At 36.8% G+C, this 209,373-nt stretch overlaps 6 protein-coding genes and 1 long non-coding RNA gene across 12 annotated transcripts; 3 read left to right on the top strand and 4 right to left on the bottom strand.

Moving 5' to 3' along the window:
• Positions 1-8,007: 8,007 nt before the first annotated feature.
• LOC121330564 (alpha-N-acetylgalactosaminide alpha-2,6-sialyltransferase 3-like) lies at positions 8,008-64,859 on the bottom strand. Its single transcript, XM_041277172.1, has 5 exons — positions 64,664-64,859; positions 41,504-41,695; positions 33,042-33,451; positions 11,890-11,997; positions 8,008-8,584 (listed from the first exon to the last, which is right to left on the bottom strand). Exons 1-5 carry the CDS (start codon positions 64,679-64,681, stop codon positions 8,395-8,397), a joined length of 918 nt encoding a protein of 305 aa, XP_041133106.1. The 5' UTR covers positions 64,682-64,859; the 3' UTR covers positions 8,008-8,394.
• Positions 64,860-71,696: 6,837 nt separating this feature from the next.
• On the top strand, positions 71,697-73,345 carry LOC121330727 (ankyrin repeat and SOCS box protein 17-like). The gene is made up of 3 exons (XM_041277449.1): positions 71,697-72,094; positions 72,579-72,858; positions 73,096-73,345. Exons 1-3 carry the CDS (start codon positions 71,697-71,699, stop codon positions 73,300-73,302), a joined length of 885 nt encoding a protein of 294 aa, XP_041133383.1. The 3' UTR covers positions 73,303-73,345.
• Positions 73,346-75,536: 2,191 nt separating this feature from the next.
• On the bottom strand, positions 75,537-78,272 carry LOC121294122. The gene is made up of 3 exons (XR_005946696.1): positions 78,181-78,272; positions 77,674-77,823; positions 75,537-77,067 (listed from the first exon to the last, which is right to left on the bottom strand). It is a non-coding gene; the product is annotated as an uncharacterized LOC121294122 (long non-coding RNA).
• A 1,541-nt stretch (positions 78,273-79,813) lies between these two features.
• On the bottom strand, positions 79,814-85,045 carry LOC121330726 (medium-chain specific acyl-CoA dehydrogenase, mitochondrial-like; the record flags this gene model as incomplete). Its single annotated transcript, XM_041277448.1, has 10 exons — positions 79,814-79,834; positions 80,074-80,169; positions 80,359-80,499; positions 80,743-80,851; positions 81,002-81,132; positions 83,809-83,889; positions 83,982-84,082; positions 84,201-84,270; positions 84,647-84,744; positions 84,922-85,045. Coding segments are annotated over 10 exons (972 nt in total), but the record flags the coding sequence as incomplete, so codon positions are not given.
• Positions 85,046-88,931: 3,886 nt separating this feature from the next.
• LOC121331009 (choline transporter-like protein 5) lies at positions 88,932-157,933 on the top strand. 4 transcript variants are annotated; one of them, XM_041278098.1, is made up of 22 exons: positions 88,932-89,163; positions 123,151-123,199; positions 136,066-136,139; positions 139,047-139,131; positions 142,051-142,135; positions 142,528-142,656; positions 144,160-144,220; positions 144,734-144,857; positions 146,496-146,579; positions 146,986-147,098; positions 147,280-147,411; positions 148,680-148,779; positions 149,210-149,302; positions 149,563-149,650; positions 149,971-150,233; positions 150,508-150,602; positions 151,034-151,137; positions 151,548-151,621; positions 151,732-151,802; positions 152,080-152,165; positions 153,779-153,863; positions 157,052-157,933. In XM_041278098.1, the coding sequence occupies exons 1-22, from the start codon at positions 88,950-88,952 to the stop codon at positions 157,165-157,167; spliced, it is 2,325 nt and encodes a 774-aa protein (XP_041134032.1). In that variant the 5' UTR covers positions 88,932-88,949; the 3' UTR covers positions 157,168-157,933. The 4 variants fall into 4 exon arrangements, with proteins under 4 accessions (XP_041134032.1, XP_041134033.1, XP_041134035.1 ...); XM_041278099.1 differs by lacking the exon at positions 157,052-157,933 and adding an exon at positions 154,616-155,219; XM_041278100.1 differs by lacking the exon at positions 88,932-89,163 and adding an exon at positions 118,883-118,934.
• Positions 157,934-159,057: 1,124 nt separating this feature from the next.
• On the bottom strand, positions 159,058-166,835 carry LOC121331010 (LIM/homeobox protein Lhx8-like). 3 transcript variants are annotated; one of them, XM_041278102.1, is made up of 9 exons: positions 166,590-166,835; positions 165,311-165,394; positions 165,006-165,161; positions 163,456-163,577; positions 162,241-162,461; positions 161,641-161,744; positions 160,820-160,915; positions 160,160-160,343; positions 159,058-159,377 (listed from the first exon to the last, which is right to left on the bottom strand). In XM_041278102.1, exons 1-9 carry the CDS (start codon positions 166,671-166,673, stop codon positions 159,301-159,303), a joined length of 1,128 nt encoding a protein of 375 aa, XP_041134036.1. In that variant the 5' UTR covers positions 166,674-166,835; the 3' UTR covers positions 159,058-159,300. The 3 variants fall into 3 exon arrangements, with proteins under 3 accessions (XP_041134036.1, XP_041134038.1, XP_041134037.1); XM_041278104.1 differs by lacking the exon at positions 159,058-159,377 and adding an exon at positions 160,636-160,669 and having other exon boundaries at positions 160,232-160,343; XM_041278103.1 differs by lacking the exons at positions 159,058-159,377; positions 160,160-160,343 and having other exon boundaries at positions 160,826-161,163.
• A 36,727-nt stretch (positions 166,836-203,562) lies between these two features.
• LOC121331175 (quinone oxidoreductase-like) lies at positions 203,563-208,238 on the top strand. Its single transcript, XM_041278396.1, has 9 exons — positions 203,563-203,618; positions 204,828-204,943; positions 205,425-205,577; positions 206,114-206,277; positions 206,498-206,549; positions 206,665-206,814; positions 207,294-207,395; positions 207,490-207,585; positions 207,906-208,238. The coding sequence occupies exons 2-9, from the start codon at positions 204,836-204,838 to the stop codon at positions 208,065-208,067; spliced, it is 987 nt and encodes a 328-aa protein (XP_041134330.1). The 5' UTR covers positions 203,563-203,618; positions 204,828-204,835; the 3' UTR covers positions 208,068-208,238.
• Positions 208,239-209,373: the final 1,135 nt, after the last annotated feature.

Raw genomic sequence — 209,373 nt, 5'->3', positions numbered from 1 at the left:
GAGAAGGCACACATAATTATTACATCATGTCGACGAATATGTACCAGTCTTGATCATAGTTTTGTCAATAGCAATTTTTAATAGCTTTATTGATCTGGCAGTTTTTCAATCTGTCGCATCGCTTCTGTCGCTTCTGGTGTGTATGGTCATGTCGATGTGAAAGTATCTTGTCGCCCAATTAAAAGTTGCATTGTGTCTGGTTTGTGCCAGCCTTAAGTCTCCAGGGTTCAATACCTCTGCATTATAGGATGTTAAGGACACTGATGTACCTTACTGGCAGTTCATTTGAAATAATTTCATAGTGCCAGTATTACATGAAATAGATAAAACATAAGGTTTCACAGTGTGTAGGATCCATTCCTGAAAGCAATAATAATGTATAATACAATATAAAACTGAAAGTCAGTGAAGTGTGGCTTCATTTAATAATTTATGTACAAGTACTCATTCCATTCTTACATAATTGTTGGTATCCACAGTGCTTTATATCTAAGACCTTTAAACACGAATAGAAGCCAAGTACTGTACCTTGGCACACATTGTAAATGAATCCAGAATCCAAATACATCATTAAGATTATATAACCATTTCAAATATTTATGTTTTTTCTTCTTTAAACTCATTAAGCTTTAGGGATTTGAGAAGAAATGGCTGGACAGTCATGAAAGCATTTTGTTACATGTAAAACAGTCACAGGAATGAATCGCAAAGTAGCTGTCACAACCTGTGAATTAATACATTTACAAAGCTGGGACAGCTCACTGGTTGACAGTTCTGGATTGAAAACGTTCAAAATGGATAATGACTTCTGTACATTTGGGGCACAATCAAGGTTTGATTACTCAGGTAATGAATTCTAAGTGGATGTCAAGCGGAATGTGTCACTGGAAAAACCTGTTCTGGATTCTCATGGACCCCTGAAATTAATATTCTGCTTGGATGGACCAAGCTGAATCTTATGCTACATTTTCATTGGGCAGGTGACTGTCTAGTGAACATCACAAACCTCTAGATTTTTCTCCCTCTGAAATCTCAATGCATGCACAGCATCACTATGAATTTATGTCACCTTGTCCTTCACCAGAGTAACACATTTACCCCATAAGCACAGTTGGTGAATTGCGACAAGCTATAAATAGTATACTAACTGGGGATGATCCTGTGGTTATTATGGTGGACAGCACTAATGATAGTCTGCTGGATAGTTTCAATTGCAATGAATCAAACACATTCAGATAGCCTGCAGGTAGGTTAAACTGCAACAAACACAATGTATCAGTCACCTAGCCCCTGGAGGATTGCAAAACAAGGAATTCAATTAGTCCAGTGACTCTTTAGACTAGGAGCTGCACTAACGTGTTACTCATATGTCACTCACTGCCATTTCCCAGCACGATGAAGAAATGACCAGTAGGTCTATACTGGCTGATCCCAAACTTTATTCCTTAGATTTTTTGGTTGCAATTGGTACTAACATAGTACAGAGGTGGAGATGATGAGCAGATAATACTGTACTAGCTCATAATACTCAACTTAGTATAGAATCAAGGACTACATTCTCAAGTTTGTTGCAATTAACCAAGTAAAAACACCAGATTTGTTGGCATGGTGGTAATAACCCCAATCTTTTGTACCCCAGCCTTATGCTTAATAAAATTACTTTGTGACTAACCTGACTGTAATTTTCATTTGGGGTCTGTTGCAGTATTGCTTGAATTGTTAAAAAGAGTATACCACACCAGGCATAAACATGTACCAAACAAAACTGTGGAGTTTGACGGACTGGAAAAAAGTGGCCTATGAGTCAGTGTTTCATGTTTGAACTATGACATCAAAGCTTGTCAGGAAAGGAATTAATCTCTTTGACATCAGCCTGCTAGAAGTACATTTGGGGTCTGCATGAAGACAGCAGTGACATTCCTGTTTAGTTGCAGGCTAACGCAGAGATGTCAAAACTGCCGATGCAAAGAGGCACGATATATTTAGCCTAATGTGCTCACAGTGCTTTTGGATTATGATGCATGCCAGGAATTTCATCTTGTTTTCTTGAAGTTTACTCTTGTGCAGCTGCAGTAATAACAAGACATCGACATGATCCTGGCAGAGGGTTGTCTGTTAGAAAGGGAATCATATCCATAGCTGTCTGTTCTTGATTTCTGTTTGTGTATTCAGAGTAAGAAAAAAACAAACAAACAGAATAAATTTTCGCTCATTTTAGTCTGAGTAAGACTGTACATTTAGAAAAATCAGGCAGATGGGATTGCTTTCAAGAAACAACTAGTATGCACTGCCTCAGCTGAGTTGTGTCTAATATTATCTTCTAATCAATGATTAAAATAAGCAGCCAGTGGCTGAACAGAGAGTTTATCGTTCAATGTATTTTAGGCTCCGTCCTCTTTCCAGTCATGGGAAATGGAAATGGAAAATGAACGGCACAGTTAAGCCACCTGTCAAGCAGTGGTCAATTACTACTCGCATGACCCCAGGCTGCGCCCAGGCTGCCTCAACTGTGCACCTGTTCTGCTAGGGGTGGATGTACTATTTTTAACATTTGTTTCCAGTCAGCTTTAGTGATAAGGCAAGACTTTCATTAAGAAAGGTCCAAACATGATGCTGTAATACTTTCTGCAATTGCACCTCAAAATGTATTATTTAACTTGTATGCTATCCAGATTACCTAAATGAAACACACACGAAACTGCTGGATTGCAAAGCATTTTATTCACACTTATTTTTTCAAAGTGAGATAATTGTGTATTATTTAGGTAGCGTGAATATGGTCTCAAATAAACCCGGGTTAAGAAAGTGAAAGTGTAACTGTCCAGCCCTATTTTTCAAAGGCAGGCATCTCAAAGCTTAGCCTTCTTGGCTTCTGTGAGATAATGGTGTGTAGCGAATATCTGCTGCTGTTGTTAGTTCATAGTTTATCACTCCAGCAGCCAGCATAAATGTATATTTATTCAACGATACTGTTTCAGTGCACCAGAAATTTGCCATTCACACCTCAGCATGGTGCCAGTGCTTCTCTTGAAAAAAAACAAGCCTGCTTAAATGCCCGCCCTTCAAATGCATCTGTATTAGTGAAATGCATTGTCCAGTTACTTGTTACAGAATCCAGTGATATTACTAATTCTAATAACACAGGCTGAGGTGGATAAGTTCAAATTCAGTCATCTGTAGGTATCCCTGGCTTAGTAAAATATTTAAATGATGTGCTAGTGCCTTTATCCACAAGCAAAGCTGCATTTGTCAGTCCCAAAGTTTCAATGTTTTTAACCAGATGCTCTAAAATTGAGAAGAAGCCCCTTGAGATTTTAAATATCGGTCCCCACAAGACTAGATCATACAATCATGGATGAATTTGAAGTTGTTGCAGCCTACACAAACTCCAGCAATAGTAAAACATTAAAACACAGTAATGTCTGCTTACAAGAAAGAGGGATCATTCAGAGATTGTACTGTACATCGTTCAAAGACAAAGTCCTCATGAGATCAAATATGACCATTTCAGTTCCAAGGACTTTACCATTCAATTTACAAGCTCTTCCTGTTTCTTGCAGATTCTTGACTTTTTCCCAGTTCACAGAAGAAAAATAAATAGATAGAAAGGTTTAAGGAATTGCTAATGGCTGCATAATTGTAATGATTGTCTTTCTTTGAAAGGCTCCGCTTATTTATTGGAAATTTTAATTGTCTTGCATTTTAGTACCTCTTTCTACCTGGTTATTGAGGGTCTCAGGCTGCCACTAAATAACATGTAATAACAACTAACTGGAAATACTCAATCTGTATCACTCCTTGCTCTGTAATTCAAATAAATATGCAGTAATTGAAATGGTACTTTTGATTTAATGTGACGTTCACCAGGCATTTATTAAAATGTTATGAACATTAGGGATTGCAAGTTTAACTGAATAAATAATATACATTAAAGAAGCAAAAAAGCAAAACAAACACACTTTCTGTCAAGTTAATTTATTCTAGAAACAACATTTTGGCAGTGTTTAGAACTGAAAGTACAAAAAGCACGTACAAAGGTTAATGTCTAAAGGTGAAAAGGGAATGTTTTGTAGGCTGTGAGTACAATAAGAAGATACGATACAAAGTTTGCATGAGCAGAAAACTGAGAGAATGACAAACTCTGCAAAGTTCTGCAACTAGCTAAATTGCAAGCTGTACAAAGGACACTACGTGGGGCACAGTGAACACAATTCAGCAGCTTTACAGTGAGGCTCACAAGAATTGCAAAAATCTGCAAACAAATAGCATTTTCAAAAACTGTTTGAGAACAATAGTCAGCAGGAATAAGGAAAACCCCTTATGATATCCTTACAACGGTTGTTTTGCAGTTATCCAGTTCAAGTTAATCAGTTCAGTTTAACTTTGTAACTAATACTATATAGTTAATCACTGCTTCCAATTTACTGATGTTTAATTCAAGAAGGATAATTCATTAAACGCATTAGGAACTTGTCCAGTCCTTGAACTCCAGGCTGAATGGCAAGAGCATATCCCTTATCCACACAACTTAGGCTATAAGAGTTTAAACTGTAAAACAAAAATAAAATTGGCATTCTCCTGTTAAATTGGGATCTTGCATTGATTTTTACATTTAAAAAAAAAAGTGTAATCCTTTGTAGCATCCTGATGCATTGTTAACCACTATAATTGAATAACGTAGTAATTAAATATATATATATATGTATATATATATATATATATATATATATATATATATATATATATAGAGTAGAGAGAGAGAGAGAGAGAGAGAGAGAGAGAAATTACTCTTAATACTAAATCAAGTCATACTTTTCAATGAAAACGGCTCTGATAGCTTAATGGGTAAGTTAACGCTTACACAGACAGTTTAAACGTTTCCTTGATTCTATGTAGATTTACAACATTAATAATGCAAGACCAACACACACTAAAACCAAGTGATTCCAACTCACTTCATTCAATGTCTTCACTTTGAACATAAACATTAAAACAGGCTCTTGGGTTTTTAAGCTAGGGATGCAGTGTGAATAGTGCATGAGATGACCAGAGTCTGCAGCATTACTAAACCATTTCTCACAAGGCAAAAGGCAGTTTGTTGTGTCAGCTATTCAAATAAGTACTAAAGGTATTGAGTCTTGTCGCAAGGGACTGGCAACATGTAAAACAAACACAGACAATAATAACAACACCCTATAAATATGTCACCTACAGAGGCTGAATACTGAAGAGTTCTTATCAAAGTTAATTTTTAAATGACAAATAAGAATACACATAGGGGAAAACAGGCACTTTACAAAGCTGTTCTTTCTACTCACGGATTAATATTCATTAGCATTTTAATGAGTACCAAGTTCAATTTGCATAATGGCTATCCATCATGTCACTAATATTTTAAATACATATCAAATGTAAAGGAAAGAGATGTTCTTTGACTTTTGAACCATTTTCCAGGTGAATAAAACAAGGTAATCTGATAATCTGATAATGCATATGTGTAATTGCTGCTATACTTAACAGAAATTACAAAAGTGAGCTAATTACAATCCTACTGTTTGTAAACATCACATTCCCAAAAAACAGGTTTAAACCCAAAAAACCCTTGGATTTAGAGGATCTCACTGCAACCTTGAGTTTATAAGACCAAACAATGATTTTCCTTTTTCAAAAGTTGTCATTACAAAAACAACAAAACAGGTAAGTGTTTGATTTTTTCTCACTGTTTATCTATTGAGGATAACATTTATAAAAAGCAGTGTTCCTTTTTCTTTAAACTGTCGGTCCTTCACGGTACAAATCCATCCTACTGCTTTCTGCCTTAGCCTCGTACTGTGTGTATGCTGGGTTTTATTTGTATAATTAATAAATATTTTATTTCAGAAATTACAGTAACATAATGACTAGGACATCATGTGCTTTCTACTTTACACTCAGAGGTTATGCATTTGCAGTTTGCGAAATTGTTCATTAGCAATAAGAAACAGATTATGCAAAATTCCTAACGTTCTCTCAGAAGCTGTATTTTTTTATCGTTTATCCTCATACTATTATCATATGTTGATAACCCAACATTATTGACACCTAACTTGATTTGGCAGGAAATCCTTCTCCCATTTCATGGCAGGGAAAGTAAATATTAAACATAATTCACATGGTACACAGATTATTGTATTCCATTAGCAAACCTTTTTAACAAACACTAGGTAACAGAAGCCATAAAAAAGTACAGAAGAGTAATATTGTTGGGGAAAAAAAATCCATATAGCACATTATTAGAAAAAAAAGCAAAATATCTCTGACAAAACAGCAGTGAGGTAAAGTATAGGGTTTCTCATTTCTTTGCATAGCACTGCTTGGGAGGTAATACATTGACATTAGCAAAACTCTACAGCTTTAATTTATCAGTGGGGAATGTTATTGTTTTTAAGTGTATCTTACAGTAGTTTCTGTGGTTTCAAACTAACCAATAACACAAACCTCTTTAATACTGTATGTAGCAGCAAACAAATAAAATTAAAAAAAAGGTGCTGGCATTTTACAAGTTTTTGGCATGTTGTTTACTTTGCGTTTACACATATCAGGCCTTATTCATGAAGCTTTAATAATGTGTTTGAAAGTCTGCATTGGCGGATTACATTTTTCTTGTAAATTCAGGGCAGAGAATCCGCAATGTGAATTAATTGAATTGCAATTGAAGAGAGGACTTAATGACGATGATGAATTTGGGCGGAGATCTTGTCTCTGGGTGCTCGACAGATACCCGCAATGCTGGTCGGCTAGTGCATACACGAACAATATCATGTAGACTAGTGCCATAGACAGGAAGTGGCGTGTGGGCCACCTCCCCTCGAAAGACAAAGCCGCCAAACCAGGACCGGATATGGAATATAGTTACGCAAGCCCCACAGTAGCACACTGCCATCTACCTCCAATGACAAGAAAAGAATTAATGACTGGATAAAATGAAAATGATGAATGGTTAATGCAACAGCCTCAAAACTAACTGCTGAGACACAGGCCTGCCCCCCAGAGCATGAGTCCACTGAGGGAGAGCCCGGCCTATCCTGCCTGCCACACACCCTGCAGAAACTAAATACGAACCGCTCAGCACTCAGGTAAGGAAAAACACCCCCCTACTCACTGGTAGGAGGAAACCTTAGGGAATCCATGGTTGAGGGCTGTAAAGATGGCCATCTCCCTGTTTGGCCAACAAAAGAAACGTCATGAATGAAAGCCCCACAGAGCCTTTATGTGTTTGGAGATGACGTGTCCATTAGTGGGCGGATTCTCCTTCCAGAAATACAGCCGAGTTTCCCATCATTAAAATGTTCTAGATTGTTTTTTGTCTTCAACGAAAGTCAAGAACACAAATACAAAATGTAGTATATAAGATATATATATATATATATATATATATATATATATATATACACACACACACACACACACACACACACACACATACTGTATACATATATCTCACAGCAGCAGTTATAGACGCATCAATATGTTGGCAGCACACACTGAGCACTTTGTGAATTTTTCCATTGATGGCATTCAACCACAGGTATAGCACTCTGACGCAGTGGTTTGCATGGGCACCTATTACTGTTTTCACATGTTTTTAACCGTGTAATGCCCAAGAATTCCTCTCTGTGTGGAGAAGCTCCTGTGAAGTAACTACATATGTATGATCCTCATAGTATTACAACAGTGATATACCAACTGGCACTACAGGGTTCTGATAATGCCAGATAATAATTGTAAACGTCTGATAACATGTATTCGGTGATTCAGCGTGTACAGAGTCAAGAATACCAGTAAATATGCTACATTCAATCAATTAGGTTCACAGTTTCATAGACCGTTATCTGTACTTTTCAGATGTCAGTCGTACTGCATTTAATTGATCTGCAAAATACTCAGTTTCTATGGAAATGCAATTTTAAAAAAAAATCATTGCTTTAAAAAAAAGCTTAACCTACTTATTTTAAATTAGTTAAATTAACCAGCAGCAAAGTCACAACTGAAATAAATTCCATAATTTGAGTTGCCTACTTTGTATGCAGCATACTAATGAAGCTGTGTAACCTTGGAATTCCACAGGCAATATACAGAGAAAGTGCATCTGTTTTCTAAAGTGATAGTTTAAATATTTCTTTAATGGCTGTTTAATGATGATTGTCCTTGTTTGCTTTTGATCTTTCCTACATATTTCTTGACAAATTATTTCTTTTGATGTTTCCTACAAATTTCTTGACAAATTATAAAATGATCCCACCACTATTTGTCGTCCATTTACAAACAAGACTAATGGATACAGATTGGGCCACTCAGCACCATCCAAGCAACATTTCTGGAGTTTTATTTGTGTCTAAGTTAAAAAAAAAGGTGTCATGAAATTGCCCAGGCTGGGTGTGAGAATTGAATGGCATGTGATTTGGCCCATTTAGCAAAAACAGATTTCTCAGTAATGAAGCGATGTCCTCCGTACGGAGTGCTTTCGTGCAGGAAGTACTCTGTGCATTCGTCTCTGCTCCCAGCTTCATAGTAATGATAGGGGACTTTGCGATACCCATCGGTCCTGCAAGAAATACAGATACATCATTGCACATGTCAGCAGGTGTCAACATGACAGCATGCATGCATATATATATATATATATATATATATATATATATATATATATATATATATATATATATATATATATACACACACACACGTGTGTGTGTGTTGTGTGTGTTCATGAAGTATTTCTAGTGATTGTTCAAAAGAAGTCTAGGACTTTCTGTCAGATCCTGATTCTCCTTTAATGTAGGGCTGTTTGCTGTTTTTGAATTTGATCTCTCTCTATATATATTTAAAGTGATTGTAGCTAACAAAACAATGTCATACATTTTACCTGTGAGCACTCCTACTTGTTATGTAGGTTTCAAATGTCCAGTTTAGAAAGACACCTGTATTTGCATTGAGGGTATTTGGTATTTCACGTGGTTAAAGATATCTCTGCTTGCAAGCCCTCATTAAATTGAAGTTGCTTGGTCTTTTCACCTGTAGGTTGAAATTGCTCCTTTTCTGTCACCAACCTGCTGGTTCACTAGTAGGCTAACAGGCTTTCAGCCAGTACATGCTTTGACACAGAAGAACCTGTTGATTCACTGTTTAGCTAACAGGCTTTCAGCCAGTACATGCTTTGAACCAGGAATCCTGAATTATTTTACAGATATCCTGCAAATAAGACTTATAGACTGATACCTTTCAACAGTAACAGAAACCACCATTAAAAAGAAAATACATATTTACTATATAATGTCTTTCTTTCAAATGTGCACATGTAAGACCTGTGTAGGTACAAAACACTAAGACTGATGGAATTACAGTATAGTGTTAGCTACACGTACTTTAAGCTGGCCCTACACTTTGAATCTGACAAGATTAAAACAGTTTTTAACAGGTATACAGTTTTTTTTTTGTTTATGATGTTTAGACTGGGGTGGCAGCAGTAGTTTTGCATTGACCAAGGCTATATTTTTTTACCTTATAAGTGTGGAAAACCTTTGGTTTAATACACTGGTGGTTTCACTGGCTCCTGGATCAGCTTTAAAAGGTGCCTCTTCTCAATTACAAAGCTCTTCATAATCCAGGTCCTGAATATCTCTCTGATCTACCCCCCTCACCATGAATCAACTAAAATCCTTGGATGACAGCCTACTGGTGTTGGCAGCTGTTAAGCAGGCCGCTCTGGAAGTTGTCCTTGTAGCCACTGCACTCCTGCTCTTTGGAATGTCCTGCCCAAGGGCACCAGAGAGTATCGACCATGTTTTTTATTTACGTGGAAGCTCATGGCCTGCGTGTTCTCGATCACCAGTATTTAGATATTTCAGCTCTGAAATATGCTTTGATTTTAAATTTATTTTGTGGATCTCCTTGGGATGCCTCCACATGATAAGGTGCTATACTGTACAACTGGAAGTTGTTATTGCTGTTGTTGTATATTTATAAAGCATTACCATACTGGTAAACTAATTGCAGAGTAATGCATGTACTTTTGATCAATTAAGGCCATACAACAAACTGTTTTAAACACTGGCCTTTGTTTTGCTACGCCACCTCTTGTATGTTGTTGTTTGTTTAGTGAAGCCTCCCACACTCCAGGGACCCTTGTGGCAACACTAATACTATTTTCTTTTAATTTCAATTTGTGTTGAGGAGGAATTTAACATAAAATATTGATGGGCTTGTTAAAGCCAAAAAAACATCCAACAATCCAGGGATGTTTGTGTGTGCAGCAGGTTGCATTGACGTCCTGCACCCTGTCTTCCGCGTTTTACTGGCATGCTTTACTTATGCAAATATAATGAAAAAAAGAATCAAAACATTTACTGATTGCAGACTTTCACTCAGGTTCTGTTCTTGCAGGTCAGCATTTCTTTCCTTTGTTTTTTTTTTTTTTTTTTTTTGCCAGATCTCTGTTCTGGCTACAGGAGTTGAATGTATTTTTTATTTATTTATTTTTTTACATACTGCTTATTACTTTTTGCTTTACCTCTTCACAAATCTTGTTTTACAGATGGTTTCATTATAAAACAAGCAACACCACAATTGAGATGTAATGTATGAACACTGTTCAGGTAGTCGTACTCCAATGAGTGACATTTAAACATGGGTAAAACAAAGCTTGTTGTTCTAGTCACCATGCATTCATTTAAAAACGCCTGGCAGTCCTCAGACAGCCACAAGACTTCCCCCAAAAAATCAATTCCTGTGCTGGATACTTTCTGTGAAGCTGAATTATCCTTGCATTTCAATGTTTTACAGCCATGCTATACTGTAAAAAAACAAAAAAAGACTGTGTCAACAACAGCCCTATGGTAAAAAAATAAAAAAAAAACAGTAAAAGAGGTTTGAAGCCCTCTCATCTCAGTGCTTCTTCCACATCAAAAGATTCCACACAACAGATAAAATAACCTTGATCATGTAAAAATAATTTACTCCTTAAATCATCCTGGGTAATGTCCTCTTGGCAACAGTGATATAGAGGCAGCACCAGAAGATTAGTATTTCTGTACGTCTGTCTGTCAGTAAGTTACTCTTATATTTTTAACTATAACATTGTGAGGAACCTTGGTATAGACATTCCTGGACACAATTTCTTGAGGGTATGATAATGCAGTTCTTATTGACCTAATTATTGACATGTATGTATGCAAGATGCCCAATCTCAAAAGGGTCCATCCTTGTTAAAATCTTTATTCTATGTACGTGCATTACAGATTTTAGATGAGTGATTACTGAAAGCTATCAAATGTAACTGATGTCGTCTTTTTGTTACTTGACATTGCAACCTATTGTACTTGCAAAGTGAGCGTGTATCCTCCGCCAGTGATGGAGCCCTGGTCCAGTTCCAGGATGTGATATGGATGCTCTGGCGTGTCCTCAGCCAAGTTCATACAGTCACCTTCACAGCTGGCACCAACTGGCACCTTTGTTGGCATTCTGTTGGCTTCCTCACTGAACTACAAGCAAGTCCCTTGCAGCTACAAACTGCATAAACCTAGTTTTTTTTTGCCTGTATTGCAGTGTTGGAGGATATTTTCATCTAATGGAAATATGTCACAATGACAGCGAGCCAGCACAGCCAATACAGCACCCTCTGTGAATACAGGCAATACCTTTCTGAGTAAAACCATCTAGAATGTATCAAAAACTTAATTTCAATGCTTATCTCTGAATTCTGTACATGAGGGTATACAGTATACATACATTGAAGGTGTGTTAGCATACTGACAGTGCTCTGTGTAATACTATTGTCCCAGGGGATATTTCCAAATGAGATAACAGTAACATTTTCCTGTAAACACCCCTGCATATCTTGAATCCTCTTACCTGCAGTATGTTTCATTTATCATCCCATATATGTGAATATCACGGCATATGTCCATCGCGAGAACAAGAGTGAACCACCCAGTGCTGAGGTATGACCCTGACTGAATTCTGAAAGACATAAGACAGATTTTCAATTATTTGAAACAAATGTGAACACTTTATCAAAGAAATACAATATATTGCAAAGGGTATGTGGCATTAAAAGCTGACAAACTGTCAGAGACTCCCAGTTATTCTGAATTATTTATTAGAGATCTTAGACTCCTGCCAAACTTCAGCCTGAAGCGATGTGGAGCAGAAGAAAACACCATATGTTAACCAAAGTGGAGGAATGTCTGCCTTGCAAAGCAGAGAAACAGTTTAATTGCGCATTATAAATTAATCAATAAAATGCAGCACTGAAGTGAAAGAAAAAGAGTGGATCTGACTACACAGAAACACTGGAACTGTAAAGAAGAGCAGAACTGTACAGTGTGATGACTAACTTACCAGCTCCCACCACTGAAAATGAAAGAGTTGGCACTAAATACAGCTCTAAAGTATTTAACACACAGACTCCTTACAAGGGCATGGTTTGAAGGCACATAGTTCATCAAGAGTAAGTGGTCAGAAATAAACCCATTATAGTCATAGACCCACGGAAGAGCCCGAGACAATGTGAAGCTCCCACTGGAATTCTCAGCACAATGCCACATTTCCAGTTAAGGGAGATCACATTTAAGGTAAGTTGCAGTGTAAATGTAGAATTATTTAAAAAACAAAACAAAACTGAAACCTTAAATTTGTAAAATCAAGAATACTGGCAATTAAAAAAAAAAAAAATCTAGTAGCTTTAACAATGACTACAGATCCATAACACAAACCTTAGGCCATAATAAAAAATGTATTGTATATTTCATTACATTACCTGCAAACCTTTCTGTCACTGAATGCTGCTATCTTCTTACAAGCTCAATCTGTCTGCACTTCATTATAACCCACAGCGACTCCTCCAGTCTTTAGAGCTCGTTTCCATGTTTGTCATCTGCATTTAATAAAGCCTTTGTACTTGTATCTCTCACCTCTCGTTCTCAAATCCTTGCACAGTCCTTTATAACCTCCTCTGTCTCTCCTAGCAAACTTGTGCACTCTCTATACTGTAATTTAGCTTCCCCGATGACATTCTCTAAAATATTTCTGTCAGGTATATTGCATGATCACACAATTTTGGTGTAAACTTGATCCCTTTGAAAGTATACCTAAACCCAAAAAGTAGCTCCTTGACAACATTTGTTTATACTGTACCACTAGTGTAGGCTTCCTAACGATAACAACACAACTACAATTAAAGTATATTGTAATTACAAAATGTACTACCAAATTCCAATAACTTATTTTGCAATTGCACAAGTAATTAAAAACTACAACATAACTACCTCCACACATTTCACATTTAGAATTACAATATAGATGCTACTTAAATTTGTGTGGGCATGTGTTATTTTAAGCATGATGCATGCCTGTTTGAATGAACCAGATTGTTGCGCATGCATAGTGAGGCACAGCCGTCTGTTTGTGCCGTCCTTTTCCCTGCACTCCATGTCCAATATTTTTCAGGGCAAAGTGGATACGCTGTGACTTTGCTTTAGAAAACTGCCCAAAATAACTATTCCAGCGTTAGCAACATATTATTTATATACCTGGTGCTAGTTAAACTGTTGTGTATTGTATTCCCTGCTGTATATCGGATCATTGTGTATTAGATAGCTCAGAGAAGGATTTTAAGTAGACAAACTTATAAACAAAATAGCATGTTCACTCCTAATAGATATTCTGCAGTAGGCTTTGTTACAAGAATTGTATTATTTTATGTATCTAAAATTACCTGTGAGGTTTAAGAAGCATGATTCAAAGCACTGCATTATCTGCCTCAAGCACAGTGCTTTTTTTTTTTTTTGGATAAAAGGATACATTTCAAGGCATCTGTAAATGTGTTATTAAAAGAATTACCATTACACATAACCAGTTTATTACGGTAAGGTCTTAATGCCACTGCACTACCATTGGCATATTATGTATGCATATACAGACCTCCTTTTCATGCCAGCTACGCACTCCTCTCCCCTTGTGCTCCCATATATCTAACATAAGCTTCCTTGCCACATGTGTTGGTTGATTTATTATGCTTACAAGTGTCCTGAATCTTTACCACTGCCAAGTCTATGGAACATCACTTATTTACTCATTTATTAATGTTTACATTTCACATGAGTATGGAAACCTGATGTTCACATAATGGTAACATGCTTATATTGCTATATGTAGTTTCCAATCGACATTATCGAAATAGGAACAGACCAGCAATAATAAGGAAATAGCAATGAGAATGCTTGTGAGCTACATGTGTAGCGCTACAATCGGACTATAAGCATCACATCATTTGATATATTAGTCAAGTAAAAACCTTTCTATTAAAATGATATTCTCATACAGGTTTGACAAGTGACATTTTTTGAAAGACACACAATGATTTTCAGATGTGTAGTATAAGGCAATCAATTTTTATTATGCTGGAGTTCTTTCTTTCAACTTATTTGAAAATGAAGCAGAACAATCTGAAGAGCTTGAAATTATTTGAAGACAGCAAAGGAGAAAATGAAGGTGCTGAACAGGATCGGTTTTATAACATATTTTAGTCTGCTAATTCATGAGCACCTAGAACAAGATGAGTAGGCATGCAAATGGAAGCCAATTAATTAGTTAATGTGCGAAAAGTAAAAAAAAAAAACACAAGAAAATAAATACATGCTTTTCAGAGACTAAAATACTGTATAGGTACATCCGAAAGATTAAATGCCAATGAATATGAGGAGACATATAAAAATAAAGTAAAGCAATGTTATCAGTGCCTACTGTTTTGGTAGTTGCTTGATTTGTAATGAAAAAGAGGATTTCCCCTTTTCAGCAATGAAGAAAAACTTAGCTAACATTTTGAGGCTTGGGCCTGCAGTAGCTGAACCCTTTGGATGAAGCCATGAATGCAGCTCCCTGTGAGTGTTAACTTTTGCAATGCCAGCTCATCCATTTTACCTTTTTTTCAGTCTATGAATTATTAAAGACTGTGCTATAAAACATTTTTCTGAAAAAAAATACGGTTAATGCAATTTTAATCCATCCTTAAAAGATAAGTTAATTACAGAGGCAAATAAGAAGCTTTTAAATAAAAGGCCATCAGTTTCACGATATAAATGGTGGATCTTCATGAGAAAAAGAAATCAATGCCAAATTTGCCATGTCAGTTTAAATGTATAGCTCAGATGTCATCTAATGAGGTGCTAACATTGCTAACCACCAGACTGTGCACAGTATCTTATTCCTTTGAATACCTATTCTATTTACTTATTCTATCGATTCTTTAAGTAATGCATTCTATGCATTATTCTATCACTTTATTTAGGTGATAGTTTCTCTCAACAGCTTATCAAGTAATTTCAAACAGCTGTGCGTACTTTGACCCTTTCAAGTACAAGAGACATGTATGTCCTGCAAATAAAAATGATGCTAACTTTTTTTTATTTTTTGCAATGAGGTGCACGAAACAGGGTTTAAAATGTACTGACAGGTTGGATCTGGTCATCCAAATGGTGCCATTCCTTGTGATACTTGAGTCACTCTCCAATGATTTTAAGAAGAAAATGAACACTTGCTCAGGTCCTTAAGTACCTTAACAGGGTTAAAGTGGGGACTTGAGATAAGAGCCCCACAGCTGACCAATCCTAAGACCTTCAGCTCCTCGAGAAAAGAACCCATTCTACTAGCATAGATTGGAGGCTTGCCGTGATTCTAGGGGCAAAGAACTCATTCTACTAACATACACTGGAGGCTTGCCGTGATTCTAGGGGCGAAGAACTCATTCTACTAGCATACACTGGAGGCTTGCCGTGATTCTAGGGGCGAAGAACTCATTCTACTAACATACACTGGAGGCTTGCCGTGATTCTAGGGGCGAAGAACTCATTCTACTAACATACACTGGAGGCTTGCCGTGATTCTAGGGGCGAAGAACTCATTCTACTAACATACACTGGAGGCTTGCCGTGATTCTAGGGGCGAAGAACTCGTTCTACTAACATACACTGGAGGCTTGCTGTGATTCTAGGGGCGAGGCACTGCTCATATGCAATATACAACTGAATGGTAACTACTGATACTGCTGTGACAGCCACACATATAAAACATTAGAGATGGCTTATCAAATAATAATAAAACCATTATCTGATCCTAGGCAAAGGTGCCATTAATTAAAGCCCCAGAACCAGTGCTTCTCAGGATTCAAATCCCTGGTACTACAGAGTGGAGCGTCACAAAATCTTGAGTTCTGTTCACAAGTGCTGCAGTAACTGTGCTCTGTTAAGAGAATTTCTAAATATACTTCAGCACCACACAGATGAACCTCAAGGCTGATTTGTTTCAGTGCCTCGTTTGTCATTATCACATGACTTCCACATAGACTGCTTATTGACAGAAATGACATTAACATTCCCGACCAGATGGTATCTGTCTGAAAGCAAAAAGAAAGAAGGCTTTTAGATCTCTAGTCCTTATGGCACTTACTTTCGTCACAGAAGGCTTTGTGAACCACGTGGAAACATGTATTTCTTTGTTCACTGATCTTTGCTTACAAAGGCCTACATTGGGCTCTTTCTGTAATAAATTCTTCCTCCCACAGTTTTTCTTCATTTTTTGGATATTGCATTTCTAATCTAATAGAAAGTGTTTGCAGTTTTGCATTTATTTCACAAAGCACGATTCTGCTTTCTGCTGGAAATCACATATGGGCAAAGAATGATTTCAGTAATGTTGTCCATTCGCAGAAATGTGGACCATATCCAACTAGACGGGAAAGATGGGACATATATTAAAAGCAAAGATGTTGCATTGAAATAAAACAGATAACCCATTTCCAAGAAAATAATATTTTTTTCTCGCTGAAAACTGTCAGCTTGAATTCCATCCCATACCAAGCATTCTCACAGACTAATAAACCTGGTATTTAAAAAAAAATTAAAAAATCTATCTACATATAAGAGGGAACATTTGATAAAATCCAATTATACTTTGTCCTACAAAAGGACACTAACATTGAATTAATGCAGCTCTCAGCCCCAAGAAGTTGTAAAAGTGTCTAGTTATTTAATTACAACAATAATGCATTGTATTCAACTTCACAGTCCCAATCTCACTCTATTACTGTGTGCCAAACACTGCTAAATGTATTAAATAATAATGCAAAAAAAACTAGAAAGACTTTCCTTAATCTTTTATGTTTCTGCAGCCAAAATTGCCATGAGACATACATTTGTCCCACAGGACTGGACTGTGTTTTCTTCACTGAATCGATTTATTTAAGTAGCGTGGCTTTTATACATTTACATATTTCATACTAAAACAGGGGTACTGCATGCATCCCATGAAGTAGACCATGTACTGTAAATTTTCCAGCATTTATTGGAATCTGCTGCTAGCCTGAGCAACCGTCTTACCCCTTAAAAGTAAGACCAGTTGAATCAGCCAGACCTATTGTGAGTAACACTGACAGGGCAATGCCTGCTGGAAGACCAAAGCTCTCCAGCTCACGAAGAGCTCAGTCAAGCACCTTTGAAATACATCCATTCTCTTATACGACCAGTGTGCTCTCCAGTAGCATGGGAGCTGGTATTAGAAACCAAACGAAAGGCAGTAGTAGAAATCAACAAGTGTTAAAGCATAATCATTTTGCTGACCTTGCTGAAAGTCAAAACTGATTCATCCACCTTACTTAGCATTATTATTGCTATTTCTTTATTAGCAGACAGCCTTATCCAGGGTGACTTATAGTTGTTACAAAGTATCACATTACAAAATATCACGTTACAGATAATGGCAGTTATAAATACTATTAGAGCCACACTGCAATTTTCCAAAGCTTGCCAAAAATCAAAATAAATATTATAATAATATAATAAAAATAGGTTGAAATATCATACAGATCACCTTTTAGATAAGCATGGTAAATGAAAAGAAAAAGTATTACAATGCTATACCTCTTACTCAAAATCCAGGCTGTTCCTTGGGAAGCTTTGAAGGTGGATGCATGACTACAGCAGATACAAAAAATAAATTTAAAAAATGAAATTGTGGAAAGACAATTTTTCATCACAAGGGACTTAAAGATCTATCTTTGGATCTACAATCAGCAAGGCCAGACAAGCACTGAACAAGGTTTATTAAAAAGAGATGAAAACAAAACTGCCACTGCACCAGAGAATCCGAATTGTGTGGTGAAGTAGGGAGCAGCTGAGGTCAAGCTGACAAACAATAGAAACTGGAATTCTAAATCTGCTGCCGCCTGTTCTCAGCTAATCAATAACCCTTGGAACCAAGGTTTATGATTTATGCCTTTTGTATTTATTATTTGCACCAGATTAAGAAGAAATATCACAAAACATCATCATAGAAGCTTTACGGTTTTTCCACTTTGTGGTACCAAACTAGGAGAATCCTCTATTACTTTTGAGGAAAAACAATAAATCTGTCTTAAAGCAATTAGGAGGAGAAAATCTATTTGTCTGATGAAGTTTATCATTTTGTTAAAATTCAGCAGGTTTCTAACCGCACTCTGGTACACACTACATGATTTACAACAGCATCTCGCAGATCCTTTGAAAGCAGTTTTACATTTTATAAAAAGTAGCACATGCCCTTTGAGTTAATTGACTCCCCATTAGTGTTTTCCCACCCGCTCTGCTTGATAAACAAGAACTGGGAATATACCACTCGAGCAGAACCTCTAATGTTAGTGGTGGCAAAGAAGAGTAATGTCTTTAATCCAACTGACTCAGTGCTGTACATTATACCCTGAAGCAAATAATTATTCGGGCTGAAAATACATGGAACCCAGCAAAATAAATGAGATATCATGTGGTACATACTGAGAAATATTTTGTGTGCTTCAGCTCTGACGGTGCTAGCAAGAATCCCTGGGTTGATTCACATCCTATTTTTGTAGTTCTCTTGCTCACGGTTTCACTGAAGTACTGTGAGCAGAACGACTGCAAAGCTGACGTCAGGCCAGGGAAATGAAACCAAAACAAGGACGGGTGTGGCAAACTGAGAGGATAGGGCACTCAGGGTTTTATTAAATAACAAAAATAAATACTTATACAAAACAAAATGCTTTTAAAGCAAAAGGCACGCACCCAGCAACAAGCAGTACATAGCAATTGTTATCTTTTCAAATGCTCTTTTACCTCCTGTCTCCGCTCTCGTTCTCCACTTACAAACAATCTGTCCCTGTGCAGCCAAACTGCAGGTATTTTATTTTTGTGACCAAGGGACTAACCAGCTATCAATTACTGTATTATCCCTCAGTCTCATTCTGCACAGGTTTACTAAGTCTGTGTGGCTGGCAGCTAGTTAAACAATCAATAGCTGACAGTCACGAATCATCACAAGGGATCTTAAAATATAAATAACAAAACAATAACATGGCGGACAACACCTTGCTCATCCTGCCACACAATAATAATACAAATAATACATACTATTGGCTTTTCGCCATCATATATTTACACAAATCATAACACAGATAAATAAACTAATATATGTACAAAGGGGTGGGACACTCTGCCACTAGTACTAACATGTGAAACTGGATTTTTCTTTACTTTAGTTACTCATGTATGTGATGAATCATTTCCGGGCATGAATAGGGCTCACATTAAAATATGAATGACCTTAGCAACACAAAAAAATTATATGAATGAGACTATTGTTTAAAAAATACATATGTGCAGTGATGTAACTTGTTGTATGTAACCTTATATGTAAAATATTAATAATATATTTTTTTATTTACTTCATACTAAGCTTAGGAAATATTTTGAATTACAGTCCGGCTATTCTTACAACGACTTCCACAAATGAACATTAAAAAAAAAAAACCATAACAAAACAAATGAGTGTCATTTTATGCAGTGTTAGCAATAAACAACTTCACAGTTAATCATTAGTTTTTTCTATATTGGATGCCATTTCACTAATACAGTTTAACCCTTGGGTAAATTAACCAGTTCATTTTCCTTATTTTACTGCAGTTACTGTACGTTGGTGTCTGTGAAAAGCATTCTGTGCCTGTTTTGGAACACAATATATCAAGACAATACAGGAGCAGGGTTTATAACACTTTTTGAAGAAAGCAGAACTTTCTTCTCACAACAAAACAACAAATCTGAGCACATCTTGAGTACTTCAATTTTGGATAACATTACAAATGGCATGCCCTATCCCTTTGGCTTAGGGTTATGTTTTGTTTCACAATTAGGACTCATGAACATAAATCTTGATACCATGTTTTAGTGTTGCGCTATAATATGTATCCTGAGGCTGACGTAACCTGCTCCTCTGACTTCCAGGCAAACCAGGAATGTAATTATCTCTAACAGGTAGAAGCAGCGGTATCTTTCGTCAGCTGAGGGTTAGTCAGATACTTCCTCCCAATATGACCCTCACAGTACTAGACTTTAATAAAGACTAAGCATGTTACTGTCAAGAATCAAGATCTGTGAACTTCCTAAAATCATATTAGCTCGTATTATAATGAATGCGAATGCGGCTCCTGGACACAATGCACAGGGTATAAGAAAACGGCTATACAGTTCTTGATTTTCATCTTTCATTGATGTATCCAGGGGTAGAGATAACTCAGTGACTGATGAGGAGGTTCTGCCTGGAGACGCTGCAGTAAGTCTCTGCTGTATTGTGGACTGATTTTACACATTATTGGGATGATTCATCTATTATGTGATCCATTGTAGGAAAAACGATTGAATCAGTTACAAATCTAAAAGAATACAGGGTAACCTTCTATAAAGTTTCGTTTCTGGCTTTCATTATCTTTAGGGATGCGATCAATTAGGCATTCATAAAGATGTATTATTGACCTTGAAATATTTGTTTAAATTTAAAAAACATTGATTTTTTAGTATTACGTATATTATATATATATATATATATAGATATATATAATATATATAGAAATATATATATTATATATATATATATATAGTATCTCTATGCATTCAGAACTCAAATTAGGGGCATTAGGACCCTGGGGTTGAGGAATCTATACTCCATCTTGGTGAAGGAACTAGTGGAACCAGCAGCCATATTGCTAAAGGCCTTACAAAATGGGTTAATCGTTTTATTGATTGGGTAATGAAGGCCACCTGTGACATATAGATAAAACAAGCACAAGGAAGAACCATGGGGGAGGGGAGAACAAAGAGACTAAATGGTGAGGTACCAAAGGACTTTAAAACTAACTTTAAGACTTTAAAGCACAATTAGTTTGAAGGGAACAATTAGTGTTTAGTTTAGGACCCAAGAAAGGGTTTGGTTTGTTGGTTTGTTTGATTTTGTTTTCATATATAAATAAATCCACTGAGGTAACTATACTACTGTTGTCTTTGTTTGTTATTTAAACACTCCTGGTAGAGTGTGAAAGAATATACAATACAGTCATAGAGGGCAACCAGAAGCAAGAATTCTCTCTCTCCTTCTCTATCTATCTATCTATCTATCTATCTATATGATTGCATGTTTAAAAATAGTCTTTCCCTTAAAATTACAGTTCTCAGATCTGCTACAAATTACACATCATTTTAAAAAGTCCATATAACAAGGTTTACATGTGTTGTGAAAATGTGAATAGTGACCTCAGTAGCATGGCAGATACAGTAAATAGCTAAATGTTTACCTCCAAAGACAGAGTTGACAGTATATAAAATAGATATGTTAGTCATGTCGACTGACAGCTTTTAAAATTACCAGCAATGGCAGATTGTCTTTGTTCAGCTGACTTATGTATCTGAAGCTTCCAGTACAGTGATTTCTAATCTGTTCCACTGATCATTTGCACACCCACCACGAGAAGACAACAAATGAATGTTTTGTTTTTTAAAGACAGTTTAGTCTTCTGAAAGTAATATGGGGCTCTATTTTAATGATCTAAAATGTGGCGGATCCTAATTCCACTGCCCTCAAACTCATAGCCATATTTCCAATTTAAACAAGCCTTTCATTATGTAAGTGTGGTGATCTGGATTAATCTCCTGCATCACACACTTCAAATATATGGTACAACCTTTGAAAAAGCCCAAACCGGTTCATATTATAGCGAAACTGTCTGTTCCCTTTGATTGTGTGCTCAATATGTCTCTCTTAGGGCAAGAAGAACTGTCGCCTATTTGTCCACGTTAATGATCTTTCAATACTTTTAAATTTCTTGTTTTGTCAGAATACATAAACTACATTATAAATCAAAGTCACACTCATCAACAGCAGATGCTTTATCAAACCAGAGGAAAAACAATTTGTCGGCTATTTCTTGTTTCCCTCAAACCCCCCCCCCCCCAAAAAAAAGGCCAAAATAATCCACAAACTGGTACAGTAGAGAAGTCTGTAAAATTAAACAAGAATGAAATTCAATGAAGGCTTTGGAACACTATTCATTTTGTATTCCTTCAGCACAGTCTCTCACAGGCTTCCAGTAGGAATTTCTTTACATTTTAAAACAAGAATGAGAGGAATATTTCAAAGGCGATATTGTGCCGCCGAAAAAAAAAAGTTATGGCAAATAGCTAAAGGCTATCTCTACGTAGGTTGGCCAAATTGAAAAGTGGGTGTTAAGTATTTGAAAAAAATAAAATGAGGGTGAAAAAAAAAATTATAACCTGAAGGAAATACCTAATTAAAACACAGATTGCAAGCTGAGATGAAAGTCATACCCACTTGGCCAGCGCATAATATGTCAAAGATGGAGACAGTTAACAAGTGATGCCATAAAAACAAGAATACTCAACACCTAGCTGTGTGAAATGTTGCTTTTCTCGTAGTTAAATTTTATTTCTTAGTGCTACAGTTTCGTTCATTACAATTTTGAATGCCATGACCAATGGTCCCAATTAAACAGGCTCAAATGAAACGGACTGTAAAATGTTATTTCTCTTTCCCTATACTGAAGGACAGCAACGAGGCTGTTCCACAAGGTTTTACGGCTGAGTGTTGCAGATCTTGTGTTTAAAATACAGCCAGCAAAACCGCCCATACTTTTCCGCATAATTTCTTTTCTTTATTTCTATCTTTTTAAGAATTGGGACCAGAGCTTGAAATGACCTTTTTAATTCCATAGTTTAGTTTAATTAGGGTAAGTGAGCTACAGGAACCATAAAATATTGTGGATACAATTATACCTTAACTGTATAGTCCTGTTAGCGATTTAACACAATGAAACTAAGGAAACGAACGGTGCAAAATGTCTTTGGTCATTACGTCATTGGGAGGTTTACTGGAACATGGTGGCTTTCAGTGGACAGGGGTTAGCTAACTTTCAAAGATTTTAAATGCAACTGTTAAGCTTTGAAAGACAACAATGACTAAATAAAACGTAATAGTAGAATCATTCAGTATAACTACTGGTCTTGTTCAGTAAAAGGGATTTTAAAAATCCATAATGAAAGAATCTACTCAAACACAAGGTAAACGTTATTTTTGTATGTATTTATGCTGTCTGTTAAACACAAAGCCAGAGTAGTAATTACTACTTCCCTGCAGGAAAGCTGATATCTGTTACACACTGTAATTGGCATCTTGAGGTATAGAATCATTTATAAATGTTGTACTGTACAGAATGTGACTTGTGATAGCAGTTAATCCTTGTTAAAGCAAACCAAGTTACCAGAAAATGATTTAACTTTTAAACAAAACCAAAATAGTAATTTCTGCTTGAATGAATGCTCTTGAAAGATGAGGCCCCCAAATGCATTCTAATATAGGCATTTCCTGACACTGAATTCTCTCTCATATATATTATATACAACCACACATGGGCTAACGGAAAACTACATGTAAAGATGTCCTTGTGGTAATATTTAATAGGCCCTCTGTACTATACAAAATTATTTCAATGTCTTCTTTCCAGAAGAATAATCCAATCTTCTGATTGGAGCCTGGGGATTATTCCTGGCTCTATAGTACTACAGCTCAATGAGCCTCTGAGATGGGGTCCTGTTCTCATTAAAGCCAGACTTTGTAAGCTGTGCTTGATTTAAAAACCGCAGTCCGAAGTATCCACAGCTGTATTCTGCTCCAAAACAACATAGGGAGATGTGTGACGGGTGTACTGGCAACAGATTTGGGTAATCTGTGTTTTTTTAGAGGCAGTCGTAAACCCACATTATAGTAAGCTCCTACCAGTATGCATTAAATCATTCTGTCTGGAACAAGCTTTACTGTAGCGATTGACTTAATTTATTGCAGATGAATTTGTCATGCCTTAGCTGCCCCACAACTGAATTACAAAAGCATCCTGGTTCATTTGATAAGGGATACATTTAAATGCAGGGGACTGATTACAAATTAATCTTTTACCACCCTCATTAATGAAAGGCATCATCACAAAAACTGTACCCAAACAAGACATTTTAATTAGAATGATGTGACTTTGGACTGGGCGAAACACGGCATCCGAGACTAAAACTCAAATACGAAGTATAACTGTCTTGAAATATAGCTTATGTGTGATCCCCAACTAATTTTATTTAATTAAAAATACATTAGCCACTCTAAACAGGACTCGTACAAATATGGGAAAACAGGAGGAATCAATTGAATCAACAACATACAAGATTTTGTTGCAGGGAATCTCCGATTCCAATGAACTCTGATGCTTAGCTGACAGAAAAGCTCTAGACAGGACTATGTTCAAGCTGGAAAACATACGATTTTGCCTGGTTGAAGAAACCAATCGTCGTGTTTTACATTAAGCCAAACACCACAGATCTATAATACTACAGCTTTTAATCAGGAATATGACACTTGAAATAAAGAAATATTCACCGAGACTTGTCGGCGGCTATTCGATGAATTAGAAAGTGACAATTGGGCATATGTCCAAGGGCAGTCTGAGCTGTGTCAGAGCGAGGATCTTTTCCAAATCTCTCCCAGTGCCTACTAGAGGCCTCATTTCAACTCTTAACATTAGCTGTATTTAAGTAACACTATAAGGTGGTGTTTTAATTAGGTGATCTACTGTTTGTGATTAGTACCAGGTAAGTATGGTTAAATTGAATAGAGGTTGATTTGCAACTCTCTGTAGACTCTGCTACCTCCACACTCTTCTCCTTCCTCAATTCCCTGTCCCCTCATCTCCCGACCTGCCCGCCCCTCCCTCCCCAACCCTGGCTCTCCTCTGTGCTCCACTCAGCACACAACTGACCACAAAAACAACTCTCCCTTTCGGGGTGTTATAATGCTGAGTGTTAGTTTGTTAGATCCATAACTTAAAAAAAAGAAGAAAAAAAACCTCAATAACAGATTCAAAAGTAATACTTACAGTATAAGCTATGGGGTGTATATTACATCTAGATTTTATTAAGCACATTTTACAGCTGGGAGTCTTTCATTCTTTCTGTTGTTTTTTTGGGTTTACCCCTAAAATAGATGGTTGATGTAATCCTTGTTGCTGTGAAATGCTGAGGCAGCTTATCTAGACAGGGAATACAGTAGATTGATCAAACCAACCCCTAAGTCAAGCATACACATATTTTGGCAAGTTCCTTTACACTGATGAAGGCACAAGCCCAAACATTTCTCTACATGACCCAGGGGGTTAGTTTATCAATGTACTGCACATCCAATCAAAATAAGCTACATATGTCCTCATTGTGGCTTTATTTTGTGCTGCAACAAAATAAATTTATATACATATAATTTATATATATACTGCATAGAATGCAGTATTCTGTAGCATAATGTATATGTGCAGCCCTGCGATAAAAACTATGTACGAAATAAAAATAAGGTATTAAGGCAATGAAAATGTTATGTTGTAATGAAAAATGTCATGTTTAGGAATAATGGCTTGGTAAAGCCTACCACAACATGATCATTAGTAAGGAGTGTTTATGATCTAATCTATTTCCCTTCCAAGCTATGACCATGTCATTTACTGGTAATCTAGTCGTCTTCTAATTCTTCTTTGTTTGCAATGTATCGATGAATTCTCCCAATTGCCTTAATGTAGGTCCATTTCTGTGCCCATCTGTAAAAGAAATTCTCTTTTTCACAAAGGCCTCGTTAAACTATACAAGCTAAAAACTTGGTGATAACTTGCTCAAAAATCAACCTTTTATGTTCAGAATTTAGGTACATCTGTTATGTTTTGGGTCTTATTGACCCGATGCAATTTCAAACTAATTTAAACAGCCTTAAATTGATTACATGTTTTTATTTGCAAAGGTTTTACTCTTTAATGCTCTTTTAGTCCAGGAGATGTGATAAAACTTATGTGACTGCCAACCTGGGAGCTCCTCATTTTGGAATGTCTTTACCAGTGAGATGCTGTTGCAATGCTGACAGAGAAAATGAGGCTCTGCCTTGTAGGTATATATTGTTTGTTTTTTTTTGTTTATAAATCTCCAGACAGTTGCAGCCATTTCCAGAAATAATAATAATAATAATAATAATAATAATAATAATAATAATAATAATAATAATAATAATAATAATAATCATTAAAGAAGTTTGTTTTATTCCTGCACATAAATCTAAATAGGTAAGTGCCATGGGTCACACAGTGACCCGAAACATCTTATTTGTACATATAACGGTGTATAAGTTCATGACCCCAACTTAGGAAAAGTCATAAAATATTATACAGAAAATGAAAAGAAAAATAGCATTTAAGCTAATTGGAAACTAGAGTTGAGTCAAATAGACCTGAAACATAATAGCAGGGTTATGTACAAAAAAATCCTCTCCTAACTAAAACTCTAACCTTATCTTGAAGGGCTTTCTCATCTATAGATTGTTTTTCTGAAAAATCTTTTCAATTAGTTATAACTTACGTAACCGTTTGTAAAACTCTGACATTAATAATGCATCTAAATTATTTTACTAGTTAAATGAACCATATCCGAAGAGCGCCTCTAAACCAGCTATGCAGTCAAGTGCAATGACATCTATTACACTTTAATGGGTGTAAAAAACAAAATCCATGTGGGTGTGTGTCTGTGTGATTGAGTCGGGGTGCTGGATCACACCATAACACTAAAAAGACTAAGGGCTGTATTTAATTGTTTTAATAATTTTCTAAATGATCATGTTCTGCATAGAATGTGTGTGAAGAATATTAATTCACAGTGCAAGCCTTTCAACCAATTACCTTGCAGCAATTTGTCTCTTACCTGACGACAAGCACTCAAAGCCATACTGTTATTTCAAAACAACGGCACATACAAACATGGCAGGTAACCTAGGCCAAGAGTGTACATACTTACAAAACCAATGAGGAACTGCAGCAATTGCATAATTTTTTTTTTTTAAATAAAGATGTAGCAAATGCTTCTTACACTAAACCGAATACAAGTAATTCATCTTTTTACCTTGACATTAGAATAACTGGCTTATGTTACCCCCGTACAAAGCACCCTACAATAAGCTACAAGCTGTACAATGCAAGTTATGTACAGTGGGTACTCCCTTACAGAAATATAAATGATTTTGTTTTTCGAACGGAGACATTTGGACTGCGTGGGTGTAAAGGCTAAACATCATGCCGACACTTTGACCTGCATGGCATAGCAGATGCGGGCCATTACATTAGTCTCTCTTTACCGCAACATCCTTTCAACTCTCCTGCAACATTGCTTTGCCATTGCGCCCCTAACTGAATTACCAGCCTTATCATTGTCATTAGCCGAAATTCAGTTTCTGTTGCATTTCTGAAATCAGTTTAATCTGCTGCTTAACCATTCCAGCAGAAACTGGTGAAAAACAACCTTGGGTTTATTTGATATATTAGATTGTAACATGGATACATAAATGTAAAATTATCATTTTGATCAATATTTGCTTTCAGGCTCCTTGTACTGTAATTCACTCAGCAGATGACAAACAGTTTACAGGCGACTTTCACTAGATTTACTACAACTTAGCTAAAGAAGGGATCGTATAAATGCCGGGGATAGGAAATATTAGCCTTCCGCTCCACTGAGGAATATTTTCTATTATATTTATGCAAGCAACTGTTATGCATTTATTACCACATTTTTAAAACACAATCTTGTATATTAATCTCCTTTAGGGATACAGTGATTTAAATGCTCTTTTGTGCAAATTGACTTTCTAAAGTGCAGTAGTAGCGAGTGGAATACAGTTTCTTTTCTTTTTAAATTAAACTCAAAGATATCCACGGTTTTAAAATTGGACTGGGTAGCTCACTGTTCTCCCTTCTGATAGGGGCTCTGTCCTTAAAGGTTCTCCTATCCACTGCACACAGCTGCTCTAGAAAGGCATTTTCATCTCAAGGCTGTTTAGGGTTCTGAGATAATTAAGCTCTGTCCTTTGCTTATTTCCCAGCTGATGACTGTCCATATTGCAACACCACAGTTATCAGGACTAACTGGCACTCGATTCTGCCTTTTCAGCCAAAGGACAAAGTGTGAAAAAGGATGATGGTACAGAATTAGGGAAATAGGACATGGATACAGTAGGTGGAATCTGACCTCATTATCATTATATCGTATCCTAAGGACTGAGATAGTATCGGGAAAGAAATTTTGAACTAGCTTTAAACAACAGTCTCTGTTCTTGCAGTACATCCTTACAAGGCAGAACACAAACAGCACATCCTATTAACTGTACTGTAGCTCCAATTACAGTGAGCCATTACAAGTACACTTTCAAACAGTATTACTCTTTTGCTGCATTAGTAATTGTCCCTAAAACCTTAGTGAGCATAACATGCATAGGTCTTAGATCTACAATTCTTGAGGATAGTCATAATACTCGTGTGTGCTTAATATGGTGTAATATTTAAATAGATATGTTATATTTGCAGTAGAACTTATCCCTTTAGATTATTGGCATCTGTACAGCTGTGTCTGAATTCTGAGAGGGGCTGGAATCAGTCATTTAGTAAAAGATGCACATAATGAGTTGTGTGATGCAGACGGCCTCGGGAACAGACGAACAGCGAGTGGAGCAATAAGACATTCAAAAAGAAACAAAAAAGATAATCTTCTTAACCACACAATAATAATTTAATACAGATAATTATGAGACAATCACATTTCTAAGTGCACTCCATGCACATCAGGTAGACAATGCCATCACGCTCTTGATCTTTAATGAATCCAATTCTGTATTGCTGACTAATTAGAAAGCTACCTGGATAATTCATAATGACTCTGTGTACTATAATGTGTCGCTTGTAACTCTTTCACTCATTAGTTTAAATTTACTGATGCAATCACCTTTGTACTGCAATGAAACCCGAAGCCAAGGATCAGCAGCATCTCTCCAGCTAATAAAAAATAGTTACAAGAGTGCGTGATCGTGCCAGTTTGCACATATTAACTGCAACATCAGCAATAGTGTGTGTGTGCCAGTTCACCAATGGCCTCATCTAAATGTATGACTTCATATGGGTGTATTGAATCAAAAGCTACATGCAGTCTTTTACAATTTGTGTACACTTTTTGTATGTAATTTACAGTTATAATATTGAATCAATTTGATAATCAGTTCATGCAGCACTTTATCAGGCCATGTTACTGTCCAGTAAGCACATGTTTATGCTAGTACAGTTATTCATTTTTCTACTGCTTAATAAAGTACAGTGGCAAAGTGATTTGCAGTGCGCAGGTGTAGAGGTGATGCAATTCGTAAACAGATGACAAACAACAAAGTTCACTGTCCAAACAATTATTTTATTTGTTTTAAATTGTAATGTAGGTCATGTTGGTGACCGTAAATAATAATCCCAGGCAATACACAGCAATGTGTATTGTACAGTTCGAAAACCACAGGTTGCAGTCCCAAAATAACAAGCACAGAACAAAAACACACAGAACACAAACATGATCACAAGTCCTGAGTGAGTGCTAACGTGCAAGTGGTGAAATACAATTTATTAGTGAACAGTAGTGCAGTGCTGTCTTAAGTGACAGCTCCCGTTACGTGTTAGCCATCTAACAAGAACAAGCGAGTACATTTAAAAATGACAAAACAAACAAACACTAAATATTCATGGTTCTTTTATTACTCTCCTTCAGCGGTTCTCTCGCAACCGTAACAAAGGAGCAGTTTACTTGGCCACATCCCCTTTGGTAGGTTAGCCACGCCCCCTTGGTTAGTGACTGCAATCGCTTTTTCTCAAATCCGCGATTGCCACATTGCTTCCTGTCTGGGGCGATGACTTGGTGTACTGTGGTTCCGCCCCCTTTCAAGATGGTAGACTTCCACCTTTCTCTGGAATGAATTGTGGAATGTAAAGGGCACACTGTTCCCTTTACACAGCGCCCTCACAGGTCGGGAGGGAGATTTATAACCAAGATTCATTCTTTCTCTGTCACAAGTACCCAAGGCATAGCCCGCCTACCTGAAATATGGCAACATTGAAATGCATGTTCTTGTCACACATGGTGGTTTTATTAGTTTGCCTAGTAATTAAATTTAAAGCTTTGGAATTGCTGCCAACTGTTCAACCTACTTCATTCTTGTCCATAAAAAGCAAATTTATGTGTGGCCTTTAAACATGAGTATGGTCATTAGTTTTTGGAGTGGGTGGCCGAGTTTCTTGTTTTATATAACTTGTATTGTTTGGAACAGCTGTCTTCTCTAGTTGCATATCACTGGCAAGGCATGTCATGAAGCCCAACCACATGTATCAGTATTATTTTGTAAATCAAAATGTCATCACTACCCAAATGATGTACTGCAATGACAGAAATTAATTTGAAAAAAAGTGGATTAAGTCTGCCTCTTGATACTTACTTGCTTTTATTCTCTGTTTTACACAGAGCAGCTCAGAAAGCATGTATGTCTAAGGCAATGGCTGTTTGACCACTATTAAACCAGATATAATTACAGCAACCAAGCACATTATGTAGGGTTATTGTTATGTATGTTGTTTCAGTTTACCTTGCCTATATACTAGACACTCCAATATGCCATTAAGAATAGACTCAAAGCTACTGATTTTATTGAAATAACTCTGGATGCAACCCAAGGCTTGGACAATGCCAGATTGCTAAGCTGAGACTGGAAAGGTTTCAAGAACTTTCCAGGTGCCAATAAATATTTACTGTAGCAAGCAAATGGGGAGAGGAAGTGCAGACTCAGTAAAATTGAAGCTCTAAATGCTTCAAGCTTGAAATACATCGCAGTACTCCTGTCATGCTAAACTATCCGAGGGCATTTAGGACAATTGGCAGTGGCTTGGAACTACAGAGGCACTCCAGATAATTCACTCATGGGTTCAGTATTCTGTAGCTGTAGCATTCACTCGATTGCAGCAAAGCAAATCCATGCTTAACCCATCCTAAATAGCCAACGTTAATAAAATATAAAGTACACTGTATAACACATATAAGGAGAATTTCTGCATATGATATATGAGTTTCACATACTGTTCAAAGGATGCAATGTACTCAGATCACAGTGTTTCTTATATATTATGCAATGGTAATAGTACAGGGTAGAATACAAGAGCTGGATGCTATTTGTAACCCCGACTTCTCAGTTATGCACAATATTCACAGGGTGTGTAACATATATAAAAAAGATGGTGTGTTGGTTTCACTTTAGTCTAGGGCACACAAAAGTTTCAGAAACAACATCTTTTCTTCAGGGATGCATCAGTCTGTCAGGCACTGTCAGACTTACTGTTCAAAGTTAAATTATGGTTTGATTGCTGGTGTTCAAATCCTCAAGAGGAAAGCAGTCAACTTTGAAAGTAATCTTGAAAACATGAAAAAAAAATCTATCTAGCTTATCCTGAAATTTGGATGGTAACATATGAAACACATCTTTTAAAACACACACACACACACACACACACACACACACACACACACATATATATATATATATATATATATATATATACTATATATATAGTAATATATATATATATATATATCATTAAATTTGTTTTTATACTGCAAAACCTTGACGAGCACAGTTTAGTAATTCATTAATTCATTGATGGCAGGACTGGTTTGTAGAACACAGGCCCAGGAGCTTTACTGTAATTAGATTAAGATAAAATCTAATAGGTTTTGTGGCCTGGTTACATTCCAATTTAATTATCAGAGACAAAAGTAACTGGCATGCTAAACCCTATCAATTTCTGTGGTTTCTGTATCACCTATAATTAGGGATTCTGATTTTCGTTTTTAACCGATAAAAACCGATAAAACACCCCCGATACAAAGAAAATAAAATAACTAAACAAATTCCCAATGCAGTTGGGCAATGTCCTCCTACCTGACTTGTATCCCGCATTGATTCGTTCTGAATACTTTAAACCCACCCCAACTACTGAGCGGCAGCAAATTTCTACATTTCTATTGGAAGATTGGAACATGGAATTCTGGAATTTAAAACAGAATTGCAAATTGTGGTGAAATGTAAAAAAATGCTGAAACACACACAAAAAACCCATAAGAATACGTCCCTTGACCATAAGGGTTTTGTTGTGGAAGGACAGCAAAGGAAAGAAGATACAATTGAAGAGTGCAAGTGCTGTCGAGTTACTATGCATATTGTGAAAGCAAAAAAAAAAAAAAAACTAAAGTAACCGAAAACAATTATTTCATGCCCCAAAAAAAACTCAATTTAATTAATAAAAACAGAAGCCCTAACGATAATATTCCGTAATTCAAAATGCATAAAACATTTTGTTCCTACAGAGTCTGAAATATGGACATTTAAAATAATGCAATACATATTCACCCAGGGGCAGATGTTACCAAGCTTCAGTAAGCGTGAGCATTCTTACGGGAGAGTGTGAAGCCCCAGTGCTGTGATATAATGTCCAACTTCATGGAAGTCTTTTAAATTCCAAACAACGGTGTGTGTAGAAAAATAAAACACTGCTTCCACTCAAGGGTCAGGATTGAAAAGAGGGTTGAGCTTGGGGATAAGGTAGACAACTCTGAAGAGAGAATGAGATGCCTACAAATACTTGGGGGGGGGGGGGATTAGGAGTGGAGTTGAGTGCAACAGTCACCTTCATCCCCCTAAGAGAAATATATGTATATATAGTCATAATAATTTGTACGGCTCACCTGTCTTTTCCAGTTTCTTCTTTGAACACCTTGTCACAGTAGTTCATGCGCTCTTCGGTTGTCACAAAGATCTTGGCTTGAGGGTAGTTTTCTATGACTTGTCTCAGCATGTTGTACACAATCCCCTTGCCGTCCTGCCTCATGTTACGCAAGGGCCCCCAGATGATGTAGATGGTGTCATTGGCTTGTCCAAAGAAGTACTGCTGCTTCTGCAGCAGCAGAGGAACGCTGGTGTGGGACACCACTCTGACAGTCGTCTTTCTACCCACGTCTTTCTCAAAGCCCTTTGTGGGAGCGTTGTTCATTCTCAACACACAAGACGACTGGTCAATGGCTGATCCCGCTTCCCTGCCAAGCATCTGGCCCGAGCTGGAAACGATGCTGCAGAGATCGCAATACAGCTTAAGAGGCTGAAAGACAGGAGAAGTGACAATTAACAACAGCTGTAAATCATGAATGTTTTTATACAGAGTAAAGGAAAGTGGGTAGTTGGTTCTAACCAGGCAAAGAGTAAAGTGAACATCCTTAAAGTGCTATTGCTATGGGGTCAATTGTATCAGCAATGTGTTCTAGATTGACACTGAGTGGTGAAGGGTCTCAGTCACTAATAACGTCCATCACTGAGACGCAAGCAGTTGGTTTGTAAACAGGGATGTCAGAGCCAGGCTGGGAATAAAGTTCTCACAACGTGTGTTTCTTACAACAATAAATAAACACATAATCTTACAATAACACACCTAGCGAATGGCAGTGTGCTGCAGGTTCGATTAACAGCACATTTAGTGGCTTTTAACAAATAATACTGTAGATATAGTAGATAGCAAAATGTGTACATGAATAAGGCATGAGCTACTTCAGTTAAAACTTTATAAACCAAGAATTTCGAGTTTTAGGTGATAGATTTAAATAGCCCCCCAAGTCCAGACATTCAGTCTCTACTGGACTGTTGGCATATACACCAGCTCTTATAAATCCCCTGATGCAAACATTCTTCAAGTTCTAACGCATCACAGCCGCAGTATTGAAATCCTTTAATCATGGGTTTATGAGACATTCACTCAATTTTCCTGACTTCTACCGAAATTAACTTTCAGGCTCACAGCCTGTGTCTGAAAATGAAGAACAAACATTTGAGCATTCTGTGGAAGTTATTCGTATTCTATTGGTGCAGCTTGTCTATTCAATGCATGAAACAGAATTATTTTCTTTCAGAAAGCTTTACTGGTATACATTGATTTCACAGTACAGTATATTATGTTTGGCTATTATGTTTTCATGTTTCCAGCAGCTTAATTAATATGCAACAAAAACATAAACTTCCTAACATTTTATATACTTAAATACTCCAAACTAACCAAGCATAATAGCTGCAATCAAATCCACCTGCAGTTCATGTTTTGAATAGAGGACACACATTGTGGTGAAGGATTTTTTTTTTATTAAAGGTTCAGTATAAATCTATTGACTGCAGCAAAGTCTAAATGAATGACAGCTCTGCCTTGTATTTGTGTAATTCAAAATAATAACAAACCATTCAGAGTTCTCCGTTGAGAAGACTCCCTTTAATATGTTCAGTGTGTCATTTTTTCCTCATTCCAGTTGCTTTTTTTTTTTTTAAAAGAAGGAACATGTTTAATAAAGCCCAAAGAGAACTGGCTTTTTATTCCTTAGTCTATAAAATATGCACCAGCTACAATAGCATTCCTGATTGACTTGAGCTAACGATTCATTTACTCCAATATGCCAAGAAAAGAAACATATTTTCTCTAGTGGTGATTTGGTTTTAATTGTTGTTGCGTGGATATTAAAAAAAAAGGCTCAAGAGATAAAGAAAACATTTTTGTACAAATTGCAAAACATACTCAGATTTTTGCAAACAGTGGGCTTATCTCACTGAAGGTTCCAAATAGGTAATGTGCATTTCACACAAGAACAGCAGCAACAGTAGCTAGTTAATTACCTTGCCCACTGATAGACAGTCTGTAACTGAGCCTCTGGCTACAGCTGACATTTTATTTAACAGCTTACAGATGCCTTCAATAATGCTGTAAAAATAAATAAATAAATAAAATAAAATAAAAAAAAAATTAAAAAAAAATAATAATATATATATATATATAAATTAGCAGTGTATATGATAGGTCACAACAGGGTAAAAAGCATTGAAAAGTATATTAAAGCATGGTAAAATCATGACGAAAGTACATACAGGCATGGTAAAAGAATAATAAAGCCCATAGTAAACCATGCAAAAGTATATTCGAGTATAAGTGTAAAAAAAAAAAAAAACTATAACGTTTTATAAGTAACTTAAAATCTGCAACTTTTTTAGGAGCTGAAAACAAGTCAAAAGGTCTAATTAAGCAAATTCTTAATCTTAGTTCAATTAAGGGTCTAGTTAAGTAACTAAGAGCACAGTTGGAATAAAAACCAGAAGACAGGGGGTCCCCAGGACCAGGGTTGGGAACCACTGCTCTGGTGCATGTCAGAAACTGTTTGTACACTACAGTAAATAAGAGAAAGAGCTTGACAGAACTTAACAAGCCTGATGCTGTAAAGATTAATAACACAACCACAACAGCAACATGAACTATAGATTACTCCCCAGCTAGGTCTGCAGAAGGCCACTTACGCAGTCACAGCCACGGCTGAGCTTATCATAAACCCATATGTGAGAATTCTGTATAGCACAGAGAGATCTGAATCAGCATTTGGTAGATGGTTCTATCTAATAGGTATAAGACCAGTCTTACTTGAAAGCTTGAAAAAGGAAAGCATCTGTCCGCAAACTCAACCAAAGTAAACAGCAGAATGGTTTCCAGCCAACATAGATTATCAATATATATATTCATCCCCTCCAAACAGACAGTAAGCTATCTCATATTGAACAGTGGACTACTGTAAAGTTAAGGTTTGTATTTGCTGATCCAGTGCTTAGTTTGAAATAACATAGTAAAGCATCAAAGAATCATTCAATTTGACCATGGCAGCAATCTCCTATCAGGAAGTCTTTGAAAACAGTTTATTGAAACCACAATGTGTGAGACTGATAGAAAACATGATAGTGCACGATGCAGGGCCTGTGGCGTCCTCAGATGACATATTGACCTATTCCAATACCTACAGAAGGGTGACAAAATGCTGATTGGATCAAGGTAAAATCCCAGGGCGACTCAAGGTAGTGTCCCAAGCCCTTCTGATGATTGATTGCAAGAATTATCACTATAGACAGGAGGAAGGCAATTAAAAGATTACCCTACACAAAAAAAAAAAACGGTTTGAAGCAAAATAGTGGTAGAATATCAATCAGGTTTTGACTGAACACCAAGACAGCAAGATGCTGAGTCCCTGATTGAACATTAGGGTGGGCTAAACACCTGGCCGGCAAGACTAAAAACAAGTGTGGTAACGTAATACCCAAACTGAAAATCCAAAAAGGCACACCTGTAAAGCTTAAACCATGAAGAAGAGAAGAGAAGCAATCCATTTAACACTAGAACCACCGCGGCTATACTCATGCCTAAATTATGACAGATACATTTTAAACAACGTCAATGTTAAAATGAAAGACAAATGAACAATTTAAATTTTCTAACTTACCACATAAAAAGCACTACTTCAAAAAATGAAAAACTATAATAAAATAAACATTTCAAAAGAAACTAGTGTGTAAACAGGTGTAAACAGGTATATGTAGATACAAAACTGTAAAAACAAAATCCATTTTTAATTTAAAATGAAAGTAACATGTTTAAATTTAAATTTGAAAACCTCAAACTGTCAAAATGACTGCCGTGGCAGTTCTAGTGTTACAATGAGCTGCAGATATATGTAAGAGCCTAACATAGTGCTCGTGTTTTATTGATCCAAAAGCCTTCTACTCACTATGAATATAAAAATGCTCTCACACCTTTGATGGGTTCACTGCTGTTAGCTGCCAAAGATTTTTTATGGGTGAATGTCAGAAAAAAAAAAATAATAATAATTTCGTTCTGCTTTGTAGGCTGTCAGACATAATGAAATGCATAACTTCAAAACCTGGGGGTGTCAAAAAAAAATTCAGCTTGTTGAATCCAATGTATAGTGTAAAATATAAAACTGTATATAGACATGCAGATACAATTTCATTGGAATACAGTAGCTGTTATGTTATTGTGATAATCCATTTGAATTATTAATTTAAATTGGGATGACGCCCAGTTAAAACCTTCAGGGTTGTACAAGAGTTCATTCTTATAGGTTTGCAGCCACTATTCACGTGAATTTGATGTAAAAAAAAAAAGAAAACAAACTACTACCTCAATTTGCATATTTCGTTTATGGAATAAGCAGTCACATGCCGTACAAAACATTTTAAAAGAATGAATTTTGTTGCTTGGAACACTACCTAGCACCTAAATCAGCTGCTCTCGACTCTCACCTTGGAGCAGCACTTACAAAGAAACTTCAAGGCAGCGGAGGTGATGCCACTCATGAGCCTATTTTGTCTTCAGCACAACTCTCAATGCATATTGATTTCGAGTCACTTTGGTCTGGGCACGGTTACATGTTCGATGTCAGCTTGACACTTCATCATGACACCGCTGTGCTCTTCTTTTCTTTGCCTTTATGTTCTTTGAAGTTTGTATGTTTGCAGGGTGTCTCACACAGAAAGGCATTGAAAGCAACCTTTAGGTCTGACCCTGTCCCTTTTTTTTGCTTGCACTGTACTTTACTGGACAGATTCAAACTTAGTAAGCTTGACTGAAGAATCTTCCTCAGTTTTGTCATTAAAGAATGGTTATGCAGGTGTTATTTTTAAAGCTCTAATAGTTTATCATTCTGTTGAGAGATAGACTTCAAGAAAAAAAATGTATTTAGTAATGTCGTTGTATTGCTGTTTTTTTTTTTTAATAGTCTTTGTTTAGCTTTTGTAAAATGTTAACTTCCAAGCAGGGGCTACCAGTAAACATTGTTTGCTTGCTTGCTTAAAGTTCCCGTGAAGCTAGCAACAATAAGATGATTACTTCCAGTTTTCAAAATAGACTGCAACATCTCTCCTCTAAATAAAAAAAACCCAAAAAAACACGACAACTGAAGAGTTCATACGACATGTGAAATTTGCTTAATTTTTTTCTGTACTCAGATACTCTGTACTTGTTTGAAAATGAACGTCTCTGAAAGGTAAATGTATTAAATCCTCTTTGATAATGTATTTTTCTGAATTATTTAACCCTACATTCCCCAACATGCCTGTTAACTAAACATTTTTTCAACCTTAATGAAAACTGCAATACACTTTAAACCAACCTGCTTCAAAAACCCTAGCGATCTGATGGTATCACAACCAAAAAGAAAGCGTCAAGTGACAATGTAATTACTTGGCTAGTCATACCTTAAAATTTGAATGCTATGGATTATTGTTATTATTACTAATACATTAGTACTACTATTACTATTTAGTTCAACACACTACAAATGAGATGTTTTAAAATGAACATGCCACATAAATAAATGCATGTTACAAACAAATCATATAGTTTAACAGCAGCTCAGCATGAAATCACAAGCAGGGCTTTTAACCTAATTTAGATTAACGTCTCTACAGATTCAAGGGAAAGTGATTTATTATCCAAGCACATTTCCGGAGCTCTTTTGTCCCTCTGCAGAGCATCAGGGCATTGGAAATCAAAAACCAAGCATTCAATAACTTCCAAGACCCTGTTAGAAACCGTCTACAACAACTAGAATTCCTTAAGAAATCTGTAGATAACTTGATGTCACTTTACGGAGATTGTGTTTCATTGTTGTTGCTTGGTGGACAAACGACTATGCTAAATGCTTGGAGGTTTATGGGGCTAAAGACTGAGACTATCCTAGTAAAAAGTGTTACTCAGGCCTGCACTCAGCTTTTTTTAATCATGTTGAAAATATGTTAATGCATATCTAAAATATAACCTTGTTTTTTCATACTCCGTTCTGTTGCTTATAAGAAACGAGGTTTGTGGTCACATTATTTTTGTGAGTATTCATACTGGCTGCTTGTGGGAATGCAAATTGTGCCATGATATACTGTACATCTTATGTATGTGTGTGCATCTTTTTCCTCATTCATTATATCGAGTCACTAATTAGGATAAAAACGATGCAAGTTCTTGAGTTACCGTCACAGTTCAATAGCATTGAATGACAGTCCCTATCACAGAAATCCCCAAAGATATACTAATGCCTTCAATCAGGCAATCCATAGGGATAAGCTTAGGACAAGATCTCTGTGCATTTCTCTCGGGTATAACCCAATCATTTCTCTTCAAGTTTCAGCCAAGCCAATTTGTCACAACTTATTTCAAGATTATCTTTTGTTTTCCCTAACAGTTACTAGCAATTCTTTTAACCTGAATTCCATAGGATTAATTTGAAAAATGCATTGCGTTGCACAGCTCATAACTCACCTTCAATTGAATAGCATGAGAGCTTCAGTATTTCCCCAGATGATGGTTTATTCAGATTAATGCAGAAATCAGTGAAGCAAAAGTACCAGCAAATATAGAAATGGGTCCCGAGAGGCATTCCCACAGCTATGAACCATACATTTCAAATCTGAATCTTGGAAAGCATACTGTATATAAAACATAGTACTGGTACAAACCAGTGTGTGGGCCATTCCTCACCAAGACAGCCAATAAGTCTTTCTTTCTATTCAGATGCACCATGTATTTCAACCTAACCACTCCATAGCAGTCTTTGTATGAGCTCTTAATTCTTATTATCTGGTTTCAAAGAACATTAGGTAGGTTAAGTCTAAGATGATTGCTAATCAGGGACTGTAAAACTAGTACAATGTGTGTCAGTTAAGGCTTCTATCATGTTGAAACTATAATGGACATGACGGACAATACAAATATTTGAGGAGGGCTGCGGTTTAATGGATGTGGTGCTGAAGAAAATATAAAGACCAATAAAGTATGGGCCCTATTCACAGACTTGGTAACACATGAGTCATTTGAATACTGCAGAATTTTAATAAAGTATTTATAACGTGTGTATAAATGGGGATATATGTGCTTCTGTGTGAGCTGTTTCATCTTGATTTTGTCAGCCACCACTTACAGTATGTAGCTAGATTCAAACCCACAATACACAGGGTATTGCATTAGTTAAATAAATAAAACAGTGGATTAATAGCAGATCAACTAATGTCTGAAAATGGCTTTTCAGAATCTTCAAGATCCCTCAAGAACCTGAATACAGTCCCTCAGGTTGTGAAAGTAAATATTATAAAATAAGTGTATCTGTTAGTTCTTTTCTTCATCATTCGCCCTGGGTGGAAATTATTACCTACCCACGGTATGATTCAATCTTCGTCCATCAACAACTGTTAATGTACCTCTGGCATGGCCAATTGCACTTATCACAGTTGTGGCTCAATCTCATTAGCTCAGTTTGGTTTCTATTACTCTTGCTCTATAACATAACAACATCCCCATGGTGATTTCTCTGGGCAAGGTCACTTTAAGCTAAAACAGGATTTTAAGCCAATGAGTCATTTTTGTCTCCCTTGACTTGCCCTCACTGCTGTTTAATATTCAGCAGCAGTCAAAAATACAGGTTGTCACTCAAGGGAGGACTTATTTAAGCCTCCATAATATATGAATACATTTGGAATGGAAACAAATGATAATGCAAGAAATGTGCTAAACAGTGTTAAAGGTCAGGATGCTGTTTCTGGATTATTTACCTTGCATACTGAACATAAGAGGCAGACACGCTGTAACCCAATTACACTTGTGCCTGTGTCCATTATTGATACAGTCGACGTAAGACCTAGTTGTTTGACAGAGCCTACCTTTAGAAGTAATGGAGTCTCGTAAAGTCTACAAAACAACTTGAAATGCTTTCCTGTGTAAAAAATATGTAATTGAAGAAAAATATATATAATACAAAATGTTGTATTAGATATAGCTGAAAACAAAGACATGACTGATCACACAAACAAAATGAATGAATACTTGCCCCAGAATGCAAAGATAACACACATCACTGAAGAGGCAAAGTGACAGCAATGGAATTAAGAATGACATGCAGGGCAGAGAAGTGACAGTGGATGAACCAGAGGATGCAGGCAGGAGCTCCAGGGAACAGGGTACTGAAGTAGGACAAATATTAAGGTGAAGACGTAAGCTGTTGGAGAATTGAGAGGTCAATGTGGGCTGCATCAATAACCGCCTAAAAGAGATGAAAGGATGTGCAATAACATTTTACTGAATAGCCCTGTATAACATGATAAAACCTCACCAGGCAACGCACTATCCAGGAGACTTGCCCCAAGCTGAGAATTCAATGCAAAAATGAGGTATTAACAAAGTGCTTTCTAATCATGTCGATTTTCCTGTGAAGAAGGAAACCCCCATGTTTTAGCAAAGTCCAGTAAGGATGCAATTGCATTTTACTGTTCACAGGAGTTACCTCCTTTAGAGACTTACCTCCTGCTTTGGCACTCTGACATATCCACTGTGAGACTTAAACCTGTGCTGCAAGCGGGAAAAGACCCATCGGTTGCTGAAGGACTGTCCAAAATAAGGTTGAAGTAAAACGTAGGGCTTCTCAGTGTAGTGGACAGCAGCAACAAACACAGACACGGCCACGATCAAACTCATGACGATGACAGATTTTCTCTGAAAGACAGGATACAACCGTGGAAGCGGATCAGAACAGCTCATTAATGAAACTGAGATTCACAAAGGGCAAATGACAATACATGCTGGAAGCAATGACGCTGAATGTGACCCCACTCAGATACTAGTGTTGTAAAGGGATTCTTTAACCTTTCAGCACTGTCTTCAGATAAGTGAGCGCCGGTATCAAAACCAAAGTATCTTCCTTTTCTGGACAATTTAAATGAGTCAGTTTACAGCTGAAATGTGGCACTTAAATAATTTAACCACCAACATTTTTATTGACCCAAAATTGAGATTTCAAATGCATTAGACTACTTTCCATTGCTACACTATTTGCCTATAATAGTTTATAGCATATAGGCATCACATGCTCAAACTGTCTATCCCTTCAACAGAATTCATAGGGTAATTTAAAAAAATCTAATATTTGTCATTTATTATAATATATACTGTATAGTTACAGCAAATTAACAGGGCATTCTCAATTTTATATTAGTAGTAATGTCAGAAAGCATGTTCCTATGTACAGCTTACTAACAGGTCAACACAAGGACTAAGCTGCAGAGAGATACTGGTTATCAATTTGAACACATTACTTTATAGGTAAATGCTTCTCTGATGCAAAGAAGCTCTGGTGGAACGTGCAAAATGAGTGCAGCTCTGCCACATTAATCATGTTGAAAATCGTAACGTAATTACTTTCAATGTAATGAAGACTCTTGATATCTAATGCTATTATCACAGTCTGAGAGATATCAGTGTCTCTGGGTTCTTGTGAGAAGATAATTCCTGTTGCAGCAGTCGGTAATATTATCATACATTGTATCAATGATTACGCTATGTAACACAATTTTTGTTCCTGGGTAGTAAGTGTTATTTCCTAATTGCTTATGCCTCAAAAGTATAGAAAACGACTATTATTCCCCACACACTTTGCTTTTGTGACCAGGACAGTGATATTTCAAAATATCACTATTTCCAATGGGAAAACGGGCAAATGTGTGTCTTTTCGTTCACATAAAGTCAGAAAAAAACAACATATGAATCCAAATTAACATGTATTTATACTAAAGTAATATAAAAATGACTACAAAAGATTTAGAAGTGAGTAGTTTTTCGAGATTTACGATTATACTGTATTTACAGTATACTCGTAAATCTCGAAAAACTACTCACTTCTAAATCTTTTGTAGTCATTTTTGTCAATTTCTGTCAGCTTTTTGTTAAGTATATAGAAAACTACAAAGTGGTGTGTAATTCAACATGTTAAGGTAGCATTTCTAAGCAGGTTTCCTTCGACTTTACAAAGCAGAATTAATTCATTCTATAGGGTGATGTAAAACTTTTGGCCATGTAGCTGTACAGTCATGTGCTCATTTTGTACTACAGTACAGTATATTCCTCATCAGACATTAAAGACATTAAGGGCAACTTTATAAGGACACAAATCACTGTTAATGATGTGTCTTGTTTAGGTTCATTTTGAGCAGCCCCAGGGAGACATTAAATGACAATCCACCAGTTGAACAGGAAACATATCTCTGCTCGTCTTTCATACCAGTCTAATCATTGCAAATGCAGTGTAATTTAGAATTTCACTGATTATTAATCTGGGGTTTAAACTCGCAAACTAGTATAACGTAGCATAATTTCAAGGAATTGCATTTCAAGGAATAGAAGAATTATCAACTGATCATAAATCGTGTTTTGTGCAGTAAATCAGCTGCAACACAGACCATTAAATCTAAACTCCTTTTTAAATAAGTTTATATTGAAACATCACTGACTCAGAAACAGATGCGGGACCATCTATGAATCATCTTAAATGAGAAGATGCACTTCAATTTCAGAGCATCTGTCTTAGACATCAACCATATGCCTGGTTGAAGAATAGGCTTCTGCACACCATTATTGTTGTCTGTGCTAGCATACCACTGCTGTGCAAAAGTCTTAGACATGTTAGGCTTAGGCAATACTTGAAGATAATATCCTTAAGGAATAGAAAGAAGACAAACGTTGAATTGACAACAGAACTGATAGAAGGCACAGGTGTAGTTGTCAACAGTCCAAAGCACCTTTGACCATTGTTCCATAGTCCACTTTCTGTGTTCTTGTGCATTTTTTAGCCTTTTAGTCTTGTTCCCCTTTCTTAACAGGGGTATTCTTACTGCAACATATCCTTTAAGTCCTGATTTCAAGAGAGACCTTTGTACTGTTGATTTGATGGATAACGACACCAGCGGCTTCTGCCAGCGCTGTTGTCAATTAAATGTTTGTCTTCTTTCTATTCCTTAAGGATATTATCTTCAAGTATTGCTCATCCTTGTTAGACATTTTTTTGGGTCTCCCAGTCCTGTGCTTGTCAATTACAAATGATGCTTCTCTGTACTTGTTGATTATGCTCCTTGAAAATCGAGTGATGCAAGCTATTTCACTCAATGTTTTTCCTTGAAATTTAATATAAATGTGTATAAATGGCTGTTTTTTGTATTTAAAAATACAATATACAACACAACTCTTACAATAAGATTTCAGCAGAACAAAATGAGACTAGCCAGCTGCTGGAGCTTAGAGATCCGTGACTCAATGCCAGCAGCCGCCACACAATGTGAATGGGATGTTACCACCTGTAACAGGAAGACCAGTGACCAAGTGCTGCCAGCATTTATATAACCAGCTGATCGCCACCATGGGGTCCCAGTTCCCTTACAGTAGAGCGCCCAGTTGTGTTATAGGAGGCTGTGTGATGTGTCAGTGTGCTAGCTGAAATAGGGAAAAAGGGTATGATTTACCATACATATGTTTTGCCATGAATGTATTCTGCGATGCCCAGGTTTGAATGGGGTTAGGAAAGCATGTCTGTGTAAGTGTGAGCGTGTGTGTGTATGTATGTTTGCATCCACTCTTTATGTGTTGACTGAGCTATGACACAATACAGTGACCTACTCTAACCCATTGTCTTCATCTTTAAATGGCATATCTACAGAATGTTCTACTCCATCAGTTTCCTCATCATAACACTCCACCACTCCATCAACCATGTCTCTGCACTGCCAGCACTCAATGAATACTTTCCCCAGAAATCATTAATACAATGACTTTATTCTTAGAACTATTGCCTTTATCTACGCGCTCAAAACAGGGTTCACTGTCTCTGCTGTATTGTAAAATGTTAAAGCTAATGGCAGATACTCCAGCAGGAAATGTTGATATGATGGAAGATGCTTTAGGTCTGCCAAATATATAATTTAATCAGAAAGGAGGTTTTTTTTTGCTTCAAGACATTTTTTGCCATTGTGTATAATCTAACACAACCTACTACACTACAACACAAAATAATTTAAACCAACCTGCATTATAAACTTGTGGCAATGGCCCATAAAAATTATTTTCATAAATCTGTTGAACAACAGATGAAAGGAAATTGCATTTGCATTGCAAAAACATTACAATCATACAACCTTTCTGGCAAACCCATTTCTACCGCCATGGTCTGCTGCTCAACGAAAAAAAAAAATCTAATTTTAATTAACTAGGATTCAGAAATATTTACCAAATATCTCCTCTGCTGATCCTGCCTAATTTCATATCCACATTTACTCCCATGAGAAATGAGCACTTCTTCCACAAGACACAAAGAACTGCAAAGTTATCATCTATGATAGAGTGGATTACAGACTTTGTTTAATATGCTCTCAGCAAAATTAGAACTGCATTCCCACAAGAGACAACCATCCACAATGTTAGAAGCCTCTCTGTCATTGAGACTCTTTCATATTTGATGTGACTGAATATCATCAGGATATTGTTGAGCAATGAGAGAATTAGTATCTAAATTACAATAAACATTGAGCATCTTATAATATATACTCATGTATATTATTCTGCAATAAAGCACAGGGAATAAACACCAAACAAACCAAAAAAAACATTGAATAGCAGCTAAAATCTGCCTAAAACAAAGCTAATTGGATATAAAGGGCCATATAAAAGTTTGCCACATTAAACTCGCATCAGAAAAATCACAGCAACTACTGTCAAACAAATTGCCATTATTGCACAAAACTGGGTATCAGTGGGTAATAGTGTGGAAAATAAAGGGGTGAGGTGTTTCTGCTTTTGAAAAAATGCAAAAAATCAACAAAACAAAAGCTCTATGAATTGTAACCTTTCTATTTATGTCTCTCATTGCTCAGGTTATTTCTTACAATCAGTTTGTTTTCACCTCGACTGTTTTTCCACTCTTTCAGAATATATATGTTGAAAATTAAACAAAAATCCTATTAAGGCATAATTCCGACTGAATGGCACTGATTCCCTGTGGAGTAACCAGTAGGTGAAACGTGTGCACAAAGTATAAAGCTGGAATGGCAATTTTCCAATTCATTCATTGAAATTGCTTCCCACTGTCAGACTATGAAGGATGTCCTACTTGGAGCTCATATGGTTTAGAATTCTAATGACAATACCATAAGCATGCAGTCATATTCTTCTATAATTCCTTTAAAGAATACCAAAGACTTTTCCTAAAGTGGTTTCTGGTTTTGTAATAGAGCAATGTTCCCCACAATGTATTCTGATGAAACCAAGAAATAACGTAGGTGCAGGAAGGAGAAGTTTAAGGGATGCAAATATATTTTCTTCTGATGCATAACTCCGTTCATGTATTTCGATTTTATGGTTGAAAATATGTGTAAATAAATTACCATGCAAAACTATGATTTACAAGGAGTAATTAATAGCAGAAAAATGCAGTACTGTATATGCTTCAAAACATCCTTGAAATTATAGTATCCAGAAGGAAGTCATTAACAGAAACCAATTGTAATCACCTAGAGGGTTAACATTTGGAGTTCAGTCTATTTAAATGAGTCTGTCTCACAGCACCTGTACGGATTCATGTTAATTATTTGAGAGTATAATCTTTGGAGGTTTAAAAAAAAGGTTAATATAATTTATAGATTGCCTCACAAACACAACAGACAATTCCCAGGGCATTCTTGATAACAGGAGGTTGTTTTAATCACAAGAGGTTCACCTGAATAAACTATTTGAAATGAACAATTTAAATACTGTAATTATATAGCCCAACCAGTGCCTGAATTAAACAGAGTAGCAGAAGGTGGAGGGATTCCATGAATGGTGCTTTAAAGCATTGTGTCGGGGCAGTGGTTCTCAAGCCAAAGGTGGCAATACAAGTCTTGTGCAAGCAATGATTAACCAATAAGTGCCAAAACAAGCCAACATAGAAAAAACAGAGGCAGAGTCAGTGTCTTTATTAGATGTTAGGCCAGTTCAAAATAAGGTAACATAAAGGGAAGCAGAAATAAGAGAACATTAAAATGGGCTCAGAAAGATGGATGGCGGTTACCGTTAGCAACATGACCATTGGCCAGTGGCAGTCTGAGTATTGGTGCTATGAAGTGTTGGCAGATTGGAAAATATTTCTATTGGAGGCTCCAGCTTCCAAACAGTACATGCATTCAGCAGTGGTGTATGTTTTAAATTCAATGATTATTATTTTGAACTACTCAGCTTGGATGCCACTCACTCACTGACCAGGTCTGAAGATCAGCAGGCCACCTTTGTTCCCAGTGATCTTCTCAAAACCTACAAGTGAATCTAAGCACTTGTCACCACCTCAAAAAAAGCTGTACTTGAAATAAAATCAAAGTAAAACTGTAGACTTTAAATGTAACAACACTTTTCCACTAAATAAACGGATAACATAGGGTGCCACTGGTTATTAAAAACTTCAACTGGAATAATGTTTCTTTCATGATTCTGCCTTCAGATGTTGAATGACCTGAATGAATACAGCATCTTCAAATAAATTAAACAAGGTTGTTAGGGACTGTTTTGCTAATGAAATTAATGATTAAATTCAAATTTAAACTCATTAGACATTAAAGCACTAAACTTCTTCACAAGGCAAAATCAAATTCGCCAAAGCTGTTTTGTAGAGCCAGTATAAGCTGTGACTGCAACTGTGGGTGTATTGTCAGGCTGTCAAAAGTCAGAAATGTGAGAGCAGGGCTGTCTTGTGCATCTGTTCTACTTAAAAACAATACTACTCTGAAGTTTAAAAATAACATACCGTAATTATATAGTACACATTTTGTCCAGTAGGCCTATACAGTATACAGTATAGTAGTAAAATCAAATTCATAACTAGCACACTTACTCTAACCTGTAGGCTACCAGTAACACTAAATAAATCATGCTGCTGCATTGTACACATTGGTTCACTTTTTATTATTGCTATTTTTAACTTGGCCTACTTAGTAGCTTAGACAATTAGCACAAAATAAGTAATGGCGCCACATTGAAAAGTTATGATACTTACAGGAGGACAGTCAATTCTCATTAATACGAATTTCAAGGGACTAGCAACAAACGTTGCATTATACCACTAATTCGTATTAACATGAGTAGCCTATAAGCCAAATCTACACTGTCAGTTTCTATTTGTTAGTCAGGGGTGCAGTGCTAAATTGTGCACAATTACAAACCACCTGCACATTAAAAGACTAGGTGTGGTTCCTATTCCTGTACAGATGCTCAGAAAGAGCTGGAGGGGTTAGCGGCACATGTGTGTAGTCTACTGTTGCTCCCAGTAAGTTTGGAAAACCAGAAATGTCACAGAAATTTGTTTTCAAGGCTTGTAAGTACACCCTTAGTGAAAAATAGGTACTTGGGTTTTCGCCTCAAATATGTATTGGGCACAACTGGCAACACATGACAAAAAGTGGACTTGGAAATGGCTGCAACAACTATGACCGTTTAAAACGTGCTTTGAAAAGTTCATAACAAATTGATGCAATTGTAAGTGTCACAGTTGCTGGCAGCTTTACTGCATCTCATTGTAATATTTGAGAGGCCTCATTTTTACGAATGTATACAGGAATGCTCATAATTACATATTCATCTGAGGCTAAACAGCGAAGAAAAACTGCTGCCGCAAAGCATTCCCTAAAAAGTGTATAAAAGGTGATTATTTTTATTCTAGACTGAGGGCAGAATATTCAGAATACAGAATTTTCATAACTTTTTGCTGGTAATTGGAATAATTTGTTTTGCCTTTTTGTTCATTGTCAGTGTGTTGGGTTAGTCATTCTCTCTTTTGCATAATAGCATTAAAGTACTTGTAAAGTATATTAATGTCTTTGATCTTTTATAAAGGACCGAAGTTATGGCATTGCCGGGTCCCAATTAAGACTGCCTCATTATAAAGATGGAATAAACATTCATCTCGAGTTTGAAGGCCATTGCACATGGATTCTGTTCCCTTATCAGAGTTTACTGCAATGCACGTTAATTAAGCAAGCTTGTACATTTCCGATTGGGCCTCGGTCACACAAGAGTGATGCGTTGACATTTATTTATACGTGTATGATTAAATTAAGGTTAGTAGTATAGCAGGATTAGAGAACAGTATGGTAAATATCACAACTCAGGACTCAAAATAAAGTTAACCATGACTTGAATTCTAATATTCTCATGAATTTGTGCCTGGGAATGTCCACTCTAATTTCTGTAAAAGGCACCCCGTTATAATCCTAGACAATATGGACAAATTTGAAGACCATTTGTTTTTGCGGTTCCTTTGTAAAGACCGATGATAACTTAACTGATGGTTGGTAATACTGTTTTGAGTTGTACTGTATCATGCTAATTTGTCTAAGATAAAGAAGTAAAAGAAACATCAGGCAGTTGAAAACAAATCTACAATAGCTACATAACGGCAAGCTCATCAACATATTCAAAATGTGTAAAGCGCAGAAATCCGTTTTACTGAGTCATTGATTTGTATTCTGCTTTGGACCGAGGGCAGCATGAGATGCTTTGAATACATTTGTGGCTATGTCATCCATCATAAACACAATGGATCGACCCCGGGTTACTGGTTTCCTCATTGTGTAGGTTCATGTAGCTGGGGGATTTGAGATTTGCGTTGTTATAACAGGAGACAGCAACACTGATAACAAGGTGTATTCGTATAAAGGTCGCTAAAACACGCTGCCAGTCTTTCAAGGCCAGCAATGCCGAAAAATGCTTTCTGCCTTTCCAACTAGGCTAAGCGAGGGATTCTCAACTACAAAAAGAATACATTAGATAACATTGTATATTTCATGCCTACACCAAGTCCTTCACTTGAAAGTGATCTTTTAGCTTTACCGTGCTCATCTAGGCACACTTTACCTGGATTTTACCACGATACTTTCTCCACACATGTTTTTCAGAATCTACCACTAAAATATATATATTTTAATTTACACTGGCAAGAAGTCACAAACTAACTCAAACTCCAGTAGCATGGTAAAGTTAATAAAGAAAACAATAAAAACAATTCGAGTTGTATTGTTACATATGCTAAACTGTGAAAGAATTTCGACACCCTGCATTTCCATGAAGGTTTGATAACAAGTTAGAATTTGAACAATATACATCCAAGTGGATGATTGCTGTTGATGCGGTGTGGTAATGTCATTCATCAACACAGATCCATTATCTCTCAAAGCACTAATCAGTATAATTGCATGAGAAAACCGCAAGCTGTGTTATGAAGACCTGACAGAAAATGGCAGTACTGTATGAGAATTAACACAGTGTCAAGCCAGTGCCTTCTTTGTCTATTGTGGTTAACAAGGCCAGTGTTAAACACAATTTAGTTAAACACGCCATCTCTTAACCTCTAGGCCATTCCACATTGCATTGTCTAGAATAACATTTAACAGAACTGACCCAATTGCTTACAGGTTTGTAAAGGATGCTGAGTTTTAGTTTTTTTCAAATTAATTTATACAGGCTTCCACGATCTCTGAAATTGTTTTTATAATAACATTTACAGTACTGCACAATACTAATAACACAGCTTGAGTCTTTCACTTGTAATTTAAATTCCAGAAATTGTTGCAAGAACAGCCTCTGTAAATAATAAAGTATTATGAAATATCCTAATCAAGTACATTGGGCAGTGGTGCAGAGGCGCTGAGGCATCTGCCATTTAAAAATATTGTCTTCTAATCTTCTTTTCAAATTCCTATTGCATAATCTTGATTCTCTCAAGCAGAAATCAGCATACTTGGATTATGTAGCTATGGTGCTGTTCAGGGGTGAACTAATAGGGAGCTCTGTAGGCAGATATAACCATCTGTCCTCAGGAAGTTGACAAGGCAGGTTTGTCGAAAGCTGACAGACAATCAGTGGTTTGCTTACCAGATTTTAAACTGAATGAAAAATGGGATTTTTTTTATCTGGGATATTTCTTAACATGTATTGCAGTAGAAATAAAAAGTCGGGTTAATATGAAACAAAGAAAACAGAGCAAGGTTCTTTCTCAGAAGTCCCAGATAATATGATTCTGTTGCGTTCTAGGTAGATGACCCCAGACATGTTCAGCAAAGCAAACCCCTCTAGTGTCTCTCAAGCTGCAAAGCCAGGTCAGTTTTAGATTTCCCGGACAGCTTTTTGATGGGAAGAGCCCTTTTGAGCTCCTGCAGTTTTACGTATCTATGAAGGAGGGTATCATCCCAACTGTGCATTTACTTCTGACATCACAGTTACATATAGAGTGGCCAATTACCTTCTTCAGAGAGGTATCCCTGCCAGGTGTATGTACAGTATCAGAGTGAGAAGGGCTCAGTTCATTGGCTTGTGGCCCAAAGCCTTGGCCATTGACATTTCCTAAACAATTCTACGATGTAGGCTGCTAAAAAGCATTTCATAATGATACCGTTACTGTATAATGCAATTCATAATTCTGAAAGCCTATTAACACATATTAATTATGATGTATGGCAGCATTAAAAGTGTCTTACATAGTTTTTTTTCTGTAACTTTAATCTTAACATAATCAATTATTTTGGCAGGGGAACTATACTAGATACTAGTGGTGTGGGGTAGTGTAGTAAAACTGTCATGTCCATGTACTTTTATTACAAATGCCATCATTTCATTTCAACTGGTTTTACAACAGTGTCTTTCAAAATATTCATATACCTGAAGTAAATGAGAATCCATATACCTAAACCCGTTTACCCTTCCTCTCCAAAACCCTCGAGCAGGCAGTACACCGCCAGCTCTCTGTTTTCCTGCCTAACAACTCTCTGTTCGACCCTCTCCAATCTAGTTTCTGCTCTGCTCACCTCCCTCCTATCAACTCCTTCTCCCAGCTCTCTGTAGGGTCTGCTACCTCTGCCCTTTTCTCCTACTTCACCTCCTCCCTCGAGTCCCTCTGTCCCTCCATCTCCTCTGAATCTCTATCTACATTCATCTGGAATCCAACACACACCCTCCCTCCTCCTCAGCCAAGAACCTCAGAGTAACCCTGGACCCCTGCCTCTCCTACTCCCAGCACATCTCCAGTCTAGCACACACCTGCAGTTTCTTTCTGAGCAACATACAAAGAATCCGACCCTTCCTCACCAACTACTCCATGCAACTTCTCGTCCAGGCACCGGTACTCTCCCACCTAGACTACTGCAACTCCCTCCTAGCCGGCCTCCCTGCATCCACCATCCATCCACTCCAGCTCATCCAGAACTCCACTGCTCGTCTGGTGTTCTCTCTGCCTCGCTTCTCCCATGCTAGTTCACTGCTCCACTCACCTCACTCCCGATCATCGGTCGCATCCAGTTCAAGACTCTTGTACTCATCTACCAATGCCTTGACCAGACTGCATCCACTTACCTCCAGACCCTCATCTCTCCCTACACCCCCACCCGACCTCTCCGCTCCGCCTGCACTAGAAGACTGGCCGTACCTCCTCTAAGCTCCTCTGCCTCCACAGCCCACTCCTTCTCCACCCTCGCCCCGCAGTGGTGGAACGACCTTCCTATGGATGTCAGGACTGCCCAGTCCCTGACCACCTTCAGGCGTCTCCTCAAGACACACCTCTTCAGACAACACCTGTAAAACTCAACTCTTCCCTTCTGGATAATATGGGCAAATAAATAAATAAATAATAAAAAATCAATAGGAACGCTACCAAGGAAAAGCAGAAATACAGCTTACTGAACAATTAACCAGCAGTTAACAAATGTGAAGCAATCTTCGTCTGGATAAATTTCCACATACCCCGGGTAATACTGTTCAGAACAAGCCTGTCTTTGTTTGCGTGTACATCATCAGAACACTTTGCAATATTTTCTTTGATATGCAGGCACTGACATCTAGTGAACAAGCATGCATGTTCAAAGTAATGGCATCTCTACTGCAATTGTATGGTGACGATATGTCCAGATTGATGCTGGAGAAACACAAATACATGCCACTAGTTGTTTTTTACTGTCAGGTTTGCAATGTGTACTTCAATGTCTGTCAAAGGTAATAACAATGGAAAACTTGGCATGTTAACACATACAAGAGAAGAGGAGGAAACCACTCTCGGGTGGCTGTCAAAAAAGTTTAAGGCTGTGAAAGATGAATGCCTTTAATTGCTTTTGAAGATAACTTGGATTATGTTTTATTTATGTTCAGAAGTTGAAAACATTATACCCATCAATGCAGCTGGATTGCGGAGTGTATGTCAGTGATGTCATTTAGGAAATTAATCACACATGAAGTATGTCATATGAAGTACAGTTCATTTACAATAAACACATGTTTGGATCGACATGTATGAGAGTAAGGCTTTCCAGTCCAGGACGCAGCAAAAAAAGCAAGGTCCCACACTACTGTAGAACTGGAATTATCCACACCCAGAACTAACCATTCCAACCTTGAAGATGCACAAGAAGGTCAGAGTCATACATTTCCAAAGATATTGCTCATCTTTATAATGAAGTGAAAACAGGACTTAGTGTGCAGGTAATACTACCCTTTCTGACTTGTCATTGTAAGAGGTTAGGAGATTTATCTACTATTTTAAAGCTCAAAGAAAGCTAGAACCGAGATTTAAAACTTTTCTTTAGCACAGTAAAGACTTGGAAAACAATGACCGCTGGTACAGCATGGTTATAAAAAGTAAAAAAAAGAAGCACAATAAACACACTAACAAATGTCCTATTTCAATGCACTATAAAAACGTGCGGAATTGTAAAGCTATCGCGTGTGAAATCAAATTATTTTAATTAGTGGGGGTGGTCATTATATGTTGAAATGTGCAGGAAAGGCATTCATCTTTTTTCATTTGTTAATTATTAAGGATGCATGCAACTGGGAATGTCACGATTTCTAGTTTGTTTACTGTACTTTAGTTTCAGACTGACAAGTGAACCATTATGACAAAGCCACAGTGGCAGAGGGTGTAGAGATGATCATTGTGCATTTTAAACAGGGACACTTGGGAGCATATGACGAATTCCATGTGAAATATCCAGACAAAACAAAGCAAGTGTTCTCGCTATCAATCTGTTCTCTATCATTGTGTGAGTGACATCTTCCACCAACAGAATGCTGCTTAATATAAGCATCTTCTGGACTGAATGGACCAGTGTTCTTTTCTTCTATTACTTAAATGTGAGTTATACACTATACACTATTGAGGTATATGAGGAAATGTACAGTATTGCATATGTGTGTGTGTATCACAAATCTAAATGTTCAATTTCCGTAATTGAGATGTTTTGCCACTGTGATGGAAACGGCAGCAGAGCGTTCATATTCAAGGAGCTGCTGCTGGGACTAATCCCATCTCCGGCAGGAAAGTGGCTTGCCCTGGCCCCTCATTCTTTTTACAAATCAAACAGGATTATCTTGGGACCCTCAGGACAGAAGGCAAGCCTGCCCAAAAGCACTCATTTCACATTGGGATCTGACCTTAAATCAACCCTGCCTGGGAATTAAACCCAGCTTCTAATCCAGAGCAACCTGTGATAACAGAAAGTCATTTGCTTAGTTCTTATTCAGTATTAAAAATGTCACTTTGTAATGCTTCAATTACATGGTAGTCCGAGATGCTGACATAAGAAAAATTCATCCTCTTAACCTGCTCCGCTTCTGACTAAGTTTCCTGCAATGGTCCATGCATCAACTCATACACATACGGCACCATAATTTGCAAAGATAATTGGTGGTTTGTATCTGTCACAGTGTCTAGTACTGGAAGTATATCATTTCAGAGGTACAAGGCTATGTTTCTCTTCTTACTGCATTTGAATGTGTCTGACTTTGTATTCGTAGTCACGGTTTTATTCCACCATATTTAATGTTGCATTGTTTATTGTGCACTGAGCACACATGCACTTTATCCTGTACATGAGCCATCTGTTAATAAATGTGCAGCTTTTTGACCTGACTCTTAATCCATTAGTGTACCTGTCCATCCATACTCTTTCTACAATATTTTGTTGGGCTCCTGCATCTATTGAGATACGTTTGTTTTGCTTGGATTTCTAAAGAGCTCAGTCATTTTGTGGCATTGCAATCATAACAATACCACCTTAAATCACTTTAGCATTACCCATAAAGGCCAATGAAATGAGCCACCATGTAGGAATGGTAGATGGAAAATAAAACGCCAGTGCATAGCTTTCAACTGAGTGTTTTACAATGATGGATTAACCATTTGTTTTACAATACCATACACAACTCTGATTTACCACGCCTTCACACCGTTACACTTTACTATGCTCTTTTACAGCTTCTGAAGATCTGTACCAAACCTGAGACAACAGCTACAATATGAATAAAGACAGAGGACATGAGGTGACTCATGCTGTGGTCATGTTAACTCAATACTAAGTGGACTAATTCAAGCAATGCATTCATTGTAAATGTAGCCTTTCTGCCATTGTACAAAATAGGTGTGAGCTTTTACATGGAACTGATGACTAGGACTTACATTAAAGTAATGACTGTATGCTTCAACACATTTCTGATTAGTGCTCTCCAATGTCTAAAGAATGGTAAATCACACTGAAGGGTTAGGAAGAATGGCTACAGTGAATAATGCAGCTGCAGAACAAGACAAGCAAAGGGTCTGAAGTGAACATTGCTGATTTGCTTAGGGGGAAGTGAACAAAGTCACTTCCCCCTAAGGTGCTGTTATTGAACTCAGTGCTTGGTACCACCTAGATTTAACCACACAAAAGCTCTAATACACACTGCACAGTACATGATGCTAGTCACGTAAAGTTTGGATAGATTTTGTATGGTGCTATTAAGGAACTTTAAAAAAAAAAGTTCCTTAATACTCCCTAAAATATTTGTAATGGAAACCTTAGCCCCAGGACTTATGCAGATCTCATTTTTTATCGGTATTATAAAGAACATCAAAGACCTTAACAGACGTCTTTTTCAAACTTTCTAAATGGGATTCAAAGCAGCGTAAAAGCACTGGATATCGTAACACAGAGTAGGTATCAATGGAAGAGAAGTAATTTCCATGAAAACAAAGCTATTTTGAGAGAGGCATTGATAAGCAGGAGAGCTCGACAAAGGTACTGGTTATGTGCCAGGTGAAAGCCCAATGGAGGTGAGACGAGCCTCGCGTGAGAGAATTCCTGTTTAAAAGGGAGAAAACAGGACAGTAATTATTCTCAAGGAAAGGGAGATATGCGGTTTCTGTGAAAAGACGTTTGAAATTACATGACAAAAAAAGAATTAACTTACTCCAGCCAAAAAAAAAAAGGTCTTGTTGTGACATGCAAGCTGACTTTTTAGCAATGGCATGTAGGTTAACTCTCGGTTCCTAGAAACATGTTCTGGCTTTCCCCGTGGAAAACTGCGAATACACACAGCTAGTGACACTTACTCTTTAGGCCTGACTGCACTTGGCATCTTGGTTTTCTGTGATATTATTGGCCACAAGAAACTTATCAGAGTACGCTAGCACCATTTTTATGGTGTTTTTCTATTTTATGCTAGCCTATAAACCTATTATTTACTCAAAGCATCAATTTGCAGTCTGTTTCTTTGTTACAGTTCTTCTTTTTTATGAAATTGGGTGGAGAGGTTTGCTGCAATAAACTGGTAGGCTTATTGGTTTTCCTGGGGATTTCCTGTCTGTTCAGGGATTGTCCAGAGAAAATATTCTAAATGTGAGAATGCTGAGGTACCTACAGCTCTCCTGTATCTATGACAACCTTCAGCAGTCAGAACAGTGCATAGTATATTGTGAGTCCTTGTTGTCTCTGAGTAGTACAGCACTGAAAACCAATATGTCCCTGCTGGGCCATTCAACAGAGCTTTAAGTGGCATTTTAATTAAAAAGAATAAGAAAACACAAACTAAGGGACTGAGAACAACAGCACACAGATGTGTGCTAAAAACACTCTTTAATGCAAGGAAATAAACCCTGAGATACTGGAATACATCTTGATTTACTCCAAACACCTGTGGAAATGCACGAAAAGTATTATTTTCCCTGAAAGTGAAGTAAACACCTCCTCAAGCTTGAGTATGGTAAGTTAATCACACCATGTGCTGCAGTCAATTCAACACAGTGATAGATTTCAAGAACATTATATGAGTGCTATGGTACAGTATAGCTGAAATATTCCATGGTCTGGATTGCTTTTACTAATATTCTTGCTTTTATCTCAATTAGGCACTCATTATGAAACAGTAAACTAAAATGTATCTGTCCTACAGTTAAAACTACAGTTTAGCTTGGTAGCAAGGTACTTTGACTACACTTGCCACCCTACTTTAGCAAATCCAAAACAACAAAGAGCCATTTAAAAGCCAATACTATATATATATATATATATATATATATATATATATATATATATATATATATATATATATATATATATGAAATGGCATTTACCCAAAATGTACTTTAAACTGGATTCAACACCAGTCTTCCGGAGCTGTATCAAACCACTGTACCACCTGCCTTGCTTTCCTAGTCTTTAGTATTCTGCACAGTAAAGGAGTGAAAGCTATATCTTATCTTGCAGCTGTTTGCCCTTCTCGCCGCCTTTTGATTTAGGGTTCAGCTTCACTGCCTAAAACCACAGGATTTCTTAACCTATTTTCAAATCAATGGCTACATCTTCTTTACACAACCCTTTTCACTCAATTAAAATACAATTACACACAGCATTTGTTCAAGGAAGAAGCATTTGTGATAAAAGCTCAGAAACTCCAATCCTGTGTTGTGTAGGATTTATGTACATGGAAAGGTCACAAGGATCACCATTTTCATACACATATGCATACACACGCATATGTGTGTTTCACATTAATACACAGGATACAAATACAGTGAAAAGCAAGTTTCAAAATTTGTGGGTGGTGTTATTAAGAATTGTCACTCATTAAAAACGATTGCTAACCCTTAACCTTTATTCAGTACTTCATGTGTTAAACAGATACCCTTAAAAAAGGACTTGCTATGGAGTGATTTATACTCGTTATGTTTTTTAGTGAACTGTGTAGTGTCCTACACTTTAAACCCCTTAAGTTTTGCACTAGAGCACGTTTGAAAATACTAGCCTGCTTGCTGGTATGTTATTATAATCTTTGTTATAACAGGGTAAGCATTCTCGCTGTCAAATATTTTGTATTTTTATTATATTCAGTGAAAAAAGAAACAGCTTATAGTGTCAGTCAATTAAAGCACTAACAAATAATTTTCTTCAGGAGGATTTTAGAAACGGTTCTTCGGTGCTTTGTCTATTTTCTGAAAGTTTAAATGTGAATAATAAAGCTGATTTGAAATGCATGCTTTTGTTCATGTTGTCAGTCTTCTAGTCTGGTCAAAACCCTGCCTCTAGGGACAGCAAGCTGTCTGTGGTGGGATAGGCTTACACCTGGCATGATATGCTCTACATATTCCATTTGTCTTCAGCAAGACAGCATTTCATTGACAGCTGCCTCCAAGGAAGGTTTTCAAAAATGCCTCGTTAGCATTGCAGAGATAGCCCTGTTAGTCTAGAGTAGGCAGCGCAGCCTAGTGGTTAGCATCGAGTATAGCAGTCATTATTTTATGAAAGCTACCCTCTATGATAAAAAGGAGTTGAAATCGACACGGGTCTTAATGCTGATTAATGAGGATGAACAGTACAGTGCAGTGTGATTGTCATGTCAGGACATGCTTCAAGGCTATTAAATTTTGTCTCTGAGAAAGAGATTAATAGATGATATACTGTAATCTTTGTTCTGCAGCCACAGCAACCGATTAGTGCAGCTTAGCTCTGAAATAAAACTTTTGTTTAATTTAGAATAAAAGTGTTTTTGTTTGTTTGAACAGGACCCTCTATGTAAATCTCCTTCATAGGTTATAAATGGCAGTCAACATTTCTCCAGGATTTACGTAATACTGGAAATTTTGAGCTATGGCTAAAAGTTTGGCATCATCCTATAGAATTAAAACATTTTCCTTCATAAAGTCGAATGAAATCTGCTGAATAATCTTATGTTAACATATTGAATTAACGAAAAACAGACATTGAAACATGAAATACTGTACTACTGTTACGGTTTCCGGTAGACTTTCTTGGTGGTGCAGAACGTTTGTCCATAGCTTACAATTGGACAGTATAGATTTGCAACCCATCTCCCGCCTGAAGCATTTATTGTTTTATATAACAAGGTTGTCAACTGTATTGAAATGTCCTGCTGCCAAAAATAAACTGTAGACTGCTCAATAAACCCTTAAACAACAGAAGCAACTGCCTTACTTGCAATGTCATTTTGTAACACACAGCACAACAAACAAGAATGACATTTAGTTTCAATGAACAAGGCCAACCAGCATGTTGCGACCAGAGGGTTTGATCGTTTTTTTGTAGTCTCATCTCATGTGTACATTCACAAACTACAAAAAGACATGATCTACTTGACTTTCCTATATGCTTGACCTCATCTTGTGTTAGCATTGAAACATATAAGTAATAGGGGGTTTAATTTTACACAAAACACACAGACCTACTTATATTATTCTCAGTGCCCTCCCTAAATCGTAGTATAATGAGTTTAACTATGTGTGTGTGATTGGCCGTATGGAGTTCACTGCAACAGATGAACTTGAGAATGCCATAGGGTATCGCTGCATGCACGGAATAACACATGCTGTAGCACAGGTTAAATTGCACCACACTTCTTAAGTTATAAGAAGCTTGCATGCTGTAAGAGGCTTGCTACTGAAATACAGCACAGCTGACTTATATTCTCAAGACATAATCCTGGAAATATGATTACATTCTTCTTACAAATTCTTCTTAATATAATGAAAAAAAAAAAAAAAAAACTTCAGCAAACAAAAGTGACAACATTCCCAGCGTTTCTTGTAAACTATACGTCAATCAATCTACTTTCAACAAAATTACTTGCAAACTGGAAATTCCATTAGCTTCCCTATAGGAGCACTCAATCACTCAGGTGACACCTTCAATTTGCAATTTCACTGTCTTCTTCTGAAGCTCAGACCTGTAATTAACAAGGGGTCCTGCTGAGCTTTCAACCAAATCTCATTTTACAAAACCAATTCTGTATTCCGTGCAGTTTAATTGTTTTTGGAGAGCTCTGGATCCAATGACATCTAAGAGTTGGACTCACTGATTGATGATTCCAGACCTCACTTCATCTGTAATAAAATTCCACAGGTTTCAGTTTGTACCGGGGGCTTGGTTCAAGGGCAAACAAAATCTTCAATTCCAGGTTGCGTTGTATCAAATATGTATTTATAAAGATTATCAGAACATTTTGGGTAAATACCTGACTCTGTTAACCTTTTTCAGACAGTTTTGTTGTGATGTGTTATCTTAACAATAATGAGCTACTTGCATGCATGAATGAAGGGAGTGCTTATTTACCCTCCTCTTTATAACACATTAACATTCTGAAATGTCAGAGGTGTGTGTGTGTGTGTGTGTGTGTGTGTGTGTGTGTGTGTGTGTGTGTGTGTGTGTGTGTGTGTGTGTGTCTGTGTGTGTGTGTGTGTAAAATAAAACTTGGTATGACATGAAACCTGATCGAGCTTCAAAAACAACAACAAAAAAGCCACCAAATGCTAAAATGCAGAACTGAAATCTCCGAGACAACTCGCTTCGGAAAAATTCATAATTCACTTGAAAATTAAATATTTGAGGAGTTTTTTTTTAAAAATCTGAATAAATTAATAGGTCAAAATAACTAGAGCCCTCACAAGAAAAGCAAATAAAAGGTTATGGGCAGTTTTTAATTGTGTTGCTAATCGAGGCTCATTATCCCGTTTGATGCACCCCTGCAGCCGTTAATTATTTAAAAGTTTAATTTCCCTTGTGCTAATTTACAAGAAGAAACATTTGCAAATGATTTCATCAGATTTGTGAGAATGGCATGGAAAATGACCTTAATGAGCACTTAATTGCATGCATTTGGTCTGTTCGTTAGGTTGGAATATCCAAGAAAAATGCAAAAAATAAAAATAAAATCATTAGTGATAAACTGTCTCCTGCTGAGAAACCGCTGAGGATGCAAATCAAGTGGAAAACATTTTTCGGATCGACACTGAGACTCTTGCTCCTGACATCTGCATCTTGTAAAGTGCTTTGTGATGATGGTCCACTATGAAAGGCGTTATATAAAATAAAGATAGATTGATTGACTCATTAATTCATTGATTTATTCTGGTATATTTTTGTGCGCCAACAAAATGTTCCCTTTTTTTAACATGCAAGTTCATATACAAAAAAACATTTTGTAGACAAACGTTTCCTTTGTCAGAGAATTGTATAAGTTTCTGTTTCTGATTCTGAAATCTATTTTGTTAATACCTCCTAAAAACATTTACAACATGAACTTGTTCTGAAGATCTCCATGTTCTTTGCTTATGTAGCGGGAAGTGTTGTGTGATGCACTGCCGTTTCAGATTCTGTCCTGTTGGTGAGATGAGGTGAGGTTAAAAGCTCTACAACCACGAATGCAGATGAGCCTGGCTCTTTTCCATTGCAGTTAAGATGCTCGCTTGTGGTTTAGAAAGTTTAAAATCAGGTGCCACCAAACAGCACAGCACAAATGGCCAGTGGGTAGAAAAGGAGAATCTTCAAAAATTTGCCAGCACTGCCTGAGGCAGAGAATCTGTAATATACAGTCCTAGAGCTTTGCTGACTGCTAGTGTTCAGTAATTAGAAAGGTACTACAGATGCTTTATTAGTCATTGTGTTGGTAAACTACAGGCTTTTTTAATGACTGGTGCTTTTGTTTGCTTCTTTTAACCATTTACTTGTCCAGAACAAATAAACAGAATGTTATCAATCTGCCAAGCCTTCTGACAGCCTCCTGACTGGCAGATCAGGGACTGTATGCTTCAGAACCAGTGTTTTTTCTTGGACCCGTGTGCATAATTAAGAACTAACAAAGCAGGCAAAGAAATATAGAATGTTTCCTTTTTGTATTCCACATAAGACATGTGCATTGTTAATAAAATGTCATGCTATTAACTGGTTTATTTAGATGCTGTCATGGTGCTATGTGTACACAGCAGAGGGAGCTTGGGATTGTTTATATTTGGGTGCATAGATTCCTAGCATGCTGTAATAGTTTGGGCACCAGAAACTTCTACCTTGACCACAGCAGTATAGCAAACTTACCTTTCCCATGCATTCCACAATATCCTCACGAAAAAAACATGGGAATGCAAATACACATTGAGAAAGACAAACAATACATATATATTAAAGAATTCTAGATACTACATGAACTTTAATGGACTGTTGTGGTTAATTGCCGAATGGGTTGAATATGGGAATGTTCTTCCCTTTTATTATTTTTTTTCTTTCACTTTTCTTGGTCTGATAAAGTTTTTTTTGTTTTTGTTAGTTCACACTTGGTGACAGCACACTTTTGACTTCAGTGATCATTGGAAATGTTGTATTAATTACACAAAGAATCCATTGACTTGATAGATGAACACAGAAATATTATTGTTCTAATTTAAAGACTAGTTATTTGAACACCTCTCTATTTATCCAATATATGTGTAGTTTACCAGGCACCTACGTACTAGCCAATAGATGTCTAGCAAGCATAAAAACAGGGACGTTACCCTTGGAGAGCTGGTGCTGCAGGTTTTGAAGAGACTATATACATCAGGCAGCTGGTTGGACTGTTTTAAAACTGATTCAAGGGCACATTGTAGATACAGGAAACAAGCTCTTAAAATGTAAATGGGTTTTAATTTAATTAAATACCTTAGCCAGGGCTTTGACAGCAGTTTGTATTTGTGTTTATGCTAAACCAGGTACCCAATGAAATCTGTTAATTAAAAAAATGATGATGGCAAAGATGCAAACTGCCGAGCTTCCTCTCTGATGTCTGCTTGAGGCTTGCTGGCACAGCTCACTGAAAATCCATTGTGGATCTGGTCCGATTTGCTGGTAACAGGCCTTAAGGTTTTGGTCAGCATCCTCTACAAAACGTTGTAAACCCTCTCTCTCACACATTTGGTTTTCACAACATAGTCTTTACCCTAATCTATCAGTTACAACGTGGTTGTACAGCAACAAGACATAAAGGTGTAGCACCCAATAAAGTTCAGGGAAACCCTTTTACATTGTTATTGTGGTTCAAGCACCTTTATGGATGTAAACAAACCGGAGAGGTGGTGCTTTTATGGAGTACAGTGCACTGAAGGGCACCGTGTAGAGAGGGCGGGAAACAGTTCCACAGCATGGTATGAAAAGGGAAAGTATCTGGAACGCTGCAGTGAAATTACTACAGAGCCCCACTACTCCATATGAGAAGTCCACCACTGCTACAGCCACGTCGACAGCACTGTTCAGTTTTAAAGTTTAAGTGGATGGTTGTAAATTAATACAAGCACTGTTGCAGGATGACCTGGAAATCATGTGAGCTTATTTAAAGATACTCCCGTGTGGGGAGCACAGGAGCACACCACTCATCATCCATGATGACATAGGGTATAAAACTTTTACAGTTCCAGTAAAACTTCATCAATAAACGAATCTTCACATGCAACAAATGTTACCCATTAATTTGAGGTCATGTTTTGTACGTATTTAGAACCGGTACTGTACTGTTTGCTTCTCTATAGGTTTTAGTTACATATTTACAGTACATGGCAAATTAAATACAATGGCATCTGGATTCTGCACAACAAAACTAAAATGTATCCGATTCTGATAATCAGAATGTCTATTTTGTAACTACCACACGTGAAAATGCACATAGTAACAGTAAAATATAACCTCTAATTATAAAAACACCAGCGCAGGAGCAGAACACATGTGACGATGATAAAATTATGTAATCTGTGTGGTCCTTTTGGTCTTATTTAGATTGCTAATACAAATGGGCGTCTTTGAAACTCTATTAACGTAAACTTTAATAATAATAGTGGAAAATGTCATACTGCAAAATCGTCTTTTTTTTTTTGCGCGCGCGCGCGCACACACACACACACTATTTCTCTCTCTCTCTGTCACACACACACACACACACTATTTCTCTCTCTCTCTGTCACACACACACACACACACTATTTCTCTCTCTCTGTCACACACACACACACACTATTTCTCTCTCTCTCTCTGTCACACACACACACACACACACACTATTTCTCTCTCTCTGTCACACACACACACACACTATTTCTCTCTCTCTCTCTCACACACACACACACACTATTTCTCTCTCTCTCTCGCTCTCTCTCTCTCTCTCTCTCTCTCTCACACACACACACACACACACACACACACACACACACACACATTCCCTATGTAGCCTCTATGGAATTTAATCTAAACAAAGTAACCCCTTGTAAAGGGGCCCGTTCTCTCATTTGGTTTCCCGTTATATTCAGCGCACTGCCCTCCTCCACTCGCGCACAGCAGCTAGCAGTTTTTCACAATTATGAATGGAGTATCAGCAGCACAAAATAAAATTGCATGCAAAAGGTAACACGTCTGCACGCTAGACCCCCATCAGTCTGCTCACCCATCAGCTCCAAGTACTGTGGGTCTTTACAGACATTTTAGTTACATACATGAATAAAGCACGGTCTCTATACAGCATCCCCCCCGAGCATAGGTTTGAAAGCATTTTTAAAGGCACGATTTACTGTACCTTCCAAATCCAGGCCATTCTCAATTGTTCATCTGACAGCCACCCCCGTGGTAGAATGATCTGTGCTATTCACGCCACGGTTCCAGTTAGGGTTTATTTTATTTTCTTCAAACAAAATGCTTGTGCATGTTCGGCGCTATTACAAGGAGCATTCCCATAGGTGGAAATATTGATACAACAGTACGGTTCCGTTAGTCATATTAGGTTTTTTTTTTCATACAATCACAGGGTTTACTGCTACTGGATGCATGCCAGCCGAGCACCGCCTACTCCAGTCACATGGCTTGGATGCTTGATTCCTGGTTTAAACTGGTAATTTATGGAGGTATTTTCTGTTGTGGCTGTAGTTTGACCTTTTGCTTGCCACATGATGCAAATGTAAGTCTATCCTGGCAATAAAAATATAGAACCACACTCGCACACACACACACAAATGTGTCTGATAAAGTAATATTGTTAAATATATTATTATGTATATTTAATCTCTTCTTATTCTTCTTGAATTAACAAGTGCATTTAATAATGTGTTCTCTCATTTTATATCATGGTTTACATAAAACGTTATTTCTGCATCACATTGGTAAGTGTTTCTAAATACAAGGAGAATGTTCTGTAATTACTTGTTGGGGGTGCAATGGCACACTTGATGCCTCATATGCTTTAATTAGGTAGCTCCAAACAAAGGTGCCAGTTCTTCACTAAAGAATACCAGCCAACAGTGTATCTAAAACAATATGTACTGAATCCTGTGACACAATGCCATGATTCCCTACCTCACTTCAGCATTTAGGTGTCTTTTCAGAAGCAATGTTTTGCTGGAATAGTGATAAGCACAAACAATGATAGAAATTATACAGAGTTCACATAATATGATATACAAATATGAAGAGAAGTAGATAATATAGATTCAAAATGCTGTAGTTTGATCCAAGGCTATTTTCATCCTTCTCTATTGTTCATCCTGTTTTTAGGTGTTTTGCCAGATCATGTCATGCTCTCAAGCATAGTCTTTCATGCTGATTAGACAGTAGAGAACTTGTATTCAAGAAATCCCCTCCTTCCTCAAAGTCTGCTCGTGGAAAGAAAAAAGTATTTAACAAAAACTCAAAACCGTGTTTGTTTCCAAACTATAACCAGATAACCCTATATTAAACTCGATGAGTTTTGAAATTTGGTTCATTTACAAACTAACTCTCCACAGAACCACAGAAAAACTATATGAAAAAGCTCTGAATTTCTAATCTGTTGTGTTTTGTATTAATGTAACAGTGACTCGGAAAACGTTTTCCTCCAACAAAATCTTAAATGCTGAGCATACGTTAACGTAAAATTAAATTACCTGATAGTACATTAAAAACATATGTGGTTTCATAGAAACATCTGGAAATTAGCCTGAAGATAAAAGCATAAAACAGTAGTTGCTTTTGTAAATAATTTTGGAGTTTAATTATACTTGGTTTACCTTACCTTCGATTATCATGATTGAAAAATAGAAGTGTGATTTAGAAAAAAACAGAATAGAATAATCTGAGGATTTTTTATTATGCTACACAAAAGAGTCTTTATTGTTTAGCCTTTGCAAGGATTTTTAATTAAAAACAGATACGACTGTTACTGGCAGCAGTCCTACAGCAGAGCTGGGGCTTTTTGAATAGTGCATAAACAGATGCAACTCTAGCCTGTTTCCTACTGAAACATGGTGTCAGATGACAGTTAAAAGTGGATTGAGGTACAAACAGGGTTAATTGAAAAGCCTTTTGTATTACAATACCAGCAAACGTTTAACTTTTGAACAGTGAGGAGAGAATGTCAAATTCTGCAGGATCAGATTTGCAGAATACTGCCACATTGTTAACAGAAACATGTGACTTTTTGCCCAAAAGGGTCTTGATAAGATGAAGTTGCGACTGTTTCCTACCAGACATCCAGAGACACCTACCAAAACTGACCAACAAAATTAAAATGCATTAAGCCACATTTGGTGTATTATTTTTAATTTTTAATAAACATCTTTACAAAATCTAATACAAATGAGAAATACATACAATTAAATACAGTATAAGACTAGGTCTTATACTAAGTCTTTGATGATCTGATTCATTTTTTAAAAGTAAAGAATGACATTATGTACTGCAATTGTTATGTGGAGATACAGTACTATATTTGGGTAGATGCAAATCCGCTTAAAAAGTAACTTGAGATTGAAGGCATAGTCTAAGTATTAATCTTGTTCAGTCACATACATCCCCCACGACAGCTGTAAATTAAAGTGATCAGTATCATGAAAAAGTAAATCACCATGCATTACATCCACAGTATGCATATGCAAACATATACTAAGAGTGTCTTGCAGTACAGTGTGGACCTACACAAACATACAGACAGGCAGGCAGGCAGGCACTATTTACCCCAGACTCTGATACTCTCAAGAATTACCTTGGCAAGTTTCAGAGGTTCATCAGAATCCAACTGTTGGTCATCCAGCAAAAAAGGTTAAAGAAATAGTTAATGGCCATTAGGGATGTGCAGCTATAATTTCTGACCCCTCTGAAACTTTGATTTTGTATAGCGATTTCCCAGTTACAGTTCAAACACACATTTGTTGTTAATAGGGCAGAGATTATCGCTGCACACCCGTAGTGGTCATTTCAGATACATACCCAGTGGTTAAAAAGGGCATCAGTTAGTTATCCTGGTAAATTCTGATTTAAGCACACTCAGTCATAAGATGTGTAACAGTACGAAAATAAACTAGAAGTCTTTATTAATGTCTTTCATTGAATCACATATGTCATAATTTATACTAGTGGACTCTTAATGTGCAGAGTAGCATTACCATTTGGGTCCAGGCTCACCCAGACATTTAGGGCAGTTCAGGTTTTGTTTCATTCACTGCGCAGTGCATTCTGGTCTTTGTAGTACTACATCTGTTAATGAACAGAGACAGAGAAAAGAAGCCTGAATGCATTGTTTGTGTTAAAAAAAAAAACATAGCTGTCCCAAACCGTCTAGTGAACCAAGGACCACATGGTCACCCTAGGCATCCTGTTACCATTCATTTGTATCACTGGTTTGCACTTTACAAAATAATTCCAATAAGTCCTGTGGTTTTAAGCTTTAGATCACAAAAGCATGCTGTTAAACCGGCCTTGATCCCTGTGCTTTACAGTAGCTGTGGGACTTTTCCATAAAGACCCTGATTATCTTAATTAGCTGACAGGTAAAAAGAACAAAGCAAGTGTCTGTGCTGTGATAGTCTCCTTTCCTGCTTGTCAGCAAGACACAATAAACAATGGAATCTTGTCTCAATCTGTCCCAGGCTGCTGTGCTCCTGTTCGGTAGTGTCAGACTGACATACCCACCTGCTCCCCTGGCTGCAGTGCAGGGCGCTGGGGGAGGATGAGGAAGGATTCATTTTTTGCCAACAGAAGTTTGGTTTGTAACCGCCCGAGGTTCCTCTTTGGATACAGCACAGAGAATATTATTTCAGTCGTCCAGCTGGGGGACTGAATAGCAATTTTGAATTAAGATAAAGGTTTTGGGGTAAAATTTTGATTTCATCTCCTTTTCCTAATTTTAACCGTAAATGTTCGGCTTGTATATAACTTTGAAATCAAACAGTTTTATCACGATGCAAAAAGTTAAATGTTAATCCCCTCATAAATAAAATTTTAAAAAGTAACCACACAGTAATTACACATGTATATTGCAATGACACTGTAATTGGAACATGTTAATGGCGTTTAAAATTAAAGCTCAGAAATGAGACTGATACAATGTGATATGACTGCTTTCATCTTTTTGAATGTTACCATAGTTATCAAGGTTATTCCTGACGAAGTTTAAGCATCTGGCATTCTTTCACTCCTGCGCTTTTATCTTCAGACACATGGCTGTGCATTCCATTGCATCAGCAATCCTGTATCCGTCAGCCCTACTGGTTTAGGTTCACTGCTTACAGACTAGGCTATCTATAATATGATAGAGACCAGGCTGAACTGTTCATGTTTGAGTGCCCTCCAAAACTCCTGAAAGAGGTTCGTCGGTGCTTGAATACGAGTTTCCTCAAAAGGGAGAGGCTTTATTAGTATACTGTGGTAAAGCAGCAAGACACATCATCATATTTAAATGTGAACTATTAACAATGAATCATTATATTTCTGTACTGTATTAGCTTTCTATTAACTGCATCAGTTTTGTACAGCTACCCGAGCAATGTTTTGCTTTTTTCACTCTTGTTAGTCTACAAAACACCCCACAGATCAAGCCTCTGTCACTTTTGGAAGCAGTTTATTATTTGAATTATTATTTTTAAAGCACATGATTATTTTTGTCATTAATAATTATCATTACTGATTATTTAGATGAGAACCTGTTGGATCCACTGTTTTTCCTTGGGCATTCTGCTGTGATTTGTCCTGTAAGTCTGACAAAAACATATCTTATAATAAAATGTCTCTAGTAAAATATTTGTGTCTTGTGAGACATAAACTTGTGTAACTGATCACATGATTGCTGCTCAGCTTCTGCTTCCCAAATCTCATGAGATGTCTTTGCTAAAGTGGTAAACAATTATGTTTGTCTCTTAATAGTCTTTTTAAGAGACAAACCTTTACTGCTCAAAATACATTGGAGTATCAGGTATTTGAAGGTTGAGGAAAGTTAAAATAACAGATAACAGACAACAGAGCAAATACTTATTTAACAAATCACGAGTGATTAGAATGCGACATAAACTCTTCATTCCAGGGTCTTAAATAAGAACAAGAACAGGGAATGAATGATACTGGAGCTGTTTTCTTTGGACCCCACAAATGTATTATCCTGGCAATAATGTGCTTTAAATTGCTTATTGGAGAATGGAGTTTGGCCTATATGCACATTTTGACTTCAAATGTGATTTGCCATATCCGTTAAAGGATTTGCAACATGAACATCATATCCAGTACAAACAACGTTTGCGTCTGATGATCTTCTCAGTGTTATCCCTTTGATCCATGTTTACCCGCTGCCTCCCCTGCTAACCCAGACTTAATACACTGTTAGACCTTGAGTTGGTCATATGAAAAGTTGCCAGCTATGATTCCTTTCGACAAATAGCATCACTACGATGCTCTGAAACAGAAGCGGGTCAATTTTTCATGGTCTGCTGATCTGACTGTTTTTATGATGACATTAGCAGAGTGGCAGTATGACTCAATGATTCTTTTTTTAGGCTTCACACCAAGAAAAGATTTGTTTTACTTGAATGGAAGTTATATCATCATTTGATAGAGATTTTGTAAAGGAATGACTGTAAAACCTGAGAATGATGTCTACCATGGGTAAGTAATAACCTATAAGACATTTTTGTAATCTACTACTATATTGCCAACATTATGAATGTCACATTAAAAATAAACTAATATCCCGAATATTCTGTTACATTATTTTTTTGTGTCTTGTTTAACTTACTTATGACATCAAATGTATTTGCCAGTGAATTGTTTATTTAAAAATCAGTCCACCAATACAAATATAACTACCTAGTAGCCAGCCTACCTGTCTTTTGCAGTCGTGATGAAGGTCATCAGCCACCTATCAGAAAAGCAGGCATTTTTATCTCGTTCTCCGGACAGTTTCATGTTTGGAGCAAGCCCTGCTGGAATGGTGTGTAAGATGCACTATGAATGTCCTTTTCTCAATCCAATTACTTTTTCAGCTAGAGGGAAACACTGAGGGAAATTACAAGGCCATAACAGCCCAATGGCCTTATTTATCTGATTGTAATGGATGGTTCTGGTCAGCTAGCCATTCAATTTGTCTATCACTGTTGCCTCTATACCAATCAGTATTATATATTTTATATTGATTAGCATGCAAGCTGACCTGGAGTAAATGGCTACGCTCATAATTCAAAGAAACGTTTAAAAAAACAAAACAAACAAACAACAACAAAAAAAACACAACTACTGTAATTAGAAAGTTGTTACACAGATATACTGCAGCCTCTAGTATTGTTCAAGAACAGAGCACTTTTAAACATGATTCACTTTTTTTTACTGCCCTCTAGTGGAATAAGGTACATATACACAGATAAAACGAGAGCAAACCTGAATGTTTTTTGTTTGTTTGTTTGTTTGGAAATGGAAAAGTGTTTGCATCAGTCGCGGGCAAATCAAACAGCGATACACAAATTGTTAATTTTCCCAAATCAGACAAAACTGAAACAGAAGTCTCCCATCTTGAGAGATAAAAAAAAAAAACAAAACAAAACAAAAAAAAAAACGACCAGAGTCAGCAATTACTGTGCAGTTCAACGACGCATTAATAAGGACCGAGAATTAACGTTTGCCGGGTTTTCGAAGTCCCAAATTAAATACATCAGTCTGTCTGTCTGTCATCTCACTGTCTGACCCTGAGCAAGTCACTTAACCTCCTTGTGCTCCATCTATCGGGTGAAAGTGATTTGTTATGGTGGTCTACTTTGAAAGGCACTATATAAAAATAAAAGATTATAAAGATTATTACAACGATTACATACACTGAATATTATGAGGGGTCTGTTTTAGATGTTCATGGTACTTACAGCACCAAGAAACATTGGATGGTAAAGTGATAATTAGCATAGTTTTGGACTGGAAGCATTAACTAAAAAAAATAGGGAAACTGCTACAATGATAATGGAGAAATCTTTTGACGGACATCTTATGAAAATCACGCACCCTTTAAAGGCCACTCGGGCAGTTTTGCCTTGGTCTGGCTTTTAGCACTTCCCAGGATGTATGACTGATTACATTCTGATGAGAGTGTGATGTCTACATTCTGAAGACCCGCGGTGTGATGCAACGGTACTATAAACAACTTCGTCATAATTAAGCATTAGTATTTCAGATCTTACTTTTGAGTTTTTATTGGCGGAAAAAAATATTTCAAATATTTCATATTTCAGATATGGTAGGTCCTACATTAAAATCAGCATCAGCAGCACCAACAACATTTTTAAACAGTATTGTGATGTCACCTCCAAGGCACGGCTTTATTTTCAGCAGGGATGTCTGACAGTGCTGAGCCAACAGCTTCAAACTGCGGGAAAACAAACGTGTTTTGTGATTTGGTGCAGAAGATAGGGAGGAGACCACTATACCAGTTCCCAGGCCAATGGGGGTATCAGAGTTATGAACCCCGGATTTATAGGACCTTGGCCAAACTATTGAGAAATGCCGATTTGGAACAATTTGAGGCATTGATCTCAGACTACATCGGCTTTGCACAGGATGCTCGCCAGCGCCTTGATGTGCACTTCTATCTCGAGTTCACTGAAGTATGCATCAACACCATTCTTTACTGGGTATTTGCTCGGAGGGGAAACCCTTCCTTTGTGAAGAAGCTAATGGAGAAGACTTCAGGTTTTCTTCAGGACAAAACCAACAACCTGGCACTCATATGGAGGTAACAGCAGCATCAATCTAATAAAATGCAGTAGATAAGAAAAACAACAACAACAATAATAATAATAATAATAATAATAATAATAGCTTTACACAAATGAGAACATGCACAGCTATACTTAACATCATCAAGTTATACTTGCACATGTATTCCTGTATTTATCTACTAGATTGCCTGCTTCAGGTACAGCAAACAGAAAACGACACATGCTTGTCGGTTGCGCCACGGGCGGGGTTAAATTTAAAATAAATAAAGATATATATGATAATGCTTTAAATAACAATTCATGAATTCTGTCTAACAAATATCATGTTTCCATATATTTTATATGGAGTAAACTTTTATATTACAAACTTTCTTTCTCCATTAATTTATCTTGAACATGGACCTATTTTAACGTGTGATCAAATGAACAAGAACATTAAATACAGTAAGTGTTCTGGCCCTATTTGTACTAAAAGTTGTTTCCAACTCTTGTTTATAGACCCTTCACACCAGTTTACAGTCCAAGCCCTCTTAGTGGTGTAACACCTTTACATTATGTAGCCCAGACCAGGCAACATTACATATTGAAGATCCTTCTGCAATATGGGCTGCTGGAGAGGGAGAGAACCCCGAATTACATTGTGCTCACTGTACTCTTCTACCCACCAAGAGTAAGAATTCTGGATGACCTGGATTTCACTGATATCATTGAGGATGCTAGAGTCTGTATAACCTTGTGTGCCAGGGTGCTCACCCACATATCTATCACAGACATTGAGGTAGGCAGAATTCCCCTATACAGAATAGAAATGATTTATTCTGAAATTAGCTATAGTTTGCCAAACATGCAGAAGATTATAATAGGAAATTAAACCAAATAGGTATAAAAAAAAAAAAAAAAAAAGATTTAATTTTAATGAAATTCTGTTGCTCCAACATCAAAAACTATCCTACAGTGAACTATTTTACAATATGTTTAGATGGGATTTTAAAGAACTAATCTGTCAGCTTTGCAGACTCAGATTGGTTTTGGGCGTCATCCTCTCGTTGCTGACTGGAAAGACTGTATACCTCGAACCCGCTACAGAGAACCATGTGAGCTTGTACACCTGTGTAGAGTGACCATACGGGACTGCTTGTTAACCAACAACAAACTCCCAGATGGGATCTATGAACTACCTGTCCCAAGAGCTCTCCAGAGCTTCTTAAACCTGGACAACTGAAGAGGACTTCAATTAACTAAGCAGACAATGAGCCAACCCCAACTTTGAGGGAGTAAACCCAACAATAAAAAAATAAAAAACGAATTGCATTTACTTTGTCACACATTATTAATAGATGATGATTATTGTTATAATGCATGCATTGGTGGTCTAACAAAGCTTTTGATCTATATTTCATAGAAATGCATCAAAAGCACAAGCAAGCAATGAATGGGTTCTTAAATCTCATGCAGCACAGGCCTGTCTTTAAGCAACATCATTCTGCTCATGAGTGGGAAAAAAAAAAAACTCAGCTGGACTTTAAAAACCTTTCTTAAAGAATTTTACTTTGCATTTTTTTCCCATAGTTATTACAAACTTATTAAAAACTGATGATAGTACTAAAAGCTACAAAACTGCTACCATAAAATACATTACTTTTTTTCTGACACTATGGTAACCAATGTAAAAGGGGCAAGCTATTTATTCATATGTTTGATAATCACACATGCTATTGGAAGTCTGTTTGAGGCTGACCAAGGCATATTTTTGTTTTCCTTATTTAAAAATCCCCCTAATGATTTAGAAACAAGCCAAATCCCTTTATACAGTTGGTAAGTCACTTAACAGATCTTCAGTAGTGAAGTTTGTACTTGAAAACATTATTTTCAAACTAAAACTTGCAATATTAAAGAAGTCCACTTATCGGACAGGACTCGATATGTTGATGATACTACTAAAAACCTAGAAGCCAGTGTCCTTGATGTGTCAACATATTGTGAGGCCATGCAACCCTTTCAATGGTAAATCATTCACCATTCCTTCCAGTATTGCCTCTGCATCATTTTATAAAATAACCATCTCTTGTATTGTACTGTATTAATGTCCAACATCCTATTTGATTGTTGTTCTAAAAACAAATGTAATACAATAAAGTGCATTGACATTTACATTCCGCTCAAGAGACCAACCCAATGTAAACAACGAAGACTAGCTCTGGGGTAAAAGCACCAACAATACCCAGTGGGACTCTGCCGCAACCTAACAGCAATGGCTGTGTGTGTAGTTATTGATGAGCTATGAGGTTGTTAATGGTAATGCATGCTGGGCTGCAGTCACATGGGTTATCATTGCAGTTGATTATCACCAGCCGTGCAAAGACATATCAATTAGTTTATCAGAATTTAACTGAATTACAGACTGAACTGATGGATAATCACGGAAAAACGAACGATGAAATTGTTCCTTATTTAGCTTATTATATTATCTGAATAATGTTTGACACATGAGTTAAAACCATATTCACTTAATTCAGTGATCAGCATTGTTTAGATATTGTGAGGTGCATACGTTCCTTCTGCTGATGGCAAGCAGCACTCCAATTGTATCTCTTCAATTAAGCAGATGTAGCTGTATTAAAATATACACATTCCTTGTCAAGAGTAAAGATATCTGTTCCACAATGTCACACTCACACAATTGTGCTGACACTAAACAATAAGCTTAATTTGTAATTCAATATGCTTCCTCTCTCAATAAGGGTAACCCTCAGGCTTTTGTAGGTGTCAGAATATATCTCGAACAAACACAGTGTATCTGCTGCATACACAAACACAGGCTGTTGTTAGAAGTGCTAATACATTTGAAGCTTGCTAAAGTAAAAAGGTGTGCTTTAACATTGAATTTTAAAATTTTGAGACAAAAATCTCAAATATATATATATATATATATATATATATATATATATATATATATATATATATATATATATATATATACAACTTCAACAGGAACTTAGGAAAAGCATGTAAAGACAAAATGTTTTATTCTCTGTTAATGTTCGAAGTTCTATAAACTGGAAACCAGTACTTTTTAAGATGAAAAGTTTTGTAATCAGAAATGGATGCTATCATTTGGGTAGAGAAGTGATGCCCTCTGCTGTTCATTAAAAAAAAAATCTACTGTCATATTATAGAATACGGTATTGTGGTTAACTTCTGGAAATGTTACACTTCAGATTGACCAGGTACTGCCAAACAACCTACTGTGTAGGTTCTTTTGTAAAACAGGAATAGCACCGGTATTAGTGTAGACCTACCTTTAAAAGTTGGTCATGACGAGTGAGAAATTATATTAAAATAAGTTAAATAAATTAATTTAAAACTGATGATACCCGTCAAGGCACTCAACATGAGACATGTTCGGGGTGATAAGCAACATGTATTATGGAAAAACAATTGGTATATTTTCTGTCCACTGGAATGATATATATTTATTAATTAATCAGACATGTTACCAACAATCTGAAATCTGGCTAATCCACAACAAATTTTCAAAGCACTGGTGAAATGACTTACTGTAAATATTTTTTATCTATTGGTGAAAAACAAGCATTTATTATGATTATATGTATAGAATAATGCTTTATAACCCCTTTACAATCTCTAGCTACTTCAAGCAGTATACTGTATCAAGAAAGGAAGACACAAGTTTCCTTTATATAAAAACACTATCTGACTCCTAAGTGGTTATAGTTAATCAAACAGCAGTGCTGGAACTGATATTGAGCTACTGTAGCAAAATCAATCAGTGGTGTCTGCCAACTAGCCTGTGCCACTGTATTCCTCATAGCCTTGCTTTTAAAACATTTCCTAAATAACAATGTGTAGGTGGATTATTAGTATTCATTTACTCCACACATTAAACCAAGGTGTAGTGATAGTTTCTGGGGCACATAGTTGCAATTTACAACACAAAAAAGCAAAAAAGACACAATCAAGACAAAATGCAACAAAATGACACATTTCCACTAGGATCCTATAATGGTCAGATTCAAAGCTAATGAGTTGTGGGATAACCAAGGCTCAATTTTCTTAACTTTTATTCAAACATTGTTCCCTATTTTATTGTAAGAGATTATAAAACAGATTGCAAGGTTTGGCTATCACTCTTTTGAAGGCTGCTACAGTTTGAAATTCTTCAAAGATACAGAAGGGTTGTACTCATTTCATTGCTTGCATACACCTGACTCGTGAGCAAAGGAATCACACTGGGGTTTTCAAAACATACAACAAAAGAACCAGTTTTTCTATCATCCATAGAGTTCAATAACATACAGTGAAGACATGCCCTCATGATACAGTGCACACAGGGTGTGTTCAAGTTTCAGAATGCAAACATAGAGTGTATAATTAGAACTATGAAAACAGAACCTTGACCTTAAATCTGCTCCTTTTATTTTGATACATTGATCAATACAGCAAAACCATTTAAAAGCTATCTACTATTTTTACAGTTTTTATAGTGTCAGAATACCACAAATAAAGTGATTTGTTCACAGCAGTAAACGTTAACTCTTTCAGCACTAAGTATCTTTATAGAAAGGTGGCCTTAAGATGATCAATTAAGATTCCTACACTGAATAATAAATAGTGTATTAGATATGTTGACAGATCTGTGGTTTTGAGTGGCCCTGTATAGAGGTGTGCAATGTTGTTTGTTATTGGAAGGTCCAAAATTCAATTCATAACTCAATGGTAAATATGTTTTGCACTTTTCAGACTGACACAATTTGGGTAGCTGGAGTTTCTCATTCACAATATCCTTTTCGTTATGAAAGGTAACAGCAACAATCTGAGCACTGTCCTAGCATAAAATCTCATGATGCACATTGATTCTCTTGAGGACTTCTTCTGGCATACAAAACACTGGGTTCACTTCTTTTATCTGTTCCTCTCCCATCTGTAATAGCCCAGCAATTCCAAACAGGGTATGAAAATGATCCACCTGGCATGAACAAAAATAAATATACTGTAGTAATTTGTGCAGTACAGTGCATTCCGTAAACAGATAGCAAATGTTTGATTGTTTGAAGGGTACAGACTGTTTGGTAAAATAACTTGTATTTTGGTAGGGATATTTAGAAAATTATTATTCAGCTTTCCTTTTAGATCACTGCTGCAATCGCCAATACAAACTAAACAAAAATCTGCTAATACTGTTTTTTGAAGATCATTTATATTTAAAAAAAGTGAATGTGCATATAGAACTTAATTGATAATGCAGAGTGAATTAACTTCTTTGCAGTCACCACATCAGTCAAATAACTTTCATGTATCAATATTTTTTAGTATACCAATCCCATATGATCCAGAGTTGCAAATATCATTTCCCCTTTCTTGTATATACATACAGGAGAGAGGAACAGAAAAACTGATAGAGAAATAGCCAGTGCAGTTGGAATTCACCATGACCTGCACTGCAATTTACCAGGCCATCGCTGCTCCTCTTAAAGTAGTGCAATGGGTATTTTAGTATTCACAAAGTATACAGAACCTCACCTAAGCATGTTTGCTATTGGAGAGAACTCATTTATTACAGTAGAGTACTTACCATCTCTCCAGGCCTGTCAGCCAACGCCCCAGTCTCCTCATCCTGGCAGGCCAAGATAAATCTGCTTAGTTTGTTTTTGTCAATCCAGTGGATTCTTCCAATAATTTTCAATGAAGCAAGCACCCACCATGAATAACAAACATCTGGTAACTGCAATATTAAAATAATAACATGAAAACTTAGATTCCCTGTGGATAGGGCAGACATGATTTATGAAAATGCTAAACAGAATGTTTTCTGGAATTCCGCAGTACAGTACTTCAGCAATATAAACGATTATTCTTTTACAAAGTTAAACAGATTTTTAATTTTTTTAAAGTTTTAACAGATTTTAAAATTTTTGCAACTTTTATTGACGCACCGTTTTATATATAAAATGATAAAGACATTTTCTGTGCTCAATCAACGCCAGATTTGACGACCGCTTGCCAGATTTACAGAACTGATTTTGTATTAATGGGTCTTCAAACAGGCTTTTCTAAAATAGAATATTAATTATCTAGATACCTTCTCTGGCCGCCCATTCAGCCCTCCAAATGATAGCTGCCTTTCACACAGCCACTAGCCCAGCAAGTCTGCTTTTATTTGGTGCAGCTGGCCTGTTATAGATAAAGGTAGTGTGTTCGTGATCTGGGCTGACACATACCGCAAATACACTTGTACCGTATTTACAAAAAAATATAATCAGTTGGCCTTTTACTAATTCGCTTGGTGGATTTCGGTCAAATATCGTCATTGGTTTATTTTGTGATTTTAAAAGATGCCGATGACAAAAAATCGTTTTCCTTACAAATTATCCACTGAGTATTCCGATGTATGCCAACATAAACAAATAAACGCTGTTATACAATATTACCACCTAAAAGTAAGTGTTATTGTACCCTCTTTTTACTGCACATGCTACTGCCAACTTGTTTTTAGATGTAGTCATGTTTTCATTATTAGAAAAATTAAATTAAAACACACCCTACCGTTCTTGGATGATGCAAATTGTCGCCACAAGTCGCACTTTTTATACGTTAGAACAACAACAAAAAAGAATAAGAAAGAGACGCACCCGAAGCACAGGCCGAGCGAATCTGCCTCTCATGTTGAACTGCAGGATTTCTGTTTGAGTAGGGTCGATTGATTTCGAGAGTTACACATATATGGTTTACGTTGCAAGACATCGCGAACATGTTAAGTAGCCCGTAAACTAAATACAAGCTGTTGATGTTTAATACGTTTGTTCGCCATCTTGTCTTGGCTGCCCAAACTGACCATTGTGGAGCCGGAATGGCGTCAGCTTCATAACCGTCCCTTCTGTTAACAATTGAGTAGGCATTATAGCCAGTGTTAATACAATAATAAATACTGTAATAAAATGCCTAGCTGTGCAAGTAAACATGACCCAAACAGTAACACGACTGCCTGGATGAGTTGGTTAGTGTTCTCTACATTTATCATTATGTTTATTGAACTACCCTTGTCGATTACCAAGGAGTTGCTGGCCCTCGCTAAACTCTGGTTGATGTTTATAATTACAGTTAGCACTTCTCTCTTTACAAAGCTGTGCAGTACATCATCCCAATACATAACGTAAAAACTAAATTTTTTGATAAAATGCACAAGTGTAACACCGATGAAAATACCAGGTTAAGTCTTTGTCCAGTTGACTTCGCTTTGTACCTTTTAAAACATGCTTCACTTCAGTGTTCAAGGTTAGGGAGGTAGAATTTTAGTTTGCAGTAGTGATCATAGAAACATGACCAATCCCCAAAGAGATGCTTAATTCGACCATTACACAAGACACAAACAATGTTTATATTTATTTATTCCAATGCACAAATTATGTTTTGTTTTTCAGTTGCATCGCAGAACTGAAAACCGTAGGCAATACATTCTTTGAGTTGTTTTGTTTAAAAAAAAAAAAAAAATCCAAACAAACAAAAGCATTTAGATATTATATCAGCATTGATCAAAAATGGTTTCCTGATGTATTTGGTATGAATATAGGCAATGCATTTCCAATTGAATAAAATCAAATCTGTTTTTATGGAAGACCATAAACCCTTGAAAAGATATAGCAATTTTAAATTTTGATGGAAAGTCATTTAGTTTACATACATTACAAAAAAAACGGGAAGACAATGTTTGATGCTCAGGTACAGACTGCCTGGTGCTATTTCAGAGAGAATGACAAACAGAAGGTTATTAAATCTTACAGTTCTCTTTAAATGATCAATTAACACCATATCCAGCTTAAGCAAAGGAACCACAGTTAAAGTTGGGCTACAGAGGAGGCTAGTGGACAAATGCCTTTTGTCAATATTGTATTGTGAGCTGTTCAAAAGAGTATTATGTTTCTTTAGTGGATGTCATTTTATACACCAATATCGAGGACAACACAAAAATATTCACTTCTGCAATGAATTTTCCAAAAGTCTTCCTTTCCAAAGCATATTTTGTTGCTTCATCCAAAGCTCTCTGTGCCAGTCCTGTTGCACCAGCTGTGACCTGTAATTGAGTTAGTCTATTACTGCATAAAACAATCATTTTAAAAAGACGGACGAACGGAAAGCCTCATTTTAGTATGTCTGTCCTAAGATAACTGCCATGTACCTATATGAAATTCACAAATAGTTTCAATTACACCATCACTGTACCTTTCTATTTGTACAAATATTTTGAAATTGCTGTACTCACCGGAGGTCTGGTTTTATCAAAGGCTCCCATGGCAATTTTAAACCCAGCTCCTTCTCCTAGAAGTACGTTTTCCTTTGGTACTCTTACATCTTCAAATGTAATACCTCTTGTGTAAAAGCAGCGTTGGCCCATATTCATTTCCTAACAGTACACAAAACAGGAAGGTTAAATATCAGTTATCTATGCAGTATTTATTTATTTTTTAAAAAGGTGAAGACTGAATCAATGAAAAACTGATTCTCATCTGTTTTACATTCTCTAGTTTACCTATCAAGCATGTCTGCCTCACAAGTTTAAAAAGGTATCAACATTTCTCTCAGCATTTACCTCATTATATTCACTGTTTTTGTGTGGTGATTTATTATAATTATGCAGTATTTCTACCTTTCTTCCAACTTGGATTCCAGGGGTATCAGCATCCACAATGAAGCCAGTGAAAGCTTTGTTCGCTGAGGTTTTGGGATCCGAATCCGAACGAGCCAGCAGGAAATACCTGTATACATACAAAAGGAAAAAGTTTGTTTTCTTTCATTTGAATTTTTTGGTCCTGTTCTGTGTTGGCAAACATCAAGCTTCATAGTTAAAGAAGCACATGGATTACAGTAGGCTTCATACAGTACAAGCCCTTGCACACAGGACTTACCAGTTAGCTTTGCCACCATTTGTGATCCACATCTTCTGCCCATTAATGATATACTCGTCACCCTTTCTCTCTGCCCTGGTCTTAATCCCCGCAACATCTGAGCCAGCTCCTGGCTCTGTCACACAGTACGCCTTTGAGTTCAAACAACAGAGTTCAAAACACACAGACCATCAGTTTTCTGTTTTACTTTGTATTATTTATCTGCACTATTAAAAGCTTTTGCATTTGACACAAGATATACTACAGATTTATTCCTTTATTTATGTTCACATACAGTACCAATCAAAAGTTTGAGTACACTTGCTGGAAACTTAGGTTTTTTTCATAATCGTATACATTTCTGTAAATACTTGAAAATGAAAACACATGTTACAATATACAAAACAAAAGGAGTATCAAAGCAATGTTCAAGAAAATTGAAAATTGTCTCTAAATCTTGGATTCCTCAAAATAGCCACCCTGTGTCTTAATAACAGCCTTACAAACACAAGGCATTCGGTTAACAAGTTTCAGCAGGAAATCATCCGACATGTCTTCCCAGCTCTTCTGCAGCAATTCCTTCTAGGAGCATTTAGCTGAGCTTGTATTTCAGGGGTAGTTAATTGCCGGTTTTGCAGACTTGTGACTCGAATTAACTTGTTCTTTGATTCTGAGGTCACCCTTGGCCTGCCTGACCTTGTTCGGTCCTCATGAGTGCCAGTTTCTTCAAATTGTTTGATGGTCTTGGCCACAGCAGTTAAGAACATAAGAACATAAGAAAGTTTACAAACGAGAGGAGGCCATTCGGCCCATCTTGCTCGTTTGGTTGTTAGTAGCTTATTGATCCCAAAATCTCATCAAGCAGCTTCTTGAAGGATCCCAGGGTGTCAGCTTCAACAACATTACTGGGGAGTTGATTCCAGACCCTCACAATTCTCTGTGTAAAAAAGTGCCTCCTATTTTCTGTTCTGAATGCCCCTTTTTCTAATCTCCATTTTGACCCCTGGTCCTTGTTTCTTTTTTCAGGCTGAAAAAGTCCCTTGGGTTGTCAATACCTTTTAGAATTTTGAATGCTTGAATCAGGTCGCCACGTAGTCTTCTTTGTTCAAGACTGAACAGATTCAATTCTTTTAGCCTGTCTGCATATGACATATGAGGTCTTACTAGTGCATTGTACAGTTTTAACATTACTTCCCTTGATTTAAATTCAACACTTTTCACAATGTATCCGAGCATCTTGTTAGCCTTTTTTATAGACTAGATGAAGACATTTCTGAGTCAACAAAAACTTAGGTCTTTTTCATAGATTCCTTCTTCCCATATGATATTTATAATGTACATTTTTATTTCCTGCGTGCAGTACCTTACACTTTTCTCTATTAAATGTCATTTGCCATGTGTCTGCCCAGTTCTGAATCTTGTCTAGATCATTTTGAATGACCTTTGCTGCTGCAACAGTGTTTGCCACTCCTCCTACTTTTGTGTCGTCTGCAAATTTAACAAGTTTGCTTACTATACCAGAATCTAAATCATTAATGTAGATGAATAGCAGAGGACCTAATACTGATCCCTGTGGTACACCGCTGGTTACCACACTCCATTCTGAGGTTTTTCCTCTAATAAGTACTTTCTGTTTTCTACAAGTTAACCACTCCCTAATCCATGTACATGTGTTTCCTGTTCAGTTTGAGAATTAATCTTTTAACTTTGTCAAAAGCTTTCTGGAAATCTAAATAAACCATGTCATGACAATCCATTATCGATGTTATCCTCAAAAAAATCAAGCAAGTTAGTTAGGCAACACTTTCCTAAAACCATGTTGACTGTCTCCCAGTACCCTGTTACCATATAGGTAATTTTCCATTTTGGATCTTATTATAGTTTCCATAAGTTTGCATATAATAGAAGTCAGGCTTACTGGTCTGTAGTTACCTGGTTCAGTTTTGTTTCCCTTTTTGTGGATCGGTATTACGTTTGCATTTCAAGAGACTGCATGATCTTGGTTAGCTTTTGTAAATTACTTCTTTCATTTCTTTGAGTACTACTGGGAGGATCTCATCCGGCCCAGGGGATTTGTTTATTTTAAGAGCTCCTAGTCCCTTTAACACTTCTGCCTCAGTGCTAAAGTTATTTAAAACTGGATAGGAACTGGATGATGGGGCATGTTTCAGTATCTTCCTTTGTAAAAACTTGTGAAAAGTAATCATTGAAATTTGCTATTTTTTTTCTTCCTCTACGATTTTGCCATTTGTATCTCTTAAACATTTAAAAAATTGGAAAAACATTTTTTGAATGCAATTCATTTATAAGACTTATCAGTTTTAAAGATTGACCTTATATAAGTACACGTATCATATAACTTGAAATATATTAAAGACCCTGTTTAATGGTGACAAAAGGTTAATTAGGTAACATGCAGTTAAAATCTGCATAGATAATCATGAACACCGTGTTATACACATTTCAGACTGACTTATGCTTCAGACTGAAATCCCCTTGCTTTGGGTGACCATTTCATTGAAATTGACAAGATTTGCATTTTCATTTAAAAATTACACTTTTGAATGCAATTCACTTTTGATTATCAGCTTATATAAGTAAACCTGGTTATACAGTTAAATGCATAGATAATCATGAAAACCCTGGTTTCAAGCAGGTGTACTCAAAGTTTTGACTGGTACTGTATGTTGGCATGAGCAGTATGGAAATGTGTTCAATACTAAGTTTCAGTGTGTATCACAAACAATTGGGGATCCTAGCCCAAGCCCAACGGAACACCACATTAGAACACTGTCTACCACAATAATTTAAGATTCCAGAACGCTCACACACATGAGAGGTTCCTCCGTCATTCTTTCCAGGTACTTCTTTTGCTGCTGTTCACTGCCTGCAATGATGACTGACATTTGCTTAAAAAAAACACACTTATAATAAAATAAATACTAGTACAATGTATGTACCATTTCTTTTACAGATGTTTCTTTGGAAGAATGCAACTTACTCCCAAAGAACTGTTTTCAATAGCAGTTTGAACACCAGTACACCCGTATGCTATCTCCTCTGCTATGAGGCATGCATCAAATATGCCCAGTCCAATGCCACCTACAGAATGAGAAAAGAACATTTTAATTAAAAATACACATCTTCAGCTCCCAAGGATAGATTGTTGAATAATCACAAATCAAACTGAATTGACAATGAATAATTACATATACTGTACTGCATTTTTCTGGAATGTGAGAATTCATCAGACCCAACTCCCAGGCTGTCTTGATAAGAGGTACAGGATACTAAAAGAAAAATAAAATACAATGAACACTGCTTTACTGGCCTGTTAATTACAAAAAAGAGAAAAAAAAAGTTAAAAGGATTAAAATGTTCTGAATATTTACCACTTTCAAAAGACAAGACTGTTAGAATTCTTCAAATATTGTGTTTGTTCGCTTGCTCTAATGCTTCTGACAGTTATATACTATCCCTTCCTGGCAAATTATTCTGTCATAGGATTGACAGCAAAGTGAATATTTAAAATGTCAGCTGTAGAGTATGACACCAAAGAGGATTTAAAACACTGAGCAGCAGCCCCATGCATCTCTATTATTATGTGTTAGAGCAGAGGATTTCTGAGAAACAACTCTATATGGAATAGCAGAACACAGCACTTACCTCTCCAGTTCTGTCATAAGGGGACACAGCAGGGAGTACCTCCTCTCGAGCAAATTTTCCAGCAGTAGCTTTAAACTCTCTCTGCTGTTCAGTGAGCTCTGCAAAACATAATTGTTCAGGACATTAATTGTATTCTCATCATTAATAAAACCAAAATGTACAAATAAGACAGTTACATTGGTATGTATTCAAAATGCATAATGGTATCATTTACAAAATGTAAAGAAAAATACGAAGAGAAGTTGAACATCCACAATTGGAAAAGTTTTACATACCAAAATTAAAAACACTTTTAGACACTGTAGCTGTTTGAGCACAGGTATTCTGCAATCTCAACCCTGCCAGAGTGCTGGCTCTGATCAGCTGTAGCAAGAGAAGCACCAAGTATGCAGTGAGGTGTCAGATATTCATACTATCCTAATGCTGGTTAAACTGAAATAAAAAAAGGCTCTCCCATAAAACGTAGGATTATTTCTTTAGAACGCTTGTCTGGCAGTGGGACTCCAGAGAGTCTTTCAATGACTTACAATTTAATATCTACAGGTTCACAGTACAAGTTGATGTGATAATTTAGGTCATATAAAATTCCTAGTTTACAGCAGTAAGTTACACAACCAGTGGGTCACATTTACTAAACTTTAGCTCCAGTTTTAAATATAAATTCCATTCCAATTCCCATTTCGCAGCTAAAAGGAAACCAAATCACCAAGGCAGGACAGCTTGTGCAAGAAAGTTGCAACTAAGCCGTGGACAGAAACCAAACTTTCAAATCTTGCATTTAGGACTATAAATATTTCTATATGTTATATATATATAGATATATATATAGATATAATATATATATTAATATATATATATATCTATATATAGATTAATATATATATATAGATACATATATATTCATAAGATGAAATCTAATTCTACAGATAAAAAAAAAACTCTAGATATTCTGCTTATGAGAAAACTGACCTTTCTGTAAAATTCTAACAAGTTACCTAAAAGCTATTATTTGTTTTGTCATTTTTCGCCGTGTCGTTGTAATTGTTTTGCACTGCAAATTAAAGCAAACCCATTTTCTTCACCCAAATGACATCCATTAAGCAAAGAGGGATAAGTGCCATAAAACAACAATGGCTTATGCTGCCTCAGGAAAGAAACAAGCTTAACCTTTCTGTAGTTGGAAACAGAACCTAATTTTACTTGCTGGCTGCATCATTAACCAAATGAGAATTGTATGCAAATAGGCTTACTTAATCGTCAGTATTTCCCTTTTCAGGGACATGTTACGTTTCTTGACATATTAGTTTGCAATGTCATTTCATGTCATGTTCTCTGTGGGGTACAAATAGGAGTATGGGCCCGAAAGGCAGTGAGACATACTTATTAAGAAGTGGTGCTCAAATACATTTTCTATGTGTGTCACTGACTGAGAGGTGTCATGTTGCCCACCAGGACCACAGTAGCTTGCATGGCATTGAGTTTGAGAACACATAATATACTGCTGATCTTTGCAAAACACAATTTTTATCTAGTTTGTTGTTTACCTCACAGTATCAGGGGGTTTGGGAAGTATCACAAAGCACCGGAAAGCTTTATTTAACCTGTGGGGTACCTTCATGTGTGTGATAACACGTGATTCCTTTAAAACCCACATAAGAGCGATATAACACATGGAAGAGCATGGCTGGTAAAACATATTGAATGATTCAAACAGCTTTTAAATAAATATGACATCTGTTAACTCAGTGGATCAAATAAATATTAATTTTAATGCTTGCAGTTATACTAACCTTAGAAATGGATCTAGTCACAATTTTAAGTGTTGCTTCTGGTTTATACAGCATCTGAATAGAAATCTTTTTTTTTTCATTCCACATACTTCACACAACCAGAAGAGTGGCTGGTCAATAACGCACCACATTCTTAGATAATCTAATGAATTATGTGTGAGACAACGTAACTGATTTCCCTTTACACTGCATGCATTCATGGTGTTGCATGCATAGGGAAGTGTTCTAGGGCAATGATTAAAATATCTGTTATTTAAGAAATAACATCTTGATTACTGCAGGGGTAAAGCCTTTAATTATATTGAGAATATTCTTCTGCATTCTGTATTCAGTTATAAAATGATCTTTTCTTGCTGTGGTTTTTTTTTTTTTTTTTTTTTTTTTTTTTTTTTAATCGCAAGAATAATTGAAATCAAAGGCTGTTACCATTTGGTTTGAGCTACTATCTCCACATTGCTTCAACAACATATACAGTATATGTTGACCCTTTGCAACGGCCATCCAAAACTCGAGGGAAAGAGCGCTTATTTATATATTGCCACTAGGGGACGCCAAATATTTTTTTTTCACTAAAACTTGCCTTAAGTTTATTTTTCAATTTAAAATACATGTTCTTACCAAGCTTTAAAATACAGCCCCTTAAGGCAAAACTGGAAACTGTCTTTCATTGATCAATAATGCTCCATGATCTGTCTACAAAGTGCGTTCTAAACTACTGCTGCCTCTTGTTCTTGTAGTGAATGGGATACGAGCACGACGTGGATTGTACTGTAGACACGCTTCATTCTTTCGCACTGCAGAATAATCACCAGGAGTCTGTACATCATTGTATCTGTATTAGTATAAACACACCCGATGTTCACATGCTGTATACACACATGGAAAAAAAAAAATATTTATGAATGCTATTCTTCTTAAATATATGATAGTTTATTTTCCCAGTTTGATCGTTTTGTTCATGCATAAAGTTTGTATTATATCATTCAACCCTGTAAAGAGGTAATCATTAATCGTGACATAAAACTCGCTAAAACACGTGGACAAAAAATATGTTCAGTACTTTTTCCTTTTTATATTTGTGATACCCAGACAACGAACAAAAAATACATTAAAAACAAAACAAAAACTGCTTACTCAGTGTTGACGGCCTGTTTAGTCAAATGATTTTTTTTTAATCCTGTGTTGTTCAAAATATAAGAACACAATAGATCCATATAGAATCTAAGCACAACAATGGTTCAAGAGAAAACATATTATTAAATATACATGTAGAATACCCAGACACATTCTTTTCTATGTTTGCTGCGACACAAAATATACTGAATTGGATTGCTGGCTTCTACAATCTTTGAAGCTCTATACTTCCTGTGATGAATAAGCCTTATAAAAGTTCACCATAGTAAAAGCATAGCAAAGCGTAGTAAAGCATAGTGAAAGCATGGCAAAACATAGAAAGCAGCGTAAAGAACAGTGAGGTATGATAAAGATTATTAATAAACAAGGTAAACCAGGGTCTATTATGGTTAGCACATGGTATTACAATGGAAAAAGCAGGGTAAAACTGCAAGAATACAGTGCAGAAATACCATGGTAAATTTGTATAATGAACTCCACAAAAGCGATAAAAAATAAAATAAAATAAAACCAACCGTTTGAGATGGATAAATTCCTCGTGGCATTATTTGATAGGTGAATACAATTGATAGCATCACATCTGTAGACATCAATGCCACAGGTGACAGGTGGTTAAGTCTGTTTGCTCCAGATAAGGAAACTCATTCTGTATCCTCAGACAGGGACCGAGGTTTGCATCAATCCCGTCAGTGTGTCTGAATCATCACTTACGACAACGACACGCATTCTTGTTCAGCTTCGAAATATTTCCACCACAAACCTACAGTACTTTGAAAAAGAAGCTTTGTTTGAAGCCGAATTCATTGTATCCATCCAAAAATATCATACTGTATATCAAACCTTCCTGAACGAAAAGTGTAACCCATCAAGCTGGAATAGATATCAAGGTATTAAAGTATGTATGTGTTGTGTTATTTTTATTTTTTTTTAGTCATAACAAAATTGTATACAAAAAAACATGCTGTTTATATAGAAGCCCCGCAAATTCAGCAGACTGTGAACTTAACCCCTAAAACACTGCCATTTATTTAATCTAGAAATCGTGCTTCTCATATTTTGGAGTTAAACAATCACAAATAATCCTGAAAGACATTTAAAAACGACTTAACATTTTAATACTTAATGTGATGTTGTCTAGCTGTAGGCTACTGTAACGGTATTTCCCTATCCACGTCTCCCCAGTTCATTTAGTTTTATTTGTTGGGGGGGGGGGGGGCATTTGCTTAATTGTCACCAGGTCAAAATTACCAGTGTAGAAGAGTTGTAATTTCACTAATTGAAATCATAATCACAATACTGTAATTCCAAAAACGCCCGCTTCTCCTTTAAGCAGCCTATTTCGTTGTAGTCTGGGTCTCAGCTCCCACTCGCTACCCTAGATGACGCTTTGTACTGCTGTAAACTCTGCTGACGTGACTGAGCGGCTCAGAACGCAGAAAGAGGGGTCCTTGTTATATACCAGTTCGGAGACAACAAACAAGGCGCTCTTCACACACTGCCAGCATTACATGCCATCACAACAACAAGGAAACCAAATCTCAGCCGACCTCGGTGCAATGGGCAGAAGAAGTGAAATCCCACCCCCGTTCTATGGTGAGTGTTTCCGTCTTTCTTTGATGTTTTCTCACGATATCAAACACGTATGTAACTTGTTTAATAGCAGTGGGATTTCTTCAGAATTGTACTTTTACTACTGTGCTGTGCGAAAATGGTGTGACTGGCCTGTTTACATTCGTGCAGTGTTGAAAGTCCAACTGGGGGGCGGGGGGGTGACTGTATAGTACTGTTCAGTAACAATTTAGTACCTCGTTTCTAATTATTTCCGTTTTTCCCTTATGTGTATACAATCTGTCTTAAATTAAAAGCATGCATGGGTATAAGTCTGTGAATTTCGTTACTTTTAATATAATTTACCACGAACTTTACAATACTGTGTTTTCTATGTTTTGTATTATTTTTTTCTATAATATTGTTTTCGTTTGCGAACCCATATCTGCTTGTGCTGCACAGATTGTATTGAAGGTGAGGGAGCGGTAAACTTGTAGAAAGGTAACAAAGGAGGATGTTCGAACCCATATCACACGGCTATTGGTATTAAGTACAGTATTTACAAGGAAAATACTGTGAGAAAATACTGTCACGACTGTCAGAATAAAACGCCATCAATACCTGTCAACGTTGATCACACAGTATGTATTCTTGCATCGAAAGCAAATGCTGTCATATCCCTTCTGGGGAATAAAGAATATATCTGCTAACTGCAGGAGGAACGGTTCAGTAGAAAACTATTGTTTGCTTTATTGGACAGTGAAAATGTCTAAAATCTTCACGTGTAACCAAACAATAGCAGGTGAAACTAAAATACTGATAATAAAAACAATATTTAAGACGATTTGCATACAACTAACACCAGATTATTTGCATTGGTTTTAATGCATCGATCCTTTTGGGGTTACATAAAGAATGGCATGCTGAGGGGTTTGACTGATAACGCTTATTTAAAACAGAAAATAACCAATTCATTTAACTTTCCTATAACTTTGCATAATGTCAGCTATTATCCTCAGCTCAAATGTTGAAATGTAATCATACTGCCGTATATGACAGTTTCTGACAGAATTCACCAATAAGCGTTGAGTGTTAGCAGCTGCAGTTCAAGCCTATTAAGTATTCTATATAGATACAACAGGTAAACATTATGACTAAGGCTGCTGTGCTAGCAAAGAGCCAATGTAATGGTTATTGCTTAATAATAATAATGTCTCCATTTTTATTGTAACCTTTTAAAAGCCAATTGGATGCATTTTCAAGGGGGTCTGTGAGATAGTGACATCGCATAATGTGTCTTTTTGTGCAAGCTTGTAAATGCTCTCGCCATGCTACAGTTAACTTACACTGTATTTCTATTTAATTCAGTCTGAAGAACATCCTCATAACTATCCCTTTGTGTCACGAATCACACACTGTTTAGGAACAAGCCTCAGCTTCTCACATTTTACTATACAGTGTATGTCTTTCAAACCTTAAGTCATTAATTGCTGTAATGTACTCATTATTCCTGTACATAAACAGTGATAACTCAGACCATGACACACAGAATTCATTCACATTTAGAATGGTTGAGCATGATGTGCAAACAAATGAAGATATTTGAACAGTGTAAGCCTTAAAGACAGTTAAACTGGGTTTGGGAGGGGAGGGAGGTCTAGAGAGAGGTGATATTTCAGAGAGGAACATTTGTTTTCTTTGGATCACCACTGGTTATGTTATCCAGTGAGAATCTGCATTATAGCTCAGGACTTAACTGAACTTCATGCAGAGAGGTTTATTGGATTAATGTACCAGCTTGTGATTTTGAAATCTTCCACAGCCCTCTAGAAGTTTACATGGTTCCTGATATGATGAATCCATGATCTGTCAGGACCTGAACAATTCTATTCAGGATCACCTTACTAGTGTCGCTGGTAAAATAACAGATGAGCAATCAAAAGAAAGAGTAAGGGAGGTCTTGCAATGACACAGGCTGAATTTGAGGCTGCGTCGCTGGCCCTGTGTCGACATTTTGCATCGCCAACAGTGAACTTGTATAGATCCATCGTTGACATCTGTTGGCACATTAATTCTTTCCGGAGATCCGTTACGACTCTAGTGGGCTGTCCACGTCACCCACGATAGTTTTGCATATGATGTGCCCTATATTTGTGAAGTCCAAAGTAAACAAACCCTGTTTCAAGCTTAGAACATCACACTTCAATTTTGTAGCATAGCACAGGTTTTAATTGTATATATATTATATATATATATATATATATATATATATATATATATATATATATATAGATATATATAATGGTATTATTAATACACAATTAGTATTACTCTTGATAATTCTGGCTATGGCCATCAGAATATACATTTACATTTAGAATGGGTGAGCATGATTTGCAAACAAATCTCTGCTTAGCTTAAGATATCTGAACAGCATAAGCCTTAAAGCCAGTAAAACTGAGCTTGGGAAGGGAGTGAGGTCAAAGGAGCGGTGATATATTTCAGAGGAACATTCGGCCAGATTAATTGGCTTTGTCCTTATCCCCTTTTTTCACCACTAAAGCAGACTCTTTCTACATATCTCTCAGTGGCATCACCTGTAGCTTAGTGGCACAGTCACACAGGTCATTCTGAGGTGCTGTTGGTGAGAAGCTGTTCATCTTAACTCTTTAGCCAAGCCCAAACCAATCATTGTTCTGCCCATTGGCGACTGTGTTGTATCTAATGCTAGAGAGTATAAGAGCCTAGGGGATATATATCATTTGTCACTGTAATGAAACAGGGTGGTATATTCAGTACTTGCACGAGGGAACATTCACTGTGTGCTGCAGTGCATTTATTGAAATAAGTTTGAATAATAATACAACTCCAATATTGCTATGCATATTATAGATACTTGTCTAAAATTCCTCCACCATGCACATCTATTCAAATGTGCAGTTCTGAAAGATGCATGTTACAGCAAACATGTTTTCATTTCAAAACTTGACTGGAATGGTACTACACTAGGTTAAACAAGGATAATGGGAGTGGAAATGGCTAAGGTTTATGGAATTATTTTATTAATTACAGTTAGTTTAAGGTATATGTTCAGTCAATGCAGTGTTATTCCCTGTATATAATGTAACATGCATATTCTTCCAAGGGAAACATTATGTTTGGCACATGTTTTCTTTTCCTGGTGTTAGAGAATGCAAATTAATTAATGTAAATGAGATGTTCTTTTTAGCTCTTATTTAACAAGTGTACTAAAACTCTTAGATAAACATCAAATTTATAAAAGTGTCTGGGGGGGTGCTTAATTGTTGCTGTACTGGTCAGAGTAGTGTTACTTACAGTGGAGGTGGCAGTAGTAGAATTGTACGAGAAGAGCTCCCTTTATGAATGTTAATTTCTGACTTTTGGAGGAGAATTTTAATCTATTTTCTGTTCCAGCAAGACCTTTCAGGCAGCACAGGGCTTCTTTGTTAGTCATGCACTGTAAACACCAAAACATATAAACACTGTTATTGTCTCTGTGCATGTTTATCTTTCCAAAATAGCTTTAGTTTGGATACAGCTCCTTGGCTGAAGTGGCAGTGATTCCCAAACTAGGGACCACAAGACATACACAAATATTCTTTATCCAAATGAACCTGACAAAACAACGTTCCCCAGGCCGCGTAATCAATGTATTTACTTGAACACTGCTGTTCGGTTCTTGGGATTGTAACCCTACTCTGAAGTCAGGTATATTGTACATTTCTAATGTTCATTTCCAGTATCGTGCTAACACTATATACCATTATAGAACAAAAGGGGGTTTATGGGAAGGGTTAGGTTCTCAGTCAGGATTCCTATTATGAAGGAATGAAGAACATGAAGTCAATAAAGGAGGAATCCACTAGGATTTGTATTGCCAGAAGGTGATGAATTACCATTAGAAGGACCAATGGGAGTAATCTGGTTTTACAGAGAACTGAACTTTTATAGAGATTTTGCCCAAAATAGAAGTGGACTGACAGTGAGTTGTCTTAATTGTGAGCTGTTCTTTTTGTAGAGATGGTCACATGGTGAGAGTACATGGAGTAGAACTCAAATGCCCTCTAGATTGTCTCAACTGAATGCCTTGAGATTTGCTAAACTCTACTTAACTTTACTCTGCAAACAATTACACATGCAATACTGTGCATTCCATATATTTACACGTATGCCTTTGAAATTGTATCAGTAAAACCAGTGTTAATGAAGAAACTGTTGTAAAACACCAAAATGCAGTTCTGGTGTCAGCATCTCTGTAGGGTGTATGTAATGTAGGGTAAACATAAGGCACATGGTTGTCATGATTAAGAGGAACGGTTGATTGTATTCTCTTGTAGATTGATGGACAATACTGAAGGCTATCAGGGCAAGAGTCAATTAACAAAAGCTGATTTAATTGATTATTTAATTAATGTTAAGTTCAGCAAATCTCAAGACAACTAAAGTGTTACCTTGCCCTGATTTACTGATGGGCACCGATGTACTGTAATTCGAATGCTTATATTCATAGCCTGAATATTCAGTTGACATTTAAATTAAGGCAAAATATTACATTATTAATATGAATGTTTTAGTAATTTCAGCTTAATATGATATTGTTCAATCAACTCTTTAATATCCAGCTATTTTTGTATTTATTAATTTAGGGTGCCCAATTATTTTACCCCCTAATTTTTCCCCAGCTTAGAATGTCCATTCCATCACAGCTTCAATCCCCTGCAACAGCTCAGGAGAACTGAAGGTCAGTGGGCGTCCTCTGATCTCACAACCAACCCTTGCCTCGTCACACCCACAAGCAGGAGTCCTCTGCAGCTCATCAGGGTTTTGGACACTTTTTCCTCCATAGCCTGCTAATACAATGCTCCCCCTGGAATCCCCAGAGAAGACCATTTACTTCACATAGCCAGGAAGTGAATATGAGCTCCCCTGACTCTTAAGACTCGCCCTGCACACTACGCAGCCATGCTTTTACCAGATGAGCCTCTGACCAAATCCACTCAACAGCCTTCAGCATCGAGTTGTTATTACTTTCAGATGGCATTAGTTACAATTAGTTTTTAAGGAGACCAGGAGTAAGTATCCTTGGTCTTGATGCAGGGTGCGATGCTTAACTATTCCAAAAGAGTAGAGTAAACAGTCTTAGTGGTAAATAACATATTCAGCTATAAACTCCCTTAAAGTAATCATCTGTATGGCAGTGAATTTGACATTTTTGACTGTTCGAAGACGCCTCACTAATCTTGAAGCATCAGCTTTTGTGAAGGCGAGTATTGTACAGCAAGGCAAGAGTAAAATGAGTAATTGTGTCATCAACTAGATTAGAACAAGCGCATAGAGGGACAAGTCACTGGCAGCAAAACAGCCGGCTTGGAACTTTGCATTCAGCTGCATACTATTAAACAGTATTTCATTAATTTCATCAGAGGGCATTTCAAGCCTTGGTTCCAGAAGTAGTTTGTAGTTTTTTTTTCACCTGTGACCGAGCACTTTCTAAACTGACAAAGTTACCCTGCACTTTTGTTATGGCTAATAAATATATATTGTACACAATAAGCCTGTAATTCCTTTGAGGGTTTATCAGTGTCACCTGAAACTCAAGTGGATCTTGCCAGATTTCATGTAGTGTGTATCTAAAGTATATATAAAGTGTATCTAAAGTATATATACATTTATTTCACTTTTTTCAGAGTACTTATTCTGCTCTTCCACACATTTCTCCTTGTTTTCCTCAGCTAAATCTTTAAGTCTGTAGGGCATTGGTGTTGGATTTTGTAGTAAATGAAATATTTTGAAAAAGCTGAAGTTAGACAACTGGACGCTTGCAGTGTAATTGCCAAAAGGGGACACATGCAATCTTAGTTGTTGACCTAACTATAATAAGACTGTAAAACTCTTTATAGAATGTATAGGGAAATTATAGTTTACAATGTACTACTACTACTACTACTACTACTACTAATAATAATAATAAATAATAATAATAATAATAATAATAATCATCATCATCATCATCGTCATCATTGTGAATGAATGGGCTATGAATTGGTTGAAAATTAGTGGAAGGAAAACATCATTATTTGTTGGTAAAGATTTAAGGTATCTGGCTTCTAACACAGGTGGAAATTGGCCAATTTTGTATCAGGCATGTTCTTTAGGGAGGCTGCTGGCTGTTTTGGTTCACTGTGCAGCAATATTGCATACACAATTGGAAAACTGACTTCTATCCAAAAAACTATTCTTGAGCAGTGTCTGCCACATATGTGAATAGATTCCATTTTAAATTAGCTTTCTAGTACCTTATGTTTGTAAGCAAAGAATAAATAATCTTAAAACTTCTACAATCAGTCCATGATACAGAAGATTTATTTTTTATCCAACATCTGTTTTCACAGCAGCTCCTTTATTATTATTATTATTATTATATTATTATTATTATAGTCATTTAGCAGACACTTTAATCCAGAGTGATTTACAGAGACTAGGGGGTGAACTGTGCATCACAAATGCAATAGGACCTCGGGTTTACGTCTCATCCGAAGGACGGAGCACAAGAAGGTTGAGTGGCTTGCTCAGGGTCACTGAATTTATTTTTAATTGCCTGGGTCTGACTTAGATTAGATTAATCTATGCTTGCATAACGCAGGAGTAAACTCGGGACACACTCAATATGAATAACTAAACCTGTAAAGAATTAGAAAATGCTCTGTATTTGCATCAGTTTCCCTAATGCCTGTGGGAAAACTGATGCAAATAACTGATCTGGCATGTTGCTGATTTTGAGTTGTATTTAATTTGATCAATTCATGACGTTGGTAACCAAAATGGGACGAACGGCTTAATCAAGCATTGGAAATTATGTTTTTATCATAATTCAATGCTGTGTCAAAATCAGCACAGCTGTAGTATATGTTTCTTTAGCACTTGATGATGAAAAGGGTTCAGGTACCTGCTGTGTTTTTTTTTTTATAGCGTTGTCTACAGGTAGTGACAGTCCTAAGATGCCAATCTGGTTGCTCACTGGGGTGATTTTTAAACTGCTAATTAAGTAAGAATCAGATCCTGTACAGTTAAGTGTAAGGCTTTATTCAGTTTGCTCCATACCTCTTGGTTTGAGGAATAAAAACTACTGGTGTAGCTTGACAAGCCCTTTTAGGGCCAGGTAGGAATTCCAAATCAATTATAATTTGCACTGGGAACCAATGTAGCATAGCCAGAAGTTATGCTGACTCATTCTACTTGGGTCTCTCAGCAGCATCCAAATGACAGTGCAGGATTTTAAACAGCTCCCAGCCCAAAAGCTTCTGGGCTACCTTTAGCGTTATTAAAACAGTGAGGAAGATGCCTTAGAATACAGAATCAGATCAGAACATGTTCATGTGCTAAAACAAGCATCTGGTGCAGATTTTAACACAGTGCTTTAACAGACCAATAAGCACCAGAGACCATACTAACGGAGCTCGCTGTGCACATGCTCTTAGGAAATCCTCCCTGTACTGTTGCTCTCCAGTGCATTAATAGACATGAATGCATAAGTAAAACAATGGAGTGGCTGAAACATCACATGAAATTCTGCTTCAATGAAACAGCACTGGATCTTCATACCACCTCTGCAGAATTTATGAACCTGCTGTTTTGCTGACCGTGTTTATTGAATTCAGTGGTGTTGTAACATGCATTTGTGAAGCATTGAAGATTAAAGACTGCTATGTTCCAAACCGAGGGAAATGCAGACAGACAAGAATTACATTAATTAGTTGTACTTCTGTTGGCCTGACCTGTTGTAATATTTTAGTTGGCAATCTGTCATCCACACTTATATGTAGGTGTTTTTTACACTGTTTTATGTATTTACACCCAGACTGGCTGGTATAGCAGTAGTGATCCTGTTGTAATGGTGCTAGTGCGAGGTTCCCGTGGTCTGTGAGCAAATCCATGGTGGTCACTGAAATATTGCCAAAATAACACAACTGCACCAACCACACTCCCAACCAATAATCTGCTACTGAACACATGACAGAGTGTACCTGTGTTCTTGTTGCTAAGTATTTATCTATGAATTCTGAAGATTATTACATTCATTGCTGGTAGTATGTAATCACGTGCTGCAGCCAAATGAGGAACTATCATGGTAGAATTGATAGAATAAAGCATATTTTAATGGTTCCAGGCTGGTAGTGATTCATTGAAAAATTCTTAAACACCAGAGTGGTCCCTGCCATTGAAAAGGCTGAGAAACACTGTGCTGTTTCATATAGAAAGACATGTAAATATAGTGCTGTTCAATTCTGAAAAGATGCTATTTAAGGCCTTTTGAGTAATGTGGCGTGATTTTAATTAGTAGAATATGGTGTCTGTTTCAGTTACAGTACTTATGTTTTTGAAGTCATTAAAGCAGAACCATCCCTGGTGTCTTGATTATTTTCCCAAACACAGCAGAGTGAAGAGACTTGCACAGTTGGATGTTAAGATGAATTTGGATCTCTTGAATAGTGTGGCTTTTAATAAAACATACCGAACAAGACGGTAGCAGAGGAGAATTCTGTTTGTAAACTCAATTATGTCTGTCAAGTGACTTAACAATTCACCTTGATAAGAAAATGGTGAACTTTTTAAACAATTTAAAGCTACATGCCTATGAATACAGCACAAGTGAAGCAGTGCTCTGGTGTGTAAGTGCCAGTGTTTATGAACGTGGATGTGCAGAGTTCATACATTTGAACTCATATATGCTCAAATGTGGGTTAGCCTTTATCTTCTTAAATTCTGGAGAGCAGACTGATACTAGTACTGTTCTACAAAAATAGCCAAGATTAATGGTTACACAAGGCTTCAAGTTCACTGCATATAGATCTCACAGAGAAAAATAAAAATGCTTTGTTTTCTTTTTTCTGGTCAGCCAGTATTATTAAACCTGATGCTGTTATAACAACAGTTAATCAAAAGGACTACAAATGCACTATGCTAATTTAGGTAATTATTACGCTATCTCAGCTGTGCTAAGTGGTTTTGTTGTTGCTGTGCATAAATAGTCTTAAGATAGGAAATCATTTAATAAGACGGAAGGAGCTGAACAATCATTTCATGAGTGACTTTGAAAAGACAATTTAGAATGATTTTAGTTGTGGGGAAGAGAGTAAGGCTCTATGTTTTGCTTAATTGGCAATTACCCCACCAGGTCTCACATGATTGGCTTAGAGATTTTCTATCTTTTAGCTTTAACCTTCAGACAATACAGTAGTTATCTTGAGATAAAATATTTTGTGTTATACCACAAGCATAGGTATATCTATTGTGGAATAACATTCTTACCGGGGACGAGCTTGGAATGTTTCTGCTTCCATTCCAGTCCAGTGATGTGCTGCTGAAATTCAGGATGGAGCTGTGCTTTGGTAATTCAGACAATACTGCTACCGATACATCTTTTATAACAACTTTAAAATGTCTGAAATAATTTCAGATTTCGTCCGAGAGGGATGTGCACCTAGGCTGCAAATTGACAGACTGAACTCAAGGCGAAACAAATGAATTTGCGTCGAAGCATAGTCTGTTGAAAATGAAAGTACAGATACAGCAAGTAAACTAATCCCTGTTTTATCTGATTTAATATATATATATATATAAAAAAAACTTACACATTGTATTGCTGTTATATACAAATGTGTACTTGTGTTAGAAACAGAATAATGAATGATCGTTCATGGTGTACGAATCAGAATAAAAAACATAAACCATGAACGATCATTCAGTGTCCTTTATATATTACGATAGCCATGTGAAGTATGAAGATTAATGATAAAAAGCATATCCATAACTTAAGAAACACAATTGTACAAATATAAGGAGAAAAAATATATAAGCAGTCCAGTGTAGGAGCTCCAAATGAACGGTTCCTACATGGTTACAATATCATTAATGTGGCACATGAAGGTCAGCAGAAAAGAAAGTACTGAACAAAAGAGACCTGCCCAAAATTGTTTTTATTTCCCTTAAGTGATATGTTTAGATTTTCCACATTTATTTATATGAATAGATTTGTTTTAAGAAAAATTGCACTTTACTCATTAAGTGTATCGGTGTGATTCTCATGCCTGCTCCTTCCTTAATTGGAAACAATCGCCTTAGTTAATGAACAATCAGGTTATTGTGTCAAATTGTAAATATTTGTGAAATATTTCAATTATGCGGAGTACACAACAGAACAAAATATATTATACAATATATGTGACAGGCACTGTTGCACGTTGATACAGAAATAGGCCTACATCTAAAAAAGTATGGAGTTTGATACAGTAAAGTGTGTACTGTGAGGCTTGCTGAAAATAAATACATTTCAGGAAAGGTGTTATTGCTGTGACTGAACAAAGATGTCCACAGACTACAAGAAAGTAGTTTCTTCTGGCATCTAATCAATAAAGACACCACAAGTGTGATAGCTTTAGAATAGATTGTATTACAGTACAATGCAGAGCCAAGATTTAGAAGTGTAACCAAGTCAATCTAATCACTACACGTAGAAGTTCAATTTCTTTTTTTAATCAATTACAATTCAGTTTTCTATAACCAAATTTTAAATTAAACAGAGTAAACTAAACACTAAATACAAATGTCTGCATTGTTGTTGAACATTGTTTAACTCCTTAAATCGTTTTTTCAAATGATCATTGCGTTTATTAAAACAGATGTTTGTGTCCGGGTGTTTTAAAACATTATTTTAATGTAAAATTTCTTAATTTAAAATATGAGAATTGTAATAAATAATTGTTTTATTGATTGATAGGAAATTTCAAGATATAAGCCCTAACAAATATTTGTACACACACACACACACACACACACACACACACACACACACACACACACACACACACACACACACTGTATTGTAATGGTTGCTGTACTCATCACAATACACAGCCAGCTGCACACTTTTTTCTTTCTTTTTTTTATGCCATCACTGGTTTGAAGGCGTAATTCTGCTGTTTATTATTGAAATCAGGGAATAGAACCTGCTATGTTGCAATGCTCAAGAAAGAGGATTTGAGATGATTCTTTAAATCTAAAGTGAGACATGACTGTAATGATGTTAGGAGGGTTTCAATCAAAGGCTGTAAACTTTGCTGTTCTGGCCCCGAAACATATTGACCCAGACTCGCAGATAAACATATTGACCATGCATGCAAGGAAACAAGCATAAAACCCATGAGTCATCAACACTAACGTATTCCAGTAAATTCAGAAAAACCTGAAAACTTCAGGTAAGCAGCAAGAATTGTGTGTTTCTAGTACTCTGCTTGTTCCAAAGGGATACTGTCTACATTTTCTTTTTAAATGACATTTCTTAGCTGTGTAATATCCCCTTGTATGTGTTCTCTATAATTCTCTGTTGTAGTTTATGCAAATGACTGTCCTTCAGGGTCTGCTACTGAAGTGCAGCTGTAATTTCAGTCTTTTCAAAGCACTGTAACTAATTCATCTTTTCAAAACCGTGCTGTGGTAGATGCAGGAGGCTTTGCAAATGAACAGCATTTTCTTTTTGTTTAGTCTGGTCAGACAACTCAGTCAGAATGGTTCAGGGTTAAGCAGGTTGATGCCAGCCTGGCAGGCTTCATTTGGCCACTTCAAGTGGAACCCTGGCTTGGTAAGGTTATAACTGATACTATTTGGTAGACTGTTGACTTTGATTGAATGATGGGGAGACCCACAGGCTTGGGATAGCAATTTGTATAGCGCATGGATTGGAGATGAAAACTGTGGAGTCTGAACCACTGTTAAAGTATCGCTGATTTGAGACAGCGCTTTTGAATTTGAAATTCACTAAGTACACTGCAGCTTGGCGGCAGCATTGAAAAGGATGGATGATAATAATAATAATAATAATAATAATAATAATAATAATAATAATAATAATAATAATAATAATAATGGGTGGTAGTGACAGTGAAACGCTGAAATGGGGCAAATTATTTTCTAGCAAAGGGAGAGCCTCTATGGGCTAAACAGCCGCTTGTCAATCCCAACTTTTCTTAGCTTGATCTATGGTTCTGGATGTTCCCTTTGTATACTGTATAAAAATATAGCAGAGCAACATAGAGAGCTGTAAATATAGAACAGACTGTGTCCCATCCTCACATGTTTCAGAGGTCTAAAACCTTCTTGAGCGGTACACATTCGGGGATGCAGGTTGTGATTTCAATTGCAAATGTGTGCGTGAGAAAGAGAATGTGCAAGGTGGAGAATTGACAGGGAAATACTATAAATCAAAACTCATTGATTGCCAGGTGTTGTTCGGCTAGCCTACATAGACTGAAGATAATAAACAATTAAGTTGTCAGAGCAGCAGCAAACTGTCACATGATAAACTGTGTGGATCTGAGCATTAGCCAGTATAATGACATACAGTGCAGTGAAAACAGACGTCGACACCCTCTGGCTTGTGTTAATGTTTGCAGTCTAGTTGCTAGGGAGGCCAATGCTTATCCTCTACCCCTTAATGACTGCAAGGCCTTTAGTCTATAATAAAATTATACCTGGCCTTCTACCCAGGAAAGATACATAATTTAAATGAGCAGCATATTTGGGCTGAAGCAGTGCATACTTCTTTTGAAAGCTGAGTGTGGATGATCAAGCGTATCTGATTAGAATTCCCCCTTCTGAGAGTCTGTGCTCTAATATGTATGAGAAACAAGCAACTATAAGTCCAATTTCCACTCTCCCTTAAGATTCTTTCCTGTAGGAAGTGTAGGAAGTCTTGGGTAGCACTGCCATAATGTATTGCATGCTGTCTCTTAGCAGATAAGAAGCTGCTGGGTTTACATCTTGGGTAGTGTAGAGGTTTTGCAGCATGGGTCCCCGAGGAATCACCCCTGGGTTTGTCTAAACACAGAGTAGATTAAGTAGAATTTCTTGCAGATTCGGTGGGCTGTCATTTTTTATAATTTGCATATACTTTCACTTTCAGATTACTACATTTTTCAAAGCAGTAATTGATTAAACCGGCTGGTAGAGTCAGCGTCCGGGCATATTGATTAACCCTCAAGGTGATACCCGTTGCTTCACTTTTTTTAAACATCATTTTTTTCATTGCAGTGGCTGTAGAAGATTGTGGCAGAGCAAAGCTCTGCCCTTTAAATTGGCAGGGATGGGGTTAACTTCCCCTACCTGCCTGGGTTTATTATGTTCAGGTGGCTGGGGTTGATTAGTTGATTAGGTTGATTAACGATCAATCAGCGCCCAGCCACCTGATATAAAAGGAGGCCTCTGCTTCTCATTTGGGGAGAGGGAGCTGAGGAAGCAGGTTGGTGTTTGTTTTTGTGGTTTTTGAATTTTCTAAATCCAGTGAAGGCATTGCCCAGCCTGGAAACTTTATTTTTGTGAGTTTTGTTTTTGCTTTATTTGTGTTTGAGTATCTGTTATTTTGCCCTTGTGCACTTTATTTTTGTTTATTTATAATAAAATAGTTATTTTTTTGAACTGCAGTCTGTCTCTGGGCCTCTATTCACTTGCCAACCTGCCACAAAGATCAAAACAAAAGCCCTACCATTACTTTGAAGATTATGCTAAAATCTAATAAACCCATACAATCCATACAGTGCATAAGTACTGTCAGTACTGTTATGTATTTGTATAAAGCAGTAAAGCCTGGGCTCGTGGTTTACTGCAATTGAGTAGTTCTGGCTTGTATTGTATTAAATTATTACATCAAAATGTTTCATAGTGACAAGAACAGAACGTAAGGCATACAGATGCTCTACGATTAATTCTCTAAAATGATGATTAATCGTTGCAATTCTAACACTTGGTGCCTTTCTGCTGATTATCAAACAATCACATCTAAGTTATATGTCCTCAAGTAAGTTACCCATATGAAGCCGTAACAGCAGTGGAGTAGCTGTAAGCTTTAAAGAAACAGACTGGGCTAGGCACTGGGCAGCAAATAAAAAAGTGGATTAACAGGATTGCTGCACACCAGAGTGTCAATGATGCCATTTTGTGCTCTAAGACACATACTGAGTTGATGGTATAATCTCTCAATTACAGACAGCTCCATGTGAGTAAGTGCTTCATACAGATCTGAGCCATCCATCCACCTGTTGCAGTAGCTGCTGCTCAGAGCCTTTATGGGTTCAGACTCAGAGAGGCCATTCTCACACTCCCAGAGCTGGACTAATAAATAGCTGTTGTCTGCAAAAAAAATGCAGTGCAGGACAGGACCCCAGGAGCACACAGGGCAGCTGCTACAGAGCAAAAAATCTACAAAAGCTGCTCTGTGATTGGCTTCCACTAACTGGGGCCTCTGAGAACAGTGATGTGAACACGAGGGTGGGGAAACAATGCAGGGGTCGGGTCTTGTCACAATTAGTGTGTTGTTCTGCGGGAATTGTCAACTGCTCTAATGAGTGACGTGGGATTCTATGCAAATCAGGCATTTAAAGCAATAACCCCGAGAACAAGACCAACAAGATCAACAACGTTCGCACCATTCTTGGATCCTCTAGTTAAGGAAAATCTATTGCAAACTTTATTGATTGGAGATGTGCTTTATGACATAGCTAGGGATAACAAGACACCTCCAGACAAAACTTGAATTGTGGTTTTAAATTTAAAAAAAAAAAAAAAAAAAAAGAGGCAAAAGTTAGAATTGCATGTTGGTATTTAAACTGTTTAAGGTATTTGTTTTATATCCTTGTTAAATGGAGGTAACCTTGTCGTTTTTACGGTGTGTAGATATAGATATGAGAGAACAGGAAATTGTCCAGCCATCTGAAAGTGAATTGTGCCTACATTGTTACAAGGACAGCATCTTATAATTGTCGACACAAGTGAATTAAAAGGCACACTACCTTTTAGACACGCTTCATTAATCATATCCAAATATACATCACAACAGTCTGTGTAAGTTCAGCATGAGTGCAGTGCCCCCAAATCTCTGGTTGCCACTTGCCTATTTGCAGTCAGTGGCCACAGGAAAAGCTTCTGTTTTGACTAGCCAGCCCTTATTATCACACTTGCTCTCTCTGCCCTCTTTTAACCCGTCTCTTGATGCAGTCTACAGCAACCACTTCATTGACCCTTGTTTCTATGGCTACGCTCCTGAATGCAAGTCGTATAATTGGAGCTGCTGCTGCTGCTGTTGGTGAATAGGACTGTCACAGTGTGGGTGTGTCAGCTTGAATGAAATGTAATGAATTCCACTGCTGTTGAAGTGAGAGCCAGGCTCGTTCTGAGAACACATTGAAGGCAGTGCGTTTAAAACTCATGACAGCCTAAGTTCTGCTGCTTGTTTTGCCAAAGGCAATTCATATACCTTCTGTTACAGTAAGTGCAACTGAAAAATTGGCACAGTAACCCAGCATGGATGGAGCTGTAAGTTTTATACTGACTGCTATTGCATCAAAAATGTTTAATAACTGAGTTACATTGACAATGCATATCAGGAAAACTGGGTGGCTTCTAAATATAGATTTTTTTTTCCTCATTAAACCTTTACAATATAGATGTTTCCTGTATAATATGTATAGCATGAATTGCTACTGTGCGTAAGTGTATACATTCTTTACAATACAACATAACCTTCTGAAAGGCACATGAACAAAGAAGGGTCAGCCATGAACACTGGAGTGGGAATAGGATGAAACCCACCTCTGTTTGTCTTAACAAGTGAAGTCGGTTCCCTGTTCAGAGAATTGCTGTGATTGGAATGTGGAATTAAATGTGTCAAGATTACAGTGGCTTGGGTAGGTTTAGGGCTAAATCTTGGAGGTTCTTGACTGGTTAATTATTTATTTCTGATTGGGCAGTGTGAATGGCTGTGTGATGTTCTGGTTGGGCAGTGTGAATGGCTGTGTGATGTTCTGGTTGGGCAGTGTGAATGGCTGTATGATTTCTGGTTGGCCAGTGTGAATGGCTGTGTGATGTTCTGGTCGGGCAGTGTGAATGGCAGTGTGATGTTCTGGTTGGCCAGTGTGAATGGCTGTGTGATGTTCTGGTTGGCCAGTGTGAATGGCTGTGTGATGGCAGTGTGAATGGCTGTGTGATGTTCTGGTTGGCCAGTGTGAATGGCTGTGTGATGTTTTTGATGGGCTGTGTGATGTTCTGGTTGGGCAGTGTGAATGGCTGTGTGATGTTTTTGATGGGCAGTGTGATGTTCTGGTTGGACAGTGTGAATGGCTCTGTGATGTTTTTTATGGGCAGTGTGATGTTCTGGTTGGTCAGTGTGAATGGCTCTGTGATGTTCTGGTTGGTCAGTGTGAATGGCTGTGTGATGTTCTGGTTGGTCAGTGTGAATGGCTTTGTGATGTTTTTGATGGGCAGTGTGATGTTCTGGTCGGTCAGTGTGAATGGTTGTGTGATGTTTTGGTCGGGCAGTGTGAATGGCTGTGTGATGTTTTTGATGGGCAGTGTGATGTTCTGGTCGGGCAGTGTGAATGGCTCTGTGATGTTTTTTGATGGGCAGTGTGATGTTCTGGTTGGGCAGTGTGAATGGCTGTGTGATGTTTTTGATGGCCAGTGTGATGTTCTGGTCGGTCAGTGTGAAAAGCTCTGTGATGTTTTTGATGGGCAGTGTGATGTTCTGGTCGGGCAGTGTGAATGGCTCTGTGATGTTTTTGATGGGCAGTGTGATGTTCTGGTTGGGCAGTGTGAATGGCTCTGTGATGTTTTTGATGGCCAGTGTGATGTTCTGGTTGGGCAGTGTGAATGGCTGTGTGATGTTTTTGATGGCCAGTGTGATGTTCTGGTTGTTCAGTGTGAATGGCTGTGTGATGTTCTGGTTGGCCAGTGTGAATGGCTCTGTGATGTTTTTGATGGGCAGTGTGATGTTCTGGTTGGTCAGTGTGAATGGCTCTGTGATGTTTTTGATGCAGTGTGATGTTCTGGTTGGTCAGTGTGAATGGCTCTGTGATGTTTTTGATGGGCAGTGTGATGTTCTGGTTGGTCAGTGTGAATGGCTCTGTGATGTTTTTGACAGTGTGATGTTCTGGTTGGTCAGTGTGAATGGCTCTGTGATGTTTTTTGGGCAGTGTGATGTTCTGGTTGGTCAGTGTGAATGGCTGTGTGATGTTTTTGATCAGTGTGGCAGTGTGAAATGGCTCTGTGATGTTTTTGATGGGCAGTGTGATGTTCTGGTTGGGCAGTGTGAATGGCTGTGTGATGTTCTGGTTGGCTGGGCTGTGTGATGTTTTTGATGGCCAGTGTGATGTTCTGGTTGGGCAGTGTGAATGGCTGTGTGATGTTCTTGATGGCCAGTGTGATGTTCTGGTTCTGGTTGGGCAGTGTGAATGGCTCTGTGATGTTTTTGATGGGCAGTGTGATGTTCTGGTTGGTCAGTGTGAATGGCTCTGTGATGTTTTTGATGGGCAGTGTGATGTTCTGGTTGGGCAGTGTGAATGGCTCTGTGATGTTTTTGATGGGCAGTGTGATGTTCTGGTTGGGCAGTGTGAATGGCTGTGTGATGTTTTTGATGGCCAGTGTGATGTTCTGGTTGGTCAGTGTGAATGGCTCTGTGATGTTTTGGTTGGGCAGTGTGATGTTCTGGTTGGGCAGTGTGAATGGCTCTGTGATGTTTTGATGGGCAGTGTGATGTTCTGGTTGGTCAGTGTGAATGGCTCTGTGATGTTTTTGATGGGCAGTGTGATGTTCTGGTTGGGCAGTGTGAATGGCTCTGTGATGTTTTTGATGGGCAGTGTGATGTTCTGGTTGGTCAGTGTGAATGGCTGTGTGATGTTGCTGATGGGCAGTGTGAATATGCCTCTGTCATGTCTGAATCCCTCTTTACTGGTGAACCCTGCTGGAAGACAGCAGTGGACCACTGTTACTCCCTATCTGTGCTTACTCTTGGGAGAACTCTTCAAACCTCTTAACAATTTCAGGAGGACAAACACAAAGTGCTATAGTGCATTTAGCATCTGAACCTACCTCTTTAACCACCTCTTTACTGCTCAAAAAACAGTAAGGGATGTACAGCCCATTTTTCATTAAAACTAAAATAATAGCATTTTCTTCTCTGTGAAACTGGGAACCATTGTTAAACTCTACATTTGAAGAAGCATTTATAAACCTTTAAACTGTATCAACCCTTCCAGCAATATGCTGCTTACTGAGAGAAATTACATCGTCACTTGAATTTTATGGTAGAATGCATCCCCATTGCACCCTACATTACACTCTCGACCAATGACCAGTAAAAAAAGCAATTTATGAAATTTCATCTGTTTACAAGTGCAGGAAAATGAAAAATGAAATGACATTAAGGTTTATGCCTGGAGATACTGTATATTTTATAGAATAAGTATTGGAGGTAAAGAAAACAAACCAAAAAAAATGTTTTTCAAACCTTTTTTCTGTGTTTGTTATATTAATTACACTAACAAGGTGAACCAGTAGTATTAACTTTTTCTCAAATTAGAGCCAGTAAAATCTCAATGAATAACCATAACATAGCAATTACGCTCATATAGTGTCCTTCATGTACAGACATCCCAAAAGTCTTTTCCAAAGTAATTTTAATTAAACCCTGATCAACAGTAGAGAGAATTCCAGAGCTGTCATGTGGAGCGTAGCAATTTAATAGGAATCTAGGGACTATCAAGCGATCATCCAGTAAGGTGTTTCACATTAAGCAGGTCTGGGTGTGGAAAAGAAGGGTTTTGTTTGAACAGGCATGTCCCAATATCTAGATGTTCAAGTTTATGTGTTCAATTTAGTATTATTATTTTGACCTCACATGATGACTGTTAATCTGTCTGCAATTACTGCAGTAGGCAGACAAGAATTATACTGTAGTGCAATATTTCCAGTGTGTATTCATATTGACCTCTGTTTGAAGTATTCCTGTCGAGCTAGCAGGTAGAAATCCATTTTCAGGACAAAAAGCCCTGTAAGTGTCTGCGCAAGTTCACCGGGCAACAAGCCAGTGAAACAAGGAGAATTAGTGCCACCTATTCAAGCAGAGGCTATGCTTGTCCACTTCCTTGGTCATGGTTCACTGTGGCAGTGCCATCGTTTGCAGTCTTGTCCCTGATGAATGGTAGACATTCAGAGCTGCCAGCATGTGCTGGTCCTGTACTTGACTAGAATAATCACCTAACAGTGATTCATTCAACAATGGGGTGAGCTGAAGAATGGGATAATTATCTTGTCGGCAGGGATGACCGTGTCCCAGCTTCATAAGATGAATCATCCCAGCCACAGCAATTGTTAAATATGCCATTGGCTGCTTCCTTCTCTGCACAGGATTCCCCACACACCAAGGAAGGGTCCAGTAAAGAGGTTTTCAGGAATTATACAAACAGTATTCATTTTTACTTGTTTTGCACATTGTTGATGATGCTCACTTCTCATTTACCAAACCATGAGCATTGACAAAGCTGCTCTGTGGTTTTCAAGGAAAGATTGATTAAATACAATGCAGTACCATCACCAGGCTTCCGTTGATATTGAACTACTTTAGAACTGCTAGATCCTTGAACATCTCAATAGTTAACAACAAATGGCAAAGCGTCAGATAATTAACAAAGTCATCATCTGGCAAAGGCTTGAGGCTGCAGCTGTCAAACATCACAGGTTCAATGGTATCACTTTATTGTTCAGAATGCAATGTATACATTTAGATTGTCAAGAAGGCACTTGGTATTGTGCTGCTCATGTTCGCACTTTCACATCTAAGCAGGAATCCAGTGACAGATCAAGGCTGTTTGTTCATATTGGCACTTTTCTTTATTGGATGTGTCTTGAAAGACAGGGTATGAAAATGGACTCAAGCCATGAAGACACTGTACTAGCTGCCTCGAAAAGGTTTACTGAAATGTTTTTACAGCACCTCTTGTTAGATTAGAAGCTGTAGGTGACACCTTCTTCAAATCGTACTTGAAATATAAAAACTGTGGATTCGGGATTGAAAGACTGCAAAAAAAAAGACCTAGTACTATACACAGGTTTATGTTGCTTTACCAATTGACATATGCTGTACACAACCAAAATCCAAATCAAGGGAGCCTGACAGGGACAAAATGATCACGCTGCAGGGAGCATGGGCCCATACCATAGATCATCTTCTGGAAGGGATTTCTACTTGATTGTTCCTGCCCTGTTTGAAATCCAAATCAAGCCAATGAAGCTTGTAGGGAATCCTTGGCAGGACTCTTTAATTTAAGGTGGCCCAGGATATTCCTAAGAATGTGGATATTTTCTTCTTCATTGGCAGATTGATTACAGAGCTCTGTAGGAGGCTCTGAACAGAACTGGCATGAAAGAAGACCTTTTCCACTGCTCTCCTTGTTGAGTGATGGAAGTAAGGACATTGCAAGCTGCATAATTGAAAGAACGCATTCAAAGCTTATTTTTCATTTCAGCTTTTAGCTATAGCTGTGTTATATAATACTTCTTTAATTCAGGCCACTTGGACGAGAATGTGCACCAGAATGATCCTTCAAACTAAAACAGTCTGTGCGGGAGTCTTTAAGAAGCTTCCTATCACTGTCTATAAAAATAGTTTATAAATGCTGGGAGCATTGCCTAATTTTATTCACTGCTGTTTTAACTGTGTTACAGCTCAAAATATTAAAGACTTTGTGCAGGCATGCTAGCTAGTGCATCTGCTCTCACTTCCTTCTGGTTGTCAGCAAGGTGCTTGATGGTGACATAGAAATCTGCTGTTCTAAGCAGCCAACTATTTTTGCTGCTGCTATTTGCATGGCTTATATTCAGTGATCCTGTCTGTGGCAGTAGATTCATTAGGTCTCAATGCATGTTTGAACCAAAATAGCAGGAGGAGGCAAAAAGGTAAACATTTTGCAGCTGTGATGTGAAGGCTAAGATAGACAAGTAATGTTTTTTTTTATTTCGCGATTATTCTCCCGCGTGGATGATTATTATAACAGATTAAGTTGCGTGGATGGTACTTCTCTTTTAAAAGTGCAGGGGATGTCCTGTTAGAAATGAACATGATGTCAGTACCTGTCAAACTGATTTTTTTGAAGCACTTTGCATTCTCACTTAGATTAAATCTTTAGCACTCCACCACCCCCCCAGATGCACACAACCTTGCATCTCAGTGTGCTGTGAAATTGAATTCTGTTAGAGGTTTCAGGTATATTTGTGGTCATTATTAGTTTCTGGAAATTGCTTATTTCAAATGAAATCCCTGAGCAGCATATCCTAACCTCATAAAAGGACTTTTGGGAAGTAAAATGCAGTAACCTACTGACTACAGCAGATATTTGTAAATAATTTTTTCCCTTTCGATTTATAATTTGTACCATACATTTACCTTACCATATAGTCTATGTAACTGCCTACAGCATTAGGGTAGTAAATGAGTTTATTAATTAATGACTTAAATAGCTGTAGCAGCAATTCATCTCAACAGAGAAGGATAGACACTATTGGTCAAACCCCGTGGAGGATTCCTAACATGGGCTGAATGTAGATTGAGGAACATCCATTTAGAACCTGTAATTGAATTGCCTTGCCTGTTTGTGCTTATTGTAATAATGCTGTCCTTTATGCAGAGTGAGATAAATGTTGCTTTCAATTTTAGTTGTGGCCTTTTGCTTCTGTAGTAAGGAACTGTTTCAATGTCAATAATATTTCAATCCTGCATCTTCTTGATTTCAAAGGTACCTGAATGGACTGTGATGTGTGAGCTCTACTGTACTGTCCCCCTAGACCAGAGTATAGGCAGAGCAAACACAGTGTGCAGTGCTTTTACCAGTGGAGTTGGATCCAAGCAGCCACTGGATCTGACCTACTTAAACAAGCTGCATTCTAAAGATGAATTAAACAAGCTGAAATCCCAGCACAGCCTGACATTGAAGGCACATCTGCTACCACAAATATAAGTATCCAGATTTTTATACATCGCCAATAATTTCCCCTTCTTAAAATATATTAATGATAATGATGAGTTGAAATCTTTGTAATGTTGATATCGGGGGCGGGTTTAAAAAAAAAAAATGTTCTGCTCAATCTCCGTTTCTAATTGTTGCCTTATGCTCTCCTCGAATGAAAATGCTTGATTTTAGAATAGGGTATTTCAGGCACAGCATTACAATCCCAACACGTATATAAATTCTTAATGTGTACACAGCGTGCAGAATGGCTAGCCAGAGGGAGCAGCAGAACGGTGGTGCAGAGACCACAGTAGCAATTATATTGCACAGCAGTTGCTGCTGTACTTCCTATCTTACTGCTACGGGTTTACACCTAAAATCTCTTTTTCTTTTATATTGTCTCAACGACGCGTACCAAATGCTATATACTTCCTATCTTACTGTTAAATATAATTTTAAAGAAAAATATATATATATATATATATATATATATAATATATATATATATTATATATATATATATATATATCATGTGTGTGTATAGTGGTTTTAAAAAAAAAATTAGACTGACTAATAGGCAGTTTATTCAGATGTATTATGTATTATTCAAATCCCTTCAACCTTGTATTTCTTATATCCAGCGCTCCAGATAAGGTTTTGGATCTGGGAGTAGCTTAACCTCTAATTTGAACACTGAGAGAGTAAAATGTATTTTTAGAGGGTAAAATGCAAGATTACCTTGAAGTCATGAGTAATTTCAATAAATACTGTACAAAGAGCCTTCCATTTTAACTGCAATATTACTTTGAACTACTGTACAACCACATGTGAGTTCCACTAGGCAAATCATTTCTGATTTTTTTAATGCGTAAAAACGGCAGAGGTACGCTGCTTATCTGGACTGCTGCTCACAGCTGTCCTTCCCACCATCAGGCCTCCCGTTTATGACAAGGTCTCAAAGAGTGCTCTCTGTCAATTTGATTGTAATACAGTACGACAGCTAAAACTATGTTTTTGTTTTTTTTGTCTGCCAAGTGTTATTAGGTTGTGTTTTGCAGAAACATAAAAAGTAGAAGTCTTTATCATTAGGTAACACAAGCACAGGATTGAATATTGGCATCCCAGAGCAAACTGAATTGTGTTAAACCCTGGAAGGCCATTTGACAATGGCTGTTTATTATTGCAATCCTAAATTGAAGCTTGAACATTATTACAAAGTGTGAATGCTCACATTTTCTACTTGGGAAACGTTTTGCATCCCTGCGGTGTAAGTAGAATTTTCAACTGTACCTGTGTACACTAAGGGCAGTAAATTTTGTTTACAGTTAGACACATATAACTGATTAGCCAAATTCACATACAGTAGATGTACAATCTGGTGAACAATTAAAAAGAACACCTAATATTCAGCACTGTATACAGCTACGGATACAAATTTTGAGTCACCCTATAGAACTAACAAATTTTGCTTCATAAAGTCAAATGAAACCTGCCGAATCATGTTACATTAACATATTGAATTACACACCGCTTTGCTGTTTAACATATACTTCACGAAAAACTGACAAATTAAAAAATGTGACATTTTGAAACCTAACATTAAATACTGTATTACTGTTATAGCTTCCAGTAGACTTTTGCGATGTTATTTTGTAGTTTCATTGAGTTACATGATGTTTAATAAAATACCTAAATTATGTTCATATAGTTTTTATTATTATTATTATTATTATTATTATTATTATTATTATTATTATGGGTATACATCCAATTTCTGTTTTGGGTGATGCAAAATGTTTGGCTATAGCTGTAGTAAACTTTACTTTTTTTTTTTTTTTTTTTTTTTTTTTTTTATAAATTTAATCGTTGCCAATTATTTTTTGTTATTTTCTCCCAATTTGAAATGCCCAATTATTATTTGGGCTCAGCTCACCGCTACCATGCCAGCGGTGACTCGTGAGCGGCGAAGATGAACACCCTTGAGCTGTCACGCTGGATTTGAAACACAGATTTGAATCGTGTGACATCATAAAAGAATGGCCTTCAGAAAAGCAAATGTATGTCTTAATGTTACAGAAAGGCAACTCTGTTTTTGTATTGGCTGCTCAGAGGATGAATTGTTAAATTACCTTTATTACAAGATGAGGCTAAAATACAACATGTACACATAGGCTAATATTAAATAGGATGGTGTCCAGTGGACGAGTAGCATTGGATAAAGTTTTAGAAGTTATTTATTTACTATGGTAAAAAATGAAATAAGAAGCCATTATACCAGGTTCCTGTTACAATTTCAGGTTTATGTTTTACAGACCTATAGATGGCAGAACTGTAGAATAGATCATCCTCTCTTCAGTATGGGCATGTTATTTTAATAAGCTGTCTGTCTGTAGTCCAAGGCTGGCACCAGTCTTGGCAGTCACTATTGCTATTTTTGGTGGGAAAATTATGATAAAATATCCCACTGTGTTCTAAATGAGTAATGGTTGGGGTGCCTTGCAGTTTAAATTATGCTTTTTATTTTCTTTTTTTTTTTTTTTTTTAATCTTATCTGTTCAGGATTATCAAGCTATTTAGTAAGCAACAAATACCCACAACGCAGCACCATATATTTATCTAGAGCAAAATTAAAATGCACAGGGGTTCCCAAGTGGCGCATCTGGTAAAGGCACTCGTGGAGTGCAGGATGTGCCCTATAGCCTGGACATTGCCGGTTCAAGTCTGGGCTATCCCGTGGACGGGAGCTCCCAGGGGGCGACACACAATTGGCTGAACGCTGTCCAGGGGAGAGGGATCACTGCGCACCAGCGACCCTTGTGCTGGCCAGGCACCTGCAGGCTTGCTTGTAAGCTGCCCAGGGCTGCATTGTCCTCCAAAGCTGTAGCTCTGAGGTGGCTGCATGGCGGGCCTGCAGTGTGTAGAAGAAGTGGTCGGCTGACGGCACACACACTCGGAGGCCAGCGTGTGCTCACCGCTATTCCAAATTGGGTAGAAAATTATAAAAATATTGGCGACAACTACATTTATTAAAAAAAAAATAATAATAATTAATGCACAAACATGGGGATTCGTTAATACTGTACTGAAGAGGGGAATGTTGTAAAGATGTGTGAGCAGGGAAAGGCCCCTGGAAAGACTATGATTATAAGTATTACTTAGTTCCTATTATTTGGTATCCAAGAAAAGCTTGCATCATATTTAAAGCAGAAGAATTTCCCAAGACAGTGTAAAATGACTGTCATATCAGCATGCAGTGTGAGGGCTTGGCTATGGACTCCTGAGCACTATCCAATTTGCCAGTTAAGAAATGTTCAGAGCACAAATTTAGTACATTATTATTTTCATTGAAGGAAGAGTAGCTATGCTTGCTGCTTATTCAATTTAAATAAATAGAGCCTAGTCAAACTATCACATAGTAGTGCTGGAAGATGAAGGGTAAGTATTACATGTATAATGTTTGCAGTGTGTTGTAACCTAAAGCTGATTTTTTTTTTGGGACATATATTGCTGGAATTGCTTGTTACAATACAACATAATGGGATAGGGTTGCAGTTATTCAAATTGTCAGTGCCTTTATCTATCAGCCATACTCATTTTAATAGGATCCCCTACTCACGCTGTTGTCCCTTTGATTACATTGAGTTGTAAGATGCAATATATTAAGCAACTGTCAGTGGATTAGCTGTTTTTTTGTGTGCCAGTTAAAATAACACAGCAGCAGCAACTGGAATATGTATTATTGTTACAAGGTTGGTCCTGTAGTTGGAGTGTGCACCAACCTGGTTGATACTGTTGATTCTGTTTGGATGTTTGATTCAACGCACAGTGATATTATCAAGATCAAGATCAGGATCAAGACACACTGGTGTTGCTGTGTTGACCTCCTGCACATGCAGGCTGTCCGATTGAATCCCAGGCCTGTCTGTCAGTGTTGGATTAGCATTCGGCCTGGACATGTGTCAAGCTGTGTGTGGCAGGAGGGTGAAGGATCTCAGCAGAATGGTCAGGGGGGGTCCTTCCAAGTGGGACTCGGGGAGGTATAACAAGACAGGCACTGGCTGGGCTTTCAGTTGATGGAACAGATGCAGTTGTTGCAAATCCAGTGTGTGTGTGTGTGTGTGTGTGTGTGTGTGTGTGTGTGTGTGTGTGTGTGTGTGTGTGTATGTATATATATATATATATATATATATATAATTTTCCTTTATTTACATATACTTCTTTCTGTTAATTATTTGTTCAAGTGTGTTTACAGTACCAGAGAGTAATGCCATCTTAACAGCACTCTATTGTTTAAGTAGTGCGTTTAAACTTTTATTATTGGCATCATGCTGTGCAAATTGCTAAGCATGTCTTATGGTATGTATCTATTCTTTTCAGTCTACAAATGTCAAAACATTTAACCTGCTTCTTAGACTTTTCCAAAGGGCCCCAGAGTCACTACAGCTACACTGCTTGTATGGGCTAGAGGAGTGCAATAAAACCGCTAACTATCTGAAAGACAGTGTCCTCTTCATCAAGTGCTTCAAGATCCTGGCTTGTTAAACAGCACAAAAGTTCTGCACAAATTCTGTATCGTTCACTTTTTATTTAGCAAGTGCAAAAAGATAGCATGTGGTTGATCTAATCTAATCTGTCTCCCGGTGTGCTAAGCCTTACATCCTCAAGCTGTTGGCTCTCAAGTTGAATTGAAGGCTTAATAATAAGACACTAGGATGTATGAGGACCATCCCAGCCACCCAGTTGATCACAATGACACAGCTCCCTAGCCCTTTCAGGCTCAAGTCTAATGTAATAAGATAAAGTGGTCTAAACTAATTTCAGATTGAGTTCACAGTTGCCATAAATGCAGGCTGTGACTACTAATCAGATTGAAAATGAGGATTAACTGCCAGTCCTGGACATTACTTCAAGACAAAGTTTATATTGTCAATATCAGGGGATTCCTAAAAACAACTCCTTTGGGATTCAACCTTTCACCAGGACATGAGCCAAGTGTAGATAAGATTCCCAAATTGAATGCAGTGGAACCCAAAATGCAATCTAATGACATTGCATTTTTTTCATGGATTTTGTCACTGGTTTTAAAAGCTGTTGTATGGAAGTGTGCATGTCTTCTGCTTCAACGTTAAGCTTCTTGAGCTGCAGCCATTGATGGACTCATAAGAGTTGCCAGATTAATTGGGTTTGTTCATCTCCAGTGCAGGTACAGCATTGCACAGGCAATGCTAACCATATTCTCACACAGTGAAACTGGACCGATTCAACACTTATCGTTGTTTATCCCGTACACAAAATGTACTTGTAAACTTGTTCTGGTTTAAGCAGTGGTCCATTTTGAGATCATAATGAAGTAAGGGCTTTTGCTGCTCTTTGAGAGAGTACAGTGCTCCAGACCTAGCACTGTAATTCATATCCACAGTGACTTAGCAGAACAAAAGGGGAGAAAGCTGCTGGCCTTTATTATGTTTTATTCTGGGTTAACTTAACAAAGCTGCGTTGAGGAGCAGTTCCTGATGCGTAGCTGCAGTAGCAGTTGACACAATCATGAAATTAGAAGGTATTTATTTACTTACTTCATAAAAAAAAAAAAAAAAAAATTAAAAAAAATTAATTAATTAAAAAATGTAGATGCTGTACATCAGATATCCCAGAATATAGTTAGCTAAAGGAACTTGAGCTGCTGTACTATCCGCTTTCGGCACTTGGTGGAGCCTTAACTGCTGTGGGACCATGGAAATGAATGATGCATTAGAGCAGAAGAAGCTTGTGATTCGTACTGCATGGTCGATCGCTGGCATTGACCCAGCTTGCTGTGAATGGGAGTGAATATCTTATTGAACAGCACCTGCTTGCAAGCCTGTAATGATGCTGCTTGTGGCAGTACATTTAACAAACAACTGAAAACAAACTAGTACAGCCATATGCTGGTATGTAATGTGAATTAACAGTATTAATCTCCGGGATGGCAAAGTCAGTAGTCACCAGCCACCGCCTGGTACGAGATGTACAGGGATTTCGCAAAGAAAAAAAAAAGAAAAAATAGAATAATGACTAATGGAGCAACAGCTGCAATGATGATTTTTTTTTCAGATCGCTTGTGTTGTACACATCAGTGAGAGGTCACTAAGAACAAAACCACCTCCGTGGCCCTCTGTCTGGATACAGCGACTTTGAGTCAGAGCATCTGAAAAGACTCCTGTCATGACCTGGAATGTCCGCATAATCACATAGAAGGTTATTGTGTATGCAGGGGACAGAAAAGCTGAAGATTCACCCACTACAGTTCTGTGATGAAGAGCCAAGTTTGAAGCAAGTGCAAAGGCAAAGTCAGTGAAGAGTATAATAATTGTATACACCTAAATGGAAGTTAGTTTAACTGCAGTGGAACTATACCATAATATGATGGTATGACCATGTCATTACTGTGCAGATAAACTGGAATGTACATTTTAACTGTGGTCTAGATAGATGAGTGGACTTTACTGTTTGTGGCCCCCTGTTGTTAAGTAGTTCAATAAATGAAAAATCAAAGCCTTGACTCTCCAGAGGATGGTTTTGTAAGTGTACAACTCCTGTTATAAAGCACCGTAAAAATATACTCTTAACCTTAGTGGATTAAAAAATTGTGCTACCAAAAACTAGGTGTGAAAAATCAAAGTATAGGAAATAAAGTGAAATCGTGAGGTCCACAGCAGATTTAAGGGTTCAGAGACACATATTCTCACACTTGTAGTGCGATGTTGTTTGAATGCAGGCAAGTTGGTCTTTTTGGGGTGCTTTTGTTAACCTTTAGACTTAATCCTTGTAGATTTAATTATTTTTATGAAGTGCAGGGTTTTTAAAAAAAGTTTTGTGTGCCAATGGCACACTTAACAAAATGAATTCAGCATTAAGAAATCAGACTTCATCTCAGGGACTTATTCCATTTTGTTGTCTTGTTGAATTTAGAGCAGAATTTGTTGGACTGTCTAGACATGAAAATTGTAAAAGACCGGTGTGAATAATTTGAAGGTTAGTTCAGTTCTTCTTAAAATACATAACAGTAAAAATTAAGGTAGATATACCCCCAGAGAGGTACAGTAAAACATATTAATCAAGCATGCCAAACCCTGGTAAAAAAATGGTATAGTATAACCATGGGAATTAATTGATACTAATGTTGGGATATTCATTGTAAATCCTATACTGTAACCTTCTCTCTTACTCTATAACTGGTGGTTCTCTACAGGACAGGATTATGGCCAGCCAATGAAGTAATGTTTCAAAGAATCTCACACACTGGTAGCCTGTGAAAAATATGCTTTGCAGATAGATTATTTTAGTCTTCAATGCGAAGAAACAGTTCAAAAACAAAAACAATCACTAAATTGTTAGTATCATTTTGTGGTTTATTTGAGGTTTATTTAGTAATACCGCTCTCTTACTGTACAGACACAGTAGGCTTCTCCTTCTCGTAGGTGAAACGAAAGGCTAGTCCATTACTCCAAGCCTCATGAACTATCGCTCTTGTGTGAGAAAGCAAAACTGGGTGATTTTCACCTGTGCCATTCATATTTCATATTTCAGTGGTGAGACACAGAGAAACAGTGAACTCTCGTTGACAGATTCCCAAGGCTGTTTGCTGGTAAGAGCCTGACAGAAAGCATACCCAGTACAGAGCATCACTATTTCTTTGGAAAGCTGCGTGCAGGTGCAGCTGGGATGATCAGCAGTATTCTGGGGTTTGGAAATTCAGCTAGTTATTGCAGGAGGCTCCTTGCTTCAGAAAGCCACTCCTTTTGGAGCTACTGTTGGTCAGCCGAGTGCCTGCATTTCCACTTTGCTGGTTAATCGTTAACTTGTTCCTAAAACATTGAACTTGATTTGAGGTGGGATAAGGACTGTAAAATAATCTGAGACAACAGCAGCTGCTCAGTTCAAGAAACCATATCATGGCCCAGAGAGAGGGGAACTACGATGGGAAGCATGGTAAGCATTTCTGTGATTTCCTGAAACTGAACTGTGCAGAAACGCTGCAAGTCGTGGCCTTGAAACAGTATGGTTTAAGTGCACTAGTTGCTCTGTATTTTGTTTTAATTAGTTGTTTTGTAATGCTAGGAGAGAATTACTGTAATGTTCAGCTCTGGGTAGTAGTACATGTAATTATAAAGTCAATTTCGCAGAAGTGAGTTATGTTCCTTGTGTAATGAAATATGTTTTGCTCATTGAAACATTTGCCTAAATGTATTTCTTTTCAGTTTTGCTATATTCCCATGTTATGCTGACCAACAAATACTTTTTGAATTGTGGTTGATAGGACATATTTTATGTATTATTTTTATTTTTGAAAGAGAGATTTTGAAATGTCACATTTCACTTTCATTAAGTATGTGGAAAACTACAAAATTGTATGTAATTTGATATTGTTAATGTAACATTATTCAGCAGGTTTCATTCAACTTTATGAAGCAAAATTTGTTTATTCTATAAGGTGTATATGATATATGTACATATATTTAAACATATAGGCCTATATATACATTTATAATACTACAGTGTATTATTTTTGTCTCGACTGTGTTATGCCATAATATTGGAAAATTGGGTCCCAATGAGACATTTACATAGTAAATATGAATTGTTGCTGTATCAAGTCAGACCAGCTGAGTTGCGTGAAATCAGTAGGGAAGGTGGTTCCAGTTAAACACAGTGCTGCACACACTGTTTATCTGTGTTCGACAGGTGCTGTTCTTGCCACTGGAGGTCACCCTGTCTATCTGCACGGACATTTTACAACTCACATAACAGCTAATGCATTCTTTTTTAGACAGATCTTTACAAAGTTAACACTGATTCTACAAACATTTGCAGTTCCATTTAATAGTTGGATACAGTACAGCAGGACTGGCTTGGTCTTATTTGAACAAACTTTTGATTGATTGAATAATTATAATAAATTAAATTCCAGCTATATCCGTGCATGGTCATTAAACAGCCTGAGCATCTGCTGTGTTAATCATTTCACGCTCAATCCATGTTTCTTTGCCTAACTTGACCGTTCATAGCACTGCTGGCAATAAAATAATGTCTGGCTGCAATATGTAATTCAACACATTAATTCACAAGACAAAAAGCTGTGAATTGAAATTGCTATTGAACTCCCCTACAAGATGACACTAGTAAGTTCATCTTAAGTGATTGTTTAAAATTGCTTTGATTGTGGCACTAATTAGAAATACTGGAAATATGTACCCCTTCCATATAGGCTCAGTAAATGTGATCAGTACTTAAATGTTGCTCCAGCATAGAAGAAATGCAATGTGTTTTTATATATCACTTTATCCATAACTATTAAACACTGCTATGCTGAATTAAAAGAAACTAAAATTCAATTCAAGACACTGAAACAACTTCTAGTTAAATGTTTGTCGTTGAGGAAGACATTGAAAAAGACTTCTCGTCAAATCGTTGGTCATTGACTTTTAGTTTCTTTTAGTATTTATATATATATATAGCTCTTCATCTCTCATTTAGTGCCTAATATAAAATGTAAGAAAGACATGTCACATAGGCTTCAGCTAGTATGCCAGGCCAAACAGATTTAATCTGAGCCCCTGGTCTAAATCAGTAGCACAGGAGTCAGGCCCTGTAGGCTTGGGGCTCTGCATTGAAACACTCAGCCAAACAGCAAGTTCAGTGAGAAGAGTCGCTTCCATGAACACCAGGGAGCTACTTTGGGGTATAGACTGACATTCGGCAGAAAAACAAATGCCCTAGACCATGTGCAGTGTTCATGTTTTTAAAAGTGAGCTGCAGAATTTTCAAACCGATCCCGTAAAGAAGCCTCACCTTTCCCATTTGTATGTTAGTACACAGCTCCCCTTGTCAGTGCCTGCTGAAGCGTTTCTGAGCATGATTCAGGTTTACCTCTGGACTTACAGGTTTGTGACAGCTTCAGGTTTGATTTGGTTGTCAGGTTTGCCAGGACTACAAGCCCACACTACAGTACATTAGAACTGCGGCAAAGGTGGTTTGCAAAGCTCACAGTCAATATATACTCTCCGGGTAATTTTAAAAGGTAATAATTGTCTCTGGGTTTTTTTTTTTTTTTTTTTTTTTTTTTCTTTCTGCGTACTATCAGAAAGGTTTAGTAGAAGCAGTAACACAGGCTGGAAGCATGTATGTGTGTGGGCCCACAGTAGCATGTGTTTTTAAATGTGATATGTACTTGAGAGATAAAGACAGGGTGTCCTCATGAGTGTATTTAAAAGCACCATACTCTGTTACAGAGGACTAATGGTATGCAAGGTTACCAGGAAAAGATGTTCACCGTACTCAGGGTTAGAGATTTAGAGCACAGCATATTGTAGTGAGTGGTGTAATAAATCCTGACTGAGTTTTTTTGCCTCTCCAGCCTATAGGTCTATGGGTCTCTACAAATAACAAATGCAGCTGTGTATGAATTTCAGCAGATGAGAAAACCTTCTCCTGAACCCCTTTCTAGTAATCAATTACTTCAGATGCCCACAGGTAGCAAAATGTACTTCTAACTTCAGACAACATATTAACCAAGCTACTATTTGTGATAGCTCTAGAAATATGCTGTCTGAGTGGGTACTTCGTCTTTGCTGTCTTCAGTTTGCTGAAGGTCAGTGGGGAACCTCGTTATTTAATTGGATTCACTTCAGATAGTTATCCTGTATTTCGAAACCTAGCTGCTTTGTGATTTCAGAATGCCTTCATTAGTTGTTTTCTGCTGATTATGCTTGTTCTCTATACCGCAGATGTAACCAAGATTTTGATCGTGTTGTTGTTTAATTTGCTTTTTATCAAAAATATTTGCCTATTGTGCTTTGGGACTGTTACTCTGATTTTAATTAGCTCAAGTCAATGGTGGAGGGGAGTGGGGCTGTTGTGGGTGAACATTACCACATTTATTAATCTGAAACCCTGTCATTAAAAAATTATGAGAAGAAGATGGATACAGATTTTCTTGTGATAAGGGACAAAAACATCTATTGCAGTACTTAAACTGCATTCATTATTTTTAAAACAATATTACAGAGAACACATACTCACAATGTGGTAAAAAGCTATTCTTTAGACTCTCTGGATGACAGGACATCCATGGGTCCAGAGAGTATGTGAGTAACTTGGTTTAATTGCATTGCATTATACAAAACTCCACAGGGTTCACAGGTGAGAAGTTCTTACCGATGTTAGCAGGTATCCCACACTGGCAAACACAGGATCCACTTTGAGTCCAGAAGTCAAGTAGACATCATTATGGCTTCAAACATTTGTTTAGATAGTGATACAGGGAAAGGGATAAGTAAACTACTGTTTAAATATTGACATTTCTTGCTTGGAAAAATCTTTATTTTATTTTTCTCAGAATGAGGTACAGGTTTTTCAAGCCCCCACTCCAAATTTGACAGTAACGCTTTAAAAATATTCTCTTCTCTGTTGTATATGATTAATTTTAATCCCAGAAGTGGTAATTACATTCACTACAGAAGCATTTCCCCCCTCTTCATAGTGTGAGAAGACAGATCTTTCTGTAATATCTTGTTGAAACCACTAAGAATGTACTTGCTCCAAATAATTATTGACAAAGTAAATATACAGTCCCATGTACTCCAGCATTTTAATTTATTTTTTGGGGTTACAGAGTTGTCTGTTTGTGGATGTACAGTACGCTGATGTAAACAACAGTTACCTAGGGAATCAGCTGGTATTGTCATTACAGTAATATTGTGTTGTGACAGTACAAACTCCCCCCCCCAAAAAAGACATTATTATAAAAACACAGCTGAGTGCTGTTACAAATATTCTTTTGGTGTATTTCACACACAATGAGATGTATACTGGACTGAAAGTGGATCCTGTGTTTGCCAATATGGCATACCTGCTAACACCTGTAAGGATTCATCATCGATAAATCCTGTGGAGCTATGTGTTTAAGCAGACAGTATATCCAATATCAGTGGTTTAGATAAAAATTGATGTCAAAGCAATGTACTGCTTCAATGGGGAACAGGGGGCTTGATGTCCCCAGGTGTTCTGTTTTTCATGGAAACCCCAGGAGTGCCTTTCAAGCTTTCTGTAGCCATCTGTGTTCTTCTTGTAAGCTGCTCTTTGCACACTGCTGTTTGTCAGTGTTGTTCTGCACAGCAGGCTTACCTGTTTGTTTTGTTGCTTACAGGTGAACCTCGCAAGTTCGACCCTGCATTCAAAGGGCCTATCCACAACAGGTATTACACGTTTGTCTTGTTATTTTGTAGCTGGAAATCCTCTTTATACTGTGCCTTGAAATAGGAAATAGGATTCTTTTTATTCCACTCTACTCATGCTATTTATTTTTGGTTTCAAACGCTTTTCTTTTAAGCAGAGTTTTGTTATCCTTACACTCTTTCACTAACGCTTGCCAAGTGTGCTTCACAGGTATGTGGCAGCATGTAAAAGGCTTCCTGACTGAGCCACTAACCTATTTGGCATACTTGAAGACTGCAGGAACAAATCCAGGCGCGGGAAACAAAGAGCACAGTTTAGTATAGCAGCGGGGAAGCAATTTATAGCTGCGTACCAGTGAAGCTTTCTGTATATTAAAGTAACTACTGGTTTACTAACGATTACTTCACTGGTTTCTTTCCAGTTTCATACTCAGTGGGCTCCATACAAAACAAAAACCAGCTTAAAACCAGTGTTGGAATCTCTAACTGGGTAGTCATGGAGATGAATGGAACTAAATTGAACACATGGAGATTAAAAAGGACTATGCTCAAGAGAATAATAAAACACACCACAGGAAAAAAAAAAACAACCCTAAATAAATCTTCTGCTGTACAGTGTGGGTTAGTAGATTGTCAAAAATCTTTATTAAGGATTTCTTGTCAGGAGGGTGGGGTTTTTATTTTTTAAAGTTATGCCAAGTATCTTCAAGGCATCATGGTAAAACACAACTCTCTTAAAATGAATCAAAGAACTTTGCTGCCTTTAGGCATGAGAAAAATCACAGACCAGTAATAGTGCTGTGGAGAGCAGCAAAAACTGCAAGACACCCTCAGAGCAATGGTTATTAGTGGCAATTAGGGAGTCAGGTGGCTTTTGCAAGTGACTTTTAAATGATCTTACCATTGCTGGACTAAATCAAAACTCACAAAAGATTTAGGTAGCGATATGGGTGGCAACATATTTGTTGCGTGGGTACTACAAATATAACTCCCACTGCAGTAACAGTGCAAGTCAGCAGCAGTTACAAATGTTTTACTGAAGTTTGCAAACTGTCAAATCTAGAAAACAGTGACATTCTCTACAGGTGAACAGTACAGCACAACAGAATGATCTCGTAGTCTTTTCTTGCAGGTTCTGCTTTGATGTGGAATCTATGCAGTAACAGAGGTGACTTAGAAATTAACCGACAAGCATTTTCTTTCTCAGTATCTATATGGATGAAATACCTATGGCGTCACAAGATACACTAGATCTGAGAAGAAATAATCCTAGAAGACATTGGGAAAGACTTACATTTTGTAAATGTTTTTTTTTTTTTTTTTTTTAATATGGATAAGAGGGATGTAAGCTTGATAGAACCAGGTTATTCACTGTGTGTGTTCACCTCCCTAAGGGGTTTTATTGCAGTGTAAGGTCTGCTGGTTGTGATGTATGGATCAAGCAACAGCAATGCATAAAGAACAGGAATCCCACATTTATAGAGCTAGCTATATATTCCTGCAAGGATCAGAACCGTTTAAAAAAAGAAACACCTCATTAAGGATGCTGATTGTTTAGATCTAAGACAGTATAATAAAATTGAATCTTATAATAAGAACCATCATCAACCTAAACAGTATTTAGAAATTAGTGCTCTATCACATAACATATTAAACCTGGAAACAAGATACTGAATGAATCACAAGGATCTAAATTAATGATTTTTGTGTTTTTTTTTTTTTTTTTTTTTTTTTTTTTTTTTAAAATCCAGATTGGAAATTCTCAATTAATTCCTTGTCATTCCATTGGCTCGGTTTTATTAACTATGACATTATTAAAAGGGTCTTAAGTATGTAGCAGTGATATCTGAACTCCTTGCATGGTGTGAACACTGTTGTTCCGTGACCTGGCATAGCTGCAGGAGCTGTCTTATGAATTGCAGGGAGAGAGCTTCTGCACCACTTTAGGAAATTCTCTTTGTTGTAGCAGCCAAAGCTTAATATCCTCATCACAGATTTATAAGTGAGGTCAGTATGATCTCAACCAAGCTATAAATCAGAAAATGACTTCTGTTTATAGAAACTTGGGTGATAAATTATTAACACTGCCTTATAATTTGCACACAATGAGCAGCACATATTCTAAGGTGACCTTCTCGATAGAGGTGTGAATTTGTTGCAGCTTACAGCCCTGTGTTCAGCCCTCGTTTCATAAAGATGTGGTAGAAGTAACTGGTATATTGCTACTTGCTAGCGTCTGATATGTAGAGTGGCAGGTGAAAGGAATCTATTTGCCTGATAGTGGAAATGGAGGTTGACCATTGAGACTAAACCAGTTGTATCGCGTAGTATACAGCACAGCGAAACTGTGTAGTACAGATTTATTGTCATGCAAATAAAAGGAGTACAGCCAGCTTGTGAAATGCATGCATCAGTTGTTTGCTGCAGAAAAGGCACAGCTAGGTTGTAGGTGGCATGCAGATATAAGCACAGTGTCGGCCCAAGAACATTGTGACGGATCCTCTATGGTTATATTCATTCTGTTGTGGTGTATGGCCACATTGCTGGAGCCACATTGTGAAGAAGATACTCAAGGAGGAAAAAAAGGGCCAACTACAACTTTCTGATTTTACACTCTCTCGTAGGAGAATTATTAGAACACAAAATTGAAAAAGACTTCTCGTCGAGGGGTTTATTTTCCCGTTTTAGTGTTACTTACTGCTGTACTGGTAAGACTGGGTGAAGTAGAGGCTCCCCTAAATGCAATCTATAAATAAATAAACAACATGTTATTTGACAAATAGTAAAACTGCTCTTGTGCCTCTGACAAATCACAATCCCAACCACCATGGTTCAGCTTGCATTGTCTTCCAGAGCGCATAAAAGGTCATTTATTAGACTACTATAAATCAAAGAAAAAGCTCTTGGAGTCATTTTTCATCAAATCGCTCACTAGTCAAATTCCTGCAGAGATAATCTTAACTCTTGGTTATACCACTTTGGTCTTTTAATTAACAGATTCTGTAGTATTTTAGGATTACACAGTCACCTATTGTCAGCTTGCTATTGCACCGCTTATCATTGCACGTACCTTGCCCTCAGAGAATCATTCAGGGAACATTCTGTCAAAATGCTTGACGTTCCAGCTAGATAACTGGCAAAGGCATACGATTCTGTGCCACAGTGACAGATATCAAGTGAATTTGTAATTGGATATGTACTTTTTGGTTATTGTTTGGCCATGTGCAGTAATTTTACCTTACTATGTCTTGCTAGTGTGTATGCTCTCTATGTGACCTGTATACCATACCTCATAATCTCATGTTATACTAACTACAGCCTCTACTTGATCAATTTATATTCGTTTTGAAAGTTGATCCTGGTTTAGCACTTTTAAATAAATGTATAGTTGCCCTAACAATTGAGGAGATACTGTATATAAAGTTAAACATACCCTTTTATTTGTTTCTTGTCTGTTTAGCATATTCAGACAGATGGATAGATGAATAGGTTTATTCCCCCAGGGTTTTTCCAGTTGGAAAAGCTATTATTAACCCCTTTACTTCTGTAACGTGTTTTTCCCTGGACACTAGTGAGCCATGTTATACGGAGAGTCTGTAGGTCCCTGTTGACGTCCTGTTTGGTAAAATGAGGGAGTCAAACTGATTCGGATTCCTCCGGTGCTGCTGAAGAACCTCTTTATTGTGCATAGTCCCTGGACGTAACGCTGCTAGATCTGAAGTAAGTGCTACGTGGCCTGGAAAACTGTTCCCCGTTCTCAATCTGGGCTTCTGAGGCAAACTCGTACTTCCTTCCTGGAGAGTTGTCAGTTTGATGCATATTGCTTAGATACACGGGAATGCTTCAGTCATCCACCTCTTCACTTAAACTAGGAAAGACATTTATTTTTGTAGTGCTGTAATATGTTTAAGATGATAACCTCATCAGGCAATCAGCTAGAGTACATGGATCTTCTCTGGGTTTTTAATATATATATATATATATATATATGTGTGTGTGTGTGTGTGTGTATACACACACACACACACACACACACACACATACACACACACACACTATGGCCAACACTTTTGCATCACCCTATAGAATTTATACATTTTGCTTCGAATGAAACTAGCGGAACACTGTTACGGTAACATATTGAATTACATACTGGTTTGTAGTTTTCCCATACACTTAACGCATAAACTGACAAAAACGGGACATTTAAACATCTAACATGAAATACTGTACTACTATTATGGCTTCCAGTAAACTTTTGCAATATCATTTTGTAGTTTCTTTGATTACATGATGTTAAATAAGAGATCAAAATTATTTTCATATAGTTTATTTATTTATGTTTTATTCTCAATCCTAGAATTCTAGGGGATGCAAATCTTTTGGCCCTAGCTGTAGTTTCTGTTTGGCCTCTTTTGGGACAGGGTTTAGAGATTCCACTCATTTAAAAGCTGGATCCTCTTTATCTTTTAGAATAAGGGTTTGTAATAATGCTGGTTATTCTATTCATCACCATTGAGACATGCACAAAGTAGCATGGTGGATGGGTGTTGAAGTTACTTTAAATGTTTGTATATTTTTGGGTAAATACTGTACCAAAGTTTATTTTATTGCCAACAGTTGGTTGTATTAAGATATGTATTATTTATAAATCTTTAATTTAAATTAAATCTTTAATTTAACTTAAATAAATTTAATTTAAATTAAATCTTTAATTTAACTTAATCCTAATCCTAAAATCACTATCAGAGTTAAAGATTGCAGTTCAGGCATGCAATGCCTGGTTGAAAGGCAGCAGATGCTATTCAAATTGCGGATTCACCCAGAGCATTTATTAACGGACGAATCTACAAACGTGTCAAATCTACAAATGTCAGATTCATGGGTGAGGATGCTTCTAAAAGGTTTAAATTATATAGCAGTCCTTTTATAGTCCAGGGCCACTGGCTGTTACAGTGTACCAACCACTGTTTCAAGGGAAAGGCACGGTATAAAATTATATACTTTGCTGGGACGGCAGAGCTTGACTTTTATATGATATTTAACAGCAGTACTTTTCTGCTACTCTAGCATCATAAATGTCATAATTTTGCTGCATTTTACAAAAAAATGCCATCACCATGAAAAAAAAAAAAACAGAAGCTAGCAATACTCTTTTCAAATGCCCACATTATGGTGGTAATATTTTCTAACTCTCATTGTATTGGAAGAGGCTTTAGGAAGTTCCTGTGATTGGCATTACCATGTAAAGGGCTGATCCTCTAGGTTAAGATATCATATTGGTGCCCCCTCTCATGAGGGTCTGGCCCTTTAAAAAGCATCTTAGGATGCCCGCTGAAAACCTTCACTTCTCCTGAACTATGTGGGGAGGGAACATAATTATCTACATTGGGGAGAAAATCAGGGTTAAATAACTGGGCAGATATGATATTGGTGTGTCACAAATGAATATTCCTCTACCTGACCTTATCATTCGAGCTGTGAAGAACTGGAGTTTATTTGTTCTGTGTCTTTAGTGTAAGTTAAAGCCATGAATTATGTTGCACTTCACTGCATAAAAAAAGAAAAATCAAGATTTAGTCAATAGCATAAATGATGACCATAACTGTCAGAATATGTAGTTCGATCCAGATGTGTCGACTGCAATGAAAACTATAACATAACACTACTGACCTGCTATTACTGGAGCAGGATACTGTCATAGGAAGACATATGATGCCCTATGATCAATATAAGCTATATTGAAAAATACAGCATTTAAAGTGCTAGCATGCCGCAATTTTTCATTGTTCTTCAATAGCTTTGGCTCCTGTGCACTTAACTGAATATAAAAAAAAACTGAGTATTGAGTCTCAGATTGCTGTTACCGGAACAGCACAACACAGTACAGAGGAACCGCTGTCTGAATGCTCTGTGTTGCTGTGATCCCAATCTAATATGTTCCCATTGCAACATAACTGCGCTTGTTTTCCATATACGTTTTAGAATTTGCCTATGTTTGTAACAAACCTTTGCTTGCATTACGCAGAAGGGAACCTGCAATGTAGTGAAGCTCAAGGTTAGGGAGAATCCAGGGTCACTGAAAAACAATCAGCAAGTGAAAATTGACTTTTATGCTCAGAGGCATTTTGTTCTTGCTGAGAATTCTTTAACACATGTTTCTGCCTCTTGGTCCCTATCTTCTCTTGCTGTTCTGGATCAATACGCTGCGCTCCAGGCTGGTTTCATTTTGATTCTCAGCAGGAGCCGTGAGCGTGGCTGGATTGTGTTCTCTGTGGCAGAGCAGATTTAGCGTCTTAGGGGGAGAGCTCATTATGTTTTATTCTGTCAGGGTGATTTTTTAATGATCAGGGGTTCTCATGTCTATCCGCTGTATACTAAAAAAATATATAATTAGCATAATTGTCCTTTTAAGTGCTTATGTATGACCATTGTCATGAACTATTTCATTCAGCAAGTCCTAAAGCAATCCTGTTTTTGTATTATTTTGCCTTTGAGTATATTAAAGTTGTGTTACAAAGTGATTGTTCATTTTTACAACACTAAAGTCTTCCACAGTAATGTGCACAATGTACACAGTAGAGTAGCATTGTAACATTCAATTATTTTTTAAAACCTCCTCCGTAACTATTGACCATTCACTAGTGCCAGATTTACAAATATTAAAAGAAACTTAAATTCAATGGCAAACATTTTGACTAAAAGTCTTTTTTTAAACGTTTGTGTAAAAGAGAAAGAATGATTCTTGGTGTTGGATCACCCTCCTGACCTGCAAGGGCGCTGTGTAACGGGAACAGAGTACCATGGACTGGATGGCCCGACAATTCATTCCCAGGGTTTGACGGAAGTCGGCCATCTAGAATGGGGGCGGAGCTACAGCACACTAAATCATAGACCCGGAAGGTTAACAACGTGGCATCCACGGATTGGAGGAGCGGGTGCGCTCGTTAACCAATGGGTCATGGTTGATGGTATATAAAGGGGACGTAGTGATGTGATCTGTCCCTTATTATGGTTACGCTGAAACCAGAGGGACTCGTGTTTTGATTCTAGAGAATCGTGAGTGTTTCGTTTGTTTTGTCTGTCTATTGTTTGTTATTGGATTAGACAGATAACACGATCCGGAGCTGTCGCTTAGGGCCAGCACTAAAAATAGACAACACTGCACATTGTATCATGGATAACTTGTACTTCACCACGAAATGGCGACTGCATCCCATAATTATCCACTGCGCAATAAGCATCGCTGTATGTCGCCAGCCCTCCTATTGTTTACTGTTTGGTCATCAGATTTACAAAATAAAACAGAAACCGTTTCACCTGTACTTTGTTGTCTTACTTTCATTGTTTGATTACTGCACCTGCTGTACACCTGTGCACTACTTACCACTTGAATTTTTGTTTCTTTTAGTATCTCTGTAAAGGTAATCCCCCTTTAATTTGTAGAGCCCTATTTTTCAAATTCGAACACTATAATGAATCGTTCTGTAATTGTGACTGCTTCATTTTCCCCTTGTCCAATTACATTTAAGTTTATATTGTTATAAAAGTGGGTTATTTTTAAATACAGCCATTTTAATTACAGCCCAATCAGAGACAGTGAAAAGTCGAGCCCATAGGGCCCAATTCAGTTGACATGTTTTAGTAACAAACTGAGCAAATAAATGTTGAACTTATCTGGCAATTTCAGAGCCCTAGCGCCTGTCTGCTGGGCTAGCTGTGCTTCCCTGCTAAACTGTTATTACCTCCCTAGTCAGCTCCAGTTAGTCTGCCTCACTCAAGGCCCCTGACTATTTTACTTCCCAACTTCATGGCTTTTCCTATCTGTCTTTATTCTTCTTACATCCATCAAGCGTGTTACTTGAATGCTAGGATTTACAGTCCCTCACTTTTATACTAACTCTAGCACTGTGGTTGGCTCACAGCTCTGTTAAATCCTATATATGAGACAGCTTTATTTAGTACCTATGTTAGATCATTTACAAAAAACTGTGTTTTTGTTAGGTGCTATGCTGCATTTTCTATGAGGATGGAGGGATCATTTAGTGGACCTGACTGAGTGGTCAGGAGGTCAAAATGAGACCATTGCTTTACAATGCACTATTCTTCGTGCAAGGAGAATCAAGCGAAACAAGTACAGCAGTAGCACACTCGGACATAAAGACTTTGTTAAATCTGCACTAGTATTGCTGAGGAGTCCCATTGGAACTGGACTTGGGCTCTGCATAACTGACTAATCTTTTAACCCTAAACTGTAGAACAAGGTCTGGACTGGACAGAATCACACTGGTTTGGGGTAGTTTCCCAGTTATAGGGCTCCCCTTACCGTGATCGTTGAGGTCCTTGAAAGAAACTTCCACATAGATGCTGTAAAAAACTAGCCCTTCAGTTTCATCATTCTGTATTTAAACCTGGACAAGGCGGGATGTTGAGACAGTATGCAGACTACAAAGGATCAGGGTTATAAATGGGATGGCAAAGCATTTTTTCAGTGTATTTCTGAAAAGGCTACATAGCCAAAACTTGATTCCCAATTGATTTTCAGTTTGTGATAAGCCTAACCTTGTTGTTGTTATGTATGCATGTACTGCATATCAGGGGTGAAAAACATATAACAAACAACACTGTGTCCAAAACAAAAAAAACACAATCTGATTATTTAATTCACGCCTTACGGCTTTCACAGGGAATATTGGTGGTAAAAGTGAATCAGATGCTTGCTAACGGAAAACAAAATGTTTGTCTAACAATTCATTAGAACCATTCTTTTCACAAAGAAATGAAAGGACTGGCAGTATGTTGTCATCTGAAAAGTAAATGCTATAAAAGCACAATAAATTGATTCAGAACTACAGGAAGTAGATAACCATCATATTGCAAGTTTTGTTGTAGTTATACCATACTGTACTGCAGATGGACTGTTTTGTTTTGTTTTTATTAATCTGTTGCACCGTCTTTGTGATTTTACACATGCAAGCAGTTCTTTCATTGTTATGTAATGTGCTGCAATCAGGGAATTGCAGCCAAAACATGGAAGTAAATACTGTGTGCACCATCAATGAAAAAAGGAATTACCATGGTATGAAAGCACAGTTCTGGATCACAGACACTTTTATTTCATATCAAACTGCTTGTCTTTCCCATGGTCTGAATGATAGAGATTAATGAAGGTGCTGTAGGAATGCAGTACAATGGAGATGATCGATTTTGTTCCTCAGAGGAAATCTGTTTATTGCGAGCTCCGAGTAAAGATCAGGAGTGTTTGTCCTGAGGGTAAAGTCACAGTGAACAGTGCCAGCAACAACAGCTGATGAATATTAGCCAGTTTGTGATTCCTTACTGCTGGCCAGGACCTGGTGCCTGATCGTTAGTATATCCTGATCCCTGGAGCTGAAGGACAATTAATCACGCTGCTTTCGAAAGGAACGTTTGGCTTGGTGACTCAAGGACAGGGAAGTCTGCTTCGAATTCAAACAATCAGTCTCCTAATTATATTTCATTTAGGGGGAAAATGCACTGAAGCTATCACTTGGAGAGGAGTGTATGTTAACAATGATGAGTCCAAGTTAAAAAGCTAGTGGAAGTGCGCCTTCCTGTTTTGGTGGATAAGATTTATTTCTGTTTTGATAACATTTTGTTTTATGTGCTGTGTTTACTCTATGTTGTTACTGTTTTTGCATGGGAAGGTTTTTTTTATTGGCTTTTTATGTCAGCAATACTTCTTGCAGCCATTTCTCTGAACTCATTTCCAAGCCTGTATTTTTGGTCTTAGGGTGAAGAGCCAGAGAGTCCCAAACTTACATTTCCACTTTTCCACTTTTTAAAGCGACCAAAAATTGTGTTTTTCTAAAAGGAGTGTTAAAGTGTTGCTTTGATGTAATTATAACCCCTACTTTACCACTCAACCTGTTAGTGTTCAAAAAGAATATTTAACCCATGAAACGGGTATCTCGCACTGCTAACCCTACCCAGTGATGTGCTAAATGCTTGTACAGCCCTGAGGGCCCAGTGGCCTGTGGATGCGTTAATGGAAACAGGCAGAGCATTACAAAATGACAGAGCCAATTGGTCGTGCCACTTTCAAGAATAACTTTCACAAACCTGGGCTTTCATCTCATCCAAGTTTTCTTGAAAAATATTAGGTATTAAAGACAGTAATTACAAAAAAAAAAACCAAAACCCTAACAAACTGCAGAGCTTTCCCTGAAATAATCACTGTTCCAGTGAACCTTTCTAAACTTAAGAACTGGTCCAAGGGCTCCTTGCAGAGTTTAACCCAGAGCTTGCCCTCTCCCTGTCTTTTAAAGAGGAACCCGGTGATTATGTTTGTTCAGGATCTCATTTTACCTGTTAAACCTTGAGCAGAATGACCCTCCAGGACATTGATTGGACAACCCCTTTTTCAAGTTGCCATCAAGCCATTTCCCAAGCCTGCCCCATCTCTCCATTTTTTCATTTTATGCCCCTTCCACCACCCCCCCCCCCATCCTATTGAAGAAGAACTGTGAGTGAAGGGCAGTGTATAGAAGGAATATGTGAATGAGAACATAATATTAATATGCTTACTGGATTTTGAAAAATGTATGCTACAGTATATTAACTTCTAAGCCCAGGCTTTTGGTATAAGAAAGCACATTACATTTTAATTCTTCAGGGTTAGTTTAATTTGCTGCCAGTGTTGAGCTGCTTTTGATTGAATTGTAAAGATAATGATTTAAAAAAAAAAAAAAAACATTCATATTTCGTCTGCTCACTCTCACAAGTAGGGTTGAGTTTTTCAGTTTAAAAAAAGACAATCTTAATTAAACTTCCATCTGATGGGAGAAGGGAGAACAAAGGTTGGGAGAAAGAAACAAAAGCAGGAGGATGCAATTTCCTCTATGGGCAAGAGCAAACCCCGTTCTCGTTTTCTCTACATAAATTATGGTGGGGGGGGGGGGGTTTCTCCCCCTTTACAATCAATATACACATACAGTACATACTGAAATCTGTAGAGAATCTAAACGTGTCAGTCCTAGGAAGCACAACTGTGCACAGTCACTTACTTTTGTAAATAGTGTGCTGTCAGCACCGCTGTTGTAATAAACCAGATTAATCATGAGATTTATCATCAGATTGAAAAACATTTGTAAGATTAAATTGAAAATGAATACTGCCTACACAGCAACCTCACATGATGATGACAACGGATGTCCATGTTTCATCTGAAATAAACAAAAACATGTTTATAATAATTATATATTTTTTTTTATTTTACAAGTCTATATACTTGTGTGATTTGGCAGCTAAGCTGGATTCGGTAAATAGCACACGAATAGATTCTTTTCGATGTCACATATTCTTTTCTGTTTAAAAGTTTTCATTTTTACCGTTTCTGAACCTTTCGATTGTGCACGAACCGTCGTTAGTGTCGGCTTATCATCCTCCCACCTCCTCTCAGAATGTTTAGAATCGTCCTGCGTTACATTACTCATTGTGAGACCCAGGACTGAAGTTTCAGCAAGCTGATCTGTATAGAGATTGAATCACGTGACACCAGTCCCTCGCAGAGATCATAAGGCTTGCAGTCACAGCAATCTACTTGTGTGATGTGGCACATTAGATGTGGGGATCATTAGGGATCAGTGACTAGCTTCGGGACTGACAAGGTTTTTATACCTGGCTGTGTACAAGAACAGCTTTTCTGGTGCCACAGACAGTTAAGGTTAAACCATATTGAACAGCCATTCTGAATTTTTTACCTCATGTATGAGATGAATACCACTTTTCACACAAAGGATATAAAGGGGTTTACCGTATAGAGTATTCAATATCGTCTAAAAAGTAATGGGACACAGAGCACTGTTCAAAAACATATTCACTTTAGTATATTGTATTATTTATATGCAAGTATAAAATGAGCGGCAGTTCATAATGAAAAAAGTATTGCATATTTATATTTAACATACATTGAGCATTTTTTTTCTTTCTACCTAGGAAGCCAGAAAAGAAAAGCATTCAGCCTTCTGTGATTCTTTAAAAGCTTCTTAAACACCTGAATTTGACTTTGACTACAGACAAGATAATAAGAATACATCTGCAATGATGATAGGATGGCTGTGCAGCAGCAGCTTGCACAGAAACTTCCTTCCCGCTCCTGCCGATTGCGGAAAGTGAACTGCTTTTACTCCTGAAGGGAACCTCCCTGTTTTTGCATGCGTCTTGTTAGACATTCAGAAAGTATCTCTCTGTGATTATCATGTTGCATAATGAACACTTCACTTTCGTTATGCCACACATTTGTTTCCCCAGGAACCACGCATATGAAACTGTAATAAAACATGTTAATTCAGCATGCCTGTATTACTAAATTTGATTTTACTGTATGTTTGGGGGTTGCCCTCTTAACCCAGAGCTCATTATAAAGTGAAGTATATCTCACTGAGATAAGTGAGATGATATAGGAGATATGTATTGAGATTTTGTGCTTAATTAATGCAGCATTAATTAAAATAAGTCAGAAAGTTCAGAAATGGTAAAAATATTGAGTACATTTTTTTTTTTTTTGAGATTGAAATTATACATTTTTTAAACAACATATTTCTGGCTTTAAAAAAAAAGTAAGATAAGTATATTTTATATACCAGACCATTTTTACAGTTAGACTGTAACCATGTTGCAAATAGAAATGCTGCAGTCTGTCAGTTTAGCTTGAATCATGTAGCGTGTAAATGATTTAAGGGCAGGTGTGTAAATCTGAATAGGTACAAGCCTGTGCATTGGATAAAGGCGCCTGCCAAATTAATAATAATAATAATAATAATAATAATAATAATAATAATAATAACAATAATAATAATTGCTAGGTTTTAAACCGTTAACTGGATTTTCTGTTTTCTTGTCCGTAGGCACTGTACAGATGTTGTCTGCTGTGTGATCTTTGTTGTTGTCATCCTGGGCTATATTGCATTGGGAACTGTGGGTGAGTAAAGGAGATTTAAAGCATTGTGTACTCTACCAGGGTTATACAAAATATTAAAATCACCTGCCCTAACCCTGTCAACCATGGGCACTGTTTAAATGTTCTTTAAGGTGTGTATATTATTCTAGGGGGATGTGTGGCCATTCATGGAAGATTTCTGTATAATTGCTTGAGGGGAAGTTAAGCTGATTTGTACTCCAGAATGCTCCACAGTTGACAGAGGCTGTTCTTTGTGAAGCAGTCGTTTGTGCAGTCTCAGATACAGAAGAGCCTGCGAACTGCACTCCTGTCTCTTTCAAACAATCACATCTGCTGTCTTGCTCATGGTTACTGATACAGGCCTGAAACTGGGAGTTGCAGCTTTGATATATTACAGAATACATGCCAGGGGTGTAGTTTGCAATTTTAAATGATTCAGTCATGTGAAGGATATGCAATTTACACAGAGCCTTACAAAACAGTTCCAGACCAGTGCCTCATCACCTTGACATTATCAAACTTTATGTGTGGATTTATTTTAGATTAGTAGAACACTATGTAGTTGTGAAATTAATGGCATCAATAGAAGACTGTGTGTACATACAGAATCTATGTATATGATAATAACATTTGTTTGAAACAATATTTTAATTTGGCATAGTGACAGCTGTTAAATTGCGTTTTGGTTTTTCTTTTACAAGTTGGGTGGATGTGTTATTTTTTGCTTTTGAAAGCAGGTGGATGAAGGAGAAAATTGAGTAACTTGTTTTTTCCTTGGTAAACCTTAATGTACAAATTAGATTTTGAAACACGATAGAAACAATGCCTTAATTTATCTATGAAACTGTCAAGCTGACTTGGAGAACACAGTGGGCGTTGGCGATGCATGTTGCTAAGAATCTAGAAAGTCAATCTACCTATAAGTATTCAGTTTAAAAATTCACAGCTCACGGCCCACATTTAACACATCAGGGATTATGGTATATATAGAAAGCAGGCCTCAAGTCTCTGAATTTTTAAACTGCAAGAAGTCTGAACCTGTGCGGGGTTTGGGAATCGTGAAGGCAGCATAGTGATCTATACTTAAAAACAAGATTGTGCGAAGATAAAAGAGCAGCAACTCAGATTGAAGAACATCACTTGCAATTGGCATCTGATTCTTAGGCAGTGAAAATAGAAAAAAGAGATCAGGATCTCTGAGATCTGCAGGAAATTGCATAGGGAGCTAGTCTTAATATTTTATATCTAAGGCTGTGCAGGAATTTCTCCCATCTCATTCCTCCACCAGTTCAAAGCGGCTTTCAACGGAGCCGCTCCATTTAGGGGACATATGGAAAAGTCATATATGATGAATGAAAACACTGATATACCGCCTGCATAGATCCTGCAACAGTGACTCATGCAACAACTCATGCAAAGAGCCAGTAATTAGCCACCGCAGCAGGTTTCCCTGTGTGTTTTTTCTGGAACATTAGTGCCATCAGGAGGTGCAGTACTGACAGGCTGTGCAGTAACAAGGCTCATCACTTCGATGCCCTTTTAATTAAATTAATTGTGGGGGTGTACAGAGTATGTTGCTACTGATCCTGTTAAAATATACTGTAAAGCAGTCTAGTCTTGTATAGAGTTCCATTGCAGAGAGGCGGTAGGGCAGTGATGTATATTCTAAAAAGAACTTTTAACAAGTGTGCGACGGTATGAGAACATTTTGTCACCTTTGTTGTGTTCATTTGTCACCTTTCTATTAGCAGCACTTAACTGTTCTTTCCTTTCCCTGATCCTTTATAGTAATGCAAAGTGCTTGAAAAGCGATTAAATCTGGATTGTTCTAGTTTGGTGGTTGAGAAAGAATTTAATGCAACTTTATTGTGTGTTAGGTGCTTATGAAATATTCTGCATTCTGTGGCATACAGTGTATGGTTGATAAATGTATTTTTTAAAAAAGAAATTGTTGTGGATTGCATTTTAAAAGCAGTTATGCTGGTCCAAATGCGAAAAATATACTTGTTCAGATGGTTTCTTCTTAAAATACATTTTCAGAGTGACTCAAGTATCACAAAGAAATGGACAATTTGGACGACCAGATCCAACCTGTCAGTAAATTGCAAAAATAAGAAAGTTAGCATTATTTTATTTGTGGGACTATGTCCCTTGCACTTTAAAGGGTTAATTACGAGGTAGAGTAGACAGTGAACGAAAGCCAACTCTGATGCATTTCTACCAGCGTTTGTCCAGCTTACTAATAAATATGAAAACTGTATTTTCATTATTAAAGTGTGGACGCTTTTAGCTGTGTTATTGTATTTATTTGGTGGCGCTGATTACATTGTGTACTTTTATTTCTTTGCATTAAGGGTCAGTTTATTGGAAAAATGTCTGAAATTGGGTTAGATTCACAAGCGCTTTTTACCATAACAATAATGCATCACACAACAATAGCTGCTACACTTGCAACTCTTTTACTAGCAGTATACAATATGTTTTTTTTCCATTAAAGCACTACCAGAATGCAGAGTGAACTAAGCAGATGTTCATCGTTTTAGTCTCAAGTGGTCTTACTATTGAAATAATTTATTAGTGTTATTCTAGGAAATCTCATCACTTAACCAAACAACAGTGAGTTCAACAACATTTTCGATGGCTTGTTCCCAGCTTGATTTGATGACTCATCCTCCCAGGCATGCTGGCTCCAAGCTTCAAACCAAGTTTTATTTTTCTGTAGAGGACCTAATCCTTGCATTTTATTTCATTAAGAAATGGCCTGCTTTAAAAAAGAAATCAATACTCCCTTTCTCCCTTCTTGCAGAGGTTAAAAAGGGGACATAACTGAGCGTGTCCTCATTCAAAAAATAAATCCTGCAATCAATTTATATTGAAGACTTGATCAATTCAGGTTTTACACAATCTTGAACTTCTCTTTCTTTGTAGCCTGGATGCATGGAGACCCAAGGAAAGTTATTTACCCTACTGACAGCTATGGGCAGTTCTGCAGCCAGCAAGGCACTTCAAACGCGTGAGTAAAAGTCAATGTTAAGCTACTGTGCAGATTCACTGTGGTAAACTGTTAACAGCAGGTGGCAAGTCACTCTTTAGGTTCTATAACTGTAGCCGTCAGCAGTAAGATACCTCGCTAGAGAACAGTGCCTTGTTTGTTTCATTTGCCTGGAGGATGTTAGAAACCTAGCACTATATTTTGATATTTTGTTTTCCTTAAATAAGAATGCAGCAGGAACATAAAACATCAACTGCATTACCATTTCGCGCAGTGAAGCGATTCCACTTTAAATTGTCTTCAGGTCAGCACCTGAAGCTGTGATGATGCTGTCATGTACTCATATGGAGTAATTGGCAGCTGCAGCCAGTCCTCCCACATGGACGTGATTACCTTGTTGAGACTAAAGAGTCTGACAGTTTCACAGACAGTAGTGGCCACTGCATGTCCCACAGGAATGCATAATGTCATTTTCACCAGTATTAGAGCTGTAAGATGCTCGAGGCTTCCTTTACTAGATACATACAAACTGCATGTTGTTAAGGAGCGCAGTATTGCAACATTGAATGCTGTGTATCAAATGTGTATGTATATATAGCTATAGTAAGTAGTAAATGCAATATACAGGCGATGCCAGTGTTCTCACATCTCATTACATTATGGATGTTGTTTAGATTGCCCTGTGATCTGTCTATTTTTATGCGTGGGTGTAAAGAAATAAGAACGTAAGAAAGTTTACAAATGAGAGGAGGCCATTCGGCCCATCTTGCTCCTTCGGTCGTTAAAAGCTTATTGATCCCAGAATCTCATCAAGCAGCTTCTTGAAGGATCCCAGGGTATCAGCTTCAACAACACTACTGGAGAGTTGGTTCCAGGCTACAACTCCCCAGTAATGCTAATTAGGTTAGCATGATCTTTGGAAAATATGAACCGATCAGCCGGGAGTGTTAAGAACCTAAGTGGTTTTACTGAGAAATATTACAGTACCTGTTAAAATGGTTCAATGCTTTAGCTGAAAGCAGATTGACTAAACTTTTGAAAGCTTTACAATAAAATTCTCAGTATTGGAGTTGACAGAGCTTGAAGGTGATGGATTAGCTGACACCCACCGAGTAGTGAACAGAACTTCAGTCTAAAAATGAATGCACTGCTTGTCAGATCATGCTGCAATTCAGTGCTGAGCTGAAACTGGTTTATTCACCCTTGCTTAATGACCACACATGAGCTTGTGTTCCATTAGGTTTATGAAACCGAATTAGCATTCAGTGGCACTGGAACAATTTTTAACTGGTGCTAAAAGCCATTGAACAAAACTGTAACCCCTGTATATGATGGAAGCCGTGCAAAGCCAAGGGGGTGCTGCAGCGCCCCCAGCACCCTTGTTCCAGCGCCCTTGTTAGCATTTGGATTTGCAAATCAAAATGATAACTATTCTATTTAAAGTTACAGGGAAGGACCATCCTTTAATCTGCATCTTAATAAGCCATCGTATATCTAAAGTTATTTGTGGTGTGCTGCACTACAGTATTGACGTTTTAAAGGGCTTTTTTTTCCAACATGTGTAATAAGTAATATGGATGTATGTGGTAAACAGACAAGCAGTGTATTAATTACTTAGTCACAGTATGTTGTACATAAGAAGCTGAATTCGTCTTGGGTTGTGATGCACAGTATAGTAGATATAGTTTAGTGTTATACCCATAGCTCTGGGAACTAAGAAAAAAGTTACATTAATGAGCTGTGATCACAGCATCATAGTTGTATGTGAGAACAGCCATTTAAAATACACTTTGTACATTACAAATGTGATGCAATTTGCTTTCTGATAAATAGTTCCAGTAAAAATGTTCATTTATAATGCAACCCAAGCTAATTAGAGATTTTGGTTTAAATGTCTTGCCTTTAAAGTAGTTTGCATTGTTTGTAGCTTTTGGGTAATTACCTCAAAGCTGATCTTTATTTTGATACCTTTGTCTTTCAGTAATGAGCCAGGGCTGGACTAACCTTACATTAAATAGAAAACAGTAAAAAAAAAAAATATCAGGCTGATTCATTCTGTAAGGTAACAGTAAGGTTCTTCCACGCATCAGGAACTTCTTAGTTTATTTTCTGCTGCTTTTCTGATAAATTCTGTAGTGTGTGCTTGATGGACACACAGCTCTCCCAGGCAGAGACTGCATATGGTGGGCAGAGGCCAAATACATGTGATTTCTAAGCTTGGATTAAAAAAAAGTTTTTTAAATATTATCATATTTGTGATACCAAACTCACTTCACATGTGGATTTGGTGATGGATTAGCTGACACCCACCGAATAGGGAACAGAACTTGAATGAATGCACTGCTTGCCAAGAAACAATTTAAAACAAGCTAAAAGCTAGAGAATTGCTTCAGAACAATGAAAGAAAATCCCCCAGACCCCTTCCTGGTGTAATATTTGAAATGGTGTCCTTCTCTAGTGATGAACATAGTTGAGATTATCAAATCACTTTTCATTAAGTGCCACAAACTACACTGTAATTGCACTGGAGTACTACACACTAATTACACGTTGGGTGTGTAGTTGCAATGCAAGATGAAAGATGTTCACAGTTACAAGCGTATTGTAATTATACTTGAAGAAAGGCATAGTAAAAACTAGACAATCCCAGTTGCTTCTAGTCTTTGCTACCACCCAGTGGTAACAGTGTATTAAAAAAAAAAAAAAAAAAAAAAAGTGTTACTAAAATATTTGTACATGTTTGTCATGTCTGTCATGTTTTGTACAGCAATGGCAATGCTTGATACCTATGCCAGTTTTGAAAGATGCAGATTGAAGTGCTTCAGTAGTGGATTTCTTTGCTATTTACACCCCACTTTAGGATGGACAGGAACTAAGAAAGAGAACTACAGTACCACATTAACCTTTAGTATCTTTTTTATTGTCATTATTATTATTTAGGAACAAAGCCATATTATTCTACTTCAACATTCTGAAATGTGCCAGTCCTGTGGTTCTCATAAACCTACAGTGCCCAACAACACAGGTATGTGAGAATGTGCAATAGAAGGGTTATAAGCAGGTTTCTGCTCATGAAGCAAGCGTGTGTGCTGAGAAATGCATAGATTCTACTGAAATGAGAAAAAAAAAACTGCAGTGTAACAGTGGAAAACAATGCTAAATCAATAATAGAATGCAGAATAGGAAAAGAGCCTGTCCCTTGCTTTAGCAATTATACTGCAGTATTTATTAATAAGCTATATGATATGTTATTACCATTAACAAAGTAAAACATTCCAGACAAATTAGTATAGTAGATCATTTAAAAATCCAGTAATCGGCTTTATTTATTACTATGAATATCCTATCAAACATTGTACTATATATTCTGCATTAATTACATTTACTCCCTGTTTTTTTTTTTCCTTTCTTTTACAGCTGTGTGTTTCCAAGTGCCCAGACAGGTTTGCAACCTACTTAGACATGCAGTATGCATACAGATACAACAAAAGCTACTGGGAGTATTACAGGCAATTCTGCAAGCCAGGGTTTAACAGTCCAAGAAAGGTAAATGTACAGGCAATATATTTTTATAGGCATTACTACTTAAAAAAAAGACAGGAAATCCTCCATTGGGTATGAGGGAACATCACTGGAGTTGCATCACATTCTTCAAAGTGCTCTGACAAACCCCAGCGCTTTCTGGATGGGTTTATCCATAGGATGGCCTCTAAAGAACTTGCCAGCCTCTTGCTTTGTACCGGCTCTACACACTTTAAACTTGTATGTACGAGGTCATTTAAACTTCAGATAGAGATATTTTATAATCCCCAGATTCTTGCTTTAAAAAATATGAGTAAAGAAAATGGGATCCTTATGCTGTGCGACTTTTTTGTGCTCCAAACATTGTTTTATTATAAAGAGGCTGCTATTACTTTAAGTTGAACAATGTCCCTATGCGTGACAAGGCTGGTATGTGTATTATTATTTCAAAAACCTTCCTGTTTCTGGAAACACTTTTGATGAAGCCATTTACCTGTACAGTTCTCCCCCACCGAGTTGTCACTCCCACATCAGTTTGTCATTGACTTCTCTGCAGGAGACGAGAGTCATTACCAGCTTTAAATTGATACCTGTTTCTTTGACAGCTATAAACTGCTGACAGCAGCAAGTTACATCACAGCTCTTACTGTGATGTGCCAGTCGCTGTGATAACATCCAGCAAGCTTCTCAACCACAAAGTGTTTGAAAGTTTTCTTTATCCTGCTAAACCTTAAAGTATTTCTGCAATAGAGCTCCTCGTATTTTAAGAGCTTTTTTGTTTTAACCCAAGTTTTATTGGTAATTACTTTAAGTTTTTGAAGTATTTCTTCTTTGAAAATAAAAGCAGTTTGCCTTGCTAAAAGAAGCTTTTAATGTTTCTCAACCTGCTGTCTGAGTAGATAAGCTTTAGGAACATAATGGCATTTATGTTTTTCATTTTTGTGAAAAAAAAAACAAAAACCGCACATTTAAATACAGGTGCATTTTGGTGTTGTAATATTATTTTCTTGAAAGCCTTGAAAGTGATACTAGTATTTGTTTTGTTGCCACTAAAAGCACTGTTCTAAAACTAGTGAGAAACATCTTGGCTGCCGTTGTGTAAACGTATTGCTAGGCAGTGGTCCTGGGGGAGCTCAGTGCTGCTCTTGTCCTACCACTCTCATTGGGGGCTCATACAATAATGCACGTTATACTAGCAAAGGAGGCTGGCCAATGCCACCTTACGTTTGCATTTGATAGTTTGTTTTCTCATTTTGCATTCACATTGAATTATACCCAAACGGAGCCCACGACCTCCCCATAGGCAAACTGAATATATTGGAGCAGGGTGGAAATATCAATTGGAGTTTGCTGTAGAACCTCCACTAAAATGACAGCCTCTGGCACAAACAGCATGCAGCACTGGTGTAACTGTAGAGATACAAGACTTGCATCTTCTATCATTTGCAAGGGCAGTTCTACTGCATATGCTTTGTAAAGTGTGCTTGTGCATAGTAAAGCAACAGTAATGCCTTTGTTTCTTTTCAGTCTATTGGAGAGGTTCTGCGAGATGAAGATTGCCCATCAATGATAGTTCCAAGCAAGCCATGTAAGTTCAGTACACAGCAGACAGTGCAGGGGCTGCGTTGTCAGTGCTCTCTACTAGTCTTCAAATTGCCATCAGCTTTTTTGTTTGAGAAACTTGTATAGTTGTTTCATATTTGTGGCAGAATTAATATTTCTTCCCTTTCAGAAAACAATCCGGCAGTTAAATACAGAACACAGCAAATAGATAGGGATATCACAGATACACAAGAAACACTGGATGTGAGAGTAACTTTTTTCCTCTCCTCAGATTCTTTACTTTTATTACAGTTTTTAATTATATAGGATTTTAACTTGATATAGTGCATGGTGGTCAAATATTGTAATGCTGTTCAATTATTTATTTTTATTTTTTTGGGGGGAGGGGGGAGGGGATTATTTTCATATTCACATGCCACATAATTATACAGATAGGAACACGTGCAGTTTGGGGAACCCAGTATACTTGTGAGTACAGACAGGGAGCCAGTCACTTTTCCCTATATATGAGAATAATGAATTGATCTGTTTGTGTCAGTTCTTCAGCGGTGCTTTCCAGACTTCGCCACCAGAAATGGGGTGTTGACTGTAGCCAATAAAACTACCTTCAAAGATGGAAGAGGTCAAACGAGAAACGTGACCGATCTCAGAGACGCTGCCAAGTAAGTTCAGTGCTTCCCACGAAGAAATCTACTTATTAAAAATGAAGTGCTGTTGGTCAGAGACGTTCTTTGATGCTGTTTCATAACTGTGATAAATTACAGGCAATTCAACAGTAAAGCACCGATAAAACTGGGTCATATTTTTTTTAAGTTACCACAAATATCTATTCAGTAAGTTAATAACAAAAATGATTGAGTATTTAATCTTTTTATACTTTGAGCTGATAGTACATTTAAGAAAATACACTGTTCAACACATGCTCAATATACATGCTTGCTACAAATCTTATGTCTGATAACATCCATCACAAGTGCTTTTTGACTTTTATATCTCGCCAGAACTGTACATACTTTAGCACCATGCATGTCCATGTAATACAGTTTAACATTAATGCAAGGAACTTTTAACAAGCATAGTGCTTTTCTTTTATAGACAGGTTACAGCTATTCAATAAGAAGGTGAAAGGTCTCAAATCATTTATAACTCTTAACATGCTGCAGTCTAGTCATCCTGTGGGGCAGATCTGGCTCTGTGCCTTTCAGGAACATACTCCATTGACCTGGAACAACGCTTGCCTGGGGTCTCTCACAAGCCAGAGAACGTGTGCCACAATCTGCAGATCCAGCCCCGGGAGTAGGAACTTTAATCAGACTGTACAAAATACAAAATCGAAAGCCTGAAGCAGAAACTGCTTCAGTTAGGTAGCTGTTTGATTGGATAACAATACATTACTGCTTTCTGCATTCCGCTTCTTGTTGATATTGTTTCATATTTCCAGCAGGGATGCAATGTCAGATTATTCTGCTCTTGACAAGTTTATAATCATCTCGTAATAGTAATGCTCGACAGCCCCGTCGGCAGTCCCAAAACGAAAGCTTTGCTGTGTTAGATCTGTAAATAGCGCATGTCTATGGATTGTAGTTATTTCTGAAACTTTTTTTAAACCAGGGACTTTTTTCACAGTTTGAGTAGGAGCATGTTCCATTAAACAAATAAAAAAAAAAACACACAACATACTGATAATCAGTAACCAGCCACCTGAAATGAAACCATGTAAAAAAACAGCGCTAGGGTTTTAAGATCGCACCCCTACTGATATGTATTGTTTAAATTTGTATTAATTATATAGTCAAGGAAAAAATATAAAAAAATGTTTTTACATATACATTTTTAACTAACTTTTTATATTCAGCATTTTGTACATAAAGTAATAGCCAAAAACTAACAAAAAAAGCCTGCTAAGTATAGCAGGCCGGTCAGGGCTACCCATTTCTGGACCTCTTGCATCGTCTGGATCCCTGACTGTCGGTCAAGTAGAGGAGACACCTCACACTATTTGGTCATCTACAGGTGTTTCAAAATAAGTACAAAGCCTTGAGAAAAACATGGGTCAAAGTCAAGCACCATGCCTCGAGTTACCAGCAGAAGAGGCCCTGTGGGTTAATAGACGTTATTGCTGCTTTGCCTGTTGTTACTGTACTAATATGTCAAGCAACAAGCTAGTGTACTAGACATAAACCTACAGAAGCAGTGTAACAATCTTCCAGTAGTGAGCCATGTTTTTCTTTGTCAAACTACAAGTAACCATACATACAGCACCATATAGGGTTAACAGTTTCTCTCTCTCTCTCTCACAGTGGTATAAACAGTGTTCTTGATGCAAGAGAAGTGGGAATAAAGGTTTTTGAAGACTATGCCGGCTCCTGGTATTGGATTTTAATGTAAGTTGTCGGGTTCATAACAATGGAAGTTAGGAACTGATACTGTAAATTGTACTTGTTGACCAACAAAATCTCATATCCACTAGGTGACAGTATTTCATCACAAGTCTCTGGTCCTTCAACAGTTATTTTTCTATGTTCCGAGATGCTGCAAGGAGGGAAGCAGAGAGTGTGACAATACTCCATTATAGGAGTACCAATAACTCAATATAATGCTGAACTGAGAAACCGTGAGACTACGTTTTTACAGTCCTGGTTGTGTAGTTGCAGTGTAGTTACTATGACCTTATTTGTGTAGATGTAACACGAGCTCCCTTTAATAGAGTTACTATTTAGAACCTGTATTTTTATGACCTACATGAGCAGGCCTGACCAGTAAAGGCTGTGTACCTGTGTTTCTCTACAGAGGCCTGGTCATTGCGATGGTGGTGAGCCTGCTGTTTATCCTCCTCTTGCGCTACACAGCCGGGGTCCTGCTCTGGGTCATTATATTCGGGGTGATCGGGGTCATTGGATACGGTGAGTCTGCTGGAGCGGTACTGGTGCATGTAGGAGCTCAAGGATTAACATGCAGCTAGTTCTGAAACAGTAGCAAATCTGACTTCACTGTAAGTGGTGCCAGTGTTTGCACTGGTGCGCAGGCTTGTAGAATCTGTGCCTTTGTGCATCTAAATGTATCTGTTGCGTTTTTGTTCTGCAGGGATCTTGCACTGTTACTTGGAGTTCAGTACACTCAGAGGGAAGCCAGGAGCTGACGTCACCATCTCAGACATCGGCTTCCAGACAGACTTCAGAGTCTACCTGCAGCTCAGTCAGACCTGGCTAATCTTCAGTACGGTTTTGTTTGCCATTGAGTGAACTAGAAATGCTAATGTTTGAAACTTTTTAACTCACACTTAATTTAACACATCAGACTTTCAGAATGCATACAAAAGTGACACAGATGGGCAGTGTTAAGTGGACATGTACATTGTCCTTATTGGAACAGACACTCAGTTTTCTGATAAACAACTATTGATTTTCATTTGTGCCATTTTGATTAACAATATCGTCCAATGTTTAGGGACGCATGTGTTGATCTTTTACACTGTTTAGTGTATTTAGTTACTGGACTCTTACCTGCTCAGCTAAAATAAAGTGGCAAGTCGTGTTTGTGTCTGAGTGCTATTAGTGTGTCCTGAAGCTAGATGCTCGAGGAGGCAGTAAGATCTGTCCTTTCTGAGTAATACATTTCCAATACTTTCTCAGTGTCCGTCATCGCTGACAGGTCCACTTTTGCAGCTGATCAAGATTACTCTGACTGCCGCAGGCTGGAAAACTCATTTTTGTTGAGTAAGCCTCTATGTTATAGCCGAGGGCTTGACCTATTACAGAAGTTAATGAATCCTCTCCAGTAATCCAAGAAAGAGCCAAGTCTTTTAAATCACTGTGAAATTTGCTGGAGTGGTGTCACTCATAGCAGCACCAAGGGAAATAATATTGGTTAAGCTTGTATCATTATCATAGTGTAGCGTGCACGGGGGAAGGTAGCAGCACGGCTTGTAAGTGACATAATCACACTCTGGGTCATAAGCCCTATAAACGCTGTGCGATGCATCAGCCTGCATTAACCGAGATCGCTACAATACATTTGCCTCCATATAACTAGAGAGTGGTCAGCTTTCCTTCTTGTTAAAGCTAATTGTTAATGTGGGTCAAGAAAGATCATTTGAATCATTATTCTAGCTTTCTGAGGGCTGTAACTGGACTTGATGAATGAGGAGAAGTTGTCAATAGTGAGAGAGACAAAAAATATATAATACCCAGTCTCAGAGACTCAAGTGCTGCTGCCACTGCTTCAAGAAAAAAAAATTGTCAACTTCATTCACTATTTGGTTGTGTTCCCTGACAGGGTGCTTGCTAACTAACGGCAGAGAAATACAGACACGTTGCTGTTTGCGACTCTGTCACAGTGGCGACCCTATAGACTGTATCGCTGTAATTTTATTAATCCCCACCTCCGTACAAAATATAATAAGAAAAGGATCTCCGACACCTGCATTAAATAAAAAGCCATGTTACATTTTCCAAGGTTACCGTGTCTTTTTGTTTTCTTTTTAGTGATATGTCTCTGCATTAGTGAAGCTACTATCATACTGATATTGGTTTTCTTGAGGAACAGAGTCTGCATCGCTATTGCACTGCTCAAGGAAGGAAGCAGGTGAGTGGCTTTCATTATGCTACACACTCTGGTATTGTAAACCATGGAGGTTATACAACAGACCAGCTGTTTCAGTTGGCACTGTGTAAGTTAACATCATCCATTGGTTTGTTATATCTGTCCCATTTAAAGTTGAAGCAAGTTGTCGATTACCTTAGCTCCTGATTGATTAACCAGCAGTTTCAAAAACACTCCTGAAAGGGAAGCTACAATGTGTTGCTGAGGTCCTTGCACAGCTCGTGGTGTATCGGGGATGGGATTGGTTATGGTTCGGGTCTTTCCTGTGGATGTGTTGGGTCGGTCTCTCAGAGTGCACAGTTGCATGGCTAGAGTGTGTTTTGAACTTTGATTGATGTCCTTGACTATTTGATTGGTGGTCTTAACAATTTAAAGCAGAGACTGATCCTGTTTCTTCTCTGTTTAATTCCAGGGCCATCGGACATATAATGTCGACATTGTTCTACCCAGTCATCACCTTCCTTCTCATAGCGATCTGTATCTCATACTGGGCTGTCACTGCCATGTATCCTTCTCCTGCTCTGTGACAGGAAACAAGCAAATGCAGGCAACTCTATGGCACTCTCGTTTCAGATCAATCTCTAGGCATGAAACATTCCCTTTTAGATCAATGCAGCAATCACACACTTTAGCGAGTTTGTGTGCTAAAATAAAACCCTGAACCGAGGTCATTTAGTAAATTTGAAAGACAGATTTACCATCACGGGGGTTGTGCTTTTATTGAAACTATATCTTTACACATTACCTTAACCAGCCTATTTGTAGATTCTTGGCTTCATCTGGTGAACCAATATACAAAGTGATGCCAGCCCAACCAAAGTGCATGTATGAAAACTTCACATGTGATCCTGAAGTAAGTCATCTTTAAATATTGTATTTTAATGAGATTAATGAATTGAGCTTAAATGGGATTCTTGGGGTCTGTTTTACTGTATATGACTGACACGAAAGATCACAAGACTTGTATAAATAAGGTGTATATATTGACTGTGCATGTTGAGATGTTTCCTCCCTGGACCATTTGCCTTGTGAGGCGTGTCGCAATTGAAAATGGTGGCTTGTCTCATCTTCAGGATATGCTACAATGCATAGCCTTAGAGGATATGTCAGGAATATAGTGGACCTTGTCATTTATTGAGCTGTGTATTTATCATGTTTCTTTTTTTTTGACAGACTTTCAACACTACGAATGTGACCAAGCTGTGCCCACGCTCTCAGTGCACGTTTGCGTTCTACGGGGGTGAGAGCCTTTACCACAAATACATCTTCATCCTCCAGATCTGCAATGTCTTCGTGTTCCTGTGGCTGGTGAACTTTGCCATCGCTCTGGGCCAGTGTACTCTCGCAGGGGCCTTCGCATCATATTACTGGGCATTCAAGAAGCCAGGAGACGTCCCTGCCTGCCCACTCTTTTCTTCATTCGGAAGAGCATTAAGGTACCTTTGGAGGAAACATTCAGAAAACCCTGCACTACACCTGTAGTTTTTGCCTGTTTCATAATATTAAAAGTTGTTTAAATCTCAGTCAAATACACCATTGGCTGAGAAATATTTTGTCAGGAGTGTCTTTGCGCCAGAAGGTGGCACTGTTACTCAGATGGATTCTCTTCTGAAATCAGTTGTATTGTACAGTGCATACCAGTATGCATTCCTAACTGTAGTGTCTGCTGCTGAATACTAAAACCTCTCTATCTATATATTTTTTCCCCAGATACCACACAGGCTCGCTGGCTTTTGGATCTCTAATTCTTGCCGTTGTTCAGTTGATCCGAATCATTCTTGAGTATTTGCATCATAAACTGAAAAGTGAGTCTCATTCCTGGCTGTCTTTATTCTTGCTTACGCATTCAGGCAATGCCGTGCAACCATTACCGCACAGTATGGCTTCCAAAAGTATTACATGGTTTGATGTTTGCAATTGCCTGAAGCGTGATAGAGCTGTTTATTTGTTTGCTCTTATTTTTACAATGACTCGGGTTGAGGGTGTAACTCGTTTCTAGTTACTAGACTGTCAGAAAACTACAAATGTATTTAAGTTTTAGTGTGGAGGAAACTGGAGTGAAGAAATATGTTAAAAAAAAAAAAAAAAAACAGTCAGATACTCACTAGGGGGAGCTGGAACACCAGGGAGAATAAAAGACATCAATATGAATTCAGTCCTCAAACCCTTGTGTGGAATTGTGCTATTAAATATTCATATTGGAGTGCAGCCTGAATATTTAAATTATTATTTACAGGTGCACAGAACAAATTTGCCAAATTCGTGCTATGCTGTCTGAAATGTTGTTTCTGGTGCTTGGAACATTTCATTAAATTCATGAACAGAAATGCGTACATAATGGTGAGTCTGTGAGATCATTGATTCTCTGTTACTTAAAGTAAAACCATTTTTTTGTCATATAATAAATAAATAAATAAATCCTGTTGTCAAAGAAAATGCTAAAAAAAATGGTGGCAAACTTTACAATGGAGGCAAACTGTAAAAGCATAATTTCTTTTGTTAATCTAAGGACTCGTTTATGGACATCTTTGCTATTTCTTGTGTAATATGTACAGTTAACAGGTCCCTTTCAAAATAAATGCAAATACACTAATATTATTCTAATTCTTGTTATAGTTTAATTGCTGGATCATGTTTCTGATACTGTACAAGCTATTATTATTATTATTATTATTATTATTATTATTATTATTATTATTATTATTATTATTATTTTGTTATTAGTATTTTTTTATTATTATTATTTTCAGATTGCAATATATGGCAAAAACTTCTGTTCATCAGCAAAGGAGGCATTCTTTTTGTTGATGAGAAATGTTATCAGGTAACTTGTTTTTGCCTTTTTGTTTTACTCGTTTTTGCAGTGTATGGAATTAGTTTCCAGTCTGTGCAGATTATCCGACGCTCTCTCTCTCACTCTCTTGTCTGTAACAGAGTTGCAGTACTGGATAAAGTTACAGATTTCTTGCTGTTCCTGGGGAAGGTTCTCATTGCAGGGAGTGTTGGTAAGTCATTTTTTTTCTCATAAAGAGTCATTCCTACTTTAAAATCGTGTACAAATGTTGGGGTGCTTTGAAAATATGCATTTTTGGGGTCTGCAGGCTTGATAAAAAAAATGCTTTACTACTTTATTGTTGCATTTAACATTAGAGTAATTGCATTGATGCACAAATCATTATAAGCACACTATGGTATTAAAATTAATGAATAATTGCTAGGTGGTGTTACATGGATGCTTTAGGTGCAATATATTTTGTTTAAAATAGTCCATTTGTTTTGCAGGCGTCCTTGCCTTTTTTTTCTTCACACGCAGAATACCTGTTATTCAAGAAGAAGTGTCATTAAATTATTACTGGGTGCCAATGCTGGTAGGTGGATGTTTGCATTGGTTCATCTACAGTGTCTTTGTCAGAATCCTTTTCCTGCCAGCTCGCTCTGGGGTCTGAAGAGGTGAATGAATATGCATGACAAGCACCATATTAAAAACGGTTCATTTTAAAGAAAGTGTTGTCTAATAAAAGATTTACAATTCTGTGCACAATGAGCTCCTGTAGTAGGGTTGCACTGGTCCTTTTTTCTATCAAAATTTAATGTAAGTGACTTTTAATTATTATTGATTTGGGTCGAACAGCAAGCTCAGAAATATATACAAATATAAAAGCTAATATTTATTTAGCTGGATTAGTGTGGGATACTAACTGGAAAACAATAATCAAAGTCTAACTTTCATTCCATATATAGCGTTCTGTGTAAAAATGTGTCCTGGATAGTCATGCTGAAGGTTGACCTCTGCTTGCGTCCCTGATCAGTGCAGTAGGAGACACTGGATTGCTGTCCTTGGGTGAGGGTTTAAACAGGCAGGAATACAATTGCATTGGTTTACTGTAAGGCGTTGGTGAGGTTGTGGTTAGAACACTCCCCTCTGGATCTGGTTTTGAATTTCGATCTGGGTCACATGTCAAATGAGGTCTGGTGGTTTCACTCTTCCTGGTGAACAGATTTCCATCAATTCAAGTCACTTAAACACCAGCACTAATAATTTGTGGGGATAAAAAAAAAAGCTACAAAATCTAGTTGGCACAAAAGAAACTCAGTAATTCAGACTGTAGTAGGCTGAAAAAACACTGCATGGATGAAAGGTGTACTATTAACACTGCACATGTTCAGTATGCCATTAATAAAAGAGGCAAGAGACTTGACAGGTTGCTATACACTGTGAGCGCTGACTGAGATAAAGGTGTGTTCTGAACTCAGAGGCACCTCTTTCTCTTCTTTCTCTATTTATCAATGGAGGTAGCCTCTCGGTTATAAAGGTGACACTTGAATAAATTAAATAAGTGAATAAACCAGTTTCCATCTGATCAGACAGGTCATATTGCAAACAGTAAGAGGGTGGGATAATAATAGAATGCATCATCTTCATATTCATTATTATACATAAAATAAAAATGTTGAAAAAGGATAAAGACGTAAATTAATGGCTTTTTTATAATGTTTATTTATTTTTTATTTGTTTACTGTGAATGAATAGTTAATGTATAATGCAGTGTTAGTACAGACAATACTTTTTTTTTTTAAGTGAAAAATATCTAAAATTGAGGCATTCCCAAAGAAGAAAAACTTATTTATTGAGTCAATCTGGGGTCACAAGGGTGAATGGGGAGCCTTGTCCAGACCATGATCTCAAAGCATTGTCAGGAGTCAGCTGAAATTGGGATGGACAAGCCTAACTGGCCTCATGTCACTAGCTATAGTGTCAACTCACTACAAATTGTAATTCGAAACAGCTATGAGGCCTCAGTGAGGAAGCATGTAAAGTGTTGCTGATGTCTATTATGCTCATCTGCACATGACCTTCCTGTGTCACAGGCAAATGTTCAAACCCAAAGAAATGAAACATTGAAGCATATGTGCATCCCAGTAAATATGTATTACAGTCTTGTAGCAGATGCAGAACTCTTGTCTTCCCTCTCTTCTTTAGACTGTGATATTCGGCTCATACCTGATCGCCCATGGCTTCTTCAGTGTCTATGCAATGTGTGTGGATACACTGTTCCTCTGTTTCTGTAAGTACCACTGTCCCATTAATTAAAAGTATGCCAGTCTATTTAACATGTCACTTCTAACAAGCAGTGCTTTTATTAACTTTTATGGGGGGGGGGGGGGGTTAATATTTAAGAACGATAATAATCATCATCAAGCAGCTATTTGAAGGATTCCAGGTTGTCAGCTTATGGATTGCCACCTTGTGACATCAAAAGCCATTTAGAAGGGTCGCACAATACATTCCATGTCTGTCTCAAGAAGTTCAAGTCATTCAAAGTTTGGTTACATTTCATAGCATGATGGGACCTTACCAAGTGCTGTAAGTGCTAGATGTATTTGGTTTATTTCTTGTAAGCTTAAGTCTTCTTACTACTAACCAATGAAATAGATGTAATCCCCTGCAGTGTCTTGGCCTTGCTCTTATTATTTAGTTTTTCTGTTATACTATTAGAGCTTCAGAATCAGATCGGTTATTCGGATTGAGGATTTTGCGCTGATTGCTGCTCTCTAGAAAAAGCTTTGGCAGCATCTGTAAAGATGTGTCTTCAATTGCTTCAACTGCAATTGTGAATTCACCCAGTAAAGATGGATAAACCCTCAACTTGGTGTCAGCATCTGCTTCCCGTTGACAATTCAGTCCGAATAATTGTCTGTTTGTGCAGATCTCTTTTCTATGTGGGTTCTCTAACCTACCTCCTTTCTGTTTCTCCTCTTTCTTTCACTGTGTCACTTGTGGAATGCACCTCCTTGTCTGACTGGGGAACGCCTTTAGGTGAAGATCTAGAGAGAAATGACGGATCAGCAGCTAAGCCTTACTTCATGTCTCCAGAGTTGCACAGAATCCTGGGAAGAAACGAACAAAGCTCTTAAAAAGGCTACTGGCTAATTGCTTCAATTGCTGCGCTTCACCCGAAATAGCTTTATTTATTTGTAACCCTACTGTAGCATGCTTTAAGTAATTTGGATGTGCTGTTCATCGGCTAAAGTAATGTTAAGATTAATGTGAACTGGCCAAACGTATGTGGACAGGTACAGAACAAGGGATGCAGGGTTCTGTTCAATTCTTATCTGGTGCTGAAGGCTTTGTGTACATCTTGTTATTGGCATATTTTCACCAGTGGATGCCACTGAATCACATTAATAGGACTTTGATGAGGTCAAATGATCCGATGCAGTTTAATCCACTTTCTAACTGGTATAAATGAAGCCAGTAATAAAATAAATTGCGAACAAAATTTACAAATTTTATAACAAGGTGGAGTTTGGGGACAAAAAGAAAAGATTAAGTTGGATTCGATTTTTAGCACTAGAATGCATTTACAAAGTCAATCTTTTTTTTTTTTTTTTGTAGCACAGTCAATGTATGGAAAAATGTATTAATGCATCTTTTTTTGACATTTATTTTTAATAAACCTAATCGTTTATTTGGATATTAAAAATAATAATAATTTAAAGGTGCAATACATAAAAGACCTATTACATTTCTTTAAAAAAAAAAAAAAAAAATCCTAATGAATCAAGTACAGTATCTTCATAGCTTCTTCAGTCCTTATATTCTATACAACAAAAAAAACGACATAGAAATCGGTGGAAATGTTTATCGTTAATATTTTTCATTGTAATTATCTTCATTACACAACGCCTGCCTATTCATTTTTTGGTATGGAAGTGCATTGTATTTGCTTACAGTGTCAGTTTGATAGGAATTTTTGTACACTCAATTTGGTGTTTTACTCCATGGTGTAATATATTTTTTAATATATTTTGTGAAATAAATTGGATTTTTTTTTTTCTAAAGGCTTTTGAGAAATACTGTGCAAGTGTTTTTATACAAGCAATGTTCATTAGACAATAAGCTATACTTGGGTGAACAGAGGGTACTTTTTTTGTGATATCCCTGTGCTTTGAGGTTATGTATTTTTGATGAACATTGTCTATTAAGACAGTCATATGATTTAAATAGGTCAATACAAATAATTTAATACAGATAATAAGATTTGAACAGAGTCCTGTATGAATTTAGGAAGCCTATATTAAGACTAATAAAAAGAACAGTTTCTAGTTCAGGTGCCTAGTTACTAAAAAAGAGATTACATTTTGGATCTAATCCTGAACACCTTTTTGAATTCCATTTATAAAGGGATGTTAAAGCCATTTTTGTCAATTTTGTACAAGCGCAGATCTTCAAAAGGGCTGCCTTTTATAATACTAACGACTATTATATAGCTGGTTTTGTAAATCTTTGGGTTTGTACTAGGGGAGGTATTTTGTAAAAAATAAATAAATAAATAAATAAAGAACAATGAGAATGGAATTTTTTTTTAATAAATTATAAGAACTTTAACTTTGGTGCTATGTCGTTGTAGATTAATCTTAACTGTGAAGGTCTAATATTGTCTCCTCCTACCCCTAACTTTACTCTGATATATACTAATATCCTTGGGTAAGGTTCTTTTTAAATACATTGTTACGCAAATAACCTGACTTTCCTGGGAGCAAGGCCAGCACTTTTCTTTAGTAAAAGCAAAAACAATAATAGTGTAAATCTGTTTTCCATTAGACCTGGGGAGGGGGTTGTTGGTGACAGAAAGGGGATTCTATAATGTTGTTTAGGCTATCAAATAGTTTGGTAACAGACCTACCAGATACACAATTATTTCGTGACTCTTTGGATGTCATTCTGCCCATTGGAAATAGTGATCTGAGCCGCTCTGCCAGCAAACTTTTATGAGCTTTTTAAGATCGCAAACATGAATTATTGCCTGCTTAGTTATCTGGGCTTGAGCTCTCCAAGGTACACTGCAATACATAGTGTTTGAGCTTAGTAAAAAACAGTGGGCAAGCCCTCAACCAATGGCCCATCATGTTGTTAGGTGAGAGCTTGGTTATTGGTAATGCTGTTGTTCAAATGAGACTTAAATGAAGAAAAAGCCCTGTCTGGTTTTGTTTTGAGGATACATCCCTGAAATCCTCTGTTCAGAATAGCAGTCTTCCCACCCCTCCAGACACTGTTTTATGTTACATTTTAAATATACTGTAGTGATGAATAAAAAAAATGCTTCCAAACACTAAGATCCATATTTCCTGTTCATTTGAAATGCTGATCTTTCACATTAATTTGTACAGCAGTCCTTTTCCAAAAGCAACACAAACCCAGTGGTGTATGCACAGTGAAACGTGTTTGATGCTGTTCTGTTCCTATTCCCAGTGGAAGATCTTGAAAGAGACGATGGGTCCACAGAGAGGCCCTTTTATATGAGCGGCTCTCTAATGAAGATCCTGAAGAAGAGAAACAAACAGAAAAAGATGAAAAAGAGGCCATGAGTGTGGAAAGAAGAGACTACCTAGAGAAAGTTGTTACATTCACAAACTGAATTTTTATTTATTTTTTTTCTACCAAATTCCGCAGGCAGTACTGTAAAGGAGTGGAAATATTAGGATTGCTTATATACAGGGTTTTATGTTATGATTTTCAAGGAAAATTAAAGGGACTGACTGTAATAAGAGTTCATATATATGTTTGTTAATATATGTAATTTATTATACTGCAATTATTTTGCTATTGTTTTATTATTTAACTATAACTGAAGGTAAATATCTAATGCATATAAAGCAGCTGCTACAACATACTCTTCCTGGCACTTAAATACCCAAGAGCTATTGTGTCCCTCTGGAAACGTTGCATTTGGTTTTCATTAATGGTATATTGACAGGTGAATCCTCAACAAACGGTGCCCAGTTTGGGCTTTTGGTGAAATTACACTGGCAGACATCAAAAGCATGGTTCTAGAATCGTGCCCATTGTTTGCTTGGGTATAGACAGCCATTCGGTGGCAATATTGGTGCTGTACTTTTGGGCCTGCTGTGCCAACAACTGGTTGGAAGTAAAAAAAAAAAAAAAAAAAAAAAAAAAAGATTCCTTTCTGTCACTTGTTACAGTACTTGTTTTATGTTGTAGTTAATAAGAGCATCATTCCAAAACCATAAAACCTGCATGGAATTTCAAGGCTCTTTTACAGAATAAGTGCTTCTGCTATGCAGAAATTAGTTTATTGTTGAGTAACTGATTAAAATGTTTATTTAAATGCTACTTGTTTGTGCTTTGTTTTGCAACTTCAACAGTATTGTTTAATTACTGTGAAACATTTCATAAATTTAAACAGTGTGGTGTCAATCCCTTTGGTTTAAGACTGCAAATCTGCAAAAATAACCAGGATAATCCAAATGAGATAAAACAGTGCTCAGTTCCAGTGGAATCATTCACACGAACAATATGGCAAAATGTAACTCTGTTGCATTATAGCCAATGAAACATAAATGAAGACTTTCCACAATGAATCTCACTGATGTCATCCTTCAAACATTAAGAGATGGTGTAAGAACTGCATCACACCCCTTTCTGAAACATGCACAAACTGGCAAATGATGCCTGGTAGTACATAACTGATGAAATCTGCCAAAAAAAAAAAAAAAAAAAAAAATGCTTTCATATATTGTTTTGAGGATAAAAGCTTTGTACATACAACACAAAACCAAACGTTATGCAATTATCCCTGCTTAAACAGTCCCAAATTATATTTAAAAAAAAAAAAAACACACACACACTTTTAAAAACACTTGACATGTTGGCAGTATTCAGTTTTATTGGCAGCAGTACAGTATTTTGATATGGAAATGCAAATCAGTTGCATGTGCTACATTTTTTGTTTCCAAGTACACTAAAAATCCCACACTTTATTTGGGGGATTATAGTTATTGCAAGATTAACCTACACCTTAACTTGGGGGGTCTGTTTATTTGTCTAATCTCCATTATGAACAATGTTTCATTGTTTGCAACTAACACTAAAATCAACAAGTGCATCAAGAGGGGATGTGCCTCCTCTAGTTTCAATAGGGTAGCATTCTAGACAGCAGTCAAACTTGTTCCTACCTGTTTGTGCAGTGTACAGGCCAAAAGCTTTAATGAAAATAGATATAAAACTTACTAAAACACACATTTCAATACAACACTAAAGCAGCAATATTTACTGAATACATTTATTATTTTTATCTTGCTTGATGACAAACACTGCAAAAATGCATACTAGATGGTCCAAATTTCCATGAATTAGGATTTCAGCTCAGAGCAAAAATTGAGACTACAACCACACAAAGAACTGTAAACATATCCACACTTATTTATTGATTTTTTTTTTTTTTTTTTTTAACAAAGTGCTCATTCAATACAACAAATAAATTAACAAAAAATACACTATGAATTAAACCACAAACAATACAAACAAAGTGGTGTCTTACAATCTTCGTTTTAACACACTGATGAACCTTTTGTTATCAGATCAATGATGCCAACAGTAGAGCTTCATAAAAAATAAAGTTATTGGCATATGTTAGTATAACATACTACTATAATATTAATGCGCTTCTTTGAGTATCTTCCTGAATAAACAAAGGTGAATCAGGCATGACTGATCGGTAGCTGTGTCATTGTAGGTGGTAGCAGGGGTTGAAAGACCAAGGGTGAAGGTGAATGAGCTGCAAAAACAGGATCATTACTTTTAGAACATGCACACCAACAGATACAAACTACATGTGTTATCACTCCATTAACACTATTTATAATACTGAAATAAATGGTCTTTTTTTTTTTTTTTGGGGGGGGGGGGGGGGGGGGGGGGGGGGGGGATTACACCTTAAGTAACAAGGTCTGATTACAGCTAGACAACAGGAGAGTTTGAACTATGGCACAAGAGTCATTAAGTTTCAAGAAGGAACCAGCAACTTTCCATCTACTGTGTATATTCCAAATTGAAGTAGTAGAACATGCAAGCAAAGCAGCAAAAAGATCAACTGAAGAAAAGGTGAGACCAGGAGATATTACTAGTGCCACTATAACCTTAGTCAGCACCCCTTTACTACAAGAGCCTATTGCTCTGTGGGCATGGGAGAACCAAGGATTATAGAAAGGGAAGGTTATGAGCTTCACCCTGAACTTTCTGCGTTCGGCACCATTGGGTCTTTAACTCTCCTGCGTACATGTATGTGGTTGACTTGAGTCTACGAGTACATGGTCATTTCACATGATGGCAGTTTTTTTAAAAAAAAGCTCAAATTCTGCCCTGTGCTCTCATAAAACTTTGCCTTTCTGTTAATGTTGGGGAGAACAAGGGTTAAAAGAACTAGACAGACAACTTGTTATTTGACCAATTTTTTTTTTTTTTTTTTTTTTTTTTTATAAAGTTTAAACAAACTGTAGATGTTCCAAAATCTTATTGCTAAAAGGCAAGAATGTTTGGCACATAAACTAAACTACTTACCATCCATGTAGGAGTGTAAAGCTGTTAGCATTGGCCCCTCTTGAGGCACATATGCTGAATATTGCATTTCCTCCAGCATTGGCGACGACAGACGAGAGGGTTGCATAGAGGACACCGGGGCAGTAGATGAATGGTTGGGACAAACATGTTTCTTATGGCGTGCTCTACAATTCTGAAACCAAACCTAGAAAATAAATAAACACTGTATATGTTTTATACAGCACAATTACTGTAACTGGAACAGTGCCAGCTACTATACAGAAAGAGCTTGCGATGTGCTACAACCTTATCCACATAGAGGTAGCTGCGGTCATTCATTTTTTGTATGACTGATAAACGCCTTTGTAAACATTAAAAATTGGAAAGTAACAGGATTTCATGCACTAATGAAAAACCTTGGAGCGCTTCAACAGTAACTCAAATTGCTTTTTGTATTTAAAGGTCTTTATGCTCGGCACATCCCTATAAAATCTCACCTGGTTGTACAGTATATACATTGCCCAGCAGCAACTAAAAAAAAAAAAAAAAAAAAACATACCAGGAGACATTCACAAACCACTTTGGAGGCAGAAGTCTACCAATTAAACAGGGCCCATATCGCCAGGAAGGCATGCTGCATGGGCAAGATACGAGTGGAAGCAGAATGACAGTTTAACCCACCTGAATGACTCGCCTGCTGAGGCCTGTTCTTTCAGCGAGTTTCTGAAGGGTTTGTGCATCTGGATTGTTATCCTGAGCAAACTGTGCTTGCATCACCTGAAAACATGCAGGGTTTAACATGGGATATAATGTACACAATTCAACATGCTCAGAAAAAAAAAAAAACACAAAGATCTGTTATGAAAGTAATGATCCAATGATTTATGTTCACATATAAAATGTCTCCTTGTTGGGAGGGGTGGTGGTCCTGGGGCAGCTGCACATGCAACTCCAGCAATTTCTGCCAGGGGTATCTGAAGACCATGTTCGGTCAGCGAGGAGTTATTTTTCCTTAGGTGATGGCTCTGTGTTACAAAACCACAATGACAACTTCTGAGGATTCCTTTTTTAAATGGTGAAACATTATGCTGACCCACTTTAGTAGTGATAATATTAAAAGTGCACAGAGAACCAACATCTTATGCACAAATCCCATGTACAAAAAAAACAAATTGCCATTGTTCCCAGACAACAGGGGTAAAACAGAGAGAGAGGACCTTCCAAAATTCTCCTGCTAACCTCATTGAGATGAAGTGGACCAAAAGCTGAGAAGACACTAATATTTGCATCATAAATACTGGTATTTAGAGAAATGGTTCTATCGGGTGCAGTGAGTAAAGTTAACAGGACAATAGCTAAATGCAAATATAAAAAGTACTTTCTTACAAAAAATATATTGCAACCGTCATGTTAAAAGATCAAAGTCTTTCAGAGCAGAGTCAATCTGCATTCAACAATCTGGCTGAACCACGCCTGTTTTCCTGCCTCACACAAATGTTTACCTGAAGCTGATCTGCTGTGAAGCTGGTGCGAGCTCTCTTAGCTGGTTTAGGTTGGTTAACTTCCTGTTCTGTCAGCAATGCTCCTTCTACATTTACACCATTTCCTGTAATTAACGAAAAGTCAATAAGGGCAATTTGGCTTCAACAGATGCAAAACCATGTGCAAAAAGCAAGCTGTATAAAATATTTTTTAAATAAGTGTATGTGGGGGGGGTCCTACTGAAATATATACATCCTTTTTTGTTCCAACAAACAATGGAACAACAAAATGTTCAGAAGGCAGGTAAACGCAACATTAGAACTCTAATACATAATCAATCCAAGTTACTGGTTATAATATCATACATTTAAACAAAGAAACTATACATATAATCCAGCTTTACAGGTCCAGCTAGTAGTAATAAAAATGGCAGTTCTGTACATTGCGTTAGATTCTCCAAAACCATTTACTCTATCAAATCAGAAGCATGATTTTCATTTAAAAAAAAAAAAAACTCAGCCATTTCATTTATTGGCTTAAGTAGTTGCATGTGGTTTGTTATTCATTTTGTATTTACTAAATCATCTGAGAATCTTGACCATGCTGTTCAAGTATCTTACCATTTTCCACAGCTCTTTTAAGGTTGTCCAACATGCAGTCATAGTGTATTCTACACAGAACTTTTTCTTCGACCAAGGCAAACTCCTCTCCCGTGGAAAGCTGTCTCTTGCAGGAGAAGCAAGCAAAGCATGCAAGGTGATAAACATTTCCCTTTGCTCTGCGAACCCAGTCTGTGGCGTGTATGTGTCTGCCGCAGCGGGCACATCGTGTCCCGTATCTTCTGCAGAGGAATCACAGAAAGAAATTACTTGGGAGGAGAACAAAGCAGGGCATACACATTAAAACAATTTTTATTTAAAAAAAGACTGCTAAAAACAGTTTTACTAAGCATTTGCTCCTGAGAGGTCTGCACCATTTTACCCTAATATAAAAGAAATGAGGTACATGTTATAAATAGTGAAGGGTGGGTTAGGTGTAGGGGCATGCATGGGCACACACATGAACATGTAGGGTTACTGCAGCACTACGTTATTGGATCTGGCCACAGCATTGTTGTACAATGTCAAGTTAAAAAAAGAGGACCCTTGATGTCCTAGAAATTGTAGCAATTATAAAGAAACAGGATTTTAAGAGAATCGCCTAAATATAAGTGTGTGGTATGCATAAAAACCAAGCACCAGATGTAGTCTGATGCCACACAAGCCACATGTATGCACATCAAATGCAGGCAAGAGAGTTGCACTTAGGAAAATAAATGTACAAAAGAAGAGTTGCTGCTGATGCATAGTGACATGTCTCAAGTCTGCAGTGCAATACAAGTCAGAATAGAATGTAAAGCGATTCTGGCATAAGCCTCTATATAGGACTTAGAGGCGGTTGTTTGTGTGTTTTTTTTTTTTTTTTGTTTAACATGAATACCCTAAATAAAGAAAAAAACGTTATATAAATAGCTGTATCAAGCTTGCACCCTATGGTTTGATACAAGTCGTCTCCAACATTGTGTACTAGTGTTATTTCTACCCCCGTTGAGGCTTAAACCTGAAACTGCATTTGATAATTAGTTAAATGTTTATACAATTCATGTACTTGCATTTTAATTTGTCTTGGAAAGTAATGTATAACGTGGACGTAAAACGTATAATGTATATCTAATTCTAATTAACACAAGCATTCTTTCCAAAGGTAAACTCCTGCGTAAGTATTTATACAACTATAGACAATTTAAAAAGGGGCAGAGTGAACGTGTGCATACAGTGATCTATACAGTGGCTTACCTGAAGTAGTCCAGTTTGCAGAAAACTTCTTTTTCTTTGATGTAACAGCTTGTGTGTCTTCCTAACGAGGTCCTGCAGACACTGCACGACAGACATCGCACGTGCCAGCACAAGTCGTTTACCTGCAAAACATTAAGTGATAAGTTTGTTGGGTTTTTTTTTTTTTTGTTGTTTTTTTAAAACAAACAAATCTAAACTAAATAAAATGATACATTTCTTATTTTCTTCTGAAAGAAACGCAATTCATGCTTATTTACATTATGGCCGTGCAGCGGTTTATGCACTATTAGGCAACACGAAAATAAAACAAACGTTTTTTTAAAACAGACTACATTGTAATGCTTAACCTCATAATTAAATTAGTTTTTTTAGACAACGTAACATTTTATAACTTGTTTCAAACGCTAAATAAAAATAAAAACCATATGCTACAATAAAATTTAAATGTAGGCCTAATGAGTACTGTTCAGCCCATAGGCTTAATGTGTGACAACGCCGTTTTAAAACACTTAATTGTAATATTTAAGAATTAAAACAAATAGAGCCAAAGACCAGCTTGTACATAATATGCTTGTTATGGACATACAATTATTGCCAGTGTACAGTGTAAAGTAGAGCTACATTGTGATTGTATTTATAGTATAATCGTAAATCTCGAAAAACTACTCACTTCTAAATCTTTTGCAGTCATTTTTATATTACTTTAGTATAAATACATGTTAATTTGGATTCATATGTTTTTTTTTTCTGACTGTGTGAACGAAGACACACATTTGCCCGTTTTCCCCATTGGAAATAGTGATATTTAGAAATATCACTGTCCTGGTCACAAAAGCAAAGTTGGTGGGGAATAATAGCCATTTTCTATACTTTTGAGGCATAAGCAATTAGGAAATAACACTTACTACCCAGGAACAAAAATTGTGTTACATAGTGTAATAAAAAGCAATAGTGTAACTCGGTAATTATCAAATTCTTACCGGTGTTACACATACACCTCGTATCCAAGATGAGCAGTTATGAAGCGTTCTCAAAGCTAAATGCATTACTTAACATTTGTTCACGTGTGTTAAATTTAAAATCAAATGTATACCAGTATTTTAAATAAATTCAAAGCTTTCATCAGCCACACCATATAGTAACTACTTAGCCTATTACACAGCTTCATTTTCTAAACTAAAAATGTAGCTTGCAGTAGAAAAAAAAAAGACTTCCTACGAAATCACTGGCGCTATATCATTTCATCTCGACAATTAAGCTTATCTTCAAATTCTAAACAAAACAGAATATACATTCTTAATCGTATAATTGATCAATGTAATTCAACACCACATCTGTTTATGCTTAAAATATCGATAAAAAAAAAAGCAGCGTCATAATACACAATTCTACAGTAGTTAGTTATTGAAGCTGTCGGGTGCATTTTTAAAAACCACTGTGTGTATATATTAAACGTATAAAATATAATATCCTATCGGGAAATCGAGATAAGCGTGAGAAAAAAATAAAACACGCATTTAGCAGCCATTGATAAAATGTACCAACCTTACCTTTAAAAGGTATTTGTCAACTATCTCCAGACCACAGCTGGTACAAACGGTTTTCCCCAAGAGCGAGGCGGAGGCCATGGCCTGAGGTGAAGAGGAAGGAGACAGCGAGGAGGAGGAGAAGGAACACGAATTGTCCTCATAAACTTCAGGAGTACTCTAAATAATTGAAACACCAAAACAATTAATGCATTTCTATATTAGACTGACTATTTGAAACTACAGATTAGTTGTAGAAGATTAGTTTTTTTTTGTTGTTGTTTGGTGTTTGTTTGTTTTTTTGTTTGTTTGTTTTTTTGACACTTTACCAATTCAGGATCAGTCCTGGGTTTCCTACTTCTTCCAAAAGAGCCCGTTGCTGCTCCTTCACAATCTTCAGACATTACGAGGAACTAAAAAAAAATATATATAAATATATACATGAAACTTGACAATAACTTCACCGAGCAGCAGCAAACACAAACCTGCAGCTTTCAAGTCGTCTTTTAACCACTGCATGCCAGCCCATAGAAATATCACCCACTTGTCTTTCACCATGACAACCCGGCGATGATGAAGATGTCATTTAGAAAGTAAATATTCTACCCTTTGCTTACGAAAACAGAGACCCCTCGAAGTAGGGCCTAATGGTTATCCTCCGTTTATTATTCTGTTAAGAGCTGCATTCGGGTTTTGAAACTGGTTAACACAAAGATTTACTCCCCAACATATCAATTTCTGGTGTCAATCAAAGGCAGTTTGGAGTCGGCGAGAATAAAGCATTGATTTTTTTAACAGCAGCAATTAAAAGAACAGCGTTTGCCCCACAGGTCTTTGAAAGGAGTAACCTAAAGGTGAAGAGGTTTAATAAGCTACTTGAAAATTAATTGCTGAAGATTTAATGAGCCTCGCGTTTGTTGAATTGCCAATTTGACGGACATAGTGGGGGCTTTTATTAAACAGAAAAAAGCAGTCTTTACTTAACAGACTACAATTAGCTGCAGGTGATTCGCCCGCACGTTTAAGAAGGACAAACAGTCTGAACATTTAAACTGATTAAATGTATCCACGGCTTTTCTAGATACTTAAATTTTCAAGATGTTTAGCATATTTTGGACAAATAATACAAGACCATTTAGGGAATTGTCCACTCTTCCCCTAGCACATTAACAATTACATGTTTGCATCCCCGTTAAACCTACAAACACGAGTTTAAGGTAATTAATTACATTAATTGATCTACACAGGCAGGTCATTACAAATTAAGTCATGCAACATCCCATCCTGAAATACGAAAAGACGATCTGTTTTCCCCAATATCATAGAATAGTCGTATCTTTACCCAACACAAATACATTGTGCATGTCAGTATTATAAACTACAATACCTATACGTTGCAAAATGCGAACTTCTGGTACACATTTTTAAAAGTATTTTTAAGAGTAATGTGAGCGTAATTAAGGATATCTGTAAATCCTCTAAAATCAACCCTCCCCCTTAAACATAACTCAAATGTATTCATAATTTATAATACAGTACATACAATATACTATCTATCTACATACTATCTATATGACAAACACACTGATCAATAAGTAAACTTCTTACTGTTTCATTAGACAGTGCGTTCAGGCCATTTCTCTTGTCTTCTGTTTTGCTACACAGGAGCATTTGTTCACTCTTCCAGTACATCGCACTTTTTGACACAGCACTCGCATACCAAATCGCAAACCAAATGTAGGCTCTTCCAAGAATCAAAATCCTTTATTTTTAGGGGCACGTCAAGGTCGCGCTTTGCCTTATAATTCCAAGGGGCACGTTTCTCCTGCGGTCTCTACTTTCCAAGCTTGTGCCAACCCGATGCTTCTCTAAAAAGTTTTGTTTCCAGGAGGGTGGAACTTTGTTCATACTTTTTTTTTCTATCTTAGCCGCACCTCCTTGTATCAAACACGCCTGTATACATGTTAGATTGTTGGAGGAGGAAACGCACTCCTGATGCTCTTTTTTTTTTTTTTTTTGTATTTTTTTAAACCAGCGTCAGAAATACCGCATGTTAAATGTATCTTCCATCACTTGGCATGCTTATCCGAGCTGTTAAGCAAGGACTCGTGTTTCTTCTTCCTCTTCGCTGCCCGAAGATACAAAGTAAAGAAAGCACAAATATTTACACCGATTATCTGCACACTATCCATTCTATAGCTGCTTTTCTTTTCTGGAAAATCAAATTCAATGGAAATAATTCAGACCAGTTCTCTTTTTCTCCTTTCTCTTGCAGCTGCTCTTTTAAAACCTTTCCCATTACGATTAACTTGCAACATCTGAGCGATAGAAATAACTTTTTAGTAACCTTGCTGCGCATGTTAATTGATATAGTTATATATCTATATTTATGGACAACAGCCTATGCTTTATTCCTCTAAGGTGAATTCAACCTGGAAATGGATTAAGGTAAAGAGGTCTGGGAATTAGAGCTAACCAGTTTAATAAAGAGCGCGTTTATTTGTAGTGTGTATAGCCTATTGTAATCATTTGAAGTGTTTCCACGGTTTAGTGGCAGCGGTCACACCTGAACGACTTTATTTTCACTTGCTGCAGGTAAAGCTAAAAGCGGACATAAAACCTATTCAAATACATGCACCTGGTTTTCAACTTGACTATGGAACAAAGCCATACTCATATTCTGTTGCTTATTGAGTTCCCATACCAAAATAATAAAAGTTAAACATGCATATGTGATCGATGTCTGTTTAACTTGGTATAGATCCTTCAACATTCAGACAATCATTTTCCAAATGCAGTCATTGCGGGTTTAGAAAACAAAATTGCATTTTAACTTTTTACAATAAAATCAAATAGCACCATCTAGCAAAACTGTTCTTGCATAGGTGAATGCGCAGGCTGCATTTTATTTGAATGACTGTATACTTCTAATGTGTTGAATTTTCAAATCCTATGGGATTATCCCGCGGATATATTTTGGCATAACGTTGTTGATCAAATACATTTAATGGCGACTTTATAATTCTCAAATGGTTTGCGGGCCTTATGTTCTGAAATATAAAATGTACACATGTAGTGAATTATAGAAGTGTGTCTGATTAATATAAACGCAGGGTTTCAGTGGTAAATATCTATAAGAACAGCACGTTGTGCTATATTTAACACAAATCGAGTTGTTTAAAGACACTCTGTGTTAAATTTGTTTGTATTTTATTGTATTTAAATAATAATCGTATCCAGTGCTGTGCATTTCAAACATCTATTTAATTTCTTGTTATGTATAACACTCCCCAATATAAATTATAACTAAAACAGGAATAGACATATTGCCTATATAATTGTTCTGGACTTTTAGAGAAGCCTTTCAAAGAGGTTCAAGTAAGTGTTTGCTTGTCTGATTTGAGCAGGATAAACTTCTCCAGGTTTTTTTTTTTTTTTTTTTTTAAATGCAAGATGTTCTCTGTAATATAACGGTCCGTCTGTTCGCAAACAATACAAATAAAGACGAGTCAGTTACGGTACGTTCCTAGTTAATACCAGTACAAGTCTTTGTTCTGAATGGCTAATCTCTGTCAGCCTGCCGTTGTTTTTTTTTTAGTTTATGTAGAACTTTTTTATTATTATTTTAGTTTTTTACATAATTAAGTATATTTAATTGTTGTTTTTTTTTATCAATAATAAATCAGTATACTCAAGAACTAGCAATAGAATCTACCAGTATTGTAAATATTAAAAACTGTATACCGAGAGCGTTTGAAATACAGAAAATACTTTTGCATCAATAGTTGTTTGGGTAATTCTAGTTTTGTGAATCAGTATGTGATACAAACAAAATTAAAATAAATAAATAAATAAATAAAAAAACATGGTAATTATATCAATCAAAAATTGATATATGTTGTTACAGCTTTAATTCAAGACAAGTTGTTTTTAAAATAATACAACTAATTTAAAGAAAGAAAGGTTATTTTATAATCTGTAGTCTATATGTTGTGCGCTAAGGAGCATGTTTCAGCACGCAAACACACTTCCTTCCAGACACACGTTGATTAATATTAGGATTTGTATTAATGTTTGTTTGTTTTTATTTATTTTATAACATATCACATGCCGAGTGCATTTGGAAGGGCCCTGCTATAGAATCTCGTTTCTATGTCACTCATCATCAGTATGCCTCAAGAGCTGTATTGCGCTCAAGTCTGGTAATCTGACAACAGCAGAAACAGCAGTCGGCTATAGTGGTCGTTTTATGAAGTGTATATTTTGAGTAAAAACGTTTTATTTAAGCATACATTGTTGTGTGGAATTGAAGAACTTCTTAAAATAATATATTTTGGAACATTACAGAAACTTTATATTTTGTATAATTTGACAAATATAAACACATGAGGTGAATGTGGTATAATATAGGATACGGCGATTCTTCTGCATGTGCGAACCTGCTGACAAGTTAGGGAACTGTGAGCGAGTCAGGCAGTGCAAAGAACCGTTCGAATAAAATAATTGTGTGTGTGTGTGTGTGTGTGTGTGTGTGTGTGTGTGTGTGTATGGGTTGATATCGACTTAACAAGGAAATTGCCTGTTTAATTACAATAACGCAGAGACCATTTTAAATGTGTTAAATACAGCATCCGTGGGTTTTAGAATATATAATTTTATCTGCTGCAAATATAAACCAAACGTTAGAATAATTCGACTTTTGATTTTATTCTTTAAACCATGGATTTGTGTTGCTTAAAAAAAGTACTTCATAAAATGTGGAATGAAAGTATACTGTATGCATAACTAACCATTCTAATGGTTATTCGCATGCATTATTTCGTCGGTCAAATTATTATATTTTAACTTTCCCCACACCAGTTATACCAAAATTGTATTTAGACTGACTCCGATCCATTAAATATATTCTGCCCCGGGCTTTCCTTTATACACATGTCTATCTCTTGAATCACCGTGTCGCCAGGTAGCTTAACGGGCGCGCTAGAAAATTAAGTGCACCTGATGTAAACAGCGTAAAAATAAACATAACTTTACATCTGCACAGAGTGACATTAGTTTCAAACAAAAACAAAGAAACGAACGGAAGACTATATCAAAGATGTATAATTTAAAAAAAAAAATAAAACCACTCGAATTCTGTACTAACTCCAGTGCTATAACGTCACCACCTTCCGACATGTCCCGTTTCCCAAAATGTTAAATACGGGTATCGCTGCGTAGAACAGGTACAGGTAGGTTTATGGTATTGAAAAGCAATAAGTAATGAATAATACACAATGGGAATTCATTCCACTGCTTTGTAACTTGGGTTAAAGCTTTGATAATAAAGATCTGAACTAAAAAAAGCTAATCACAGGTTTAACTTCGCTGAGGAAAACAGATGGGCGGTTGAATACTCCACTTAACACGTTTTCAAAATAGAGAATTCGATTAAAAAAAAAAAAAAAAAAGTTGAACTTGTCGTATTGTTTTGTTTATGTTATCAATTATTAATTTAATAATAAAAAAGGTCAGTAGCTGATTACCAAATTCCACTCACAGCTATTCAGAAAAAAAAAAAAAAAAAAAAAAGATTTTAAACTAATTGGTCACTGCTTGAATCCATTATACATAACCCTGTGTTGTTTTGTATATACAGTACACATGGTTCATTATAAAAACTAAGCAAAATTTGGATTCCTGAGAAAGTCCTACTGAATGTAAAACTCAGGAATCCATACACGTCTAAAATGTTTAGATTTTTGTGAAACGTGTTTACTTCATTTTTAAACGAATAGCTTCTTGACTTTTATTTAACTAACTGGAAATATGTGGTGCTTAGTAATTAAATAGTATATGTGGTTATTAGTAATGAAGCAGTATTCTTTTCGAGGGTATTTCTGTAGGCAGACATGTAGTCAGCTAAAAATTACCAGTGTTATTCATGTTATGAATAATGAGCCAATACTTACATGAATAAGAAATATGCACTTTAATTAACTGTGAGATTCAAATGTGATCATTATTTAAACAAAAAGGGTTCTGATATCATGGGGAAAGAGTTGATGTTTTCTGTAAGTGCTTTGTGATGGTGGTCCACTATGAAAGGTGCTATATAAAATAAAGATTGATTGATTGATTAATTGATGGATAATGCGCTCTTCAAGAGCAGGATTTGGAAAATCACCTCACGTATGGAATTGCAGGCGTGTGTTGCAATAAATCCAGAAGCCTGCATAACTACCAATATTTCGTTAAGGAGGTGCCATTCTCTCCACAGCTTTCTTTTTTTTTTTTTTTTTTGCATATGAATAAATATCAGGCAATGAATATTCTTTTGTAATGACATTCTCATGAGTGTTCAACGGGCTCATGACCAAAAAAGTCTGCTTTGATAGATTTTTTTTTTTTTTTTTTTTCCTTTGAAGAAAGCCACACATGGAAACCATTTTAAACTGACACAATTTGTAAAAGCAATAAAGTAGGTATAATAATTATAGTACAGCCATGTGTAATATACTATTTGCAGTCACGTTAGAGAGTGCACTTAGTCTTGGATTTGACATTCAATGACATCAGTTATCTACCCATGACTATACAGTGTATGTATAATACCAAACACAGCCAAGTTAGAATAAAGGTATAAACTCCATAAGTATATGATCTACAAATGGGGCCACGTTTAAATGGGGATACGGCCTGTGTTTATTGCACCAGAAACGGCTTGCTACTGAATGAGAACTAAATGAAACTGAGGGAGAAGTTGCTGCACCCATTAGTCTAACTTGCCAGGAGTAACAACCGTTACTCTTGATGCTATAGTACTGTATATACTGCAGTTAATTAGCCTGGTGTTTGTCAACTGCTTTTGTATAGCACTCACATCAGTTAGACAGTACTATCTGTAGTTTCCATGTTTTTGTTTTTCTTATTTAAGTGCTACACAAGAAACAGGAGTATGCAGAGGACATGATAGTCCCACAAGCACATTCATATTCTCAGTCAGCTGCACTGGGGACGTCTTCAAAGCTTCAATAAAACATTCCTGTGTTTTCAAACCCACGACTGTGTTATTACCAGATTTGGATTCCCACTAGCAAGTTCATGAGTGAAAAGAATGTTCCCAGAGCATCAGGAACAATAGTGTGCCCATGGAGCTGTCTGGAGGCAACAATGTCTCCTGTGGGTTTGCAGCCAGCAGTGTTATGAAAAAGGTTCAGAAGCGGATGAAATGATAATAAAAACAACTGCTTAACAAACAACTTTAAAATTTAGCAAGTTGTTCAACTCTTCTTGTGTGACATCAACTGTTACAAAAAAGGTTGCACTTTGCTAGAAGTTGATTCACTGATCTGCTGTGCATGGTACTGAAAATTGATCTCTTTCAGTTTTCAATTACAAGGCATGGTTTGCTATAAACAAGCATCTTGCAGTTGAGTGCCCTATGAAGAGAAGATCATCAGCCAATATGATACTGAAAGATATTTCATTTAAAACTAATCTAATCCCGGTAAGTCAAAAAGTCTATTTGTTTAAGTCATGTCATATTTGGAAATGCATGATAACATCTGTTGAGATTAAAGAGGCATTTAAAAAGCAAATACATTTCAGTGGTCCTGAGAAATGCAACACTTTCCTGAGTGAAATGTTTTAAACTTGAAATTCACTTTAACTAAATGAACAAACATAAAGATCACAACAAATGTTACATTTTTCTTTTTCAGGTTGGATTTTTTTTAGATTAAGCCAGTTGTGTTCTGTTTAATGCCTAATGCACATGTCACATTGTGGATTATATATATATATATATATATATATATATATATATATATATATATATATATATATATATATATAGTATGACCACCCGTGTAGAGTTCTAACAGTAATGACGAGAAAGAGACATAACAATGGAAAATGCAGCATGCTAAAATGACCTTGCCAGTAGCATTCATTTATGCCAAGGAAACGAAATTTATTCTGTCAAGAACTTTTCTTCTAACTTCGGAAACAATTTTAAATGTACACCCTGTGTTTATTGTTTCTTTTATTGCTTCAGTAATTATGGGCACATCTGGTTTTAACATTTGCTATGTTGTCCAACACTGTTATCATGGATATACATATAGTACCCCCAGATGACTACAAAAAAGAAAGGTTTGCCAACAGTCGAGTTGAATACCAGCCAAGTTATTTAATCTTGTATGCTGTTTGCAATTGTAAGAATAATAAAATCAAATAAAATTATGTGTTCATGTTTTCTGACAGACAGATACAGTTATTATTCCTTGTAAAGATAAAAGTAAAACAGCAGGTTAATAATATAACTAAAATAAAGCAAATGTGGATTGGATTTAGAACAGTAGAATGTGTGAATGTTACCCTATTATTGTGTAATAAACAGTAGCATAATTAGCTGTCTACTACAGGTCCCGCAGGGAAATCTTAAAAAGAAACAAATTTAGCCAATCCAGAATGATTTAATATATTATTAATTATTATTGCTTTATTCTCCATAGCCGCCCTTTCATGTTCACGAATGAGGAATTAATGTGCCTACAGACCTGAGCTTGTTACCCTTCATATTTAAGTACTACTGCATTTTTAATTTTAAGGCATACTGGCACAGGTTTGACGAAAATATTTGAAATATTATGAAGCTCACAGTAAAACCTGGAATGGATCTAACTCTATGCACTGGAAGTCTTATTTCCACCCCTGTTCACTAAGCCAGCAAGCCATTATATACAAATAATGGTAAGCAAACCTTTTTCCATTTTGAAACTGATGAAGCACTTTCCTTTGTCTCTGATCTTATGTTTTAACACCTACCTAGACATTTAGTGAAGCCGTGCTTTCATTTTCTATTTTAGTTTTGGATTGAAAGCTTTTTCAGGTGAATTGCCTGTGACCAAACAAATCCATTTAGTGACAGCTTTCTGACAAGGAAGTTCACACCTGTAAGCCAGCTTATTAACAGACAACGTCACTGTGCGGTTTTAATATGCCCCCGGAATGCTACATGTTTCATTGCTTACTGACAGAGAGAGTCCCTCTGAATTTCTTACAACACTAACAAAGTAGCTATGGCATTCTTGTGCAAACATTGAAAAACAGCAGTTTTTTCGTTTTTATTTGACTGTATCCATTCTAAAAATGTAATTCAGAAATATTCAAATATGTCAGAGGGTTGTTGTTTTTTTAATTAAACTGTACCCCTAGATTAATAGTGAGGTACTACATTAGTACAGCTGTTATAGCAGCCCCTATTACTGTAAGCAGTCCATCCATACACTTCCTTATACTGGCATATTGAAACCCAGTATTATTACTTATTGGCACCCATGTCCTTATCTACTGGTAATAAACATGTGTTTATGATGCCATGCAAGCAGTAAATACAACAGTACTTAGAAACACCATACTTTATAGAATTGCTGCTACTAAGACTCTGAGCACTGACTGTCTTGATAGCAGCTGTACACAGCAGTAACTTTGCTTTAGTACATTTTTGGGAAAGGTTGAAAGGGTAAAACAAAAGAAAAGGGAATCTTTTGGTTTCGCCTGTCAGCAGCACAAAGAAATTAAATATTTCAAGAGCTGCTAATCAAATTTTCTTCTGACGCTGTAGGCATTCAGGTCATCAGACTGTGACCTCTAACCGTAGTGTCACGTGTTTCATTCTTGTTCTGATGTTTGGGAGCTACCAGGTCAAATAACGATATTCAATATTATGATGCCTAATAGGCCTTCTGAAACGTTCTGTCTATTCTTTATAGTGCTTACAGATGCTGTACCATGCTCTCACTGTGCTTTATTACACTTTGCTATGCTTTCACTATGGGAAGCTTCTATAAAGGAGACACCACAATAGCACTTTAAAATAATGGCCACAAATGTTTACAGATGATGTACCCATGAAAAGCAATTGCAAGACCTATGAAGTTACAGGCTTTACCTAAAAAGTGTTACTGATGGTTGTCTGAAACATGAACACTGTTGTAAGCTTTTTACTAAGCGTCACTTTCACAGTCCACAGGGACAGGGTATTAACCTATTCCAGCCTCAACTCATCTCAAACCAACTTAATAGCCTTCTTGTCATCCACCTGTCTGTATAGTCTGTCCAATGTTTGTTATGAACAAAGTTGTTGTAATTAATATGGCCTCATGGGACAAGACCCAGATGGGAGAGGTCGGTTACTGCCATTGGCCAGTGCCAAGGATATTCGGAATGTGCTCCAATGGGAGGTGGGGTTTATTGCTGACAGCTGGTATGTTACACAACAAAGATTTAAATGAAATTAAAAAAGGAAAATAAAAAAACACTTTAAAAAATAATTACTCCCTTTTCTTTTCATTATATATATTAAGGATTTGATTGAATTGATGTGAAAGAGCCGAGTATGTTTTGAAACTTACATTTGGATAAGTTACGGGTAACAAAATTCAATGTGATGTTTTATTCCTGAGAGGCTTGTGTTAGTTTTTCCTGGCCTGTGTTATAACTACCATGGATCTCCTGGGATCAGTTATCTCATACCCTATAAAAGAGGCAGGGAAAGCTTGTCAGTTGTAATTCCAAAGCACTTTAATATTTTTGAAGCATTATGACAACATGTCAATGGGAGAGGCATCATAAATCATTTCACATCATCAAGTCAAGTGTTTGAATTATGAGACTCCTCCTTTGAAACAATGCTCAGTAAACACCTATAATCCCCATAGAATAGTGACACAATGAAAAATGATTTATTGAAAGCAGCTTCCTGATTCTAAATATCAACTTTAAAAGCTTCTGACAGACAAGGGGGCTAACAACACCAAATATGTGAATTATTTCATGTTCCTTAGCGCAGCCACTACTAGCACTCATGCTGGGCTATGAAACGAGTCGATTCATGTATACCATGGAAACTTTTTCATTTAACCATATGCTTCCCATGCATATACTGTGCTTTGTGATGCATTACTATGGCTTTTACAATGATTTACAATAATGTACTTTGTATGGTTTGGCTTTAATATGCTTTCCTAAAGCTTTTCCTTTGCTATACATTTATGCCATACCATACCATAGCAATCTCATATATATCAGCGTCTTTCATGTGCAAGCATCCCAGGGCATGTTACAAAAATAAACACCAAACCGAAAGAGCTCCAAAGTGCCTGTTAGTGAAAGACCAAATCAGAGAAATATGTTTTAAGCTTCGATTTAAAAATACTGATTGCCTCAGCATAAAACTTTGAAGAGAATTCCTGCGTAAAGGAGCTATAAGGAGTGTATGTTTTTACCACATATCATTGTACTCGTTTGCAAAGGGCACACCTACACAAAACATGTTACACTCCTCTGATACTTGCAAAACTTCTATAGCTGTAGCAACGTTGGCTTGCATTTCACAATGTCATTAAAACCTGGAAGTGTGTTCTTGTATATTTTCGTGCAACAGGTAATGGTAGTATTCTGGGATTTTTTTTTTCCATACTAGAAATCATTTTTTATAAGTGATGAAATAGCTTCTATATTTAAAGCACCATTTATGTCAAATTGAATGATATGTTAAAAAAAAAACACATCTACTATTGTGTTATTGTTGTAGTTCTACAGTAGATTCCAGAAATATAATACATATGTACTGTATAAGGCAGAATTGTAGTTATGTTATGTCTATAATTAAGTGTTTTTCTTCAAATGGGTGGGGGAAAAAAAACACAAGGTCTGTTGTATCTATTATGTTCTTTTACATTGTAGTGGAAACCAGGATATGGCGTGCCTTGAATGTCAAAAGCAGGTACAACCCCAACAAGATTAGGAAGTGTAACTGGAGCTGCTGAAAGCTGCTTGAAAGGCCAGGAACGTCCATTTAAGAGCTATCGCAAAGGAAACAGGAAACAGAGATGATAACATTGCTCTGACCTGGAAGTGATACCCAAAACATACAGAAACACTTCTCCTCTTTGGAGGAACTCCCAGCTCTAAACAAGCTCTTGTTTTCTATCTTTAAAATAATTAATTGAGTTTCCACTTTTCATGGATGCTTGGAGGAGATGACCTATCATTTCCTTTTCTCAGGGGGGCTAAACCAGGGCATGAAATTGTTACACTGGACTAATTAGCACACCAACTGTCGGTTTGGATGTAGGCTGGTAACAGAAAGGTATAATAACTACAAAATACACTTCTGGCCTTGTGTGAAAAAAATGTCACTTCTACCAATACATTTGAATTGGCCTTTTATTTTTAATAGAATGTTATTTAACTAAGCCCTTTAAAAACCAGCAGTGTTGAAAACAGTCTGGTAGTAAAAGAGAGGAACTGAGTAGGATGAGGAGGAAAAAATATGTGGAAGCCTTCACAAGTGCTAACGTTCACATCAACAGCAACGGTAGCTTTGGTTCCTTTGTTAAACAAAGGTGATCAAATGACCAAATACCTTCATTATTTAAACTTGCGATCTCCAGGATATAACACTTGAGATAATCTCCTTTACAAGGGGGTCCTGGGAGGCAGCAGGGACAACCCACTTCCACCATTCATACTAAATATTGCAAATACGTTGACATTCACAATATAAAAACACCTAATCAGTATAATATAATACAGCAAACAAAGTCAGCTTTTAAATAAGTCAATGAAATGCTTCTGAGTTTGTTTCCTGTGCTCATTCCTCATTCTTGCCAATTCTTATTTCTTATTCTGGCAGATCGTTCCAGTTAGTAGGTGCTGTACATGCAAATACTTGCTTTGCATGCAGCAGTTCTTAGCGAATCACTTTAGCTGTGGCATAAACCAGACAATTCATTCCTAAGCCAAGCAAAATTGGCTATGAATGGGCTCTACTTTTGTGGTAAATGTGCTTCACATCTTAATAAGTCATCTGTTAAGTAATGCCGATGGTAAAATTAGAAATGGTTAATAATAAAACAATTTCTGTAATCAGGCAGTGTGCCATTTCCTGATCAGCAGGGCATGTGTTGTCTCTTCCAATACTACAGTGCATGAAAATGAAAACCCACACGTGAGCTTCCCTTGGGAGTCTAATGGGGTTAGTCTGTGGGATTTCCGTCTTTGGTGACAAGATCATGAGAAATTACTCAGTATCACTACCAATACTCAATGAGGTTTGACAGGCACCCTTTTCCCCAGTCCTTCATCTGAGATGGAGCTGCACGCAATGCTATGAGACAGGAAGGTGTAGTCTAGACGTGACCCTTTGAAGTTTGTTTTACCTCCATCGAATTCTTGACATTTTTAATTCCCGGCGTTGTGAAGGAGCCAGTCAGTCAGCGGATCTTACCCTGCTGCTGTTAGTGGTCACTCACTGAAAGCGCTAATGCAGAGGGAGCAAGAGGAAACTATAGAATGTGCATGGAATTCTTGGTAATCTCTCTCCTTTCATCCACTCGTTTCTTTTGAGGTTTCAATTATTACATACGAACAATGTAAACTGAGAAACCCCAGTGCACAATAACTTGCAGTGTTCGGTTACAATGGTAACAAATAGGCCTAATAAAAACAAAAAATATATATTCTTGTTAGAATGCATATATCAAATGTACAGTAAAAATTCCAAAGGCTTCTCGCTTACTCTTTTCCAGGAGTCCAGGCATTTGGAAATAATCCAGAATATTTGTTATGCCTGATATTTACTCCACTTTAACCCTTTATCCACCTCTTTTTAACCAATAAAATAAAGTCTGCTAATCCTGCATCTGTTGTACTATGTTTGGTTAAGAAATACTGAAAAAAAAGATAAAGATACATATCATGTTGTTTTAAAGGGGTCTGTGTGCAGCGATGAAAACTTAAAAAAAAAAAAATTCTTAGCAAAGGGGGACGTACAACAGATACTGGGAACAGGCGATACCAAAGGTAAAGGGTGTTAACATTGTTTTTATTCACATTTACTTCTGATGGCACACAGTGCCACCAGGTGGCCAAGTGTAGGAGGATTTTTCCTTTTTTTTAATCACCTCACCACTGTTGCTGTCTGCTGTTCACTGCCATCACAGTAGCAGAATGCGGTGGATTAGAATGTTTACTTTGCTGTAGTTGTTCTCTGAGGTCTGATCGCATGAGGAGATGGTCCACTTGCATTACAATATGAGACTGCAAAATGCAGCCTGAGGCAATTGAGGATTTGACAACATGGATATTTACTTTGTTCCTTGAAATATCACTGACTTGAACTCCGGAAGCAGTACTCATGCTGCAGAGACATGCATTAAATGTTATTATAAGCAGAAGTAGTAAGCTGGCTAGGTTGCACTGGTGGGCAAATTAATTATCCTTCCATACCTTCCACCTCTAGAGGCCTGTGTTCAAATCCAGCTTCACTCACAAGTGAAATAAGTTTGGTGGTTCACATCACAATCTCATGACAATAGCAAAAGCTATTGTTCCTCATCTTTCACGAGAACTATATTCACAAATGCAATCTTTTTTTTTAACCTCAGGGCAAAAATGTTAACAATTTCTTAATATAAAGCATTTTTTAGCATTAGTACTGATTTGAAATTTACAAGTAATTAAGGACCCATAGGTTTAAAGCTTATAACCCTAAGGGGGCTACGGTAATGCATTTCCAGTACTGCCAAAACCTAACCTAATGCATTCAGCGACCTAATGTCACTCTGCTGTATAAAATGAATCCGTTATTCAGACCACACTATTCGCAGCTTAAGTACATTTGCATACATTACCAAGCAGGGAGTAGGAGCTGAGCACAGCAAAGCTGCATGCTGAAGATTGATCTGATTGTTATTCTGATTCGCTACAATGATATATCAGGGCCTCAAACTGTTCTCTGCAAAAAGGAAATTCCCTATGTAAAACTCATAGCTTCATATGGTAGTGATTTGTCATTTCAATGTGTTTTGGGCCTTTATCCACAGCAGCTGCTGCCAAGAGAGGGGGTCCAGGGAATGCTCTGATTATTCTCTATAGAGAAGCACGTGGGGCTGAATAGGTCTATTGACAGGCTCTCGGTAACAGGTACTATAGACCAAAGCAGAGGGAAGGTTAAGTCCCCAGCTTCTATGTCATCCAGCGCTATAAAATGAATCCTTTTGTAAGTTAGCACTTTGTTTTTGATGTCGGTTGAAGGGTTAATCACACCTGCTAAGTGAGGCAAAACCGGAGGGGTTGCCTGGTGGTCACTCCCTGACATCAACTGCCTGAGACTGCCTGGCAGGTTCAGACACATGGGCAGCTTTAAAAATTGTGGGTCAGTTCAAATGATCTATTTTTTGTATCCTGCTCCACCCCCCACCCCCCCCAGCCCCCAGTATGAATTACCACCCCAATCACTGAGGAAGTCACAAATCCTCCCATAACTTTAAATTCCCTGCTAATGTTGTCTTCAGCTTGAGCCTAGTTAACCCTTAACCAAACACTCTGTCCTCTATACTTCCTCATTCATACACCTATCCAAACAACTGAGGTTTTTGGTCCTTATTTGTGTTATACTACTCTGCAGAGGTGAAAAAAAAAAAAAAAAGTTGCCTGGTCTACTATTTGTTTTACTTTCATTAAAGAGTTTGTGGGTATTACCTGTCTGTCAGGTGTGTTTATTTTGCTTGCAAGTTCAGAGCGTTAACTGCCTGAGCCACCATTTCGATTTATAATTGTCTCTGGCACGGAAATAAAAGTCCTGGGAAACTTTTCAAGGTTAAATATATATAATTTATAAACTTTTTTTTTTACCAAAACACCATTGCAAATGTATTTTTCTGACGACACGTGTTACATTGCAGAGTAGCTTATGGTCAGGCTGTCATTTGCATTTCAGGGAAACTCCTCTTTTTCCAGCACAAAGATTTGAACTTTATAAACTCCTGTGATACACTGCTGCTCGCTCCAGGCATAAAGCTGCAGTACGTCTGACACCAGGATATTTAAAACTTCCCGATATTCTCCAGGGATACATCCATGAAATCTGAAAGAAAACCCTCCAAGGTACAAAGTGCCTTCACTTTTGAACTCCCCTTCAGTTCAAATGCCATTTCAAAATATATATATATATATATATATATATATATATATATATATATATATATATATATTATATATATTATTGTAGTTTTGGATATTTTTTTTTGTGACTGGTGCTATTCTCGCGATAACTTCTTGTTCTGTATCTTCGTACAGGTGACTATGAATAGAGAGCGCTCACACAGTGCTGTCAATCTAACGCCTTTCAAGCTCTACACAGAACCACTTTCTAAAGTTTCTGTTTAACCTCTTGAGCTGAATCTTCCTGAAGTTTATTAGAGGCAAGAACAACAAAAGGGTAAATGTTTACTCTTGTAGGGGAATAAGTGTGAAGCAGACAGCTTGCAGGCGATGACAGTAATCTGGAGAATTATGCTAGCAATGAAAACAAGGGGAAGGTGGTGAAACAACCCTGGTGTTTCACCTGCTCAGATCCCCAGAAGGAGCTTGGACCGCTTTTCTCACTCCATTGCAAATGTAAAGAGGTAACAAATAGGGCTGAAAGGAAGACTGAAAGGCTTTGAGGTATTACAACATGACTTCATTGGCTAATTGTATGCAAACAACCCTTCCAGGCAGCACAGAGCTTCTCCTTTGTCAGTGGTACATTTCCTTCACAAGTGCCTGTCAAAAAAATGTCTTCAGGTGTATGGCACACATCTCATTGACTCCAACAAGGATTTCAGTGTTAAACTGAAAGTCTGTTTTTGGACTGTGGAACTTGACATGGACTTTGCTTGACCAAGGCCAGCTTTCTGGTGTAAAGAAGGAATATGGAAATTAGGTCAGGGGAAGATATGTGTGTGTGCATTGATTTAGGTTCACTGATGAGACTTTAATTAATGGGCACATTTCAGTAAAGGAGACAAAAACCAAATACAGAAGGAGCCAGCCTGTTGTAACAGGAGTCAAGCCTTCAAGGTTTGTTTTTACTGTTACATTATACTCCATGTATGTATACAATAAATAGTTGTTTTTATAGTATTTTCTAAATTTTCATGTGGTCATTTTTGAATGCTGTTATAATTAATAGGATTCTGTCCACCAGGAAAATACAGCAGCCTTGGTACAGTCTGTTACGTTCTGGTACATGTTTGTACATGAACATGTACATGTAATTTTAAAACCCAAATTTAGGGTTTGAAAGGGAATTATTATTATCATATATTATTAATAATAATAATATTATATTATTATAATAATTATTAATAATCATTGATATTACGAAATGTCCTCAAAAAACAGTAGTATAGGGCTCAGTTTGTGATGATAAAACTGGATTCAAGTTTTAAGAAAAAACATACTGATATTGTACATGATCATCTGGCATCAATATTCCATGTACTAGTAAGGTGGAAAACTTTCTATTAAAAACTGCTTTCTTTTGTCTTGTTTTAGCCAGTATTTTTGCTGCCTGTGTGCTGTGTGTCTACCCCCCCCCCACACACACTTAGGACACCCTTGAAAAACTAGATGTTAAATCGAACAAGCTTCAAATTATTTTAAATAAATACAATTAATAGATAAGCCGTCTAAAGATAAATTATCTGGAGATAAAAAAAACAACCTAATTCACTACTCTTGCTCTTCATTACCGGCATCTTGTTGCCCCTGTTTAAGGCCTCTAATTATTTCATCATGTAGCAGGAAATCCTGTTAGGTCATATAGAAACAGCCTGGGGTAGAAACCTCCTCATCAGGCTGAGCATGACTTCTGACATGTGTGCTGCCTCTCACTCTCATGTCGTTTCCATAGAGGGATACCAAGGCAAAAGCATTGCAATCCACAGTATGTGCCCATCTGACAGGTCCTTCGCTTTGATTCCTTCCACCTTCTCAAGTCGATGATACCGCTGAAGTGTGTAGAAGCTGCTTTGCATCAGTGTGTGTTTTTGCTTTCTCATTGCAATATGAATTGGAGTACCTGTGTGGTTCTGGTACCAGTGCTTCCTTCAGATCCATGTCAAGTCATGAAATTAACCATGAAGAATCTAAGAACTTAAATCCTGTCTTCACCCGCTGTAGCGAAAACACTTTAAAAACTGCCAACTGTACGTGACTGTGTCTACGTGTGACCAAAATCTGGATGCTCTCCACATTGTATGGTTGAATTCAAACTCAAGGTTTACAGTGGGAGCCTGCACTCAAGCTTACAGTATCTAAAAACAGAAAATTAACAAACAAACAGAATGGATGTGACAAGCTAGAATTGTGTCCCAGGAGCTTTACATCATGAAGCAGCTCTAGGGTTCAAACCAGAATCAACCTCTCCAAATCAACTGGACTTCACATTTCACTGTGATAATCCTCGGTACATGTACTGTATGCACCAGGTGACCGGAGCGGGGTAGGGCGGGGCGGAGCGGGGCAGGATGGGGCGGGACGAGGCGAGATGGGACGGAGCGGGGCGGGGCACTTTTCTGCCTTATGAAGTGGGGTTAGAGAGATTTCCTATTAATAAAATGATAAAATATATAGTTTCACTATGCTCTGTATGTTCCAAACTATTCTGGCAAAGTGGCATGCATTTCTTTTTGTATCACGTCATTTAAGGCAAAGAAAACAAACCATGCTATTTTTACTAAACTGTTAGCTTTTTCACTTTTCATTCAGCAAGCAACAATGTGGGTTATACTGTCTATCGCAAACAGATAGCAATTCCTTAGCAATCTGGTAAAAGTCAAATGGTAGCAATAATGCCAACATAAGTGGTGTTTCATTTATAAAGTCATAAGAGTGTGACTGTGGTTCTTTCTATGCTGAAAGAAATATTTACTTTTACATGCAAAAAACCCTTGTTTATCATGAACCACCATCTATCAAAATACTTTTTAGGCTCACAGCATGCCCAGACCTGACTTGGGTAGCGTGTTATAAAAAATATGAACTGTTTGCATGTCTGAAAATAATAGTTCATTGAAATTGTTGCAGTTTTATCATATTTTGTTGAGCCTCTGCATCGTTGTTTTTCCAATTCTGGCATAAAATAAAATGTCAGATGTTTGAAAATGAGAATTAAAATGACGTTATCGTCAGCAGTTGCAAAGAAAATGCACATTGTTATATGTAAATCTATTATAGCCCTGCTTTAGACAGTAAAGCAGAGTCAGGTATGAAACGTTACTAGCTGTGATTCGTCAAGCATCGTTCAACATTATTTTCCTCAGATTTTATTTTATTGGCTCGTATGTTAAATATTGGGACCCACAACCACGAAAAAAAAATCCATTTTCCAGTTTTTCAGTCTTTCACATCCATGGGAAATCTTGGGCTGCATTCATAAAGTACCAGCATGTCAGTAAAACATTTTGATATTGACATTTAAGATAAATTCACAATAATAATATTGCCATCTAGATTAGAATCATTTAAGAAAGCTACAAAAGCAATACAGTTCCAGGTCTAGTTGTAACAGGCACCCAGAGGTTTCTCAAGCAGGGTATCGTCAGGGCTACACTCCAAAATGCTATCTTTAGTTAACATTTGTCAAGCCATCTGCTTACAATGACTCAGTTAAGACACTGCAGAATAACAAACTGATGAGATATAACGAATACAGTTTAAGCCAACCTGTTGTAACAGGAGCCGAGCAGTCAAATTTTGTTTTCATTGTTGCATCATATTTTCTACTAGTTAAAAAAAACACTGTATGCCTTTACTTAAATAACCATGATGCTTATTAGAAAGCTAGTGCATACTACTGTGTTGTACATGAATGCTTTACTAATTGTGCTATTTATATTGTTTTGTTGTGGTCTGACAGCCACATTCAAAAAGGCTTGGGAGTTACGGGGTTAAAACTATATCTGTTACACTGCTTGGTGTAATTGTAGCCACCCAGATCCCTCAAACTATGTCATGTTAGTTACTATACAATAGTGGATGAATGATTGATCATGCTTTTGTTTAGGACTTTTATTTTCAGTTGTCATAAGTGTGAGTGTATAGTATAAATGACAATGTGAGATCAAATATGTTACGTGTGTACCTACAGTTTTGTATAGTAAATAAATGAATAGTGCATGTAGTAAAATATCTGCTAATAAATAGAAAATGACATACACTAGGTTGTAGGATTTCATCAGTGTTTGCATTTGTATTACACAAGAACTCATCAGCACCACAACTTGATAAAGAGCTTTTAAAAAGCCTGAGCAGTTATTCCAGTGTAACAGGGCCGTAAAAACACACCACTGAAATACTGAAAGTCTTCACGTCATTGTTTATTCCAGAGTTTACTGGCATTCCCTTACACACACAGTGTGGATTTAAGTAATGTAAGGCTTATTGATTAAGTCAAGCGTGGCGTAAAGTATAATTAAACAGAAAAAAGGCCACATTCAAGCAAATTCAGTTTACATTAAACTCACAGTTACTCAAAGAGGTCAATATAATAATGGTACACTCATCAAGCTGTCAATAGTTATATAGTATATAGTATAGCTGCAGGTAAGTGTTTAAACATTGTCAAAGGGAATATGGTGTTATTACAAGAAATATACCTTTTCCTCAATGGGTTGACAGAGCCAGGATGTAATTATAAAACTGTAAATAATTTAACAACACATTAAAAGGTACAGCATATAGTTCATGTTTAGATTTGTGTTTTCAATACAATAAGTGTGTCGATATTTAAAAAGATGAAACAATATTTCCAAGAGAAAAAAGGAAGTAAATGTGGATTTTTTTTTACTGTAAAGATTTATATATCTATACACATATCATAGTTTCAAAAAGGAAAACTGAGGGTTTGAAGCAAGTTTGCTGATATGTTTAACCAGTATTGGTTATTATAAACACAAAAAGAAAGAAAAACACATATGTAATGTTTTAATCAATTATAGTACATCCCACAAAATCAATCAGCCAAATCAATGAGCAGAAATTAAAATCAACAATTTCACGTTAATCACGTTGGTGCTTATTATATAATTATTATATAATAAGCACTTACATAATTAGTGTGAAATGATTTAAGCTGATAAAAAAATTTTGATAATTGTAGATTATCAAATATAAATAGCAGCTGGGCAAACAGGTTCAATTTCCTAAATAAAGTGAAACGTTGTTTGGGTTTTTTTTTTTTTTTGTTAAGTTAGGGGCACTAATCGAAGAGAATATCCATCTTTAAACTCTGAGGTACCCTGTGAATAACTCCTGAGCAGACTTGATTGCATGAGACGAAGTAGAGGAACCAGAGGCTCCACTGCAGCCCAATCGATGGCACTTAGCCAGGACCTTCATCAAATGAATAATAGCTTCCAATTGACAATCACTAAAGTGCCTCTTCTCCTGTACATCCAGTTCTTAACAGTGATTAGAGAGGAAGGGCTTGCACCGTAGAGCATGTCTTTGCTACAAATAACCTCCTAATAACTCCTTTGATTTAAAATGCTAATTCGAAAAACACTTCTGCAGCTGCAGCACTGCTGTCTATCACAAACGCATCAAAATTATTCAGACACATACAGCCCTGATGGAAAACCCATCCCCAGCAAGGATTGAGAGATAACTACAGCTTCCCAATCTAAAGTTTTACCCCTTGCTACTAGATACATTTCTCACTGGTCCTTTATTGCTATCATGAAGATTTTTCACTCACCAGAGTCTGAATTTCCTTCTTCCTGGTTCTGTATCACTTCCTGTGGTAAAGTTCAATTTCCATGGTCTTGCCAAATGGCCTCACTCTTGTTGCCCATGTGAGTGAATCTGACACAGGAAGTGAAAGCATTCCAGTACTAAGTAATTTTGGAAAAAAAAAATCTCCATACGTCCAATTGAAAATAAAACAAAACAACAGAGCATGAAGATGTGTATCACAAAGACTGATAATAATGTCAAAATGATATCTTTTCTGTTGCAAAGCTTCATTTTCTCTGCTGCTGCTTTTCATCCACAGTATTCACAGTAGTGTATTTTCAGTTGCCCCACAACCTGGCTGAATGCTCTATACACCGGGGTGTCATCATTACATCAAATTCAGCTGTTCCTGTGCTCAGCCATGTTAATAAAAAAAAAAAAAAAGAAAAAAATCAGCCAGATTAATCCATTCATAAACTGAAATATTCAGAGCTTTATTTTAAATCATTTCGGAACAAAGACATACCTGTATATAGATAGACACATTTTTAAAAATATTGTTTTAAACTCATGAATAAAGTATGTAAATTAAATGTTCAATGTAAATGCAATTAAAGCATTTAAGACATTAATTAGTTCTAGGGTTAAATTATGGCACCAGAATCTTGGAAATTACCAGATAAAAAAAACTAATTGCACCTGTGATTTTTGGCCATAGCTGTTCATTTTCATATATCAGAGCCAGCGTTGGGAACAATGTTTTTTTTCACTGTAGTGTTTTTGATGCTTATGTGATCGAGCTGTCTCCCCATGTACAATAATAAAACATCTACATGACTAAGCCGAACATTAACCATGCAGCGTTTTGTTTGGTCCAGCTCTGGAGCCCAAAATAACCCATCACTTAACATCTGTTATTAGCTGATTTCCTACCATTGCGTGCCTGGCTGCCGGACTTGAAAGCAACTGAAACTCTGTCATTTACAACAGGATAAAAAATAACAAATATTATTTTTTGGTAAATCCTCTGTTACGCATGCTAACGGAAGAAAACAAACTGCCAAGATAAATAAGATGAAATGAATGTAATTATTTCTGGTTGCATGAATTTGCTTCTGTATTGTTCATTTTGGTCTGGTTCTATACATTATTTGCATTTTAAAACTGCGTAAAAATTATTCTTGACGTTTTTTGTTTGTCTTTTGTTTTTCAAAATTTTCTCAGTGATAAGATAAATTTAAAAGTTGTATTTGCATATCACCGGCAGAGTCACCTCTTCATTTAATGTGTTTTTGTCATAATCTGTGGAACATAGGAACACCTTACACAGAAAACGAGTTCATATATATATATATATATATATATATATATATATATATATATATATATATATATATATATATATAATATATATGTTATATATATATATATATATTATATATATTAAAATTGCTGTATGTATCTTGTTCATGCAGGAATGAAAATAGGAGGCCACCAGTACTGCAGCCAGGCTGTCGTTCAACTTAAGGGTATTCTGTGAAACCTGCACCAACATGAAATGGTTTTCCATATCTTTCAGTCTGTACATGGAGATGAAATATAAAGGGCCTAGCGTGCCTTGATCACTATGCACCTCGTTCCACTCCATGGACATGAATGGGTCTTATCACAAATCTAATCACAAAATATGGCAGCGTGTACCAGACACTTTTGATATAACTTGTATGTAAGATGACTATACCTGTTAAAAGGCCAGACAGGAAAAAATGTGATGTCACATTGTTTTTTACGGTAGAATGGCAGAATGTTGCTAGGTGAAAAAAAAGCAGTTGTTGAAAGTTGTTGAAAGTAATGAATGTTTGTCACTTAAAGCAATAAAATTGTAATTATAAACAGAGATCAGTGAGGCAGTGTGTGTCAGTTTCTCTTCTGGGAGAAAACAAACCTAGATAAGTCTGTGTATCGTAAATGAAAATATGATGCTAGTTAGCAAGTGTGAGGAGCACTGTATATATATTTTTTATTAGCAGGTACATTTATTATTATTATTATTATTATTATTATTATTATTATTATTATTATTATTATTATTATTATTATTCATAAAAATACAAATAAATGATCAAATACATAAACATACAATTAAAAAACACAATAATTCAAATAAAAAATAAGACTTTCTATAGTAAATAAATACTAACTTCATCAATTTAAACATATGTGCAACACTTCTGTCATAACAATCTGTCGGTATTCCTTATTGAATGGCCAGAAACACTGAGAATTCTATTTATTTATTTTTTTCATGACAGCAGTCTGATTTTAGAACACGGAATGACTGAATACAGACCAAGACACTGAGATGGTCTGTGCCTGAGGACCCCTGTTGTCCACTATATTGGAGTGTGGGGATAAACCTGTTTTATTGGGGGGTTCAAGTGGCCAGTTCTTAGACTGGAGATTCGGACCCCTACTGGTGTAACTTGAGATGATATTTCATATCTGTGATGATGTAGGTGGCCTAAGGTAACCAGACAGAATACCAGAATATAGTACAGACCATTATCACTGAGTGGTGAAACATTAGCCACAAAACTAAAGACAAACTGTTTTGAAATGTATAACTACAGTCAGATTAATTTATTAGCAGATATTTTTTAGTTGTGTAGCACAGAATATGTAAAAGTCACCCTAGCGTATTGTATTAGAATTTGTTTCATTTAAGACCATCATTAGGCATTTCCAAATATACATAATGATGATGATTATTAGGACATATTCTGACTGAAGGTTATAAAGCAAGGTCTTAAGAACAAAGGGACCTCCTTCCCTACTCTGCAGTCTTTTGTTCTACTGAAGACCCTAGAGGATACAACATGGCTGGAGGATGCCCATATAAGCATTACCCTCCAGCAAGTGAAGCATTTGTTATCCATTTTAGACCACTCAGATCCCCTTCCTTATAGAAAGATAATTGTCTCCTCCTCAAACGCATATCTAAAAGATGAAAATGTAATGTTTTCTTAATTTTACAGACAGGCCTGGTACTTAATGTAATACCAGTATTGTCAGTCACCATGACCAAGACAAATGGTGGGGGTGGGGTGGGGGGGTGGGCATTGGGTGAAGACCAACCACAAATGTACTACAGGACAAAAAAATGATTTAAAAAAATCTATGAAATCAAAGATTGCCTGCTTGTTTTTTGATTAATAATCCATTACATTTGTATTTGTTTTGCTAGTTCATGATGACTGGTGGCTAAAGCTTGTATGTTCCAAGATCATTTCCATCTTTTCCCTTTTCTGATTAGCCTTGATTAGATGTGTTCTTTCACAGAGGTTGGTCTTTTTGCGTAAAATAAAATAATAAAAAAAAAAAGATTAACAATTTTTGTTATTTTTATTTCAACAAGGAATACATTTGAATAAATGAAAAAACTTGTGAGAGTGCTTTGAATGGTTAAATATATTATTGGGTAGGTTAAAATAAATACTTTATGTATAATGCATGGTATAAATTGTTTTATTTGCATAGGATTAACTGCATAGTTAGTGTGTCAACTTCAGGATGTTTCATCTGGATTTTTCATTGTGTTTCGTGCATGGGTTGATTTTTTTTTATGAAGGTTTTTGTATTTATTACGTTTTTTTGCCTTTGTGTGCAGTGATTAACTGTAAATGTAAACTCAATTGTTGTTTTCACTGAAGTACCAGCTGCAAGTATGCATGGGTAGTCTATTAGCCTTGCTATTGGGAAATCTGTAGCACAGTGTCCTTGCCCTGGGAGAAGAAGAAGAAGCCAGCCAAATAGAGATGCAATACGTGATTGATAATCTAATCTTCACACTATATGGTAGATATGTAGATATATAAAAAGGAAGTGGTAGTAACCTAACTTAACAGGAGTTTCAGCAATGTGGTAAGTTTTAACAACTTTTCATGTAGTTGACGCATTAAGATTTTTTTGGAACCAAACTCGTAAGAAGTAAGCAGAAAAAAAAAATCCTTAGCTTTGCCACTCAACGTGATTTTTAGAGTTATTTCCCATAGCAGATGCTTCTTCAAGGTTCGTGTAAGATTTTGAGTCTGATTTTTCCCTTAAGAAGCACATTCAAGACTTTGGCGTCATATCTTGATCAAAGCTCTGCCTATCATCCTTTATATGAAATTGTAGCAGAGGTCTACCCTTGCAGCTCACGTGATGATAAATGATCCGTAATAGGCTTTTACCCGGAGCAACTGACTCACTTCAGCTGCCAATAAAAATAACAAATACATGGATATGTTTTTATCTTTGTGCATTTATTGTTGTTATGGGTGTGTATTATAAATGCACCTTATCAGTTAAAAGTTCCCATTTCATTAACGTTGAGCTTGAAAGGGGTTGTTAATAAACACTGATGTGTCTAATTGTTTGATGAAATAGTAGGTTTTTGCTCTGTAAGGTTGATCACCACAGTAATCACCCAAGAGAGAGTGTTGATGATGGTCGTGATTGAAGATTCAAAATAGCCCTAATAAAATGAAAAAAGAAAATACTTTTCATCTATAGGCTTTTACAGCCAACCTCGCTGTTGTATTCACATGGGGATACTTCTGAAGGTAACACTTGACATTAAGAGTCTCTAATTACTGTGTGTTTACATAGTAGTTACTTAGTAAATACATGTGTACTAACACATAGTTGCAATATTATTATACATAGTTGCAACGTACTTAATGCGTAAATGATTTTTATGTATGTAAGTACACAATTGTATCAGAAAAGTGTTAGGCTTAGGGGGTTTGGGTAAGGGTTAGGGCTATATTGTGCAAAAAAAGGTTAACACATTAAATGAATTGTAACTATACATAATAATGTGTTGAATACACACATATTTACTAAGTAACTACAATATAAATACAGACACTTAATGTAAAGTGTTACCCATCTGAAGTAGGCTTGATTTTATTAACTCTGCAGCTGGGAAACAGTAGGGTCAGCTCTACAGTACAGTATATGGATCTATATTTATTTGGATTAACTTCATACATCACTGATGATGTGTTAACAGAAGCAAAATAAACAGTGATCCACATTTGCCCCAGTTAATGAGCAGGCTTCAGATTTTCCAAAGCATTTTTTTCTGTGAATTTCAGCCCTTTGCCACTCCCTTCTTTAAAAATGTTAGTGAAAGCAGTGAAGTGAAGATTGAAGGACTGTGTATCCAGACTGGAAGGCGTGGGCAGCCCTACACTCACACCCTCCCTGGCCAAGGGGTTCTGAAAACCTGATACCCCTCTGCAATTTAGCTATTACCTTACTTTCCATGAGAGGCGATGCCAAGAAAAGTAAATCATATTCTTGTGTTTATTTCACATTGCAGTTGATGCCAGACCACAGAGAATCAAACAAGCATCACATGCCAGAGTTTGACTAATGTGGTAGTTTCAGAAAAATTAAAATCAATAATCCACTTACAAACTGAGTAGTTTAAATGCTTCAGAGAATACCAGCAACATTTAAGCCTTGTGTGTAGGAGTAAAAAAAAAATCAAAACAGACATACAAATCAGACCATTTTTATTCTCAAGCAGCCTATGCGTCACACAGATGGAAGACAAGAAGGACACATTACTGTAGTCATGATGTGATCATTAATAGAACAGTTTTACTGAAGGAGCAGCACTGATTGTATTATATTTCCTAAAATCGAAAGCACATGTTTATGTTTTCATTTCCAAGTATGCCTTTTGATTATTGTTACTAACTATGCAGTTATAATACATTCTTTATATTTATAGATACAGTATTAATGCACCTTCCTGTAAATTAGCCACGAAGACTAAATATTCAGACTTATGTATTACAATCTTCATTTATTCTATGTATTTAATATTGCATAACATAAATTAAGGTTATAATAACTCATCGTTTCAGGGGACATAAAAATGATTGTCTGGTAATATATATATATATAATCAAATTCATGCAGCACAAAACCCTTTTCAACATGCAAATTTAGAAGAGAAACAGCAGGCTTGTAATACTTAGCTTCTTATTCTTTTCAATAAAAAAAATTTGAGTATATATATACCACCAACGCCCCCAACAGATATTGTATGACTTATTTGTTTCCGCCAATTTGCATTTTCACTTCGGTTTAACTTTTTGCATCCATTTATGCATTTTGAAAAGGCAGATTAGGTAGAAAACCTGCTACCTGTGGTGATCATAATGATAGCATTTAGAAGCGTGCTGGTACACTGGGATGAATAGAAGAGTACATATTAGGCCATTATAGTTGGTATATGGAATTTAAGTTGTGTGAAAGGGGTATAAAAGGAGCTGATCTTTTATTTTTAAGAGGAGAAACTGAATTTATCAAGTAGGTAGCTTGGCGTCTCTAAAGAAAATAAGTGGAACCAAAGTGTTCTTATTGTTGCTGGTAGAAAAAAAAATACTCCTGGACCCTTTTAAGGCAATGACGCTACTTTTTCGACACAGGTGGCTCAGACAAAATAAGGTAGGATACACCAAGCATGGGATATTTCAAAAGCATGCTTCCCCCAGGAAAACAGCTGGATAAAGGCAAGAGCCACCTATAGTGTGCATTTATTAGAGCACTTAGTGGACATGGTTGCTTGTTCTTCTTTTTTTTAAGAAAAAAACAACAAAAAATGTTATTGATTCTTTTGATGTTCCATCAAAGGTCTGTTTAATAAAAGGATGCATAGACAATAGGGGCACAGGTGTATATGAAGTTTTGAACTTTTTTATAGAAAAGAACAAGAAGGTAAATATAACAAGCCTGGTCTGTTTCTCTTCTAAATCTGCGCATTGGAATGGGGTTTTGTGTTGCATGAATTTGATCGTTTTTCATCCTGGTAAAAAGTTTTGAATTTAAGTATTAATTGGGTTGGTAAGCCTGCTGTTAGCTCAAAATAAAAACATGCAAACACTATGTAAAAACTTGTTAGTTGCATGATTATATTAACAAGGATTACAGCTGTTTAAAAATTAAAGAATATTGCAAAGAGTCACTTTCTATGAGCTCATTTGAAGTAGAATTGACCAGAGATTTTATTAGTGAAAAAAGAATGAAGCCATATACATGCTAAATGAATCTAGGGTACAGTGGGACTTTTGGTTAAGGAAAAACAATTAATAAAACATTTTAAAATGTTTGGATGGTCCCTGGAAAGATGAATTTCAGCTTGTTTGGTTTTCCAGGTTTTCACACCTGATTTTCATGTTGAAGTTCTGTACCACGTAAGCATTTTTTCAGGGTAAGCATTAGGACTAGATTACACATCTGAGATGTGCTGAAGTGTATCCTGCACAGTTGGTGGGTGAGAAACAAAATAAACAAATTAGTCAAAGTGATTCATTATACACAGATCGAATATATCTGTATTATTAACATCCTGACCTTGTAACACATTGTATAACCTATTAAAACAAATGACTTCAAGCAAGAATAGCCTGGCGTGTTTTTTTTTTAAAGCTATATGAAATATTAATTAGTTTTTTGCAAAATTACTAGAAATGAATGGCAAATAAACTGGAGAACAGTCTGCACCTGCATATAGTAACTTCAATTCAATGAATATTTAAAAAAATGAAAAGAATGTGAGCATCATAAAGGACCAGACTATAAAGAAATGTTTTGGATGGATAATAGACTACACTTAAGTAATAACAAAACATCAGAGCACACAGTGATACAATGCAATAATATGTACAAAATCATAACTTAATAAAAATTGAATTTGATATCCTGTTTGAAAACACCTAGTGTAAATATGTGTACATTGACGACTGAAAAGCCAAACTAGCCGACATAATGCCAATAACTCTAATTGTTATAATACTATTATACCTATCTTTATTTTACTTTAATTAATTGTATTTAGCTTACAATGGGAAAATAAATACAAGTAAAAATAATTATGATGCTATTACCTGTAAATTCCTGCACTGTTAGTTTCTTAAGGTCTGCAAGCATTTCTTTGCATAATATAACCCTAACCCTAAGTATAACCTTAACCCTAACCTTACCCCTTTTCTGATACAATTGTGGACTTACATATGCAAAAATATTTCCACATTAAGTACATTTCAACTATGTATAATAACATTGTAACTATGTGTTAGTACACATGTACTTACTAAGTAACTACTACGTAAATACATTATAATTAGAGACGCTTGTAGTGTTACAGATTTTTGAAAAATTAGTTGGCAGAATGAATTAATTGGTATATATTTATTTTTATTAAGTTTTCTTTTAGTGGTTCAGCCACCAAAGATAATTAGATTTTTTTTTTTTCCAGAGCCCATTTTGATTCCTTTGGTGAGCTATGGGGAATATAGATTCATATCTATAGTTTCAGATCTTAAATAAATTGCTTGAAAAGAAGAGCTGAAGAAAAAGTTTGATATGGTTATACGTAGGCTAATCATAAAAGAATAATTATGAGCATGTGACTAGAGATGCACCAGAAAACAAATGCCTCAGAGGATACTGGGCGAACACTGTTTTTTTCCAGTTATTAAGACAGATACTGTACTGTCTTTAAATATGCCACAATCACTTGATGTAATGGTCTTCAAATGTTAATAGTGTGTTGTTTCTCTGCCACATCCCCATATTACCGTTTCACACCAAAGTATTGGAAGAAAAAGAAAAAACACAACCTTTTAAAAAATATTTACTGGAAGCACTCAATGCATCCAGATCTTTTGAGGTCCTCTTCAAAGTGCCAGCAGTGTAATGTCAACTGGTCCAGGTTAAGGGCTGCTGTGGTTGTTTCTAGAGAATGTGCCCCTCTCACTATTAATAACTTCCTTTCGGGTGACATTCAAAGCCGAATAAAGACAAACAGTTGAGGGTCAGGCCCCTAACCACTTCAGAGTTCACCAGGAAATTGCAGAGGATCAGATAAATTACACAATGTCTACCAACCACCTTGAGGCAGCAAGCCACCCGTCACTGGACTGATGAAGGAAGGCAGGCTACCTCGAAACCTTCCACTTCTACACAGGAGATGGAGATGCAATACTTGAACTAAACTGCACAACTATTCAGTGCCTGCAGGGCTTTGCCTGGATCTGTCAAAACAGAAGTGACCTGTGTCTACAGAATTCAATCTGTACTGTATCACTACAACAAAGATACCACATAAAAAAAGTATTTTCCTTTTCACCATTTCTACAACAATACTTGAATGACGTTTGGTGGTGGTTGTGTCCTCTGGCTCATCAGTACAATGAGCTTCCTTCCACAGACGCAAAAGAGAAACTACTTCTTGGATCTGATTATCCTGTAGATTTCAATAACACACATTATCCTATAGATGCCAAAAGCCACATACTGGCATGCAACAGTAAGCAGACAGCCCATCATGATTCCCTGTGATTTAATTATACAAGCAGGAGGTCAGTGGTAAAATGGATTAAACAACATTATTCAACTGAAAATGTAGGTTTTTTTTCAAGTACTTTATTTCAGTGGCTCCATAGATCCAAGCAAGAACATTTATAAAAAGAGTGTTTGCACTGCAAGCACATCAACGATGTTACGATTACACTGATCATTATGAAAGCTATGCTCTGCACTTCCTTAGCAGATATGGCTTTTTGTAGACAGGCTACCAATACAATATTCAAATATTGGATGGTATTGTTTCTTATTAAAGTTGCCTTTATTAAATTGTGTTCAGGAATATGAAACGCTTTTTATTTGTTAAAACAAATATTCTATAGTAGTAATAGAGAAATGCAGAAGTTGGTCACATTTTGCTGCACCTACTGGTGTACTTTTCATTCAGTCAGTTCTGCGCAGGTCTGCCAAGTAACGTAAAATAAAACATTTGCATTTGCAAAATTTGAAAAATTATAGCACTTTCAAAATGTGATGTGTCTGTGACATATTTAAGAGTATTCATCTGTTCCGCAAGGCTTTTGACCCTTTGAAGATATTGCTGTATTCTGTCACACAGGTGATGTAATGTACACAAATAATAATTTGGGTGGTATGCCTGTCATAAGGTAAAATAAAAAGCATCCGTCATTCTATAGTGATTAACATTCTCCAGATGTTTAAATCCTCGGATTGCAGGAGTTTCCCTTTGTTGTGATAATGATACAGTATCCAGAACTGAAATGTTTATTTTCCTTTCCATGGGTCAAAGTCGGATATTCAGGAATCCTATTAAAGCATATGGCTAACTGTAATTGTGCTGCTCACATGAAAGCATCCGCTTCCCTATTTAATTGTAAACTGCTGCTGGTAATTTTACTGTAAGGCAGAAACAAAAGGGGAACCTGCATGAAAGGACCACCACTGCCCACTTATGTAATCAATTTATCCATGTCAGAGCAGTACAGGGGAAAAAAGAGAAATGTGCTTCCTGTAGAGACATGTGACATAATACCTCCCGGTAGGAGGAGGGCGTTTGCAAGGCCTGCTTTCGGTCTGTACATTGAGGCCAATGCTGCCCCATCCCCCAAGGGTCCTAGTGTAAGATACCATGTGACTGTTAATAATTAGGTTGGGACAACCATAACAAAAGATTACGACTGTAGTGAAGAAGACACAGAGCTGAGAAACAGACCTGAGAACCCTCAGTTCAATGCAGTACAGTGAAATGAATTTGTAAGGTATACTTCTGTAACTGTTGTATTAGTATTGTATTAGTGCCACCACAGCCATGGATTCTGTGGTCTGTCTGGTTTTCTTTATAGACTGTAGCCCCTTCCACGGCACATCATGTCCTCACTGTGCCAACTTGGTCTAGAGTCATCAACAAGCCTGTGCAATTGATCTCTTCCAACCTCATTCTCAATGTAAATATTTTTTCCAATGTAATTCCTAACTTGATGACCCAAAAATCTGTTTTTCCATTATCCATTTATTTTAATTTTTTTATAGAGGCTTGTAAGATGCTGAAATCATGGTCCCTAGTTTAATCAATAATATACACTTCAAATAATTCAAGCCTTTAACTCACTAAATAATGACCAATTAATTTTTAATACACACATCTATAGATATGCATTCTCTGTTAGGTTCCATAATCAATAACTATCTTTCAATATTTCACTACACAATTTGTTAAATGAGTCTATCTGACCTTGCTTTTTTTTTTTCTTTTTTTTTTTCAATGTACAGGTGTACCATTGAGTTAATTGTAAGGGTTATAGCGTGTAAAACATTTTAGTGGCGCCTAAGCTGCATTTTAAAAATCACTTGGGCAAAAATGATAGAGGGGAGCCGTGATTGCATGAGGTTGAGCTGTGAGTGATGTGCTCCCCTCTATGCCAAATCAGAGAAAGCTGAAAAAAGCTTAATCAAGGCAGTAATGGCCCCACTTCACAATCACACAAGCACTTCTTACCAGAAAATTCTCCCATTTGGGACTGATTGCTAAAACTCTTTTTTTCCCATAATCTTTGGAGCAAGTAATAATTTTGAAAAGAAATTATAATAACGCCAAACTCTCCTTTGGTGGCTAATTGCTTTGGAATTTTTATTGAGCGTTTATTAAAGATTTCCACGTGATAGATGCAGTTTAATACAAGAGTAAACACGCTATGTATTTAAAGGTAAAAGTTAAATTAGGAACTGGCTGTGTTCCTCGTCGTTGAACTACAAATGAAGACACTTCAATGTGTTGAAAGCTTTTCTGATATAGTATACAGAGGTTTTTCATTACATGTTAAAATGTTCATAGTCCTGTCAAGGATCAACAGGAAACTCATTCAGCCAAATGAAGCTTCGGTATGAATATAAAGGAATTAGTTAAAGATTTAGCTGTCATCGCTTTTACAATGAATGAAATGTAGCTGGTTATAAAGAGTTTTTCAGTTTTGTATTTCTGGTTCATAATATGCAGGCTGCTTATATTGCAGCTGTATACCCGGGACTGAGCAGGGAGAGAAATCCAGACTCGGTGAAGAAAGACTGGCATGCAATATCCACTCCAACTGCTTGTGATCCCGACAGATACTGGGAATTGAAAGTGGAAAATTTCAGCTTTTCAAAGTGATGATGACTATGCAATGCAATGCAAAAAAAAAAAAAGACTCATCATTATTAAATTAGGCAGTTAATGGATTAGATGTTCATAATTTGGCTTCAGCCCTTTTTCCTCCAGTATGTCTACTGGCCCTGTCCATTTCTGATAATGCACACTTGTTTCTTTAAAAACACAGCAACACATGCATACAGTCATTATTCTGGGCAAAAAAAGGGGGCCCTGCAGATTGATGACATTGTATTGCTATTGCAAAATGGACAGTAAGTAAGTACCTCTCCTGAAACTGGCAGCTACAAAGTAAATACATAACAGATAGTAATAATACAGTATAATGCTGCCATCAGCTAACTGTTTGCATACAATATGATGCGGATACATTGCAGGGCCCCTTTGCATTGTGTATCTCCATGCAGCTCTATATTTAAGAGTTCAGAAATATAACTATCAATGGTTGAAGGATAAAGTCATCTGGATTTCAGTTACCATAGTTGATAGGGCAAATTAATTCAGTCACAGGGAACAGCGGACTGTATTCACAGTGTACAGCAATACAGGACATTACATGTATAAGATTCATACATATTTGCTTTGATAAACAATACAAACAAAAGCATACAGGAGCCAATGTTTTTTCTTCTGGCTGTTGTCAGGATGGTAACACACACAAGTGTGGGAACCCCAGTGTTTGGAAATTGAGGTAAAGATATGACTTCCTGTCTTAACTAGATTAAAATCAGACATAACAGAATCCAGCTGCATGTATCTTATTAATAGAGAACAACAACAATCTGGATTTTACTGAGGGTTCACCATCACAAAGCACAGAACTGCTGCCCCGGCTAGTAACAGGCCAATAGAAAATCTGTTGTTGTTTGTAATGGTGTACTATGAATTCCCACTACAATGTACTGGCCTGCTTGTGAATGTAATGGTCTAATTTAATAGTCTGAGATGGAAACCACTTTTTTTTTTTTTTTTAATAGCAGGAGTAGACTAATAAGAAAAACAACAACTAATCAAAACATAGACTATAGCCCTTTACTATTAAAACTATAGGTCAAATGTAACACAAATCCATTATTTTAGTAGTTCATTTTTTAACACTAAAATTAACTATAATCCAAATACAATGCAGGAATAGTGGATGCAGGAGCCATTTTCAGTGTTACGAAATTGATATATTTAATTTTGGAAAACAAATTCTAATTTACTTCAAGGGTGTTTTTTAACTCCTAACAATATGCTCTCCTTTCTCTTTTCCCAGGCCATGGTGGGGAGGTTTTGGATGTCACCCAGTGTGCAGGGAATGGTACGCATCTTGAGATCCTGAATTTGTGATTTTACAGATTGCATTACTGCTTCTAATTTACCCCAAATTGGTTCCACACCCACAGGACTGCTTCAATACTACTGTGTTTTCAAAGCAACTTCAAGAATACTGAGAGTAAGTCACAGCTTGCACTGGATTATTAATATTTGTATTAATAGTGTCATCTAACTCTCAAGGTAGTCTAAACCTGAGTTTTACTTTTCAGATCCAGCTGAAGTTACAAGCGAAATGATTGTGGTGGTTTCAACAGAGCCGCAACAGTAGACAGCACCGTCATCCACCAGATTGCACAATTAGCACTCTGAACCTTTACATGCAGTCTGGAAGTGAAAGGGCAGTGTTTGGACATCCATGGAGAGCCAGCTGCTCCTTTCCCCTCCCCCCTTCTCTGTGGGTAGATTTGATACATGCTCATAGGGCAATGTGGGGAATCTCACTTTGCCAATGCTTGTGCTGTTCCTTCTTAAATAAACAGCCTTCAGACTCCTTTGCTGCCAACCCAGAAATATTAATGAATTCGAAAGTTCATCACCACACACACAACAAGAAAAATGTTTCTTGAACAAGAACTGTTAAGTCTATAAGAGCTCTAAGAAGTGCCTCTCAGTTCTAGAATGTAACAGTGCATGCAAATCTCTATAATTATTTCTCCATGTAAAAACTTGAAATATGCCAGGCGTGGTCCTATTTAAATGATTTAAATCTTACTCAACACACCATTTAAACAGTTTATGCTTTTTGTCACTCTCTATTTACAAGGCTCTTAAATGAATATCTGCTCCACCTACTGTGCCTTGTCAGTATTACACGGTGTCATGGAAACAGAAAGTATCACAGACAAGGTTTTCTGTACTATATTATCATAATTTTCAGTCATTTCAATTCATTAAATGTTAATGGCTTTACTTGACACTAGATCACAACTCTAAAAATCTGAACTACATTTGTAAATCCCATAACCACTTTCATTAATCTCAGAAGAAATTGTGCAGTGTTTAATTTTAATAGACCATCAACTGTGTGGAAAATAAGGAGGTAATGCAAGCCAAAGTACCAGTAGAATTCATGATGTAACAATTAGAATCTGTACAAATTCACGTAAATGTAAACCACATCTCCTCTAACGTTAGAAAGCCACGAAAACGGACACATTAATTAAGCATATGCTCTTAATGAGCCGTTACTAGGCTGTCACCAAAGTATTTGTTTTAAGATGTTAAAGCGGGCTGGAATTGTGTAGGGTAATATTGGAGAAAAAGAAGACAAAGAAAACATGTGAGGTGTATAATTCACCCATTAATATACAATAGTCAACGGTAGGATATATAGTAATACTAAAAGAAACTATAAGTCTTTCTCAGTGTCTTCAATGGGGAAATTAGTTTTAGATCACATTGTTACATCGCTGAGTTCAGCGTTGTCTCCACTCCAGGATTATAAAGTGTGAACAACTCTTAATGGAGGAAATTAAGATGCTGGACCGGTCTGCCCATTTCAAACATTGACTTATGCAAGTGTGAACAGTTCAGGTATCGTTAGGTAAAGTCCAATCATGTAGGGAGTGGGGAGAGAAGGCAGAATTCAGCGAAGTTGGAAAATATCAGTAAGTAAAAGTAAATAAAAAGTATACAGGAAAGAAAAAGGTAGTACTTGATAAAGTTAGTTTGAGATAACAGTTGACAACTTTCTGGCACAATATTTTGAAAAGAAACACATTTATCATTTACAATGCCTTATCAGAGACAAGCCCCTTCATGACGTAACATGTAAAGAGACCATTCTTTACAGTCTTGTGATCAAATTCCTCAATCTACATTTCCCATAATAAAGGATACAGTATGGCCCTCATTTGCAGTTCAACAGGTCTCCATCCAAAACAAGTGGAGTCCACTTTCTAGACTCTCCACATCATCGTTCAGTAGAATGACATCATCCTGAACTGGTGAGGCAGTTTCACTGTCAGTTTTTTATTGTCCTCTTTCTCTTCCTTGAGTGTACACAGACTCAGCTTTGGTTTGCTCCACTTTATCTTTGCTAAAAGCTTCACCTGCACCCACTACAGCCAGCAGGCAACTATGGAACCTGTAAATCAACAGCACATAATGAACAGTGCTGTATATAATGAGTAATATAGATCTACAGCAGAGTATCAACCCCCTGCTAGAATCAACTAATCGTGTAAATATAAAACTGCAGATATCTGCTCTCAGATATGAGCATTAATAATTGTAAAGGGGAAGCTTAATTCAAAAAGACCCAACAGCTACTCAACTTTATTTGCTACAGTAGAGATTTAAAAAAAAGTTACAAATAACTGTGTAAAATGTGTATATAAATGTGTCTATCAATTGAAATTGGTCTGACAAAGCAAATTTATCACTTCATATATATATATATATTAAACTTTACCATGATTATTTTTCCTTTCTTGCCAACAGTTATCATTTCATTTCTAAATCCAGAGTTTAGGGCCACAGAGCGCTGTAAAGCATTTAAGAATAATTGAATCAGAAGTATAGGTGTCCAAAATGTATAGCTGTTTTTGTGCAACATGGTTTGTTTGCTTTTTTACCCAGGATTCCTCAATCTTAAATGTGAGACAACATATAAAATGCAATAATTGAATATTTTAAATATCCTAAAAAACTGAGGTACAGTATATCCATATTCAGAAAATTCTCTTTAAAAATATAACCTTAAAAATAACAAAATCTCTTCTAAACTTTTATTAATGGATAACATAGAAATTACATATTATATTCAAACGTGTCCACTTGTCCTGTAACTTTTTGATCACTGACATTGTTTATTGGAAAATAGTTGCAAAACTAATAGAAACTGGGTTGACATTTCAAACAGTGTTCAGAAGTCCAGTAGACTGATTTTAAGTTAATACGTGATTACAATACCAAGCCATACCAAGAGCTGCGCGTGGAGCACAAATGGTTCACATTTGAAGACAGCGTCGCCACAGGCTTTCCGTAGTCCTGAAAGCTGTGGACGAGTTGCAATACAATGTTACAGGATCTTAATGACAAATGTACAAGTGTACTATTTGTAAAGGGTATTAATAATAATAATAATAATAATAATAATAATAATAATAATAATAATAATAAAAACATAAAAAACAAGCAACACAATCTTCATTTCAGTTTAGTTCTTCAAGCCATTCAACTTAGAAGAAGCAGTACCTGATACTGTATCAGTTTAGTGTGTGTCTTGAAATAAAATTTCCCGTTGTCCAGAAATATTAATGTGTAATTTCTATTCTTATCCCATCAATTAATATTATCCGTCCAGAACAGGAGCTGGTGGTGAAATAAGTGTGCCTCTCGTTGATAAAACTTACAATATTTTTTTATATTTCCATCGCCACTCCCCTTCGAAGTCTATCCTTCTTCCATTGTTTGAAGTTACAGTATTTCCCGCTTCCATTTTGCAGCACGAATTACAGTTTTATTGTGAAAAACAAAAACGCGCTACACATTTTTCAGCATAGGATTTGATTCCTGAGAATCACATAAATATTGTACAGACCAGCATATGTTTGTAAGGTGTGCGACTGAAGAAAGTAGAACTTTTGTTCCACTAGTTTTTTTTTTTTTTTTTTTTTTTTTTTAGTTGAGTTAGTTGCACCACCTACAGGTCTGTTTAAAAATACCAGCTGCTATAAAATTACAGCCGGTTTGCAGTTCTTTGACCTGCAGGCTGGTGCACACCAGTGGTAAGTGGCTCAGATTTCCAATTAAACGTTAATGTCAAGATAAATGAAGAGATTTATGACTCAATAGTATTTATATAGATAGGGGTTAAAGTAAACTCGCTGTTTGAGTATATTGTGATAGTGCATACGAAATAACTTTGAAACGTGTCGTGTGCAGTTATCAGAACACGTGAACGGTACTGGTAAATTACCGTGCAAGTAGCATTTGTAGTACAATACTCTGCAGTTTAAACTAGAATGTCTCTATAAGGAAGTACGTTAGTGAGATGTTAATTAAAATGTAAATGTGTTTATTTTATTTTTTGTTGCTCGGAATCCTATGATAGAAACACCTGTTATTATGGCATATTATTACAACCATTATAACATGATTAAATATAAATTGAAACTGTTGTACTGTACAGTACTGTCAATTGAAATTGGTCTGACAAAGCAAATTTATCACTTCCACATATATATATACAATTGCGTGCTTCTAGTTAGTATATCTGTTGAACCTTATCTGTTTTATTCACAAGGTTTACTTCAACACAACAGAATTGTTTTTCAATTTTAGACAAAAGTTAAATCGCACGATGCAGTAGGTTACTCGTTAAGTAGTTTTATGGAATGTATGGCAAAAGAAAAGAAGCAGACTCTCTACTTTGTGATGACTTGACTGTATCTAAATCAAGCAACACCGCTGCACAGTATTTCGTTTTCTGTAAGGATTTATTTACACGGACACCGGGGTCAAGGGAAATACTTTAGTTAATTGTTAACTGAGAACCATTGTCGAGAAGGTAACTATACATGTTTATCAGAATTAATAACATGATCAGTATAGAATACTAAATTACAGTGCAAAAAAAAAAAAAAATGCTGATACTATGTAACGAGCACAACAAACGCGCTTTATCAATAATGTGTTTTCGATACATGGGCCCGAACTTCGTAAGAATAGCCGTTGGCTGGCCGCCGCGATCTATTTTGTTACGTGACTACAAAAACTCGTCCTTTAAATTCTATGCGCGGTAATGCTGCATAATTTATATATGACAAACATAAAGCGTCTGTTGACATAGTTCCATCATGCCTGTAAACTAGTTTTTTCAACATGTCTTTAATTTTGGTACTTTTAAGTTTCGTATAACAAATAGGTGCAGACACAGTAGATGCTGTAGAAACTGTCAAACTTTATCACATGCTGATTCGTGTTGTTGTTCTTAGATAGCAGCATGGCAACAAGAAAGTTGATGCGGGCTGTCGTGGTGTCCGAGTTTGGTGGTCCGTCAGTACTACAGTTCCAATCAGACATTCCCGTGCCCAATCCAGGCCTCACACAGGTAATAGCAATGTGTTGTTGATGTATTGCAGTGTTGTAATTATGAAGCAGAAGTAGACACCATTATCTGAAGATTATCTGTCACTTAAGTCAGGCATAAATGATTCACTGCCTGCCCTCCAGAACTCATTATATGAGCAGCAGGTCTAATGAACTATATACTTGAAGCTGTTTTAAATTGTCTGCGTCACAATGCTCAGTTTGAAATGAATAATGTCCTAATAGCATGGATCCACTGAGTAACCGTTTACTTTTTGTTAATTTTAAACCATGTCGTGGTGGCTTCTATAGTCTAGATGATTTGTAATATGATGCTATGACTTCTAAAAGAAGACGTTTTTGTTTAGTTGTACTTGTGTGTAATGCAAATTCTGTCCAGCCATGAAATGCAGCAGCGTTTAAAAACCTTGAAAACGCTGTCCCTGGTTTTGTAATGAAGGTTTCCTCATTTCCTTTTGTTTGTTTGTTTGTTTGTTTGACAGGTTCTAATCCGAGTCCATGCCTGTGGGGTGAATCCGGTTGAAACCTATATCCGCTCAGGTGCCTATGCTAGGAAGCCAAATTTGCCATATACCCCAGGTACAGATGTGGCAGGAGAGGTGGAGGCAGTAGGAAAGCATGTCAAAACATTCAAGGTAAACTACTGCATGGCAAAGAGAACCATTGGCCTATAGGGAGACTACTGTGTCTGACTAACCCAGTTACCCAGGGGATTTCTCTGAAATAGAAACTAGATGCCACAGGAGCGATCAGTGAATACAGTAACTTTATACACAAGCAATTTCCTTTCTGAAACAGCCAAGTGCAAGACTGGAGTCTATACAGAGTATTGCATTACAAACATAAGAGTGCCTAATAGAGCAAGTGTAATACTCAAACTGTAGACTCTTTTGTATAGCCTCTTGGACCCTCACCATGCAGTATACTGTACACTTCAAAATGCATACCGGAGGCTCCAAGAGGATATAATGTTAACTGCTGTAACTGTCTTTAACACAATGTGTTACCAATACTCCACTCGTGTCCCTGTAACTAATCTGATCTGTCGTTAGTCTGTCCAAAACATGGTGTGGTAGGTGCTGGAGGCTTTGGTCATGTCCCAATATGTGTGTGTGGTTGTGCTGTATGTTTAGCATTAGGACGTTCTTACTTGCCTGTCTTTTCCTCCAAGGCTGGTGACCGGGTCTTTACAAGTGGCACAGTTACTGGTGGCTATGCAGAATACACAATTGCTTCAGAGGAATCTGTTCACCCACTGCCTGACAATCTGAACTACAAGCAAGGTGCTGCCATTGGAATCCCATACTTCACTGCATACCGGGCGCTCTTCCATAAGTAAGTAATTGAATAACAGTAGTGTTTATTACAACAAACAGAGCACAGGCACAGATTGATGCATAATTTGGATTGACCACTTTATCAAGAACCTACTATATATTTGTTTTACATAAGTTTAATATACCGTTTTTTTTCCATTTAAATGTCGCAGTTCAGTTTACAAAAATATATAAATGTGGCAGTCTTAGTTTTCTGCATATATTTTTATTTTGTTTAGGGCTCATTCCAAAGCAGGCGAAAGAGTGCTTATTCACGGGGCGAGTGGTGGGGTAAGTATACAGGACAGCACAGTGATGCCTTTTTTGTGCCTATGTTTCTGATAATCCTGTCACCAAACAGTAAGATTAACCGTAAAAAAAAAATTAGATGAATTGTTTCTTTCAGGTTGGGGTGGCAGCATGTCAGATAGCCCGGGCCTTTGGAATGAAAGTGCTGGGTACAGCAGGGACCTGTGAAGGGCTCAATCTAGCACTGAAGAATGGAGCTCATCACGTCTTTAACCACAAAGAAAAAGGCTACATTGAAAAAATAAAGGTAGAGACCTGCTACTGAATGGCTCTTTGAAAGTCTGTTTTTATTTGCACTGGACCTGTATAGTGTGTGTTTAGCAGAACACCTTGGTACAGGTCTGTATTACTTTAAACTTATTACATTTATTGAATTAAATATTCTAATTGTTCATCTTTCAATGAAAAAAGAGCTGTTGCTCAACAGCGGTTGAGCTGTGAACAGAGGTTTGTGCTGAAAACCCACCCCATAAAAACACTAAACAGTTAAACAGTCATCTAGAAAAATAGTTCACACGCAACGTCTGTTACAGACAATTTACAGTGTTTCTAGAAAGATCGTCTCGCCAAGATATATATATATATATATATATATATATATATATATATATATATATATATATATATATATATATATATATATATATATATATATATATATATATATTACTATAGATTTGCTTAACTAATATACTTGTCTTCTTTTCCGCTGACTGTATGTTTCAGGAAGCTACCTGCGGACAAGGGGTGAATGTGATCATTGAAATGCTGTCTAATATGAACCTTAATGCTGATTTACAGCTGCTGTCATTTGGAGGCAGGGTGATTGTGAGTATTAAAACAGGCATTCAAGAGAGAGTATTTATTGTTGAGATTACTGTATATTCTATCTATTTACTGATTACACAATTACACTTTGCAGATTGTGGGCTGTCGAGGACCCATTGAAATAAACCCAAGGGACACAATGGCCAAAGAAACCAGCATCATTGGCGTTTCTCTGTTCAGTGCAACAAAAGTAAGACCGTATAGTACTATAGTTTTTAGTTTATTAGTATTGTTATTTTTTTGTAATAACTAAATGTATGATTTCTCATACCCTGATTAGCAATGATCTTGGACTCTTTACCTAAGATACGTTTAGCAAGCGCAAGATTAGTGCTACGGTCAGTGAAATTCATAAGATGCGTGCCAAAAATGGATTGGTGTATTGTTTTCTATATTCACAGAACACATAACATTACTGGCATGGCATATGGCATGAGGTATTGTACATGGCATGGTAAAAAGCCTCGCCAGGATTACTGTCTTAACCGTTTCTGCTGTTCATTTGTACAGGAGGACAGGGCAGAGTCATCTGCTTCGTTGTTTGCAGGATTGGAATCTGGGTTGTTATCTCCAGTAATCGGACCTGAGTATCCACTGGAGCAGGCATCACAGGCTCATGAAGATATTATCAGCAGCACTGGAGCCATAGGGAAGATGGTTCTGATAATGTGATCCCTTTCTTCCATTGCATGTGACAAGTGGTAATTAAATAGAAAACAAATTAATGGTGCTACAGTGGCACCAACAATTATTCAGACAGTCTCTGTGCATTTCAATATATATTAGTTTTATATTCTTGTTAAATTGTATAAAAATAAATAAAAGGTCCATCTGTCAAGCAGAGGTATTCTGCATTGTGCATTCCTGCTGAAGAATACTCTTGCCTTATGGACAGCTAGAGAGATTAATCAGTTGACATGCATTTTATTAAATTATCACAATATATCTAACAAGCTATGTCATCTGAACTTTCTTAATTATTAGTTAAATAATACATTAAATTATTTAATTACTTATTTTTACTGATATTCTTCAATATTAGTCAAGTCACAAACAGGTTATCAACTCTCCACAGAACATTTGACTGATGAAGAAGATCAGTCTTTACTATTTTATGTACAACTAGAGATCTAAAAGTTACGGTAACTGAATACTTGTGGTTCCTTTTTTGTAATTCTACTGAATCTAATTTCCTTAATAGTCATTAATGACAACTGACCAGACTGCCTTTAAACAACTGGTTTGCTTGGTAAGAAGATAACGTTTGGATTCTCTGTATTCACTGTAATTGCAGAAATGAGCTTGTGTATTAAGGTCTGGTTGTAAATAAATAGAACCACAAGCATAATATTATAAATCTGGAACCAATGCTGGAGGAAAAAAAATCACTGTCCGTTAGCACTGACAGCATCTGCACACTACAGGCACAGTATCGCAGTGCTGTCAAGGGAAACCTGGAGTTTGCAGCACACAAACCTTATGGATAAACACCCTGCTTGTAGAAACATGCTAGTTTGCTGGGCAGAACTGACGGGAAAGGCCAGGGCGAAGTTCTCAATCATATGCACATGCATGCAGCTTTCTAAATACTTATATGCACGGTAAAGATGTGTAAGAATTAAAATACAACCACATTTTTTAAATGTACGTATTTAGTGAATTCCAGTGTCTTTAAATTGTAAGTATGGATAGTTCTATGAATGTGTCTCATCAGTTGGCATGACCAAAATGTTTATTTTAAGGACGCATCAGCCACAAGTTTCAGTGTGAGACATGCATGCCCTGCCTGTGAGCTTGGTGAAAGAACACGAGGACAGTTATTTGCATTCTGCTTTGTACTGGTACGTTTGTGTTGATTTCTTTCTTGGGCTTCCTCTGCAGTGTATCTACATAACCATACAATGTGTTTTTAGGGGTTAGGCACTCCCTTCTTTACTTAGGTGCTACATGTTTTTACAGGTTCCTGTAGTAGGTAAAT

Source organism: Polyodon spathula, chromosome 18 (genome assembly GCF_017654505.1).
Source record: "Polyodon spathula isolate WHYD16114869_AA chromosome 18, ASM1765450v1, whole genome shotgun sequence".
NCBI classification, from domain to species: domain Eukaryota; kingdom Metazoa; phylum Chordata; class Actinopteri; order Acipenseriformes; family Polyodontidae; genus Polyodon; species Polyodon spathula.
This window is presented reverse-complemented; position numbering and strand designations above follow the sequence as displayed.

Excerpts from the sequence above, each read along its gene's own strand:
- LOC121330564 (XM_041277172.1), bottom strand. Across the intron at positions 33,452-41,503 it reads TCAGAGTGCCAAAGCAGGAG|CCTCTTAAGCTGTATTGCGA; the intron begins GTAAGTCTCTAA and ends CCTGTCTTTCAG. Across the intron at positions 8,585-11,889 it reads ATAAATGAAACATACTGCAG|GACCGATGGGTATCGCAAAG; the intron begins GTAAGAGGATTC and ends TATTTCTTGCAG.
- LOC121330727 (XM_041277449.1), top strand. The coding sequence starts at position 71,697 with ATGTCTGACAGTGCTGAGCCAACAGCTTCAAACTGCGGGAAAACAAAC. Across the intron at positions 72,095-72,578 it reads AACCTGGCACTCATATGGAG|ACCCTTCACACCAGTTTACA; the intron begins GTAACAGCAGCA and ends TCTTGTTTATAG. Across the intron at positions 72,859-73,095 it reads TATCTATCACAGACATTGAG|ACTCAGATTGGTTTTGGGCG; the intron begins GTAGGCAGAATT and ends TCAGCTTTGCAG.
- LOC121331009 (XM_041278098.1), top strand. The coding sequence starts at position 88,950 with ATGACGCTTTGTACTGCTGTAAACTCTGCTGACGTGACTGAGCGGCTC. Across the intron at positions 123,200-136,065 it reads AAAGGGCCTATCCACAACAG|GCACTGTACAGATGTTGTCT; the intron begins GTATTACACGTT and ends TCTTGTCCGTAG. Across the intron at positions 150,234-150,507 it reads TCATTCGGAAGAGCATTAAG|ATACCACACAGGCTCGCTGG; the intron begins GTACCTTTGGAG and ends TTTTTTCCCCAG.
- LOC121331010 (XM_041278102.1), bottom strand. The coding sequence starts at position 166,673 with ATGTACTGGAAGAGTGAACAAATGCTCCTGTGTAGCAAAACAGAAGAC. Across the intron at positions 161,745-162,240 it reads TAAAAGAGCTGTGGAAAATG|GAAATGGTGTAAATGTAGAA; the intron begins GTAAGATACTTG and ends CGTTAATTACAG. Across the intron at positions 160,344-160,819 it reads TCAGCAGGCGAGTCATTCAG|GTTTGGTTTCAGAATTGTAG; the intron begins GTGGGTTAAACT and ends TTTATTTTCTAG.
- LOC121331175 (XM_041278396.1), top strand. The coding sequence starts at position 204,836 with ATGGCAACAAGAAAGTTGATGCGGGCTGTCGTGGTGTCCGAGTTTGGT. Across the intron at positions 204,944-205,424 it reads CCAATCCAGGCCTCACACAG|GTTCTAATCCGAGTCCATGC; the intron begins GTAATAGCAATG and ends TTTGTTTGACAG. Across the intron at positions 206,815-207,293 it reads GCTACATTGAAAAAATAAAG|GAAGCTACCTGCGGACAAGG; the intron begins GTAGAGACCTGC and ends TGTATGTTTCAG.